Source organism: Nipponia nippon, unplaced genomic scaffold, assembly GCF_047370975.1.
Source record: "Nipponia nippon isolate SJK-2023a ecotype South Korea unplaced genomic scaffold, ASM4737097v1 scaffold_19, whole genome shotgun sequence".
In the NCBI taxonomy this organism is placed as follows: domain Eukaryota; kingdom Metazoa; phylum Chordata; class Aves; order Pelecaniformes; family Threskiornithidae; genus Nipponia; species Nipponia nippon.
This window is the reverse complement of record NW_028262335.1, coordinates 6,792,496-7,008,311: the sequence shown is the minus strand read 5'-3', so window position 1 is coordinate 7,008,311 and position 215,816 is coordinate 6,792,496. Positions and strand designations below refer to the sequence as shown.

Genomic DNA, 215,816 nt, shown 5'->3' with positions numbered 1-215,816 from the left:
GGAAAACGTGTTGTCCAAAATGTGTCTTCAGGTCAAATATAGAAGGACACTTTCCCCAACAACTGTGTCCTGCAGTGCATATCTTGCGTGCTTAATACAGGAATTTTTATGTGGAAAGACTGGTTCAGAGAATTCTCTCCTTAAAAGCAAAGCCTGGGAATGGCAGCTTTCCCTGGCTCACAGGTTGCAAATGTGCACTGATGTTATGATTACACCTTGTGGCACTGCCTTCAGAGGCAATGACCTGGACAGAACGGAAAGGATACATGTGGCTTCCACTTTTTAGAGAAAACTGAACAGTATTTCTAGCTCAGCTGTCTCAGAACAAGCCAGAAAGTGACCTACATCCAACACAGCTTTGGGAATTAACTGTGGGGAAGTGCAGTTCCACATCTAGGTCTCTCCTCTGAAACAAATGGAACCGCAGCCTAATAGAATCCAAACCCAAGGGGAATTCCTCTTTAATCCTTTCCAACAATTTTCAACACTGAAAAACAACTATCCTGATTTTTTAATCCACATTTCTTACTGGGAAAAAATATGACTCCAAATTAATGCAAACCTTAGGGTTTGAATCCCTCAGATCCTAACAACTGAACTGTTTCCTGATGTCTTGAGCCAGCGGCCTCTCAGGAGCTGGTCTAAACAACAGGATATTTAAAATAAGCCAGGAGTTGTGGCAAAGCTACTATGACAATTGTATTACAGATGTGTATGTTAAAAGGCCTGTGTCTATCTGGGGACATCATCTGTATCCAATAAACATAAAAGCAAATAAGGTAAGTGATAAATAATAGGCAAAGCATGGGTCCAGCTTTGTGTGACCTACAGTGGTGTAAATCTGACAACTTTTGAATTCGGTGGAGTTTTTCCTCTGAGCCATCGTATGTGTGTTTGCACAGTCTACTGCGTCACTTAGCTGACAATCCTTTGCCGTCTTGCTTTTTGCAGCCCAGTCAGTGTGATAAAAAGTACTAGAGACAGCTTGGATCTTCATACATCAATTTGAAATCTCAGGGGGAAATTTAAAACACTTGCTAGCAAATTTCTGCAAAGCATATGCTGAATGGAGCCTGCCATCAATAAGGCAAATGGCAAATAATTATAATGGTGTCATGTACTCAGCCCGGGGGCTGCAGCTGTGTACTCGTGCTGCCAGTGGTGTGCAGAGAAGCACTGTTCTCTGCTTCTGAATTTCGTCCAGTTCCCTGGAGTCCTATAAGAGGAAGCCTCTGTCTCAGTTTCATCTGTAAAACGAGAGGCGGGGGATCTACCCTCTTATCCCATGCACTTCACTGCACCAACTTTGCATCAGGATCTGATCCCACTACACCGCTAAGAACGACTGTGTAAGAAGCGGTGCACTGGGTCACTGCGCTCCCCCTGGAAATGCATCAGCAATGTCAGCAAACAAGGCAGAGTGCTGTGTAGCCCTCCAGAAACCCTGGGTAGACACGTGTAGCTTATTGTAGACATGGTCAGGTAAATTCCCAACCTTTTTGTCATGTATTCCTGAGACCTGTTACCATATGGATTCATAAAGGGCGTGCATGGCAGCAAAGAGAAAGCGCCCTGTCCTTGGAAGCTGCAGAAAATCGCAGCACTGAGCTGTGCCAAAGTGTAGTCTTCCCGCATCTTTGTCCCGAGTGCGGTGTTAATGACCAACAGACAAAGAGCAGGAACCAGTAGTCATGGGTGTGTATAAGGAAAACTGAGTTTGGTGTTGTCGCATAGCAGTCTAGCGACAAGTGCTGAGGCTGGCTTGTACAAATCCAGCCTTGCTGTGTGGAGGATTAGCTCTTTTAGGGAAAAGTAAAGTCATTTTTACCCAGGTCACCTCCATCCATTCCCATCTAATGAAATACAGTGAAAGATGGATCCAAACTAGAAACTCATTACTAGTTACTGCCCAGTTGAGGTCTTTTAATCCACCGTAGCTTCCTAAGAGAAACAGAGATCCCGCTACTACTTGCTGTCTTGGCAGTTCCTCAGCCTGCTTCACTGTTTTAGTTTAATCTGGTTTTGGTTCTAAGTTTGCAGTCTATTTCAGGTACTTGTTTGCCTACTGATGGATTCATAAAATCACTGCAGGTAGATGGCTAAATATCTCTTAGTTGTGAACTGAAACCTTCCCAACCCCTGCCAATCCAAGTACAGTATGCATTTCTAGGTCTGGGATCTCCTTGATTCATGAATCTCTTTCCTGACAGACTGATCTCTTGGTCCTGCAGGAATCCTGGTAGGAGAAGGGGAGTTGTGGAGGTACTGCACATCTCATCCTGGGCTGCACGCTTTGATTCTTCTGAACGTGGGTATCTGAGAAGCCAGCTGCGCTCGGTGCTAGAGCACAGGGCAGCAGACTTGATATTCCTTCAGCGTCACTCCTTCAGAGAAGGCAGCCAGCTGATCTGGGGTGTGTGCACCAGCTGAACGTCTCTTGTTTGATGGTGCTATCACGCATACAAATTATTTCCTTTTTTCCTTCTTTTCTCCTTCAGTGTAGCCTAGCCTTATTCCAATTTTCAACTATTACAGAGACACACATTTTAATACAAAGACTATTTGCACAGGCAACGTTTGAAGAAGTACTTTACAGCCCTGTGTGACTCAAATAGCTAATGGATCAGGAAAATATTAGCAACCATTTACTTTTCATTTTTTTCTGAGCAGCCAGGGCTGTGATCAGCAGAGAGAGAGATGGCACTGCACAGCGTGGTGTTGGTTGAGCTTTAGAAATTGCATCTGGAGAGCTGATGCCAAAGCACCCTGTAAAGGGTCTGCAAATGCCAGTGCTGACTAGGAGCTAAGGCCAAGCAATTCTACCCCATGTCTAGGGCACGAGTCAAGAGTCTTGCACAAGAGGCTGCTCTAGACAACATCTGACAAGCTGCCTCCAATGCTGAGCATCACTGAAAACCAAGGAAGACTGGATCAATCTGTGTCATCCCATCTTCTGGCCTTTGCTAAGTGTCCAAGTAGTTCCAGGTGGAAGACTGGTGGAGTTCTGGGATGGTGGCACCTAAAGCCCAGGGTTGAGTGGAGGAGGCTAATAGGGAAACGCTTAATGAATTGCCAATAGTGAGTTCCTCTTTCCCACCCTTCTGCAGAAGCACAGCTAGAGGCATGACGAAAAGCTGTATGAAAAAAAAATGGGCAAATTGCCATTCAATTATTTCATCTATTTCTAACTTTAGGGTGAGAGGATTTCAAAATCAGAAATGTCTTCTCAGCCTTCCCTCTTTAATATGGTTTATTTATTGTGCCGGATGAATACAGCATATGGAATTCTGCAAGGGAAGTCTGTCTATGCTCCTGTAATTGGCTAGCAATGGTGACAGCAGGCATCTTTGCTTCTTTATTATTTTAAAATTCTCAGTGCTATATTATGGGATGAATTTCTGCCACATCAGAATGCTAATGCTTGGGAAAGCCTGTGAGTGCAGCATCCTGCTGTATTAGTGTAGCCTTCAAAATCTCAAAGTGATCCCAAGTGTGACTACAGTGAAATCAGTGGGATTACACCAGTGATGAATCTGGTCCTAGCCACGGAGTAGACAAGGAAACTAATCCTCCTTTTTTCTGCTTCTGCAATTACTTAAGCAGCTCACTCATGTACCTGAGGTCAAGTTCTGTGTGGCTGTAAAGGAATGTTTGGCGTTGTCCTCCCTGCACCAAGGGGGAATTAGGTCCTTACGCCTCTCCGGCTGTACTTAGTACACCGCATACACAATCTTTTTATGAAATAGTTCTCTTGCTGTAAATGTTGCCAGATCCTTTCTTAAAACTGTTATTTTTTAAAAGCAAACATGCACAAAGCAACCCCACCCTTCCAGTCCTTAACAAAGGCTGGGAGCCCTTGCAAGTCCAGGTTTAGAGATCTTTGCAAACGTTGGCTCATGCAGCCGCTGAAAACCCAGACCATGAAATCCTAGTGCCAGTGCAGACCCTGGGAGATTCATCAGAGGAGATGTTACATCTTTGCTGTAGGACCATCTGAGTTTTCTAGGCTTTGAGGTAGGAGGCATTGTAATGCTGAACATTTGCCACTTCCCTCTTTCTCCTACCAGAAGAGTCCGTTCCCCGCTCCTGACTGTCCTGGCAGGGCAGCTGGTGCCCAGGGAAAGAGATTCGGTGGGTTGCCATTCACTGACAGGTATCACCCTTTCCTATCCATATGCCAGATACGAAGTCTGGTGGAGCAAACTGCAACAAGGGGTGGGAGATGTTGCAGCGTACCTTTGTGCTGAACCGGAGGCAGGGAGGACGTGCCAATGGTAACCGAAGAGCAGGCAAATAAACAAGGGGCAGGGAAAGAGGAGAGTAGCTGGCAGAGTTTCAGAGATACAAAGCTTGAATATCAGCATAATTGTCCTGTGCTGTGTTCCTCAGGGTACCTGACGGTGCACTGGAGAACGGAGTCTAACAGGCAGTGTACTAACCATCAACAGTCCCTCGTCATCTGGAGAAGAGGGGCTTGAATTAGCTTGCCCAAGAGGGGCTTGAATTAGCTTGCCCTAAAGGGGCTTTTTTCTTGTCTAAATCATATAAACAGGAACAGGAGAGCCACTTTCCACGAGGCTTGTTTTTTGGTGTTATGTAAGAAACCGAGTTTATGTGACTGTAATTGCTCCTTGAGGTTGAGTTTGCAGGCAGTGCTGGCTAGAACATGCATTTTTGTGCAAGAGCTGAGTGCCTGCATGCCAAATTGGCTGTTCGTGTGTACAGCCACGGGATCTGTGAGAGTAACAGGCACTTCTGCAGATTTTATCTCCAAATGTGGCCTCTGGTATGTGTGCAGGCAGGCAAATGAGCAACAGTGCTTTAAGACTTGTGGGCTGGTCAGCCATGTAGAGCTGGAAACACAGGCAGGTAACAATTTTTCATACTTACAGGTCTTTCTGTAATTAGCTTAGTGTCAACTTGATAGTTGGCCATGGAGAGAATTTTTGACAGGTTAATATAGAACGGGAGCTGATTTCCATTTTTATAGCTCCATGTTGTTCTCCCTGTTGAATTGCTACTATTAAGCATGTCCATTCCATGCCAGCTGGAGATGTAGACCTGGAAGGAGGCTGCTGAAGACAAGCGCCTTAGAAGGGCTCCCAGGTAGTCAGTGTGAGTGCTAGATGAGATCCTCCTGTCACTGTTCTGCAAACAGACGTGGACCTCAGAATCAACGAAGCATCTCTGTGGCAAAAACATTTAGACTATGTTCCCATTATCTCTGTGCAGGAAAAGTGGGACACTGAATGAAATCCGGAAAAAAACAAATACATGATTAAGGAAAGTCTATTCTATTTAAAATCAGCAATGATAAAGCAGTTTAGAAAACCTCACCCTAAATGCGTATCCTGTCTGCCGACGGCCACAGTTAAGAGACAACGGCAAAGCAGAGATGACTTAAAGTCTTGGCTTATCATGGTATTAAAAAACAGATTGAAATCTCTCTGGCTGACATCCAACATGCAGGGACACGCACTTAAGTTGCTCGTAAGTGATCTTTCCAGCTTGATGCTCAAAATGTATCATGGACATCTGGATAGCATAAAAACAAACCTAAAGTAAAACAAAAGCGCCCTGTGTCCAGCTGATGAGGCTGGGTGATTCCAAGAGAAGGCTTGTGCAGGCATGAAGCTTCCCCTGGAAAAACACTGGAGCGACATCATGAAGTAGAAGATTCACATCTCTGTGTCATCCCAAGATGCTGCATGATGCAGTGGAAAATCCTGGAGGAGGAATTGGAGGTCTGCGTGTAGATCTGCTGCTGAGTGTGCTGTGTTAGCTCCACGCTGCTGGCTTCTCCTCTCACCGTTAGCTGTTTATCTGAGAAGAGGACTGACTCATTAGGCTCCAGTCTTGGCTAAGCCCAACCAGTCTTATGGGAATACAATTAAAAAGTCCTCTCTATTTTTCCTAGCAATTCCCCCACAAAAGTACAGTGACAAATGGCACATCACACACAGCAAAGAAAATGTCTGTACCTACAGAACCGTGGCTCCCGACGCTGTGAGAAACTATTGCGCAATCCAGAATGGTGTGGCTGATGCAGACTTTCTGAAATATGTACTACAAGATAAGTCCAGGGAGCAATGTTTTGTTGTAGTTTGCAGAACAGTGCCTTGCTGGGTTACTGTATGAAAAGGAAGAAATAAACCCCAGCATCACAAAGGTGCTGTAAAGAATTGCCAGATGCGGTGCTATCTCGGTCATACTGATGTCTAGAGTCCTGCACCAGGCTGTGTTACAGCATGTGAACAGGAACACAGTGAGATTGAAACTCTGCTCTACAGATGCTATTCATCAGTGGTTAGCACTGGACTTCATAAAACTCAGTGGTCATCTACGAATAAAAATTGTTGTGCTAGTGCCGGTATTCTCTCTCTCTACGGCACTATTTCTGTCTAGCTAGAACAGAGCCCACGTGGAATAGAAGGAAACTGAAATCCTGGTGACAAATTCCTTCACTCTTAAGATGAGGAAGGCTCATATCTGTGGCTGAGCCCAGCAGGCTGTGATTAGTCCTGCCAAGCTCTTCTCCCGCTGCTCAACAAGAGTCCTCTCCTCTCCCCGCCGCCTCGCCTTCCCGCCACCGACTGCCCCATGGGTGGGCAGGGCTTCGCTCACGGCCTTTACTTCGTTCAACCATCTTTTTCCACTGATGCTTCTTTGGAATGGACAGTTACGGCTTTATCCATGTTAGCCATGTGCAAAGACCTCTCCTGGCATCTCGGCTTGTAACGTGATACAGAGACAAAAGAAAACAGCGAAAGGAGCGCGTGCCACCACGGACTTGTCCGCCTGATGCTCCGGGGCTGAGCAGAGCGTGGAGTCGGAACCCCAGGCCCTTCAGTTCACGAGTGGAGGCTCACAAGCCCGGGGGGACAGGCTAGTTACACCCTCAGCCGAGTCCCAAAGGCGTGAAGCTGTGGAGCCTTGGGCCAGACACAGCAGCCCCGGGAGAGTTTAGGAATACAAGGGGGGGGGGGGCTGATGCTGGAGCCCCACTGAGAGAGGCAGTAGCAGCAAGTTTAGCAGCACCTACACAAACCAAAAAACCCTTTGCTAGTTTGCTACTGTTTTCTGGCAAACTGCATTTTTATTACCTTGGGAGCTGGAATGTTCCCTGGCTCTAATAAAACGGCCGGTACCTTGGTAAGGCAGGGAAGACTTTGTGCGTATTTAAAGGGCACTAGCTTCCTTTTAAACAGCTTCAGCTTCGTGTGTGTTGCAGACACTGAAAACAAACAGGCAATGGAGTCGCAGGGCTCTAATTGTACTGTGATGCATTTTCTATGGAGGACATGCTCTTTGCCCCTTCTTGTTTTGTTTTGTCCCTTTGAAACCAATTCTCGTTGCTTTTGATTAAAAAGGAACCCAGATGACAGACTGGTTCAGAACAGCTGCTCCTCACTCAAGGCAAGGTATCCTCTTTGCAGGAAGATTACCGGTCCAAACTGTGAAAGATGAAGTGGAATTAAAAAGTAAATATGCTTTCTTTTTCCAGAGGAATTAAGATTCACATTGCGGAGCTTTTTTTGTCATGGTAAGTGCTTGGAATATAGATTGTTTTTTGAAAGAATAATGAGTTTCTCTCATAATGCTTTGACTCTGGGAGCTGATGTTTTAAGGAAAGTACCAAGTAACATGCCAAAATATCCAGACATCAACCCCTTTCTGCTGGAGCTTGGATGGGTTCTTCTCAGTAGGAATAGCTGAATCTGGGTTTTCTTGGAGTGGTCTTACAAGAAGTTGTGGAGGGGCGCCTGCCATTACCAAATATGATTAGTCTTGCATATGTGTCATCGATTCGAGATCTCAGCTGCATGGAGGACAGGTTCCTTCCAGCCTGGATCCTGTACTAAAATAAAAATCATCAGGGTGGATTTCAGTAAGGTGGGTTCAAAATTATATGAGCTCCCCGAATGCATTTTGGGGCATCTCTGACAGTGTTGGTGCAAGATGCTTCTCTGACCCTTCTCCTGGACAGCTGTGCTCTTATTGAAGGACTGGGAACACTGTCGTACACTGAACTGGGGGAAGGTATGATTCTTCAGGGCCTCAAGGAGGTAGCCTATCTGCTCTGTACCTTGATCGCCCTATACTTAAAATACGCTCTGTGAACTTGAAGTTACCAACAGTCTTTAGAGATGGATAGTGGCTTTCTACTGGTGTCAGCCTGCTGGCTGTGCTGACACATCTTCCAGTGGCTGTGGATGGAAGCATAGATCTCCTTGAGCTCCAGTTTCTATGGAATACTCTTCTAGATGATGACTTTGACCCTAGAACCTTGTACCTCAAAAAGTCAGGGCTTATGCTTATTATGTTCCCCCCATTCACATTCTCTAATATTATGGCCATGCCCACAGTTTGCTCAGCGCTTGTCCCGAAGGTCTGACGGGGCTGTGAGAGCATCAAGATTTCTTTAGATCTCACATGCTTACTTTTAGGCATGGCACAGCAGTGAGATGACTCAAAGTACATACAGAGGCTTGGGAAGATAACCGAGACAGCTGAGCCGACATGCCATTCTAAGGCAAAAAATAATTTCAACAATGCATTCTGAAAAATGGTCCCATTGGTTCCCTGGGGCACCCTCTAATGGGTCCTAATTAGAAGCTGTCACTTCTTGTTATGGGAAGGAAGGAATGGCTCAGCTTTCCCACTCCTTAACCTTGGAGAGACTGAGATGAGAGCTGCCCCTAGGAACTATTTAATTTAGGGCACTTTCACTCCTGCAAGAAATAAATTGGGAATTTCTGGGCGTGGTAGGGCAGGCACCTCCAGGAGGTGCATGGCACGCAGACACTTCTAACACTGTAAATTCATGCACATACATGCACAGATGCCCACGTGAGAAAACTTTATTTTTTAAACATTTGTGCCTGTCATTTCTCATCCACTGGACTCCTGCCTCAAGCCCCTCTCCTGCTCAGCCTACCCCCTCCAACATTTACGTGCCAGATTCCTGGAGTGGGTCTCCCTGGAAGGCACTTGCCAGACCCATAAAGGCTGGGGGGCTCCAGTGTCCTGCTTGGCCAGTTCCAATGGGTTGTGGATGTTGCCAATTTGATCAGCAGGTTTTTAAAAAATGGTTGTGAAACTGCAGCCCCTAAACAATAAAGCCTCCCCTCCGTCTCCTACTAGCACATTCCTTACATGCATCTTTTTCAGACACTTGGTTTCTTGACAGCGTTTACATAACCTGGCTGAAAACACACCCACAGCCGATTAAATGCCTGCTATGAAATCCAAAGCTCTGATTAAAAGGATGGAGCTTTCCAGGACTGCAATATTTGCACAGATGGTTAATACTCATGGCTTGCTCTACAGGGGAAAAAAGTGGCATTTTCTTTACAAGTACATACAGTCTGAGCTTTCCCATGGGAATTGCTTGTTTTGTTCAGATTATTATTTTAAAGCTATCATCAGATGTGATCACCCATTGGATTAGAGGAAGCAAAAGGAGATGATCAGATAATCCGTGAGGCACAAAGCATTTTGAGTTGGATTTGAAGAGAGCCGTCACCTATGGTCAATTTGTTTAGCTCAGGGTGCCTCTCCTCGTCTGCATCTTCCTGAAATCGCATTCCCAGTGGCTGTAGACCCTTAGAGATGTGGGATGTTGTAGTAATTTGCTCAGGGAGGGACCCTCTGAGCTGGCTGATGTGACAACCCCTTTTCAGAAAAAATGTGTGGTTAAAAGAGAAAAGTGCAAAAGCGAATAGCAGTAAATACCCAAACTAGCCCTTGCGAAATCACCAGGGTGTCCCCTTTTCCTCTGGTGCATAGAAATCTTTGGCAAAGAGAACTTCTGATCTATCCCGGTCAGATGAGCATAAAGATCTAGTCAGACTAAAATATTAAATACAAATTAAGCACAATAAAAATGAACTCTCTGAAGATGGGGGTTTGTGCCGGGGGTCGTCGAACAGAGACTTCAGTTATGAGGGAATGGTCCCTCGAAGAAGGAAGTCCAATCTCATCGCCGTTATTTTCCCATCTTTGTGACCAAGGTTGCTCTGATTTTGGCTGTTTATTATGAGTGTTCTACTGAGATACCCTCATCTCTTTGGGGTCCTGCAGTTGTTTAGCTTTTCCTGAAAACTGGAAAATACCTTAGGAGAGCAGCTAAAGCCGTGGGCCCTTATATTTTTTTGATGTGGAAGAACAGGACCGAAGTGGAGGGTTTTATCACTGACTGCAGGGGAAGTGGGATCAGCTCTCAGTTTACTGGGATTTCACTAACAGGTCACATAACATAAATACTGGCAAAGCACGAGCACGAAGCAAACCCTTTGGCTCTTTACTGGGGCTGTACTATTCATCTGGCCCTAGAGCTGGTGCAGAAATATGGAGCTAAATTTATAACTGAGTTTATTACAGTGTGGAAGAGTGAAGTGCTAGATCGCAGAAACTTTGTCAATCAAATCTTTCTCAGACAGACATTCCCTGATTCAGGATTTTAACCTTTTCCAGAGTCCGCTCTGTCAAAACCTCAGAAATTCCCGGTGTTTCTCAGGCAGGACCCAGCACATGAGGAAGTAATTAATGAGAGCAGGAGGGGGAAAAAAAAAAAAAAAAAGAATGTGCTGAGTAGGGGCAAAACTGAGACTCAAATCCCTCATCCCACAGGCTGCTGCCTCGATCCTCAAGATGCAGACAAAAGACACTCCAGCTCCTGACAAACAGCCTGAAGAGATGCTGAAGCATTCAGCAACCCCCAGAACATCAATGCAAAGAAACAGTTGGACAGTGCGGCTGCCCGACGCACACCATCTACGCGGTGGAGGTGGAGTTTCTCTTGAACCGAGGATATGTGAATCAGCAACAAGATTACCCCTGGTCCTACCTGCAGATGCTCCATGGCAGACATAGGCTGCATGAAGCATCACATCAGTGCCATTCTGGTTTTCAGAAAGAGCTAAGCAATAAGTCTGGAATAATCAGTTAATTCATTAAGGAAAGTATACAGTGTTTTCTGGAAGCTGTACTCCGAGCCAGGACTGTTAGCCAAATCACCCGATTTCCAGTAGGCTGAGTCTCACCCTTGTTCTGGCAGACACCTCAAACAACATACCACATCCACTTAAAATGCTTGGAGAAAAAAAATCAGTTACTTTGGATAAATCATAACCTTACAGGAATGCTGCACCTCAGTTTTCCCATCTGCAAATCAGGGAGCCAGGAACGCCATTCAGCTATTTCCCAGCAGTACTGTAAAGCTCATTTGATTAACATTTATAAAACCGTGCATGATTTTTGGAGGGGAATTGCTGCTGCAGAATTAATTGTTATGATTGTTGCTTATTCCCCAGATGCCCGAAATATGGAACTTGGCAGAATTCCGGAGGAAGTATCCTTGTGAGCTCAGATAAGAGATGAGCCAACCTGACAGTCAGGCAGTTGGTGCAGGCAAGATTAATTATAAACCCAGGGGTCTTAAACAGTAGATCTAAGCTCAGAATGTGGGCAAGGCTCCAGAAAGCTTTGTCTGTCCCATGAAGTACAGAATCATAGAGTGGGTTGGGTTGGAAGGAACCTTTACAGGTCACCTCGTCCAACCCCTGCAATGAGCAGGGACACCTTCAACTGGAGCAGGTTGCTCAGAGCCCCATCCAGCCTGACCGTGGATGTTTCCAGGGATGGGGCAGTAGGGCTCCTCTCCCGTTCCTGTCTGTTGTCTGCCAACAACACAACTGCGCATCGCATACCTGGATAAAACCCGCTGGGCTCTGCCAGAAGAGAACAGCCCACGTTAAGGGCAGCTGCTTAGGAGAGGCTAAGCTGCCGAGGACACCTTGAAAAAGCCTAACTCATCTTACACCCTTCTCTTTGTGCTGTCCCCATGCCTTTATCAGCTCCCATCTTCCCGAGAAGAAACCACTGCTCTTCATAGAATCATAAAATCATAGAAACCAGGTTGGAAGGGACCTCGGGGATCGTCTGGTCCAACCTTCCTAGGCAAGAGCACAGTCCAGACCAGATGGCCCAGCACCCTGTCCAGCTGAGTCTTAAAAGTGTCCAGTGTAGCGGAGAAAAAGCGTCCAGTATAGCAGAGAAAAAAACGGCCAGGTTTTAAGGAAATCATTTGCAGATGTCCTCCTTGTGCCTTAACGCAGGTGTCCCTCACCTGCCGCCTGTTAGCAGCGGGCGCCGGCAGAGGCTGTGGGTTTGCCAGGTGAGAAAAGGGAGGGGAGAAGACGCGTGGGAGAGGCTGGCGGCTGGGATCTGCTTTGGGGGGACGGGGGTGCCGGCTCTGCTCGGCCCCGCCGGGGTCGGGAGGCGCTGCGGCAGGGGAAGGCGAGACCCCCGCCGCGGGTCCCCTCGGGGCAGCCGCCCGCCCTCCGGGGCGCCCCGGGCGGCGGCGGGGCTCCGGGCGCTGCGCTCCCCCGGCCCGGCCCGGTCCTGCCCGCCCCCCGCCGCCGAGGGCGGGCTCTCGGCCGCCGCAGCCCGGATGCCGCCGCCGGTTTCCTGGTCCCTCTCCCGGCCCCGCCGCCGCCGCTTCCCCCCGGGCGCCGCGGGGAGGGGGCAGCCGGGCTTCTCCTCCCGCCGCGTTATTTTTTCCGGTCGGTGCTCCAGAGGGGGAGGTGGGCAGAGCCGAGGGCGGCCGTACCCCCGTCCCGCCCCCCCTCCGCTGCAGCACATGGGAAGCAAAAGTTTTCCTCCTCCTCCTCCTCTCCCCCCTCGGCCGGCTCCCCGCCGCCCCCCGGGCCGGTCCCCCGGAGCGCTTTGCATGCGGCTGCCGGCACCGGGGCCGCTCCTCTCGGGTAGCGGGGTTGTGCTGCGCTTCTTCCCCATGGGCAATGAGGAATAAAACGCTGCCGGAGCGTCTGCTGCTTCTCTGAGGGCTGGAAAGGAGCGAAGGCGAGACTTTGATCGCGTCTTGCAGAGGGATCCGCGAATTTGCGGAGGAAAGGCGCTGTTGGGCAAAAATAATCAGATGCTTTAGCAGCGCCGGAGAGGCAGCGCGACAGCGGTTTGCTTCGGCCCCATCATGGGTACCGGCATGTGTTCGAGGAGGCAGAAGGGGCTTCTGCAGACCGGGTTTTGCCTGGTGACCGTGGCGTGCCTGGGCTCGGGGGTGTTCATGTACAGCCACTTGCAGCAAAAGGTGCGCAACGCCGAAGCCCTGGCCCAGAAATACAAGCAGCAGCAGGAGGCCCTGTCTGCCCAGCTCCAAGGTGAGTGGCCCGCTCTCCCGCTCCGCACGCTGCCTGAACTTCCCTCTGGCCCAGCGTTAACCTGCTGGGCTTTGGCCGCGCAGCCCCGCCACGAGCGGGGTGCCTTTGTGGAGCAAGGCTCAGCTTTTGGCTTTAAGGAGCTCTAAGAAGATGCTCTCGCCTATTTGCTCCCCCCCTTTGCTGTCTAGAATTAGAATAGCCTTGAATCTGAGCTGCTGCTCACAGCAGCAAGGGGAAAGGAGTGTGCTGGATGGGTGAGTTTGGCTGCGTCACATCTATTCCATTTCTTCTCCCTGTAGATCCCTTTGGCCGTAAAGACCGGTCCTATGTCACTTGAAATGTGGAGCCTTTAGGCGCTGGTTGGGCAGGCTCGGAGATGCGGCTCCCCTCTCCAGCCTGCAGGAGCGGCTGTCTGCAAAGTGAACAGAGAGGCAAGGGGTCCTTTAGTAAAGTTTGTCGTCATACTGTCTGCTGCCCGTCGCCTTTGCAGGGAAACAAACCTGTCTTCTTCCCAGGAGATTGATCTGGGACTGGAAAAGTCTTGCCAGCTTGTTGGGGGCTGATGGGTGCTGCAGCACAGAGCTCCCTAAACAGGGAGGAGGAGGAGGAGGAAGTGGCTTTTCTGAGCCCGCTGACCAGCACTTGGTTCCTCTGGCAAGAGCTGCCAGAAGAGTGGAAGGCAAGCATAATATGTATATTCCCCCTCTTCCTTTTCCCCTTATTTGTCCTGCTTACACAAAGGTCTGACTGTGGGAGAATGACGTTTTAGCCCATGGAGAGATGCCCGTAGGGAGGGCTGAAGACACGTTACTCCACTGCTGAACTCTTATCTTCTTTGTCTAGTCTGTCCTTCTAGCCTCGCTGCGTCTGCCAGAGCTACGTCCCCAGCACCTCTCGCTAGATTTGGGGTCTCTCGAGGGATTTGCCGAGTTCCCTGTGGAGAGGTTTGTTGGGAATCCACTCTTTGGTAGCCAGCAGTTGTCTGTAATGCTGGAGGACGGGTTGGCTCTGGAGTGAATTTTGTGTGAGCAAAGTATCATTTGCCCGTGGTTCTAAGGACTCAAGGTCAAGAGATTCATTTAACACTTTTTTCTTCTAACAAGTGGGTTTAGATTACAGTATTTAAATCGAGAGCTCTTCTTCAGGCTAACATCAGATACGGGGTATCCATCGTGACCTCCACTGACAAATCCAGCGACATTCTTTCTATAGCCTGTATTGCTGGGCGATTCTGCCGATCTGTGACTCAACGTATGTGCCTTTTAGGGTTAAATCTTTTCTGGTGGGTTTGTGTGCAGTGTTGTGATGCAAATGTGACATTGTTTATATGCTGCTTCTCCTGCTCAGGGCTGTGTGTTTCTACCTGTAAACTGGGAAAGCAGAGTGTGGTGTATGTTTTGCTTGTCTCTCAAGAAAACATGCTTTAAAAAAACAATCAATCTTGTGAATTGATCTAGTGTGTATAGGTTCACTGCTATTATCTTATGTTTTGTTTCCATTTCTTCTTACTCCATCACAAGGCCGTCAAACAGCTACAGCTCCCAATAACTTGCACAGTCCCAGCCACAGCGATTTCCACCTGCCTCCTGTGTTTGAGATGCAAAGATCGGCAGGGCAGAAGTCGGCCCATGTTGCTTTCTGGTGTGCCAGCATCTCTTGGAGAGAGGGGCTGGTTCTTCAGGGAATGACAGCGGTAACCTCGGCGAACCTCAGTTTTGGGAACAGCAGGCTCAAGCAAGCAGCTCAGACAGGCTCATCATATTTTTTTCCACCCAAATATGTTTGAATGGCAGAGCTGTAGCCTGTTGCTGGGGTTTCTAACCCTCTGTCAGTCCTCCCATTCCTAAATACACTTGTTGCCATGGATATCCTTTTTATTTTGAGAAGACATTGACTTGTCCAACAGTTTTAACAAAGTCAAAGCTTCTTTTTGGATTTGGCTGGTGGGAGAAGCCTAGCGATTGGCAGATAGGAGCCACGTTCAGGGAGGCCTTAAAGCGCAGTGGTACCTTGCGCGTGCGGCCGCGCCTGTCCTGCTGCCCTCTTGCAGCGCTGCTCCCCGCCGTGCCTCAGTGCTGAACCGGGGAGAGCGGGGAGTCGGGGCTTTGGGCTCCATCCCTGCCCCTGTCCTGGCTTGTTGCATGACTTTAATTGCTGTCTCTTTTGCATCCGATTTCTGTCTTTCCAGCTGTACAACAGGAGGACGTGTTATTCCAAGGTGGAATTCAGTACTGTTTAACTAGTGCTTCAGGTATCTCCTTTCAGTTATCAAGTATTTCCTACCCTTCGTATATCCGAGTACAATATATGGTTAATGCCTCTGGTAGCCTCTGTAAACAAAGCTTGAAAGTGTAGGGCTGGGCCAAGAGTTGAGTGAAAGGGAAGAGGAAAGCAAGTGGAGGAAGGAGCGAAGCTGTCCTGAAACCAGCGCTGCCCGTCCCGTCTGCTGTCTTCTCCTGGCTGCACACAAGGAGAGGGATCTCATTGACTCTTTTAAAATAAGAGCAAAGCAGCTGCTGACTTTGCTGTGGGGTAAAACAGCTTGTGTGAGAAGAAAGGGAGGTGTTGTGGTGTGTGTGACCCTGCCCGCCCTCTTGCCTGGTGGTTGGTACCCTTGTCCCAGCCATGCAGAGGCAGGTGTTTGCTGTGACGCAGGAGTCCCTCTTTTCGTATCGTAGTCCAGATGCAATCCAGGAGGAAAATCTGCTCGGCTTTTCTGTCTCTTCATCTCTTTTCTTTCTGCTGGGCAGGGTTGGAGGTATGTCTGAAAGTGCATGGAGACACCTTGCCAAATACTGGGCTCTCCCTTAGGGGCTGTGATTTGGGGGCTCTGGTGCTGTGTTGTGAAGCTCAGAGGGGATTAGAGACGCGGTCTGGCAAGCTGTGCCCTGGTGCGCGCTGCGGGTGAATCTCTTCTGTCTCGGCCCCCGCCCCAAACTCACGCCACGCTGAGTTATGTAGCAGGTGGCTTTAGGCAAAGTGTTGCTTTGCCACCTCGCGCTGTCCGTAGGTGTGTGCCTGTGCACGTAGGAGCGTGCTGCTGCCTGGAGGTTCTGAGTGAAACTGGAGAGATTTTATTTCGGTCAGTTCCCTAACAAATGGCACTCTTGGAACAGATGGGAAGGAAGGGTGCATTTATAGTACTGTCTACTCCTATCTGACATTCCTAATGTGGCCTGGCAACGGCACACCAAACTGGTGTCTGGGATGGAGGCATTTTCTCTCTCTCCCCAGGCTGCCATTGCACAGTGGCTGAGCCTGCGAATGCAGCGCTCCTGGCCTCACCACTGGGTCTCTTGCCCAGTCTGTCTTTCCTTTGCCATCTCTCTGGATCAGAGAGGGAGGTGTGATGAGCCTGGCTCTCATTCTGCTCCCCTTGTCCCTTGCTCTGGATGATTCTTGAGCCTGAGTGACTGGTGCCGTGGGTGCTTAGTTGTGATGTGACTGGATGCAGACTGGCAGGAGTATTTGACGCCTCTAACAAGGAGAGCGATGGAGAAGAAAGCATTTTCTGGGTGATTAGCTATGAGAGGGGAAGGGGCACGGTGCAGTCTGGAAGTTAGTGGTGATCTCTGCGTGCCGAGAGCTGCTTGGAGCTGAGAGCCACGGGCAGGGTGATGGCTCTTTCCACAGTACGTGCTCTTGGCATAGACATGGCCTAACGAACTATGCAGCGTGCGTAGTTTTAGCAGAACCAGAGCAGCGAATCTGATGCCTCTGCCGCCTTGCTGCATGACAGCAGGGAGCCAGCGTGCGCTCCTGCCTTTCCCAGGCAGGGGTAACGTGGAACCACTTGAGCAGAAGGAGAGTAAAACCTGGGGCTGTTGGCAAGACTGGAATCACTCGAACTCTCCCTGGCAGATGTTTATCTTGGCACTCTGTGGCATATGAGGCAACCCCTTCACACAATCACCCTGTTCTTTCTGGTCTTTTAAAATGGGAATGAGTCTGTGGAAGGGCTGACCTGTTCTTCTTTCCCAAAGGCAAGGCACTGCAAGGGATTTCATTGTTTCAGCAGTTCAAGTTCTGCATTTTAGCTCATTTGGCAGCAGGTTACTTCAGTGCTGAGTTCTGGCTGAATTCCAGCCTGGATTTAGACACTGACCACCCTCCATCCTCTCTTGTAATTGCAAATTGTTAACGACTTCCTGGCTTCCTCTCCTCTGAAGCTGTACGGTGCCGTTCGGTCCGCGAAGCTGTTGCTGTGTTCCACCACAAAGACGAGCAGAGAGACTACTTCACGCAACACGCACTTGCTGCTTTGTGTAAAGCTGAACCCACCTTTTCTGGGCTCTGAAGACCTGGAGGAATGGCAGGAGAGAGTACAACTTTTTTTCTTCTAGTCATGAGAGGTTACTTCAGCTTATCTTACTTATTAAAAAAAAAAAAAAGTGTCAGGAGAGCCAGATTTTGTGTCCTAAATTTCTGAACAAGCAGCCTATGATACGGAGTTGTTCCTGAAGACTCCTGTGCTTTGTGGTGCTTGCATTAGGATTTGTGGCTACGGGTGTTAGCACAAGCCTGTTGCTATAGATGCTTTCCTGTGCCTCACATTTACTACGTGAGATCAATAGCACCTGCTAGCTTGGGCTCATCTAAGCAGACCTTTTCTACACAAAATAGTTATTTACTTGCCTGGTCCTGTGCTGAGAGTGCTTGGCTTTTTTTGAGCGAGGCGGCAGCTGTTCAGCTTGCCCCTGCGGTACACTGCGCTTCGCCGTTCGGGGTGATGGAGCACAACTGTGGCGAGGTGGGTAACCCGCCCGTGTGGGCTGCGTTGCTAACCCGGTCGTAGGCTCTGTTTTCTTTCAGTATACTCAAGTTACTAGGAAATGAAATTAAACACCTACAAGAGAAACTCCAACATGGGGAATTCCTCCAAGCCCAGAACTGCTGAGGCAAATGCAGACTGGAAGCTCGGAGTATGTAAAAGGGCATGGCAAAGCCTGTGAATTGCTGGGCATCCCTAATAGTCCCAGCAGCTGTGACTTTTCATTGCTGGTGTGAGGCTCCCATCACATCAAAGACTGGTCCTCAGGTGTTCTGCTACGTAAGACTGCAAGAAAGTGAGATGCTTGTGGCAGAAACATGAGTGCCCAGAGCTCACAAATCTTTTGGGAAGTGGCCGATGTTCTTAAGATGACAATTTCATTGGACAAGGCTTTTTAGCATGTAGTGAAGAAGCACCCAGAGTCTTGTGTGCTTAGCTGGGCTGGGGAAGCCCTCAGGTTGACATGGGAGCAGTCTGTTGGGAAAAGTGTTTCTAAAAATAAAGTTGTCATGAAGTAGACGCTTGGACAGCTGCAGTGATGGGCTTGCTGCTTACCAGCGCGCTCAGCAGGGGAAAAAATGCTTCCAGATTGCAAACAAATATTTCTGCTGTAATGGTTTGGAGAATATGGTAGTTTCCTCGCTTCAGAGGAAAATATTAGTGAAGTGGCCCAGCCCAGGGGAAGCATCTTCACCGTTGGGTTGTCTGTCTTTAATGAGGGAAGGTCACAAAGGCTGGTGACAACAGGAATTCCTGGCCTAGGACGCTGGCCCTTCCTGTTCCCCGAGGGAGGTCAGAGGTGGCAGAGGGAATTAGGTGGGTCAGGGAGACAGCTTGGGCGCGAACGTATGCCTGGGGAACGGCTCCCCAGTCTGGGGTGGGACTGAGCTTGGCACATGATGAGCCCAAAACATAGTCCTTGTACCTGCAGTGTCTAAAACCGGCGTAGTCCAGGAAAAGCCAACTTGCCTGTCGTGTCCTGCTGAAGCCTTAATTTCAGTACAGGGAAGGTCACTGCCTGGAGGCCCTGAAGCTGCTCTGCAGGGGACAGTGGGATACCGGGATGTTTGGATTCAGTTTGTGTCTTGAAGCTGGAGCCTCAGCTCCAGCTACCCTCAGCATCCAGGCTGCTCGCCTACCTGGCTCGCTGGGGTAGTGCCCCCGAAGGCTTAGGAAGCAGTGGTACTACAATCGGCAAAAAAACCCGTAGGATTCAACACTTCACCATGCCTGGCTAAATTTGTCACTTCTTTTTCCCCTGATTTGCCCAGGCACTCAGCTGTTGCTGGAGATCACTGTAAATATTAACAGATCCACTGCTGGTAAACCAAAGTAAATTGGTTTTAAAAAGCAAAAATTCCAAACTTGGACCTAGCCAATGTCATCAGCTTGGCTTAAAAATCATGGAGTTATATGTAAATATATGTTTATAGAGAGAGAGACAACTGTACTACTATAGGCTTGGTGCCACTGATGGGCAACACTGTGAAATGTTAGATATACATCCGGGTGTTTTGTCTCCTGTTTCCCCAGATGGGAGTGTCTGTTCCCAGGCAGCAAACCACCTGTTAATGCGGGACATCAGCTGCCTTCGCTGCTCCCTGTGACCTGAGCGGAGCTGGCAGTCTCTCTAGATTCACTTGCAGTGAGAGCACGAGTCACTTGGGGCTCTTGGCTTGGCAAGATTTCAGCAAGGGATGGGTTAGCACTTGTTTTATGCATGCAAATATCACCCCACTTTGTCAATTTTCCTGGAGGCTGTGCATCGTGGCGTGACTTGCCCCCAAAGTTGGCTCTGGAAGCAAGTTTCTTTTATCCCCCCCCGAATTGCCACCCAGTGCCATGCTGGCGTGGCGGCAGTCTGTGCAGAGGGGATGGAGAAGCCTGTTGCAGCTAAATGCTGTGACTCAGGGAAAGCTCTTGGTTAGCGTTCAGGCATCAGAGTGGATTAAAAATCATCATCCATCAGGAGGCTTCTCCGGCACTTTCATTTGTCATGTGGCTGCTGCACGAAGCAGCCGCATCCCTCTCCTTTCTTGGCTCCAGTGCAGAGTACAGATGCTCTTTTGTGCGTAATGGGAGAGGGGGCTGCTTGGCTCACTTTTCCTTAGGGACTTGAGGACCAGTTAATGGTTGGGTTGTGGAAGGGGGGAAAATGTCTCTCCTGCATGCTGCTGATGCCGTTACGGAACAGATGATCTGGGAGGCTCTGGCTGTCTTGAGCCTCGTAGTGGACTTGGCCCGCAAATACACAGTTTAGCCACTGGCCACTAAAGCCAACTCTTGGGCTTCACAGCTTAGACTCCAAAGCAAAACCTGAGTGCAAACACTTGCAGGATGGCAGACTGGTGTGGTATATCAGGAATATCCATTGTTCCTAGTCCAGCTGTCCCCACCCTGCTCCAGACCTTATCTGTTCACAGTTGACAAAGAATCATAGAATCGTTTAGGTTGGAAAAGACCTTTAAGGTCATCAAGTCCAACCATTAACCCAGCACTGCCAAGGCCACCACTAAACCATGTCCCTGAGCACCACATCTCCCTGTCTTTTAAATCCTCCAGGGATGGGGACTCAGCCCCTGCCCTGGGCAGCCTGGGCCAATGCTTGACAACCTTTTTGGTGAAGAAGTTTTTACTAATATGCAACCTAAACATCCCCGGGTGCAGCTTGAGGCTGTTTCCTCTTATCCTGTCGCTTGTTACTTGGGTACCCCCACCTGGCTACAGCCTCCTTTCAGGTTGTTGTAGACAGTGATAAGGTTTCCCCTCAGCCTCCTTCTCAAGTGCAAAAGAAAGTGAGCCTCCTTTTCAAGAAGGGTAGACAGCTTGTAGCTGGACCTGACCCTTTCGTTGTTTAGGACATCAGGTATCTGCATGTATTTTGGGACTGTTGATTTGCTTGGTCTGGATTTTACATGTGAGCTACCGTGTGCTTAAGCCTAGAAACAGAGTGAAACAGGCCATTCCAACCAGGAAAGGCTCTTTTGCCCAAGTCTCCTCTCTTGGGCACTTGCTGGCCCAGTCCACAGCAGGATTTGAGGTCTGCATGACCTGCGAGAGGCTTGTTTTGGGGAAAAGAATGTGTGGGAACAAATTTCAGGGTTTATCTCATGCTCTGCCTCTTTCTGCTTCCCTAGTTGTGTATGAGCACAGATCCCGGCTAGAACGATCCTTGCAGAAGGAGCGAGGGGAACACAAGAAGACGAAGGAAGGTGAGTCTCTGCATGGGTGGCATAGTGGTGGCCAGCCAACCCTCCAGCTGTCCTGTGGGGAGATGTGTGTGTTGTACCCAAAGCATTTTCTGCCTTCAGGGCTGTGTGTGGATGTTACTGAATGCCCCCCAGGTGAGACTCAGCCCTGGTTTGTACTTGGAGAATAGTTAACTGACTCGTCCATTGCCTGTGGGCCAAAGGGAGGTGGGTTTTGGTCCCTCATATTCCTCCATATGTCCTCAGTCTAATCTGTGAGTTACAGTACCCCTGACGTGGTGTTTGAGCGCTTTAAGTGATAGCTAAACCTGGCACGAGACCATGCTTTTTTCTTGGAAATATGTGAACTTTCTTATAAAAGTGATCTGAAGATGCTGAGCTCTACAAGTGCTTAATAATATTAGCATCACTGCGCTCCATAATACATGGACAATACAGACTGTCAGATCCTTTAAAGCTGATCTACAAAAGTAGATAGACATATGCAGGATATTTTAGGACCATGAAATACAGCAGAAAGTAGAAAGCCAATAGCTTAGCACGTGTACTTTTCAGTGGAGTAGCGTGCTTGGATATCAGACCTTTGCATCTGATTGTTGCTGGCAACTTAATAGCTTGGGGTTTATCTTCAAAACTGGCATGTGGAGTAACATCACTGCTCCTTACTCCTACGTGCACTGTGTTTCTGGAAATGCTGACATACGGCATCCAGGTTTGGCTGTAGCTATGTGGCTACATAGCTAAGGGAGAAGCTCATTTCTGCCTCTTCTTTTGTGCCTCTTTATTTGGTGGGGACAGACTGAGACAACGAAGCATCCTAATAAACGTTGTCTTGTCATGGGACCTTCCCATTTTAAGAAGTGGCGCAGGTGAGTTCCTTTTGGTTTCACAGAAGCTTTGACTTCCCTTTTCCAAAGTCGCCTCTCATTTCGGAGCGCCCCAAATCCTTACCGCTTCAGTGACATCAAAATGTAGCCGTTTGTGTGCTGAAGTAGGAAGTCACCAATGCACTTGCCTGTAGCATGGGGAAGGAAGGACGCTGGGGCCAGCCTAGATGGGTGGACAGCTCTCATGGAAAATAGTGCCGTCTTTCTAAGGGCATTGAGTGGTCTCCTAGCAGCATCTGCATTCCAGCTTGTTGAGTTGCAGCCTTTTGCTCAGCAAGGGGCCGATTTCCTCCTTCCCTCCCCCCGCCAAAATATAAAACAGATCCTTGTTAAATTCCAGCTCATTAAATTGTCTTCTTTTTTTCCACGTCTAGATTTTTTAGTGTATAAGTTAGAAGCTCAGGAAGCTCTCAACAAGGAGAAGGTAGGTATGGTTTATTCCTCGGACTGTGTGTGTGTGTGTAATAATGGTAAAGATTTTTCTCGTACCACCCCAGAGTGCTGAGGCTGGTGCTGCTGTCTGGAAGGCACGAAAGGCTGAGTGTGTATGGCACAAGATGAACCTTGGCCGACTCCACCTTGCAAGGCAGTTGGTGTGTGAGGATTTACTTCATCCTAGGGAAAGGCTGTGTTGTGCTAGAGCTGTTCTGCCTGTTCTCCCACGTGTGATAGCAGAGTAGATGACTTGATTGTCAGCTCCTGGTGTAGCAGGGAGTCCTGTGCTGCAGTCTGAAAAGAGAATTGCTGTTTCATGGTACAGAAGAGCGCTGGGGAAATTGAACGCAAGGCACACCACAGGGAACACGGAGCAGAAAAGCCATGGTGGTGGTGGGGAAAGCATATCCATTGTCTTCTGTCTCCAGGGATTGTCAAATGATTTCCACTAGCCTGTGGACTTCTCATCTGGCAGGGAAAAGGAGGACTCTTCAGTGAGGGTTAGGAAGAAATGCGTCCCTGGGTTACAGTCTGATTCGCTTGAAGTTATAAGGCTCGTTTTATTCCTTTCTCGGAGCATCTGTTGATGAGACGCTGGAGAAGAGGAATTGCTTTTAGCCTGCTCATCTGTGGGTGAATGTCATCCTGTTACAGAAAGAAACTCGTGGATGAATATCTGAATACTCTAGTGGCTGGGCAGCTCCCTTGCAATTTGTGCTTATTTGCTGGTAATATTTCATACCGTATCGAGTATTTATCGTATAAGTTAAATTGTGGGTTGTAGTGGAAATCTCTGCATGGCGGTTAGTTTGCACTTCCATGGTGCTGCTGAGTGTCTCAGCCATGTTGCTTTAAGCTACCCCAATGTAGATCCCAGCAGATGTTCGTAAAACTGCACGTAATGGGAAAAGCTGCAGCACGTTCCTTCTCCGGTGCCACTACCGCTGTGGGGACGCAGCCTTTGAGCACAGGTGGCTGGTGGCTTTCGTACCAGCTGTGTTGAGATACTGGTGCTGCAGTGGAGAATGGTGCCCTGGGGACCAAGGGGAAGAACGTGACCCTTAGCAAGGCATAAGCAGATGTGTTAAACTGGTACGGGCTCCTTTGTGGACACATGTAAATCCCTCTCCACTGCTGGTTTGACCTGGGTTTGATAGCTCTGCCTAGTTACAGGAGTTTGCTTTAGGCTTACTCAATTGCTTAGTGATCAATTTTTTTTTTGTTAGAAGGTGTGATTTTTGTGCGTAGGCGAAAGCCGTAGCTCTGGTGCTGTCTGCCTCCCCCTCAGCTGCTGCGACGAGCGCTCAGCCTGCTTTGGGGGGACTTTACCGTGCAAAGCTGTTTCAGCGCTGGGCCTGCCCTGTATAAATAACTGAAGACTGGGGAAAACTACTCTGAATGCGAATGGAGAGAGTGCCATTAATCAGCTGGTGGCTAGGATGTTTTAAAAGGGTTCTTTTCCAGCCGTGCTGAGGCCGCACATTCTGCTGGCCACCTCGGCAGGCTTGCTCCCGGCCACCACATGCGTGCCTGTGTGTGCGAAGGGGCAGTGGGAACTTGCTGTTGGTGCGGTGGCTGGGCAGGTGCTCACGCGTGTTTCTCCCTGCCTTAGGGTTTTCTGGGAACTAACGGCACTGTTGAATCTTTTTCTTTCCAGCAAGATTCTATGAACAGATACGGGGCCCTCAGTTCCCAGCACAAGATACTGAAGGTAAGGGAGGAGCCTGGTCTCGCGTACTCACCATCTGCTGCGCGTTAAAGAACGCTCCCTGGAAGGAGAGTCCGTGCGTTCGCTTACCGGGGATGCCTGGGAGAGACCGAGGGTTTCCCGCGGCTAGTGCCGGCGCAGAGGGAGGAGGCCGGGCGGTGGTGGTGATCCCCATTCCTTCCTGGCTGTTCAGGTTCATGGGAATTTCCTATTTATTCTCTGGGGCTTTGTATCAGATTGCAGCCTTCACCTATACCTCGTTTCAATGGTAGCCTTTGTGCAGTTTATCGCACAGGAGTTCTGTTGTTCAGCGTGTTCTTTTCTGGGTCTCTTAGTGTGAAAATGGGTCTATTCATTGTAGCTTGCCCTTTGGGCTAGTACAATGCATTCCGGTCCACGTAAGAGGCTCGGAGGGGGGTGGCTTACAGCATTTTATAGCTTATCGCATGCTCTACCTCAACCAGATCTTGATGTTAAAGCTTGATTTTGTTAGAACAATGCCACGGTAGCTGGTGATGGTGGTTTTTAAATGTTTTTTAGTTAGAGCATTGGCAGTGAAATGGTAATTTAATTCTGGGATGCAGAAGGAGGGCTGGGTTCCAGCAACCCTTAGCACCGCTGGGTTGTGTTTCCTGAGCAGAGCTGGACCTCCAGCTGCCTGGCTTTTGGATTCAAACTTCGGGAAAAGGGAAGTACAGTTCTGTCTCTTGGGTATTATCCAGCACTGCGGATTCTGGGAACGCTTCGCAATAGTAACGTTCCTCTTCATAGCAACTGCAGTCTGAGCAGAATGCTCTGGTTCGCTTGTCTCAAGGGGACAGTGAGAGCATTTCGTCCTGGCTCCCTTTCTCTTGCTTCCTTTTATTGGGGGGGAATCATCTATTTTTGTAACTACGTTTACAGCTGCTGAAAGGCAGGCCAGCCCTTGGGACTGCAGTGTAGATTTCAGCCCCCCCACTGGAAAAGCAGTATTCAGTGCAACTTCCAGCTAGTTATGAGACTGTAACACTTCCATTACTGGAGTGCCAGCGAAAAACGCTTCCCACTGGTACTAGCTTCCTCGGGAGGAAGGTTGCTGCCGGCAATGTCATTGCCTAGGAAGCAGACATGTAATGCTGAACAGGAGCAACTAACTCTGTTAAGCTGGAGGTCCCAAATATGACCAAAGACTTCCGTGAAGCCACATCAGCATATTTGGCTTTGGTGTTTCTGGCCACTGCTGTCATTCTGGTCTGTACTGAAGTCATCGATGTCTGATGAACATCTGCAGCTGGCACACCGGCCTCAAAGGGGCAAGGGGCTTGACTTTGTCCAAAAGTAGCAGCTGCAGTAGTTGCCTGTGTCTGGATTCCTCCTGGAGCCAGACTTCGTCTTACAACTCCTTTCATCCTCTTGAGTGGAGATTAAAATTTGTTGTTAACATCATTCTGCAGAATGCATCCTAGCATTCACTGGAATAGGCAGGCAAGGAGGCGGGTGGCTTTAAACCAAAGATTTTTTCACATGGACTTCCTGAAACTGCTGGAAACTTGGAATGAGGTGTGCCCTTCCTTTGCCTGTGGGCTAAGCATCCAGTTACTGATTCCATTTTGTACAACGCCGACTACAAAGCTGCTTTCTAAATCATGGCAGAAGTACACGTTTTTGAGGTACTCTTATTTTCTTCTTCCTCTTTGCCTGCCCCCCCACCTGCCCGTTTCCCCAGAGACCTCGGTGAGATGGAGCTACGGCGTAGCTGATGCGTCTTGGGCACTGCGTGTTGTCTGAGCAGCAAAGGCAAGGTGGGATGAGAGGGCTTGCTGGCCTAAATTCATACAGCTGAGTTGAAGGACTCCTGATTTTTGAAAGATTGGCTGACTTCCTGAATGATATCATTTCCCCTGTGCTGGTTTTGGCTGGGATAGGGTTAATTTTTTCCATAGTAGCTAGCATGGGGCTATGTTTTGGATTTGTGCTGAAAACAGCGTTGATAACACAGGGATGTTTTAGTTACTGCTGAGCAGTGCTTACGCAGAGTCAAGGCCTTTGCCCCTTCGAGTCTGGGATGCAGGAGGAGGGCTGGGTTCCAGCAGCCCGTAGCACAGCTGGGTTGTACTTCCTGAGCAGAGCCGGACCTCCGGCTCCCTGGCTGTTGGATCCTCTCCCCCATCCCGCTGCGGGGAGCGAGCGGCTGGGTGCTGCTCAGTTGCTGGCTGGGGTTAAACCCCGACACCCCATATTGCAGTGCTGGGCCTGAGGGGTAGGGACACAGAGTGGGATGTCATGACAGCATGGTCTCTGTGTTCCGTCCCCCCCAGCTGCATTTGTACATGATGTGCACAACACTCGTGCTGTGTCTTGCAGTTTCTGCTTGACTGGGTAAAACAGCCTATCTGTGAGGTAGAGAAGGGAGTGACATTACGGTCAGATGGGCAGCTCTGGACACGAGAGGTTCCTGGCTTCCTCGGGGCTGTCAGCGTACCTAGCTTTGGTAGAACTAACTGGGTCAAGAATGCTCTGCTTACAGTTAAGTTGCTTCTCTGAAAAGTAATCCCATGTAGCATGTTCCAGACCTCCTGTCCTGCAACTACAATAAAACAGCGTCTTTAGATTCCTCCTAAAGTTTGCATACCTTGGTCGCAGCCATCCTTAAAACCAGCTGGGAGCGAGGATGCTCTGTGTGCTTAATGAGCTGGCCTGGGCCTCAGGTGCTGTGTGTGACCTTGGTCAAGGCACTTACCTCTCTTCAGCTTCCTGCTGCTATCCAAGGATGAATATTCCCTCCCCTCTTCCTGACTGTGAGCAGGCTGGGGACAGACATTATGCACGTCACCTGCCAGACAGAATACGGGCTAGAAATTAATTGACCTGAGCTGATGAAGACTTAAAATTCCTTGAATTGCTTTCAGTTTCTTGTTAAAATCAATTCTCACTTCCTAATGTTGGTGGCTTCCGAGGTGTTTAGTATCCAAATGATTTTAGGGATGTGGCTCCTCTGCAGTGCTTTCTGCTGGTGGCTCTGATGAGAACTGTAAGTGCCTAATGTCTTTGAAAGCCAAGGCGGGAATCTTTTATTCTCTTTATTTTCCCTCTTGATCTTGTGATCTTATTAACCTGACATCCCTGTCTCTCCTCTTTGTTCTGTCCCTGGGACCCCTCCATACTGATAGCTTCTTCCTCTGTTGCATGTATTTTTGGAGCACGGTTATTTATCTCCTTTTTGTGGAGGAGAATGCCTGGGCTGCAGATGCTTTGTTTTACTGGGGGCAAATGCAATCATCAATAGCATTTAGAGGTTTGGCTTTTTTAAAAAAGAAGATTTTCTTTTTTTTACAGGAAGGCTGGTTGCAATTGCTGCCTGAGTCCTGAGGAGCTATTGTGTGGAAGGGCCAGGGTTCACCTGTGAGCCAATCCATCTGCATACTTAATTGGTGTTGACAAACTGAATGTGGAAGGACTCTCTAGGTTACCATGGGAACAAAAAAGGAGGTGAATTCTGGTTCAGTGGGTCTGAGCAAAAGGATGTCTCAGCATGTTTTGTTCTGGGCTCCGCAAGAGGGGAGGGGAGAAGAGAACAGCTCTTCAACCCACTTCTATCTGATGAATTCTTGGCCTGCTTGAAATGGTCTGTGGTCTTGTGAGAGTCTTGTTACCCTGGCATTTTATGCCTGCGAGCCCCATGTTAGTGTGGGGAATGTGGCGCGCTCTAGTCTCGCCGTGTGAGAGGATGTGGTATCCTTGCGAAAGGTCTCCCTCCTGTTCCAGCAGCCTGGAGCGGTGGGTGGCAGGACAGCCAGGCTATCAGGAAGCAAACCAAGCAGAGAGAACCACCTGAGTGTTAGGTGTCCGTGTGTCCGAAGTGACCAGCAATACCTGCACGCAGAAAGGCAATGGGAATTAGACCTTAGCCCTACTTAAAGGTGAATTACTCCTGTAATGCGATGTGCAGACTGATGCTATGTGCACCATGGAAACTACCCTTGCAGGTAATGTTGTCCTTCAGCATGTCTGGGATGCTGGAAGGGACCTTGGATTTGTGCAGTGTTCCACAGGCATTCGGTTTGATATCAGCAAATATTACAGCCTGCACGCTCTCGCAGAGCAGGGTGTGCAGGGAAGTTGGGAAGGAGTAGGAGTAGTTCTTGGCTGTGTCCCAGAGTCTCCAGCTCTCTCAGGCAGGAGTGGCCTTGCCACCACATTCTGCTTCCAGTTTAGTGGCTTCCAAGAAGACCTCCCAAACCGCTTCTCAAAGCAGGGTTTAATTGGCATTTCACATCCCTCCTGAACCACTGAACGCGACTATTTTATTGTATCTGGGATTTCTAGCTACCTTATTGGAGGAACGAACATCTCTTCTGCCTCCCTAAGCAATTTATTAAACAGAGGCACTCGAGTAGCACTTGGCAATAGCTAAATTACTCTTCTTCTCCTTGTACTGACTCTTTGCCACTTCTTTTCATATTCAGAACCAGCATGAAGATGTCAAGAAGCAGCTGCTTGACCTGCAGCTGCAGCACAACAGCTTGAAACTGGAACATCGTAAGACACTGGAGACCCATAGCCAGAAATATGCCCAGCTGCAGCAGGAGAAGGACAGTGAAGTCACAAACTTGCAGGGTGAGTGTGATGGAGAGCTGAGAAAACACCAGGCAGAGAAAAGACTGAAGAACTGAGTTTGGGAGAGGACAGTGTTTCTTCTGCGGGCCCCCAAAAGGTCAGCAAATACTGTAGGAACACTTCTGTATGACCGTGAGCGTGCAGTGCCTTAGCCCTTCTATGCCTCAACTGGAGCATCATCCCACCTCAGGGCGGTGGTGCAAGGAACAAGGGCAGGGTTAAACCTGGCCGGGTGTCCGGAGGCTGCATCGAGGGGAGGTGAGGGATGCAGAGCAGGCTATCAAGCTGCTTCCCCATGCGAGGGAAGCCGTTGGGGTTCACAGGTGGAGTTTTTGTGTAGGAATACACACCGTAAAAGCCTCTGGCTGCTTGGGCTGGCAAACGTGTTGATCAGGCTGCAATTGCATGGTCAGCGTAGGGTCACAGAGGAGAGGAGCTTCCTTTTTTATAGGCCGATGGGAGACTGCGTGACCTTGGGTTTAACCATACTTTGAGTTCTCTGGGGTTCAGAGACCCATGCGCTGTTATGCTGCATGGGGCATCCCTGGCTTCTGTCCACACCCGCTCTTTCATGGTGCTATTTTAAAAGCCTAAGTGACTTTTGCTGGCTGCTTACTCTTACTGCAGCTGCTACTTGTCTTATTTGTGTAGAGCCAGGTAAGATAAATTATTGTGCCAGATGCTGATTGTATTCGGACTGTGGAACAGTCCATATCCCAGGAGGTTGCACTCAAAATGAATAAGATAATCCCAAAGTAAAAGGCCTGAGGCTAAGGTAGAGGTACATGCCTGTGGTTGCACAGTAGGCTGGGGCAGAAACAACAGGTTCATCCGTCAGCTAACGCTGCCTCACCCTGTCCTTGCTCTGGTGGGTGGGTGTCACTAAGTTAGCAGAGATGCTTTTTGGGGCAGAGATAAAACATTGTGACATTTAGGTATCCCATCTATTTCAATATACATTTTCCACTTCTCTGTACACTTTTGACAATGAAACCAGTTTTTATACTACTAGAATCCTGTAAATTCTAACGTTTAAGCTAGGAGCAAATTAAACATACTTTTTGTAATTAATGGTGTAAGTCTATAAAATGCATTTAATAGTGCAAGTATTGCAGAGAATGCTGATCCCTTTAATTCCCACAGAGTAGTTTGTATTTAGTCTGCTGTTTAATTAGATTGTGGGGTTTTTAAGGTTCACATCTGTTCTTACTTAGATTACGTCTGGGAAAGTGAAATCTGCTGATGTTTTGTTTGTTTTTTTTTTTCTCTGATCAACAAAGCCCTAGTATCTGATGAGCACTCCTGGCTTAGAAGGGGGGAATTGAGCACAGGCAAGTGAAACCTAAATATTTGATTGTCTCTCTTCAAATATGTGGCCCCCAATGAAGTAAGAAAACAAATTCTGCCAGAGGAAGGAGAATAATGATCAGAAAAACAATTCAGAGAGGGAAGCTAGTCAGGAAGGTCGGCTTAAGGCTGAGAGATTAATATTCTCTGTCCATCTTCCCAGGCTGCTGTTCACCTGGTACCGTCTCTCTCCTGTGCTTTAAGCTCGAAGCTGGCTAGTAAATCTTCCCTTATGTATGGGTACCCATGCCATGCAAAAGAGCAAGACAGTCTCATGAGAGGGGGCAAAGACAGCTAGTAGCATTGCTAATGCCTCATTTTCTTTCCTTATGTTCCACTAGTACTTTCTATATATAACGTGCCCTCAGGAGACATGTGCTGGAAGACGTGCCTCTGTCAGTGAGTACAACAGAGAACAGAAGAGGTATCTGAGCAGTGGGCATTGCTTGGGGCTGTTAAAATGGAACTGAGGGATTTTTTGCTAGATTCAATTGAAAAAATGAAACCCTCACCCCAGGGCTGCTGGGGGAAAGCAGAAGCCCACTGAGAAGTATGAGGGATTGCTTTCACAGGTGGAGCTGGGTTTGGTAGCTCCTCTTGGTGGTCCTGGTTGCTTTACAGCTTTGGGGCAGCTCTCAGGTTGGTGACATAGCTATCTACATGCAGACGATGCTGGGATCTGGGGACGATGCAGCTGTGCCATGTGGCCCAATGGTTGCGGTGCTGTTGGGGTGTCTGTGCCCTGTTCCTGAAAATCCCTGCTTCTGGAAGAGGTTTCTGAATGCTGGTTAATGGGTTATGAGTATATGCTCAGATAGCTGGCGCTTCCTGGTTTTGTTACCCGGGGCCTGTTTAATCCTGTTTGCCTCCTCCCTCTACTCCAGGCCCTCTCCTGCTGCATTACAAACTACTTTCTCTTCTGCTTTATAGGAACTGCAATCTATTTATGCTGCATTTCACACCCCCAGCACAGCCTGTCCTCTGCTCTGCTCCCCATGCTAATTCTGTACTCTCCTTTTTTTTTTTTTTCCCCCTCATCACACATCGGCACAGTCTGCTCTGAACGCAGAGGGATAGTTTCGATCTTTGAGCTTCTGTTGGAGATAGGGACCCTGTAGTCACAGCTGAAATTTTCTTCCCATTGACACCAGTGGTAAAACTCCTGATGAGGTCACTGGGACCAGGATTTCACGTCTGCCGTGCTGGTGGTAGAGGAAGGACATACAATGGCACGAAGGTTTTGATTTCCAGTTTCTGAATATGCTTTGAAGTTCTAGATGTTACTGAGGTATTGGCTCAGTGAAACCGCAGGATTATTTGGACATGTCTCTCCCACACTTGAGATGCCTTTGGTTCCCCTGAAGGCCTGGGGGAATGTCTGTATTGTAGTCAGAGGGCTTAGCGGTAGCAGTCTTGTGCTAGCTGTCATCTAGCCTGGGCTAGCGGCCTGAAAACATCCCTTATTCGCTGCTCCAGGCCAACACCCGCAGCTGTGTGCGCTTTCAGCACTGTGTGTACACAAGGTAACTCGGTTAAAGCTGTTCTAGCGGTAGTCCCATAGGACTTAATTCCGTATTTCCTTCTGGCTGCAGGAAAGACAGAGCCGCCTTTTCTCAGTTTGATGTTAAACTTCACCACAAGGTGGAAGAGCACAGCACCCAACCTCAGTGGCAAAAATGTCCTGTCCCAGGGATGAATGTTATAAAAAAGATATACCACTGTAATCGGGAACATCTATGATCTCGAGCTGACATCTTGCATGCAAATTCAGCCTACGGCAAAGTGACTGTCCTGTTAGGGGAAAAATTCCCATCCGTGTCCTGGCAGGTGCGACTATGTTTGCAGAGAAATCCCAGTGCATGCGGTTCTAGTGGCATTTTAAGAGAGCTTCAGGATCCAAAATAAGGCTGATATTTTTTGACAGAGTCTTTCTTTTTATCAGAGGATACACAATTCCATTCAAGGCCGTGAAACGTTAAGTGCATTGTGTGTCTTGTCACTGAAGTACTTAGGAGTGTGCAAAGAGCTTGAAAGGAGCCCGACCTGGGGGCTGCAAGGCACAAGCTTGCTACTTAACAGCGTAGGAATAAATGTGCCTGAGGACCAAGTTGTCCTGTGATTGCTTTCTGTAAGTGGGTTGTGGGGTTTGTTGTTTTTTTTTGTGCCATCCTTTCAAGAGGCAGCTCCTCTGTGCAGGAGGAGGGCACCTCCTTATGGGATCTGCTGTGGGTTTGGGAGACCTGACAGACCTCTCTGGTAGTTGTTTCTCAACCTTCCAGTTACCACAGGTAGGGGCAGTGACCACTGCTTGCTGCTCTCCATGCTGTTCAGCTGCAATGGGTAAGAGAAATGAAGACACAAAGATCTTATTCTGCTAGCAAGCACGGTGAGAGCTTGACCTTGATAGCAATAGTTAGCGGAGACGCTCCGGAGAGGAGGAAGTTCCTTGGATGGGCAGAACTCCTGAGTGCTGAAAGGAATGATGACTCAGGTTTGTCAGTGTGTTTGGCTAGTCCCTAGCTAGCGCCTCACTGTAATTCCTGGGCTTGGAGAGATCTATGAGGTCAAGAGGAATTTACGGTAAGGAAGAGAGATACTACCCTTGCAAAACTAGCTTTCTTGAGCAAATTTCTTCTTCTTCTCTTGCAGATACAGTCTTTAAACTCAGAGAAGAGAGCAAGCTTCTTCGGAAGGCCCACCAGGAAGTTCACTCTCAGCTCCTCAGCGCCCAGGTAATCACCAGGGGGATGTCTGTGGCCACGTGGGACGATCTTTCACTGGGGTCTGCGTGCACCATCAAATAGTCTCTAAATAATAAATCTAGTTATCAACGGTATTCCAGTGTGGTGGTTTGCCTAAAACTGTGCTGGTAGGTGCTGGCAGTATAGATGCATTCTGTACAAGTAAAGTTCTCCAGCCTGGGATCTGTCCCAGTAGCTGAAAATACAGGTATGCTACACAAGTCACTGTGGTTCAGGTGAGCATGAACCAGTGTATTCCCAACCCTGGAATGCCTCCTGTCACTTACGCGCATCTCAAATACTTCCACCCTAAATGATGATGATTTGCCTCTGTTTATGCCTATAAAATTAATTGCAGAGAGAAATAGCAGTGCAGAGCTGCCTTGCCTAGCTTGCTGAGACTACAAATAGACACTCAACAACCCTGGGAAAAAGGTTCCCTTCTGTATCTCCCTGTGAAGCCTTAGTAGAGAGGGAGACCTATAAAAATTTGGAAAGAGCTATGTAAAGAAGAAGTTAGTGTTCAGTAATAAAAGTGTTAGAGCAATGCTTTTGGAGGCTGGGGCAGATATGCAAGTTGGCTTAAGACTAGAGAGGCAGAAAAGCACTTTTCTGCAGCGGGGAAAAAAAACAAAAATGTTGATATGGTGTTGTGCTCATGCTATGGAGATGGTGTGAGCCTCTTCAGCACATTGGGAGTCCTGACCTCACAGAATTCCGCTCACCCAGCTGAAGCTGGGAGCTCCCAGATGACTTGGGAGAAGGGAGAAAGCAGGATCTGCTGGGAGAAGTGGGAGGAATTAATATCTCTGCAGTGTCTGTCTGAGGCTCTTGTAATGAGCCAAGGCAAAAGCAGCCTTGTAAATACACTTTAAAAGTCACGTCGCAGTCTGAATTAGCCTCTTCTGTTGTTAATTAATAGCCTTCTGTCAAGCACTCTCTTGGATTGTAGGATAAGCCCAGAAGCAAGGAGCTGGTTGTGGTTAGATGCTGCTGACAACTGATTCTTCCCCTGAACTGGGTGCTGAACTTGAAGTAGAGGTGTGGGGGGTAGTGGGTTTTGACTTCTGTAAGATCGCTCCTGAGTCCTGGCCTGATCTGCCCTGCGAAATAGCAGGGACAAAGCGGCTCTAGGGCATTGCAAACTTCACAGGTAACTGGTTGCTCCAGGCAGGAAGCCCAGGTTACTGACGTTGCAGGCAGCTGGCATTTGATAGCTCTTTGGCTTATGTCAGATGTGGTTTGAGGGGCCTCAGGTGGACCGTCAGTGTATTTGCCTTGCTGCCCTTCATAATCGTGACTTACCACTGAACTGCTTTTTTACCCTCCTCCTCCATGTGGCCAAGGCAGTTAGGATTCTCTGCAGTGATGCTGCCTGCAGTGTACTTGTAAACTAAACAAGGACTTCTCGTCTCCGTAGGGGTCAGTCCAGCAAGCCTGTACCAGGAATTGAAAAAGCATGTGATTACAAACTTCTCCAGTACCCCTGGCAAGTCTACATTCACACCTTCTGCTATCAAAATGCATCTCAGCCTTCATTTTTAGTCCTCCTGACCAAACTTTCAAAGTAGCTGCCAACATCGCTGCTCTGTAGCTTGTTCTCAAGCAGCATTGAGGCCCAGTCGGCTGCCATCATGCGAGACCCTGCCATTGACAACTTGGGTCAATATCAGTTGATCAAAGGTCCTCCGTTTGCCATTACGTGTTTCTGCTTTTGTCTTGCTGGGTCAATGCTGAGTACATTTGCCTCTGGCACGCTGTGTAGCACCAATCCTGAATGACTCTTCAGCAGACTACCCTTAAAACGCTATTGAGCTAACTGTGCTGCGTTAGAGAAAGCAATCGTTAGTTCAAGCGTGCAAGCTAGCACGTACTCTGAACACCATTAAAGAAAACTTGGCTAGAGATGGCTGAGGCTACGAAGTCAAGCACTTGCAGACTGGAAAACATGGTGGCAGCTTTTGTGCTGCCAGTCTTAACTTCTGGCCCCTTCAGCGTTGTGACCGATGGGAAAAACAGCTTGCAAGAAATAGCTCGCTGTCATTTCTTGCCAAAATTAAGAGTAAGCAAGAGTAAAAGGATTTGCCCTGGGTGTGGGAGACAGGGCTCAGCTCCCTGCTCTAAATGTACTAGATAGTCGTGTAACACAGTTGTGCTCCAGCCATCTGTCTGGCTGCTACTTCTGGCTCTTATGGAAGTGGCAGTGGTTGATCCCAATGATTTCAGAAAATACTTTGCATGTTTTTGACAATGAGCCTAGCGTTAAAAGTTTTCTGTTCAGTTTTCTGATCTTTGGACACTTTATAGTGTCTAATCGGTGTTTCATAACACAAAGGTGAATGGAATTGCATGTGCCTTCAGCGGGGCGAGGTGCCGTGTGTCAGAGCAGGCACCCACAAAGGCTCCCAGCCGCTTTATCAGCGCTGCAGCTCTTCATTGCGGTGTCGATTTGTGCCGAGTATCCTGTGGGTACCAGACCTTGCTTCCTTCTGGCAGGTGAAAGTTTAGAGGAGTGATTTGCGTTCTAGATGATGTGTTCATTTTCCGAGGATTCAAACGCGTTTCACAAGCCCCAGCCAGATTACTGAGCCTGCAGTAGCCGTCACATCAGTTGTCTGCCAGGTAAAACGAGGCGCGGAGGCACCAAGCGATGTGTGCGCAGCTTGCTGTGACAGGGTACAAACAGCGTGTGCGAGCCTACACATTAAGGCTGGTCTAAAGCTGCTTTAACAGCCTTAACAGGCTTTTGACGGGGACAAGTTTTGCTTTCATCTAGCTTGTTCTGACTGGAAGCAGTCCCCTGCTAGCTAGGGCTATATCCCATGAACTGTTCTTGGCTTCCTTTTCCTTTCCTCATTCCTTTTATGTTAGCTTTGCTGAGTTGTTTTGTTGGGTTTTGTTTTTCTAATGTTAATTTTAAGGTCAAATTTCAGGGGGAAGAAGTGAAATCAACAGAGCCTGCTCGGGAATTAATTTCCTGCTAAACTTTCCTTGCTGCTTGGAAGCTTTCCTACTCTGTTCAGTCCCTAATTTGGTCCATTTCCAGGTACCCTGGCAAGCATATGAAAAGCTCTCCCCCCTCACTTTCCTATAAATAACTGGGGTAAGAGTGGGGAGTTTTTCCTGAGTAGCTTTTTCAAGCCATACTTTGCAAGGTTGGAGATGGAAGAAATAAGCTGCAGTAGAGAGAAAAGTGTTGCATTTGCTTAACAGTCCAGGAGAATCCATTTTTATTTGTCTTGCAAAGTAAATTGAATTGTCAAGTAGGATTATGCCAATTATTGTCAGCCCCGCTGAGACGAGTACATCCACGGAGAAATGCCTCCACAGGAAGAAAAAAAGCTGACCTTGAAAGTACAGGTGTGTAAGGCACAGGAGGAGAGGGAGCCACCCCGAACAAGGCCCAGGATACAGCTCTTGTGCAAAGGCAGGAGTTATGTCAATGGCTCGTGTGCTAAATAGCGCTGGTCACAGAGTCGGTGTCATGGGTCAGCACTTCCAGGGTAAAAGTATGCAAGAAAATAAGATGCCAAAGGGGGAATACAGAATATCCATGAAATCCAGAGGGAAAGCTGAAGACTGGCTTGGTTTGTCATTCATGGTTGTGGATTATCTCCAACCTTTCGTATATATAAAATATATATGTCTTCTTTAGTGGTGTATCTGTGCTGAACAACTGGCCATAAAAGAGTGGCTACTCTCAGCAAGTTGTTGTTTAACCCTGTTACTGTGTGATGTTTCTCTGTACCCTTCTCATCCCCTCAGGCCCAGATGGAAGAGTTCAGGCAGCTCAAGGAAGCTCTACAGAAGATGCCAAGCTTCAAAGGAGGAGGAGCTGGGAAGGGGCAGCAGCCATTTCAGGTGCTGAAGGAGCAGCCCATGGCACCAGCCAACAGCCCGCTGCAGCTCGTGCGGCAGAAGGTATGGTACTCCCAGGCAGCCGCGGGGAGGAGAGTTCTGCAGGGCTTCTGTGGGTTTTCAGCACGGGGCTTCGAACTGGAGGGAACTGAGCTCGTTCCTTGAGTTTGCTCTTGTCCTTTCTTCCTTGCAGGCTTTTCCAGTCAATCCAGAGAATCGCCCTGTTGGGAACCCGCTGGCATCACAAGTCTCTGGGGTTCAGAAGCAGGCAGATGGCCCTCTGCTGCAGGGCCAGAATTCATACAGTAACGATGGCCCGAGGCCGCAGGCCAACGTGCCCTTGACCCATCCAGCCCCACTGCCAGATGCTAATTCACTGCCAGATGCTATGCCGGCCTGGCCAGCGAGACGCGGGGATGGCCACGTGATCCGATTCACCCGGACCATGAACAGCCTGCCAAATGGGAACCCAGTAAGTTCTGCACGCTTGGTGCTTATTTGGTGTAGCCCTTGCTTTTGAAGCTCAAAGCTCTGGTATTTGTAATGACATGCATGTCCGCTTTCCGCTTCCCTGATGCGGAAACTCTCCTGGCCTCAGGTTTTGGGCTCCCGTGTGCTCCGTGTTTGTGGTTTAGTGGCTGGGCTCAGATGCATGGGCTAGGGTTCTTGTTCTGGATCCTGCTGGATCTGCAAAGAGTAAATCATAAAAGCAGCTCCCTTGCCTCCTGGGGTGATTGAGAGTGAGCTTATAGAAAGCAAACCTCTCAAAAAATGACAATAATTGCAGTGTGGTTAGACTATAATTACAGTAACTATTATAATGGTAACGTGTGGGGTTTTTTTAGAGGCAGCTGTGGTGTTCCTCTTTTTTTGGAGATTCACCTACCCAAGACAAGCTTGGGTCACACAGGATCCAAATTCCTTCCCCTTGGCTGTGTGGAAGGAGGAGCGCCTCTCTTACTGCAGGCTGGCTGGACAGGACTGTAGGTTTGTTCTGGAGCACTTCTGCATCTGTTCTTTGACAAGGATTTTTGTGGCCCATAAGCCTGCCCAAATGCAAGGGACATCTGCAGGTATCTGATAAGATTAGGAGCTTGTGTATATCCTTGTGTATATTGAGTATGCATGCATCTTCTCTGCAGGATCTAAAGATGGTGATGCGCATTCAGGTGAAAAGCAATGAGGAAAGCCAGCCTCCTGGATTGTCGCTATCTGATCTGAAACAACCCTCTGCAGCAGAAAAACCCCAGATGCCAGACGACCACCACTCTACAGGGAGCAAACAGGCGCAAGTGCAAAGGTTGGTGAAACAAAACTCCCTTCTGCTCTCAATGTTCAGGCTCAGAGGTACTGTACAGGCTGGTCCCTGGTCTCTCTCGTTTTGTGTTTATTGTGGTTTCTGCTTGAAAGATGGCTGAAGAAAGTGTTAGTTATTGGGCCCGCTGTCATCTAATTCTTGTAACTGTGTGTTGCTGCCAGGTCTCTATCTCTGCTGAAGCAGAAGACTGGTCATGGTGCAGGCAATGTTGTGTGATTGAATGCACAGCCTGCTGTGGGTGCTGGGCTGGCACACAAAAAAAAGGCTCTTACATTATTGGTGCGTGCTCTGTAGGCTGCTTTTGTGTTTGAACTGTTCGGTAAGTGTTTGCGTGGGGAGGAGAGAGAAGAGGAGTTACTGCTGAGTGAGATCAGGCCGGCATGGATTTCCTGCTAGGCAGAGAGGGCGAGACGGGAGTCTGAACTGACTTCAAGAAATCTCCTTGTGATGGTGACTTAAATATCCTGTTTTGTTTAGCAAACTGAAGAAATTCTGCGTGATGGAAGTGACCCATCTGCAGCAGCAAGGGTGGCTAAAATTTCCTTTGGTTTCTATAAATAAGAGGCATTAAGTTGTATATTACAGCTGCAACTTGCTCATTTTTTCCACTAATTAATCAGTAATCTGCCAAGCTCTGCAGGAACAACCAGACACTGATGATCTGAAAGCTTCTCATCTCCAAGGTTATATGGTAATCTAGAAGCAGCAGGCAACCAGCCTCCATCAGGTACTAGAGTTCCTTCTGGTTTTGCTTCTAGGGCACAGACGAATTCCCAAATTCTGTATTCTCTCTTCTGTGTTTTCTTTCCTCCCAGGGAATGGAGCTTGGGTTCGTGGTGCCAGTGCTAGGGATTTTCCTTCACAGAGCCTGATTAGAACATGACAAGTCAGACAGGTCTGAGACCTGTGATCCCGAAACTATGGGTTTTATGCAGAATGGGGCAAAACAGTTTACAGCAATAGCTTATGCCAGAAATGAGGGCAAAGTCAGAATCCATCAGACAGCCCAGGCTTTTGTCCTGTCTATATTCCTGCATGCCTGCAGTTGAGATGATGGAGTGTATATCAACTTCAGCTTCATCTGGTGAAGTCCAGCCAATTCAACCATATCAATACAAGGATCAGGGTTTACAGTAAAAGACTTGGAACTGGTACAATCTTCTGAGCTTAGCTGAAACCTTGGTATTAAAATTCCCTGCAACTTGGGACTGTTGCTCATACTGGACGTCGCAGCACAATGTGTTCTCCAGACTTGTTCTTGGGGTAAACGGGAGAGGAGAGCTCTGGGGAGGGGAGTCCCTTGGAGAGGGCGGAGGTTCAGAGAACAGCATGAGCCTACCCACTTCATGCAGGTAACAGAATGGGTAATTCCTACAGTACATTACTTGAGTTGCTGTAGTACCTGGGAGTCTAGCCAGGGACCAGGATCCTGTTGTACTGGATGCTGTACAGGCAGGAGAAACTGTTTACTGTCTCAGCAGCACTTGCAGAAGACCAGTCTGTTTTGCAAAAGGAAGAAAATGTCTTTCTGAGGCTGCACTTCATCAAAGTCTGGCCATAATCCAAAAACTGACTCTGAAAATAGTGCTTTCTCATTTAACTTACTTATCCCCTGCATGTGCCCAGGTCGTATCTGCTCAATTTACTGGAGCAAAAAAGGTTTAACTTCTGGTTTATCTGTAGAGGAGATTTCTGGATGTCATTCTAAATTCAGCCTGATCCTACCCATTCATCTCTGCCATTTTTGTTTGTTCACTTAACCTGTAATCTTCCCAGGTCAGAGAGTGTGCTTTGCATATTTCTTTAAAGGGCAATGCCTTCTCCACATGCTTTGATAGAGAACATCTGCAGGGACACACAGAGTAGCAGCACAGAGGATATTCTGCCTTGTCACAGGGAGGGACTTGGGTGGGTGCAGCTGATGGTGAGGGTTGACGTTGTGATGGCAGAATGGCCTTTCCTCAGCTCTGTGGAGTCTGGAGAGGATACCATCGCTACCCTGTGAAACAGAAAATGCAAACATTGGATTTGTTTGGCAAATTATTTCTGCAAGAACAGAGATCAGGGTGTGTTTGGTGTGCTTTTCTTTTCCTGGATCTATCATCAAGAAATGACTGGGCAGCTGGAGGCCGTTATTTACACTGCATGAGATTTGTGATAAGGAGTGCATAAACCAACTTTTTCTGGAAGGTGTCAATGCCAAGAACAATATCAAGCCGCAGCAGAGTACAAAAGAGGCCATGTGTCTAACGCCAAGACCTGTTGCATTGGGTGGCTGAGACCGGCAGATTCCAGATGAGCTCTTGATGGCCAATTTGCATTTTGATGGTTTTATAATGGGGAAATCTGAGCTGAAGGCTGGGTTATGATTTTTCTTACTGAAAGTTTTGTGTGGTGGTAGTATGCTGGCTTTAAAAAGCTGCTAAAGCTAAGGCCACTTGTCCTTTCTCAGCAGTTAAAAACTTAAATGTCTTAAGTAGGCTTTCAAATCTCAGCTGGCTCATGTAGCAGGACAGACGAGACCAAGCAGCAATCCTGCTTGAAACTGGTGGTAACTTACTCAGGTTAAAAGTTTTTTGTTTCAGTCACTTTTGAGAGTCCCTATTATTGGGATTCCATCCCTTCCTTTACCCTTCTTTGTTTCTGAAGGTGTCCCTAAGCAAGGATATGTGGGAAGAAAACATTCCTTGTGAGACAGCCCTGCCTTCTGGGCTCTTCAGGGATTCACTCAAACTATTAAGAAGATATTCCGTTTCTCCTCTGACCTCCAGTTCATTTCCATGCAGTGGAATGGTGTTAGGCTACTAAGCGCTCTGCTGCTGAGCCTCTGGTTGGGTGTCCACGTGAGCTGTGCTATTGCTGCAGGCAGAGGAGCATTAATGAAAAATGTGTTGCATTTGGCGTATACCTTGATATCAAGAACTTGTCCCTCTGAGGCACTTCTGTGAAGAAGGAAGCAGACCTAGATATTGATGTAGACATCAGGAGAAGGGTATTTGAGGTGGAACCGTTACAGAGGAAGGCATTCCTGGCTATGGCTGCCTGACAGGGGTTGCCTGAACTCTCCCAGATAGAGCTGTGTATGGATAATTGATTTTTGCAGGTCAGTAGATGGATAAAAATATTTGGGGGGGGGGGTGGTAGGAAAAGCAGTAAATTGTATTGGAACGTGGCTTCCCTCTCTGAATGAAGAAACAAAAATATTTTTTCCCACGTTCACCTAAAAAAACAAGCGAAACAACATGTGAATTTTTCCTTTCAGCTAGTTCTGTTTTCACTGTTTGGGTTTGTGCAGGGGACAGATGCACGCTGTGGAAGAGTTTTATAAACATGCTGTTAAAGTATCCATCCCAGTTGCAAAGTTTCATAAAGAGCTTGTAGCTTTAAAAAACAAATTACCAGACCACAGAAACTGTCAATTTTGTGTTGCAGCTTTCCTGTTTATTTCGAAAGGTTTTTTTCTACTTATAGGCCAAAATTCTACAGTTTTACTTTAGTAGCATCTTCATGTCAAACTAAGTTGGAACAATAAAGAGGACTTATGTTTTTGATGTTTTTTCAAGAACTTAGATTTGTGTATTTGGGTATGTGTGAGGCATGAGTAAGTATCTATTTAGAACTGGAGTTTTATTGCTATTGTACCACGAATAGTATTAAAGCAGTTCTACAATAAATTGTCTTTATAAAGCATAACTTATTTTGTACTTCTGTGGCATATTAAATGTCCTGTTTCAAGCAGATATCACAGTAACTAATGCAATCCGCTAGTTTTGCCAAAAAGTTAAATTAGGACAAACTTCTGCATGTGTTGGAGTTTGTTTTCTCTGCTTCCCCTTATGAAATAGCATTATGAAATATCTCTTGATATACTGAGGCGGGGGGGGGTTCTGTTTTGTTTCGTACCCTTGTTGCAGCTGGAAAGACCGAGTTAACAACGTGAATGCGAAGATGGATGACCAACACCGGCACGGTTACCCAGAGAGCCTTCATTCCGATCCCAGGCCTGGGCAAGAGGGGCAGAAAGGCAGCCCGCAGCCACCCGATCAGAAGCGAGGGGAAGAGCATCAAAGAGCTGATCAGGCAGGCGAGAAGGAAAGGACAGATGATGAGGAACTTGAAATGGGTATGGTTTCCCTAATCCTATGCTGTACAGTACTAATTTATTGCTAATCAAGGCGGGGAGCGAGAAAAGCTTTCTGCTTAAAGGAAAACCTTACGACTCTTGAAAAATTCTTGTGCTTTTATTGGCCTTGGTCAAATGAAAAACCTGGACTGTTTTCCATTTTTGTTCCCTGTTGTCCTGCATCCTCACACATTTCCAAAGTAATGGACTCAAAATCGGTGTGAGTTAAATCTATTCTTCTTTCTTTCCTATGGGAGTGATGGGGAAAATGTCAAGACTTGATCTTAGTCTCCCATAGGAATTGATTTAATTCTTTTAGAAGTGGGCAGAAAATTTCCCAACTGTCCTTAAGGGGCTAAAAGCAAATAAATTCCAGGGCAGCTAGTTGCGTTTGTCAGGCAGCCAGCAGAGCACCTCCTTGCTGCAAACAGACTCCATCATCAATTTCTCTTGCACATGTGGAAATAACCGGTAAGATCCGGCCGTCAGCTAGTTACCTTTGTCAGAAAGAGATGCTGAAATGTAGATATGACTAATGCTAATTCTGTATGTTGCTAGACTGAGGCAGAATGACTAAGTAGGTGGCTTTTCATGTAGCTAATTTTTTTTGCTGCGGTCTTGAATGCAGTAAGGCAGGGAAGCTGGGAGCTGAGACTCCTGTGAGGATCTCATTTGAAATGCTGACTTGCATCCTATTAAATGTGATAAAGATGGTCTCAGCCTGGTTTCTTGACAGTAGATTTTGGCTCTGGGTTTGGAACAGAGGAGGGATGTCACGAGGCAGAGATGAAGGTCAGTGGTTCTAACTGAATCTTGGATCAAAAGGCTGAAATCACCCAAGGTGGGTGCTTGCCTCCGAGGCTGTTGGCTCGGTTCACTCTGTGCAGGTGAAGTCCTCCCTTCCAGAACAGCAACGGTTGGGTAACAGCTAATGTGTACAGGGATGCCCGTTTGGAGAGGAGGTTTGGTATTCCTGGGCTTCCCCACAGCTATGGTTAGCTGCTATTTCATGTTTTGCTGACCTGATTTTCAGCGAGTCCCCTTAGAGGAACTGAACTAATTGGTTCACATCAAAGTGAATTCTACCCTGAAAAGAAAAGGCCTCATAGCAGGTGTAAGGGAGCATGAGGACCAATAGCCCTTGACCTCTGTGTCCTAACTGGAATTATGTCAGAGCCATAGTCAATTCAGGGTGAGGATTAGGCCTTTACTTAGTTGAAAACAAAGGCTATATTTTTAAAAGGCTATTTTTAAAGGCATTTTTCTCTTATTAGTACTCTCCTCCTGCCCTGGATGTCCCCCAACCTGACACAGGGAGCCTGCCTTTTGTTCTGACGATATCTCGTCAGCAGCCGAGGAGGGGGAAGACCATCCCAGCCATGGCCTGACTGGCTGCACGGCTGGATTGCTGCTATAGACTGCCCAGACTTAGCAGTGGCATGAGAGAAAGGTGTATCTTAATGTAGATCAGGGGCTGAATTCAGAGCTTTTTTTCTTTGTATCATATGTGCTAGTCAGTAAGTTAGGGGCATGCTTCAACACATGCTTATGCCCCAGCCTTGGGGATAAGGAAGCAGTTTTGGCAGCTGCGGGAGCATAGTGCTGCTTTGCCCTGAATTCTTGCAAATGGCATTGAAGAAGCGTTCCTCTGAAAACATACACAGAGCATTGTCTGCCTCAACCTGCAGGCAGGTCGCGACAAATCCCTACTTGGCATAGAGTTAATACAGCTGCTCCCTCACAGCGGGACTCTTAACTGGTGACACTGACTTTTGAGAGAGTACGCTGATAAGTGTCCTTTTTCCTTGCAGATGCAGGAGTGATTGAGAGAGAGGAGAACTTGCATTCTCAGAAAGAGACTGTTGTCCAGGAACCAATGGTAAGTAACGCCGTCAGGCTGTCATCCAGATGAAACCCTAGCTCTGAATAAGAATCCAGCTGTCCCACTTAAGTCGATGCTTTCCCAGAAGTAACGTTACATGCAAGATTATAACAGCAACATGCAACTCTGAACTCCTTGGTTCTGGAGGGACTCAGAGGGATAATGAAGACTGGGGGTTTTGTTTTTAGAACCACTAACATGCTTGGAGAGAGGTGCGACTGAAGTACTACAAGCCAGCGCCTCCTGCTCGCTGGGGAAGGCAGGCTCGCCTTGGCCTCTGTCTCCCAAGGGATTTTCCTGCCTGGTATTCACAAGAGGCTTTTCTTGTCCAGATGCCAGATGATGCTGCAGACCCTGCCCAGGATCCCAATAACCAAGGTGAGGATGAGTTTGAGGAAGCTGAGCTGGAGAGACCTGACTTTGAAGAGAAGGTGGGAGGTTTGGAAAAGTTCAAGGAGCCCAGCGTCAAAGAAGAGTCTAAGGAGAAGCCACTGAAGGTGACTGACACGAGGGCAACCAGCAGGGGCCAGGGAGAGACCCCCAGCTGTGAATAGGGGGAGGCAGAGAGCTTAAGGACTCAAAGGAAAACATCATGTTCCTGGATGGATCCATAATCCCACTGCAGGGATACGGCAGGCAGGAGAAACCTCTTTCAGTGGGTTGGTCAGTACCAGAACTTGTTCTGGCCCTGTCCTCTCTGCTTGTTAAAGTCAACCCTAGCATTTGCAGCACCTACGTGGCTGGAGAGACACTGAATAGGAGATGGCTCACTCCACAGCTGTTACTGCAGAGGTGCTGTACCTTTTCAAGCACTTGAGAGACCAAAAACAGAGACAAGAATATGGGCCTATGCTCAGGGTCTGGTCGGAGCAGCCGTTGCTGTTCCTGGGATGGGTATGCAGCAGTGACAACATGTGAGAACTCTGCCTCCTTGTTTGCCTGCCTGCAGATGGAATCCATTTATTTTGCAAAGTGCTTCTTGCTGTCTGAAGCCAGATTGCATCAGGGAAATGTTAGCTTGTTTTGACAAGCAGCTGAGTGTTGCTTGTTTTTTAAAAAGGAGTGTTTTATCTGTCAGGCTCTAAAATCACGATTAATAGTGAGGTTTTTAAAAAAAAAAAAAAAAAAAAAGAAATCCTGGCCAATGAAATCAAACAAGAAAGAGACGCTGGCACCAGCAGAGCAACACCTCCTTAAGATTAGTGAAAATGTGGAAAGAATTAGTGATATAAATACCTGACTTTCAGGCAGGGCTGTGCTGTGCTCTCTAAAGCTCTACCCTAAATAACTTGTAGATTCCCTGCAGCCCCGGGACTTGATGCAAGAGCAGCATGTGCAAGGGCCCTGGCCCTGGGACCCTTCTGCAGGAGAGGCCTCTCTTCCACAGTGGAAGGAGCTGGGCGGTTGCTGCCAGCAAGTGGGAAGAGAGATTGGGTGGAGAAAGCACAAATGGAGTTTGGGTGGCCTCACTGTCTCCCTGCTGCCCCCCAATTCCTGATCTGTAGCCCAGTCTTCCAGACTTGGGGCTCTAATGCGAGAGCTGTGTCCCTGGCCAGGAATGGAAGTAGGCTGGGGTACTGTCAGCAGTGTCTGACTTTCTGTGTTTTTCAGGATGCTGGCAGACCTGCCAAGCCCAGGGAAGACCCCATGGATGACTATCAAGAAGATCAGGAGCAAGAAATTGTACGACACCAAGGTTCTTCCTCTTTCCCTCTCTGGTGTGATTGCTACCTGGGTATGTTGGTAGCTGGGAGCTGAGTATGACTTAGCTTTTAGGAGATCAGATGTGAGCACTGACTTCAGTTTTGTCTCTGGCTGCTCAGTGAGGTGTGTCTCCAGAACAAACCTGGAGCCCACTTACCTCTGCTCCCTTTTCTTTTTCAGGTGTTCAGAGTACCCTTTATGCTCTGTCTCCCCTCCTCATTTCTTTCTGCATCAATCTGCAGCAGTTGAGCTGTGAGATGCTTACCAAACAGCAGCTGGGGTGAATTACGACCTGTGCTGGTGCAGCTAGGCAAGATCAGTATGTGTTTCTCCAGGCATCACCCTGGGTTTATTCCTGTGGTGAGAAATTCACGGGGAGCCCTGTAGTCTGCTGTTGCACAGGTCCTACTGGGTCTAGCCTGTGTCTGTGGAAGAGCTGGGGAGAACTACACCTGTGCCTTAAGAAGGGTCATTAGGTTACAGACAGCAAGTCGAATAAAAGTATGAGTGACAGAAGAATGTGATGTCCCACTCCTGAGGCAAGTGTGGGAGGTGGTGCATTGATTGGGCCACAGTTGCTCTATTTGGCCGAAAACAGGTATTATTCCTGTCTCTCAGAGCCCCAGGACTGCTGTAGTCAGTGACAAGTTGGCATTCCTCTAGGGGAAAGATTGGAGGCCACCAAAGACTGAGAGCATGAGTACTAGAGAGGATCACCCTGATGCCTTCTGGCTCATGTAGGTAGAAACGAAGGATCCTCTTCCAGTCTTGTTCATCTTCTCCTTGCCCTTTTTAAGTGGCTGCTCCTGGCTTTTTCTGCAGTTTCAACGGGATTGCTGAGGAATTGAGGGTTTGGGCTGCCTGCTGGGAATGAAGGGGGTGGGGAAATAAGGGGTGGGCAGAGCTAAGTTGTTGTCAGGAGCGATCCTTACCCTATGTGTAGAACTTGGCTTGTGCACTGGATAGTTGGACCTAAAAGGGCCAACGGAGGCTGTGCTGGCTGCTGCACATCATGGGTGGGATTTGTTACGCAGTTTTAAATGTGGTGGATGTAGGATATCTTCTACTTGTGTAGCAGTGGCAACAAGCTGAGATGTTAAAATTGCATTTTAATGCCAGGATGTTAAATGTGCTTAAAATGAACAGGCTGATCATGGCAACACAGGCTTCTTACCTCTGTGTCTTGGCTAAGTGGCTTCCCAATGACATCTAAAGGTCCCTAGCAGAGATGGATTCCTCCCTGTTTTCCTGAGTTTCCCAAGCTGGGCTGGTGTGGTAGAACAGCTATACTCAGAAGCAGCATGGTGTGCTGTTAGCTAGGGTCTCCTTTTCCAGGCCTTGCTGATATTTTTTTTCCTTCCTGGCTGTTCCTTCTGCACCCAGGAGGATCATGGAGGTGAGGTGGATGACAATGATGACCTGGAACTTGTCCAAGACCAGAAGGACGATGCAGGCATACAGGGAGCTGATGGCAAGAAGGATGACTACTACTGAAAGATGCTGAAGGGAAGTGGAATATGCTAGGAATGAGGGGATGGGAACTCCTCCTGGGAACTGCCTCCTGCATTAAACACTGCCCAGAACAGTCAAAGGCAGGAGGAGAGAACTGTCTTCGCAGGCATTGAGCAGGGTGCTTGCAGATGTGCATTACATCTATGCGGGGGGGCCATTGCTGCCTCTCCGGTCAATAGCATGGAAGTGCTCTCAGACTGTAGGAATGATTTTATCCTGCTGCTTCTCTTAGAAGCACTTCTTGATTCATTGTGTTCTCCACCCTCTTGTTTTCCCTATCCCCTCCCAAGCTGGAGAGCTTTTCTTTTTTTTTTTTTTTTAACCCCCTGGGCAGCAGAGGGGTGCCTGAACTGGTCCCTGGACTTACTCGACTGATTGCTAATACAAAGGAATCTGTCTTCATAAAATATTTTGCTCAGTAGTGTTTCTTTTAAAACATCCTTTGCTCCAATCAGAGTAAGGTGGAGAGGAAGTTAGCCTGCTCTTTTTCTGGAGTAATGCAAGGGTGATAGCTAACCACGAGCACCGGCAGAAATGACCATATGCCAGCCGGTGTAAGTGTGTGTGTGTGCATGTGTGTATATGAACGACTGGATCCTCTTTCTGGTGCAGAGACCCTTCCCAGTGGCTCAGAGTAGAACCCTTGGAGTTCTCCTTTCCTTGGCTTTGAGCTGTGACTGTCCTGCTGGGCTTGGAGCCTCCCCATCTAATACTGCGCATCTTGTCTTGACATCGCTGCTGCACCCTGCGTTCCTGGAGATGTGGGCTGGCCTGAGCTAAGACGGGCTCTTCTGGGATGGCGGCAGGGACTGCCACACAAAGAAACAACAGCAACCCTGCGGTAACCTCTGCAGGTCACCAGCCGCGGTGAATGAAGACCTTCACGGCACAGCTGCCAGTCCCTCTGATGGGATATTCCTTTTACTTTGCATAGCGTTTTGGTGGTGCAGAGGCCCCCAGTGGGACACGAACAGAGTCTGGGAAGGGCCAAACTATCAACTGCTTAAAGTTTCCAAATGCAAGCAGCAGGATGGGAGCAGACATCCATTTCTGTTGTGAATGCGTTTGCTCAAACCTTACTACGATTCGTGGTGCAGCTGCAGCATCCCAGCAGAGCTGTCCCTGCTTTGCCCTCCCCAGGCAATCGGCAGAATGGGTCAGAGCATATCCCAGCCTGCGGCTGCTTCTCAGACCCACCACCTCCTCCCTCCCCATCCTCCTGACATACACTCAGCTTCTGGCACCTCCCTAGGCTGTTCAGGATTCCCAAGCAAGCATGAAAGGCTTGCTGAGGATGAAATTTGATGCACGGGGCAGGGGGAAAGAAGTAAGGAAGAGCATTCATGATGGTAGATATGAAGGAATATGTGGAGCCTGACTAATGCAATTCCATCCAGTTCAGCTTCTTTCCAGTCTCCCAGCATTTGTCAGGGAGCTAAGATAAGTTTTGTTCCTTCTAGACTGGTCTGGTTTTTAATCAGCAAGCTGGGTATTTCTAGTGTTCTGTTGATTCAGTAGATTGAAATCTGTGGTGCTTTACTTAGTCTACAAAACATATCTTGCCTGACCTGAGATAGAAGGAATGGGTCAGCTGGAGTCTCTGGAATTTAAAATGGAGGCAGCTGGAAGGAGAATGGGCTTCATTGTGATCTCTCAAAGCCTGGGAACTGGTTTCCTCATGTGAACAGGGCAGAGCTGTCACATCTCCTACCCTGGGCAAGACCTATGCATCTGAGCTGTCTCCTGCTTCCTCATCACCATGTCAGAAGTCCTGGACGCTGGGACCTCGCTCATCAAACGCAGCTTGTGGTTGAATGTTGTGACCTGATGAAAGACCAGAGGAGAGATCTTTGTTCCCTATTTGCATTAGTTAAGCTTTTTTTTAATCCCTTGTTTTGGGGCTTATTTTATAAGCACTTTTAGAGACTTGGAAAAACAATATTTATCTCCCAATGAGCTTTGTATTTTTCATTCAGACAGTATTGATTTTTTTTTTCTTCCACTGATTCTAATGGAGCTTGAAATTAACATCTTATAGGACTTTCTCATTCTTTGGTTTTATTCTGCTTGTGTTTCTTACCAGCACAATCAGCTGCGCAAGTCAGACTCTGGGGCAGATAGGAGTAGTTAATGTGGTTGGCTCTCTGCTTGCTTTGTGTGGAAGCAACAAGAACTCTGCTTTTCCAGATGCTGCCCTTTCTAGAGCTACAGCATCAAGTCAGCTGGGCGGCACCACTGGTTATTATGGAGTCCAGTAGAATCATGTTGTTAGGGCCTCACAGACCTGGTCTGCTGCTTGCCGAAATCGGGGAGGATGGACTTGTGCGCTGAGACCATGAAAAGCCTCATTGCAAGTTTTGAACTGTGTGTTCCGTAACTACGTGAGAATACAGAACTCTGCACGGGTGAATACTGATACTAGCTTGTGGGAGGACGTGAGAGTGCTCTGGGCTGCAGAGCTCTACCTGCAGGCATGCCTGGGCACCTTATCGTAGCTAAGTTAAAGTCAAAGGCGGAGCACTACAGTCACTGTAGAGCTGTTGCCAGCAGCACTTCAGCTGCAACCCAGCACTTACGATGAGCTTTCTCAGGCCTGGAAAGGAGCATTCAATCTGCAGAGCATTCTCTGTATACTGCTTTTCTTCTTTTTTTTTCCCAGTTTTCTCCTGGATCCAGGAGTGGTCCAGCTTCTATTTAAATGAAGCTATTTCATTTGAGAGCTTTAGCAAAATCCCAATTTATAAATAGTTTTCTGATCTTTCTATTTTGTATCACGCCCTAGAATAGCCTGCTTTAAGTGTAGAGGTATCCAGGCCTCGGTGTGCACACAGATCTCCAGAGAAGACAAATGCTGTTCTAGGGGCTCTGTGCTCATCATACTACTTGGTATCTTTGTGGGCAGAATAAGCAAAGGTGCCGGAGGCAGAACAGCAGCCAGAGGCTGTTCCAGGCAGTCTAGGAAAATGTCTAAAAGCCAAGTGCCATAGCTGCTCATGTAGCCCACTAAGGAGCTCACTGCAAAACTGTAAAGAGGCGCAAGATATCCAGAATGACTTGAAATGGTTAATGCTGCGTTAGTCCTTTATATTACCAACCTTGCTGTGTGACGCAATACTTCTCAGCCTCCGCTGTCTGCTATAAATAGCACATTCAGAATAGATCAGCTGGAGTTGCAGTTACCGGTCCAGATGCATCCTGATCAAAAATGCCTCCGGTTCTCAGCTGGGCTGGTAAGATGGCCTTGTGTCACAGTTTGGTGCGGGATCAATGACCAACAGAGTCTGTGGCATGAGCTTCAAACCTGCATGCCCAAGCTGCCCCAGTGAGACGTGTAGTACAGTTACCTGCTGAATTTCATTCACTCCTCTTCCACGCTTCTCTTAGCCTGTGACTGTCAGAGTATGTAGGTACAGACCTTTACTGGAAGCAAATCGAGTGCTGGAAATAAACCCCAGCGGGGGTGAGGCTGCACGCCGATTCAGAGAGACTGCAGGAGCGATCTAAATTAGGAGGCAGATTCTCTGCTTTTACATGCCTAGGATGAGTAATCCTCAAAGTTATGACTTGGAGGGAACTGTAGCAACTCAGCCCTAAATGTAAAGCTCCCTGCTAGGAAAATGCTTTAGCAACCATATGTCGCATGCTGCCCTTAGCTGAGAGCTGTGCATCTCTGCTCTAGGGATTGTCTGCCCTGGCTGCATCCGAGACTAAAATTAGCATGGTGTTGCATAAATTGTTAGCTGTAGGTGGTTAGTGCTTCCTTGTCTGGCCTATAGCAAGCTGCCCCCATTTTAATACTAGTTCACTGTTCTGTCTAATAGGAGATGAAACAGGAGATGATAAACCCAGTGGCGGAGAACTAGAAAAGCAGAAAACCTGTGGTGCTGGGCCTGTCTGAAGGCCTATAAAGCAACGTGGGATGTTACCGATTTTGATATGCTGCCCGGGGGTTCACTGCTTAAAGCAATGAATAGTGTTTTGCCCGAGTGGCGAGCTGTTGAAGCGATACACATGAGAAGTCCAGGCTGAGTTTTGTTGCAGACTGGGGCACAGAAGAAGGTCTTGGGAAACAGCTGGATTACTAAGAGAGCAAACAATGAGACAGTATTCATATGAAGCCAGTGCTGGCAGAGTGACCAAGCCAAAGCATGTGTTTTTGCTTGTCTCTTGCATGAATGATTGTCTTTTGCTTAGAGACATAGTGCAAGGCCAAAGGATGCAGTGCAGGATAAGGTGTAGTTAACCTTTAGTGTCATTACAATCGTTTTAATGGGTTGCTCTTTATTTTCCTTTGGACTCCAGCAAGACAATGTAGATTAGATTTCTGTAAACAAGTATGTTTCCAGGGTTCACATGATGTCAAAGTATTAAGTGGTTTGGCCACATCTTTAGCCAGATGATGAGGATTAATAGTATGTTCTGTGCCCTTACAAATAAAGGCTTGGATGAGGAAAACGTGCCTATCGATTAGTTAAATGAAATGAAGCCTACTTCTCTGTAATCCACTCCTTACTTGGAAAGCTGTTTAGGATTATTAGGCTTGTTCATTTGCATGGCATTTTTTAGGGGTTAAAACGTGACAATCTAATAGGAGTTTAATGAGATCTTTTCTCAAAGACATCTGAAATAGTTGGAGAAAATGCCCTAAGCCCTTGCATACTGTAGGTGTGAACTGCCTGCATTTCCCCAAACCAAGAATGTCCTCTCATTTCTAATGATATATAGGACTTGCTTAACAGTAACAGTCATTTCTAAGGATGACTATTGTTCATATTCTATATAGTTCGAGTGAGACTGGCTGTTGTAAAACTTAGGGATTAAATATGAATCTAACCTAGACTGATGGCGTATAGGCCTGCCAGGGAATGAACATCCTTCAGTACTCATTCCTTCTTTGCGCCTTGCAATAACGTCTTTTCACCTCAAGCCACATCTCCCTCAGTGCTGTTTTACACTTGACCACCTCTGGAGCGAAGCCTGCCAAATTTGCTGAACTCTGTGCTGCTCTAGTGTTAGAGAATATCAATATACATGGAAAAGATGAGGTAGGCATAGTATCCCTGACAGGGGTTGGGGTGTTCTGTATCCTTACATTCATGTGCCTGAAAAACATCTGGAAATCAAAAGGAATATGCATTCATCCAGATGTCTTGTTATAAAGAAGACTGGGGGTCTCCAGTGCAAGGGTACAGCTATAAGCCAAAAGGCCTGAGGATGACAGTGATGGCACAAGGATACCCTCAACAGCTTTCATAATTGTTTAGGTCAGTTCACTGTTCTGTTTGACAACAAACCTGTTCCAGCCTATAATCACAGAACCAGTTATTCTGATCATAATATGTAAACGACTAAATGGAAGTCAGTGTGCAGGTATGCTACTGCCTTGCGTGAGTCAGAGGCCCAGGACTCGAACCCAAAGGGAATATGATTATCTATTCCAATTCCTGGTAATTCTGGCAGTCATTCTGGGAAAGACATTTGAGGAGGCTTCCACAGCTTTCCACGAAATGAAGGATCTCTGGTTAGCTTGTTTTTCCCTCTTCTACAACTTCAAATGCGAGTATGGAATTAAGTCCAGGGCTAAGTGATGCAGCACATGCAATCAGGTGTCTTCACTGCTGTGCCAACCGCCTTCCTTTCCTGTACCAAAGGCCAGGCCCTTCTCTTGGATCTCTCAACAGAAGAGCTCAACGTGCATTGCAAATCCTAAGCAACATCAGAGGCTGGTGCCAGATCTCTTCCCTGCTCGCCGAAACACTGACAGCTCTGGAGTGCAATCTGCTCTTGATAGGAGTTAGGAGAACTGCGCAAAGTTTTAAGGAGGCAAAACTTGCTTAGTTTGGCTCCAGCCATCTCCTGAACACCCACACCTTTCTCAGGAAGGGCTGTCAGACCTTCAGTTTTGCATCCTAGCTGGAACTTCCACAGGTAAGTTTGCCTCAGCCACCACCAAGTGCCTTCAGCAGCGCAGCACCTCCTACTATTCTGTAATAACCAAGTCTTTTCCAAGGAGAGCAGCCATTACTACAACTTTAGCGTCCTTTTCTATGCTGATCCTATTTTTTTTCATTGATTCCTACTGGTACCTCTTGGTATCAAAAGAGACTTCTAGCAACTTTCTACAGGCTAGCGGACACCCTTCCCCCCCCCCCCCATTAAATTTGGTTTAACAACTAGATGTGGAAATAACTTATAATACTTGGTATCGTAAATTATGTTTAAAGATTTCCATAAGAAACCACATACTCTAAAGAGGCAAGTCCTTCAGACAGGAAAAGGTGTCCTGCTATGAGACCATTTGGTCATGCTGATGTTCAAGGCATCTAGAAAACAAAACTATTTAAACAAGTTCCACATTGCTGCAAATTACATGTTGTATGTATTCAAGTAACACCTCCAGTGAAGTCCGAGGTGTATGGTTTGGGTTTGTTTTTTGTTTAGGCTATGAAATAAAAATAGGCTTCAGAATCTTATTTTTGTTATATTTTAAACTTATATAAGACAATAAACGCTTTTAAAGAAAACTTACATAGTAATCTGTAGCTCTTGTATTTCCAAATAGGTAACACAGTGAAGAAAAACCACCAGTGTGTTTAGGCACATTTCTGGGGGTTTTAACCATGTAACATGATAATTGTTCTATTTTGCAAGTTAAATATAGACAAATGCTATGTTCTGCCATAAAAACTGGAACAGGACATGATGTAAAACCTGCTCAAACCAAAAAAAAAACCCCACAATTTTTTGTGTAGTGAAATCTGCAACTCAGAAAAGACAGGACTTAAAGCAGCTTTTACCAATTTAACTGTTGAAAGAATCTTCAAACGTTGCTTAGGTTAAGTATGTATTTTTATGATTGTTTCATTAGAGGTCTTTTGTTTCCACATTGAGACAAGTCTATCCTTTAGTGGAACTCCTTCAAGGTCGTTCAGAAAGCATTACACTGTGATGCTGGGATGGAGCACTGCTCTGCCTCCTTCAGCCCTCTTCTGTGCTGCAAAATAAACAGCAGGCTCTGGATCAAATGGATGGCTCAGGGGCTGGTCCTGCAGCAGAGGGGGAAAATGGCTTTTGTTAGAAGACAGGAGTAAGAGGAGTATCTTTTTTCCTTTGGTCTCATGGACTAGCATGAAGACCTACGGCTTTATCGCTGCTGTCAGCTCATGTCCTTCTCCCAGGATTGCATCCTTATCAACTTTCTCAGCACTTCCAGTCCGAAGGGGTTAAAGCAGCCTAGGTCTGCAGACATAACCGTTTAAGAAATCCACGTAATCCCCCATTTCTTTGAATAAGGTCTGCCTCAGCCGAAGGGCAGCTCTGTAACTTTGCACAACCCTGCCCCGGACCCAGTCTCTGCTGGGTGCGAGACCCCGGCGGCGGAGGCGCCCTCCCGACCGGTGCCCGGAATCCGAGTGCCTGCGCCCGCGTTCGCCTCCCCCCCCGGGGACGCGGCTCCCCGGGGGCCTGCGCCCAGCACCCGGCATCGGCGGCGAGCAAAGCGGGGCCCCGGGGGGGGGCGGAGGGGGCCGCGCCACCCCTCTGCCGGCCCTCACCGGGGGGCGCGGCGCCCGGGGACCCCCCCGCCGGTGCGGAGCGGACTGGCGGCCGGGCTGCGCTGCCCAGCGCGGCGGGTGCTCCGCAGCCCAGCGAGAGTTAACGGCGGAGCCGCCTCTCCATTGGCGGCCGGCGGAGCGGCTGCGGAGCCCGCGTTTATAACCCGCGTACGAGGCGCCGCAGCCCTCCGCCGGCACCGCGGCGGGGCTCCATGCCGCGGCGGCCGGCATGCCCAGCCTGCTGCCGCCCCTCCTCGCCCTGCTCTGCTTCGGGGCGCCAGCGCCCGCCCTGAGGGTGCCGCCCGCCGCCGCGGGGCCAGCGCCGCCCGAGGCCGGGGCCGGGGCCGGGGCCGGGTCGGAGGAGCCGTGGTGCCCCTACAAGGTGGGGGCCGAGGGGGCGGCGGGCGGGCGGCTCTGCTTCCGCACGCCGGCCCGCGGCTTCCAGTGCGCGGCGCGGGCCTGCCGCGCCCACCGCTCGCCGGGCGGCGCCTTGGTGGCCAACGTGCTGCGCAACGGCAGCGTGCTGCTGCAGTGGGGGCCGCCGCGCCCCGCCGCCGGCCTCCGCGGCTTCGCGCTCAACTGCTCCTGGGACGGCACCTACACGCGTTTCCCCTGCGACAGCGTGGAGCTGGGCGCCGCCTGTCGCGACTACCTGCTGCCCGAGGCGCACGGCAGCGTGCGCTACCGCCTCTGCCTGCAGCCGCGCTACGCCCCGCCGCGCCCGGCGCCGCCCGCCCAGTGCGTGGAGTTCCGCGTGGAGCCGGCCGCCATGCGGGACATCGTCGTCGCCATGACGGCCGTGGGGGGCTCCATCTGCGTCATGCTCGTCTTCATCTGCCTCCTGGTGGCCTACATCACCGAGAACCTCATGAGCCCGGCTCTCGCCGGGGCCGCGGGAGCCGCCGCCCCGCGTCGCGCCTAGCCTGCCCGCCGCCCGCCGGGGCCGGGGCCCGGCTCCCCGCCGCCGGCGGCGGCTCTCCCGGCTCCCCCGGCTCCCCCGGCCGGACCGCTTCTTGCAGCGCGCCCGACGCCGTCTTCCTGGCCCTTTCAGGGGAGGAGGAGAGGTTTTGCAAACTGTTCTCGCAGCGGTTTTGCCCTGTTTGAAGCGTTGGGTGGCTCGGGTTTGCCTTTCCCAAACGTGCAGGATTTGGGGTTTGCTCAGGATTTGGAGCTCTTCTTCCTCCTAGGGTGGCTTTTCAGCCTGAGCCATACGTGGTTACTGAACTCATGGGGTCTCAGTGGATTCAAAGTAAATAATGGCAAAGGTCCACAAGTGCCAGAGAAATGTCTGTTTTAAAAGCAAGCGACAGAGCTTACAGAGGGCCTGTTTGAGGAGACTCTCCAGAACACCTTTATTTTAAGCCTACGCCTAAATCCCCTTGCTCTAGTTTTTTCCCGAGGGGGAATGTTGTTTGAAGTCCGTGGGAGAACGGACGGGTGGAACCACAAAACCCGTAGCTAAGCCTGGCTTTGATCCAAAGCCCACCTAAATCTTGTGACTTACGTGGGTTTTGTATCGTGCCTTACGCTGTTCACAGGTTCTGCGAGCTAGGCTGGCCGCCGTCCAAAACAACAGGGGTTTTCTGGTCAGCTCGAGTGACCATCAACATCCTACACCGACCAAACCTGCTTTTCTCCCTTTAAAACTCATATCGGTAGTTTCCACAAAAAGCAATGCTAAAGGGACAAATTTAGGATGAAAATTCCATTTTGTTGTGCAAGTATGAACCCATCCTTAATTATAAAATAAGTACAATGTAGATGAGCACCATCACTGCCCTCTGAAATCCCATCTTTTAGGAATGCCGTGTGCTGCTGCACGAAGGTAAAAGCGTCTTAAACACAGAACGCACTGATGTCGTAGCCGAGTGTTTTGAGCATAGGAACACTCCCTGTTAACTGCTCACTCAATGCTGTAGTAGGTAAGGTTTTAGCCATATTCTAGTATTAATTCTATTGTGCCTTAGTGCTGAGAATTTGTCCCATTTATATCGGTATATCTGTTCCTGTAGTCTTCATAGACAACTGTAGCTCCCCGAGTGTTTTTGTCTCTGAAACTAGTGGTTGTGGGTTGGTTTGTTCGGTTGTTTGTTTTTTTTTTTAAAAAAACAAACTTAGGCTGATCATTACTTGAACTTTAATAGATACACAAAATAGAGTCAGGTGTTTATTTAGTGAGCTAGTTTTTGGTTTGTGTTGTTCGTATGTAGTTGACTGCTGTAACAGAAAATGACTGTATATCACTTAAACTGAGCACCTAAAGCAAAAGCAGGCGAACAGCTCTTCTGTAAAGGGGTATCGCTCTTAAAATATTTAAGTTTCATGTGTGATCTGTTTGTGTAAATGTTTATCACTGGTGAATGACACCTGTGCTTTTCTCTGTGAAAGCAGTTTGTGAAGTATAAACTTGCTGGTAGAGGGTAAATGTAGAAAGTATATGGAATCCTTTAATAAAATGCCGTATTTATACTCATCATAATCCCTTCAATAATTTGAGGGTGACTGAGAAACTGAAGGTCTATCATTCATCAGGCAGAAATACCTTTTATTTGTTTGTTATTCTTGCTTTGTTTTCTTTCTCCCATGCAGCTGACTCTAAATTTAACAGTGTTCTCTTTTTATTACCTTGCCTATCTACTTGATTTAAGCAGCCTGACAATATCTAGTGTCGCAGCAACAGAAAGATGGTGTCATTCATTGATACTGAAGGACGATGTCATAAATTTTCTTCTTTTATCCCTCAGGAGATTGACTGCTCGAAGAAAAGGCAAGCAGTTTTTTAAGAACATTAAGACAAATTTCATCTGGTGGTTTAGTTCAGTGAATTGAAACGCAGAGTAAATTTGGGTCACAGGTTTCAAGTCGGTCTTTCCTGTAGCCAGTTCTGCACTGGACTGTGAGAGCGGCACTGATTTGGTGTATCTCTGTCAGCTTCTGTCAACCAGTGTTACTGTTCTGTTCTTCATCTTGTCCTGAATTGCCAGATGTGAAAATTAAATGTATAAATAATGACCCTTGTACCATCTTGGTGTTGACCTTAATAAATTAAGAAAATAATGAAAAGAAATGAAAACATCACTAATATTTAATGCTTCAAGATCTCGTTTGACTCAAAGTGAGCAAATCTGCCCAAAGACTGGTCATAATGATCTTCCATTGCCTAATGTAAAATTACGACAACATTAATGGGAAAATGAAAAGAGACTTATTCTCGGAACACTTGATTTTTGTTTACTAGAGGTTTAGACTATAGGATCACAGGGTAATTCAGGTTGGAAGGGATCTCTGGACGTCTTTTAGTTCAGCCTCCTGCTCAAAGCGGGGTCAGCTGTGAGATCACACCGGGTTACTCAGGGCTGTATCCAGTGTTGCCTTGAAAACCTCCAGGGATGGAGACCACACAACCTCTCTGGGCAAGCCGTTCTGCTGCCTGAACTTGATCATGGTACTGTCCATAACTGTAAAAAAAAGCTTGGGCTAGACAGATCATCTGGTCCAGCCTAAAATATTCTTATCAAGCAGGAGGTCACAGCACCTAGTGCAAGAAGCTCATGATCTACATGTCCAACAGCAGGGGGAAAAGGGGCACGATACTCAAGATGATCACTTCAGTCTGTCAGATACAGGAAACCAGATGTGAAATTTTGTATGAAAACTCACTGACCCAAACCCATTAATTGTGGTAGCCAGGTGTCTTTGGTTTTGAATATAAATGATCCCTATTTGACCTTTGAATGAGCTGCCCTTAGCTCCTAAATCCATCTTTGTTTACCGATTCAAGTTACTTCATTTTGCGTGCAGCCACCACCGTTCATTGCGGTAGCACTGATGTAAGTCTGAGGAAACCACCAAATTTAATCGACGGTTTTGTATGTGACTATCTTGAATAAGACACCTCTGCAGGTATTGATAGGATACAGTTACCTGCTAAACCAGCACCTAGTAGATACTATACAGACGTTATTTGTAGTCGTCTCACATCTTCGTGCATCTGTCTCTGTGGATTGCATTGCAACAGCATGCTGGGCAGAGGACAGACAAGCAAGAAAGAGCAAAACATGTAGAACAAGAATGTAAATCCTGACGGAGCAAATTCTGTAATTCTCTAAAGGATTATTTTAATCAGTTTTTTCCTTTCCATGCATTATAAATGGGATGTAGGAAACAATACCTCATAGTTTCTCATTCATTTTCAGTAGATTAAGTCTTAATTGGACGCATCTTGGCATCTGGAAAAGAAAACCGGAGTATTCCCTATTTCATTTTATGTGACGTTAAGCAAAACATCTGCCAACCCACTGATAACTGGTTTTTTTCCTCCATCATGAATATAGACATTTCCTCCATCATGAGTATAGACATTTCTTTTTGGCAATGATGGGGAAAATTACATGTACATAGACTTGATATTAATTTGACTCCCACAAGTCTTTGTGAGACTGCACAGTTAAAGAAAGCTTTATCCAGTATTTGCAGCAATCTCCAAAACTTGCAGAGTACCTTGTAGAATCAATCCTGGCCTGTCCAGACAGCAGTAGAGAAGTGGCATTATGCTGATTTATAACCGCCAAGAAGCTGGCTGTTATGTACCGAACGCTTTGGGGAAAAGTGCAAATACCTTCTAAGGCAACCACACGTTTTCTCTATTACAATACAAGTACCTGGGTATTAAAAATCCGTATGGTACACTCTTAGATGGTATATGGTCCTGTGTTTATCTGGTTTATTATTTCCAGTACGAATATCAAGCCATATCAATTTCTGCAGAAGTTAAAATGGAGAGCGATATGCTCGTTAACAAGCTTTTTTTCCCTTGCCCTGTGCTAAATGTGAGGAAAACAACTGCTTAAATGTAAGCAGCTAAAGCTCAGCCTGACCCCAACTTTGAATCTTCTGAAGGAAACAGTCTGTGCCTCAGGCAAAGAATCTCTCTTAATTCCATTACGATATTTTTTGTGGTACATAAAAGAAAAGGTTGCTTGCCTTTATTTGGAGGTGCAAGTGAAAGCTGGTATTTTGCTTCCATGGAGACCTGGAGTTGCAGTCTTACAAGGCTGCAAACTGCTGCTCTCTTTCACCAGTATGTTCCAAAAGAAAGGCTGGGAAGACTGGGCTGAAAGGAGAAAAAGTGGCAGATAACAGTTAACTGCGTCCCATTCCTGTTAAAGCCTTAGTAATTATAGCAGTGATGCTTGGACGGGGTCTTTTGCAGTTTTAGCCTGAGCAAATATACCCTGACCGGTATTGCTTTGTCATAGATCTGGTCACTGCATCGCCTGTCTTTGCACATTGTCTGATCTCATCTGGGTGAAAATTGCCCAAACCCCTTGTTCTGTTTTCACCTGAAAGACTGTTTTTTGATGCAGAAATTCTCATATCACAATGTTTGGCATGTCATTTAAAATTCCCTGGCAGTATTTTCAGCCTGCTTTGCCGAGATGTAAATGATGGCACAGTGCAGTACAGTATTTATACAACGTGCCAAGAAAACCCCTTCAAAAGTGATTTTGGGGGAAGACTTTTCCAGGGGAGATCTCTGGGCATTGACCCATAGACCCTTTGTAAAAGCAGACATACACATTCAGATAATTCATTCACTAGCCAGATATCCCAGAATTACCAGATGATTTGCAAGGTCCCTTGCAAAATAAGAAGTAACGAAAGAGCGGGCATTGCAGCCAGTGGGGCAGATTTAGCAAAAATGGCTGAGAGGAGACCTGGGGCACGAGGTTTTTGCAGCAAGGGCTGAGCAGAAAGACAGGTTTCAGTGGGGAGTGCAGAGGGGAGAAACACGGGCGGGCTATGCTGAAGGGCAGTGAAGAAAAAGAAGGGAAAAACCCGTTTTGCCGGGAGGGAGGCAGGCGCTAAGGAAAGGAAGGGGGAAAGGCTTTTCTCGGGAAGCGCTGAGGAGAGAGAGGGGACGCATTTAGGCGGGAAAGCCTGGGTGGCAGCAGGGCTTCATGTGCATGGGCTGGGGCGAGAGGTGAGGTGGGAAGGTCTGAGGAGAGGAGAGCGGTTTGCCCTAAGGGCTGAGGGGAAGGAGGGGGAAAGATTTTGTCGGGAAAGGCGAGGGAATAGTGAGGAAAGGTTGGGGTTTTTTATGGGAAATGCAAGAGAAGAGGGGGAGAGGTTTTACCAGGACGTGCTGGGGTGGGGAAGCGAGGCTTTTGTGCGAGGTGTGAGAGGAGAGCGACGGGTTGTGTGAGAAGGTGCTGAAAGATGGGGAAAGGCTCCGCTGGAAATGCTGAGGTGAGGGAGAGGGAAACGATTTCAGGAAGCGCTGGGTAGAAGAGGGAGGAGAAATTCTGTAGGGAAATGTCAAGGGGTTAGTGGGGAAAGGTTTTCTGTGGAAAGCGCTGGAGGGAAAAGGCTTTTGTGCAAAGCACAAGGAAGGGGAAGGAGGAAAGAATTAGCTGGGAAGCACTGAAGGGAAAGAGGTGAAAGACATTTCTGGGAGGTGCTCAGGGGCGAGAAAGAAAAAGCTTTTCTCAAGAAGCGCTGAGGTGATAGTGGGGAAAGAATTCCTCAGAAAGCACACAGGGAAAAAAGTATTAATGGGAGGGCAGAAGATATTTTTAGGACGCACTGAGGAGAGAGAAAGGACCCCTCCCTGGGCAGGGAGAGCCCTGCCTCACTAGGTGAAGTTCAGCTGGGCTGGGGAATAGAGTTGTTTCTTCAATGTCCTGATCTTGTCTCCTCTATTTCTCTTGCTCCCGGTTCCCCACTCCTGCCATGCAAAAGTGAGCAAGACGAGGAAGGCTTTGGAGCAACTGCAAGCAACGAGCGAGAAGAATCTGCAGGCTGGTTACCGGGCCAATGGTGCAAGCGCCAGGGGACGGAGGAGAAGGAGCCTGGACAGTGGCACTTGTCTGCAGGTAGGGCCCGGGATGCGGATCTGCATTCCCTGTTGCTCCCGAGCCCTTTGTGGCCCGGAACAGCAAGGCGTTAGGCTGGATGTAGTTTTTACCTCTCTGCCTTTGGGAGAACGGGAAGCATTAGTGTTTGAGATTGGCTGGCGCTGGTGCTGCAATGAGGTCTTTTTTCTCTTCTGGGAAGACAATTGTGTTTTGGTCTTGTGTTTAATGTCTCTTTTTATATATTTATTTCCTAACTCCTTTTATAGATTTTATTTATGCTTTTCAGACATCAAAAATGACTTTTTCACCAATAATAAAATTTGTTTCCTGGTCTCTGTGCCAGTTGTTTTTTTCTTAAGATACTATTCTCCTTTTTGTCTCCTTCGTATTCCATTTTTGGTGTGATTTTATCTGTCATTAGTCTTTGTCTTATTTTCCGTATTTCCTTTTATTCTATAATGTAGCTGAAGATCTGTGTGAAAACATGCCTGTAGATGGCCTATCTATCTTTCGTAGCTCTAGTTCTGTATGTGAAAAATACCTGAGATACATTCAGCTGGTTATTTTGTGTTATGGCCTGTTATCCTCGCCTTCCTTTAATCACTGTATTCCTGCTGTCCCTGAATTTTCAGGTTATGAATTTTGTCATTTTTTCATTTCCCCACCTAAGTGTGGAGGTACTTTGCTCACAGTCTTTGTTGGACCTTGTTTCCCTGGGGTACTTTTTAAGGGCAAGAAAAGGCATGTGAGTACTAGCACCAATGTGTAATTATCTTGGGTCTTTGTGTCCCAGATTTCTGCTCTATTGCAATAAAAATTTTCCTGGGATAAACGCAGCAGGAGGTGGTTATTTTGGTTCTTGCTTTTGGAATGTATATGTCCTAAATTCTTCTGCCCTCGGTAATCTCACATTTGCAAGCTTTGTGTTTTGAGTTGTTAATTCCAGCATACAATAATATTAGAGGTGTATCTGGAGCTTTTGTCTTTGGAGCAAGGTTTCTGGAAATGTTTTCATGAAATAATTGTGGGCATCTTAAGGAAAAACTCATTTGTAAATGTCCTATCAGATATTATTTTCTTATAAAGATTTTTCATTTTTGTAGGAAAAGCAGGAATTTTTCCAATTTAATTTTTGCTCTTTAATCTTAGTGACTTGGATAGTATTGTTTAGGGATTTGGTTTTTATTTGCAGGCAGTATTGATCTGTATGATCCTCTCCCTCTCATAAAAATTCTTTTTTGTCATTCTCTTTAGGGCCTAAGTCCTACATAGTTACTTCAGCGCTCGCTCTTCTGTTGCCTTCCTGAAATGGAGCTGGAGTCATAGTCAGTTAAGCTTCCCAAGTACTTTTGGAGTTTCATCTCTCCGACGACCACTTTCTAACGATGTATTTTACTTCGTAAAGCGTACAAGGGTAGGAGTCTCAGTTCTGTCTTAGATCACATAAATGGTGAACTAATAAATACTGAAAAGAATTAGAATGAAAATTAAATAACAGTTAACTGTACTATCTTCTTTAATAGTCCTTGTATGGAACTCTCCCATTATATTACGAATTTCCCGTCACAGGAATACATGGCAAATAGCTTGACCTGCTGTGTGCAGCCTTGATGGCAATTTGTGTGGCCTGCTAGAATCATGACACTAATTTGGTAGAGTGCAACTAAATTTGTTTCGCCTGTCAGCTGCTCCACTGTAATTGCTCCAGATAGGACTGAGGTGGCACTTTGAAACTCAAAGGGTATGGCTGACACGGGAGTGGAAGAGGGCTGGTGCCTGTGGTCCTCTGCCCATGGGCAGCTGTAGCAGTAGACGCACCATTTCTCTTAGGCCACTTTTGGAATCTAATTTGGGTGATGATCCTGAAGATCGCAGTTAGATGCAAAAGTTTCATAGAAAATGGTGGTCAGAGGAAAATTGTTTGTGAGAGAGGACAATTGGGAACACCTGAAGTTAAGCACTTAGAATGAGTATCCCCCCAAAGATGAAACTTACAGTTCCAGAATCATAAAAGCTTTGCCTTCCTCATACTGCGCAGCGCCATGAAAAGGGTAACCCCAGAGGCCACACCAGCTGCAACCTAATATCGACAAATCTAAATCTTTAATGCCTTCCCCACCCTGTGTACTGGGCATTCCTGATAGGAATCATCTCAGAGCTGGAGGGAAACCGACACAACTTCATGGCCAGAGCTCTTGGAGTTTCTGAGGTCTGTGTGGAGTGATGACATAAGCAACTACCTTAAGAACAGACTGGGGATCTAGGCAGCTGTTCCCACGTGATAATCAAAAAGTTTTTAATTACATCACTAGTTGTTTCATCTTGTGTTCAGGGCAAGGTAGAAAGAAGATGAGGCCCCAGTCGCCATTTTAATAGAGCTACAAATTTCCTAAGTACTTTTTAAGACCCCATCCTTTAAAATATTCATTGTCCGATGGCTATATTGAATTCAGCAAGAATGTCAGATGCTTGTTCCCTTGGCAGGAACCACTTAGCATCTTGATGGCTCCATTTAACTTGCACCCATTTTAATATCAAATTGATTTTGCCAGAGTTGCTCTCAGATCACAGTTCTTGGTGGGCAGTTGATAAGAAATTCATTCTGGCTGTCTGACACCAGATAAATAGAGCTCGAGGGCTACGAGAAGAAGTCATTTCCAAGCGTTTTTCCTGGCTGTGATGCAGCTCAGGACCTATGCAACCAAATCCGGCACAAAGTAGCATCAATGGGAGGTTTTTAGTGATGAGCATTCTTTCACTTTCAGCATTTTAGAATTGTCATGAGCTGGGGAGCAGGTGTCTGCTTAATACAAGCTCTCTTGTTACCACTATTCGCTTCCCTCCAGTTATGTTAATTGTAGCGGCACCAAACGGCTTCTCAGCTCCGCTCTCAGCCCTGGAGCTGCTGGGGTTGGACCTGTGATGAGATGGACCAGACCTGTGCTTAGAGCAGGCGGCCGTTGTCTCAGTGTTGAATTTTAACACAGACAACTTTGGTACTTGGAGCCTGTGCACATTCAAATTGGAGTTGGTTTCCTTTGTATTCTGCGCTGACAGCAAAAATTCCTTGTATACTCCGAGAGATAAGCTTCCACCTCACCCATCTGCTCCCACTGCTCTAAAAGGACCTTTTCTGGAACGAAGGAGGGAACCTCTGTGTCCTGCTGGAGCCTTGGTTTCTCATCTCTCCTGGCTGGCTCATTTCTCAAGCACTGAAGAGTACTGGAGTCAGCTGAAATAGCGCACGTCAGCCAAGGTGGAAAAGCACAATGATATGGAAAGGGGAAAAGATGACGAAAGCCTCAGGGAAAAATCGAATTGGTCTGGGCTGAGCAAGGAGTGCCATGATCGTTTTGACCTGTATGCGAGCAAAACAATTCTGAAATCAGTGCATTTTACCAGTCAGGCAGTACATAAATAACTCCTAGTTTGGGCCATTCTTATTTGAACAGTTTTCAGTAAAACCTTGAGAGTTTACTCCTAAAATGCAGAAGTCCGTGATTAAGCATAACAGAAAGCATATCTCTGCCTCATCTTCACTACAGAGTCCTCAGCACAGAGCATTGTGGGCGCAGACATGGGGACGGGAATGATCCGGGCTGTCAGACCCAATTTTCTTTTTTTGGGGTGATTCCGCTCCCCATGCAAACGCTGCTTCTCCGGAGCTTTGGTCCGTGGCCCAGCTCCGTGGACCCACTGCGACATTGGGCTGCCACCTAGTGCTGAGAGAAAAACCGAGCCAGAAGACTCCGCTTTCCAGGAAAAAAGTGATTGCTTGGATCACATTCTTCTGAAAACAAACTAACGGAGTGTGTGGCTTACATTGCCAGGCAAATGGGAATTATATGCGTGTGCAGCATGGAAACGGGGTGTATTTGGGAAGAAGATGGGAAGACCCAAGAATTTACGTTGTAAATTTGGAGTAATTTCTTTCTGCATGTTGGAAAATTGCCTGTATATTAAACAAGAGAGGGTTGACCAGCAGCTAAGTTAGGGGACTCGGAGCTGGGAGCGATTATCACGTTGTGGTCACAGCAGATCATTACATCTCTCCCTCTCTGGCACGTGGAGGTGACACCTAATGGGTCATGCGTACGTGTGCGTGTGCCTGAGACTCTCCAGGACCACAGAAGCAGTAAATAGGGACGCTGCTGGAATCTTTTAGCTGTTGTACTCGTCGCTGAACGAGCCTCTCGCTGGCACAGGAACAGTACAAGGCCATGGTCAGTTGTGAAAGCGCTGACCCAGACGGGTACGTCACCGGACATTTCCTACATCCCTACGTTTATGTTTCCTTTACATGAGGGGTGTGAATGTTTATCCAGTAAAATATTGTGTACCTGTCCTTGTTTCCAGTAGAGTACTACAAATCCACAGCATTTAGTGGCGATTAACAGCAAAGCTGGACCTTTTCTCACAGCTGCTCCCTAGCCCTCAGGTAGCTTCATTCAAGCCCCCTTCCCTGCCTCACAGTTGTCCCTGACGTTGAAACGGCACCGGTGAAAAACATCTGGCAGCTGAGCAGCCCATCAGGGCAAAGACACACATCTGGCAGCTGAGCAGCCCATCAGGGCCAGGCGTCACCATTTAGGAACGCGAGGCTGCGTGCTAATCGCGGGCTGTCCTGGGGGAAATCAGGAGCTGGGTCAGAAACGACCCCTGCGTGCAGCGCTGTTGCCAGCCGCTTGCTCCGCTTGGGAAACTGGGAAACGCAGCCGGATGGGAGGAGATGAACTGTGCCGCGCTGGGCGCCGGGTCGCCGGGGAACGCCTGCGACTCGCCCGGTGGCTCTTCTCTCTCGATAAGCGGCTGACGAGTTAGGCGGTGTTTTTAGGTGAACAGCCCAAGCAATGAGCAGGATTCACCGATTCGTGCTAAGTGACCCGTTTCCTCCCGTAAAGGCCTGCGCCCTTGCGCCCGCCGGAGCTGCCCGGGAAGCGCGGGGCTCCGGAGGAACGGGTGTTCACGGAGAACAACCCGGGCCTGGCGAGCGCTGCTGGGTCGCGCACCGGAGGCCCGACACGCAGAGCGGCGGCCAGGGACCCGGCCCCGCCGCTCCCCCGTGAGCCCCGCGCAGCCGGTCCCGCGGCGCGGCAGAGAGGGCCGGGCTCGCCCCGCTCCGGGCACCGGCCGCTCCCCGGGGCAGCGGCGGGGCCGGGCCCTCCCGCTCTATGGCTGGCGGCGCGCTAGCCTCCTCCGCCGCCGCTCTGCCTCCCTCTCGATGGTAGGCGGCGGCCTCCGCCCCCTGACGCCCGCTCCGCGGTTGGCCGCGGCGGGGCGGCGCGGCCCTGGTGACACGTCCCGGCACCGCCCGCCGCCGGGCTCCCGCCGCCATTTTGTGCGAGCCGCGGCCGGGACCGAGAGGGTTTCGGAGCCGCGGGGAGGGAGCCGGCCTCTTCCCTGCGCCGCCATGCCTTCCTCGCCGCTCCGCGTGGCCGTGGTGTGCTCCAGCAACCAGAACCGCAGCATGGAGGCGCACAACATCCTCAGGTAACCAGGGCCTGACCCACCCCCTTCCTTCCTCCGGCCGGCGCGGCCTGGCCCGCCGCCGCCAACGCTGGGCCCCGCCAGTGCGCCCTAGGCCCCGGCGGCCGCTTTCCGTCGCGGGCCGCCCCTCCGGACCGCATCAGGGCCCCGTCCTCGGCCGCCGTAGCGCGGACGCCGGCTGCCTTGCCTGGCCCGGAGCTGGGCTGGAGAGGCCTGTCAGGGCAGCGGGGCGCCGCGGCGGCTGCCGTGCGAGGCCGTGCTCGGGGCCCGCGCCTGGCCCTGCTAGGCCCGCGGGCTTGGGGACTTCGTCCTGGTTGCATCCTGCCTCCTCCGGACCCTGCTCCTGCAGCCTGGAGTAGCCGGTGCGGTGGGGTCCGCTCCACTGTCGCTGGCGGACCTCGGGATCCAGTGCTGCAAAACACGAGCTGGCGAATTCGACAGGTGCAGAACAGCTCCCGTGTCTCGGCATCTGAAAACTTAAACGTTTCTTTTTTTCTTTATTTTTTATTTTCTTATTTTTTTCTGTAATGCATCTGAAGACTGGAACTGCTTTACGCACTGAAAGGGAGCCTTTTCCTGTTGCAGGGAAACTGGACGAAGTGTTTGGTTCAGAATGTTCAATGTCATTGAGATTATGAGGGTTCATTTATTTAGCACTGCAAGTATTTTCAGCTTGACTGAATTCAAAAAGGGAGATGGGAGACTGGGGATGGACTGATGGACAGGAGAGGCCTGATCTGCCTGAAATCATGTCCCTAAATCTTCCCTGTGTGCTGCAGGAACACAATAAAGGCTTTTTTTATGTTGTTATGCAAAGTGACATTCGCATTAAAAGACACATATTGCTAGCACAGTAAGCCAAACGACTGTGTAAATTGTGTGCTACATTTAAATAAAAACAACAGCCTTGAAAGGAATAAATAACAGAAGCATCTGGTCTGGCAGCCATCTTACTGTGAGCAGCATATGATGCTGTTAATGCTTAAACTTGGCGTCAGCTGTTACCTATGGCAGTTCTATGAAAACATGATGTTACCAGTAGCTGCTTGGGTGGGGAGGATGCTATTCTTCTGTTGGTTTTCTGCTAATAATACTGGAACTGAGCTGTAATTGAAACCTGAGTAGTGAGGACAAAGTTAAACTTACTTCTACCGTCTAGTCTTTTTCTTCCTCTCTGTTTTTCAGAAGAAATAAATCACTTCTGGTGTGATTCATGTGCTTCTGGCAAATGTGGCAGGGAAATGTTTTTTGAAAGTCTCTTCTTCTTTAAGATTTTAATTAAAAATTAACAAAATGTGTGTATTTGGAAAATGTTCGTTTTCAGCAGCATCCTATGTAATTATAGCAAGAGTAGTAAAAATGGCAAAATAGAGATGAATTGCTGATGCTGTTCTAAAGAAATAACTAGCCCATGCAAGGAGAGTGGTCATTTGCCAGTAAACTTCACGAAAATGCTTGCATTGGCGCAAAGCCAGTCTCCTTTACCAGTTCAGGGTAGTGTCTTGCTGTATGTTGCACTACAGTTTGAAAGAACACACGATTAAAAGAGGAAGAAGAGTTAGGAAGAAATTGAGGTATTCTGAAACCTTAAGGTATTTTTTTAAGGGATTACAAGGCCTTAAAGGATCCAAACTCTATAGAACTGCAGGTGACTGTTTGAAAACAAAGTCTGGAATCCAGCCTTCAGTGTTGAACATCTTAATGAACATTCATCAACAGTGCTTTGTAATGTAAAGGTCTTGCATAAGTATTTTGGATAGGCTTTTTAAAAAATATTTATGCTAGGAAATGTATTAAAATTTTGTTGAAGTGTTTGTCTTATCTTTGATGAGCCTTTTAGATTTTTGTAATGCTGTAAGTCAGGTTTCGGAATTAACTTCTCTAGTCTAGTCAGTGTTTTAATGAATTACAGGTTTTAGTTAAGCCAGATTTTTCATGTAGGATTTTTATTAGTATCTCTGCTTATTCCATTCTTCGATTTATAGAGAAAAACATCTATCAGTAAGGCAAGCTTATTTCACTTTCCAAATGTTAGGCCTACCTAGTGCCTACTAAAACTTGAACTTAATAGTATGCTAATTCCTTTTAAAGCAAAAATCTTGTAGAAATGCCTGAATTTTAACTTCTGATGCATTTGTAAAACACAAAATTTAGCCTTCTACGTGTAACATCTAGGTGAAATGTTTGATTTACCTGGTAGGCTTTTGTTGGAAGTACCTGCAGTCCATCACTTCTTGCTTTTATGTTTCTTCTTAGTAGGTTATCCTTTTTAATGCATGAAATTGTGAAGTGATTTAAACAAGCTTGATTTAATGCCTTAGCATACTTACATTTTATAACATCCTGGTGTTCTCCCTTTTAGGCTCAGAAAAGCAAAATTGTAATACATGCCTTCTTCGCACACTTCAGCAATTTGGGTGGTGGTGTTTCTTTGGGTTTGCTTTTCTTTCTTTAAACTTAACATACCAGATAATAAGAGTTACTTTTTTTGGACGCTTACAAACTTTCTGTCCTTTTAAATTGCAGTGGTTCATTCCAAAAGGGTTTGCAATGAGTCTCACTTGCCAACCTGAATTTCTCATTCATTCTTACTGTACTTGATATCTCTGTGCTGCCACTTGTGCCTCTGGAAAACAAATTATGCATTAGATCTTTTCTGTATCTGAATAATCAGTCTATCAGTTTCTGGTGTTATCTTGGTTCAGTACAGTTTCCATTTGCTTTGTAGTGTGCTTGCATATTTTCTAACTAACCGAGTTTTAAATATTTTGTTCTAATCTTCCAACAGAAGTCAGACTGAAGGTCTCTTGAAGTTTGTTAATAGAATAGTTACCATCACCATAGGGGTATGTTGAGACATTAAAGCAAAGGGGAAAGAGGAAAAGCAATAAGGACTATGCGTAAAGACATAATCCTTCCTTAAAAGCTGTCAAACTGGATGTCCATCTGCAGCCAGTCCCTAGGTCAAATCTTACTCATCCTACATTTCTTGCTTTTACAAATATAATTTGTGTAGGTCTTTTTTTTTTTTTTTTGCCATGGAGTATGCAGGCTGAGGCCATGGTTCTCCTTCAAACATAGAAGAGGAAGGTAGAAGAGTAACACTTCTCTTATTACCAAACTTTATTATACAGCAACTTTGACATTTCCATTTGTGTATATTTATTTAGTAGTACACTGATGGCCTTTAAAAGGAAGTTATCGTTTCAGACTCTCCCATTGTATAGGAGGTGCTCTGGTAACTTTGTGTTTTCAGGCTCGTACGGTATAGATATCCTATCTCCGTCTCCCGAGTTCAGGGACTCTGTCTCACTACTGATAATGAAAACTTGTGGGCTACTGATACGTGCTTAAGCTACATATATATGTTCCTTTGTTTCAAGAAACTAAGTGTGTTAAGAAATTAGTGTGAATATCTTAGTGGCAGTAAACAGATTTAAATCTTGAAACCCTAGTAGCCGAAACTTACATTTCATGTTGATGTTACAATTTGTAGTTCAACATTGACCACATAAGAGAAATTAAGTTGCACCCTTGCAGTTTACACAAGTCGCTAGTCACGGTTTCTCTACTGGCATTATCTGTCAGCAGCTAAATGCAGTGAGGAATTGAAATTTGTATTGCTTAATTTAAGAAATCTTAAATTGTATTAATAAACCCTCAAGAAGAAGGAAATGTTTTAACATTTTTATATTAAAGCACTTTCATTTGACAGCTTATCAGTGATAATGTAGATTACAACAAGTTGTTAATGTTTTAAAGATTTTGTAATGAAAATTAGTGTAACAGTGCTTGTGTTCCTGCTGTTTAACAGTGTTGTGTTTGTTTTTTTTTTAATATTGATTGAATGGCATAAGATATTTTCGAAGTGGTCTACAAGGAGGGCACTGTTGCTAGTTATTTTCCTGCTACATGTTGTGGAAGGGGATCTATTAAAACTTAGTGATTTGTGCCCTGAAAATCTTTACCACTACCAGCTGCAGTGGTACTGCAGGATTTATTGCATTTCCTTTAATGATTAGTAATACTTATTACTGGCCATTATAAGAAGAGAAGCTGTACTGTTATGACCTTACAGTAAGCTGAAGAATACTTTAATGTAATAAGCATGTGTGAGATCCCAAAATAACAATGAAATAGAAGAAAGGTGTGGATAAAAGTTCATGTCTCAATCTGCACAGATCAATATTGTTTCTCCTCTCAGTGCCTGAAACTGAGTGGTAACAACTCTGCCGTGTGTGAGTGCTTTCTTAGTGTAGTCCCACGTTGATCTTGGCTTTCAGCAGCAGTTGTATCGCAGGTGAGAAGTAGTGTTTGCAGTGAGCTCTGAGATTCTTTGGAGGGAAACGCAATCACTGTTTTAACATTCTTCAGTTAAAAGTCTATCAACTCATGGGCACGTGATTAGTGTGTGTGACCTCATTGTAACGAGCATTGGATTTAAACTGAGGTGAGCGTACTTGCTGGAAATGAGATCTGTATTCTGGCTTATACTTGTACTTAGTATATTGATAGTTCACGTATGTTGGTCTTAATAGAAACAGCTTCCTGAAATTTCATGACATTTACAGGTCTGTTAATGTGTAAGCTTCACACTTTCACAGATCAGTGCTAAGATAGTATATTAGTAGATCTCACCCTTTACTGTTTATGGTGAAGTTGAAGCTCATTATTTTCCATCTTCTGGGTAGTTTTACTAGGCCAGGAACAAATACTAGATATACATTGTCTTGTAGAAAATGTCATTCTTAAAAGGCTGTGCCACATTACAACAGATACTTGATGACTCCCTAAACTAGATCTGTCCAGCTGCTTAATAAAAGCCGGCTCTGGTGAATAATGGTTCTGTCCAGGCATTCTTCCCTCTCCCCTGCCCCCCAGTTGTTGCAAGGAATGTGTTGAAACATTTTCAGAATATTTCATAATAGTACAGCTGGTGCACAATCGTGTAAAAGCTGTACCCTGGCAAATGCCAGTGTCAAAGCATGAAATTCCGTGTGAGAATGCGTATTCCGGCTCTTCCAGGAAGTAATTTTCAATGGGTCATGTGCATTAGAGGCACAAATTTTTGATGTGTGGAATCTTCAAATGGAGATTTCTGTTTTGTGTTATATGAGATCATCCAAACTTCAGGGACATGTCCAACAGTTGGAGATGGGCTTCTTAATATGTGTAACCCAAGCAGATGTGTTTCAAAGAATAATATTAAAGGAAGAATTAAAAGTTCGGAGGAAAGCAGAGAAGAAAATACTTTTCCATTGTAATGTTACTGCTTTGCAGTAATGTGGGAGAGAAGGAAAGAAGGCAGAAAGTGCAAGGTGCCGAAGTCCACTATTTCTCAGTTAGTTGGTATTAAAATTCTTAGCAAAAATATAGAAAGGAAGGAAGGGTGGTACACCTGGAAAAACGATCAATTTGAAACATTAATATTTTAGCACTGCAATTTCTTCTGCATGTGTTATGGCTCTCTTCGTGTCCAGTAGAATACAAACTTGGGTCTGGAAGTATTGCAGGGAAAATAAACTCAGTGTAACTGGTGCAGTTATGAGTCACTGTTAATGTGATGGAGGGCCGGGAGGGGGAAAGAATTGCACATTAGTCCTGCAGAAAGAAGAGAAAATCATCATGTATCCTGTCTGTTTATAGAAATAGGAACTTATAAATAGTTGCTATAAGAAAAAGTGTAGTGAAGCAAGACAAGAGAAAGGAGGAGCTATTTCCAATAGGACAAATTAAAGGAAATAACACTACTGATAGTTTCATAGCAGTCGTTGAGCTTGGGGTGAAGCTTGATAGCAGTTAGTCTTGGCGTAGAAGCTTTTTGGATCACTTTGAAGACACCATTTGAAGGCAAACATGCAATTTGAATTAGTGTCTTCTACTGAATTTCCTTCCTATCTTGTATGTGAAGACCCAGGAGTCAAGATGTGACTTGTTTGTTGCTCAAAATGCGTACTTTGGACTCTTGTACTGGTTCCCAGTCTCCTGTGGAGCCGCCTTCCGAGAAGAGCGAACAACTTTTTTTATTTGGCGGGGGGGGGGAAGACGGGGGGCATTGGGTTGTTTGCTTGCTTTCCGTTTTGTTTTAACACTGTTCTCTCTATTTACTCTCTGATAAATCATTGAAGCTGAAAGTGTGGGTCCTTAAAAAAAAAAAAAAAAAAAAGATTAAGCCATGGTCTTGACCTGTTTCAGAAGTTAGATTGTCATAAAGCCAAATGTTTTAGTGACAGTATTTTACCACATAACTTTGTCCATTAGCCGGCCAGAAAACAATCTGGTTTTGGTCCTGTTATTCAACAAATATATTGTAATGTTTATTAATGTTACTGAAGGATTTGTTGAGGTTCAAGTAGGTGTATTTAGGTTAGTCAGAAAGAATGTTTCGGCATTACCCCTAAAGGCAAGCAGGTTCCTGCCTCTTTTTTTAATTATAATTATTAAACAAGTAGTTGTTAATGAGAATGGAATGAAGCTATCCTTGACGTACCCAAGAGTTTTAGGTGCCAGCCAGCAGAATATGTGCCTCACTTCTGTAAAAGTAATTGCACAGTATGTTTTCCAGTCCACTTGAGAAAAGTGGCAGGCACACAAATGTTTGTGCTCGGCTAATTAAATTACACTAGAGGTGGTTTTGGCAACATAGTGAGGGGAATAACGTAGTTAGCCCAGCAACTTTAGCAGAATATGTAAGTATTGATCAGTTGGTGGTGTTACTTTCTTGTATCAAGACAAAAACATCTTTGCCTGTACTGTATTGTCCAAGAGTGAATATAGAACGCATGCTTGTTGCAAATCCGAGATGCCTGAAAGCACAAAAGAAATATCCAAAACGCTATGTATCATAATTCTAAGAAAATTTCATATAAAATATAGGCACTCTGTTAGAAATGATATCTGAGTTTCGATTGTAACTGTGAGGAAATATGCACATTAGGTACATTTGGCGATTTAGTTGATAAGAGTTGCCCAGCTGTTTGGTTGTGATTTGGCTGATTGCTGAGAGGTGTTTTTAAAATTCAGTATGTGTTCTTCAGCACTTCAGTGTTTAAAGTCCATCCAATCTAATTGCCTTTCCCCCCCCTCTTCCCCTCTGTTTTTCAGCAAACGAGGATTCAGTGTCCGATCCTTTGGAACAGGGACTCATGTGAAACTGCCAGGACCAGCACCGGACAAGCCGAATGTTTATGATTTCAAAACAACATATGATCAGATGTACAATGATCTGCTTAGGAAAGACAAAGAACTGTATCCCTGTGGCATGGCCTTTTTAAAAAATCCAATATGGTTCATCCTTGAAAGGTGTAATTCATTATTTGGCATTATGCATTAGGAATATATATAGTTGCTTGACTGGCGATCTTAAAATGTTTGAGGTTTATAGGAGGCTTTTTTACAATGGGCCTCTAATACTCCCTTGTAAATTGCTATTGAGTTACAATGCACGCATTCAGAATGCTCTTTTATAGTATGTTAACATGTTTAGCTCTTGAATGAAAGCACGTTAATATTATCACAGATTGTCCATTACCTCCACTGCACTGTGGATCATATTTGCTCAGTGCAAAGACTGTCCTGATAACGGATATGTGAAGAGCGACCACCTCAACATTAATGTTGTATTTAGCTCAGACAAACTGACAGGTAAGGTTTACAGTATACTTTCTCTGGGAGAGAGGATACGTTTCATTAAAGAGCTCACCCTTCTCACTGAGAATTTCTTGATACATCATTTGATCTGTGCACCGAAAAAAAAATTCTATAGCATATTATAAAACATAGAATCATTTAGGTTGGGAAAGACCCTTAAGATCATTGAGTCCAACTGTAAAAGAAGGGACATAGGAGAGCCCAATAACATATTCAATCCTGGAGAGCAGAGGTGATCAAGGTTATGCACACTACTTAAAACCATGCCTCGTGTCAAACTGCATGATTTTAGAACATCTGTGTTTAAAGTTGACTTTTCATTTCTTTTTAAGAAAACCCACAAAGCTACAAAATTGGGGCATTCATTCTAGATGTTCTTTTCTCAACAATGCATCTGATTTTTTTTTTTTAATGTTCAATATGAAAGAGAAAACTTACCCTAAAATAAGGGATTCAGTATATGCTGAATTTCTACTTAAAAGATAGAGGACCCTTTAGAGTGAGGTATCCCAGAAATGAGTCTTGGTAATTCAATAGAGCAGTCGTCTTACACTTTTTAGTGGTACAAGGTTTTTTCCTAAAATCCTGGGTATGGCCATCTGAAGATCCAACAGGAATGTTAACATGGTTTAAATGTCTTAATGGTACTCAAACAGCCCAGTTTTCTTGCATTTTTTTGAAAACATTGGGATAAGGCTAAACACGTTGTCGGAGACTAGAAAACTTGGAACGTGGTAGAAGCTAGTTCAAGCTGTTACCCAAGGAGTCAGCAAACTCAATAACTTTGAAAGATACCTCTACAGTTGTTTGGTAGCACAGATTATACTATGGCTTACTACTATTCAGCAAATTCTTTGTTGTATTTGCTGACCAGAAATAATAAATTTGAGCTCCCTGAGACCCCAAGAGTGGCGGCTTCTTTTGGGCTATTTGATTAAAGCTATACAGCGCAGTGAGAACTGATTAAACATTGGAATACCTTTCTGCATGGTGTTCCACACAAATGGTATCCCTTGCAGGGGTATTGGTTTACTAATACCTAGTTAGAGGTCCTGTTTCAAAAAAAAAAAAAAAATCAAAATGTAGGGTATAGTCTTAATGAATGACATGTGATGTGCTGGGGTGGGTTTTTTTATCCCTCTGCCTATAGAGAAAAGGAAAATCTTGCAAACCCATCTTAACGAGGTATGCCATATCTTGATTAAAAAAGAATTGCTTCAAAAGAAAATTATTTGAATTGAGAAATAATTTTAAAAAGCGGTAACAACTTGTGATTGCCTTGTTGCATTCTTCATTGCTGCAGTACTGAATATGGCACTGCCTTAAGATAAAACCAACAGAAAGCCTACCTACTCCCCCCCATTCAGCATACTTTGGAGTTACCGTTTTGGTTCTGCTCCATGCTGGAGATGGTTGCTGTGTTCCCCAAATGTATTTACAGTGTTACAGTTAAACCTTTTCTCAAGATAAAAGAAAGCAAATTTAAGCAATAGCTGTTGCAAGGGAAATAGCGCAAGAACAATTGCCTCTACTTCCTTGCATTTTTGATTCTCGGGTATTAGAAGTTAAGGTTTTCAGAGTGAAGACTGTCAGTGCAGAAAGCAACTCCATTTTCAGAAATGGGTTTTGAGGGTAAAGACTTTTACAGTAACCAAAACCAGACCTACTCTTGTCAGACTTGTAGAGTAGTTTTTTGCGAACCAGGGTCATGTGGGCTCTCAGGATTTTTGGGTGAGCAATACTTCGTAGAGGTGATGGGCCTGCAAACATTACCTGCTGATGGGTGGGAGGGCCTGCTCTTCTGACAGGCTTTGAGTGTAATTGGTATGGGAAAACAAAAGAAGGTGTGGTTCTTCATATGATTTAGCTGCTTGTTCTGTTCGCCAGCCTAGCTTTCATCAGCTGAGTGGAGATGACTGTCATCTGTAGCCTCTCCATGTGGTGAAATAGTGTATCTTGGTGACAGCTGTCTGCTTGTTCCCATATTCCAGTGATGGGACACATGAAGTTTGAGTGCTCAGCATTCAGTACTGCCTCACTTAGGAGTGATGTGCTTCCTCCAGTTCTGTGTGCCAGCAGGCCTCCAAAGCATTATAGACACTAGATCCTCAGTGAAGTTGTGGCTGTAAGGGACTTAGAACGTTCTCTGTTGGCCAGCCAAGTAAATGACCCCTGTTTCAGAAAGCAGTAGTCTCAAACAGAAATGTGCTTCTGCAGCGCTGGGTATCAGTCAGAGGAAGGTTAAAAATGTGTTAGAGCGAAAAGATCCATTGAAACTCTTATTCACTTGTGGAAAGCAGGGAGAACTATCAAAACCCCACTCTGCAGAGGCTAAAAGCACAGTCATTCTGGTTAATTAGTGAAATACAGAGCACAAGTTCACATACCTTGAAGGTGTATGTTGAATTTTGGAAGCACAGGAATAAGGGATTAATGGAGCCAGGCATACAGATCCTGTTGAGTAGGTGGTTACAGTATATCTAAAATGGAAGTACTTCAAAGCATTTTAAGATGTGGTAGTTAAACCTTATTGTTAAAATAAGCATCCACATCTACCATTACATTTTTATAATATTGCATTTAAATTCCCTGAGTCCTAATAGAGAACTGCGACAAAACCATTTAAGGCTGTTCTGAATGTGGCTCTTGGTTACTTTTTAGAATATTACTCTATTATTTCTAAGAGAACAGTAGAGGGTTCTACTACTCATCTGTAGGAGACATGACCAATGTCTGCAGTACCTCTGTGGGGCTACGCATGCGTAGTACAGATACGCTACCTTGTTGTATTTGCACGTGTAACCAGGCCTCTCAAAGACAGGCTGCTACGACCGCTTGCCCCTTATAGCGGTGTGAAAGGGTTTAAGGACTTAGTTCTAGTTATATGGTGGTGACTTTAAAGATGGAACAAAAATAGAGGAAAACCGGTGAGCCCTGCCTTCAAGTGAATGCAGAAACTAGTCAAGAATGAAACTTTCTAAATGCCAATTTAAATCTGCAACAGCAATTGCTTTTATGCCCAGGGATAGGAACTGGTCAAATGGAAATTTGACCAGAATTCTGCAGCGGTAGCTCCTGGCTTCTTTAGCAATATTAACTAACTCCATAATTGATTGTTTTTTTCCCTTTCTCAACACTGATGTATCTGTGACCCTCAGATGGAAGATACCTAGTGACTTCCGTAGATAGGGGTTTTTTACTAGGATTTCTAGGCAGCCTACCTCTGCTCAGCAAGCTTGGCCTACTGCTCTGTTTCCTACTTTTTTTACCTCCTCTTTTAATTTGACCCGCTCTCTAACTGTAGATAGGATTCCAGCTTTAGCTCCATAGTTACGTGATGATATAAAATGGGGGGGGCAGCAGAACGTGTCCTCAAGAAGTTACTAAAGGTATGCTTCAGGTAGAAAGGAAAATGTTTCAGAAATGAAGAAGAAAAACTGGCTTGGTGCGTCTCACTCAAAGACATAAGGATTCTTTTCTGTCAACAACAACAAAAAAAGAGTAGTGATAATCTAGGTGATTAGGATCTAGGTTTTTTTTTTTTCTCTGTGACCACCATAATTAAGCTGGATGGCCATGTGGTACTTTTTGTGCTATTGCTGATGTGTGGTGGTTAGTTCTTTTTAATAGTACCCTTCACATTCAGAACAAGTGGAAACAGTTTCTTCTGTCATATACAGACCACTTTGTCGGTAAATGTTCATAGCGTTATGGTCTCCCCATAGCTGAAGCTTATCCCTGGTTTATCCCCCAGTCTTCCATCTGCCTGAGAAGATCTGCTCTATTAACTGGTAAGACGCATTGCGGTAGAACATCAGTAGAGCAAAATGCGGTGCCTTGGAGCAAGCATAGGCTTGAGGGACTACATATAGCAGTTCCAGAATTGAAGGGGGCAAAAAAAGATGAAGCAGGTTCTGGCATGCACAGGGTCTTCATGGGGTCTAGATGAACATAACAAACCTTTATTTCCCTACGGAAGACGAGGAAGGCCAACAGAAGGATACCGTTGAACTGAACTGGCTTCACTGTACAACTGTGTAGGAGAAAGATTCTTTCCCTTTCCCAAAACTTTTCAGTCCCACCTGAGACACCATCTCCTGTGCCCATGAAGAGGAATAAACACACAGCAGATTGGGGCTAGCTGAGAAGAGGGGGCATCCAGGGGCAGTGAGGCTGTATTGAAGATTAATTTTTCTGTCTCTGTAGGGTGGTGATGAAGAAGGAGGATCCTTTAGTGCTGAAGTCTTAGTCAGACATCACTGCAGTTAGGCTTTTCTTGCAGAAAAACTGCATTTCCAGTATGATTTGAGTATTAGTAGTCATCTCTTCTGAAGGTTTCCTCTGCTCTCCCTTAACACTAATACTGGAAGAAAGGAATCGGTTTATTGTGCAGTTATCTCTCAGCTGTAGCAGAAAGTTACTTGGCATCAGCCACAGAATTGATAAGCTGACTGCTGAAATACTGCTTAGCCATTGTAGTGTGAGTGTGTTACTGGGTTCTGCTCAAGGTGAGAAATAAAATTGCTTTTTGGACCGAGGTCAGCCTATCTTATAGGTCAATAGGAAGTCATTTTCCCTCCACTCTGAAGGGTGGAGTCAATAAGAGATTAATATTTTTAAATCGGGGGCTAAAACTGAAAAGGAATTGTCACAACACACCTCCTAATAAGCAAAAATTCTGTAAGTACGCAGCTAGTCCAGGATTACATCTACCACCTTTTTCCAGTTAGGTGTAGCATGTATCGTGCGGATAGTAGCATCTGTTTGTAACAGCCTTGGTCTTAGTCGTTTAGAATTCCTGGGTTCGTGTAGTCAGGTTCTGGAGAGCTCTTGCTCTTGAGCTGATCAGTTGGCTCCAATATACCTTCTTAACATTGGAGTAAACGGATGTGGAGAAGCCAGTTAGTAAGTAGTGGGTTTATTCCATTTTCTTAGCCTGGTAAGTAAGGGAACAGATGTAAGGATTTCAATTTCTGATATAGTTCATCTAGAGCATAAACCAGACCTTTTTTTTTCTGCGCTTTGGATCTCTTAAATTGTTCGGTTATGTAAGACCTTTCTTCCATTGGGCTTAGACTTTCATTTTCTTGAGAGGGCTGTAGTATCAAATAATATCTTGGATCTTACCGCTCAGCTGCGTTTTCCAACTTTTAAAAAGTGGCATATGATACTGATACCTGGATGATTCACGGCCTGAGCTGATGGCTGTGCAGGCATCGATGGGGAAAAGGTGTTGGAAGAGAAGTTGGCAGTGACAGGGATATCTTGCTCTAAACCACTTCCACAGTTTCTTTTGAATACCGTTTGTTCGTTGCAGAAATTTCTTCCACCTGCAACAAAGCTCTAGGATCCATAATGCTTGAGTAGTAATTCCTGACATTTCTGGATCTGCCCTGGATTGTGGAGCGTTTATATTGGATGGCTTTGCCGGAGGCTGTGCAAAGCAACCTGGAGTTGCTTAACGGGGAAGGTTACCGCTGCATGGGTGCACAGGAGGACTAGTGAGGTCTGCAGAGCATCTGCGCCCTGCTTGTTGGGGCCATAGAGCTCAGTCTTGAGGAGTAACTTAATTAAATTCCCCTTCAGGTAAGCTCTTCACGCATGTATTTATCTTACATTTTTATTTGGTTTTCTTCATGGATTTTGAAGCGATAAACAGTTGTCAGCTTCTGTTCTGAGCTGTCATTCCAGTGGTCAGCGGGATAGTTTCTGTATCTCTCTAAGCCACTTGGGAGTGTTTTACTTTAGGTGTGTTTGGGGTTTTTTGTGGGTTTTTGTGGGGTTTTTATTTATTTTTTTGAAGCCTGGCCTTGCAAAAGCTAAACTTCTTTTGAATGCAGTGCAGCACAAGTCTCATTTTCTTTCTTAACATGTCTTTCAAAGTACTTTAATACTCCTAGAAATAGAGGGAAGGGATGAGGATGGAAAGCAGTGTTTAAACTGGATTTGAACAATCTTCTAAGAGGCACATTTCTGTGAATCTCTACGCTTCCAGCCATAAGCTGAATTCCGATCCCTTTTTCTCCATGAAGGATCATAAGGCCAAAACACTTCACAAAATCTCAGGCCTTCCAAAGGCAGCAGTTTTCAGTATTTTTTAGTTTGGCTTCTGATCAGACTGCCATTCATTTTGGTTTCATTCACATTAAAAAGGAAATATTTCAAATTATTTTAAAAATATATAAAGCATATAAATATGTATTATTTAAATATTATTTCCTCTGTGTTTGAACTTCTGGGACATGGTAGAAACTACAGACACCAGTCTAATATTAAATGTTTTTCAGCATATAAAACATCCTCTGCCATCCTGTCTGTCTTCTAGGTAGTCTCTGGAAGGTTTATTTCCTTAACCAAGGTGAGTCCTGAACAGATGCTCTAAAGAATTCTGACTAAAGGGTCCTGCCTGAGGCTGACAACTATTGTAAAATCCATTTAGAATTTGAGTGATTTCATTGACTGTGTTTCAGTTGTAATGTATGAACTCTGTGAATGGACACATACATTTGAATCTTGAAGTGTCTTTAGAAGGGCATTCTTGGAAGTAAAGGTGACACTTGGATCTGAGGCTTCACATATTTGAATGGATCTTAAAAATAAGGCTACTTCAATATCTAGCCAAAATATGCCCCTGCCATCTGCTGGCCTCCTGAATGCACCGTGCACAATTAGCATTGCTCAAATATGTTCTGCTGCATAAGCAGATCATAGTGCATTGGCTTTGTTGCTTGTGATACAGCACAGGAAGCTTTCATAAGTAGCGTTAGCAGTAAGTGCAGCAAGACATTCATATTTGCTCTTAGCATAGCAAACTTCTTAGCACGGGCTTTGTTTATAGACTGTCATCTTTGCAAGGGACTTTATACAAGGGTAAGTAAATTGTGGTGCTGCTGCTCTTGGGCGTTGGCTTAAATCCGGTTAAATCAGTCCGGTTGTAATCTATACTTGATAAAACTTAAGAGCAGGCGGCAGCATAAAAAGGAGCATAGCTGTGTTTGGTCCTAGCTTGGCAATTTCATCCTGGACTTGAATGAGGGGAGTGACAGTGGACTACTGTTTCTTGCCTCCAAGAGGTGAGCTCGGATTAACACAAAACTTCTGTGCCTGTGTAAGGGATGCTTATACATACTTTTTTCCTTATATTGATTCCAAAACAATTTCAATCTTTAGGGTAGTGACTGTAATTTTTTCAACTAGCATTAGCTGCAAGACAGTAAAATCTCTGTGCCTGACTTCTGGGACGTTTATGCCATTTTTCTTGGATATGCAGAAAGATAGTGAAAACACTTAACAGATGGACTGAAGGCCTATTTCCACACAAAGCTTGCAAATATACATTTCCACTTCTTCTTTGCTCTTATATTTGTAACTAAAGATAGGGGATTTTTTGCCAGAGCATTTTATCTTGCAGGGTTTTCTGCTTAAATTTTGTGAGTGGAGCATTAGTGTCGTGTCTGCCACCTTTTAAAAAGGTAAAATTTTTAGATATAAATCACATTTATTTCCATTTAGGCAAAGTTAGCATTCTGTTGTTTCCAGCATTGCTTCTTACTAAAGCTCCAAGTTAAGCAGCTCTGTCTAACTGAATATTGTGGAATCATAGCGTCTGCCTTTATTAAAGCATCTAGAAACTTGCAGCAAAACCGACAGCTTAAGGTATAGAAGATAGTTTTGAAAAATACTACTGGCAAGAAAGAAATCTGATTTAATTTACTGGGAAGAAATAAATCTTCTTCATAGTTTTAGCAATTAATTTTGATGCTTTTGACTCTAGAGTGATCAAGTTATGTTCATGTAAGACAAACCTTTTAACGCTTTTGGGTATGGAAGAGCAAGTGAAAGTTTAATGCTTCATCATTTTCGTTTAATGACTTGGATCTTAAAAATTTCTCAATACTGCCAAACATACACATTGTAGAAGTTAAGTGAACTCTGCCAAATTTTTCTAATCATCTATGTCTGAGATGGATTATATGTCACCCGCTTCTGTGAAGCGTTTTGAAAGCTCACTTCTGTGGAGCTTGCTCCATGTCCACATAGTATGGCACAAAACATCTGTCAGCTACTTCTAGAGGACTGTTTTGAAAACTTTGAACTGATAGAAATGAAAGATTGTTTGGAAACTTTGGATGCATTTGGAAACGTGATCAGTTACCCACATCTCGATAGAAGGAAGATCAGAAAAATGTGAAAGGTAAGAGAAATCGGAGTAACATGGCCATTGTTACCATTTTCCCCTGGTCGTGCTCCTTGTGCTCTTAGAGTACGCAGGAGTGTGTGCAGGCATGTGCTTCAGGCCTTGGCAGAATTATTTGGATCACTGTTTTGCGAAGGATAGCATATACCTTTCTGTGTATTTCAAATATAATTGTTCTGGCACTAGGGGATCCAGGTGCCAGATTTATTCAGCTAGAGTAAATGTAGCAAGGTTTCAGCAATGGACCAACATAAAGAAGTATTTAGCAGTGCAAATTAGAAATCTAGCATGGGAATGGCAGGAGGGGTGTGCGCCAGTTTCTTACTTTCCATCTCGGCAGAAACAAGTTGGCTGACCAACTGTATTTATAAAATCCCACTCAATATAGAGAATAGTTGCTGGCATGGAATTGTTGTTGGAAGACCTTGTTCATGTATGCTGCTAGTGTACATGCAAGAAGTGTCTGAAGGGCTTCATATCCCAGATAGAGCTCGGTCAGCCCTGAGAAATTCATATACGCGAGAGCTCTTTTCTGAAAAATTCTGCAATAAACTTCTGAGAGAAGTCATCAAAAGAGGGAATCTAATATAAATAGAAATACACATTTAGGTGCTTACCTTTCCCAAATGGGATGCTGCTACTTTATGGGATACTTATTTTTGACTGGTTTGATACAAGGTAGTGAAAGTAGTGTTAAAGTCGGATGTGGCATTAATTACTGAAGTCTCTGTTTTTATGATGTGTGAAAGAAATTCAGACTGCCTTGCTGCCATATACCTCTAATTGGCATAGCATAGATACCATTTCAGGAAAAGCACTAAAGTGATGAAAGGACTGTATTTTCAGGAGATGGTAAGTTGGGTGGGGGCGAGGGGGCGAAGGTGGTGTAGCTTTGTTGCTGCCCAGTGAGAGACTTGGAAGTCTTCAGTATCTTTAGAATTTAATGCAAGAATAGAGACACACTAACGACAAGTGTGAGAAGGGCTTATTGTGAGAAGTGTTTACCCAAGGCACACAAGTGGGGTGTGTGTAAGCCTTGCAAAAGCGTCTGTTAATCAGACTGTGGATTAACCACATTCCTCTCTTCTTCAGTATCCTCTTTGTACTGTTACGCTAAGTAATGTCTGCTGCACGCCTCATCCAGCGTGTTTCTTGCTCTGCATGCTGCTGTTTGAGTGGTCCTGCTGTCTTTATGAATTTGTCCTCAGGTTTCCCAAATGTATTAAATGAAACGGTTTAATTGATTTAAGTTTTACAATACTTGTGTTTTGCTTTATCTGAGTTACCCTATCCAGCTATAACTCCATTTAGCTGAAAATTACCTTTGATTTCTACGGTACAAAGCAGTGACAACAACAGAAACCAATTTGAAAATAGCTGTTGCAGACCTTGTTTCTCTGAGACATTAAATGGAATGACTAATGTTTTTCTCGCAGACCTCTCTCCTCACAGCTACCTCAAAGCACTTCCCCCCGCCCCATCCTACGACATTTGCTGCTCATCTCCTGAAATCTGGCACTTGTTTCCTCACCTGAGAAGAGCATCCAAAAGTAATGTGCGATACCTACGAATCCTCTTGCGATTCCCTCTTGCTTGCCTGCTGCTCCTGATAATGATTTCTGCATTCCTTTGTTACGCGTCCGTGTCACGTACTGGACTTAGCAGTAGTTTGAGCTATCTTGCCCAGTGACCAAGACGCTGTAGATTCCAGCAACCAAAATCAAACTCCTCTTGAAGTACACACTTGGATGAAGTGCATAGTCAGCTGTTTGATGGCATCATCAAACATGCCATATCTTTGAAGTCATCTTGTGTTCTGTCTCTGGTATCCTTGCCTTTCTGGTATGTCTGTGATATCCCTTCTCCCGCTCTTTGGCAGTGGACTTCGCCATTGCTCCCTTTCTTTTCCCCTTTGACAGCTTGTACCTGTCCAGTTTCATCCTCAAATATAGTTTCAGCTGTTCGGCACCGACAAGTCGTTGTCTGGCACTTGAGCTCTAGGCTTCTTTCAGAGACGTGTGGGTAGGTAGCCCTCAGCTTTAGGGCTCAACCAGACTTGAGGAGATGCGCATGGCTAGCATGTTGTTATATTTGGAGCCACTACTGTGAGCGTGCTCAGTTGGATTTTATCTGTGCAGCTCGTGGCTTAGAAATACTATGTAGTTGTCCTTAGCAATGAAAAAACAAGTGACACTTCAGTTCTTTGCGAGTTGTTAATGCAGGCACAAACGCTATCAGAAATGTTATTTAACCCAAATTAGTATTTTTGTGATATTTTGGGATGTCGTATCCTCAGTGTTAAGACTATAAGTTACACAGTGCCACAAAAGACTTGTGAACAAACTCTGGTTTGTACTAAAACCACACAATATCAATTCCAAATGAAAGGCAATTTGCACTCTGGATGTGGAATGTAGGCAGTTCTTGCAGTCATCATCACGGTTGCTTGGAAAGTAGCATCTGTGGTGCTGGCGCCCATTTTTAGTCTTTTATTCCCTGTAAAAGGAAGTGATTCTGAAGGTGGAAGAAGGTTGGGCAGTCTCACCCCCCACACTTTCTTTAAGGAAATGTCTTGTTCCTAGGCATTTTGCCCAGCAGGGTTTAACACAACATATCTTATGTTTATAATACAGATAGTAATAAACAAATTAAGATGATATGGAAAAGAGACCTGCAAATGCCATTCGCACTAGTGTGAGAAGCATTCTGCTCTGCCGCTGTTTTTTCACCAAGAAGAATTGCAGTATTTGAGTATGATGAGAGCTGCACCAAAATGAATAATCATGTCAGATTTGTTTGAAGATGTAGAAGCTTTGGGTGCCAGCCATTACTTTAAAGATGTTTTTTTCCTAAAAAGTGTGTATACATTTTTAGCAAACGTAGTTTGCCCAATTATGTTTAATAAATTGGTCTCTAGTATATTTTAGATGACTACGTAATTAATTTATATACCCCAAAACTTTCAGCTCAAATCACTTGTGGGTTTCATTTTCAGTTTTACCTGGGAGTTAAAATGAAACTTATGAATACTTCGATCCATCAGAGATCATTTTTCTGTTATCATACAGGATTTTAACTTAAATAGGTCAATACATTAGTATATAAATTGTATAAGGCAACATTTATCTCGTCTAAGTTTAGTCATCTGCAGACTAGTCATCTTAAGGGCATCCAACCAGGTCCCATCACGCCAAAAGGAGAGAAAGGGATATTTTAGATGACTTTTTTTTTCGTGGAGGGTGGAAGAACTAAAACAGAGTGGCTAGGCTACAGGTATGCCAGATTCTTTTTCACCTGCTATCAAGGAAGACTTTCTGCCTTGATGACCTTAGATGTGGATGTTTACGTGCAGCCTTCTAAACCTGCATGGTTGAATTCATCTGAATTTTTTCTTAAGGTATGAAAAATACTTCTGAAAGTAAATTGTCTATGTGCAATGATTGCCACCACTAAAATGCAGCTCTGTAGGCATTTTGGTAAGCATAGCGGTAAGAAGCCGTTGTCTTAAAATTGCAGCATCATATGCTGAAACCTGTTAGTGTAAATAAATAGGCACAAAATTTAGTTTTGTTGCTTGCGTTTCTTACATGGTGCTTGGTGTCCAGGTGATGTTTCACAAGTTCCGAAATGCACATTCCCTTATAAACATGCAATTTAGATGGCCTGAGATGGTGGTCATTTCTGTCTGTCCGTTCCTGAATATCAAGCTCTGAGGTTGAACTACTGCTGAAATCTCCCTGCTGAACTAATAGAGCATTCTGATTGCAGTTGGACACGGAGCTCTGCAGAACAGTAATTTAGTGGGAAACAGAACTCATCTGGCTACGTCCACCTCTGATTTTAGTCCATCCCATTTTCCTGAATTTCTCATTCATAATTTTGCGTCCTTGTTGTATCTCAAAACTGAGATGGTAGGTGGAGGCCCCATCATCCTAGTTACTGGGAAAAAAACTCACCATTAACTAGATTTATTCCCAATGAAGTCAATAGCTATTATTGATTCCTCCTGCTCTGGGAAAAGAAGCAGTGATCTTGTACTCTGACAGATTTGAATGTGTCTACTGTTGTGCAGTGTACCTCTTTCAGCCTCTAACTGTCTGATCTTGGGATTTATCAAAGCCTCCTGTTTTTTTGTTCTTTGCTAATCTGTTGCTTTTTGTCAACCTCAAGTACAGGTTCTCTAAACATAATCCATAATAATTTCTGTGCAGGCTAGTTGCTTTCTGTACCCTGTATCTTGCCATGTGCTTTGTGCTCTAACAAGAGCATCTGTTTTTATTTAATGCAAATAAAACTTGGTTTTCTTACGTAATTTTCTGTTAGCTTGTTTGGTGATAAAAATGCTCAAGTTGCAGCTAGTACTTCGTTGTAATCTTGTCTTCTGTTTCTGAGCTTGCTTTCTTCTTGCTATCTTCTTGCGCTTCTACTTGAGAAGTGTATTCAACATAAAACCTTGATGTCTGGAAGGGAAAGAAGGCCTAAGGCTGGGTTAGGTGTGACACGGAGGTAGCGCTTCATATTGGAGGGGAGGGGGGCAGAATGCTTGTTAATGGAAAGTCAAATCTGATGCATTTGGGTATTAGTTTAATGCAGATTATTTAGTACTTTTTCAGGTGCTGGCAGTCCACTCTAATATTGATGTATTGGAGGAATTAGTCTCAATGTGTAGTTCTTTAGGGAATATGCCATATTTTATCTAGGAGCTATTAAAAAAAAAAAAAAAAAGTACTGTCTCTCCCTACAGAGAAGCTCCGTGTCCCTTTCCTGCTAGGTTCTGCTGTTCAGTGGGAAGAAGAGAATGCCTAGACTCCCTTTAATTCTTCACAGACAGATTTACAAGTTGTTCGAAAGACCATCTTTAGTTTCCTAAAAAGCTGGCTTCTGAAATAGGACTTGGAATAACTGCTGTTCTTGAACACGGCTAAACAGAGGAATGAGTGTATTGTTCACAGGCATAGACGGGGAGATAGCGCTAACATTTGAGTCATTAAAGAAATTAATTGCACCATGTGTGGTTTTTATATAACTGTATGAGCATATTCCATACAACTGTAACGGTTACAAAAATACAGACCAGACCCTGGAAAACCTAATTAGGAGAGAGTGTAAATATGCAAGAGCATGTGCTGAAGTATTTTGTTTGTCTTCCCCCCCCAATTAATTTTCATAGTACCTGAATGGAATAACATGTAGCGTCCGTAGGAGAAATTTTTATCATCGTTGTTCTAAGTCTGCCTATCGCTTCTTTTTAACATGTCTTACCCAGCTGACCTCTGACAGAGGTAACCATCCTACACTGTTAAGGGGCTGACTGATATCGAAAAAGCTACATGCATTTTTTTCTTTCCCCTACATTTTTTTTTTTCTTAATGAATTTCCAACAATACTTCTTATGAAGTTATAGCCAGAAATATCTTTCAGGTTTGTAAGGATCCAATTTCCTAACAAAACCAGCAATCTACGTTTTATTGAATTTCATAGTCTGGTAACCCCCAAATCTTTGCCACTCTTTTCAGCCGCACAAGAAGCACTATCGGCAGAACAGCAAGTTAGAGATTGTGAGGGCCATGCAGTTGTTACAGTTACCTTTCAAGGTGGGAGTGGTGTGTATGGACATTGAAATATAGTATTCTGGGGTAGGGAAAATTTTTATTTTTTTAATTTTAGCCTCATCGTAGGTTTTACGACATACAGGGCAGGTTTGGGGAGGTGAGAGCAAGGAATTACTCTAATCGTAATCATTGAGCGAAGACAATTATGAGAGTATATTGAACAAGAAAACACTTCTGCTTCGCAGGATTATCTGCGTTATTCTATGGATGTTCTCCATGTGCCAGTTTCCCTTTTTAACAAAAGCTCCTGTTCACAGTTTTTACCAAGACTTACTCATACCTTGCGAAGTGGACCTATTAAACAGTTACCCATCTTCCACCGCTGCACTGAAGTAAAACCAGCAAATAGACTTTCAGTTCTGTAAAATTTCTTCTGAATATGACTAGTGTTCGGGGAGAATACTTTATGCAGTATCTGTAATTCAGATTGCTTTCAGTAGAGAGGACTAGACAAATTCGGGAACATTTTGGTATTTTAGAACTTTTAGGCTGCCTAGGAGGGGGGGAAAGGCATTTAGAGAGGGTATTGTGGATCATTGGTATTTTCTGTGTTATTGTTGCACTGAATGACAGTTCCTGCATCCATCCTTTTGTCACATAATATTGGCCAGGGGTTTTGAAGTTTGAAGTGCCCAGTTCAAAGCAAACACTCGCATGAAAGGACCTCTGCAAAAGCAAACACTGAATGTGAGAGAGAGAAGAGCGATGCATCAGTATTACTTGCTGATGTTCAGGCATTTGGTAGAATCTGCTTGTTCTTGCTTTGTCAATGATCTCGATTTCTGAACAAAACCAGACTCATCGCTGTGTTGTCTGTTAAGTACAGTCACTGCTGGCTGTGCTGGAGGAGGAGGGAAGAGACCGTACTGTCTTGGCTGTATGCATCTTTCAGTTCGTGCTCATAGCTAAAAGTATTTTCTGGGTCCTGTCAGTGAACAAATTACTGGTGAGCTGATTAGAGGGGGTAAAGGATGGTTAGCCACGTGCGTTGGGCAGAGACCTATCGAGTGGATGATAGAAGGCACTTCTGGTGTCTGTAACAGGAATTTTAAATTTGGGTACCAGAAGCTATAAAAGCTTTAGGCGTTTAAACGCACAACTCTTTTTTTTTTTTTTTAAATACATATGTATCTTCATCAATACGTTATTATGGGATATCCTTACGTAAATGGAGAGAATGTGCAGTCAGTAACAGTAGAAATAGCTGGGTATAGCTATCTCCATAAGAATGAGCAGCAATGCTGTCTCTATTGGAAAAACTCCCCTTGTATTGCAACATCTCCTTTTTATATCAAATCTTTCCATTACTGAGCTGTCATGCATAAATTTCATTATATTGTGGATCTCTTTAGCATAGTTATTCCAATAAAGGTGATATCTGAATTGTACTCACAGAAAAAATGTGATGGATTTACTATACCAATAGTTTGCAGTAGGTGAAGGCCTCTTAGGTAAATGTATGCATCTTTTGTTGACTTTCTGAGCATGGTGGTGTTAGGAAGGCTGCTACGGCCAGACAACAGCACTGGAAGCCAGGTGAAAATTTTGAGTACCTTCTGAAGAAGTGACTGCTGAAAAAAAAGAGCAGAGATGCATAGGGTAGGGAGCATGGAGCTGAAATGTGTTGGAAGGAAAGCAAAGCCGGACTTAAGTGATTCAACATCTGGCAGTATAGTGGAAACCACTAATAAGTTGTAAGATCTTTGCATTGGCCTGAGCTCATGAAGAGAAAGAAGCTGGGTTATGATGATGCATTGAAAACAATCATGCAGATCACATCCCCCTGCTTGCTGAAAGGGTGGCATGCTGGTTTTTTTCAGGTGAAAAAGATTTCAGACAGCCAAATATGAAAGTGTCATGAATCTTAACTGCTTATTTCAGTCTCCTTTTATGGGCAGATGGACCCTTGGAAAAAAAAATAGCTGTAAGTTGGCAGCAGAAAGCTTGACTGTGAAGCAGAAAGCTTGACTGTGTGGGTTTTTGGAATATGCGTAATTCTGTCTCCGAGCTCAGTCAGGAAAGCTAGGGGACAGATGCCAGCAACTTTTTATCCTAGAAAGAGAAAAAAAAAAAAGAACCCAAAAAAGTGTGTGGGATCTTGGTGGATTTTTTTCCTTGAACTGCATGATGTAGAAATGAGGACTGTGGAGCCCAGAAAGGGCTCACCTTCAGACTGAACAGAGCAATGCAGCCAGATGTTTACAGGTATTTTGAAAATGGCTGTTGCAGTCACTTTCGTGCTTTGCAAATAACCAGAGGTCTGAAATGGCTACATTAAAGTGGATTTTTTCCAAGCGTGACAAACCCAAGGAGAGTTTGCGGGGGTGCTGTGAGGAAGCAGTGGGTGCTGGTGTGCAGGAGCTGCTTGTGAGATAGCTTTGGGCTATAAAGGACAATTCTTTTTTTATATAGGGAGAAATCTTTTGGGAAAGAAGAGTGGTAAAAGGCTTGGGAGTGACCTGAAGAAAAGAAACGCAGTAGAAGTCAGATGGCTGAGAGAGAATTGGCAACATCTATTTGTGATAAAAAGCGTATCATCCAGTTGGTGATTAAAATTGAAATTTTCTTTAGTCAAGTAGTTAAGTGAGATGATGCAGACACACAAGAGAACTGAATATATTTTCCATGTAAAGTAGACTCTTATAGGTAGAAGGATGGGTTTAACTTTTAATATAGCTTAAACACGTGAAAGACTGAAAAAAGCCGTGGAGGTAGTTTCCTGGAAAACTGTTCCAGAACACTTTGAAGCATATAGATCAGCAGGTGTAGGTCTGGCTACCCAGGGCAGTAGAACTTGCGATGCCAGAGGGCAACTGCAGAAAGGTAGGCAGAAAGTTGCTGGTCTTTTGTTACAAAAGATTAGGACTGTTCTCTGAAGAGAATTAAGATACCTGCTAGGTATATATATGACCCTTTCAACAAGGAAATAAGCCAAGATGACCTCTTTCATACTTGCTGCTAATGATGGAAATTTTTTTGCTCAGAATCCTTCTGTTATCTTAAATTATAGAGTGTTACCCTTACTGTTATTTTAATTTAAAAATATATACTGGGATGGCTAAAAATACTGCCGCTTCAAAGCAAGGAGGAGATGCATCAGTTTCCAGGCTTTCTTAATTCAAATCTTTCTGGGCATTCCTAATTTACCCATAAAAACTTTGCCTTCAGAGAGGGGGTTTGGTTTTAGTCAAGTGAGCAGATTTATGCGACAGTCAACCCTGGTGTGCTCCTAATGAAACTGCATGTCCCAGAAGGCTGAGAAGACAGCGGGATGAGCGAATCCTGTCTGAAAGGGGGATACAGGATGGAAATTTGAGCTTCAAGGTTACAGTACCAGCATAAATATAGCTACCAAGCAGCATAACAGATTCCTTTCACACAGCGACAGGCATGAAGTCAGTGTTTTTCTTCATTCCCATTTATATATCTTGGATATATTTAAAGGATGATGCTTCTGTGATTTATTTTCATTTTCTTTGGAAGTTTGGTTGCGTAAACCTGAGGCCTGAGTAGGGCTTCATGCAGGTGTGCAGTCGACACTAGAAACCCCATATAATGACTTTCAAGACAGAGGCCCCTGGAGTGAGGGCCAGTGACTTAAGTGAATGTAGGACGTTCTGCTCACGCAAACAGCAAAGTCTGTGTGTTCTAAGCATTATGGATATAAAAATAGTTGCCCAAGAAAGGTTGTCCTTCTGAGGAACTCGGCTCTTCTGAGGGCCTTTTAAAGCTGTCTCTGCCATTGTACTAATGACAGCGACAGGCCTCTGAGAACCAGAAACTGCATGAACTACGCTGATGGGGGATCATGCTGCCACCTTAGGAATCTATTTAGTGGTCACTGATCTTTATATTTGCAAACAGAAAGAATCTTATTTTAAAGATACAGTAATTTCACTTGTGCCGGTCATTTGCTCAAAAACATGACTTTTCTTAAAGTAAAGGTACTTAACTCAAGCGACTTCAGATACACACAGAATGGGATTTTACACATGTTGGACAGAAATAAGAGAATCAAGCCACGACCAGAAAGATTCCAGAACTGCAAAGATGTTTTTGATTTGATCCTAACGTGTGAAGAAAGAGTCTATGATCAAGTAGTAGAAGGTAAGGACCTTAAACTGATAAACCAAGTTAACTTTGAGTGCTTTTTCTCCCTCCTCCTTGAAGTCCTTCACAAATCTGGAAACATCTGTCTCCTCTGACTACTGCTGCTGGAACACCAGCAGGGACAAGAGCTCGTAGTCCATTGACGTAGACTTTATGTACCAGAGAAGTGATGGCTGAATACTTATTTCTAAAAGATGCTGGCGTTGGCAGCTACACAGAATGTGTATGTATAGCAATTTTAAGGGCCAACATAAGGAAATAGCAAGCATTTGGAGAAACTCAAATACATGTTTCGTTTGAAAATGCTCATGGATCTAGAAAACCAGCAAGTGGTATGTGATGAGCATTTTTTTTTACCCTGGGTTGATGAAGAAACAAAGTCTAAGCTGTCTTCCTTATGCAGCTTCCCTTCTCTGCTTCCCATGACCTGCCAAGCAGTTTATCCACAGTAAATACCTCCTGTACAGGTGGAGAAACTGTTCTTGAGCGTGGTTAACACTCTGCAAACATGCTACGGCTCTGCCCTTAAAGGAGTCAAAGTGAGATATGCCAGAAGAATCTCAGTTGGGGACTGGGTTCTGCATGAGCACAATGCAGCAAGCTTGATGTGGGCTCACTGAAAGTCATGGGGTTTCAGCAATGACTCTCTCAGCTCCTGGGCTGAGAACCCTGCCCCTCTCTGGAAATGCTCGATACAGGCTTATGTGAGGTTTAAGGTGGTTCCTTTGCATTGCAAGGCCAGCCAACTGAATTAGTATCATACACATGATTTCAAAGGCTGTTGCCTTGCCTTTTCAGTCCTCGGTGGTCATGCCACAAGCAATACAGAGCACGATACATTTGGGCTTCTGCAAGCTGAGCAATTAGCGTTCTGAATCTTTAAGTGAAGTGTTTGAAATGTATAGGTAAGTTCTGAGAGCAACTGCCCTGGCACTTGAACAGATCTTCAGCAAGTTCAGCATGTCTCACATAGAGAGCAGCTTTCACTCTAGAGCTTTAGGTGAGTATCCCAAGGAAGGGAGGTGAAGAGCAGCCACTTGCTAATTTTCCAGTTGTGCATCTCTCTGACTTCATGGTAATGCCCTTCATAACTGACCCATGAAAGGAGGAAGGCTGGAGTGCCACCAAATGGCTCTAGATGTGAAAGCTGAAATTTTAAAATGGAGGCTTCAACAGGTTTGCCAAAATGAAGTTGCAGAATGGGGTTAGGAGAGAACAACCTGTGGCTTAAAAACTGTGTGTGTAGTAGGAAGGTTATGTTAGAGAGGCGTAACAAAAATACATGGCTGGATTAGTAGGAAAAGGATGTTTTATTTTTCCCCCTTCAGCCCTTGTTAATCAGCAGAACACATTACAGCTAGAACTTTCTCATGTGACCCTCAGTGCTTAACTTGCAGGAGTTCACCTTGCAGCTTAATTTTCAGAGTGTTGGCTGTACAGTGGTGTGTTTTGGTTTGGGTTTTTGGTTGTGGTTTTGTTTGTTTTTTTGTTTTTTTTTTTTTTTTTTAAATGGGCAGTTAAAGCTTTCCAGGTGAGGAAACCCAAAATCATTCTTGGCTTTTGAGAATCTTGATCTTAGTCTTTAAAGACTGTCAAAGTAAGGTGAGCAGTAACTTTTCTTGACCCGGGCTGTCATGACCCTTCCACAAAACTGAATTCTTTTGTTTCCAAAATCCATCTCTCATTTTTGAAATAAGAGGGGCTATTGTTTAAGACAATATTAAATAAACAGTTTTCTAAAAACAAGTTTGGAGAAGGCAGAGGTGGACAATGTATGTATTTTTTAAAACCTTATGAATACTCTGTGTAAAATAGGATACCATTCAATCCAAAGTTTTGCTGTTATGTGTGTTTTGTTTTCAACTAGATTTAAATTCCAGAGAGCAGGAGACATGTCAGCCAGTACATGTGATCAATGTGGACATTCAGGATAACCACGAGGAGGCAACCCTGGGTGCTTTCCTTATCTGTGAGCTCTGCCAGTGTGTAAGTAGAGAGGGCTCGTTGCCTGTGGCTACCTTGGACCCAGCTGACTGCACAGGGGTTGGGGTTTGCTTAGGACTCCTTAAAGGTGCTGCATATTGCAAAAGATGTTTTAAGTAAAATCCGTCTTAAGCGGCATAAGTTTCCAAATTCTTGTGGTTATTTTTGGAGCTGTTGTAGCAAACGCATGAACTGTAGCTGAGTTCATGGTTTCCGAAGTGGACTCTGTGCATTCAAAACCAGTGCGTTGATAGCTGATGTGAAAAGCAGTATTGCAAAGCGCTGCACGTAACCGTTACACGTGTTGAGCCCATACTCAAAGCACTGTTTATGGTAAAAACATCCATTTCAACAGCAGTTGTAATATGTGGGATTTAAACATCAAAGTTGCATTCTGGATCACGATGTACTTGAAAAACATCCTATGTAGGTGTATTCCATAGTACCACCCTGTTGTGTGTATGATGTGGAAGAAAAAACTGGGCCTTCTGTCACCCATATCCAGGGGCCCTAGCCCTTGAAGTAAGACTGAAATAAGCTGCACTTAAACCACTTAAATAAGAGAACAGAGAAAGGAGCTATGTCCTTTTACAGTGTGCAAGTTGATGAGTTTACCTATTCCAGTGTGGCAACAGGCTTTTTTTTTCCTCCAGCCTGTGTGATCTATTCTGGTCTTAAATCCTTTCCAGATTCAAAAAGCCTAAGAGAGTTCAAGGACTTGAGATTTTAGCCATCTGTTCCGTGTGCTTGTAGCTATTCTGAAGCTTCCATTTGTTACCTAGTGAGGATGGATGTTGCCGACTCAACAAAGTGCTAGTTAAGTGCCGGTTCAGGGGGTTGGAGAAGGAAGGATATGCAGATAAACATGATGCGGAATATACGTACATTTGGGAATGCTGGGAATCTCAGTGAAGTGCCCAGTGCTGCGCTCTTTGGTGCAGGCTGCTGGTTCAGATTTCACAGTAAGCCAAAAGCATTGAATGATTACAGTTTTCTAAACTACATCATATCCTTGGAGTCCGTTTGCTTAGTATTTTTTTCTCTTCTAGATACAGCACACAGAAGATATGGAAAATGAAATAGATGAGCTGTTACAGGAATTTGAAGAGAAAAGTGGAAGGACTTTTCTTCATACTGTCTGCTTTTATTAAAGCACATCTGTCTCTTAGGCCTTAATACAGATGAGGGAAGCATGTGTTTAAAGTTCTGATTATACTGTATTTTCCTGGAAAATGAATATTGATCTTTTTTTGTTAAAAACTCCTTTTCAGTGTCTTTTTGTTTCATTTCAGGTATTCTGTCACAGGTAGGCAGAGATACTGGTTGGGGTTGTACATATGAGATGATTAAAAGTATACACAAAGGCCACCTATTTAAAAATTAAAATCAAGATTTTCTTTAAATCCTACTTTAATTATTACAAGTAGGCCTTTAATTATAAAGAGAATGTTTCTTGAATATAAGTTTATAATGTATTTTTCCAGCTTACAAATTTATTTTATTTCAGTTGTGCTTTTTTTTTATTTTAATGTGACAGAATGGCTGATCTACGTGAGGATATGAATGGAACAATGAAAAACGAGTATCTGTATATTATTAGATATAAAGTTGGAAGCATCCAATAAAAATGGAAAACCTGTAAGTTTGTCTGTTTTCAAAATAGAAGCTAAGTAAGTGTGACTGCTCTGCACGGTGAAACACACTGGATCTGAAGTAGCACAAGAATGCTCGTTCATCCAAAGTGTATTTATTGGAGAGGGGAGCGACGGTAAGAAGATCTTGATGGGAATCAAAAGACCTGAACTGTGTCCTTTGTTCAGAAGGCTGTGTGTTTGGGCAGCTCCTAATGATTTTTCGTCCTGTGTTGAACTAAAGCGAGCTGCTTTCTCTGCATGAATTATGGCACTGCCAGGAAATCTTTTGGGGTCTCAGTTGCTTTTGGGTTATTGTGTGTGAGATTAATAAGACTGTGAAGCTGTAACTGTAGCAGTCAGGACCAATTGTATATACGTCTTCTATAAGGAGGGTGGGGAGAAATGGCAGACTCCACTGCCAATGGAAATAGTTTAAGGCTTTTTTTTTAAAAAAAAACCTGAAATATCTTTTGAATAGAAGCGTTCTCCTGCCATACAGCAATAATAAACATGCTTGTCACAGCTCAAAATCCAGAAACTGAGTATGTGTATACAAACAGAGCAAAAGCTCAGACTTCTCTTTGTTCAAACTGATAAAAGTGAAAACAAACCAAATTATTAGACATTCAAAATGTGAATGGTAAAGTGCTGCTGCTTACAGGCAAGAGAAGATCTTAAAAGTCATTTTGTTAAAGGAACCTGTAAATGATGTGGAGCAAATGAGGTCTGTGTGCTCTTTAATGCTTGGATATGTGAGGACAACTTTTTGAACATAATGTTAAAAGTGAAGTAGCATGAAATGGGGTTTGAACTCCTGGCTTCTCTCATTGTCACTGATCCCTGCCAGCTCACATGGAGATCACCTAATTTTCCTTAACTTTAATCATTTTGCACATGCAGAAAGTTAGTGCTAAGTACTTTCTCTCAATTTAGGGCAATGTTACCCATCTATGCAGACAACTTCGGCTGTGGATGTAGGAAGTCATACGGCAATGCTACTTGACCTCTTCCAGTGAACGCACTCGCATATATTAAAAGGCTCCACACCTCAAGACTGCAAGTCCATATCTGAAAATACTTCTTTGCAGTTGCAAATCTTGAAGTCTGTTGAGTCAGGCCCCTCTCTCTGCTCCTGGGATCTGGGGGTTGGCTGTGGTTTCAGCTGCCTTGTGGGAAAACTTAGACCTCTGCCAGCTCAATCTGTGTCCTGGACGGTGTCCAAATGGGTCATTGCATCATACCCTGGTCTCAGGAATGTTTAATATCCCTGAATTACCTGTGCTGTTTTTCTTGTTCGTTAAAAATACTTAAAGCAAAAAATTTTGTGGAGAATGAATGAACAGATTGGAACAATTAGGGGACGGGGAGTTCAAGCAGCAGTTGTGGTAAGGTTTGCAGAGTGTATGTTTTCTGATGGGCTTGTCCTGTCCCATTTTGTTTCTGGAGACTCTGTATTTGAAGGATTTCATTCAGCCTCCTCTGCTTCTGCTCATTTGTCTGTCTGATACCATCGCTTGTTACCATGGGGATATGTACAGCCAAAGGAAGAGGATGATTCTGTAAGGACTGAACTGCTTTAGTTGATCTCTTTAAAAAGACATTTCAAGCAATCACGGTACTGAGTATTTTGAGCAGAGTTTTCCTTCCCTGTACAGTATCAGTACTGAAGCCTGCTCTGTGGCAAGGTGAAACTTTGGAGAGCGTTTGAAAATGTTTTCTACTTTCAACCTAATTCATCCTAAATGGAGCTCTTCGTTGTTATTTTACAGAAAGGCAGTAAAAACCCAAACAGAATGTTTTAACCCGTGTTTTATGTGTATGTGGAGATTTACAGAAGTGTCCTTTTTATTACATAAAGATTATACTTTTCACGTGCACAACTGGCAGAGAATTCTGGTTGCTGTAGTGCTAAGTATGGATTCATCAGCAGAACTTCAGTTCACTGCATCTCTTCAACTGAAATGAGAAGCCTTGGTCTAAAAACATGCTAGAGTGTACAGGACGTTACAGAATTGTTCTTGCCATCCTAAAGGTTCTGTTCCTAAGCAAAAGCAACACTGGGAGCTGGTCATTTATTTGTTTATTTACCAGTGTGCGGAAGGAGGATGGATGGATGACTGACCGGGGTGGACAGGCAAGTATTCTGAATAATCCACAGTCCGCTTCAAAGTATTCAAATTTCTGTGAGCAAAACTTGTTCTTCAGCTAAAGTTGTTCTTCCTCTGACATATTACTTCTCATTTAACTGACAGGTTAGTGAAAAATGTATGCATTTATATAGTTTGTCTCCATATGCTTCATTTGCATTGAAATCCACAATGAAGCTCAGTTTATACAGGAATTCTATGGGGTCCTAGTCTTGTTTGAGAGATACGTATATTTATACACACACAAAAAAATATATATGTAGGTATAAAACAAACTCTGGCTAAACACAAGGTTCAAGTTTATTTTGTGTGTCAAAAAAATTTCAAGAGAAACTTCAGTTTAAAGGAAATGGGACGAATAATGTATTTTTCCTTTAAGAGTGGGGTGCCATATATATGATGATGCCGTGCTCTTCCCTGCCTTGTAGATACATTGATACTCCTGTTGATGAGTGTCGGTGCTGAGAGATGATCTGGTATTTTTTTGTTGTTGGGTTTGTTTTTTGTTTTGTTTTGTTTTGTTTTGTTTTTTTTAAGTTCCTGTTCAAAGAAGGAAAGCAATGAAGGGTTAACACCTTGTGAACACAGACTGCGAGTAGTCAGAATTTGGCTGTGCTGGGAGATTTCGGCTGGCAGTGAGTTCTCAGCGATCGAGGCTGTCCTCCCAGTTTCCCCAAGGCCAGCAGAGGTGGCTTTAAAATGCAGATTCCTCCCAGAGGTTCCCCCCTGCTTTCTAACCGCGGTGATTCTGTTTTCTCGGCATTCCTCTCACTTTATTGACTTTCTATGAAAGGCCATATGGATTAAAGAACAGTATCTATAAGATTTTGCTCTCTTGCTGCCATGAAACTGATGCTACTTCCAGTGTGGGCAGATCTTTGCCAAGAACGTCTTGAGGTTTCCACCTCTCACATCTCCACCCTCTGCAGATCCTCTCCATAAGGCACAGAGAAGTGGAGCCCTGCTCGCTTCTCGTTTGCAGTCTGTCTTTCACACAAGTCACTTTTGATTTTGTGTCTATTTTCTGTGTTTCTTGCCTTGCTTAAGACCTTCATAATGTTAATGAATGTTCTTTCTGTCAGAGACATCAGCACGTCTTTTGACTGGTGATTAAAGAGCAATGCCTTTTCTCCCTTCTGCACTGCTGGTCTCTTATCCCTGAAGTTCTCCGCTTGCTGGCTTCCTTCGCTTGCCCGTGAGGCTCGGTGCAGAAAGCAATGCAGATAATGCAATCAGACTGCATATGGTGGGAAACAGCTTTCTTCCCCAAGTTTCAATAGTGCTGGATCTGACTGCAAAGATCAATGATCCTAGCGAGATTTCCCCAATGCAGCAGCCTAATGAATTTGTTGCTGGGCAGATTATCCAGCTTCAACTTCTCTTTCTCATACATGTAGGAGCTTAGGAGAAAGTATCAATAAAGACAAACACAAATGCTTGTACTAGCACAGGAGCTGCAAAAGAACAGGGGAATAAAAAACAGTCAGTGGAGTACAGGGAGGGCACAGGCCAGCTGAGTGGGTTCTTATGGAAGAGAAAAAATTGAAAAGGAAAAACGAGAGAACTGCTAGCTCTGGTTGTTGTTAGACTCTTCTATAACTTCTGACAGCCGAGGCTGTGCTCCCTTCAAGAGCAGGTCGGTTCCTGTGAACGTGGCTTGTGTTAATATTCCTACCTGGGGCTGCGTGCTCACAGGGCAAAAAAAAATCTGAGGTGGTTCCCATACAGATCTCTGGTCTTTTTTTATTATCTTAGCCAGTATTGCTGGGGTTTAAAAGATAATCAGTAAGGAGGGAAGGCTACGTTCACTGCATGCCCTCAAGTGCTGAGAACTAGAGGAGGCTGGGTGACGGTACCGGGTCACGCAGCAGGGTTGGGTTAAAGCAAAGGAAAAGGCAGCGGTCGCTTGGTTAGGTACAGGCCAAATGCTGCTGAGATCTTGTAATGCCGACTACGGACTTGTCTGCGTGAGGGTGGTGGTGACGGTACAACACGAGGCTTGAAGCCCAACAGGAGCCAGAGGTGGTGTGGATGCTTGTTTTCAAAAAGGAGCAGCTTATTTCTAGCAATATTGAAGTGATTAGGAACAAGTGCCACAAACCCATTGTAAACTCTTGTGGTGGCAACCCGAAATCTGTTTTAATCATTAAAAAGACAGTCTTCACTCATGCAAGTAGAATGTCACTTTGCTCAAGTACGGTCAGTCCCTGCTGCCTCTTTCCATTCGATGGAAGTCACTAGAAAAACTTCCTGGCCTTATTTCCCCCAGACACGCAGATGAAAGGCCGGACCGGCTGAACGCCACGCGCGGCCCCAGGTTGTTCTTGGGTCTCCAGCTGATCAGGCCGAGAGCAGCCAAGAGTTCAATGTGTGCTAGCACTGAATGGGACAGAAATGTTGCTGCTGGTTTGTTTCTGCAAGAACGGGCGGTCTGTTTGTTGGCCTGGGTTCGTCTCCACTCTGATCCCTGCCGTGGCTGTGCAGGACTTGTCGTTTCCACCACGGGTTGCTGTGAAGAGCTGCTTCTTGAAAAACTCAGTAAGAGTCTGTACCGAGGCTAGGGAGCAAACCTAGCTGGAGTGGGGTCAAGGATGGGACAGGACAAGCTTTACAGGTTCCAGCCAAGCCTGGACGTGTTGAAAATGGGCCAGCAAGAGCAACAGGGAAACCTGTTTGACTGATGCTGCAGTAAAGCAAGCGTGAGGTGCTCCTGGCTGCAGAATCGCAGTCACTTGGTGCTCCTGCCGACTGGAGGATGAAGTGGTGAGAGGAGAAGGAATTTCTGATACAATCCAGTGCCACAGAAGATCATTGACTCAAATGTTCTGCATGGCGACTGGATTTAATAAAGACTCTGGTCATTTCATGGCTGCTCTCCACGTTTGCAGCCCTGTGAGCCTGTCGGATTTGGTGAATCCTGTCCTCTGGGCAGTGCCGGCGGGTGCAAGAAAGGATTCTTGCGCTACCCTGTACGTTAGCGCCGTCCTGCCCAGGCCTAGGCTGAAGCTGGTTGACGTCCAGGCGGCTGTACTGCCCTACAGCCCAAGGCAGGAGGTGCAACCAGGACCGCAGTGGACGCTGAACAAAATGCTCAGAACGATGACATTTGGAATCCCCATCAGCCAGGCCTTTTGCTCCAAAGGACAAGAAGGGAAGGCGGCTCCTCCAGAGCTGGGCTGAGACCCGGCTTCTGCCTGAGCCAACGACAAAGTCTTTCCTCAGTGCCTCAAGCCCAGCTGCGAGCTGACCCAGCCTAGTCCGGGGGGATGGCTGGGGGTCCGAAACGTGGGCTGATGGCCAGGCAAAACTTCACCTGCACAAGATTCCTTGAGACTTGTCTTCAAATTGTCTGTTCTCTCCTGCGATTTTATTCAGCTGTTCCTTTAAAAATGCGTATGTTTTCTACAACTAGCAAAGTAACTAGCTGCATTATCTCTGCATTCCTTTTACTGAGTCTGCATATAGACGGCAGAAACCGGCTCCTAGCTCAAGAGGTGAAAGCAGCTCAGGGCAGAGGGCTGTTGAGGAGGAGCCCTGATGGGCTGGGCAGGATTGTGCCTCCCCAGCCTTGCCGCTCTTTTGCATGAAGTGCCTGGCTTATCAAATGTTTCATGGGTGTGGTTTAATTAAAAAAAAAAAAAAAAACTGCAATGCAATCTGTGCTCTAATTTGAGGACACCATTTAGTGATTTTAATTGTGTGACAGTATTTTGGTATTTTCAATACCCAGTAGTAGGTTAATGACTGTTCCGTGAAGAATGGAGTTTATATAACACAAGTCATTACATAAGGAGGCTGATTGTGGCCTGAGGAACAGGGGGAAAACAAATGCAAGAATGCAAAACCCAGCACAAGCAGACTCCGCTTGGATGGCCCTGAGAAGCCTAAACAATCCTTGGGTCCCAGCAAGGTGAAACCGACCTTGAGGGAGGCCGAGGGCTGGGAGGTGAAGCACAGCGCGACACAACGCAGCCACCATCGAGCTATGTGCTGCCACGCGTTTCCCGCGTCGTGGCTGTAATCTCTTCTGTTCACCCAGATCGCACAGTTTACGTTAAAAAGAACGACAAACAAGCAAGCAAGTAAAAAGTTATTGGCTGGTCACTTATTTTCCTTTATTTTTCTTAGAACATGGCCCGAGTTGGACTGACCAAATAGCACGGTGAAAGAAAGCCGTGGGAGAACCTGGAGCACGACCTTTTGCTTGGACCTTAGATCTCAGGTTTGATAGATGGAACGAAGTTGTACGGGGTAATTTTATTTCTGTCCGAAAAGGGAGCGGGTCTCCTGCGCCTGCATCACCCAGCTTTTCTTAGGGGGCCAGGCCCAGGGGAGATGCTCGGCAGAGGTGGGAACTGCTCCCAGCGTGGCCGGCACGCTCGAAGGAGGGCTGGGCACCCACAGCCGCCCTCGGGTGCCCCTTCGGGCATCTTCCCCGCGACGGGGCCGAGCGGGCGCTGGGCGCAGGAGGACCCGGGCCCAGCCGGGGCAGGGGCTGGGGGACCCCCCCGGCGCGGCCGTCGCTCTCCCAGCGGGAAGCAGCGGGCGGAGGGAGGCGCCGTGGGAAGCGCGGGGGCGCGGCGGAGTTCGGGGCTCCCGTCCCACCCCGCCGCGGGCGCTGCCCCGGACCCCCCTGCTCCGGCCGGCAGCGGGGGCGGCCGCGGCCCCCGGCACCCCCGGGCCTCGCCCAGCGCCAGGGCGGGGGGGGGGGACGGACGGACGGACCCCGGCCGTGCCCGAGGGCGGGATGGGGCCGGGCCCGTGGCCCCTGCGGGATGCGAGGAGGACGGGGCCGAGGAAGGGCGGGGTGAGGATGGCGTGTGGGACTCCGAATGCGGCCAAGCGCCGCTGCCGGGGCCCCGCTCGGGAGAAGCGTGCGGCTGCGAGGCGGGGGGAAGCCCCGCAAGGGCAGGTCCGCAGAGCTGTCGCTGCTGCTGTCGCTCGCAATGAGCCGCTCCCGGAGCAGCGCCTCCCCACGTAGGTAAATGCCCGGGGTGGGGAGGGGGCGGCCGGCTCTGCCTGGGCGCATCTCCCCGCTGCATCCCGCATCCCTCCCCCGTCCAGAGCCGGCGGCGCACGGCGCGGAGCCACCCGGGCCCGGGAGGGGCTGGGCCGGGGGCTTCCAGCACGGAGCCGAGCAGCGGGGACAGGCAGCCCCGAGCCGGGAGGGTTGGTGGGGGCTTTTTGGGGGAGGGGGGAGGTGGTGGTTTGGGGTTTTTTTGTTTTTTTTTTTGCACCGATCGAGAGGGGGGTGATTTTGGGGAGGGTCAGGGAAGAGGATGCAATGAGGCTCCCCCGGACTGGGTGATTTTTGCAGCCTGCCGCCTCCTCCCCCAGCCTCCCCCCCGGTTTTGGCTGGCTCGCTTTCCAGTTGCTGCATGAAGGGCTGTGCTTGTGGCGGTGTGTGCCCGCTCCCGGAGACGTGGCGCACCTCCCTCGGCTGAGGCCGGGGAGAGGCCGGGGGAGAGAAGGGGGAGATTTTTGTTGTTGTTGTTTTTTGGGGTTTTTTTTTTGTTGGTTTTTTTTTTTTTACCTGTCACATTTGTCCTAGAAAAATAAAAAAATAAAACGGGCAGGGCGAGGGAGCCCGAGGCATCCCCGGCACGGGGGAGTGCGTGTGTGTGTGCGGGGGGCTCCCCGCCGCCCCCCGCCGCACCGCAGCGTGCGGGCACCGAGCGCGATGCGCCCCGGGCTGAGCTCTGCGGAATAGCGCGGCCGCCGCTCGCTGTCCGCGGGCCGGGGGCGGACGGACCCGACCGCTGGCAATTCCCTATTGATGTCCATGAATGCAAACACCATGATTTTCATGATCCTGGGCGCCTCTATCGTTATGGTAAGAGATTTTGCTTATTTCCCTCCCCTCCATCCCCCCCCGCGCTGTCCCTTAGCCTGTGCACCTCTGTGTGTGTGCGTGCGTGTGCATGCGTGTGCGCCCCGTTAAACACCAAAGATTATTTTCTTTATGACTGCTTCAGTCTTTGGCAACCAAACTAGAGTCAATGTTTTATTCCATCATCCAGAGTTGACCAGATGCCTTGGTTATGGGCTCTTACAGGCAATAGCTTGCTTGATGGACATGAATGCGTTGTTGGACAGATTTCACAATTACATCTTACCGCATCTGAGAGGGGAAGACCGAGTTTGCCACTGCAACTGTGGAAGGTAAGTTACCTGCATAAGGTCCCTCTCACCTGTCCCCAAGCCCCTTCCCACCTCTCCTCACTGGAAAGGCAGAGCGAGGTGGTGGCCAGCGGCAGGGTGCTGCTGGCTGGACTACCATTTCTGCATTCTGGCCGTGTCTCACCTTCCTCAGCAGCTCCTGCATGAACACAGGGGTTTTTTTTGTTTTCTGGAAGAAGAGTTTTCTGTGGGCCTGGAAGTCCATTTTTCTTTGTGTGCATGCCTGTGTATATGCATCTGCAAGCCCCGAGAAAGTGAGTAACTTTGATTTAAACGCTTGTCATTTTGCCTTTGGTGTCACCGGGCTGTATTGTTTCTCCGTGTGGTTGTGGTCTGGGTGTTGCAGTTGGTGGTTGCGTGGCTTAGATGGAGCGGGGTTTGGCGAACCCGGAGGGTCTGTGTCCAGGAAGGAGCGCTGCTGTCTAGGACAGTGTCACTTTGAGGCTTTGTAATCTTTGATCAGCTTTTAATTCTCTGTGGCTTTTCTCCTGAGAGTTGCGATGATGCTGGACAGAGCACATTGAGGAGCTGGTCTGTGCTTTTGTGGAGCATTTAGTAAGCTGAGAGCATCAGGGTGGATCCTGTGCCAAGAGTAATGCCTTTGCTGTGTGCAAGTTTATGACTGGGCAAATACCCACCTCTCCCCGTGGCTGTTTGGCAATGCTTAATGCTCCTGAACAACGTAGCACTTCTCGCGTCGCGTGTAATCGCCGAGGGGCTCAGCTTGTCCCTGGGCTGTGGCTGCTCTCTGTGTTAGGGCCCGGGGACTGAGTGTTGGGGAGGTGAAGTTCTCTCTCCGCGGTGGGACTGCTGTCAGCGATCCCTGTCCTGCTCTCCTGGAGGCCTCGTTCCCCTCCCGTGGCTGGTTACTTGCTGTCTGCTGGAGAGTTTCTTGTCTGGGGGGGAGTAAAGCCACAGGAGGCTGTGCCAGCCACAGGCTACGCTGGGGGAGCCCACCTCTGCCACAGCCAACACTGAGACTGAGCTTTCCTCCTCTTTGAGCTGCCTCTAGAACCAGCCGCATCCTCTCTTCCAGGGGTCGCATCCCTCTGGTGTCCCTGGTGTGGAAGCCAAGCTGAAACTGGGATGTGCCTGGCTTAATGAAGGGAAACCGCTTTGCCCTTCCGCTCTGCTTCATTCACCGAAGGGGATCGTTCCCCTTCTCCCCACGGTCCCTCCTCAGACCCCGGGCGCAGAACGGCAACGGTACAGGCAGCACCGCGGGGGCCGAACGCCGCCAGGCCCTGAGTCACCCAGCGAGCAGACCCTAAATACCTGGCTCCTTGGGCACCTCTGTGTTAAGGTCAATTTGGGAAGACTGTGGACAAGAAACATCCACAGTGTCTTTGACTTTTTTTTGGCAGGGATTGGCTTTTTCTTGGGTAATTTTTTGGAGTCGTCTTGATGTTTTTCACTAGTTTAAGACTTTTCCTCGGCCTCTTCAACCAATTTTTCTTTTTACTTGTCACAGCTGTGTTCAGTGGTGGTGAAAATTGGCTGCTGGTAATAGACTTTCACATCATCTGGAGTGACTGAGGAGCGTCCGGTCTCTCTGGTGTTGTGGGCAGAGTGTCCCTTCTGCCCAACTCTGAGAAGGTGGCAGGGACGTTCCTCTCTCCTCTAGCTGTATGTCTGCAGAGGTGCTGTTGAGGCAGATAAATTAGCCATGGCACTCTCCCCAGACATAGTTAGGTCATTTCTTAGAAAGTGCACGAAACAGCTTCCAAATTGTCAAGCATGGATCTGAGAGGAGGCAAAAAGCCGAAGTTTACCAGTTGCCTTAGGTATGTAGAAGCAATGGCTCTTGCCAACAGAAATAGCATACCAGTCTCCGCTCCTGGGCATGGGCTCTTGTTGTGCCTGAGCATTGGTTTCAACGTGTTCATGCTCTGATGTAGGAGACGCTTGCACAAAGCAGCCCTATACTATGGGACTTCTTTGTGTGGCCTGGTGCTAGGGTTTGGTCTGTGATCCTCAGCTGCTCTCTGTCAGCTCTGACCTCCTGCCCCGATGCCAGTGTTCTGAGTTCTCTGATTTAAAAGGCAGGTGATGCTGAATGTCAGCTGTCCCAGTGCTCTGAGCGCAGGCCTTTAGTGCAGATAGCGTGAGCCGTAGGCAATTCTGCCTCGCACCAGGCAAGGATGCATCCTGGAGCGTGTTGTGAACAGCGGTACCAGGGACTGATAAAGCACTCTTAATTTGCCAATAACCAAAGGGAGTCCTTGGAGGAGGGAACTGGCTGCAGTTCAGTGTGTTGCAGGGAGGAATGGGCAAAATGATTAAATGTTGCAGAAATGGAAGGGAAGGAGGAATTGGAATAAATGAAGATTGATGTGCAATAGGCTGAGCTGCTGCGATTACTGTTTTTCCCTCCTGCCCTAGCCTAGGTTGTAGTGTCAGTCACACCAACTGATTCATTCAGAAACGTTTTCCCTCCACTCTCCTATCCTGGTTGTATCCTTCCTCAGGGAGCCAGAGTGCATCCCTTCCCCGGGAATGGTCTACCATGTCTAAGCACCCAGGCTGGACTGTGAGTACCTGGCCTTGGGCATCCAGCGTACAGCAGGGTGTGCTCTCCAGAAGGAATCGGAATCTGCACTGAGCTTGTGGAACTGTTCCCTTGCTGGTGGTCGCTGTGGACAGCGAGGCGGGCTCTGTGTGTGTCTCGGGTGCCAGCTGAAGCCAGGCGTGCCAGGGGATGTGGGGCTCCGGGCTCTGCTCCTGGGCCTCTGAGTCCCACCTCATCCCTGCAAGGCTCCAGGGAAAAAGCCCAGACTTCAGCCCTTGGCTGTCCCTGCCGCTCTTTGATGCTAGAGTGCCCTTCCCAGCCAGAAGACTGGGAACGTTGCAGGCAGCCCGGGGCGTTTGGCTCCTTGGCAGTGGGATGGGGGCCTGGCTGGGTTTCCAGCTCCCTCTTCTCACTCGTTTCTGTGCACGCTTTCTGCTCCCCAGGGAGGGGCGGCTGGGGCACGGTGAGTCCCCCTCCACTGTCGGTCTCTGGTGGGAGGCTGGCAGGCAGCAGCACGAGCCATTCCCAGGGATGCCCCAGCCTCTGCCCACGTTTTGGTGGCTTTGGGCTCATTAGAGTCGCCTGGGTGCATGGCCAGCAGGGCAGACTGTTCTGGCTGTCTCCTCAAAGAGCTCTTTGGGTTGCATGGAGGATGTGGCTGGGGTCTCTCCTCATGGGCAGCGATGTGTCTTTCCCTGGACTCTGCCTGTTCTCCTCTCCGTGGGGCACTGGGTCTAGCCAGAAGGCCCCAGGACAAGTGAAAGGGAGTGCTGGCTTATGGCACGTTGCCCACTTCTTCCTGGAACGCCCTCTGCCAGCCCTCGCCTCGCAGAGAGGGCCTCGGTTCCTGCAACTGGGGACTGACTTGGGGTTTTGCCCGTGTTCCTGAGCACTCGGTGTGTTAGCAGTGACTGGGGAGAGTCACTGGGGTCAAGACATTTGAGGAAGAAAACCAGCCCTATCTTCGGGCACTGCTGAACGCTGGACACTTGGCACTGCTGGGGCTGATCTCCACCCTCGCTATGCACAGCCCTGTGGGGTCACTGGGGCTATGTGAAGCTGAAGCTGCTTGTCACTTTATGCCAGAAGCAAGGTAGCAATTTGTTGGGGCAGGAGCGACCTTGCTATGCTGGGTCCTGGCAGGTGCTTTTCAGGTCTGTGGTGTCAGAAGGGAGTCGTGGCCTCTTGCTGGATGCAGGAGAACTGAGGCTGCTTGTGAAGGTTGCACTGGGCGAGGTTTTCAGTGACTGCCTGTGGCTGCAGGCCTGGACGCCACGGCTGGCTGGCTGCGTGGTGCGGGGAGGTGATGCTGGCTGGGGCTGCACAGGCAAGCTGCCCTTCTCTCCCGCCCAGTGCAAAGAAACAAGTGGTCAAGGCTGATGTATATTTGCAGTCTGTTAATTGGCAACATCCACCGAGCCACTCTTTTCAGTCTGAGTGAGCCTGGGCTGGACGGTGCCTGTGCCATCGGAGCGGTCCTGAGAGCTGAGAGGGGTAGTCCTCTGGGCTGCGAGTGGGAGCAGATGTACTCCTCTGTGCAGGGGGGTTGTCGCTGTTAGGCTGGACTGGTGCTTTCCCACTCGGCTGCCCTACTGGCAGCACTGGAGCCAAGGAGGGCAAAGCTGCCGGAACCCCTGAGGCCAATCAAAGTGCATCTACAGTTGTTCAGTGGGAAAACGGTCCTGCCAGTTGCTTGGGAAGGGAAGCTGGTGTAGCGACGGTGCATGGAGGAAGAACATCAGCAGAGAGACAGGGCTGGCCCTGGCGCCTGGTGCTGATACTGAGCCTGTAGACATGCCCGGTATGACGGGGACTGTTCCTCTCTTAACATCTGCCTTTTTGCTGGAGGAAGAAGGGGCGACAGCCACATTTACACTCCTGCTGGCTCCTGTTGATGCCACGCAGGAATGTGCCTGCTGGAGCAGATCCCTGGGGGAGCTTGGCACTCTCTGTCCTCAGCATGTGGAGATATTCAGGCTGTCCAAATCACTATGTTGGGGCCTGCTCGCATGCAGGCAGCCCAGCCCCTCTGGTCCTACCTCCTTGGGATGCACCTAGTCCCCGGAGAGAGCGCAGCTATGGAGGACTGCAGAAGCGTAGCACCGCCCCAGTCCAAATGTCTCTGTCCCAGCCAGTAAAGGGTCCTCTCTGGAAGCAGGGAGCTGGCAGCAGATCAGGAGCTGGGTGATGTCATGCAAAGGAAAAACACCAAAGGCCGTCCGTGGAGGCAGGGTGAGTTGGAGAGAACAGATGACACCTGCATGGAGCAAAGACCCACCAAAACAGCCTGGGGGGCTTGGAGGTTCCCTGTCTGGGAAAGGACAGAGACTTCAGGAGCTCTGGCATGTATTCTCCTTGCCATTGACCTTCTGAGTGACCTTGGGTGTCTTTCCCTCCCAGGCAAAGTCTCTCGCCGTGAGCAGGATTAGAAAGGACTGAGAGGAGTGTCAGCCTTACCTGACTGCCAGTGCCCTGCAGCAGAGCCGGGGGCCTGGCCAGCCCTCAGGTCAGCTCTTCCCGTCTGAGGGATGCTTCAGCCCTGCTCTCACCAGGCTCTGATCCAGGAGGGAAAGTCTCAGGGCAAGGCTATGGCTGGACCTCTCCTGAGCGACTGGTGTGCATGGAGACCCTGCAGTGCAATGGGCTGCTTCCCAGGAGCGTGGCTGGGCGCAGGGTGGAAATGTGTGAGGTGGCTGCTGGCTGGGGCTCTGCCCTGGTGCTGGGGTCACTGGCAGCACCAGTGACCGGGGAGGACGGCCAGTGATGCTGGAGCTGTCTTGTGGCAGCATGGGTTCGAATAATCCTGCTCACTGGGCTCTGTCTGTGAGGGGCCAAGTGCTGCCCTCTGCACTCAGAGGAGGGACAGGCCACTGCTTGTCCCAGGCTAGCAGCACTGCTCTCGGGAGGTACACAGACGTACATTTTTGCTCTGTTTCCTCCCAGCCACTCTAGAAAAATCATTAAACCTCTCTGTCCCCTGATCCTCTGTGGATGTGCTGGGAGGCTGGGAGCACTCTTTGCCTAGTGCTGGAGACCACCAGCCCTTTCTTGGGCTTCTGGTAGCTGCTACAGCGTGAAGCGTCCCAGGGAGACGTTTTGACCTGTGCAATGGTGCCATCCACACTGGTCTGCAGGCTGGCTTTGCTGGCAATGGCTCTGAGAGGCGCTGGGCTGTTTGGCATGTTTGGGGAGAAGCTGCAAGGTCAGACAGGGATGCAGAACAGGGAGGCTCTTTGCCTCCCTCTAGCTCTGCTTGCAGCCCCTGTGTAGGGCATGCCTTGGTGGCTGTGCCTGGGGGCCGGCCAGCAAGGCGGGATAAGCTGTGTTCCCCCAAACCCTGCTGCAGCTGGGGCTGGGGAACGGGTTAGTGCAGCCAAGTTGTGAGAGCTGCGACGTGAGGCTGGGATATGTGACATGTCTGCTACCGGCTAGACTGACACCTGCCCAGGAGGGAGCCAAGCTGAGCCGGAGCATCAGCGTGCTGACATCCCCAGCGGAGGGGGGAGTGGAACGTGTGGAGGCAGTGACGGGCTCTTTGCATTTAAAACGGCGGATCAGTGGCGCTTTTTTAAAGGTTCCCGTGCTGTGCTTTGGCTGCAGCAGCCAGCACACACGCAAGGTCACTGGAAGGGACAATAGCGCTTCGGGCAGCTCTGTAGTGAAACTTCCCAGCCGCGCTGGCCAAGGCTCTGCTCCAGCCCGCTGCACTGCTTGCCCTGGGAGGGAGGAGAGGAGGTCTTCCCCCTTTGTCACCAAGACTGGGAAGGGGGACAGGGATGCTACAGCTCAAGCACATGTGCACAGACACAAACACTGTGCTGCCTTTGTCCGGCAGCTTCGGTTTCTCACCTGCGCAGGTGCTGTCTAGCTGGGGGCGGATCAGCAAATCCAGTCTCTCGCTTGCTTCAGGAGAGCAGCTGCTGGCAATCACCAGACCCTCCTGCTTCCCAGGGTGTTTCTGGCCTGAACTGTGGTTACATTTCTTTTCCTACAATTACATCTGCTTCCTGTGGAAGCTCCACCACATCAAGGGTGGGCATGGCTGTTAGGTACAGCTGAAAGCGCATGGCACATGAAGGGAGGTGGTGCTGGATCTATTGTGATGACTGACGCCAGCTTGAACTGCCCAGGAATTGGCCCTCAGGTTATTTGGTACATCTTTTTCTTGTAAAGAAACATGGTTAGGACATGGGTTTACCCTTTGAGGACCACATGTACTTTGTGAGAGCTCTCTCACAGCTGAGGGTGCTGTGAACTCCGGAGTCCTCACACCCCCGTCAGTCGTCTGATGCTGGCTAAGGTGATGCAAGGCTGAAGGAGATTTTCGTCTCTTCTCAAAGGTCTTTGGTTGGTGCAACAGGCACTGGCTGGAGGGTTGTGTCAGCCCCTGGATGGCCATGTTTCTGAAAACAAGGTTTGGCCAAAAGCATTTGCTCGGAGGAGCTGCCCTGCCAGAACCTGGTCCCCAGCACTGTCTGCCCTCCCTGGAAGTGCGCTGGCGTGGAGCTGGTGGTGGCTTGCGGCACCCACATTATGCTCACTTAGAGGTGATACGTTCCCTCACTGGATCCAGCCCCCAGAGCCATCCAGGCCACGTTCCAGTTTCCAATTCCCTTGATATGCGGTGGGGACCCTGGACCTTTGCACACTATTAATAACGTGCTGTGCTGATGTGGCAGTGTCTCTGAATCAGTCCTGTAACATCCCCAAGGACTTGAGCTGCAACAGAAAACTTCTGGGGGTCTGTCCCTGTTCTCCTCCCCATCTCAGTGGCACCACTCGATCCTGTTAAGCCAAAACAATAAGCATAAAAATCCCTGCAGCCCAGATCTCCCAACTGTTGCACTAGCAGGAAAAAATTCATCTTCCCTGAGCCTTGCTAAACCCTTTCCAGAAAACTCTGCAGAGTGGACACCGAGCACTGGCATCTCCACTGCACAGAACTACTCTGGCAACTCAGGGTTCCCAAAAGCTGCCTGGAAGGTAGCAGTGCAGGGCTGCGAGTGCTTTCCTGGGGTGCTTTAGTGACGGGAGGCTTTTCTTTTAAGGAAATTTGCACCTGGGATCCAACTTTGATTTCTGATACTTGGAAAATTAAGTTGCCAGATCCAGAGAGGTCAAAGTTTTTGCTCGCTGTTGAATTTTGCCTCCCATGAATCGCCTTTGGACTTCTTGGTGGCTCACTGTAGAACAGGACTGACTCCTTTCTCCCCTGGGCTCGACTGTCCCACAGCACTTCACAGGCAAAGGGCTGGCATAGGACTGAGGACTGAATCCCTGCTTGTGGAATGCTGGAAGCCGATGGCCACCTTGTGTGCCCAGCCCCAGCCTACACGTGAACAGTGAGAAAGGGTCAAGCAGCCATCCTTTCCTGGAGCTTCATCCCTCCACTGTCTGTCTATGCGCCTCATGGCCCATGGGTATGCAGAGATGTTGGTGCAGTCACATTAGAGAGGCTGTGCTGAAAATAGTTGTTGCCAACTTCGGTTGCACCCCAGAGCTGGTTATGTTGTCTGTCTGTCTGCCCCACTCCATCCGCAGCCTCTAGGTCTAAATGACCTGCAGACCTAGACTCGTCGTGCTGTGGAGCCTGGAGAAGAGCAGGCTCGGGGGGAGCTTACCAATGTATATAAATACATGAAGGGAGGGTGTAAAGGGGGCAGAGCCAGGCTCTCTGCACTGGTGCCCGGTGACAGGAGCAGAGGCAATGGGCACAAACTGAAACACAGGAGGTTCTGCTTGAACATCAGGGAACAGTTTTTCACTGGGAGGGTGACTGAGCGCTGGGACAGGTTGCCGAGAGAGGTCGTGGTCTCCCTCCTTGGCGATCCTTCAATGCCGTCTGACCACAGTCCTGGGCAACCAGCTCTGGGTGGCCCTGCTTGAGCGGGGGGGACCAGACGACCTCCAGAGGCCCCTTCCGACCTCAGCCATTCTGTGATTCTGTGATCTTATGGAAGCTACAAGGCAGAAACAGGGACTTCACTTCTGAGTCTGGACTCTGAAATCGCTGGGCTTTGGGGACAGTCCCCTGCACATGGAAAGAGAGCTGCAAACCCAAAGGAGTGTCAGGCCCTTACTGCTGCCCCCAAGGTGCCGTTCAGCCCAGTGATGACCAAAGGCAGCTAGGAGAGCTGGAAGAGATCCCACTGCAGTGTGCAGAGTCAGCCTGCACTGAGGAGAGGGACAAGGCAGGGAAGAGGTGACTGTGTCCCTTCCCTCCATGCCCTGCAAGCAAAGAACAAGAGCTGTGAAGAAAGCAGACTGTGTGGTAGGAAAAACCTCTTGTGAAGCATGTGAGGAGAGTGCCGCGTCCTGTGTTACTGCAGTGCTGGCCATGCTGCATGTCTGTGTGTGTGTGTGTGTGCACATATGCAAGTGCTCCAGGCGCATCCCTGCTCCTGAGTACTGGGGGAAGTTTGGCAGTGGGAGCAGGGCTCTCTTCTGGTACAGGGCTGAGACCCTTCATGAAAACCAGCTGATGTGCGGAGAGAGGTCTGCACTCCCTTCCTAGGCAAGGGTCTGTCCTTGATGTGTCTGGGAAGTATTGCCTCTCTAAACCCCCGAGATGGCTGTGTGTTGGTGATGCTCTGCATGGGGAGGCTTTAGATAGCCCTGTGGGTTGTGACACAGCGATGCAGAGGAGATACATCCCAGCTCCTGCTGAAGCATTCAAGGTCTTGATCATTTCAAGGAGTTTAGGTTTCTGGAGGTGTTTGTGGAATCCTTCTGTACTGTAAGAAGCAAAAGGGAGTAAGGTAAGGACCTGCCAGGTACCCCGGCAGTGCCTGGGGAAGCAGGGCGCATGGGAGGGATGTGTGAGGCTTGCCTTTCCCCCTTCTGCAAAGCTGCTTGGCTGCGTTCATGAAGTTAATGGCAGCCCTCCCATTCATGACTAAGAGCTCCCTTTTTGGGAGCCCTCCCTCACATACCCTCTGCCCCCTAGATTCTCCCTAGCCAAATGAGGGGAAAAACCTCTGGATACAAACCAACCAGCAAGAGGAGGCATGAGCAGAGCCTGCCCTTAGCCTCTGAGGTCACTTTGAGCTGCCATCGGCGCTGGTCTGGATGCATCTCCTTTCTGCTACTGCCCTGGTCTGGTCCCCAGTACTGGGGCCTTTGCTGAGCGCAAATGGGGAGCAGTACTAGACAGCAGGAGCACAGCTAGATGGGCTGCCCAGCCGCACAGCCTTTTCCACCCCCCCACATGCCGCGGCACCAGGTTGTACACCAGCCCCTACATGCCTTGATCTGCTGGGAGCTGGTGCCTCTGGTGCTGGTGGCCTCCATTAAGTCGTTGCTGAGATTAGGGCTGTTTTCAGTAGGTTCCTCTGAGTGGAGGTTTGTTTGTGTAAATATTTGGACGTTTCTCAGGCATGATTATTGAGCAACCTGCACCTCATGCATATTCAGAGGCCTCCAGCGATTGCCTCCTCTCCTGCATGTGGGAGCAAGGCTGGGTCCATGGATGTGGGAGGGATGTGAGTGTAGGTGATGCTGGTGGGGGTGGCGGTGGGCAGTGCTGGGGAGAGCCCATGCAACTGTGCCCTGAGCTGGGAGCACTGGTGATGCATCTGCGCTGCAGTGCCAGGACTGTCGTGGTGGTCTGATGCATGCAAGCTTAGCGGTGCTGGCAGGCACGTGGGGCTGCTGAGCGCACCTCGCCGTGGCTGGCTGGCCGTCCTGGGCTCCCTGGCAGTAGTGACAGCACCTGCCCAAGCAGTGCCTGCCTCTAAATCAGGCAGCAGGAGGAGGCAGGATGGCTAAGCACAGAGCCTGGGCAGCCTCATGGCCCCTGGCTACTCTCACGGAAGGTTAAGAGCCATTTAAAGCAGATGCAGAGGCTCCAGAGCAGCTTGCTTCCAGTTTTGCTTTGCATCCTGCATCCCCCGTCATCTGGGATCCTCCTGTCCCACATGCTCAGCTCATCTATCACAGCTGGTTCCCTCCCATTCAGCCCCCACAGATCTGCCTTATTTTTTCTACTCTACAACTCCCTCACTCCATCCCTGCCATTTTCCTGCTTTTCCCAAGTTAACCAGGGTCTTTCAAGCAGTTAAGCACCATCCCAAGGTTGGTCTCCGTCATCTCATTGCACAAATGAACCAGTCGCCCTTCTGGCATAAGGCATGGGGCCAGCCCCTCCAGAACCCCTGAGAGAGACCTAAGTCTCCGAAAGCTCCAGAGCCCCTGCTTTCCCGCTCTGGAGACTGGCAGCCTGTGGCACCACAGCCCTCCCTGCTGCGTGCCGCTGTGCGTGTTGGCAGGCAGGGCATCTGCTGCGCTTCTGTGCTGTGCTCATTGGGGACAGCACTAAGCTGGTGGCTTTTTTTTGGAGACTGGCTACAATGCAAGGTCAGGCCAGGCCTCTGGCTGTGTCCCGAGCAAGTGACGAGTGGTGGGATGGGATGGGAGGCAGGCTGCAGGGTGCTGGCAGATCCCGCACCCGGCAGGGTGAGGCTGGGAGACCTTCCCAAGCCAGAGAGCTGCAGGGGGGAGTTGTGAGATTCAGCAGCAGCTGCAGGTTACCCCAGGCGGCATTCGGGGCACCAGGGGGAGGCTTGCTGGCTGCTCCGGTGCCGAGAGAGATTTCTTGCTATCCGCCACAGGCAGTAATTGCTGCCTGTTCCTTGAGGAGGGTGTCAAAGACCCCGCATCCCAAACCACTCCAGTCATGCAGTAAGAGAACCTGAGATGGTCTGAGAGCTTGCATGAGTTTTCCAGGAGCGATACACTGCAGGGTCTCTGCCATCTGCTGTCTGAGGATGAATTCAAGGCATGCTTTCAAGTCCTTCCTCCATGGCTGTAAACATGCTCTGCTCTAATACGCGAAAGATACGATTCTCATTTTACTCGGAAAGACGGGACATTAAGCAAAAGAGCACACCTCTGGAGAAGTGCCATGAAGCTGCTAGCACTGGCAGTACTGCATAGCAGAGGACTTTCTGACTCCCGTGAGGCAGTGTGCTGTGATTGCGCTGGCAGGGCTGCACAGCTGCGCTCCCAGACTGCGCGCACTCACGGGAGCGCAGCGTTATTGGCCTCTGCCTCGAACACGACCGCAGCAGTGCCCTTTGCATCTCTGGGGGGGTGACCGCTCCAACCTCCTGCTGTCCTTAATATTATCTTCCATTTTACAGACGACGAACTTAGGCACAGAGAGCCTGTGTCAGGAATGCGACATGAGTTCCAGGCATGGGTTTTGTACCTCGCTCTCTGCCAATTCCTCTGCTGACATAAGCACAAAAAGCCAAGACGGCACTTCTGCTCCCAGGGATGTCGGTAGAAACTCGAAGGAATGGTGTTAAACCAGCCCCTGGCCACAAGAGCAGGCGCTGGATGGAAAAACGTACTCTGCTCTTCTCCACTGATGCTTTTCCCTGTTTCTGTTCCCTGCAACAGGCATCATGTCCATTATGTTATTCCATACGATGGGGATCAGTCAGTGGTGGACTCCTCGGAGAATTACTTTGTGACTGACAATGTAACCAAGCAAGAGATTGATCTGATGCTGGGACTTTTGCTGGGCTTTTGTATAAGCTGGTTTCTGGTGTGGATGGATGGGGTTCTCCATTATGCAGTGCGAGCCTGGAGAACTAGCCGACGGTATGGTAAGTGCAGCCGCATGGGCTCCCTTCTCCTTCCTCAGTCCCTCGCCCTGTCCTCTGAGGCTGGCGGAGAGGGAGGAGGCCGACAGTCTTGCAGCGCTTGTTCCCTGTGGATTTGGCACAGGCCTGACCGGCCACATACCAGCCCTCTTTATACAAGCGGGAATGTTGAGGTGGAAATAGCCAGCCCGGGATCCTAGCCTTGAGGGCTCTGCTTTGGAAGGTGTAAAGTATGTGTTGGTGCAAAGGGGTGTTTGATGGAAAGCAACATGTTTACCCGTAGGCAGGCTGGCAGATGGTGGTTTTATGTCTGCACATGTGGGCAGAATATATTCAGGCCAGACAAAACTTCCCTGAAATCTGGATTTTTCTGTGCATATAATTTGCAGCCAGGCACATGCTTATGGAGCGCAGCCTCTTGTTGTTTGTATAAACCTGTGACAGTGTGATGACAATGACAGACATTGCTGTCTTGTGTCAGGGACGCAGCAGCTGAGGTTTCCCCATCGTCATTGCTCGTCCAGATGTGTCAATTTTTTTTTCAGTAGCGACATCAGCTCCCCAGGGAAAAATGTTAGCCATACTAGTTAGTCTTTGGACCAGTTAGCTTAGCATCCTGAACGAACATCCTGGGAATGACCAACAGAGGCTCCTTCAGAGGCCCTCTCTGCCCCTTTTTGCTCTCTCAGCATGGACACCCCATGGACTTTAATTGTTGGAGAGGAAAAAAGACAGAAAAACTATTAAAATAAATAGTGAATAACTTGAAATTCCATAGCAGTGTACCTACAAATCTCAGTCTGTCTAACTGTGACGGATGGTGTCTGTTAAATTACAACTCAGAGGAGAAGGAGAGTGAGCAAGAGAAAGATTTATCTGTAAATCTGTAAGAAATTCTAATTAGGGAACTGGACTGTCTCTTTCTAAAAACTCAGATCAAAATGGTATTAATTTCTCATTAGTCTTCCCAAATCCCCAGCAGCCTGCTTGAGCAGTTTCTGAACCAGGACTCTCTTGAGGCTGTGTTGCTGTCATTTCCCAAGCAGAAGGCTAATTGTCAGAGTTTCCAGTGAGATCTAAGGTACCGAGCCAATCTCGAGGCCGTGGCACCTGTGTTTGATCAGACCACCTGTGGTGTGAGCTCGTCGGTGCTCGGGAAGTCAGCCGGGCTGGCAGGAGCTATCCTTGGGTGAGATGCTGTAGTGAGTACAGCAATATCGGTCTTTGGAGCTGTTGCCTTTCATTGTGGAGCGGTGAGCTATAGACATCGCCATCTAACCTACCTTCTTGTGAATGGATACTGCATAGATTTTTATTTTTAGTAATTAAGGGTAATGCTAGTAATTAATTTAGTATTTAAGCTGAACAATCTTTTTTTTCCTTTCATTTTTTTCCTTTCATTTTTTTCTCCCTGTGTATGCATATTCTAAGGCTTTAAGAAGGGGTTGGCCAATGGTGTAATATACTGTGCAGATACATCATTTCAGAAAATTAATGCAGTATTACTTTGCACCCAGCTTTTTCTTCCCTTAGCAACCCATCGGCAGTGCCCCTTTCCCAATGCAGAAGGCTGACACCCCTCCGGCCTGAGACACTGTCTCTTAGTGCTGTCTTAGTGGTGTTGCACCAGCCACACAGTCTGCTCTTAAACCAGGTTGGTTGTTGCACAGCTGGGTGCTTGCACTGTTCCCGGCTCTGTTAACAACCCGGTGTCCTCATAATCCAGCGTGTGGTAGGAGAGAGCCTGGAAGCCCCGTCGTCTGACCTGTAGGTGAGGTTTCCAGTGCATTCTGTGCAATGGGACGTGATGGCTCTTGCCAGTAAAGGTTTTTACATGCCTTGAACTTTGTTCTGTCCAAAGAGAAAACTGTGCTTATGTGCTACGCTGAGTACATTTCACTAAAGACAGGCTGAAAAACCACTGGGAAATGTGGAGCAAAATAATGAATGTTGAGCTTTTAGATATTTCCTATTCATTCAAATCAGCTATGCAAATCTAGCCATTGTAAAGGCACTAAGCAGAAAGGATACCTATTTCTTTGTTGCACGAGTACCTAAGCTAAAATTTCCTTCTACAGCAAAAATGGTGCCTGTGACTATGAGAGACAGGGGTAGGGGTAATCCAAAATACTGTACTGGTACAGAACGTAGAGCCCTCCCTGAAATACATGAGTACCACTTAGCAATGACTCAGTGTCACATTGTGGCCTGATCAGCTTAAATTTTGGTCTATCAGAATAACCTATAGCTCCTTCCTGATGGAAGAGATTTCTTAAAATAGAAAATATTCTATGGAAACTCAGACGTCAGATTGGGCTTCGTAGTAGCTGCAGTGCTGGTCAGAGCAGTCCCATACCGCCTCACGCTAGTCGCAATAGTTCGACTTTATACAATCGGTCGTTCTCTGGGACTTTCAAATTCTCCTTTGTGGGACGGGGGTATGTGTATTTCTGGGCAGAACGACCCAAAGCTCTCATGAGACTGAATGGCAGCTGAAACATTGCTACAGGGAAAGGTTCATGGGCTGAGAGCTGAAACACTGCATGAAAAAATGATGCTATCCAGCCTGCGGTGGCTGTGGGGCAGAAAGTGGCTCGTGCTGCTGTTGCGTGAAATTGGCCAATGGTTCAGAAGACAGACGAGCCTGGATTGAGCAGGGATGATACGTATGCAGCAGCAGTGTGCTGCTGTTTCCCTGGCAGCTTGGTCCCCAGAGCAGCTCCCTGCTAGCTACAGAGATTAGCAGAGCTCCGTATGGGGTTACTGCCTTTGCTGAACCTTGCCCATACTGTTAGCCCAACATTCGGAGTGTGAGTAGGGCGCAAGGAGGGCTGGAGGACAGGCGTCATCACAAGGAGTTGGTCCCTACCAAGAGCAGAAAGCTGGAGTTTGCCTCTTCCAACTCCCATCCTCACTGTCGTGATGGGCCAGTGCAGCCCATCTGTGCCCCTCTTGAAACGAGTTGTTCCTACCGTGGGCACCAGCAAGGTGTGTTCTGCTGTCTGCCCGGGTCACGTCTGGGGGGGGCAGCTGTGTTCAGGGCACAGGCTGTTGCGAGTCCGGGAGAGGAGCGGGCAGCGCTGTGGCTACAGCCAAGGCATGACCTCTGGCTGGGGAGCAAGCGTGGTCTGAAGGGAAGCCTCGGGGTGGCCTTGCCAAGGCCATAACTAGTGCCTGATTCCTGCGGGGCAGGCCAGGAACAGGGCTAGGCAAGGCAGGAGAACATGGGTCTCACCGTTCCTGTAATATCTCATCTTCCTTCTCCTTTCTGCCTTCCAGACAATTCCTGGTCTTGGATTCCAAAATTTTGTAACTTAAAGGAGTTCAGAAAACGTCATCACAGGCAGTACGAGGAGGCGACTGGGAACATGGTGCACATCAAACAGAAGCTGTACCATAATGGGCACCCTAGCCCACGGCACCTCTGAGGAATGCCTTCCCCTCCAGAGACTGCAGTGAGGTTTTAAAAAGGACTTTGCTCTTCTTCCAGGGGAACAGCTACTAGTTTGCTCCTCTATGGAAGCCAGCCGAGGACACAATTTTACTTATCCATCCCGTGTGTCCCTGTGGCACACCACGATGCACAACTAAGCCAGTCCTGGATGCTACGCAGCCAAGACATTGCACTGTGTTCCACATTTTATTGTCAGACTTGTGTATATATGTAAAAAGCAGACAAACAAAAACAAACAAAAAGAAGAGAGATTTGCATTATACTTTCAACCCCCTTTTCCTGGCATTGACGGCTGTCCTGCACATCCAGCTACCCTACGGGGAATGTCGGCCAAGGGTATGGAGGCGGGACAACATGAAGAAGATGCAGAGTTTCTCATCCAAGAGCTCAAGTCCCCCGTTTCTTTGGTCCTTTGGCTTGGTTTTGCTCTGCTCTGTTCCTTCCGTTGCTAAAATGGCTTGGCTGGTCACAGGTTTGGATGGGGACTGCTGCCAGCTGGTTGTGAAGGCACAGTGTCCCTTTTGCTTTGTTTCATGTTTTGGGGAGTTGCTGTGGGGGAAGGAAGTCCTGGGAATAATATCTAACTGATTCGTTGTTTGTATTGCTATACACTGAAACCTGCCTTAAGCAATCCGGGAAATCTTAGTACCAGGGGAACAGTGCTATAAGGTATCAGTCCATTTCACAGGGCTGGTGCTGCCTGGTTTACACCACTTTTATATTGGTGGTACCTTGCTGACATCAGTGCTGTTATTCTTCACTAATGCTAGAAAGGAGTTGCTCTTGATACACGGGGAGCAGTGTGTTGAGTTGACCGGTGTTAGATCTGACTTGCACCCTGATCAGACCCCTCTGCTGCATAACCACCACCCACCCCTTGCCTGGGAGGAAAGGAGCCGCTCTCCCCCTCTCCTTGGAGGGTGAGCCCGAGGCCCTGCTTAATACCGCCCTGGAAACGCTGACGATGCAGCAAGAGGGTCCTGTTAACAGCCTCGCTCTTCCTGCACCAGAACAGCCACCCATCTTCTCGTGTTGCTGCTCCGAGCTGAAATAGCGCTTCAGCAGCAGGCTGGGCTTGGCTTCAGGAACACAGAGAGATGTGGGCCTGAAGCCAAACTCATCTACAGAGTCCAATGTCCCAATAACGGGTTCAGTCAAAGCACGAGGATGCTCTAACGTGGTTTTGCCTTTGCTTCCCCTGGTCGCAGCTTAGGTGTGGGTTTCAAGGTAGCTATCAAGTGTCTGAAACCAACCTCCACATCCAGAGACCTCCTTCACTCCCAGTCAGAGTTGCCTGATGGATTTGATAATGCCTGTGTGCACCGAGACAGCGCAGTGGTATCCGATTCCTGTAGCAGTCATGTTCTGCTGGGGGAGAGAAGCAAATGCGCCCAGACTGCGTTGCCTTTGCAGATGCTGGGCAGCAGTCAGCAGTAGCCCTGCTGGCTGCAGTGGGGAGAGAGAGGTTTTTATTGAGAGGAATAAGGGAGGGAGACGCTAGCCCCAAGAATTCAAGGCAGTAGCCCTGAATCCCAATCATTTCTCCTTCATTCATCATTTTGTATTGAGTGGGCTTGTGCTTAAATGGGGAAAACATCCAGAACAAAAGGATGATGAATGTCATCAGAAACTGCTGTTTTCTTTTATGGATTCCTTGACTGTGTCAACGGCCTCCTGTTGTTTGATTGCAATGTCTGTGAAGGGAAAAGGACACCATGACTCCCTGCTTCAGCTTCTGTGTCTTGGTTTTTTTTTCATTGTTTCCTATGCCTGGGATCAGTTCAGTTATTTACAAGCCCCAAAGCTGGCCAAGAGCCAAACATACCTGTTTCTCAGCCATTCCTACCTTTGCTATTCCCTAGTGCCTCTTGTCTTGGAGCCCCAGTTTCTGTCTGGGCCTAAATAACTGCCCGGTCTATACCTATGTCTGTCTGCTTGGCTGTCTGTCATTCAGGACTTCCTATGGTTGCAATGCAGCCACCCGTTAGCATCTCAAGACTGACTTTTCCTTAAGCAGCTCCTTCCCAAGACACACGGCTTTGCAACCTCCCTCGCGGTAGGAGCTCTGTGCAGTTGGCCGTACGGGCTCATCCTCGAGTGGCGTACGACGCTCCCTTCAGTGGAGCGTTACTCACACGGTGCCGGATGAGAGCTGGCCACACCGCTGCTCTGCTTGCCCTTGTGTGGTGGCACACGCTTAACTGACAGTGAAGAACAGGTACTATGTTATAACACAGGTCCACGTCATGGCCATGTCTTCAGATGGAACAGCAGTTTGCAGGGGAGAAAATTCCATCGTGATAAGGACAAATACCGAGTCCCTGGAATTAGTTATGGGGAAAAAAGCACTTTAAATAATTTTTCTGCTTGGAGCCTCTCACAAGAGAGACTTCAGGCAGTGACCTAAGCTCAGACTGAATGGAAAGTCCGGTTCTGTCCTGCTCTAGCAACTGACCTTAGTTGAAATATCATTAAATTTGAAACTTGCAGCTGGCAGGAGTGAAGTGATGGCTCACACTGATTAAGTCTGATCCACACCAGAATTTCAGAATAGGAGGCTCTGGAAGAGGGGAAAAAAAAATCCTACATGGTACATATTCCCATTGTTTAAGAACAGACTTTTTTTTTTTAATCTGATGTGTCTGCAGCTACTACCTTGTGAGCCTCTCTTGTTTACACTTAGTCAAAAAACAAAACAAAAAATACTCTCAGTGCAATTAAATTTACTGGGAGTAATTCACTGGTCTTACATCCAAGGAAATCAGAAATACCCTCATAGAGCAAGGTTGGTCCCAGCACACACTAACCCAACGGGATTAATCCTGGGGAACTGACCAGGCCTCTGATTCTCATCCGTAATACATAAGGGGCGAAGTTCCTTCCCATGCAGTAAGGCCAGGTCCTGTTCCTGACCCAAGAGATTTGGTGCCTCTTCTGTGCAGGGACAGTTTCAAGCAGCCAGTTTAATAGGGACACAAGGTCAGACCCCTGGTGCGAGGTGCCTTCTTCCCCCGAGTCTAGGAAGCTGCTGTGGATTTGACCCTACGGAACAGAGATCCGAGTACGCCTGTTGCTGGGACGGGGTAACCTTGCACACCAAGGAAGGCTGCCGGGGTGAGAACCCCCTGCGCGAGAGCAGCCCGGGTCCCACATGCCATTTAACCCGTGGTGGTGTGCAAGAGATGACTCTCGTTCCCAGCAGCCAAGCGTCTGCCACGTCTCCTCTTTGGGGAAGGAGATGGCAAGCTCCCACAGAGCAGCAGAAGGTGAAAGAGGCAGCTGTGTTTTGAGTATCCAGAGCCCCAGCACCACATTGCCCCAGGCAGCCCCTGCTCTCCCTCTGCTTGCCATCAGCACTCTTCTCCCCATCCCGTCCCCTCAGCTGACTCTGCTCGAGGTGTGAGCCTTACCAACAATGTCTGACTTTGTGGTCTCTTGTTCCTCTGTCCAAGTGAGGTTGCTACTGTTGCTCGCAGCTCAGTTGTCTGTAAAGTCTGCCGTTGCACCGTCGTCTTCTCCTGTGCATGTGTTCGTTCTGCTTTTGTCTGGTCGTGGGGGTGTTTGCTCCTTGTTTAATTGTCTGAGATGTACTAGTGTTGACTTGTTTGTTGTTCTCTTGCCTCTGATCCAGTCTTCACACAAAAAATAACCAAACAAGAAAAACCACAGATCAAAACAACAACAACAAAACCCAAACTCAGCAACAACCCCAAACAAAACAAGGGTTCAGTTGGGAGAAAGTGACTTTGGCATCAGGGAGTTGACACAACAAGGTCAGGGCTAGGCAAGATGCTGGTCAGAGCCCGCCGAAGAAAAAGGATGGGGCTGCAAAGCTTCCAGCGGGCAGCTGTGTCGGTAATGGCAGCTCTGGAGGGACGAAGGAGTGGGAAGTGTGCACCATGGCTTAGCGCTCATCCGCCAGATGCTTTGAGGGAGGCTTCTGCAGAACTAGCTAGTGGGGGGGGAATTTTGTGCCGCCTCAGGAGGAGCTATTTTTAGAGCAGAGACAGAGCTTAAAACTCTATGTGCCAGTTCTCCAGAGCTGGGATCGGCACTGGAAACATTCTCCTGCATTTTTGGCATGAGGAGCCCAGGTTTGGCTGCCTGCGTGCCAAATGGGTGCGTGCTGGTGGTTGGGATCTGTTGCAAAGGAGAGGTGTGGAAAGACAAGGGGAGAAAAGCAGAGGCTTGTGAAATCCATTGCATCAACAAGTAGCTCCTTTTTAAAGTCAAGCAGCCACTTACCAGCACTGCTGAATAAACCCCTTGCCCCTCAGGGAGATCCCTGAAGGCAGCGTAAAGCTAAACCCATTCTATGCCAGCCTTCCTTCGGTTCTTACCACCTCCTTTCTTCTCAAGAGAGCCGCACGTTAAAGAGCAGGCCCGTCAAGCTGGTTGTCTCCTCCGCTTTGCTTCCTATCTGTCGTTCCGCCATATTCGGTGGCTCACAACGGGATGGGCATGGGGAAGGAAGGTGTGACAGGAGGCCAGATTCACCGTAGGTGTAAGAAGTGCTGCACCAGGGAGGGGTTAGCAGAGCTGCACGTCGCTTCAGGAGTGAGAGGAAAGGAAGAGCCACCAAAGCCACGGGGGATTTCAGGTGTAGCCCAGAGCGGACCCAGGTACTACGTATGCCTTCTTCAGCCTACTGCTCTGACACAACGAGAAGGACCCTTCCCCTCCGAGGAACAGTTTGGGAAAGTGTCTCCTGTGATACCAGCCATCCATCCACTGTGCCCTCTTACTGCTCAGCTATCCCTTGAGGCAGCCAGGGACACATCAGCTGGCCCATCCTGGCTGAAGTACCTGGCAGCACCTATCAATAAGCAGTAAAAGACGAGAAGAGAGCCCAGAATGCGTGGCCCGGGCATTCACAGCATGGCGGGGTGGTTTTAGTTACTCTCACTGCTACTCTCTACCTCATTTTCCAGTTACACTCAGCTGGGAGAAGAGAATCCCTGATAAAAAGGGATACTAAAAAGAGCCACTAAGATGAGTAAGGGACTGGAGCATCTCTCCTATGAGGGAAGGCTGAGAGAGCTGGGACTCCCCAGCCTCGAGAAGAGAAAGCTCAGGGGGATCAGTGTATGCAAATACCTGAAAGGAAGGCGCAAAGGAGGTGGAGCCAGGCGCTTTTCAGTGGTGCCCAGTGACAGGACCGGAGGCGATGGGCACAAACTGAAACACAGGAGGTTCTGCTCGAACATCAGGAAACACTTTTTTGCTGTGAGGGCAACCAAGCACTGGGACAGGCTGCCAGAGAAGTTGTGGAGTCTCCATCCTTGGAGACAGTCAAAAGCCAGCTGGACATGGTCCTGGGCAGCCTGCTCTAGGTGGCCATGCTTGAGCAAGGGGGGTTGGACCAGATGAACTCCAGAGGCCCCTTCCCACCTCAACCATTCTGTGAAAAAAAAAAATGCCATGCAAACGGTGTTAGGTGAGCTGAAACCCACTGGCTTTGCAAGAAACCAAGAGCTGATACTTCAAGACTGCAGCAGGCAGGGCAAACACAAACATCAATAGCCTTTGCTTACCTTGGATGAGGTCTAGGCGAGCGCAGACAGGAGAAAGCCCTGGGGGAGCCAGCGAGGGAAGTCCTGATCCAAGGTCATTCCCCAGCTTGGGAGAAAGCACATTGTAAAGGAAACATTTCATGTGTACCGGCTTCCCTGGAGAAGGGAGGGCAACGTTCACCCTTCGCCTTCCCTTGTACGAAGGCTCGAGGCTTGCAGGCGATAAATGACACAGGGAGCTTCGGTCTCATTTCAAATTTTACTTCAAGACAGCTTCACCGTGGCAGTTGTTTAACATGCAGCGTGGCATTGGTGAAGAGCGGGTGTAGGGGTGAACATGGAGGTAACGAAGCCCTCTTCTGCATTCAGGGGGCTTTGAAGGTAGAAATAGCCAACAGAAGCTCCCAGAGCACCTCTGGATGTAAAAGAATAGAAGTATTGCTATTACTAGAGCAGACAGTACAAATGGGAAGACATTCGGCTCAAACGCTTTGCGACCTGGATACGCTGGTGAAGCAGATGTAGGGTTCGGGGACAGGCGATGGGGTGCAGAGTAGGGGGCAGAGAGGGCATTATCTGTTAGGCAGGGACACAGGACTGCTGGTCCTGCCTTAGGATGGAGGGAAGATGAGATGGCCTCTTAGGCCAGCCTGGCTCACTGTGGTGCCCAGGAGAGCATGAAGAAGCAAGTGAACTTACTGAAGGAAAAAAATAAATAAGATGCCAGGCCTGCAGCCTCCATGCATGTGGGCTGTTGGGGCAGGAGAGAAGGAAGCAGGGGAGTAGGAAACTGTGGGCAGGCGTCAGGAGGAGCCCTACAGCGAGTCTGGGCTGCCGGTGTGCTGCACCCTGGCCGGGCTCTCGGGATACTGTTCCAGTTTTGTGTGTGGGTCAGTGCACAGCTGCGTGTTTATATCTGTGTGTCATCGTGTGTTCGCTGCATGAAGCCTATTCCTCTTCTTTAGTACCTCCCATTCGTTTGTGCTCATTTCTTTTCCAATGGCGTTGCTAGTTTTAGTCCCCTCTTCGAGCTGAGCCCTGGGATTTCCACGGCAGGGTGACACCAGGAGGACGGCTCAGTCCTGCGAGGCGCAAAGCACCCTCGCTCAGAACGGCCAAGGCGGTGGAAGCCCTTGTAGGACAGAGTGCACAGTTTAGAAAGATTTAGCAGTGAGAATACAAGAACAAAACTTGGAGTGCCGTTTTCCCTGATTGTTAATCCTTCTTTTCTTTTTTTTTCTGCACTCAAACCAATTTTGCATGCGTCCGACAGGAAGAGGTACAACACAGGTTGATACCAACAGAGAGAGAGAGATTACACTCTGCTCTGAGTCTAATCATAGAATAATCTCTACTGTGGTTGAAAAGCAATAATGGCTAATTTTTTTATTAAATACACTTGCACAGGCAAATGTCACCTACAGTTTGTGTTCTCCAGCGGCCGTGCTGGGAGCGGTGACGACGCTGTGCTGAAGCGAAGGGGAGCAGCTGAAGGCCGCAGAGAGCTTGGGGGTGGGGGAGGCAATAGAAAAAGCACACTGTGATTTTATTTGGGTCAATGAGTGAGTGTATTTCAGCCATTCCTTCCCTTTCAATAATATGTTTGTATAATAGATAACCAGTTCAGCTCCTGAAACTAAGCCCGTCCTTTGCTGTTTGTCAGTAAAATAGTTTTTTGCATGTTTTGCATCTGAGTGTTTTTTCCAACCCTTTGAACTGAATGACACTCCTGGGGTCGGAGGCTGGAGGCTCCCTAGGGTCACCAGTTTACGGGCAGGGGTTTAAGAGAGGAGGAGGGACAAACATGGCCTGAACGGTGTGAGAAAAAGCTCTGCCCAGCCTTCATCTAGGAAGAAGGGCTGTGCGGTTTCCCCCGGGTTATGTGAGATCATGGGACACTGTCCCAGATTTAACCCACTTGCCTCCCACTCACTGGGAACACAGGGAAGCTCTAAGGTCCAAAACTGATTTAAAAAGAAGATAAATATTTTACTGTTAAAACTAAATTCTGGGTGCAAGCTACCTCCAGAGAGGAGTGGGGGCCTCTCTTGCCTAGTGCCTGCAAGGGCAAGCAAGGAAGGCCGGGTGCAGGAACCCTGGGGCTTTGGCACAGGCAAGGAGATGTGTGCTCGTTTCCCATTCCGGCAGTGCCAAAATCTGTCACCGTGAACCAGTCCTTTAACATTCTTCATTCTGCTCTTTTCTCTCCTGGAGCAGGACCACACGCACACGCACACGCACACACACACACAGCAAGCCTGACACCGAGTGATACTTCAGTCCTTAAGCGCAAAGATGCTGATGTACAAGTTGTTCCACAAGTCTGGGCAAATCTGGGCACATCTCACTCAGGCTTGGTGGAGACACTACGTCAAAGCAGAACAGCAATAAAAAAAAAAAAAACAACACCCAAGCAAAGAAACGCCCGCAAGAAGAATAAAACCCACAGCGGCAGGAGAGAGAGAAAAAACCCACCAGCAGCAAGGCAGAGAGCTGTTGTCGTGGGACCGGTTGTAGCTGCGGGCACTGGCACCTCAGATTATGTCTGGGGGTAAAAGATGGCCAGCGACAGCGAGAGATGATCTGGCTGCTGCTGAGGTGAGAACAGTTACAGACAGGGCAAGAGCTGGAGGACCGCCTGGGGGCTTCTCTGAGCTACCCACGCGCTGCTCCCCTTATAAAACTAAATATATCTAAATATATAAACTCCCATCTTATAAAACTAAATGTCATGTGGCCTGGTAATGCTGCTAGAGCTTCATTCCAAGAGATGCCATGTATCAGAAGGTATCACCAAGATTTGGTGAGGCTGTGCTACCTCAAGGAATCGGGGAAAAGAGAAGGAAAACCAGCCAGCAAGGATACACTGTCCCAGGTCATTCCAAGCAAGATCTGACCCATACCTGTCCTTCGCCAGGCACCCAAACTCTGCTGTCGGTGCTTGGTAGGAGGAGATGATGAGTGCAGCAGCCTGGTAGCACCTGGTGAGTGTCCAGTTGACTGAAGTTCTTTGGTTCCTCTTCTACTGCAGCTCAGACAGGCAAACTTTGCCTTATCCCAGTGCCTGAGTGGTTGATGTCTGTGGGAGAGATGCTGGCTGAATCACAAGGTCCAGCAGAGCACCAGGAGTCTGCGAAAGCACTGACTCAGGGATGCACATCATGAACGGCCTGGAGGTTGCAAGAGAAGCAGGGTGGAGAGGTAACCACTGCAGAAAGGCTTTTCTATTGTCATTTTTGGCCCGTGAAATTCTCGTGGGATAGCTGACCTACAATTAGCCCTCAAACTGGATCCTAACTCCTTGCTCTCCAAGTGATGCAGTTACACAGTGGTGGTGCCTCTCGATACCCCAGGACCGCATCTGCGTTATCTGCCGAGAGCTGGCACACGGCCGCCGGCCTGCCCACACCCCCCCGTTTGCTGCTCCACCACCTCCTTTGCTTGCGCAGGGGCGACTAGTAATCCCTGCTCCTGTGGCAGCCACGCTGCCTTCCAGCTCTTCACCTGCAGATGGGTTTGCTATGTACAATCTCCTGTGTTTGCTTCAGTTTCTTTTGTGGTGCTTTTGTGTGTCTAGGCGCTGGCACCAAGGGGCTGTGCGTGCCTAAGGCCCAAGAGAGGAGAAGCCCCTGGCAGGAAAAATGCAGACCTGGCAGGTTGCACACCAGTGAACGCAGAGACAAGCCACCCACAGGAATTAGCAAACTCTGGCATGTTTTTGTCCGGATCACTCCAATAGGTCCCCATTACTTACATCCAAGTGCCAACAGCACCCTGTCCCTGGCTGCAGAAGACGGGCTGCCTTCCATAAGCAAAGAACCTCCTGGAGCAGCAAGGCTTCCCGGGGCAGGCCAGTGAGTTGCATTAGAGGCTGGACAAATTAATCAGATTTGCCACTTTTTTAAAAAAAAACCCAAAGAACAAAACATATAGGGAGAATAATGATGTTGCAATAAAATGGAAACAGCCACAGACAATGGATTATAAAAGAATCTGAGTGTTTCTTCTCCATTCCAAACCCAAACATGGGTTGGCAGAGGAATAATTCCCGGGGAGACTCCCGTCTCCTCTAAGTCCCACAACACGGGACATGCACTGGTGAGAAAGCGTGCGGCGCTCACATCCTCCTGCTTCCACAATGGAACTTTCCTCCCAGTGCATCACATTCAAAAGTAAATACTTTAATGGATGGCGACTGAGAATAGATAGATGACCATGCTATAAATCTGTCTCCCAGCTGCGATGTTGAAGCACAGAGAAGGCGTTTCAGCTGGCAGTGGCAAAGTTGGGGAGTGATGGATGGCTTGCTAATCCATCTGCTCTTGGATTTGCTCTCCAATACAAAATACTATTTTAATAAAGTGCTATTAGCTCATAACTCACTCAGTGTCACGAAGAGGAGATAACCTCAGCCTCGGGTTGCCATCCTCTATCCCTGCATGGAGTGCTAACAAATAGCCAGCTGGGTGCCACCTCCACAGGGACATCATTCATCCTGTGAGCTGACAGCAAACCAAACTTCCTGATGAGGCCGGCTGCGCCGACAGAGGCCCTGCGTTTAAATCTTTGATGAGGCAGGAGCCGCACGATGACAGGTGGCCTTTTTTCTCCTTTCCTGTTGCATTCCACATGGAGCAGCAGCAGCGACAGCAAATGGCACGGCTATTCAGCGGGCAGGAGGGCACGAAATCACATAGCTGGTGGCTAGGAGCAACATGCAGAGCAAGAGGGACAAGGAGTCTCTTTTCAAAGGCAGGATTTAGAAAGCAATAGTGCCTGGGACGCATTGAGAGGTGCTTCATCAGTCCAACAGCCCATGGCACACGATGTGAAGGAAGGAAGAGCAGCGTGCAAGTGTGAGAGAACGGATGGAGAACTTAATTTCCTGTGGAAATAAAAACTGAAGTGTCCACACTGAGAAAAGCAGCACTTGGAAGCCTGACAGCTACAGTTGTCCCAGGCTGCACTAGGAGTGAGCAGGCGCAGAACTGCAGAGCGCATCAGCTACCCGTGCTCCCAGTGCTCCCCATGCCAGTAACCAGAGCACAAGGATGTTGAACTCAAACAACGGGATTATTTGGCTGGAACCTACCCCACCAGCTCCCAAAACACTGTCGGGGAAGAACAAATGGGATCAGTTTGTACACGTGGAAGCCCATGTCACTCTTTCAATGCAGTGGGAAGAGATGAAAACAACTGGGTTGGAAGACCAGGCCCAAGCAAAACAAGTTGTCCACACCACCTCTGCCACTCCTTACCCGCCTTACCCGACAGATGCAGCACCCCAAGCCTCCTCAGCCCTCTTGAATCAGGCTCATCTCCGACTTTTCTGCTCTGCCTCCTCAGTTTTTCCCAGCCTAGGTGCCACCTCCCTTTCTTTTCACAGGTGGGAAGCAAGACACCCATCATTCAGCAAGAGTTTGATAAATGATGTACCCATACTACTGGGCTGGGCGCACACAGTCCTGCTGCTGCCAAGGGTAGAAGCGATTGTGGACTTTCAGGCGTTGCATTAATGGGGGACTGGGGGACGTGCCTGCTCTGCCCAGAGCCACAGGCTTTCCCGGAGAGGAGGATGAGGACTCACTGCGAACCTCAGACACACAGATGCTGTAACAACCGCCCAGGTAGGGGCTGCGGGGGGAGACTGTGAAGAGAGAGAGGAAAACAAGTGAGCCCTGAAGCGCTCCACTCCTGGGATTTCAACTAGCATCAGGGTTGCACAAGAGCCTGCAACACATCGCTCACAAAGCATGAAGAGCACAGATGTGCAAAGCCCTGACCGGCTGATTGTCTGGGGATTTTTGAGGGTGGAGGTTGAGACACAAAGGACAAGTTCTGTATATTAAAGAGCTCTGTCCCTAGGAGGAAGTTCCTAGTATAAAGTATAGAACTGTCTCTACTTACGCCTCACCCACCTTTTAAAGGAAAATACACTAAAGAAAACAGACTTCATTTAGCCGAGAGAGCATCATCTTCCAGGCTGCCCAAGAAGGGGAAAGAAGCACGCCCCTTGGGATACAAGCAGCACCAGCTCGTGAGTCACAGCACAGCAACGTCTCAAAGCACACCAGAAACGCTAAGGCATCCCCGTGTTCTCAAAAGCGCCCATGTGTCTGTCCTAAAGACAGACAGTCCTTTCCATCCACATGAAGCCCAGGCAGCAAAGCTCAGGTAAGGATCAGTGGCATCCGTCATTAAGAGCAGTCATTAAAAGCCCTTAAAAACGCACTGAATAGTACTTCTGTATTCAGGCAAAGCTGAGAACCCTTGGGTCAGCCTATGCTTCCCGCTGCCTTCCCCGCCGCAGCAAGAGGCTACTCCCAGCTAATTTTCTCCCGAACCTGCAATTAATCACCACCGCGCAGCCCAGCAGCATGGACCGCAGCTGCATTACAAGCACTGCGCTCCCTCTGCTTCCATGTAGGGACCTGGTGCAATCTGAAGGAGGAATCGCATGGAACAGCTGAGACAGCAACTGCTGTGCCTTTCACACAGCTTTACAGCAGGATTCTCTTCCCAGCTACCGGTATCAGCAAAAGCGCAGTCAGGCAGCATAAGGACAAGACAGAGTACCTTTCCCCTCCCCCAGCTCCTTTTGTGCTTCATGGAGATGATTATGGAAGAGGGGAAAAGTATGGAAGGTGTATGTCACAAGTAGGGATTTTAATCACACGATATCAGACTGCTCCCTCACATAATTCATTAGCAAGGGTTTTTCAGCAGAGAGCGGCTCTGCTCAGCTCCCTTCCATCTCTTGGGGCTTAACAGAAATATAATTCTAGTAAAATCTAAATACGAAGGGGAAAGCCTAGAATAGCTAATCCTCTAGTAAATCAGTGGACTAAAGGACAACTACACCCAGGCTGAAGGGGAGGAAAAAAAAAAAAGTGACATTCACATTTATTTCAGTCATTCGGAACATAAAGCATACAGTGCCAGTTTATACAGCGATTCCTCCTTTTCCTCTACAGCATGCTTCCCACAGCAATGGACCTCGCACCAAGTAAGGGTTAGCGGGGCACGCAAGTCTGGGCACACACTACTGCTGTGGGACACCTGTCCTTAACAAAGGAGCAGCTTCTAAAATGCCTCTTCAAATTCTCCCTTGGCATCCAGGGGAAAAGTATCAGGGAACTATTTTGAGAGAAGATGGCAGCCCAAGACAGTGAAGGTTTGCAGCCTCGAGAACTATCTCCTTCCTGGTGTCCCCCAAGGCTGCCTGTTCCGAGGGCCCTGGTGACCAGCCCTGTTCCGCTCCCATGCTCACAAGCTCTTGTCAGGGTGCATCTCTCAGAGCTCAGAACAACCGCCAGCGAAACGGACACAACAGCAGAGATCGCTGTCAGTTCCTGTCGGAGGAGAACATCTCAGCAAGGTACTCAAGGGCACAGATTTAGGTCAGGCAAATGTGCTTGCATAGCGTAGTTACAGAAGGGGACTCGGAGCAGAGCGCAGAGTTCAAATCCAGTTCAAACTCAGAAAAAAACCCAAGAGATTTTCTGACCTGGCTCTTATATGCAGACAGACAGAACAAATGTCATCTGATCGAGACAGGCTTGTGTTCGTGACTTGACAACAGCACATTTCTCAATTGTTCCAGAAATGCGGCAGAAGAGGGGCACTGGAGGGGCATAAAAGCTCTCAGGCTTGGAACACTTAGCACTTCAGCACCGAGGAGCCATGCTCCAGAGCTGCTCGTCCCATGCAGTGTACCGCTGCAGGCCGGCTCTGCAGCCACCCTCCAGGAGCCCCAAGCACAGAGAAGACAAAAGGCAGCAGCCAGGCACCAGCACGCGTAGCCACATCACAAGGGAAGTGCCAATGCTTATCAACCAACCCACTGCACAGCTGTAGTTTCTCCGAAGTGTTGACTCCAAGTCAACCAGGTGCAGCTGCGAACCACACCAAATACACCCCTGTAACGCACAGTCTACCCCGAGTCTGTGAAGGGGTGACAACAAGAGAGCAAGGAGTGATGCCATACAGAGATGTGAGCACGGAGGTGTGTCATGGGCCCGATCTGTGGAAAAAAGCTGAGAAATACCTCTGCTGGAGCATGAGCCCTACGAAGTTAAATATATGGGAGTAGCAGGCTTGGACAGGCCCTGGGTTCCCACAGGCCCATGTCACTGGGACACTCCAGAACAGTGTCAAATGGGAGTTCGGGCCTCTCGAGCAGGACAGGCCACACAAGACTAACACAGTCAATGGTATTTCAGCAAGGGGGTCCTTTAATACAGTTGCTTCTGCCTTATTTAAACCATTTTGTTTTCTGGTGCGCTTTAAAAACATGAAATCAAAGGCAGACTGCGGCAGTACCCCCTCCCTTGCACCAACGGACACATTTCTCTCAACATATGATTGCACCAAACATTTGCCCAAAAGACCCTCCCAGCTTTCTCCCATGCCCACTTCCCCACGCGTGCTGGTCTGAAGCCTGCAGACTTCTCACACTGGTGTTCCTTTGGGGAAAGGCAGGAGTGGGTTTCTGCCAGTCCCTTTGCTTGCTTCAGCACCCTCCGTTTTCAGCCACTCCATCTTCTGTTTGTGTTGCTGCACAGCATCAGCTACCCGGGCATCGATCATGGCCTCTGTAAGAACACCGTCCTCTGATGCATAAGCTGCAGCCTGGAGAGGCAAAGGCAGACGAGACATAAGTTAGTGATTGCAGTTCCTAGGATCAGTGAAGATCTGACACTGGTCCTTCTCTTGTTTTCTTCTCCATGCACATTTGCCCCCACACTACCTAGCACAACATCCAGTCTTGTTCCGTCAGTGGTGGCACCCAGAGCAATCTGGCATATCGCCACCGGAAAGGTTTTCCTTGATGCAGCCGTACCAGGGCCTGAAATACATCAACTGCCCAAGTACAGAGAAACATTCACAGCTACACTAACGTCTTCATCTCTGAGCTACCAACAAGCACCTTTGCCTGCCTGCCTCTGGATTTCCTGGGAGCCAAGATCTTTGCATTCGGAAGAGAGAAGGCCACAGGTTCGTAATGCTGAACATAGCCAGTATGGTTAGGCTGCAGTCACATTTGGTTTGTTCAAATTTCCTCTCCTGCTTTAAAAGCGCTGCACGTATGAAGGTAAAGAGTAATAGGTGCATATGGTGATTGAATGACTCCATCCAAGACAACAGAAAATGTTTTAAGCACTTACACGGGAGAACTGACATCAGTGCTAGGGTGAATACAGGCAATGTGGCACCTGTAAAATGATGCCTAATGTATGCTAATCTTGCTTTCCTCGTGTTCTGCTAGGAATCTCCCCTGCATCACTTCTGTGCTGTGTCAGCTCCCACCCCATGCTCAACTGCCCGTGGGACCTTCCCTTTTCTCCCGCCTCCATTCACACTCCAACTCCTGTCTCTCCAATTCTGCTTGGTAAATTAACACTTGATCCTGTTGCTACTTCGATAGGCAGTACAAATTTGATGATAGTTCCTTTCAGCCCTTTCTGCAAACTACTGACATCCTTGCCAAACAGCCCCCAATATTTCCTGTGGCAGCTAAGGGGAAACAGGACTGCATGCCATTCCTCTTCAGCTGCAGCAAAAGGATTGTCACTTTTGTCCCAACACGCAGGACAACTAGGGCTCCGCTGATGGCCATTTTGCGGATGACAACACAAGCAGCCGTACCCTCCAAGGAAGGGAAGGATGCTTACGCTGTTAGCTGCACCCATCTCCAAGGTAACAACACAACTCCAAGCTACAGAATTTCTAAATCTGGTTACTCCCTGGTTACTCCCTGTGCAAGCGACTCAGTACTGTGGCTCCTTGTACAGCTACACTAGCTAGGGAGCTCGACACGAAGCAGGGTGGGACCCCCTCCAGCTTCTCGCATCCACGCTGCGTGCCCCAAATAGCCCCAAACTTCTGTCCACATCTCTCTCCTTCCACAGAGCTATCAACATCATGGATCGTCACGTGCCAACCCTTCCGTCTGCAGGGCGTTCCCCAAGATCCCAGTTAGGAATATAAACTTTGGCTTTCATGACAGGCTGAAGCGTGCTTCTAAGGTATTACATACAGGCTCCATACATCACTAACAGTGCAAAACATCAATTATACCAAGCAACGAAGTTTACTGCAAAAGCACCACAGAAAGAAATGATAGTGTGACCATTTTATGCACCCGCTGTCCAATGATGTAGATGGGAGAGAAGACAAAGCCCAGAGTAAGCTGTTGCACTAGGCAGTGCCATCACCGTACTGAGCAGCCCAGTACAGTAGATTATACCTGCCTATTAGATTACTGCTACCTCACTGCAGGAGGAATAATTATTTCAAGAAATGAGCAAAAGGTTACCCAAGCTGGTTTTCAGCCTCCTCTAGCCTACTTTGCAGCCCTTGCTTGGTAGCCCTTTCTGAGGAACTGGTTAGATCGCAAGAGGTCTCACTGCACAAACCACATGTAACCGTAGAGCTGGCAGGCGCTGGTTTTTACTGCAAGAGGCATCAAAACAGATCTTTCCCTGTGCAAAACCTTTGTAATCCTTCCTTAAGGCAGGAGTGACAAGTTAGGCTAATGCTCATACTTCGAGTTAGGAGTAAACCCTGGCCGCAGGCAAGGAGTGCAGAGACATAGGTCTGCAAATAGAGAATTCACTTTGCATAAAGGCACTTGTCCTCTGTATTCAACAACAGAGTGGGAGGCGTCCTGAACACAACGAGGCAGTGACATCCCACAAACACCAGAAGAGCACTGCTGCCGTAACCTGCTGCTGCCACAAATATTTATACAACATGTATCCCAGCATGACCTGTCTCCTCTCACCACTGTAAAAGGGGCATGGTGGAAAGGTTCTGTTTGGCTGAAGCATCCTCTCTGATTTGTCCCCATAACCCGCCCCCCCTTTTTATTTTTATTTGTTTTTGCAGGACATGACTGGGGACTTAAAGCTAAAAGGAACCAGCACCCTTTTGTCAATGCAGCCCTCCAGCCAGGAGGACTTGGTGTTTTAAAATGGAGTAAGTGCTTCCCTGGGATGTGTGTTATGTGCCTCCACAGAGCAGAGAGGATGTCTTCCCTTCCTCCCTGCCACTGCACAGACCATAAATTCACTGTGGAAACTCCTGCAAAGCTGCGCAGTTCACGCTCTGTTGATTTTCTCAATGACTTTCTATTTATAGAAAGCCTCAGGCCCTAGCTGTCAAGAAAGCAAATGGGAGAAGCAGCTGTCCCTTCTGGGAGTAGCTTGCACACACACAAAAATGGTACTGAGCTTCATTTGTATTCATACCTCTGCCTCCTGCATGGACAAATTTTAACCCCTTTTCTCCAGTGCAACTATTCATGTTTTGTAACTCAAATCCAATTATTAAATAATCTGAAAACAAAGCATTGGGGAGGGGGGGGGGGGAGTAGAGGGATGGAGCACAGATGACAAGTCCAGCCTAGATGACCTAATGTTTCATTTCAGCCAAGAACCACGGTGTATTTTAACTTGGCCAAACTAATCTGTATCCTTTCAATCACATTTATAATGAAAACAGCCTGCTCAAAAAAACCCAACACCACAAGCACCCCCCAACCCTCCACTTACAATGCCCTTCAGGTCAGACCACTATAGAAACATTAAACTCTTCCCATAACTTGGTCAGGCAGATGTTGGTTTTTTTTTTTAATTTTTTAAAATATAAACATGGTTCAGGGAGAAAAAAGGCATTTATGTCAGCAGCACAAAAGGCAAGGAAATGACAAGCAGCTCACCTCTGTCATTAACACTGGGACATAGAACTCGTGGGAATTCTCTTGAAGTGTTGCCAAAACAATTTCCCAGAGATTACGGCTTGGAATAGCGAAAGGTTACTTTTTTGACATTTTATCTAAAGCATATCAATGGGTTTAAGTACAGGGCGCAGAACTAGAAAGTCTGTGCGTTACTATAAACAAACCTGAAGGGAATTTTTAAGTGTGTAAATGCATCTAATCCATGCTATATTCATAAAGGATTAGATATGGGGAATGGAAAAGCACAAGGACAAAAGGGAATGCTCTGTCTTCTGCAGAAGAGATTAAAATGGATTTCTAGCATGCAGACTACTAGCTGTGCCAGACAGCAATATTTTTCCCAGCACTAGAGGTTACACCCTCTGCTTTTCTGCATCTTATTTTTTCTGTTTGGTAAATTCAGGACAAACTGAGCCAGATTGAAACAAGAGTGAACTAGAACTTCATGTAAATGGCAGCCAATCAATTTCAAGCCCAGCTTACAGTGGAATTAAGTCTATGAAAGCTGCAGCTATTGCTCAGGCTTCTAGTGTAACTGAGGTGGCTTTGTTAAAAGCAATATTGGCAGAGCACTCCAAAAACATCTGCATGAGAAATGACTGTGAGGCCATGAGACAGCAGAGCGGCCATACGCTGCCGTTCTAGGTTACTCTCAAGTAAGAGCCGACAGCTATGATGGTTTCTCCTCCTACTGCTTTAGAACTTCACTTTTCCCCAAACCATCTCTGAGGTTCAGTTCTGGCCATGAGATATGACCCCAGGCAAGCTAAGTAGTGCTGATGAGGATCCTAGCACCCCAAAACTCCATCAAATCCCTAATAAATACCTTCCTGTGCTCCCTGCCCACTTCCTCCAGCACTTCTGCAGATTCAGGAATGGAAGCAGGAGTAGCAACGCAGATTCCTCACTGCCTTTCCTAGTACTACCAGTGCTTCACGGGCGATTTGATTAGGTTTCATCGCATAGAGGTTAGGACTAGAATTGCAAGCAACAAGGCTTCAGTCAGCTTGAGGCAGCAGGAGAGAGCCTGTGGAACAGAGCAACACTTCACCAGAGATTAAGCCTGCCACTCTGCTCCCTCTGCTTTTGTCTCTGTTGTCCAGACAGTGGTTGAAGATTTGTGCCAAGACATGTCCACAGAGGTATAATGCATACAGACAGCAACACCGCAAATGACTGTTGGAGGAATAAACTAATTAAGAAAATATATATACAAAGCTAAGGTGAATTAAGTGACAGGCATGTTGCAATTAAGCCTACACTTTGAGGATTAGCTCCAAGTCACATAAGGGCACTATGCAAGATAGCTGAAAACAAAAGACAAACAAAATGCTCCCATCCAGCTCTGTGCTCCAGCATTCACAGCCAGCAGTTTTCACTAGGGCTTTGTGCTGTAATCTTTGCCAGAATGGGTCAATTGAATTTATTTATTAAACAGAGACCTTAGGCATATTGCATTTGAGCAGCTGTTGTGATGAGCCTATCTAGAAAAGTGTTGGAAGCTTAAATGTCTCAAGACATAGTTGTTTCAAGTCTGCTTTGAGGACTTCAGAAAGAGTCCTAGGCTCATGACATCTGCTGTTTACCAGCTCTGTAAGGTGTTACTAAGATCAGAAACAGAACTGTTAAGAGCGATACCTTGGTTTTGCCTTTTCTTGGCTCTTCCTGCCTTTCATCTTCTCAACTTGTACATCATCTCAAACTCCTCCTGCCTGTGTTGTTAACTTGACATAATGCTTTGGGTGGAGAGAGGGGAAAAAAAAGCAACTGCAAGTAAGGAACTGAGTAGGAAGTCCAGATGTTCACCTTAGAGTCACAAAAGAGACTCCCTAAATCCTCAGGTTAAGCCCTTTTGTAGCTTCCTTATAGCTCTGCACATCCAAGGAGGACAAAATTGTAGCTTGCAAACCAATTAAAATTCAAGTGTGCATTCATAAAGGTGCTGCTCACATCAGGTTATTTCCCACATCAGCCATCTTCGGCATGCAGCATCTTGAATCAAAATTTCAGTCATACAGAAGCTTAAAAGACCAACAGTTCACGAGTTAACAGTCCTGTCTGTAGTATATAACCACCTTACAGCTGTTGCGTCCAGCTGAGGAAAGGCTGATAAGCATTTTCTTGAGGCAGTTAAGCAGCCCCTACCTACCCTGATCCACCTCCTCGGATGTGCTGGGACAACAGTGCAGCTTGCAGTTACCTTGTCTTGCCAATCTATTTTTAATTCTGATCAGCTCCCTGACCCAGTTCATAGTACAGCCGTACAAAGAGGTGTACCAGCACAACGGAAAGGATAGCAGAAAGGTAGGAACATGAGGCAGGACTAACGCTGCCAGAAATGCTTGTCAAACTGCAGCCTTAATTCTTCCCTGACAGGACAGAGCATTGTATCAGCTACAAAGCTACCTATAACAAGCTCTCTGTTAGCGCTGACCCAGGCCCCAAAATACCAATACCGTTCAAAAGATCTACTTGGGTTAAGAGTATGTAAAACCCCTGCTTACAGAGAGGCTTTTAACCGCAGCTGCTGAAGTGCCATACCCTTAATACTTTACATAGGCAAAACCAGAGGCAGGTGTTAACAAGTCTTGCCAGAGTCAAAAGTCAGTGGGCCAAACCTGGCGTAAATGCAGCCTTCTGGAAAGCTCTAGTCAAGGTCCAGTCAATTATGGCTCCAAATTCCTTGACCCAATGACTGAAAAAGAAGCCTACAGTAGCACTTAGGATCAACAGCTCTGGCAGGCAGCTCCCAGGGCAGTGTTCAGTACAGAAATTTCACCCCTTTTTGGATGCCCTCACAAACCCGCTAGTGAACTGTACCCACCCAGCCATCTCCTGAGGAACAAAGTCCACATGCCTAGCCACTAGCTGCAAAAAGCCTCTGCTATGCTAACACTGACCCATGACACATCACACTCCCTTTCTTGATCAACCAGGGATAAGATATGAAGTCCCCTGTTCCAGAACACCAACAACTTTGATTTTTGACATAGATGAAGCTTCTTGCAGCTTCTACATCAAAACAATTCATATCTTTTTGCCCGCCTCCCCTGCATCTTTTTTTTTTTAAAGCGCTTTGACTCTTATGACAGCAGAGAGGAATATAACCTCCTGCTGCAATTTTACATAGAACCTTGTTAATAGTCCTGGTGCTATGAGGAACATTTTAAGAAGTGATCAGGGCAACCACACTAAGGAATTAGTCACCGCCACCTTTCCCTTCCTTCAAGATCATTTAAAGCATAAATGATAAAAGCTGAGGTCATTCCCGGGGAGTAATGACAAGCTAGGAGAGAAGGGGTGATAAAAAGCAAAGGATCATTTATGACAACTTTTTATTATAGGAAATGCCTGGCAGCAAAGCCTTTCAGATACATGGGTAAGGGGCTCCTCTTCTAAATGAAGAGAAATAAAGAAATTCCATGACAATTAGTGGCCTGCTTTCTCTCCCGCATCACTGTCACTCAGTTCAAGACAAACACCCTGGGTCTTTATCCTGGGTTTCAAAATCAGAAGCCCACAAAAAGCACAACTGTACTTGGAAACAGCAAAGCCATAATCTGCTGGCTCTGTGAAAGGCAGAACGGCCCAAGATTCTGGTCTTTCCTTCAACCTGCCAGCTCTCCAGAACGGTGTCCGAACACATGCTAACTGGACACCATGGCAGTCTGCCTAACACCCATCAACACGCACTGCCTCTCTCTGCATCTCAAATACTGGTCAAGCATCTTGCCAAGCTTCTTGACTGGACTGGTAACAATACTAATCCGGTAGGTTTTCAGGCAGTTAGAGAACAAACAAATTAAAAATAAATAAAGCTTTATATAAATTTTCAGATGACAGCACACATTTTGAAATATGTTTCAATAATACAAAATTCGCATAGTAAAATTAAACAGCTGTGTGCTAACATACAAATAAAACAAGGACTAACAGCACTCAAATGGCTGCTTTGGTCCTCAGCTCATGACTACTGCAGTTAAATGGATTAGAAAGGAAAAATACTTTCTCTACCTTAAAAGGTGGAAAAACAGTAGGAGGAGGAATGAAATGCACAAACTTTGTAAAATGTTTGTGAACTCCTAAACTAAAAACATTTGTTAAAAAAACCAAACAAACAAGTTTGTTTTTACAACACCTGAAAGGAAGCTGACATTAGTAGGTTACATGACATACAATCTGGAGCATATTCTTTAAATTGGTATTACTAGGTTAGCTTATAAAAATAAACAATCCAGTAAGAAACTGGCAGCTGTGACAAAACAAGGTGAAAGCCTGATTTTAAAAAAAAAAAGTGCTTCAGGTTGTTGAGCATGTGAACAACTGCACTCAAAGTGATTGCATTTCTTATTTCTATACAGGTACCATGCATGCAGAAGCACCTAGTCTTTTCAGCTCCATTTTCCAGTCAGTTTTGTTCCTTCAATTACTCAAGTTGCACTACAAACATGTTTAGAACAAAGTAGGGCAGAAGGATGTTTCAGCATCCTAATGCTGCCGTACCTATGGGCAACAACGTTAGGCATCGCTTCTACTGAGCTTCTTGAGCTGGAACATGAGTAATGGCCATGATTTGCCCAAGCCCATTCCTAACCCACTTGCTTTACTTAAATTCAGTAAGGGATTTCCCATTAGCGATTATAAAAAACTGTTCCTATTTATGAGATGAGGAATTATGCTGATATTCTGACACCAACTAGCAGCATTCTAGTACTACCGTATGGACATAATGAAACTTCCAAAACGAGACAACAACATCAAACACTCAAACCTTCCAGAAAGGGAAAACAAACCAAGAAGCCCAGTGATAAAAGCCCTACTTACCTGCCACGCAACAGCAAGCTGAGATATCTCTCGGCCAGACATGCCCTCGGTCAACCTGGCAATCTCAGAGCACTTTTCCCCATAGTCAAATTGGGCCAGCTTCAAACGTCTAAAAAGCAGAACAACAAGGATTAGTTTACACATAGCCACATGACAGGACAGGAGGGCGAGGGAGTCAGAGGTAGGCTTTGTAAAGAGCAACACTTACAATGAAATCAAAGATCAGATCGGATCAATCTCTGTAGAAAGATCCAGCCTGAGTACAGAAGCTGTTCTCCTGGGCCCAGAAAGCCCGATTTTGTGGCACAAAGAAACATGCGTACCTGGATTAAGACCAAAAAAGTGCAAGACTGCACAGCACACAAAGAAACGAGTCACTTGGTCTGATTTGCCTCTGTTAAGCCAAGCAAAGACAAGTGCTTGGATATGAAGAGTTCCAACAGCATTCTTATTTGCATTATTGCCTCCAGTGCAGTAGCTGGTCTCCTAAATTTTAAGGGCACAACAAACCATGGCATGAAATTCTAGGATGGCGTCTCATCCCCTAACAGAGGCATCTCTCCAACTCTTATCTGTACTACTTGCTTAAAGTAGGTTTATAGACAGTGTGACAGAAAACACAGAAAAGGAGACAAAGAAAAACAATAAAAGAAAGAATCCTACAGGGTGGGAAAGTTCTGCAGGGATACTCACTGTTTACCCTCTGTGGCTGGCTTCAAGACATGCCTATCAAAATACATTCTCACAAGCCGCTCCCGTTCTTCTAGCTGGGGCAGATCAAAGTTCACCATTTCATCTATTCGATCATTGATAGCCCAGTCAAATTGCTCTGGCTGGTTGCTTGCTAAAACAAGCATAAACCTGGAAGTACGAAACAAGAGAGGAAAGACTGAAAACCCCATAAAAATCAAAATCGATGAACCAGTGTGAACATTAGGAACTGCTGTGGCCAGTATCAAAGACATTTCATCACCTGACACATCTGAAGATTCCTTAGAAACAGCTTTGTAACAGCATCTCAAGAGACATACTAAAATGCAGTGCAGTTTAAGCTATTTAGAACCAAAATACATTTTACTCTGAATTTAGCCTTCCAATATCAGCGTTCCCCAGTCTGTCCTTGCCATAGAAGCCTGATTTATCACATTACCCACAATCTCCCTCAATTTAGGAATATCACAAATATTTAGCAAGAGTACAACCTCCCAGAGATCTCCAAGTCTGAAACCTTGGAACAAGGCTGGAGAACATGGAGAGATGTTCTCTGGCACATACATATCTCCAGTTTAAATCCCAGTTTGGGGAACTGACTCCAAGCTGCTAACTGCACAGCACCCTGGAATCATGAGGGGCTGTCTTAGTCCTGCTCTGAAGGTATGAACGGCTGCCAAACTGAAAGCCAACACCGCTACTGAAACCTCAGCCAGCTCGATGAGCTGCAGAGCACTGAATGGACTCATCCTGGCCTAAGAACAAGGGGAGCGTACTGCTGCTGGGTCTGTGTATGGGAAGGTCATTCTTCAGCAGCTGGTAAAAGCTGACTTGTTTCCTTCAAGCAAGTCTGACAACACATTCCTATTACCAATTCTAATGGGTGCAGAAAAAGAGGCATTCACAATGGGTACCATAAAATAAAGTTGTTGGTTTTTTTTTTGTTTGTTTGTTTTTTAAAACGAAGCTTTGCTACATGGTACAGATGTGCCAGCTTCCAGGTCCTGCTCTCTCCTGCTGCATTTTGAAGCCAGAAGCCCTTTCTTTTGCTTTGTAATGATGCTTCTTCCCCATGCCAATTCTACTTTAATGTTTTAATTGATGTTACCAGCTTAATAGAGCATTATAATTTGAAATGGGCTTTTAACCACAGCTATTGGAATATTGACATTCCTGCGGTCTATTTAAATCCTAGTCTACAGGGGGCTGTGTTCTTTGCTGTCATTTCCGAAGAGAACTTCGCCAACCCAAGAGCCACGCAGGCATGAAACTGTTCCTTTTCTACCAACAAGGACTTCCCCCAAACCCCTGTAGCAACACAGCTTGGATAAAGGATTGACATGCAACCTGATACTCAGGCCTTGCTCATTTCTATCATGAAAATGATAGAAACCAGCAACAGATGCAGGCACAGCCAGCTATCCAGCAAGAAGACGCAGAATGTTCTTTGGAAAGTGTAAGCCAGCAATTCGCAATACTTAGGGCTTAGTTACATTGGTGACAATTCACTGGTAAAGTAATAGTACTCCTCAGGGTCTCAGCAAAACAGCTAGATTTACATGCACTATTAGACTTATTCAAGTGAACTCCCATTCATGGATACAGGACTCCCTATTGCCCAAAGCAGCAATAAGGCTGTTCAGGAGTAAAAAGCAGCGCATGAATCACAAGGACGTGTTCAGTCTCCTAGAATGGCTCACAGTTTAAATTAGGGTTGAATTCAACATCTGACAAAATGACAGCCCAACTGCTTTGAGTGGAGGCACAGCACCCACCAGCACCAAACAAGCACGCCCAGAGCTCTGCTAAGGCAATTTAACATCAGGGGAAAGAACCATCCCCTTACCACCCCCTGCCAGTCACTGGCTTGCAGTGCAATTATAAACCTGGTCAAAAAGAGAGCGTTGCTGGATCCACAGCAATTAGACGTGACAAGTCTGAAAAGGACTATTTCCTAGAAAAAAGGGGAACTATCTAAAGCTAAAACATACACGCTATTATTCTTCAACGTTCTGCAGTTCCATCTAAACATCTTTATCGCCCTTGCAGATGCAGGGCAAAAGACATTTACAGAGATCATCTAGGAGCTCAGGATATCTGCGGTTTTCACCTTGGAAAGCTGTATTTCTATCTTAAGCACCATTTGCTCTGGATCCTGCAGAACATATGTATTTTGTCAATATGTATTTATTATATTTATTCTTGCAAACAGTAAGTACAATATCATTTAATAATAATTACACTCAACTCAGCATTTATAGAGCAATTCTATATATAATTTCTCAAAGAGAAAACCAAGGATCTTGCAAGGTCCTTACAGGCTCAACACCTTGCTTTCTAGCAATCTACTCATTTTGGAAAGGCACACCTCCCAAGGCACCTCACTCTGACAGAGAAGGGTACAGAGAAGCTACATACGAGCAACCATCACTTAGAGCTGCATTGGTTTTAACAAGTTCAAGAGAGACCCCAAGGACAGAGAGTGCCCTGCTGTTGTCCTGAAACAATGACCTTCTAGAATATTTATTTCAATGTATTGAGGTTACTCTAACAAGTATTTCACTACAACCTTACTGAAGGAGCAGTTCATCACTGAGAAACTCACCTGCCAACACACAGAGACAACTTTTCTTGTTGTCAATTTCTTTGTAAAAGAAGTTTAGCAACTAAGTAAAGGTCACACACACACAAAAATCAAATCAAAGATTATTTGAACAAGGCCAAGGAAAGGTCATCTCTCCTTATGATGCTAGCCAGGAAATGGCTCTTGTTGAACGAAGCAGTGCTCTGCAGGAAGTTGACATCAATGTGACAAAGCGAGCATGGATGGACGGGCAATGAAATTCAGAGAATGTACTCGTTAAGACAACCAAGATGTTCAAATACCACCCCTGTTTCAGGAAAGGATTTCCCTGCAGTGCTGGAAGGGAGCCACACACAGTATGGATGACACATGACAGGGAACTGCTCACCACTACATACCATATACAGGGGAAGCGGTGTCCTGAAAGGCAGTTCAAGATCCCTTTTGCACATCTACTAACACGAGCCAAATGAACACCCTTTTTACAAGCACCGACCTCTACCCTGTGTACAGCCCTTCTGAGTTCTAATTTCCAGGTCTCAGGAAAAGATAACGGAGGAGCAAGCTACATTCAGTATATAAGCCAAAAAGGGGATATTCTATGCAGGTTTTTCCAAGTTCTTAGTAGCACAGATCACGTTTCCAACTTTCATTTGCACACCACTGACTCTTTACAGACTTTCCTCAATTCAGGGAAATATCAACTGTAAGGGCTGAAACTAGATACTTACTTGTTGCTGTGCTGCCCTGTTCTGTGCAGGAATGCATTTAAAGTTGCTCTGAGATCTTCACTGATTTTCTCCTGCAAAGATGAAATCCAAAGGAAGATCAACTGCTTGGGAACTTAAGACAGGTCACAGCTTTAAGCAGCATTATTGACAAAGTGAGTTCTGTTACTGTGAAGCATTTGCGTTACAGCAGAATCCAAAGCACTGTAATACCTTGGAAAAAAGTATCAAGTTATATATCCAGGAAAGGTTAGGAATTAAACCTGCCAGCAGAAAGAATATTTACCCACAGTCATTCAGTGATTCTCTTGATGTCAAACCCAAGGCTCTAACCGTTGGCCCAGGTAGCTTTCCCTGCTCAACACTATTTTAACTGGGAAGTCTAATAAGACACAGGAAAATAAGCCACAACAAAGAATTCACTTACACATTCAAAGTAATCTTCTAGAGACAGCTCTTTAAATAGACCATTGGGGTTCAGTAGCGGGTCCAGATTCAGTGAACAATGTGGTGACTTACTTTGAAAACACAAATCATTTGTACAGGGGAAGACACTAGCGTAGCTTTGTTAATGTAGTGAAAAGCAGTTCTGTTACGAAAACCTCCCAAGATAAGTATCTGTTGGGACAAAAAAAACCCCACCCTGCAGGGTACCAGCTCTGCAGCGTGAACAATCTTCTCTTGCTTTCAAGATATGCCACTTTCTTACTGTCCAGTCATCTGCAAAACCTCCAAAAAAGATGATGTCACCCATCTTTTGCAGGGAGGAATTCTCAAGTCACTCTTGAGATGCTCGTTCCATTCAGCTGCAAGACACTAATTTCTTGTCTCTGCATCACTTAATTAGGTAAGTAGTAAGGCACCTGCCAGTTTTAATCTTTCATCTGTTGAAGCTAGCTAATCAGGAAGGCTTCAACAAGAAGGCTGTTGGCTGACTAACTCTGCAGCATACAGAGATAACAGACAAAGAGAAAGTACTTACCGTTGCCCTCTTCCGCAGAAATGCGTCCGCTTCATCCACAAACAGCAAGAGGCTGCAAAAGGAAAGCACTACACAGTAATAGGAGACAGGTAAGTGAGGCTCAAGTGATTCTCCTCTCCCACTACCAGGCACCCTCAACTGTGACCAGCTGTAATCCCAGCAAATTCATTTCTCAAGGCAACAATTCTCAGCTAAGCTACAGCAACATTTCCATTGCATACACTTGGCCCATCCCAACAGTTAAGAAAGAGGCATAAGTTTAAGACACCTTAGGCCATAAATCTGACTCCAGGCCTCCGGAGTTTTGTTTCCTGCTGTTCAGAAGCAATTCTAGGGCACACAACCTTAACCTCCTCCAGATTTTTAAATATAGATGGGCATTTTCACAGGCATGGTTTGGCAACGGGCTTGTATCTAGCAGTGCTGGTATGTTACAGCCAAGTTGGAGTAGATCCTTGAAATTTAGACCTGGCTCCCCAAGTATTTGTGAGAGTGCTTATTTTAGCATTCCCTCCTATTTAGAAAAATGTGTGCAAGGGTAAAAGACAGGTACACAAGCATACAAGAAATCTTGGTGACAATGGCATTTTCCTGCTATTTTTCTTCTTTATACCATTCTGAAAACCTGAAACCAGAGTCATCCCCTGCAATTTGCTTTGTTATTTTGTTGGTTTTTTTTCCTTTCCAAACCACACTAGCACTAATATAATGGATTTACAACCTGTGGAGAAGTGAATTAATAAAGTCAATGAATAATTCACAAAAATAAATTCACTTATAACCCAAGGATAGTGCTCTTCCCAAGAGACAAAGCATATAAAGATGTTTATCAATAACAGAACCAAGTTGCTCATAAAGCTGTCACGGCTTGTATTACCTCCTTGCCTAGCTTCAAACCCAGCTTTCTTTCAAGGGATTTCAGGGCCTATTAACATCTTTTACTCAACTCCAGTTTTTCTGAAAATATTCCTCTTTACTCAACTCCAGTATTTCTGAAAATATCTCCTCCCCACCAGTGGCACAGGAGGATGGGGAATGGGGATTGCGGTCAGTTCATCACACGTTGTCTCTGCCGCTCCTTCCACTTCCAGGGGAGGACTCCCCACACTCTTCCCCTGCTCCAGTGTGGGGTCCCTCCCACGGGAGACAGTCCTCCATGAACTTTTCCATCATGGGTCCTTCCCACAGTTCTTCACAAACTGCTCCAGCGTGGGTTCCTTCCATGGGTTGCAGTTCTTCACAGACTGCTCCAGTGTGGGTCCCCCGCAGGGTCACCAGTCCTGCCAGCAAACCTGCTCCAGCCTGGGCTCCTCTCCCCACAGGTCCTGCCAGGAGCCTGCTCCAGCGCGGGCTTCCCGTGGGGTCACAGCCTCCTTCAGGCATCCCCCTGCTCCGGTGTGGGGTCCTCCGCAGGCTGCAGGTGAATCTCTGCTCCACCATGGACCTCCATGGGCTGCAGGGGGACAGCCTGCCTCACCATGGCCTTCACCAGGGGCTCCAGGGGAATCTCTGCTCCAGCACCTGGAGCACCTCCTCCCCCTCCTTCTTCACTGACCTTGGTATCTGCAGAGCTGTTCCTCTCACGTATTCTCACTCCTCTCTCTCTGGCTGCCATTGCGCAGTTTTTTTCCCCCCTTCTTAACTATGTTACTGCACAGGCGCTACCACCGTCACTGATGGGCTTGGCCTTGGCCAGCAGCGGGTCCGTCTTGGAGCTGGCTGGCGTTGGCTCTATCGGACATGGGGGAAGCTTCTGGCAGCTTCTCACAGAAGCCACCCCTGTAGCCCCCCCGGCTACCGAAACCTTGCCATGCAAACCCAATACATCTGCTTAAATACTTGAATGTTACTGGAGCTTAGAATATTGATGTATATGGACACACGTAACCTTTGATCACAGCTTTCATAAGATGGCTATCTGAAGTGTATGAAGTTCAAATGCACCGAAGTTTTTGTCAGGACAGAGAATAAACTCGGACCCAGGCAGTGCTGTGAAAGAATACTTTAGTGGAAGCATCTGGCAGTCTCCATCCAGTTGAGCCTCCTGATATCTCTTCCAACTTCTTTTTCTAAGCTCACTTAAATTCTTACACCCTTCCTTCTATAGCTCCTCAGGGTAGGAGAAGCTTAAAGACTTTTAAATCCTTAGGACACTTACTCTGCAAGATTATTTTTTTTTTTAAGGGGAAATAGAAACATTTAGGTGATGAATGCAGCAAGGATTAAAACAGACATTGTAAGATCATGTCCATCTAAAGCAATCAGAGAACACATAAATCACCAGTTAGCCACATTTACAGAAGACCTGCAATCAAAACAGCACCAAAAAACCAAACTGACACCCACGGCAAGTTCCCTATTGAATTTTAATATCCTGGCTGGACAAGCAACTTCTTAGCTACCTCTGGACTGCAAAAATCCATTTACACTAGCATGAAAAAATTAACTACATGCTCTTACAAAATCAGGGAGTCAAGATTTAGCCTCAACATGAGTCCTTTTCTGCAGATAAAAGTTTGCTTTTAAAGGTGACTGAAAAAGCACAGCAGCTTGTGACTTTTACACCTATCTAACATCAATGCCTTTAGCATGTCTCCCTCTTATCCTCTTTTATTTGTTATAATTCACTACTTCTGCTTGAGACTCAAAAGTAAACAAGAAGCCGGATCCAAACACTGTCAGAGTCTAAAATCTGAGCAATTGCAACAGGGAACATAACATACAGAGAGTGTAGACACGTGGTTACACCTCCATTTGTGCTAAGCCTTGTAACTACTGCCAGAAAACTAATCACTCTGAAAGATATTTGTCCCAGCCTTCAGTGGGCAATATCCCTCCACTTGCCTGGCGAGATCAGCAGAGAGTCAAGCTATGACTGATCTGGAAAATCTGAAGTAAACAAGACGGGTTTGAGGGAGCAGAAGAGCAGAAGCTTTCAGCCTTTTAAATATCACTAAGCAGCAAGAATCCACCCATTCTAGGGAAACTTCAGGAGATGTTATGCCTGGTCAGCGTTACCTCATCTGTGCATTCAATAACAAACAGATTAGGGGTCTGAACTACATTGTTGCAGTGAGTTTATTTGAGCAAGAAACCAAATTCAGGATCCAGAGGAACCTCTACTTACCCTCTCCTGCTGGTGTTCGCCCAGTCGAAGAGCTTGTGCATGGCAGTAACTCCTTCCCGCCCCATGGGGGCAACGTCGCCACCGGTCATGATGGCATAATCCATGCCCGAGTGCACCGCCAATTTCTGGAAGGAAACAAAAACAGCGAGTTAAACCCCATCTCTCACTGCAAGTCCACGGAAGATGAGGAGGGAAATAAAAGTAGTTTAGTCCTATCAGCATGCTTATTTGCATAGGGCAAGTATGCTCTCAGAGAAGAGAATACTGCTTTAGTCACTTAGGGGCTGCTTTTAGCATTGCTCTGAATAGGAATGAAAGATGGAAGATTAGTCTGATGGCAATGCACAAAATTTTAATGCTAGAAGGCACCGCTGAGAGTGCTTAGACCTTTACCTTTAACTTGTGTACCGTTTATTTCTTCCACTGTTTTCTTCATGGTCTAGTTTATGACCTCCTCTGTGCAGCAGAACGGGATCCTACTCTCTACTAGATGCTTAACTAATACAACTCAAAATTTTATTCATTCAAAAAAATCTAAAAGCCTGGGATTAAATGGTCATTGAACCCAATGAGTATTCAGACAAAATAAGAGAAATTTTCCCTTTGTGTTTTAAAGCCTGCCACAACTCATTGGTCTGGCGGCTACTAAGTGAAGGGTTTTGATGTAGCTCCTAGGGCATGCTGGAAATACCTCCCTTAAGCCCTTAAGGTAAAAAAAATCCCGACGATTTTTTGCTAGGACAGAAAATGCAGGTCTATCCACAAAGCAAGTTTGACAGGGTGTAGCCAACATTAACCAAGCACATCACAAGAGCCTACGGCTTGCACTGACCAAAGTCTCCTTAGGCTGTCACGTCACTGCAGGGCAGAATCACAGCCTTGGCAAAGCCTCCCTCTACTGCAGCCCAAGCAGGTCCACCAAGAGCTCTGCAACACTGCAGTTAAGCTCCCAGCTTAAACCTGCTCTCCGTCTCACTGCAACATCTCAGTGGTGAGCGAGCCCACAAATGCCCGTGTCCGAAAGAACAGACTTTGCTATGATTTGAAGGCAATAAATGGGAAAATCTCTCTCTCTCCTCCATTTCAGAAAGCAATCCACAAACCAGCCACCAACTGAGCCCTGCCATGGTGACAGACAGTAGGCTGAGTTCACGTACCATTAGCTGACCCAGACCTGGCTATCCAGTTCTGCTGAGTAAAGGAAAGTCATCTGAAGGTTAAAATGAACAAGTCAACCCAAGCAGATCAGCAACAGCCCCAGCAAAACATGCTTAGCTGAATCCAACCAGTTATCTGCTGTGCAGCAGGAGGCTGGAAAAAACTTTGCTCTGCCTATTAAAACCACCCAGTTCCTGCTACTAATGTTTAGTGTTTTGTATCAGTCCAACAAAGCTGGAAGCTTTGACAGTTGCATCCAAGTGTGTTTACATCTATCTCAAGAATCCTGGCATACAGCATTACCACCACAGGCCCATATACGCCTTCACCCTGCACACTATGACATGTTACCTTTTTGGAACAGCAATAGCGGACAAGCATGGAAGAGCAAGTCAAAAATCAAATCCTGACTCAAACCCATGCCAAAACCATCCCGGTAGCCCATATGCACAGTGAAGCCATACCTATCTCTTCTCTGGGATTAGTAAGCGACAGCAGGAAAGACCCTATTTAGACAAGTGCATATAACAGAGGTGGAAATGAGACACCAGGCTGGTGTTGCCATTTCACAAGTCACAGTTGCCAAGTGCCTTTTCCAGATGGAAGGGCTCTTCTGCCTACGCGTAGCACTAGAATCCAAGCGACCGTACTAATTTAGAGTTGAAGCAGGCTGGATGCCCTTCCCTCCCTTCCCAACAGAGACACAAGAACACAACGTTTATGCAATACTACAGCAAGACTTCAGACTAGGGAGGGGGCTTAGACCCTGAAGTTTTCAGAGCACCCTGCAACATGCAGAATCTTGGCAGGGTTTTACCTTGGCAAAGAGCGTCTTTCCAGTGCCAGGAGGACCGTACATAAGAATGTTCCTATATAGGCTTTTGTTCTTTTTTGTATTTCTTGTTGCTATGGCGATGTCTCTCACACGTGCTTCTAACTGTGGCTGCAAGAAAAGGGTCAAACTTAAGGAGCAGAAAGTACCAAGAGACCTGCATCTATCAGCTTCGCAGATCAGTACCAGCAAGAAGTAGGCAGCACTGCTACAGTCTCAAGCTTTTCAGCCTTAACTTCAGCTGCTTTTTACTTCAGACCAGGGTCATTTCCCCTTCTGTGTCAGGATTTGCTCAATTGAAAGTTCTGTCCACTTGGCTACAATTCTTTTAAAAGAAAAAGCAGCCGTGCAGGAAGCAGTGCAGGAAGCAGTGCAGTAACTACTACAAGAACTGAGAACACCTAAATATTCACTTCCTATTGGATGCCCTGGGAGGGATATGTCGGTACATAAGCAATGCTTCGCAGTACTAATCATTTCATGTAAGTCATAAACATTCATGTTTGTACTTATTACTGCATTTGTAGAGATACCAGGAGAAAGCTGTTCCTGCAAGAGCGTGTTCTCTCAGCAGCTTCAAGAAGCACTTAAATTTGCCTGATATCCAGGAATCAAATTCAGAAGCAGCCCTAATTAGCTAGTTAAGAACCATTCACAAGATAGGCATGCACACGCTTCTTCAACTTTTTGGCCTACAAGCAGTCTAGATTCAGTAATCCTTAACAAATTGCATGAGACAAGTGGAACTCTGTATACTAACATGCTGACTACAGAGAAAAACTGCAGCAGGGCAAGGACTGAACTAAGACTTCCAACTGCTTTGCACAGAGGAAAAAAGGTTAACAGAGTGCTTAATGCACGTCACACTGAACACAGGAGCTTATTTACGGTCTCAGTGCCCCAAGGGTGCTATGTCTCCAGAATTACTGGAATTACAGCTTTTGAAGTGAGTGTAAGTAAACAGCCGTTCTTATTTAGATTCCAAAGTCATCCTTCACAGATCAAGATAGCAAAATAGAGTACTCACACTGAGAACGACTCCTTCAAGGGCATCCTGAGCCTTGCTGGTAAGACGCTTACCAACCTAGAGAGGACAAATTCAATTACTGACATGCAGAAGTCAACCACAGTTTTGACAACCCACCTGGACAAAAAGGTCATATGAAATGACAAGGAGCTCAGCCCACTTATGCTATCTCTAATAGTATGTTTATTCACAGACCCACTGACAGCTCCCTGCCTGTCTCAAAGAGCTGCAAAAGGAGTTTTGCATCCTCATGGCCAAGCACAGCACAAAAACAAAGCTAAACTTTACCTTGATAGGATGCTTCAGTGCCTCCAGCACAGTAATGCGCGAGGTTTCTCTCACCAGGGAAGGTTTGCCCAAACGCGCTTCTATGTATCGCCCTGCTACTGCCGTCGCATTCTTGGCAGAGTAAACACCCACTGCCAGCAGGGTTAGGCCTGCCACCTGCAAAGAAAAGGGGGAAGGATTAGGAAAAACACTTGGCAAGGCAACACTATTGTGTGTAGCATGCCCTGTGGTGGGGAATGAAGATTCAGGACAAATGCTGACCAATAAGGGTTTATTTTTGGCAAGATGTTTTATCCCTGTTCAGACAGTCAAGGTCTCACACTCCCTATTCATAGGGCGTTTAGTGCTCTTGCATCTTGCAGTGAAAGGCAGAGGAAGAACAAGTAATACATATAGTCATGTATCCAGAAGTATGTACTCACTGCTCAAAAGACTGGCTTTTCACACTTTTAACTAAGTAGAATATGTATTAAGACAAAGAGCCATCAGGCTTTGCTACAAACCGGAGTTATAAGCCTCCTATGAGAAAACAGTATCTCCCATAATGCTGAAGCTTTAGCTTCCAGTGTTACGAACAAAAGCACGTTGGGAAAGTGGTGTGGTTTGGTTTGTTTGTTTGTTCCCCCCCCCAGGTATTCTGTGCAGGCAGTTAGAGAATAAGCCCACACCAACCAGCTGCTGTCTGCCAGACTACCCCCCACCACGTATGCCGAATTGAAGATGCCAAGACAAACATCTGAATTGTGGCTGCTACCAAGGGAGTACACAGTAAGGAACAAAAAGGACGAGCCAGGGTACACCTGCTAAAGGTGAAGTCATGCCAGAGCCAACACAACAGGAAAACTGGTACTCAAGAGGAGCTTCAAAGCCAAAAGCACTATGGGAATTACCATCACTGCGTTAGAGACTGTTCTTTCAGAAACCCCAGAACACGAGACGTTCCCATCAATTTGCCAGTGAAGCAGAAAGACTCCAGACATTTCTGTGGTTTAGGGTTGCTGCTCGGTTAAGCACTACGTTGGCTCATATTAAACCAAGAGCCCCACAGGCAGCTTTTTCCACCACAGCTAGCTGTCAGAATAGACAAGGAGCTGTAGTGACAACACTAAAGACACTTGAAGAGGTTGCCAAGAATAACATTTCAGGACAGGATTTGAAAGCAAGACTTTGCAGAAATCTTTAGCATGTATAGGATTGTTTCCTTAATTCTCAGAGACTGATAGCACTGATAAAGTTTTATAAAACTTTTATAAAAGTTTAAGCCTCCAGTTCCATCTGTTTGTGCATATGCAAGCGAGTCAGTTGATTTACCAAAAGCCCTATTCACCTGAAAATACAAGGCAACAAGGGGCATTACTTTCAAACTGAGAGGTGTTTGGGAAGAGGCCAACTGTTCCACACAGTTCTGAGTGCAAGTAATCAGTCGTGTTCAGCTCACAGCTAGATGCCAATAATTCATATCAGAGCAAGCCCAGATAGACAAAAGAGCAAGCTGCAGCAATTGCTTTTAAAGTAAGCAGACTTTTACTACAAGTACAGAACAAGGTCAAAAGCCTCAAGGACAACAAGGTTGGCATTGTTCAATAAACCATGAGACACCACCTGTTTAGTTTCACTCTGCTTAAATGTGGGACATCACCTTTGCTCTGGATGGAAACATGAACGGTTCAGAACTGTGAGTTCCAAGATACAAGGAATAAGACTACCTCCACATCTGATTAATCTCAGTTTACAGGGACTTCAGAACACAAAAGAGACTCCATTTTTAGCAGCCTCCCTCTAAAAACAAGGTACCGTGACAAACAAACAATCTCATGCACTCTTACACCATCTGCTTTAGCAACATCCAGTACTAAGCAAAGTTACAGGTTGATACATCAGATCCATCCAGGCAGAGATAAGTATTTCAGACTTTTGGACTCACTGACGTTCATGGTACAAGATACAGGGAAATACAGCTTTAAGTCTGACAGCTATGTATCAAAACAGGAAAATCACTCGACTCTCACATTCACAGAAGAACCCAATTACTAGGCCAGTGCCACAAATCAGTCTGATTACAGTGCCTATCTGTTTATCATGAAGTATCTAGCAAAGGAATGAATCTCTGATAGGCAAAGTGAATTCCACAAAAGAACCGAACAAACCCAAAAAACTTTGAGCAGAACCTTTGGGGTTCTGCTTGGATGGGAAGAGGTAGGGAAAGAGCAGCCCTTGCAGTTGGCAGGAAAAGCTGAAAATCCAGGGCTAATCTAGTGGAACCCTAAAATAACTGGCTAATTCTTACCTTATAGTCACTTTTCAAAGCAACAGAAAACATGAATTCCAGCTGTGTTATCTCCTTTCCAAAAATATACTTTTTTTTTTTTTTAAGCTAAATGTCCCAAATTCACAAGACAAGAGCTTGTCAGAAGCAAAAATGACCATAATGCAGGAAACTGGTATCTGGGTCAAGAGAATATGCAGCTAAAAGCACCAAGCACTAATCTACAAACAGCTCTGAACACTGCAGGCATTCCAGGTACAGCCTACAGATTACAAAAGGATCCACTAAAAGCAAGTCTCGTTCTCCCCAGTGTACTCCGGCAAAACGTCCTTTGTATCAGCCTGTGTGTATAAAACCGGAGGGTGGAGCAGATGGTGGTGACTGACTTAAAGAAAAATGTCCACTTTAACAAGCCATGCTACTAAAAATACATTTTCACTGTAAAGTTTTGTTGTAAGTAGTACACTGAGAAACAACTTCATGTCCATAAGAAGCCACTGCCATGCTCTTTTGCCCTGTGAAAAGATGTTGGTCCAGCTTTTAATCAACTTAGCACACTACAGTTCTCAAAGTGCTCTCTAGGCTACATCAAAATTAGACATAAAATTGTGAGATAAGGAGCAAATTAAGTTTTAGATCATGTCCTGCAAGGTCTTGAAGCCCCAGAGTCTAGGAGTGCTCCTTTATAGATGAAAATGGTACCCTCAGACGCCCTGATCACAGAGAGCTGACAGCCTGCTATCCACCTGGGATGAGAGCAGCAGGCAAGTTCTTGGCACCGAACTCGGTGGGAAGAAATTGCAGCTCAGAGACAGAATGCATGCAAAAGGGGAATACTGAAGAACTACGCTCTGTGGCCTTAAAATCATGTACCTTAATATTATAATTTAAAAACAAAACAAACTTTCATGATGCATCGCTTACTATTTTCTGAGGGAGTGTTCTCAGAAGTTTTTTACTTTAAGGGGTACGCGTTCAAAAAATTTGAGACCACTGGTTTAGAGGGAACACACCCCTTTTGTGTCCACCAGATCAGCTATTACACTCCTCCAATACAATTTCCCTAGTATTCCTAAAAAGACATGTCCAGTTTGTAGTTTAACTGCAAACATGCAAAAGACATTGGAGTGGGGGGAAACAGGGATTAAATCCCTGTTCCCAAAAACCACCGCTGGCAAAGTCGTCCTGTAACAGCAGCGTTAAACACTTCATAATGCTCTGTTCACCTATAAACATTTATAGGTGTTCATGCATCATTAAAGTACAGTGAACATCAATCATTAAAAACCTGAATGAAACTTGTCAGCTCAGAGCCTAGTCAATCACAAAAATTGCATTCAACATCTCAAGGAAAAAGTACAGTTATCTCTAATTGGCTATTAGATAAACCCCCTACTCCCCTACACATATAGAAGACCGGAAAATCTAGAACAATGTGTAAAAAAAACTAATCTGTGAAAAAGACTCATCTACTTTTTTTTTCGCAGAATCCACATCTATTACTTGTAATCGCTGGCAAACTTTCAGGAAACATGTTCATGAAGGTGATGGTGCCTCCAAAGACAATTATATGCTGTTGATCATCAAAGCCAGAACTTTTGTGACCAACGAGAAACGAATTATCTATACAGAGAAGATGAGAATTAACTTGAATAAAAATCTGAAGCACAGTACCTCTCCTTAATGAGGACTGCAGAAAGCAGTAGGTGAGCAGCAAATTCCCACCACAGTTCACAGTTTATAAACATATCAGAGCAAGGAGTTAGCTTAACACGCATTTACAGACAGACTTCTCTGGAAGTTATCGATACATGTCACAATCTTACCGTGGCCGTAACTTTATCCCAGTCTGTTACAAAAGCACGGAATCCTTCCCCGAAGAGCATCCCAGCTGTCCTGTGGTAAGCAAACAGCAAGGCAAGCAGGAGAAGAGAAAGGGATTTCAAAGACTGAATTGAAACAATTTACAAGGCCACTTTATAGTCTATAATGATCTTCAGAACCACCCAAAGCTACCTGAGGGCTCATCTGGGAACTGAAACATGAACAAGCACAGCAAATACATTTATAAGCATCTGATATCTAGACCGGATTGGGATTAAACCGAGAAAAACATTTGGTATTAAGATGATAGAAATTTCTTTCTTTAACACATTATTGGTGCCGAACTGTAATAAAAGGTATTTAACTCTAAAGCTTTTTTTAATTCAACATCTTAAAGGACCTAAAATTAACAAATTACAGACCTAAATGCCCATCCCTTTGGAGACAGACTGCTTTATACCTTTATGGCATATGTTCAGAAACTGAAAGAACTCTGAGAGTTTTCAGAGTAATTAAGTCTCAATCTTAGCAAATAAGGCTTGAAGTAATCTGTTAGAAACATTGTATAAAATTCACAACTTTATCAATAGTCTCTTTGGTTCACATTCAGATGACAATGTAGCAAGAGAAGTGAAAGAGAGGGTTCTCTTTAATATAATTCCTATTGTTCAGAGTACAAGAGCGTACAAACTAACTTTTGATATTCCTCAGAGCTTAGAGGAACAACCAGCAAGGTTTCCTACATAATGGGAGAAATCTGCAAAAGCAGCAAGGCAACCCACGCCCTTCTCCTGGCTCGCACGTACTTGAGGGACTCTAACACTGTTTGGCGATGTTCAGCAGCTTTTAAGCGGATCTGCTCCCGAATGATGTCTGCGTTCTCCCGCTCAGCCTTGGCACGGGCTCTTGCCTCTGCCTCGACACGCAGCATTTCATTCTTATGCCGCAGCTCCATCTCTCGCTCCACAGTAGCTAAAAAAAAAAAAAAAAAAAAAAAATCACACACCAAATGGGTGGCCTCCTACAGATGATGGCACACTGCAAGACAATAATCAATGCTTCAGTTCTGGAAGTTCATTACCAGAAAAATTGCTCAGGGCAAACTTTAGTCACAGACGAGCTAGACAATAAGGGATAAAGCAACAGAGAGGGAAAAACCACAGTGCTAGGCACTGCTGCTGTTCCTTTCAGAGATGAAGGGTGACACGCTACAGACAACGAAGGACAACCCTGGGCAAGTAACTACACACAGCGTAACATACACTGCTTGTAAGGAAGAGAGGCAAACCAGAGTTGCCTATAAAATGCTGTCCCAAAAAGGATTTTGGAAGCTCTGTTACTTCAGACACACAGAATTGCAACAGACACATTAAGATTGATGTGAATGGGGAATGAATGAGAAACCTAAGAACAACCCAGGAGATGAGGACTCCATAGCCAGCACCCTCTCTCTGCAAAAAATCCTGACTGGACCACCCAGCTACTTGACAGCTGATAGCCATCCTGATACCTGAATGCTGGACAGGCTACCTTGACAGTCGTACCTTGGCGCCCACGAGGAGGTGGATACTACAAGAGTAAAAATCACCCCTTCCTACAGGGTTTCACCGCTGAGCTTTGTTATGGGGTTGCTACAGTGCTTCCCTCAAAGACACAAACACTGAGAGCACACTAGATGGCAGCAAGGAGGGCACAGCATAGCAGTCCACGCCTGTGTACAGCGCAAACCAGTCTTCCGATCCCATTGCGTCATACAAATTGCCTTACATTTCTAAGACTTGCGCCCTAGTGGAGCCCCACTGGAGTTCTGCAAACCCAGTGATTCTGGCAATTCCACAACAACGCAAAGAAACAAAGCAAGTTTCAGACAAACTTCATTACTCAGCTTTTATCTTCTACAGGAAACAGAGAATGGAGACTAGGTGACACAGATTCAACCATTCCCCCTGCCAGGAGCTATTTTGTTTCTCTTTCCTCCTCAAAACTGGTTCTATTTTAGATTGTCCCAGTATAAATACCAGAATTTCAGCTGCATATCTGGAGATGCTGACAGTTCACTGGGAAATCCAAGTACCATAGGGCAGACGTTTAGGAGTGCAGCCACTTCTAAAACTAATCTCGGAAGCAATTGGTAGTTCTAGTACTACTCAGACTTAGCCGTTACGTGCCAATATGACATTAACACATGACCCTAACAGAGCATGAACCAATATGGAGAAGGCGTCAAAGATCAGTACAGAGAATTCATCTGCCTGCTCACTCTGTCACTAGCTAAAGAAAAATTACTAGCTTACCACGCCTCATGGCTTCCTGCTTCTGTACAGATTCTTCCTGCTTCCGCAGATTCTCTTCATTAGCAAGTTGCTACAGGCAGAGACGACAGCAGAAGATGCATTAAAGTTGTAAGAACTTGGTCAAGTAGGTATTTGTGTAAGTTTAAGCACTACAAATGTTTTTAAGAAGCTAGTGGTCAGGTTGAAGTGCACTCTTCCTCTCCCCATCGCCCAGATTCATACTCTTAATCCCATGCTCCTAGCTGCTTTGTCCTAATTCCTCACCTCTGATTTGCCTGGCCAGCACTGTTGATGCCAAGCAAATAGTACAGATGAAAACTGTATCAGCCATCTGGCCAGCAGGAGAGGGCACAGCTCCAGACCACCGCTTTGACTTAAGAAAGCTACTATACAGTTCCCAGCTGGGTTAGAGAAGGAAGCTATCATACCTGCTGTCGCATCTGTTCATCATAGCGCTGCCTTGCCAATTTGTCCTGGTATTGGGCTCGCTTCAGAAAAAAAAAAAAAAAAAGGAGTATTCAGAATATAAAGATTAGGCATTTAAAAGAGAAGCTAGTCCTGTGGGCAATGAGGTTTGGAATATGCAGGGGGAAAAAAAACAAAACAAAAAAAAAAACACCACACAAACCAAAAAATAATTCTGGGTTTGAATACGAACAGGGCAAAGTTTGGGGCAAAACATCCTCAGCCAGCACCAAAAACTCCTCTATGCTGAGCAATCTATATAGTCTGACTTCATTTTAAGGTATCACAGATATAAAACCAAAGAATAAGTGTTCTTTGGCCCAGAAAAGGAGACTTACTTTACTGGGAAAAACATGTTTTTCATGTTCTAAAACACATTACCTGGACTGGCAATTACAAGCAACAGAACTGTCAAGATATGCTGCCTGTCAGAGGAGCTCTGTTTCTGATTGATTTTCTTGCTCCTCATTAATTTCCCTCATCGATTTTCCACTGCAACTGACAAATAAACCCATGCCATCTACACTCAACTGAAAGTGGTCTGAAGGCCCATATCCATCAGCAAGGAGGACACTGTACAAGGGATGATATTATTCTCTACTCCTAATACACAGACAGCAGAACAGCTTGCAAACTATCTCCTCAACAGCTGTAAAGCACAGCACTTCAGAAGTAAATCATGATCAAGTTTGCTTTGACTTCAAATGATGCCCTGTGAACTGCAAGAGTTCAAGAGCTAACTCATGAACAGAGCAGATGACTGCGAAACCTGCTTCCTGAGCCGGCCCCGTTCAAAGTCCAAACTCTGAGGGATAAAAGCAACATGTGCCAAGTAAGCAGTTTTAGCTATCTTCCCAAGCTAGATAATCAATTAAAATTAATCAATCCCCTAATTTCCTGTACTTTCAAAGTATAAAGTCACCATATGTGAGCTACTAGCATAAAAGCTAGCTTACATTTCCCCGATTTCAGTATTATTGCCACTTCAGTAACTCACGGTAACACATCCCAGAAAGCACCAACATCGCTCACAACACAGCCTCTGGTAACTCTCAGATTTGCATCACTTCTCCTCTTAAGGCATTTTTTCCCATCTAGAAGATCAAACTTGGAAGAAATAGGACTGCAGGCTACTTAAGACTGAAATCCAGGCAACTTAAAAGACATTTCATTGTCCAGGCTAACACATATACTTGATAAGCCAGTAGTCTTCGATCTTTTAACACCATCAGCTGTTAGACACAAACGAGTATCTCAGCATGTTCAACAGCACTGCCCAGAAAGCTCCTTTAGGAAAATTTCAAAGAGCACACAATAAGAGTAACTGCTACTACCAGTTCCTTTGCATATTCAAAGGAATTTGGTAACAAAAGTTCAAGATGACAAAGCTGCGTATAATTACAAATCACGTTCAACATTACAAAGCCAGGGTAGAAGATGGGCTCAGTCTGTGAACTGCCTCACATCTATGGCTGCCCGAGATCCCCTTTCCCCCGCCCCCCAAAGGGGCAATTAATGCATTGTTGCCTTTTTCATAAAGGAGGACACAAACAAGGTCTCTCATCACTTGGCTTCCCCCTCGCTCCCTTACTGCTTGATGCTGTTTTGTTTCTTCACTGAGTGTTTTTCGTCTCTCTTCTGCTTGTACCCGTATCTGCTCATTCTTCAGTTGTTCTATAGCAGCTTCATACTCCTATTAAAACAAAGAGATAATCATCACAAACGAGCTCAATACGTCATGCTGTAGAGAAATGCTAGAGACAATTACATTCCAAGAAATCCATCTGTAATCAGAGTGGTACCCTGCAAAGCTGACCAATGACACAAGAAAGCTAAAATGATTGTAAGAAATCTCATAATTAGCCGTTCCAGGATTAAATACAATTTATTTAAAAAATAAAACAAAAAACCAAACCAACACTCAAACAATCCCCAAATTCCTTTATAAAAGAAATAGAAGTCTGTCCTCCACCCAACTACTCTGCAGTTCCCCATAGAAAACCCTTGTCATTCCCTAAAAATGGTGGTGATATTCGAGGAGTTACAAAACCACGCAGGACATGCAAGTTGTAATCAAAGCCATAAAATATACCCCGAGAATAGGCCAAATCAGCTTGCACTTCACCTTCCAGAAAGAGTTTGTTTGTTTTTGTTAAAAAAGTCAAATAACTATTATTTGCTGAAGCTGAACAGCAACAAGAAAAACTCAGCACCCTCTGCAGATTGCTAGAAAACGAGACTTCGACTCATGCCCCCCACAAACCCAGCAGCTGCCTGAGGCGGGCCAGCTGTACAACACATGAGGAGTTCCAACATACCTTAAGTTTTGCTTGTTGTTCCAGCTGCAAGGTCTGCTCTTGCATCTGGGCAAGACTAAGAGCATCTTTAGCATGGCCTGAAATCGACAGTGGGAAGCAGTTACCAACGGTACAAAGGTCATTTCGCAAGTAAAAAATGCTCAGTCACAGAATCATAGAATCGTTTAGGTTGGAAAAGACCTTTAAGACCATCAAGTCCAACCGTTAATCCAGCACTGCCAAGTCCACCACTAAACCATGTCCCTAAGCACCACGTCTCCCTGTCTTTTAAATCCCTCCAGGGATGGGGACTCAGCCCCTGCCCTGGGCAGCCTGGGCCAGGGCCCGACTGCCCTATCAGTGGAGAAGTTTTTCCTAATATCCAACCTAAACCTGCCCTGGCGCAGCTTGAGGCCATTTTCTCTGGTCCTATCACTTGTCACTTGGGAGAAGAGACCGACCCCCGCCTGGCTACAGCCTCCTTTCAGGTAGCTGTAGAGAACAAAAAGGTCTCCCCTCAGCCCCCTTTTCTCCAGGCTGAACAACGCCACCTCCCTCAGCCACTCCCCATAGGACTTGTGCTCCAGACCCTTCCCCAGCCTCATTGCCCTTCTCTGGACACACTCCAGCACCTGCATGTCCTTCTTGTAATCTGTTCTTCAATTCTCGCAGTCTATTCAACCCAGCCCGGCGCTAGCTGACACTGCCGAGCGCACAGCTCCGACGACGTGCGTTCAGCCCCCCCTGCCGCCCGATGCTCAGGAACCCCCCTCGGCACACCCGTGACCTCAGGTCAACAGCTCTCCCCCGCTGAGGAGGTGCTGCAGCACCTTCCCCTCCCCTCACAGGCCCCGGCGGAGGCGCTCGGAGGAAGGCAGCGACCCGGAGGGCCGACCTCGGGGCCCTACAGGCCGCCGGGCCCCCGGCAAGGGGCAGCGGCCCTGGGTGAGCGCTGCGGCAGCCCGAGGCCGCCCCAGCCCTGCCCGGGCGGGCGGGCGCACACGCTCCGAGGACGCGGGACCCGAGAGGACGCGAGGCACCGACTAACGGCCGAGAACCCCGGCCCCTCACGCACGGGACGCGTCCAGCTCCCGCGCCGCCTTGGCCGCCCGCTCCAGGCCCGTGGGGTCGAAGTTGCTCCATTTGTCCTTGGGCGGTTGACGGTCCCCGGCGCCTCCGCTGCTGCTGCTGCTGCCGGCGCCGCCCGGGGCCGGCGGGAGGGAGAGGCCGGCCGCGCCCGGAGCCCCGTCCCCGCCGCCCGCGGGGGCCGCGCCGCGGTTCAGCCCGAAGAGCCAGGACATGAGGACGCCGGCGGCACGCGCGCACGCGGGGGACGCGCCGCTCGCCGCGCGCCTGCGCCAGGGTTGCGGGGGCGGCCTCCCATTGGGCCGGGCGCGGTCGCACGAAGTGCGTCACCGGGCGGGACGCGCCGCGTTGCGTGCGTCTTCTGATTGACGTGAACGACGCGGCGGGCTCGGCTAGCTAGCGGGATTCGATTGGCTGTGGAGTGGGCGAGTGGGCGGGACCGCCGGGCCGGGGACGGCGAGCGGAGAGGGGCAAAGGAGGCCGGGCGGCGCTCCTCCATGGCAACGGGGTGCGGGGCGTCGGTAGCGGAGCGCGGGGCCAAGTGCGGCTCCGGGCTCAGGCGGCGGGCAGAGGGGTGCTGCCCTGCAGGGCCGCGCCTAACCGCATCGCTTGCGGTGCGAGGGGCGACGCGGGGGCGGTGAGGAAAGGGCAGTAGAGGAAAAAGGAGGGAAAAGAGCCGTGAAAGTCAGAAACGGCCCGAAAGCTCCCGCCTGAAATCCCGCAGCCCGAAGTGGTGCCAAATGTAGGGCTGCAGCGTTCAGAAGCAGGCCGGGGCACTCACGCGGGTGTCTGTTCTTCTTTAAATGCCCACCTTTCTTCCCAAATGCACACGCCAGTTAGTCTCTCCAAAAGTTCCCGCAGAATGCTTGGTTTTCCTGTCACTCGCCTCTAATTTTATTTTTTTTTAAACTGTTGGTGACCGAGCAGAGTCATTGCTTGTTCCAAACACCAGCGCTGGCGCTGCTGTGTGATTCCACAGTGCCACGCGCACGTTCTGCCAAACCAGTGCGGTGGCAAAACAGCTAATGTCTGTTACGGGGTAATATCCCAAGCACTCCAGCCCTATTCCGCAGAATAATTAATCCTATTTTATCTGCAGTTTTCTAATTTACATTGTTACTTTTCCATCTTGGGTCAAAAATATATATTGAGTGTTTAATAAAGATTTGATTGCAGTACTGCTTCGTACAAAAGGAAAAAGACGAGCACCAAACAAACTTCCACAATTGCACTATTATAATATCGCACTGCTACAATAACAGGCTATTTTCTGAGCACATTTCACTGCCTAGAACAGAGACTCCCCACTCAGCTCGTACAATCCGCACCCATTTTGTATTCGGTGGGATCTTTTCCTTCATCTTGGCGGTGCTAAAACATTCCCTGAACCTTCGTACCTTTGAGGTGTGTGTTCTTCTTAGTGAAGCTGTCAAAGTTAAGCCTAATTGTACCAGCCAGTCATCTATCACAGTAAATTAAATGCCCTTCTGGCTGACAGTAGCCAAGCGCAGATATAACCTCCATATTGCTTTGAGAAATTAGCGAGTGCATCCTAATTATAGCTGTACTTTGACATCTCAGTGAGCCTGGGGTTATACAGGGGAAGGCTGCAAGTAGCACACACTTCAGAGCAAATTTCTTCCAGGTGAACACAAACACTCTAGCAAAATTCTGGGATTGGGGAAGCATGCTGTTTTCTTTCAGAAAATCATGACGTATCTATCTCGGTAACAGCTCAGCTGAGTGGGATAACCACTGGCAGATCGGCGCCTTCCTGGAAGGCTGCGTTCAGAAAACCCATGGTGTCTTGACACAGGATAGCAGGCGTCTTGGTATGACTGAAGAACATGGGAACTCTCTCAGCAGATCACACTAGCAACTCCAACTTAAATCTTTAATAATAGCCAACACCACCTGCAGGGACCCTAAAGAAAACCTGGGAACAGCTCATCTACAACTGAAGCTCTTTATAGTCCCCGTCCCCCCCCAAAACTCTGCTCCTGCTGGGAGCCCTGATGGTTTGTGCTCTCATCCCACATCGGCATCTGGGTGTCATACCCATTGTATCGGTACAGATGAGACGCTTAAATAGTCCTAGAAATCATTAGGCTTTAGTTTTTTAAAAAAAAAAAAAAGTTTAGCTTAACTTACCTGTCCAACTTAGAATTTTCATGTTCATGAGTACTACCAGTTCTGCCAAGATGTAAGGGACTTTTACTTTTTGGCTCCTTGTAAAACAATTCTTACGGAAGCTGAGACATTACTGAGACTGATATATTTCTATTTATATATTTCTGACACATTTTTTGGGGGGGGGTAAAGTTCCATGTAAACCAGACTATGAAGTAATGAGTAGAATTCTTACTTTTCAGGCATTTAAAATGGAGATGAATACCAGCTTTTCAACTCATAGCTCTCATTAGAACAAAAGCTACATTTAACAGATTTGCCCTTATTGCCATCAAGAACATCAAGAAGTCATCATTCAATAGCTCTTGTATTGTACATTTAATTGTCTTCAAAAGGACGCATTACAATCGGGGGGGATGACTCATTAATAATGTATTAGTAAACTATGCAGAGAGTTGTGCAAAATAAATTTCTGTCCTACAGCAGGAATGAACAAGATTATCTTATTGCATGAGAGATTCCAGAGGCTTTACCTTCCCCTCAGCACAGAGTCTCCATTAAGATTAATCAGTCACAAATGCACGTTCCAAAGGAGAACACAAATCATACGAAGTCATCTTACCGAGTTAATGAATGACTCGCCTCCCTCCTATCCCTTTCTCCTGTACAAGAAGACAGACCAAGGCAAATGCTCCACAAACCTAGACATGATGAATTCAACGCTCAGGAGACAAGGCCAGTGACAAAAAGCTCCGAAAGGAGCTGTTTTGAGAAGTCCGTAAGCTGAGCTAATGGAGGGTTTGCAGGATGGAGCGACACTGCATGGGGGCTTTCCAACATACAGCACAGCTTTAAAAAAAGTTCCACATGTAGGACAAAGAAGCAATAAATTTAAAATAGAGCAAGCGTTACTGAGGGAAAGTGTTCCCACTGATGCTGGTTTTTGTTACCAGGAAAGTATATACATTTCTTTACAGCACTAAGCCCTGAATTTTGGAACCATGCTGCTGCAATGGCTTTGTCACTAGGTGTTAAAATTGTCTTTTTTTTTGCTAGCTCCCCTTTCCAAAGAGTAGCTTAGTGACAGCAAATTCAAGCCTGGGGCCAAAGGCAAAAAATCAGATTTACTCTTCTCCCCTAAAAACCTGATTTTTAAGTGTAGCTCAAGCTTAGCACTGGGTGGAAGCCCAGGACAAGACACTAAAGATGTGCTAGGTGTTTTCAGAGTGCAGAGGACAGAGCCTGGAATGATAGTGCTGGAGACTTACTGTCCGTAATTAGTCACAGAACAGGCTAATTAATCTTCACACAGCTGCTCTGACATCAGGACTCACATCCAGTTTGGTGAAACTGATTGCAGGTACGCCACAGTAATTCAGTGGTCATGATCCAGGCAGTACTGCGCTGTCATTTGGAGTGTGTGTTTAAATGAGAAACAAAAGTAACTGCTTTGGATGGTCTTGCTGTCTGATTTTTCTTGACTCGCTGCTGCTCCTTCAGCTCAGCTGAGGGCTGAGGGCTCTAGAGTAGAGTAACCTCTGGGGAAGCAAATTCCCAAGTTTTTGAGTTTCCTGCTCTCTCAGGCTGATACCAAATCCCAAGGCAAATTACTTGGGAGAATGGAGCCCTTCAAAGTCCATCTGAGATCTGGATGTCATTGCAGCAGAGGAATTTAATACCCGTGCCAGAGGGAGAGTGGAACAGTGTTGATGAGACTCAAGAATCCAGCAAGCAGACAGTGAGCAACCTTTCCTGCTAGAGCACTCTGACTGTGCTTATCAGCCCTGGCCTGGCATGGCCCTATTGTTCATTTCTCGGAGTTCACTGACCAAGCTCTGCCATAAACCAAAGACCATCTGGGAACACTAAACTGTCCTTGCACTTTATAAAAGGCAGGATGTCTTTTATAAAGTGTCTCCATGTCCTGGCCAAAGGCCAAGTAAGGTAACAACCTCTTTTCTTCCTCTTCTCAGAAATCCTGGTGCCTTTGACCCAACCTCCTCTGCATACTGTACATTTCTGTATTATGTTATTCTTCTTTGTCCTAATGCTCTTCCCTTCCATCCCTGAGATGCTATACTTTTGGGATGCCTAATTTGAGCTATCTGTTGAGTACACTGGATGAGTTGGAGGAAAGCGGCTCTTTGTCAAGCGTGTCTGTTTCAATGGCTGTTGGCAGCAGGAATGGATTTGGCCGCCTGTAATCTTTCTCTGAGTGCAGGTGCCCAGAATGAAAGGCCAGGGCAGTAAACAGCCGAGTCTTGACCATGCTCATAAGCTGCAAAAATAAAACTGTGTCAACATTTAATAAATAGAGGACAGGCAGTAAGCAAGCAATAGTGAGGATTCATCACTTTGTCTTTTGTTTGTTATTTGTCAGGCATATTTATATAAAATATTTGGGATCTGTTAGTCGGGTTGGTTGTTCCATCCAGCCAAGCCAAACCTTTAAACTTTGGGAGAACTTGGCTGAGGACAGCCTTTAGGCTTGACAACCAGGACACCTCAACGGGCAGCGCAGGCTGGGAGATATCTGTGAGCTTTCCGGTTTCCTCCCCTGACCCCTCCTTTTTGTCCAAGTCTTTGTCCAAGCAAGATTCCTTCCCTCTGCTGGGAATCAGTTCACTCCAGAGTCTGTCATGCTCTCTGTCTGTGCTTATATCCTTGGGCCTCTGTAGCTGGGAAGAACACAAAAAATATAGCGTCAGCTGTAGCCACCTATTCTCCAAATTGGACTGAGTCAGAGATCTCATCCCTGTGGTCATCTTCACTATCACTCCAGCCTCTTGCTGGGAAAAAGGCTGTGCTTCCGCACTGTCACACAGCTTATTTTAGTTCTCGCTTCACTTCAGCCTACCGAGAATCCCTTTGTGTTTCATGACAGTAGTGGAAGGAGGAAAGCAGATGTGTTGTGCCTTGGTAGCTGTGTTTAATAGTTAGCTTGTCCCTGCCACGTTGAAAAATGAAGAGTAGCCAAGAGTTCCATTTTTAAACAGTACTTCCAATGCCCATGCCAGCTTTTAGCAGCCTTCCCGCCCTTGTTATCCCCAAGTAGCTGCAGGACTGTCTCCACTGTACGCTTTTTCTCCTGCCTGCAAACATAACGCCACTAGGAGGAGTATTGCTCTTAAAAATGGTGGGAAGAGCCCGTCTTTGGACAGTACCTCTTGAGCTGGGAGCTGGGATGAAGCCCTATTGGCAAGCTAGCTGATGAGCACAGAGCATTGCAGCCATGAGGGCTCCTCTGTGTTGGATCTCCGCAGCACCTCAGTGCCCTTCAGGACACTTTCCCTTGGCTAACGTGCCCCAGGACTCTGCCTCGCGCCCCAGCTCACCTGGCTGCATGTGCACCATGCGGCACAGCCCTTTGCCCGGCTGGTTCTTGTACACGGGCTTCACGCACACTTTGTTAGTGGTGCCTGAAGCCAGGTCTGTGAGGAGCACGCTGTGGATCTGTGGCGAAACGCTGATGATAGATGAAGGGCCAGTTTGCCGCCGGCATCTGACTCTGTAACCAAGGACTTTCCCATCGGCAGAGTCCCAGGAGGCTTTCAGGGTGTTGGGGCCCATGTCTTCAAAGCGAAGGTGCCTCACTTTGGAGCCCTCTAGAGAAAGAAGATTCATGTTACCGTGGGCCATTTGCATGGAGTGGTCCTTACCGCCTAGCTCCTTGTTCCTCCTGAGGGGACTGCTGAAAAGGGGTTGCCAGCCCGCCTGCTCTTTCTCTGTTGTAGAGACGCAATAGCCCGTCACTCTACATCTCCACACTGGAGGAGCTCAGCCTAATTAGTCCCTAACTTTGTCCTGGTACCAGCACAAAATACTTTTGTTGGCACTGTTAGACACTGGCTGGCCACCTCCCGCACCCTCAGCTGCTGTCATTCTTTGAGCTCCTCGCTCTTGAGTCCTGAGATAAGAGCTAGATTTTGCCTCCTGCAATATCTTTACAGGTACCTCCTCAGAGCAGAAGCTTCTGCTGATGAAATTTCCACCCCTCTGATGCTAAATCACACCAAAGAACAGACACTGAGGAGACAGGAGGGAAAGGCAGTTTTCTTTCTTCTTCAGGGAGATTCAGAGATCTCCAAGCCTGTTCTGCTTGTGCCTGCACCAGCAGCTTGGCAGTGCACACCCTGTAATAGCAGTCATATTGTGCGTGTCTGATTTTCTTTCAGTCCCATGCCTTATACATCTGCTACATCCTAATGGCATATCATGTGCTGTTCATCAGAAGCTGCAGCTTTCCCCTTCTCTCATTCCTCCCCAGTAACCGGGCTGACTGAGTTCTCTGGCTTCACCTAGAGGCAGATGATCTGTGCAAAGAAACAGGCACGCTTCAGAGACTCCTTGTGCCCATATAGTTTCCTATCAGCAGAGTGCTGCTCACTCACCTTCCTGAGTGCATGCTTTAGCTGACAGCGATTTCTCCTTTCCCGACCTGTAGATTGCAGTCACTGTCACCAGATAGGTTGTATTGGGTGCCAGATTCTCCACGACAGTGCTATTGTGCTTGCCATCCACCTCCAGCAGCTTCGCTGAGTTCCCAGGGAGTGGGCCGTACAGGATCTGATAGCCAGTCACGCTGTCCAGTGTAGGAGCCCAACTAACATGGAAGCTGTGTGGCCCGGACTCTGAGATGAGAACCTGAGCTGGGCTTATTTCCTCTGAAAGCAATGTAAGAAGATGTGAATGAGTATGTAATTCAAGGCAAAAAAATGCTGTCAGAGGAGCATAATTGACCTGCACCATATTTGGCTTCCAGGAGGTGAAAGAAAATCCATCCAGCAAGTGGATGTTGATAGTCATCCAAGTCAGCACAACCCAGCTCAGCCCTAAGAAAATGGTTTCTCTACTCGTGCAGCATAGAGTGGGCAAAACTACTCAGCCAAAACTGTTCTTGTATGCAGAAAACGAATACTGGATGCAAGTTCATCTTGACTTTGTTAACCCTGCTCAGATTGTCAGTGTGCCATCTTTTTTGCATGGTGCTATCCAGCATAAATCTGAGTTATTCTTCTGGCCCAAACGACTAGTCTGCACAGAGGGGCTGGCTTTTGCCCTGAGTGCTCCTCCTCTCCTTCCCTCTTACACAGGGATTCCCCATCGGTGGATACGCCCGCCTGGAGAAGCAGCAGGCACCTGCTTCAAGAGCATTACTCTTCCCTAGCTGCACCTTAGCCTCAGGTAGGAGACGGGGATTTCGTTGTTCCCCTAGCAGCTGCTCAAGCTACGAAGGTCAAAATTCCCTGTTGGCAGTAACCCACACAAGGCAGCACTGCTGCTGCCGCCTGGCCATCACACTGGGGTAGTGAGTAACTATGTGCAGCAGCCTGTGCTTTATCCCCAGTGGGCTCTACACCTCAGCCCTGTTAAATACTTGCAAGCTGAAGCTCCTGCCTTCTTCTCCCAGGGCAGTGGGCTCTGCTTTCCTCCAGATTGCTAGATTTTTAAGGTGGGAAGGGCATCTTATGACCATCAGACCTGATCCCCTGTTCTGGGCAGTCCAGAACATCTCTCTAAGGAAAGAGCTGCCAGCTGAGTGCCAGCATAAAGACGGTCATTATGTTCTGTCCTGACCACAACCATCTGCCTCCTGCCATCAGACCGTGAGGCTGTGGGATGCAGACCAAGGGCTGTTCTGTTTGCTTTATATACACGAGGCTCAGCGCCGTGGAGACTTCCCCCTTGGTCACGATTGTGCGCATTTTACCTGCCAGTGTAGTAACCCTTGTTGTCTGGGGAGGGAAGTAGTGGACGTTGGATTCAGGAATGAGTGCCACCTCGTAAGTAGTTTCTGGTGCAAGGTTGCTTAGCATGAGGCTAGTGTGAGCCCCGGACACTTGCTTCGTCCTCTTCCTTGCTAGATCATCTATTGGGGCGTACTCTAGGGTGTAGTAGCCAGTTTCTTGGGAGAGGAGTTTGGGCCACATCAGACGGAAGCTGCTTGAGGTGATATCTACTGCATGGAGCCGATTTGCTTGGATAACATCTGGAAGAGAAACAGCAAGAAATCACTACTGACGTTAATACCAGAACATGGCACATCTAAAACACAGCTGAAGTCACCTAGGTGCAGCCAAGCCCCTTAGTAGCAATGCAGTGAACCAGAGCCTCTTTGAAAGGTTCAGGAGCACAAAACTAAATCCTTGAAGCCAAGCATAAAGCTAAAAAAATGTAAAACACATGTCAACTGAGGCAGAAATACTTGGGTTTTCACACCACTCCTACCTCTCAGACAAGACCCTTTCACTGAACAGAGCTTGCAAAGGAAATGCATGGGTCCCAGCCACCATGAGGTGGCATTTTGGCTAAAGCAATTGCTCAGGTGTGTCCGCACAACAGCTTCAGCTCAAGAATACTACTGCACCTTGCCTCCTAGGCATCTCCAGCCTCAAACCAGTTTGCCACAAGCCTCCAAGCTGCTCTGTAAAGCCCCAGCTTTCCCTCTCCATTCTCTCTGCCTTGTCCTCTGCGCTAAGGCCAAACACTGCTGTGATCTGCTGTGACAGAGAGCCCAGGCACGGCAGGAACCATGCCCCTGCCTATCCAAGCCTGTCTTGCACCACCGAGAACAAATCTGGAGCGGTCCAGCAAGTTCTGGGCAGCCGCTACTGCCTGACGGATGTGTGGGAGCTACTGTGCCTGGCCAAACAGGCAGCTTCCCACACGCAGCAAGACATTACCATGTACCCAACGCAGCAAGCAGCACGGGCACTGCCTGTGACAAAGCTGGAGACAGAATTTGAGCATCCAGGTTCCAAAACTCCTGTGGTCAGTTCATCCCAAGCTCCCTGTGGAAATCACCTGCCAGCGAAACCAAACCAGTAAATTTTGTCAGGTATGTGAAGCGGCCCAGAGCGTGAAGAAATACATTTCTCCCTGCTCTCTGCCTGTGCCCAGTGGCCAGGAAGAAGGGGCAGCAACTGGGGACCGTCCAGCATTTGCTGAGCCGGCCGCATTCATCCCAGCTGAAGTCACTCCCTGCAGTGTTTCACAGAGCTCCATTGTTTTGTGACATTCACCACGCAGAGCCACTCTTGTGCTATCCCCCCTCGCTCCCCCCCTGCACAGAGGCTTCTCTTCAAGGCTCGTGCCACCTTTGAGTTCTAGACCCCAAATACCAGACGCGAATACCTCTGACGCTCTGCAGTTCCCCCAGCTTCCTCTGCTACTCGACCCTTCCCGATGGCCTCCTGAGCCCATCTTGGGCACAATTCCACTGTTCTCTGGTCTTCCAGAGGGGTGGAAACACGCAGGACTTTGTTTCTAGCTCCAGGGAAGTGGCATACGAAGACATAAAGATGCTCTTTTTTTTAAAAAAGAGTTTTAAAAGCACCCTGAGCCTTAAAGAAGTGCATTTGCTCTGCACAGTGTCACTCCTGAAACCTTATCATAGTACCCTCCAGCTCAAGCTTAAATACTTCACAGAGTACTGTGAGTAGCTCTCACTGGCTGCCCATTACACAGAGGTAAAGGGAGGCACAAAAGTCTGCCCACACCTGCAAGAGAATCGAGGGTAGCCTTGCACTCTCAGACTTGTCCTTTAACTGGGAGAAGATCAGCTCTCCTCCTCCGAGCGGCTCCGAGTCCCTGCCAACTTCCCCGTACCAAATAAAGCAGCCTCAGTTTTTCCTCTGAGCTGTTCTTTGGCTCTCCCAGGCAGGCAGGAACATTTCCCTGCTCCGTGCCCTGCCTGCTCCCATCCACACGCGCTGCCAGCCAGCAGCACTCCACCCAGCCGGAGCCTGGAGGAGGCAGATGGCGGGAGGCAGCACCACGGGGCCTGGGGCACTGCACCCTTCTGTGAGCCCCGCGACTACCAGTGGCCAAGCCACAAAGGAACAGGGAACAGGGGAAAGGCCTCAGCGCCGAAAGTCCTGCCAAAAGCTCAGGGAGTGGAAATAAGTGAGCTTGGAGGCAGGGCCCAGGGACACTGTAAGTAAATGGGGCAGAGTAAAGTGACAGGGTGCAAGACCTGAGCGACACGCTGCAGGAAGCCCGCAGCAAATAGCTCTGCCCCTTGTTGCCAGATTACAGATGCCTTGACTGTATAAAGAGGGCAATAAGCCCCAGAAAATAGATGCCCATGGTATGCTTCACAGCACCTCCTGGCTCTCAGAGGGAAGCAGAAAGTTAATCTCTCGTATTAGACCCAGGCAGCGCCTTCCTAACACTCAGAGACAGCTCGTGACACACTTGCCTTCCACCTCCTGCCTCTTGGTGACTTGAAACACCGTTTTGCAGCCACAAGTTTGTTGGCATCCCGTGAACGCTGGTGAGGTCGAGCTGAGGCTCGCAGGAATGCTGCTGCTTTCATGATGTGTGTAAGAAATGCAGCCAGGCAGCAGATGAACCTGCGTACATGATCCCCTCCCTGCAGAAGCTTCAGCTGGGACTTAGGAGAAATCACTTCTGCTTTGTGGCTCTATTTCCCTACTTTGATATGGATGGGAAGAGGGTTCTGATTTGGGGGGGGAACACACTTCTCCATTACCAGGGTGGACATTCAGGGTCTGAGATCACTCCCTCCGGCCGCCTGCTTATATTCAGTGCTAAGGGAGAATGTCAGAGGACTCTAGGCTCAAAGCCTTCACTGCAGCAGAAGTGATCCAGGACCTTGTTTCAGATCAGAAATGCGTTGCCCTGAATATGCATGGGAAGTGGCTGATGTTTTGTCACTGCTGGGCAGGTGGGCTCCTGCAGAACTTGGCTCAGAAGATGGTGCCAAAGGATGAAACAAGTCAGCCCTTGTCAGTTCAACTGGCTGAGTGGAGAGCAAGTGGATGCTAGCAGAGAACCTGATGTCATCTCGAAGGAATGCCTTAGTTTCACAATATTTGAAGGTCCTTCCCCAGAAGGAGAGCACCAAATGCCATATATAGGGTACATAACATACCAGATGCAATGGAAGAAGCCTGAGCTAGATTCCCCTTTCCCTCACGCTAGGAAAGGCAGAGGCATTTGCCAGGAGGCAGCTGTGGCTGTGGCCATAGCCAGGCTGGCTGGGAACTGTAGTCTGCTGCATTCTGCAGACTCATTGTGTCGGGACCCTGTGCCAAGGCAAAAGAGGGGGAGTGAACATGCACATCCATCCACACTCCCTGTCTTGCACCCTTCTGCGTAGTAGCATTACTGGAGCTATTTCAGGTCCACCATGTCTAAGAAGCAGCCCATCTTCTCTACACTGTGACACAGCCATGTTTTTCAAAAAGGGAACGGAGGCAGAGACATCTCATCCCTTGGCCTCAGCAGAGCCTGTAGCGGGACAGAAATATAGTTCAGAAGAGTAAGGCACTTTCCTTTTGTCTCCCTGTCCAAGTAGTGGCTGTCTTGCTCTCTAGGACTGAAAACCCTTCATGATACTACTTGTCTGCTCAGATCTCTGATCAAATTTCTGAAGGCAAAGAAAATGCTTCTTAACTGAGCAACTCCTACATAAAGGTGTCTGCCTTTGTACAGTGAGGTACAGCTGCGGAGACTGAGCTGGTCCATGGAGGGTTCTCAGCCTACCTGAGACAACAGCAGCTTGGCAGCCAGGGACCATTGTGCTGGAGTATCTGTGGAGAGGGCATGAAACACCCCGTTCCTGGATAGGAGGTGGAGGGAGGAGAGCAACTCTTGACAAAGCTTGTTTGTGCATCTACAAAAGGCTTTTAAAAAACAGCAGCAAGAGATGAAGATAAGGTAGTGGTGATAATAAAACCAGTCTGGGCTGTTCCAGAGTTGAAAAGGCCTAATTTCTGCCTGCCAAGGATCCTGTCTGTCCCTGCTATCCCAGGGGCCAGAAGCAGTAAGGGTGGTGATGAGGGCTGCCTCCTCCAGGCAGGGAAGAGTGGACATATGTGGCTTTATTAAGGCTAACTCAGGTGATGTTACCAATATCTGGTATTTTACGTAAAGCACCAGTCCCTGGATTCTTGTGGGAATCTCACCTTCCATTAAAATCCCAGACTAGTAACTTTTAGACCTGGTGGATGCACAGAACACTGCCCTCAGGCACAGCAGGGTATTTATTACCTTTGCAGATCTTACGGTCTTCAAGACAATCTTGTGCTGCAAGGATATGTAGGTGAGGTCTCATATTGGGATGCTATTTTATACCCTCCGGATTCAGGGTGCACTAGAAGCTGAAACAGCCACTTGAAACGAAACATCTGGGGGTCTGTGTGGCATCTGGTACAGTAGAAAGACTGCTGGTACTGCCCCATACCCATACGGAAGAGGGGTGGATGATTGGAGAACATAGTCCCTGTGTGTGATTTGTTAAATGATCGTGGTTGGAAATAGAAAGAAATTGCTACATACAGAGGATTCTTTGGAAAGGGTTACTTGGACACTCCAACGCCAGCTCTAACCAACTCACATACCAGAAGCCAAATGAGGAATTAAAACAGGATTTCCAATGGAGAGAGAACCTCCAGAAAATGAATGGAAAGTCTGCAAAGTCATAGTAACTCACTCAGCTTTCCAAACAAATCCAGAGGTATCTGGGAGGCTGAGGCAAAACCCCTGCTTTGCAATCACGGGCACTCCCACCGTGATGGCATTCAAGAGCTGCAAAAAGAACATGCGTTGTGCAGTGGAGCATGCAGATTAGCATGAGATATTCCTCTTGGCTTCCAAATACCTGTCTTCTGGCCCAGATTATGGCTTTGGGTCTCCTCGGACCCTTTCCTGGATGCTTTACAAAACAGGACTGCTGAAAAATAAAATCTGCTGTCTGTTCCTGCTCTCTGCACAGCAACCGCCACAACCATGCTAGCAACAAAGAGGTAGCAATTGGCCTGCTAAGCCTAACAAGTTAGGGCTGGGATTTTCTTCCAAGGGCTGCGCTAGCCAAGTCGACCTATAGATCTGGCGGATGTGGAACACGTTACAACAGAGGATTTATGGAACAAAAACATTCCTCTCCTACAGTCTTAATGCTGATAGCAAGCACCATCCTTAACTGCTCTTTGTAATAGAACAACAACTGCCAGCCACTTGTAGGCAAGGAGTTAGGTGTCTCAGTGGGTGCCAGCCACTGTGCCCGCACATCATGGTGTATTTTAGAAGTCAGATCTACCCTAGACAAGAGTTTGAGGGAGCTGACAGGACCAAATCCTTTCCAGGTATACACATCCCATTTTGTGTATGCAATGTGTTCACCTCCACCTCCATCAGTTTAGAGAAAAAAAAAATTCACCCTGAATGTGAAAATCAAGTTCAAGGGGCTTAGGCACCTTGCTCCCACAGTCAGCAGCCTCTTACTGTAGTTAAATCATTGACTGTTCAGGAAGCCTTTGGTTAACAATTAACCAGGTGGGGGCATTTTCATGCTACGCTTGAATTATATGGATGTCTGTGACCTGCATGATTCATTTCAAAGTCTTATAAGTTTTTAAGGAATCCAGATAATATGTCGCCTGAGCCTCCTTCCTTCATTAACAACTTAACAACTCATTACAAATACAAGTTCATCTCACTAACAGGTCTGCAGAAGGGAATTTGTCCCAGTCAGTCATGGGACCTTCCAAGGGGAATAGAGGTATTTGTCCCAGACCTCCTAAAAGCCTTGGTTTATACTTGGACCTACAGCATTGTGGACAAAGCACCTCAGCGTGCAAGGGCAGAGGCTGTGGGTCACGAGGACTATTGGTTTTAGGGGATTCTCACACTGCCTGCCCTGCAGAGCCAGGCATTAACTCATATTCCGCCCTGTTGCAAACTCCCAGTGACCACAACTCAGCCCCACTGTACCTAGGATAGCATCTCGAAGCTCCTTTGTGATGATGGGTAGGTCGTCAACATCCACAAAGTGCAGGTGCTTCTCAGGAGGCTGGCTGGCAGCAGCAGAGAGTTCCAGGTAATTCCCCCGTCCAGTGCTGACAATGAAGACCGTTACTCCCATGTCCTTCAGGAGCTGCATGGGTTCAGAGATGTCATCAGTGGAGAAACCATCTGTCACCCAAACCAGTACCTTGGGCACATCTGGTCGGGCACCAGCTTCATTACTGAAGAACTTCTCCTTGGCATAGGAGAGCGCTTTGCCTGTGTTAGTGTCACCCATGAGCTGCCGGGTGTCCCGGATGGCTTGTTGCAGCGTCCCACTAGACAGGTACCGGTCAAACGGGAACTCCATGGTGGGCATAGTGCTGATGTGGATGATGCTGGTCTGGACATCTTTGGGGCCAAAGGTGAAAGGTTGCACAAGGTCCCACATGAATTCCTTGACCCTGGAAAACTCATAGTAGGAGACGCTGCCAGAGCTGTCCAGCAAGAAGAGGAGGTCCCCCTCTGAATTGGAAATAGATGGCTGGGGACCTAGCAGGGGAAGAGAGAGGGAGGTGTGTTAGTGGAATGATGTGAACCCATACCTGCACGCACATCTGCTAGGAAACCTTGGTTATCTTGTGCCAAATCTCAGAATTCAGTGAGAATTTTGCTGGGTAGAGACCTCAGGATTTGCCCCTTTTTATTATTATTTGCATCTAGTGTGAGGACTCCTGGGCTTTATTCTCAGTCCTGCTGTCAACTACCCAGGAACTTCTCACCCCATCTTCCTAGCACCCCGTCTTCCCTCACTGGACAGCTTTGCTTAGACTCATCTGTGTGATCACAGCTATCCTTTGTGAACACTCTGAGATGCTAACACCAAAGTGTTAGCCAGAGGTCTGCCTGTGATTGTTCACAAACTAAGTTCTCTTAGCACCTTTTGTTTTAAAGTACATTGCCAAAAGAGCTGTCTCTGCTGTGAACAGAAAACTGGTTCCTAAGTCCTCTGAGCTCCAAGAACCTGAATTAGTTACAGGATCACAAAGAGCAAGAGGAAAAAAGTTCATGAGACCGCCACCACCCCACTGAATAGCAGAATTGTGACCTGTGTTGGACTACTTGTCTCCCACTGCTTTCTTTGGGTTCGGTCTCACTTTGGGACATCACAGCCGCTCAGCCGATCTCGGTCCTGCCCAAGAGGGTCACTGCAAGGAGAGAAGCCAAAGCACTGCAGCGGAGCTGGAAAGAGCTCTTGGAGGCACTGCAGGGCAGCAGCCTAGTGCTGATCTGCCTGGCCATGGGACCCTCTCAGCAACACGCTTCAAACACACCACCTACCCCACAGGGTTTCAGGTTGGCCAAGAGGGTAAGAGACATGCAAACGAACAGTTGGAGCATCTCAGCGATAGAGCAGCAGCAGCCCTGAGTGCTGGTGGTGTGCTCGGTCCGTTGCTGTGAACCGTGGCGCAATATCCAAGCACACAAGTGTCGCAGCTGCCATACTCCACATACTTCGGTCGACTGAGACAGACAACAGAGACTCCCAGTAAACACAGGCAGCACATCTCAGCCCTGCTGCGTGCAGCTTGCCCTCTGGCTCTCGGCAAAGGCCAACGCTGCAGACAAGTTTGGCCTTTTGGAGCTCACTCCTTTTACATGTTTCTGCACCTCACCTAGTTCAGTCACCACTAACAGAGGTAAGGCTGAAGATGCATCTCACCTAGCTGCCGTGGTGAGCTCTCCAGGAGCAGGGAGAGGAGGTCCCCCTGCCTGCATTGGCTCCCTGCTCTCCAGGCTTGTTGCCAAGTTTGTTTTAAAGTCGTTTTACACATTTTCGAAGATAAAGAAAGCAAGGAGGAGCAATAGTTACTCTTTTTCCTCCTTTCCATTCACATGCACGATCCCTACTGTTCAAGGAGCTACTTGGATGGCCAGAACAGACCCTGTGTCTCTCAGAGGAAAAAGGTCGATCATGAGAGAGGCAGGCCAAAAGACTAAAAAACTGGGATGAACTATGCCTGAATTCAGCCTAGTGCCTTACTCCTGAGAAAATACAGCTCCTTGCAGAATGAGGGCAGGATGAATGCCTGATATCTCTCTGGTCCAAATTCAGTCAAGATGCACAGCAGGTGGGAGCAGAAAATGCCATTGCAGCCGTGAAGGGACGTAATTTCCCGGGACACCAATCTCACCTCCTCATTCTTAGGTCCTGCAGAAGGACAGGGGGCTGGAACAGAGCAGGGAGCCGACACAGGCAGGGCAGAAGAGATGCCCTGGACCTGACACTGCAGGAGCAACGGGAGCTCTGGCTCCTGAGCGCACCCAGTACTTCCACACTACGCTCACGCAGGGTCTGCAAGCGCTGCACAGACTGACGAAGCCTCATGACAGTCTTTCCAGGCACATGTTATTAACCCATGACAGATAAACTGAAAGGGCAGGGCAGTGGGAAAGGCAGGAGCTCAGGCACAGGAATCAGGGTAGAGCTAGAAGTACAACCCGCAAGTCCTGGATCCCGCTCTCACTGCTGCAGAAAAAACGCCTCTGAGCTACCTCAGCTTGCACTGACACCTCTGGTTACACAACACCAGGCTGATCCTGAGTACTTTCTGCTCCAAGCTGGAGATGGACACGTTCCAGGAGCTGGGAACATTCCTCACCAGCCTGAGCCAGCAGGTCAGTCGTGCCCCGTGCCAGGGAGTAGCCTCTGCCATCCAGAGCTGCTGCTCTGGGCTAACGCGCAGCAGTCCCAGGGAAAGAAGCAAACTGCTGATCGCAAGACTGAGAGCAACGGCCAAGGTCAGGAGCAACTTTTGAGCCTAAAACAACTTACAGGTTTATCCTGTCTTATGACAATGGCAGTGCCTGGAAGAAAAATGAGCTGTATTTGGAAAAGAATGAAATGATAAAGAAACTTGATGAGAAAAACTGCTGGCTCTTCTCTCCCAGGAGAGGTGGCTGATTCTCAGAACTGGCTGCCTCTCGGTTCAAAGGCTACAGTCCACACAAGACTGGCAGAAAGCTCCCTGATTTACACCACTGTTGGCAGGGAAGTCTGGAGTGGAGGAGCTCCTCCCTAGATCACTTTTTAAAAGCTGGGCTAATTTGATGTTTTCTTGCTCTTCTGAATACATCTTGACCTCCTTTCCCAGACAGTCTTAGGAGCAGCACCTCAACGGGGCTCGGGGACAAGATGTCTGCGAAGGGGCTGCACAGACCCATTTGTGCAGAAGAATGCGATGTGTCAGGCTTCTGAGGGTGGGGCTGGAGTCCCGCTCCATTTGACTCATTTTCTTACCATTTCAATTAAACCACTGTCTGGGAAGCACAAACACATAGGGGACTCCTCCCACCCTTAGAGCTTGGGAGGTTTACAATAGCTAGAATATCAATAATGAATTCGGAATTCGTTTAACCACCACGCTGCTTTCTGACAGCTTTTGAGATGCAAGAAGGGAGAAAAAGCCTTGGACCAGAGATTCCTGCCTGCCCACTTGGGCTCCTCTGTCAGTGAAGGGATCAGGAATGTGGGGTGGCCAAGCAATGTGGGCTCTGGAGCACGGATGGACTTGGTGCAGCACACCGTGGTCGAGTGCTGGAGCCATCTGTGGGAGCCAAAACCACAAGGCAGTAGACAGCTGAATGGAAAGGCTCCTGTAAAATTAATTGCTCCAAGGAGACAGCTCATGCAGACAGTTCTTCCCCTGCAGAAAGCCATGTCAAGGCAGGCCCAGAGCTAGCAATGAGCCTGGCAGAGACGAGCAGGGGGTTGCTAAGCCCCCACTGGGGCACTACTCCAAGAGGCAGATAGGAGATGGCAAAATCAAGAGGAGGGAAAGGACCAGGGCAGGGGAACAGTGAGTGTGTTCAAGGGGTCTGTTACATGTCCTGACAGTGAAACCTAATGACCTGAGCACAGAAAAGATCATGAACCAGCAAGAGCACAGCCAGTCAGCATACAACACAAGGGGCTCAAGTGGAAAAATAAAAGGCGGAGAAGTGGTTCAGGCTTGAGCCATGGGGGACTTGATCCTCTCTGCCCAGTCTTCATTTGGACAGTCTTTACCCTGCTATTCATTTCCCTCACTGCACACCATTCAGATGCTTGCCTGTACAACTAGGGCATGAGTGCCTGGCTCTGCCCCGTGGCAGGAGCGATCACGTCGGTGTGCTCAGGAATGTCAGGGGGAGGTACAGCGGAGCAAGCGCCAGGTGTGCTGGGAATGGCCTCAGCATGGGGGACAGAAGTGACACGTGTGCATCAGGACCACGCTTATTGCATGTGTTACAGTATAGGTGTGCACTGGGAGAAAGCCAGAGTGCTTGGACACATGGTCTGTAAACATGCAAATAAACGTGCTGCCTGCAAGCCACTGTGCTGCTACAGAGACCAAGGCATCACAGGGCCCCCTCTCCTGTGTAGGTGCTGGCTGAGATGGCAGAGGCATAGCAGATCTTCTGAAGCAACAGGAGAAATGAGATGGAGCCTTCAGAAATGGAGAACATTAACATTGCTCGGAGGTGACTAAGCAAGAGATGCTAGGAGGAGGCAGGAATGGGACCTGCAGTCTACATGGATTACAGCCAGTTCTGCGTGACCCAGCACAACTCAGCCCTGCGTTGCAGGCACACCCCCCCCCAGCAACTTGGCATTCAGAGCTCAGCAGAAAATAAAAGTGAAGTCCGGTAAGCTTTCCTGCTTGCCCGCAGCAACATGCAATTCCATCACCACATCCCACAGCAGAGCTGAACCTGTGACCTACAGGTCCCTGCCACTGGTTCCTGGAGCTCCCTGCCTCCCATGCCAGCAGGGCAGAGCAACAAGGGCTTTGTTTACAGCTTCTGGCTGCATGAAGCAAGTTGAACACACGTAGCCACAGCTCCGTGCTTTCCCCTCCACTGGAAGAAGTACAAGCCACTGACTTGGCTGGCAAGCCATAGCGAGAGGCCTTGGCAACGTGATTGCCGCCTCCCAGGGGAAATTATTGTTACTCCCCTCTGCTCCTCACCATTTTGTGGAGGTTGCTTGTTTCCCAAATGTTGCAACCAACAGCTGTGAAAGCTTCTGACCCTGACAGGGCAGGGATCAATGGCCAAAGGACATTGCTCACAAGCGGTAAACAAGGTCACATGCACCGGCAGGCTGGGAGGGGAATTCGGAATTCACCACCAGGGAGCAGATGGAAGCAAAATCCAACTCCTGCCAGAACTACCTGCATGGGGGAACAGGTGGGTGAAACCCAGCATGGAACACCTGCTCAAAAGAGAAGAACATCAAAGGAGAGTCAAGAGCCATGCCCACCTCAAACTGCACTCTTCACTGTACCCTGCAGCTCTGGGGCATCAAGAGACCTGGGCATCCTTGAAACACTGGTTTGACCCGTCATACACTGCTGGAAATCACTGTGTTAATTAGAAGTCTCTGCAGGAAGAGCTACAGCTTGACACCAAAATGTTCTGCCTGGAGGGTAGAAAGCATTGGTTGACAACGTTGGTTAACAATTGGTTAACAAAAGCAAGAGTTACACTGGTGGGCAGGCATATATTTTGGAGCTAAAGGGACTGTCTGTAGGTGGAGCAGAAGGCTAATCCTTCCTACAGGCAAATACCACCACAGTTACCTCTGCTTAACACAGCCCTGCATAAGATGGAAACAAATTCCTCCCATTTACATTTTGTCAGCAGAAAGGATCCATAAAAAATCTAGACAAAGGATCTCACTACATCAGGAGTGTGGCAACGCTTATAAAGTGACTGGACACTCCATCATCCTTCCCTCCAGGTTTAGGTTTTCAATTCCTTCATCTTTCTTCCTGCTCTTTGTCCTTCACCCAATACAAACATGCCATCCATGCCAGAGGTGAGGCTGCGGAGATTTGTTACCCGTAAATCCCTGCCTTACGCAAGCAGCTGCTGTTTTCAAGCAGTTTCCTTGCTTTACAGCAAAAGGAGATCGGCTGTTTGGCAAGATGCCAAATGACGATTTTTCGCTTTCAGTGGGTTCTGAGAGAAGGGGCATCCATTAGCACCTCCCTGCCTCCGGAACTGTCAGGCCTTTGCTTCTGAAGAGCTGAGGGATAACTCCGCAGACCTCGTATCGTTGCTGCTCCTGTGCTCTACTTAAATCTAGGGAACAACAGAGAAGACCTGGCAGTGTCCTGTTGTCACCCTATAGCTGATACGTGGTCAGTAGACACAGATCAGTCATGCCAAGAAGTGTTCTGAAGGGATCGATATGGGAGCAAAATGTCACCGTGGAGTCCCAGTGCTGCCTGTTGAAATGCTCGGCTTTTCCAGGAGAAAAACAGCTGGTCAGACTTCCCTGTCTTACACTGGGATGCTGACAGGAGACATCCGCGTCAAGAGTTCCCTGCACTCTCAGCTGGGACCTGAACACAGGCCACATGCCTGATTTACAGGGACTTGGAACTTGTAGAGCATAAAGGATTTAGCAGCCAAAAAAGATCACGTCCTGTCTTGGTTAACTATCTTTGAAATTCCATGTTTGTCTTCCCTTCTCACTGTTTGGCCATGCAAGGAAAAAAGTTCTACTACGAGTGGAGCCAGGTTTGGAGGCTGAAGAACGCAGTCTGTGGTTCCCTGTGGCCCCTTGGGATGACAGTGAGAGGCAGGAGGAGAAAGGCACCGCCTCTCCCAGAAACAGAGGTATCCCACCGCGCCAGCCAGGAGGTGTTTTATACTTAAAACCATGTCAGAGAGGGGCCTGTGCCATGGGAGACGGCTAGATCACCCGCCTATTTAAGGAGCTGAGCCCCACCAAGCAAAATATACTTGTGTGACGAAAAGCCCAAACTGCCTATGCAGGTTCCAGCTCGTCCATGCCACAGATTACAGGCTGTAGGTTGAGAAATGGCCCTTCAGACAAATTCCTCTGGCAGGAAGGAAGCTGGGTTGCCATCTCTTATGATCTTTTCAGGAGTTTCACTATCTCTGCTGTTTTATTTAGAGCCTCAAGAGTCCTGAAACCATGGAATTATGCCAGGTACTGAGCTGTATTTCAGAGATCGGTGCAGGGCCCTCTACAAAGTGTGTATGGATGGGCCGCATCTTTATTTTTCACTTGCTGCACCCACAGGGACCGTAACATCCCCATCATTTTCTGCTGATGCTGGTCCGGAGTAGCCAGGTAATGACAACCTAAGTTTCATTTATCAAAGCCCGAACTATCAAATGGTCGTACTTTACACTGATGCAGCAGAGATCTGAATCTGGACCCAAAGAGGAAAGCGGTGGAACTGGTCATGCGATGCTCTGCCTTGACTTTGTGCCTTGGTGCACTAAGTCAATAGCCATTGCCTGAAAAAGCTAATCATTCCTAAGCATCTAGAAGCACCGCTGGCCACCCAGTAGCTTCCTCACTTTGTCCACAGCAGGTAAGAATAAAGCCACTATCATTCACATTGTCAAGTCCCTAGGAAACAGAGTTATGGCATGCATCCCTACCTCTCATTGTGCGATCATGGCACACCACCATAGCATCTCCAGACAAGAGCTAGCCCAGCCCAGGAGCCCTGCCAGACTGGCTGTTTGCTTGAGGTTGCTTTAGGGAGGACCCGGGAGCAGCCCAGGAGGCCCCCACATCAAAGCTGCTGGGGAACGGGCGCCTCGCCGACCAGCAGGTTCATTTTCTCTAAGGGTGCTTGGCAGCGTGCACGCCAAAGTCAGCACATCAGTAACACAACAGGCACAACTTTGCCTCTGGAGCAAAGCACAGTCCTTCTGGAAAGCCACAGCTTGCTTTTTCACATCCTCTGAAGGTCTGAGCATTGTTTTTAGCCTGGACTGGGGAACTGCCACATGCACTCCCATGGCAGCAGAAATGTATGACAATAGGAATAACTGCTGCCTGTGTGGACGTCCAGCATTGTGACAATGCCAGAGGCAGCAGTACCATTCCTGAACTGGCCTGTGTCACTGGGGGACAGAGTCCAGTAACCTGTAAGGGGATCTCAGCAATAGGCACGGTCTGCTCTGCGTACCAGAGGCAGAATCAGACCCCAGCAGTCTGGGCTGCTGTCTGAGCCTGAGGACCTCCTGTCCGGACAGACCAGAGGTTCACTTCTCCTTTCACACTGGATTACGCTTCCCAGGTGCAGTGAAAACCAGATGCAGCCAGCAGAAGCCCTGCAGTCAAAGAACAGAACCTTTTCCTACTTGTGAACACAAGGCAGAACACAAGTCATTGCATCAGCTCAGCCCTCGCAGTGTGGGCTCCGTCTCCTGCCCAGCACTACAGCGCGGGAACCAGACACGAGACATTCATCTCCTCCGCGCCCCTTTCCCCGCTGTCCGTTCTGCGAGACCGACCCACAGTCATTTTCCCTGAACAGTATCCAAGAGAAAGCATTTTAAAGAGTAAATGTAATGATTGAATTACAGAGATTAGCAAGAGAACAAGACGACAGCTATAGTATCAATCACTCTTTACTTCTCTTAATCGGCGTGCCTCAGTACATAGGTAGCAGTGAGGAGTCAGGATTTTTTCCATATGATTGCACTAAATTCTGCAATTCTCTGAAACAGTTTCCTTTCCGCTACTGGAAATAAGCAAGATACAATTTCTTTCTAATATGGCAATTTTAGAAAGGTTTTTTGTTTGGTTTGCCCTTGTGCCAGCAAAGTAACATACAAGCATAACTATACACCTAAAGCAGCAATAAAAATCCAGCTTTTATTCTGAAAGGGTTTTATTAAAAGCTCTAAGGACCAGGAGGTATTAAATGGGGGAAAGCAGCAGGGGAACGCCTTGCCTTTTCAGGCACTCACCTCTCTCAGGTGTGTTCTGTCCCACAGCAAACTGCAGCCACAGACCAAGAGAAAGCACTGTCTTGGCCAACATAGCAAAGTCTGGTCCTGGGCAAACTACCTTAAATCCAGAAGCTCGGCTCTGTGAAGGCAGACGAAAGGCTTAAGATCAGTCATATTACGTGCAAGGATCCACCAGATCCCAGGGTGCCACTTCTATGCTGCTCATGCCTCGAGATCCGACTGCTTCTTTATGTGTTTTGCTGGGCTGTGGTGTAAGCTCTGGCTCCTGGAGGCAATTTTCCTTCCCCCCCCCCTCCTTTTAAAGTCATAAATCCATCTTGACAGGAATAGCTGGAGGAGAGGCACAAACAGCACCCCTGCTGCTGTTCCTTTCCCGAGTTAAACTTGCCCCAGGAGCGGGGATTCAATTGCAGGCAGTCTGCATGCAGCTGGGCTGGTTTGAAAAATATATCCCTATAGATAAAACTTTGGCCCTGCAAGACACTGGCAGCAGGCCAACTACCAGGGGGGGGAAAAAAAAAAGCTCAGAGAAATCCAAAGCTGCTCTGCTCTGGAATGAACTAGAAGGAGGAAAAACACGTATATAGAGGAAAGAAAAAGTAGAAAGGCTGGGGAGCCTGCCCTGCCCTGGGAATATTGGCTAATCTTCTGGGAGGAGGCAGGCTGTGCATTCCCCCAGGTCCTAGCGCTACCCAGCGCCTGTCCCTGCCCTGTGCCCAAAGCCCAGGGCTACGAGCCACCGCTGTGGCTCGCTGCTTTACCCTGCAGAAGAGCTGGTGCAGGAGCCCCCAAGAAACGCAGAGCCTGCGGGAAGCAACCGCTGCCGAGGCGGGGAGCGCCGGCCATGTAGACAGGGGCACGAAGCGATGCCCTCTGGCGCGGCTGGTACCTGCAGCAGCCTGCTACATGCCCGCTGGTTATCTCCCTTCGGTGCGGCGTTAAATGCGTTCTCAAGTCTGTGACTTCTGAGTCAAAGGGGACTCGCGTGCCTGAAGACAGACCTGTGGCAAATATCTTACTGGATGGAGGGGCAGAAGAGTTTGGCAGAGAGCACATACAACAGACCCCCGGTTCAACCGTCACTGGCATGCGTCCTCGCTATTCCCCCTGTACGCAGGAGACTTTTGCCAGAACAAAACGTGGGACAAGCCTAGTTCCCCTTCTCATGGCTGTCCTGCTGTCCACGTATCTGCTTTTGGCCCCTACCCATCAGGTAGAGGTGACAATAGTCCCTCCACCTTTTTTCACTTGAGGTTTTAACATGTGCTACTTCTGGACAGATCCAAGATGTTACTAGCAGAGAAAAGCTGGGAAGTTACACCCAATTACGAAGAGACCAATCAATCCTCATCTCTTAACATGGGGAGTGACCAACAAGACAGGCTAAAAAGAAGCAAAGGAGGAATGTTTAGGAGCCTGTGGGATTTCTGAAACTGGCGAGCAATATTTCCTCCAATTTGTTTTTTCTCTCCTGGGAACTGTAAAAAAAAAAAAAGTGAACAGGAGTTAGGAGCCAAGGAGCTGTGCAGGGTGGAAAAAAAGGTTGTATCCAAACTCATCAGCCAAACAGAAAGTCAGACCAGGCCCAAGAAATCAGATCCAACTGAGAAGCCATGGATGCAGTCAGCTAGTTGAACCTCCTGGGCACTTGTTCGTGTTTCCCCTCCCAGTGTGGGACCCAGCCGCATCGCGAAGGAGCTTTGTAGCATCGGGTTGTGTGATACCTCCGTCCCACGCAGCACAGCCCTATGTGAGCGGCAGCCTCACCCGCCGGTTCCTGCAGGCTGGAATAAGCATTATCCCAGGTACTGGAGAGAATTAGCTGCCCCTGCTTTCATACCAACAGCACGTAACTTGTGAGATGCCCTCAAAGGTGGCATCTGGATCCTGGTACAATAGCTACGGTGACCAAATACCGTTGCTATCTCGTTTCCCTGACACATAGAGCAGGGTTTCCTAATATTACAGCCCACTGAAATAAGCCTAGATATTAGCTGCTAAGTTACATCTGACCACAGCGGGCTTGACCATTGCCTCTTGAAATCAAGAAGCAGACTTTTGCCCCTGACTCAGTGTGGTTTGGGCCTACCCCTGTCAGAATTGCGCTTATGTAGCAGCGCTCATGATGAAGTCAGTAGGAAGTGCAGGTACTCGGGCAGTGAAGCTGTCAGTCTGTGGTCTCATTTGGCAAGCAAGCTTCCAGGGCAAAACTACACAGCAAAGCAAATCACACCATGGTCTGATTCACTGATCTGAGCAAATTCATCGGTTCTCGTTGCACAGATTCATATTCAATTCAGTTGCTGGTGTATTGACCATGATGGCAGCCAAGAAAGCAAAAGGCTTTCCAAACCACCGCTGAGTGAAGTACTTGTTCAGTCGCATCCTTGTTCTCTGCTGGTGAGCATGTCCTGCTTGCTATTCTGACACTGGTTGTATTCCAGACCTGGGACCTGGAAGGGATGGGCTGCAGGAAGCAAGCGTTGCCCCATTGCAAACCATCTGCTTCTCATCAACTAACCTAGACATCTGTCTGCTCCTGTCCTGTCGTCCTTCTGCCCCACTGCCCAGTGACCTGTTCAGAGAAAATGACGGCAAAGACTAGAAATGCTGTGCGTCTGGTTCCCAGGGCTCACGGATGCACGGTCAGAGCCCCTTGACAAGGGCTGGCGGGTATATGGAGATCATTTCCTTCCATTACTCACTTCCCAAGGAACTCTTCCGACGGAAGGGCTGCTCATCTTAGAATAATTCCCTTTTTTGTCAGTTTATCAATGTTCAGTCTCACACCCTGCAGCCCGGAGAGATTTCAGCCTTTATGTCCCTGCATGTCCTGCTGAGATAGGTGGAAGCAGGAAAAAACAGCCTGGAAAATAATTAGATCTTACACAATTTTGTTTTATTTTTAAACTTTACTGTAATCGACAGATCCTGTTTCCAGTAAGACCAGTGCATGCGTGTGCTGATTCTTTCCTAGTTGCATCCTGCACTCTGGAGCCAGCAGAATCGCTCCAGATTTGCTCCTGTTTAAACGTGATCAGAATCGGGCTGCAGATCTCGGCTTAGGCTCGGCTCCCTGTCACTGCTAAGCTCATGTTCCCCACTTGTAATTGACTGCAATTCACTCAGGATGATCATCTTCTTACCGTCATCTTACTATGCCAAGTCGCAGAACAGCTCAGGAACAATTAACAATTGTAAAAAGGAAAACAAACAAAAAAACCCAAATGGAAACCACCACCAAGCAATCTACCGTATTTCGGTTGTGCTATTAGTGAGTCTCAGACACGTGCACACACAGCTTGTCCAGCACAAACCTGCAGGACTACGCCCAGGGCTCTGCGCACGGGAGGCCTTGGTGCTGCGCTGCAGCTGCCGTGACATTCTGGGGATGTAAACAATAAGCAGTTTCTAAAGAGATGCAATATCCTTTCTGAGACAAATCACCACAGCTGGAACAAACAGGCTTTTGGGAACACAGCCTTATTACAGCTCACATAAAAGTTTTTGTTTGTAGGGGCTATCTATATATGGCAATTTGGAAATTCCCCATTTGGAAAGGAAGCAAAGCGGCTCTGCGGCACTGGAAGAACGATGCGGGTAAAAGCTCCCCCTTGAACTCCAGGGAAGGCTTGTGCAGCCCAGCACAGGTGGGCACTACCCAAGGTGCCAGTAATCCAACCTGACTGCGTGCACCGGGGGCTTGGGCTGGGAGGCAAGGCCCCTGCCAGCTCACGCTGAGACATCGGCTCCATCCCCACGCAGAGGATGCGGGTAGCAACTGAATCGCCAACAACGTTCGCAGCCAGCTCCAGGTTTTCCTCCAAAGACTGACCACGCATGGCTCACCTGACTGCCCCGCTATGTCACACTTAATTTTTAAACAGCTACAGGCTGCATGGCTGGAGGGCACGAACTTGAACTCCACTGACTCCAGAAATGCCATTCTGACTTACAGCAGGGAGGATCAGGCCCTGTGTTGCCAGTTCTCAGTTAACAGTGTGTCACGCAGTCTCCAGCCTCAAGTCAGCTCTTATTTTTGTTTGACTTGGAAGTCAAACTACAAAAATAGACATGTTTACTCCCTGCATTCACCAGCTTTATTTTTCTCAAAAGTTGCCCAGTGACTAGGAATGACTCCACAGTGAGGTCAGGTCTAGCTTATAAGATGATCTCTTTCATCCCAAAGCATCCTAAAAAGACACCCAGCACAAAAATACAGCCACTTCTGGGGTGAAGGGCAGTAGCTTTTCAACTACTTGCAGATACACTGAAGCTTAGGATACGTGAAAACGTTTGCAGGACAGATCTACTCTGGAAGAATGCAACCACCCAGATTAGAGTAGTGTCAGTATGCTGGGAAAGGCTGCTTCCCATCCTGATATTGAAGAACTGGCTGCAGAGTTATCAGGATCCTCTTAAAAATACTCTGGTAGCATCCAGCAATAAGAAAGTACTTCTTGAGAAACAGTGCCACGGGTGGGCTCTCTTGCTATTTCCCCTCCAGCATGGTGTCATGCCAGGACACAGCGTCCTAGATTTCTCTCTCATATACAGCAGCCTATTTCAAAATGAAGGAATTTATGGAAGTAACACACAGGTAGACACAAGCATGCGAGATGTCTAATGCACAGAGAGGGATGAGGTTCCCTAAGCAATTTCCTGCTCATGCTAGGGGCTTCTGTTCCCTCTGGCTCCCAGGCAGCATACCATTTGCTCCACAGGTTTTATGAAATCTGGACAACGTGTGCTTGGGTGAGCTCTGAAGGAGTCAACTTGTCGCAAAGCGTCAGCTCTTGGACACCAAAGTGAATTACAGCCCCCAGGATCCTTCTGAGCTGGGCTGGGCTGGACCAACAGCCTCAGTTCCTCTCCAGCTCCGCATCCTGGGCATCTCCTGGTCTCTCCGCAGAAGTCTGCCTCGAGGAATTGCAGACTGTATCAGCACTAGACAAGGGGCAGTGGAAGCGGGACACCTGCCCAGAAAGGAAGGGAGCCTCGTCCTTCTGACAGGCCACAAGGCAGCCTTCAGCTCCTTTGAACTCCAGCTTCCCAAAGCAGTTCCTAGAGCAAACCAGCCTCAGCACACAGAGCCTCCATACTTGCCATCTCCCGTGATTTCAAACCTGCATTGAATCTGCGGGTAATTTTATTGCTGAGAAATAATGTCAGAGCAAAAGGAAATAGTAATTAATGCCGTTGCCAATTTATCCTGAGAATTAGCATCAGTTATATAAACTAAGCGGGGAGGGAGCAGTTAGCTGAGCAGGATGCCAGAGCCAGAGTTAGAATCCTGGGGACAGAGCCGAGGTAAATAGCGTCTGCTCGCTGCAGCTTCTTAGTGCCAGGTTGCACCAGCTGTGCACTTGGCATCTCTCTTGGGGCTGAATCCAATTGCTCTGGTCCCTTTCTAGTTTTCTTGTGCACATTTTCATCTGTGGTTTGGTTCTGCTAATATTCTGGACAACTGTAGCAGCCCACCAGTTCTTTGCAATGGCATTTAGAAAGAGCATCACGGAGCGACTGAAAAGGCTCACATTTGTTTGAGTCATACCACAGCATTTTGGGAGTGGAGGAGCATTTATAAGTGAAATGCCTTTTCATTTATAAAGGGCCACTTTTTCCACTTTTCAGTGAGATGTTGTGGCTGTCAGTGCTGGAACATATGAGCAAGCTGCCGAAGAACATTTTGATGAAAAGAGTATCTTGACTGCAAGCAAGTTTTATAGCTAGGTGTGGGGTGTGTGTGACCCCAGCCAGCAGCTAAGCATCCACCAGCAGCAAGAAACACATGGGTCGAAGCAAGGACAGTTTAATAAGTGAAGCAAAGCCAGATGCGCAAGCAAAGCAAAATAAGGAGCTTATTTACTACTTCCCATCAGCAAACAGATGGTTAGCCACTGCCTGGAAAGTAGGGCCTCAACACATGTAAAAGCTACTTGGAAAGACAAATGCTATAACCCCAGAAGCCTCCACTTCCCCATTTTTCCTGAGCTTTTATTGCTCAGTACATCATACGTTCAGGCATATCCCTGTTGTCAATTCAGGCCAGCTGTCCCAGCTGCATCCCTCCCAACTTCTTCAACGCTCCCAGCTTATTCAGTGGAGGGGGTAGTGGGCATAGAAGGAGAAAGCCTCAACACTGTGCAAGCACGGCTCAGCAATAGCCAAAACATTGGTGCATTATCAGTGCTGTTTAAGTGACAAATCCAAAACACAGCACCCTACAGGCTGCTGAGATAAACTTTAACTCCATTCCAGCCAGACCCAGTAGACTTGGGCAAATCATGAGACTGCCAAGTGCAACACGGAGCCTACAGAGGATGCTGAAGCAATGGAAGGCAACACCTCTGCACCCTTTTCCTCACAGGATTCAGGAGCTGAGGTTGGATTCCAAGGTTTCAGGCAAGTAGGGAAGGACTTCAGATCCTATAACAGAGTAGTGCAGCAAGACGACTGTCTTCAGGGCAAGCCCAGTGTCCAGAGGGACTGGGAAAGTGCAGGACTTGACCCTCCTCTGTCCGTCCAGTCACCTGTCCAGGACCAGAATGCTCCAAGTGCTCTAGCTGCCTCAAAAATGGGCTTATGACAGCATTGGCAAGGCAGTTCCAGAAGGCAGGTCGTAAATGCTGCATGTATAGCGAGCACTGTTCCTTTAACACTGTTTTTGTCACGAATGAGTGGTTAGGTTGCTTAAAGAATCACCGTCAAAGATATTTGCAAAAGTGATTTTAATAGACATTTATAGAAGTGTGATTTAGCAAAGTTTGGGCAACACAAAATTGGGAAGAGCCGTTGACACTCTCAAGGGCACAGAGGCCCTGCAGAGAGATCTGGACAAATTAGAGAGCTGGGCAGTCACCAACTGTATGAAGTTTAACAAGGGCAAGTGCTGGATTTTATACCTGGGACATGGCAACACTGGATGCACATACAGATTGGGGAACGAAAGGCTGGAGAGCAGCCCTGCGGAGAAGGATCTGGGGATTCTGGTCGATGGCAAGTTGACCATGAGCCAACAGTGTGCCCTGGCAGCCAAGAGGGCCAACCGTGTCCTGGGGTGCATCAAGCACTGTATTGCTAGCCAGTCGAGGGAGATGATTGTCCCGCTCCACTCTGCACTGGCGTGGCCTCGAGTACGGTGTGCAGTAAAAAGGATGTGAAGCTACTAGAGAGCGTCCAGAGGAGAGCCACCAAGATGGTGAAGGGTTTAGAGGGGAAGCTGTATGAGGAGCGGCTGAAGCCACTTGGTCTGTTCAGCCTGGAGAAGAGGAGTCTGAGGGGAGGCCTCATCGTGGTCTACAGCTTCCTCACAAGGGGAAGAGGAGGGGCAGGCGCTGATCTCTTCTCCCCGACAACCAGTGGAAGGACCCGAGGGAAGGGCAGGAAGCTATGCCAGGGAGGGTTAGGTTGGATATTACGAAAAGGTTCTTCACCCAGAGGGCGGTGGAGCACTGGAACAGGCTCCCCCGGGAGGGAGTCACGGCGCCAAGCCTGACAACGTTCAAGAAGCATTTGGACAACACCCTCAGACACATGGTGCAAGTTTTGGGGTTGTCCTGTGCAGGGACAGGAGTTGGACTCTATGATCCTTGTGGGCACCTTCCAACTCAGGCCATGCTATGATTCTATGAAAATTTAGCTGCGTCCAATGTAATCCATACATCAGGGCAAGAGATCACATAATTATATTGTAGGGCATACGGAAGCCATATTTTAATGATATAATGCTCTGTTGTCTTCTGGACAACTGGCCCAGAACTAACAGCAGCTGCTGCTTCCTTCACATTTGTAAAGGCATTTACAGTCCTTTAAGCAAAAACTGCAGTAATGGACTGGTATGGGGCTTTGCACTGTTATTTTTGAGCCAGCCATAAAGCCAGGCTTGACTGTTGTTGAGAGCTAATACATACAGTTTCATTATGGGCTGAAAGGGATGATATTAGGAAAAAGAGCCCTCTGTATGCAGCAGCGCTTTGAGTCAGGCATGTTGATGACATAGCTGTGCAGCAGCCCGACTTTCTGAACTGCAGCTGGGCCAGTTTTGTTCACAAGCCCACAAAATTGCACAAAGTTCAACCAGCTTCTTGCTTTCACCTTGCCTCTGGGTTCTAATGTGTTTTAAATTTGTAGGGACAAATGAGATCATTTGCAGAGTTCCAGGAGCAGGTCAAAGAGCAACCTGATACAGAGGGGAGAAAAGCAGGAGGGCTGGATGCCAGCAGTGCAAAGCAGAGCTGAAGCACTCGGGTCCGACGGCTCTGCCACAGTCCAGACTCACTTACCCATCTGAATTCAGGGTACCTCGGGCCCAGAGGTTTCATTTGCTCCTTGCTCCTGCCTGGAACTGTTGTAATTCCCTTCACCTATCATAACTGCTCACAGCGAGGGTAGGCACAGATACGTAGTGGTGAAGGGGTAAACCAGGAGAAACAGCAAAAGACAAAGTAAGTGGCTCGTTGCTCATTCAGGGGCTTCTGGATTTCTCCTTTTGTCAGGTAGGTCAGAAATAGCTGACATCTCTGGCCCTGTCTCTCCCAGTTACTGCAGAGGCTCCTCGTTTGCACGCAGCCGGCTGAGTTAACAACCGTTGGGTTGTCATAACGCATCCTCCACCCCACTGCCAGAGATGCTAGTGGCTGTCCACATGCATCAACTTCCCTGCCAAGCAAGAGCTGAAAGAGAGCTCTTTGCTTCACTGCTGCAGCCCTGTGCTTTCAGCTCAGCCCAGGACCAGGAAGAAGAGCCGGATAGGAAACGCTAACCCTCCAAATAAATAGGCAAGGCCCAGGCTCAGCCATCCTTGCGTGTACAAAAGCCACAGATTCCCCCCAAATACGCACCGTCTGTGCGGTGATCACAACCCCAACATTAATGCTAGGGGAGGAGGACACAGATGTGCAAAACCAATTGACTTCTGGAGCCTGAGCCTTTACAAGAACTGTGTTCTCAATCCCTCCTTTGCAATGACAAGGTTGCCGTAATTAAGTGGGTAGAAGTTACACGTAAAGGGCTAACTCCACAGTGCCAAGAACTGCAAAGGAGTGAGGGTACGAACCTGGGTGGGCCCACGATAGTCCCTAGCAGAGACCCACCGGGTCCTTAGCACCAGAATCTCTTTCCAAGGACTGGAAAACTTGCGTTACAAGCTTCAGAGCTGCCCGGTCGCACAGAGGACTTATGGGAAGAGTGGCTGATTCAGACCGCAGAGATTCCTATATCCTTGCTGAACCAGCTCCTCCATGCAGCTCATACTGCTTCCTTGGACTTACCTGGGCACATGAGCTTAATGGCTCTGAAGAGGAGGGGAACCTTTTATGTTTATCCCCGAGAAACCATGGACATTTACAAACAAAAAGGGGAAAACTCCTGGGGGAGAAGTTATTGTATTCCCTCATGAGCTGCAGAATCTGGCAGGAAAGCGCAATGTCAGCCTAATATCAGGGTGCAGAGCAACAGCCATGAGAGGGCTTAACCAGAACATCCCACTGCAGGCCCTGCTCCAAAGCACTCTAACACCTGGCGTCAGCATGGAGGAAAACACTGAAGGGTTTCCCCTGAAAGTGCCTTTCATTCCAGATGCGACATTTAATTCCTGGAGAATATAGCACCCTTCATATTCACGTGAAGTCTGTTCTTTTCCCAAAGCCAGGCTGCACTGCAGCCCTTTGGTCCAATCCAAACCAGCATCCTCGCCAATGGGACACACTGGGCAGAGAACTGACTGAAGTGCAAACAACACTTGCAGCTGGTTGTACAGGACTTTCCAGCATACTGGGTCAGACGCTGCTGTGCATGTGGCATCAGAACCTGGGAGCCTCTAGCAGAGATTCTCTAAGATTTCAGATTCCTGCCTCATTTCCTTCACAAGTCAGGATTTTACTGCATTTTCCCCAGCCGGACCCAGACTGTAGTCTCACTTTGCTTTCCAGGAACGAGAGTAGCTCTGAAAATCAGACCCACTTCTAAGCAGCACAAATGAGGTCTGGATGCAGTGGTCAATTTTTAACCAAAGGCTATTCTTTGGAGTGCATCATTTTTCTTATTGCTGGACTTTGAGCCCCTATTTCTATCCTGTTAGGAAAGCCCAGACAACTGGGAAAAGCCAAATTTAGGAGAACCTCCTTAAAATCAGGTTTCCTGAGGAATTTCCAGCTATGCAATAAGCTGCTATTTCCCGTTGAACAGCAAGCCCTCAGCCTCACTCAATAACTGTACTCCCTTAACATGTCAGCCTGGGAGAGAGCAGACAATTTGGAGGAATCTGCAGGCACACGCACACAGGAGAGCAAGACGTGGCAGAGAAAGCGTTCTGTACACACGCAAAGGAGACTCATGCATTTGGACAGTCTTCCTGGGCTTGTTTGTCTGCAGGGTGCCTAAGGGAGGAGCCAGTAAAGAAACAACCAAGCCAAAGGATATCAGCTTCTCTCCCCCAGGGAGGCTGGGTTGTCATCTATTTTGCTTATTTCAGCTTCTGTACCCAATTTCTTTGAATCGCACCGGTAATTGTTAAGACAGTTTTACAGCCTAATACCCCATGCAGCTCTACAGGCTCCGACAGACCGCTGTGTGTTTTTTGAAGGTCTGAGTTAACTCTGTCATGACTTACAGCAGCTTACTTGGACAGCAGCACTGTTCCATCCATCGCTGGCTCACGTTTCCATGGCAAGTAGCAGCTGCATAAGGAGAGGCCGTCAGGGCAGCAGTCCCCTCTCACCAGCTCATGCCCTGGTGCTGTAACCCATTCATGGTAGGGAATAGAGGAAAACAGCAGCAGAGGATAGTTTCTGTTCCTATCAGCAAAGTGGCTGCATTTCAGGTGTGCTCTATTTTTAGAGGCTTGTCTAACTCTTGCCAGGCTCTGCTGAGCTCTTAGCTCAGCGGGTGGGGGGAAGCAGGCAAGGACACTGATGAATGGGCCTCTGAGCACCCATCAGAGCTGCATCCAGCCACAACAGGAAAGGGAAGCAGTTCGTGGCTTCTAAGTTCCTATCGAGAGAGACCGCCTGGCCCCCACTTCAAGCGCAGCTGCACGAGTGCTGGCCAAGCTCTGCTCTCTGCTCACAGCCTGGAATTCAGAAGAGAATGAAGCTGATTTTCCATCAGCCTCAATACCCAGGTGACAGAGCCTCTCCACTCCCAGCTCTGCAGGCCTCCTTCTCTGATGGGGGCAAGGGAGCAGAGGTACCGGTCTTATTTTCACCCTCACACCAGCAGCCTTTGAGACTAGAGAAGCTTAGTTTCAGAACAAGCTTAGTCTGAAAACTGGTATGCTGGGACAGAACAGGTTCAGCACTTGTGTGGCTGCAGCAGAGGAGCTCAACTGGAGCAGTCTGGGCCAGGGGTTTCCAGAGTTGCACTGTAGAGGTCATTTCTCTGGTCCAGGCTGCCAGAAAGGAACTGTCTTCAGTTTCAGGGTTTAGAACTAGACTGACTCTAAGATAGGCTTTGCTGAGGGCTCACGTTTCATCTGAAGCTTTTCACCCCCTCTCAGTAATAAGGCAAAAACATCTGAGCAGGAACAAGGCTTCAAGTACAAAAAACAATCACTCTTTTTGTCTGAATCCAGCAAGGCAGCTGGGGAGCGAGTGGGAGGAAAGGGAATGACTCCCTGTGCTGTCAGCAGGGCTCCTCCAGCCCAGCTGACCTTGGCTAGCTCACGCTGTGCTCCCGTAACGCTTGGGAACTTGTCCCCCCGTGCTGGGTAGTGTCAGAGTGGGGATTTTCTCTCCAGCCTCCGCACCAGCCCCTGAAAGCCCTTGGTTTATGACCGTTCACCTCCCATATGCCCTGCCTCTCCTTTTCACAGGGCATAGCATAGGATGAGCTCCGAGTCGGATCCGAGTTTCTCCTCCAAGGCACTGATTCTTCATTTTCCACATGTTCACAAGGCATCTACATCTCTAGAACTTGCTGGATCCAGGCTTTGGTGCATACAAGCCACAGATAGGATGAGACAATCAACATGCTGCCCCACATAGCAAATGCTGGAGACAAGTACTGCCTTCTGTCACGTTAAAGCCAACACCACACGCAGGCTGACATCAGCAGAGTCAAGCATAAAACCACACCACAGACTACCACCTTCCCCTACCCCATCAGCATCTCCCACAGTCTTTCCATGTGGGAATCTAGCTTTTCTGGCACGAAAGAGCAGAGCCAGGCAGGCTTCTGGAGCCAAGGAAGACACTTGCAAGCTCAGCAAGGAAAGCATGCAGAGCAGTACGCAGTCCGTCCCTGGCAAGAGTCTCACGTGTCCCTTTTTGCCATCACAGACTTGGCTTGAGGTCAGTCATTTTATAAATTAAAAGGGTGGCGGAGGGCTGCTGGGATTTCCAAGCAGAGTCAGGGACCAATTCCGCCACGGGCCACTTGATGTAGGCAGGAGCCTAACTGCACCTGATGCTATGTGGCAGTCAATGTGTGGGTGGCATAGAGGGGACACAGGCCTGTATTATTCAACTTGACTCATTACTGGAAAGAGCCATACTGAGATCTGAGAGGGCAGGACAAACTTGCCGAAATCTAAAAATGAGAGGGGAGGCGGGGAAAAAAGACCTCCTACCATCAGCAAGTTGCTGTTTACAGTTGAAAGAAGGCAGGTGGGACGCGGGGTCCTAGATTAGAAATCCTGCTGCATAAACAAGCCAGAAGGAAGCAGAGGGTTCTGCTGGGAACTGCTAAGCCTGACAGCTCTCCTTTCCCTATTGCAAGTCCTGCCAGCCTTATACTCCTCCCACGTCAGACTAGGGAAATAGTTGCAATTCCAGTAGTCCGTAAAGAAAGAGGTGACTTGACGCACGCAAAGCAATCAAAACAATTCCCATCTATTTTGGGGATAAGAGACTTTTGTTCTAGAGCTGGGTGCTGTAATGCCTGACCCAATGATGAGAGAACAATAAGAGCAAAAATATTCCCCTGCAAATAAGTGGTACTATTAGACAGAAATATCCTCTCTGCTCTCCACCCTTCCATGGAAGCACAGGCTCCCTCTGCAGAGATGGATTTGTTTCTTCAGTCAAGAAAGAAGAGACAGGCGATGTGAATGCAGAGTCCCATCCAGCCATCCACCAACAGAAACTTCATACGCTTTCTCTCTCTGCAAATATTTAACCAAAGCTTCTCTTGTTTAGCAGGCAAGCAGGCTCTATCTTCAGAGTTTCAGATCTCACAACCAGGCCTGGTCCCTGCTCTTTGGCTTCGCACAGCAAAGTTGGTCAGCACAGAGGGCTGTACCATGGGCTTTTCAGGAAAGCTCTCCATAAGCCACCAGTCCTGTACATCGGTCTATGCATGCGTATTTAAGGGCAGAGGATAATTGTTGTTGTTCACCAGTTTATGACTCCGGGAAGCTTGTAAACACTTGGGCATACATCACATAAGCACGTGGAGATCAAGTGGGTTGGAAGAACCAGAACTGGGATTGCAATCCATGGCAGTGGAGTATTTTGCCAAGCTCGCTGCTCATTGCAGTTAGCAACGCCAGTAATTTATTTATATTTCCAGGGCTTCCTAGTTTAGTTTTTCATATTGGTAGGATTATCCCACCCTAGTCACGCCCCTTATATCTATAATTAGATCTTGCATACAGTCAGTTTTAACAGCAAATGACCTAAAGCTCTGCCACTAGATAACACTATCTCCCATGCCTTGAAACTGGGACATGGAGAACTAGAAAAATGCTGCAGGTATTTCTCACTAGATTAGTCAGTAAATATATGATCAGAGCCACCCCAAATTACCCTGAAATAAGTGTACTTGTCTTTGCAATCTCCCTGGGTGAGCAGTGACTCACTCCTTTAGCCTTTTCAAATAAATACACCTTGCCTTCTACCCCATCATCTACTCAAGTTACCTGAGGACTGCCACTGTCAGCCTTCTTTACAAGGTAGTTCTTACCCACCTCTGTTTCAACAGATGCATGAAGTAGCATCAGGTAGCATTAAGTAACAGATTTATGACATCTGGATCTGTGACCACACTCCTCACTTCTCTACAGGAGAGGAAAGAGGAATCAATCAAATAAGAAGCATTACTCAGGTTGGAAAGGAATTGAAGTCCATTGTGGGGTTTCAAAACAGATTAGCTTTCTGGAAATCTGCCACTGCAGCAAATTCCTAGAGAATGATCCTAGAAACCCCCCAAAAAGGTGACGGGTCACTGGGAATGCAGCTAAACATTCAGAGAAATAGCATATGAGAAACAGCTAAACACACTCTAACACAGACCCACAGCTCTATACATGCTTATACTCAAACCCTGGTCTTTACTTAAAATGTGAAAATTTGCAGTTCCAGCTCTTCCTCCCCTTCCCAGCTGCAGTACTGAACCAAGTCAGAAATGAAGTAATACTTACCACTGCCACAGCCATTTTCACTCCTAGTTCTCAAAAGATGAGGCTAACCAAAGCTGCATATATATAGATGGGCTACAGGGCAGAAAAAAGGGAGGAAGTAATTACCCTTAGGCACGTTCAGCTGGGAGTCTCAAGTGGTGCTAGTGCTTCAAGGGAAGTGGCAGGGAAGCTTTGTTCAAATCGGGCTGCTCTAAGCGCAGGGCCTGCCCTAATCCCTCGCCCCGCTTGCATGTCTCCCATGCAGAGGAAGCCTGGCAGATCCTGTTTAGCAGAGCTCTCCCACACATGGGGCTTCGGCTGCCTCTGCATCGCTTCCTGGCACCTGCCAAGGACATTGCTGTCCTGATACTGTCCCCGTGAAAGGCACTCAGAAGTCAGTTCAGGCTTCGCTTTTCATGTGCTCTGTCTCCTTCCTCATCTCCGTGACCGACAAGTTCTTGAGAGGCCATTGCAAACTTGTCAGGAACGGAGACATGCATCAAGCATGATGGAGAGGTGTCACAGAGGGGTAAACAAGAAAAACAGATGCAGAATGGAACTGTGAAAGTGAAAAAAAGGGCCTTTTGTTTGCAGTCTTCCCCCGAGGCTGTTTATGTTATTGCTTGCATCCTTATGCCTGTAGGCTACCAGGACCTTCTCTCCTTGCACAGAATTCCCTGCAAATCTCCAAAGCAGCAGTGAAGTTCTGGGAGTTCTTCACTCTTCTCTCCTGGGCCTTCAGACTAGTCTATGGCTAGACGTGAGGAGACACCCTTTGCCCCAGTTTCCATCAGCCTTTTTTATCGGGAAAACCCAGCAAAAATGCAGTCTTTTCACCCCTATATTTTAGACCTCTGACCATAACTGGAATCAAATGTTTTCCAGGATTTGAGATCGAAAAGCAGACGCTCAGTTTTAGTGCAGTGATTCCTGGACTCTTTCTTGTTACAGTTGTTCGTTAATCAGTGATGACAAGACTTGCCTGTGTTGCAGTTTTGGAAGGAGCATGAAAGCTGGAGACTGAGCTTATGTTGTGGATGCTGCAGTAAGTATCCTAAATCCTTCTGTAGCAGACATAACCATGTTAAAGAGGATGCCAGCAGGAACACAAAGACAGTGGTAGACCACGGTAAGGTACATGAGGGGTCTCAAGCCCAAAGAGAACGTTTTTCATTTCTGGTTGTGAATGATCTAGACAGTGGGAGGAACTCCAACGGTGACCTCATGAAAATGTCTTGTGCCAGAGAAACACTTGGCCTGGCTTTGGAGAGAATTCTTCTTGTCTCCAAAATGTTGATGGGGTTTTGCTGAACAGCCATATCCAGCAGGATTGACAGTGAGATGGTGTGTCTGTTCTGAACAGCCGCTGCCCTGGGGTACAGAGAGTTACACAGGAGAGCAACCTCTGTTGTCTGTGTCAGCCTCAGGCCGGATTGTTTTCGTATATCCTTATAGTCTTTCTTGGGACAAGAATGGGAACTTGCTGGTCTCCAGGTTTTCCTTCTAACCATTATTAGTGGGAGTCTGCAAGTTACTGTGAAATGGTTCAGAATATATCTTTATTGCTGTAGAGAAGTGGAAATGGAGTTGTTCTGTGCATAAAGATAGCCACGGAAGTGCCAGCGTCCACCGCAGCCTCTTTCCCAATTCACATTCACAGTGGCAAGAGAACCTGCTGCTCTAGCACTCGGCATTTTTTGCTGATTGCGAAGCACTCGGCACGCTGCAAAATACTGCGTACTGATTCCAGACAAGACTGCAGTGTAGGTGCCTTCTGCTGCCAACACCAACAGCCTATAAAGAGAGGCCATTGGGGGCACCGATATTGTTGCCTTGGGATTTGACCTCTATTTAAGCCTGCAAATCCAATGTAAATAATCCTTTTTTGCATCAAACCCCTGTATTGAAAAGCTGGCAGTTGTGCTGGGATGAGGGTTAACTTTCCATCATTGACAGCCATGACCCAAAGTACCATTTCTGGTGGAAATGAGGGAATTCTGCTGCTACAACATTTGTACTTCAAGAAATCTCAAACTGTATTTTTCCAGCTCACAGGTAATAACAACCTGTTCTCCAACACTGCTGTCCTGATGAGACAACCCCAAAGGTGCATCACACCCTTTGGCTCCCTGTCCTGGTTTTGGCTGGGATGGAGTTAATTTTCTTCTAGTAGCTGGCGTAGTGCTGTGGTTTGGATTTAGGATGAGAATAATGTTGATAACACCCTGATGCCTGAGTTGCTGCTAAGTAGTGTTTATACTGGTCAGGGACTTTCCAGCTCCCCATGCCCTGCCCGGTGCAGAAGAAGCTGGGGGGGCACAGCCAGGACGGCTGGCCCAGACTGGCCCAAGGGCTATGCCATACCATATGACATCATTCCCAGTATATAAACTGGGAGGGGTTGGCCAGGGGGCAGTGATCGCTGCTCGGGGACGGGCTGGGCATCCGCCAGCAGGTGGTGAGCAATTTCATTGTGCATCCCTTGTTTTGTATATTCCTTTGTCATTATTATTATTATTACTGTTTTCTCTTCCTCTGCTGTCCTATTAAACCGTCTTTATCTCAACCCATGGGCTTTACTTTTTTTCCGATTCTCTCTCCCATCCCAGCGGGGCGGGGGGGTGGGAAGGGTGAGCGAGCGGCTGTGTTGTGCTTAGCAGCTGACAGGGGTTAAACCACGACCCTACCGCACTTGCGTGGCTGAAATTATTGTAAGGAGCAGCAAGAAGCTAAACGACCAAGGCAAGCACAAAAAAGCCCCATCAACCAAAGGCCATTGATCAGAGAAACCAAGCAGTTGAGGTGAGTTCCACCCACGGGACCTTTGCAAATCCCAAGGAAACCCGATTTGCCAAGTGCTGACAGGAATGGTCGAGCCCATGTAGACAGGCAGGCACAGAGCCATGCCCAGCTACTGCGAACACACTAGAAAAATACCAAAGTTATCCACGCCCTTATTCAACTACGTGACATCCTTAATTGCAACAAGGCAAAAGGGGTTTCTGTCTTACCCCTGCTCACTCTATCTATGTAGGATAGGGAGTATTGCATTATTAATAAGAAGTCAATCCGAAGGCTGAATGAACTCTTTCCCTGTAACCTGAACTAAAAACCTCTTGTGGTCTGAAGAAGTCTGACTGATTTATTTTCTTTCTATGCTTCTTTTTTTTTCTCTGGATTTCTAAGTATCTGGAGTCCAGTTGTGACTAGAAACCAAATGCCAGAACATCACAAGCAGAGTGTTTGCCTGGTGCATTTGGCTCTGACCAAGTCAGGAAGCAAATTGAACGGCAACCCCGTGCCCAGCAGCAGTGTGAAGTGCAGCTGGTGCCTGCAAGAAAAGCAGTCTTTGTAAAAGCATCTGCCCCAAAAGCCGATACAATTCCACCCTCCCTGTACGTGGGTCAAGATCTCATGAGGGGAAAGGCAGTGTGAGAAAGGAAAGCCATCTCCAAGAAGAAATAAGAGCTATCCAAAAGCAGTTTGCAGAAAACTGGTTGGATCTCTTCCCCCCTTCCCATGTACTCTTGTGGTAAAGCCTGCTTCTCTGGCAGAAATGCCAGTCCCTGAACGTGCTGCGTGGCTGAGCTCGTTTCAGGAGATAATGATGTTTATTCTGCAGCTGGACTCAGCTAGCACTTTTTCCTTCGAAACAGCGAGTGCTGCATGAGTGGAGGGACTCTGTTTACATCTCAGCAGCAGACATAGCTTCTGCAGAGGATTTAGGAAGGCTAAGGGGCCCAGGGTGGCTGAAAAGGTGGGACTTTGAAGGTAAGGGCTGGTAGCCAACATGGGACCACGGTCACCCCAGCGAAAACAGAAACCAAAAGGCCAAACTCTCCCTGCTCCCACTGGCCTCAAGAACAGGCTGGGTGACAGCGGTCTGAGGGCTTCCTAAAGCGATTGGTGTGGAGGGGCTGAACTGGGCCTCCACGTTCTTTGTCATGGCAAGCATTTCTCCGTTTTTACCAGCAATCCCTCGAGGCTCAGCCACTGACCAGCTGCAGTGGCCCCAAGGGAGTTGCCTCTGGGTCCCCCACGATGCGGCCCTCTCACAATCCCTTGTTCCTCACATGTGCAGTAAAATATTGTTGCAGACCAGGCACTGTATTTTTACTGATAAACAAACGGGTCATATCAAAACCATATCCAGAAGGGTTAGCCATGCTACCTGAAGAGCTCTCCATGTACATCCACACGCACAGATCCACACGCAGCGGGAATGGGATACGCAGCCTCAGAGGAGCCCTGTTTAATGCTCGTGCACGTGGCACCGAATTGCTAGAGAGGGACAGTGCCTTTCAAACTGGGCAATAAACACTTCTGTAACTCTGCTAATCTCTGTGGGAATAGGCTATGAACGGTCTGCTCTGGAACACTGGCTCAGCAGGGCTTCCCAAAAGGTGCTGAGCAGACCCCAGCCTCAGCATCGCAACTGGTGCTGAGCCAGCCTGGGTCAGGCAGCAGAAGCTGGTGAAGGAGTCAGGAGGGCTTTTCAGGAACAAAGCAGATATTCTCGGCTTCCAGCAACAAGAGGTTTATGTCTGGGAGGAAGTCTGCTCCCCTCGTTCCTATTTTTACTTCTGCTCATCTGTTGAGGGTCTAGGGCTTGGTTTCCTTAGCTCTGTACTATGTACTTGGGAAACAATGAAAGCCGGCACGAAGTGAAACTGGCGGCATCTGAAAGCAGAGGAGCAAACCAGACAGCACCACTGTTTTCCTGACTGGTTTGTTTGGGATTTTTTTTTTTTTTTTTTTTTTTTTTGCCTTGCTTCTTATCTCTCCCTGAGGTTCACACAAACCATTGAAAACCAGGTCCAGCCCTACACATCCTGTCTACTTTATACCTGCTGGAGCATTGCCCACCCAGTCTCAGGGGGCAGAAGCACGTCAGCATCTTCTGGCTTGACCCAGCAGGCCTCCCCAGTACGGTTTGCTTGACCTTTACGGAGCTGAGCCCACCAGTTGTGCCGGCAGTGGAACAAATTGCTTCACGCAGAGATGTCCTGTCTTACAAAGCAGCCAGACACAGGATGTCAAAACACTTTCCAGCACCTAAAGGACTGGGAATGGCTGTTCAGCTCCCCTCTAAATACCAGTAAGATAACTTGTAGATCTGGTCAAAGCCCCAGGTTTCCAGATTCTGACAAGCATATGCTGAAACACCACAGGAAAAGAAAAAGAACAATTCTGTTTCCCCTGCCTCCTCCCCAAATATCTGTCACAAAAAGTTACCTTCAATGGTATTTATTAAAGGGAGGCCACAGCTGGTCTGTGCCTACGGGAAATCCTCAACACCTTTAATTGTATTCTGCTCAGTCTCCCACCCTGGAGATGCCGGGGATTTGCTAAGCGGCTCACTAGCAGCAAGGCTTTTATGAACAGCAGATCCCAAGTGCAGATTGCTTCCATAGTGACACCCACTAGAGCCAACTCCATTCCCATGTTTTCTTCTGCAGACAAGGGACTCGGAGCCAGCTCCCTTCATGCTCTTGGCCACCTGCTCTTTCAGTTGCCAAGCTGGGCCAGTAGCTTTTTCTTTGCAGTTTTCACGGTGTCACCTAAAACCATCTTCCTTAGGCAGGTTCGCACTCCTTTACACTCACTGGAGAGAGACAAGATAGGTGCAGGGGCCGGGAAGCTGTGATTATCCCCTTGCACTGATAATCACATCAGCTGCCAGCCTGCGCAGGTGGGCAGAAGAGTCATAAACAATATTATTGGGATTGCAACACTTCACGAAGGCTTTAACATACTTCAGCAGCCTCCTGCTCGGTGCCATGCAGATAAAGAAGTGTTGACAAAAGAGTAATTTTAGCACATTGGTTTATTAACCCTGCTGCTGAAGAGCAGGAGCAGAACGGTGCTTTCAGATGAGCAGGAGGAATTAACCTTCCTCTTCAGCACCACGTCCCTGCTGCCACGGAGTTACAGACAGAGCCAGCGCCTCTGTAAAATGCATGCTGTCTGGCGGGGTAGCTGCGTACAATTCCTTAAATGCTCACCAGCTGGCATGGCTCAACAGACAACTCAGAGTTGGGATGCTCTTTAAGGGCCAGTGCCCCTTTCAGTAGCTCTCAGTCATCTTACTGAATGCAGGGAATGTCCTGAGTAAACATCCTTTTGATCCTGCTTGCCGTTGGCTCAGGAAAGGGAGTCGTTAGGCCTGGGTTCAGGGAAGGAATCCAAGGACAGGTCTCCTGGGCAGCACTGCCAGCAAACCAGCACTCCTGGAGCACAGCTTTCGATTGCACTTCATTGGGTGTAACTAGCGTCGACGCTGAGAGCGTCCCTCGTCCTCCCCGCCACGGTCCGGGTTACACGGTCACTCATGCCCCTTGCCTGGGTGGCTAGGGAGGAGCTGGCTTAGAAAGCTGGGATTGAATTGCTTCTGGCATTCAAGTGCACCCACCCACAGCATGGTCTGGTCCCGACACATTGCAGGCTGTCCCGCTTGCCCACATCAACTGCCAGCATTTCCATGAACTCATGTACTGGCAGAGAGGATAAATGCAAAGCAAAGCTGTGACAGCAGCAACAACCCTTGCAGCGCTGAGCATCCACCGAACAATTCATGGCTCTCCTCATGAAAAGTGGCTCTTTTGTTGGTCCGATAAATGTCCCTATTTTTCCCACTGAGAGCAGGCTCCAGTCAGGGCCTGGGGAATGGGGTGCAGAGCCTTTGCTTGGGTTGCCACTGCACAACCCGGGAGCGGTGCCCAGCCTGCCTCTGTGTTGCTCTTTCACATGGAACGATGGCAGCCCCTAACGATCTCGCTGCCACCGATAGGCAGAGTGGTTATTCCCGTCAGCAGCTCAGCAATGTGGGAGCTGAGTTCGTACTCAGCTGCGGGAAGCGGTTAGGCCAAGGTCAAAGGGAAAGCAAGGATGATGGGCTTGGGAGCTGTCACTGGCAGTTACGGAAAATGTGTGCATTGTGCCAGGACACACTGATCCCCTTGAGTTTTCTTTTGTGAAATGACACCAGTTTCCAGCAATAGATCATAGGATCATACCATCATATACTCCCTCCCTCTTTGCATTTTTCAGCCTTCACCAGCTAAATAGGACCAGATTTGGCCAAAACTTCAGTCACAGATGCTGTTAACCAGAAGCAGCCTTGCCTAGTGTCCGAGTTTCAGCTGGGACGGAGTTCATTTTCTTCTAGTAGCTGGCGTAGTGCTGTGGTTTGGATTTAGGATGAGAATAATGTTGATAACACCCTGATGCCTGAGTTGCTGCTAAGTAGTGTTTATACTGGTCAGGGACTTTTCAGCTCCCCATGCCCTGCCCGGTGCAGAAGAAGCTGGGGGGGCACAGCCAGGACGGCTGGCCCAGACTGGCCCAAGGGCTACTGCATACCCTATGGCGTCGTGCCCAGTATATAAAGCTGGGGGAAGAAGAAGGAAGGGGAGGACGTTCGGAGTGATGGCGTTTGTCTTCCCAAGTCACTGTTACGCATGATGGAGCCCTGCTTTCCTGGGGGTGGCTGAGCACCTGCCTGCCCATGGGAAGTGGTGAATGAATTCCTTGCTTTGCTTTGCTTGCGTGCGCAGGTTTTGCTTTCCCTATTAAACTGTCTTTATCTCAACCCACGAGTTTTCTCACTTTTACTCTTCCGATTCTCTCCCCCATCCCGCCGGGGGGGAGCGAGCCAGCGGCTGGGTGGTTCTTGGTTGCCGGCTGGGTTAAACCACGACACCTAATCCGAAGGGATCCAACCCAGAATCAATGCCCAGGGGCATGGTTGGAAGGAGAGCCTGCAAGATGGCAATGCTGAGCCAAGGCTCGAATTGAAACACTGATCCAGCCTGTGCGCTCAATGCCACTGCCACCCAATCCCATGGCTTTGGGGGATCTCAGTCTGGACATAAAACACTATAAAACCGATCGTGTATTGCCTTCCCGGCACGCGTGGTGCTGGCTGTAGTCACGGGTAGCAAAGGGCACAGCATCCAGGACCAGCTGTCCCAAATCAGAAGGTCTCACTCCAGTCTGGATGCTCCAGCGCGCACTCCCGTGTTCCAGCCTCAGCCCCACAGCACCATCTTGAGGCCTGGGCACACCAGAGAACAGCTGCTCCTCCAGGCACAGAGTAAGCTACACCATGCATTTGCAAACAATATCTGAAATTAGGGGGATTTCCATCCTGGAAGATGACAGACAGCTAAAGGGGGACCAAAAAACCAGAGGCCAATCCAGCTATGCACTTCCAGACACGAACCCAAGAAACACCATGGTCCTGACTGGCCCACTCCTGTCCCCCAGCCCCCACATCTGGTGTAGCAGCTCACAAAACCGCAGCTCACGCTCCTCTAGAGTATTGCTGCACATATTCAGCAGAAGGTTTTGCGGCACAGAACGGAGTAGCTAATCTGAAGCTGCTAGGCAAAGCATCCTTTAGGAAGTCCCAGACAACACCTAATGGTGCACAATTTCTCCATCCACAAGAGCTCCATCAGCTGATAGATAAACAGATATAAATCTGATTTCCTTGGAAATAATTCCCCTTCTTCCTCCTTGAGAAACAAAGTGATTTTTCCCCCTCCAAATTTCTTGTGAGGAACAAATGTACCACGCGGACACAAATGGGCAACAACTTCTAGCGCGTGGAGGTGCCAGGCGAGATCCTAGGACACGGCAGAGACCTCCGGAGTCCCTGGCATTGCCTGGGAGCCTGGCCATTAACACTGTTCCTCAAGTAGGGAAACAAAGGCACCGAGTTACTTGGGGCAATATTTGCTTGCACTTAATTCCCTGAAGAAAAGGTTTGCTTTTCAGAAACACTTAGGTGTTGGTGATGCCCAGGTACTTCTCTTTCTCTGGTCTGTCAGTTTTAAAGTGACATCTTGATTTCTGGTCATCACAGACTCCTACAGCCTCTTTTTTCTACTTCTTTTCCAGTTTGTGTTTTTAATGTGCAGACCTCTGAACAGAGATGAGTTATGGTAATTGGTAGGGTTTTTCTAAATTGCAGTCTCTAGGTCCCAAAGAGACCTGGGAGGTAGTCTAATGTCTAGCAGATGTACCCTTCCAGACTTTTTGTGTTACTATCGGTATTTTTTTTTTTGTATAAAGTTTATTTTCACATTCTTCTGCAACTCTTAAGCAACAACCCCTTTGGCAATGCGTGCTTGACAGATGGCTTCAGAGTGGTATTAGCATTTTAACAAAGCTACACAGCGCACTTGAAAACATATACAGTTTCTCTGTTTCCTTCTGCCATTCAGAAGTTCTTGGGGTGGGGAGAAACGGTGGGCATTTTTGCTGTGAGGGCCTGGTTCGGTGTCGGTGGAGGCACTGGTGTACCAGAAACCCAGGTTAAATGGCCGCTTTCATTCTCACCTTTGTCCCTTTCATCTGCGCAGCAGCGCTCGCGGTTCGGTCCCAGGGGCGCATTGCCAGGACAGGGCTGCAGCCTGACCCGCTCCGCAGGCAGCTATGTACTAGGAAGATCGGCTGAGGGAGCGAAGGAGCCCTTGGCAGGCACTCCCTGATTATTCTTTCTTTAATCACTTCCATTCATTCTAACCAAATTTTCCAGCAGAGCTGGAAGCAATCATCGGCGGCTAGTTAGCTCGGTGAAAGAGAAGGGAGGTGAAGGAGGACAATGGAAATTTCCCCAAAGACATTCAAGTTACAGTTAAGCAGCGAGCAACACAAATATAGAGAGCAAAAGAAATTGTCCAGCACATATGTCACTGGAATTATATTACCATGCAGATCCCTGCCAAATTAGCCTAGAGAGTTATTCACAGAAAACTAAGCACGTGGAGTATTAAACTGCCTGTGGTGCGACTGACAGCACTAGCCCATCTCCTACCAGCCCCTTGCAAGAGACTAGTAACTCTGACTCTTAGGAAGAACCAGAACCCCTCCGGCTGTCAGCACTTGCAATTTGCGTTGAATTTGGTTCCTTTTAACACATCTTGCTCTGCCCTGGGTGGTGGAGGAACCACCCCAAGAAGAAACCCAGAGCCCCAGTCCCTTCTCTTCGCTACAGGCTGCATGGCTGTAACTGGGATCATTCTCACCACCAGTCTCCCCGCCTGCCCCGCTCCCAGTGCTGACAGCAGCCCTTGGGAGCAGGTAGGATGCTCAGTTCTCGGTTTGACTCCGTCAATAGCACAGCTGGGGTGCAGCCAGGCAGCCGGAGCCTTACCCCTGGGTCCAGCAGTCTGCATTCAGCTTCCTCTGACGGTACATGCAGCAGGTTCCAGCTGCCTTTCCGCTAACCTCCCTCAAAGGAGGAATTTAGCATCCTTCCAATAAATGCTATGTTGGCCTTGGCTATAAAAGATCTTCCTGATTTCAGTTCAGCTTGACAGATGGTTCTTATTTGCACTGCCCCCACCTAAGTGCTCCAATAACTGAAGGCATCAGAGTACCAATACCCGGCTGAAAGCACGGGGAAATGGCCTAAACATTTCAGCTAGAATTTTTGCTGTACTCGGAGGCTTCAACTGGCAGATGCGGGGAGGCAGGGAACTGGTTATTCAGCTCCTGGTTTCCACTGGCTTAGAATTTCCCTGTGCTTCGTACAGGTTCTGCATTCCCTTGGGCTGAAGCGTGCTCTCATTTACCCTGCTGCAAATGTAGGGCGCCTCCGCTGATTTCAGTAATGCTAGGCCAGATCTATGCTTGTGTGAGAGAAGAATTTGTTCTTTATTTCGGGAGTGCCTGGGCTTATTCATCACGAGCTCTTACACACAGTACAAATCACAGAAATTCCTTAACAGGCCTGTATGTTGAGAGAGGCTCTTCCCCTTGTGGAAACCTGTTAGTGTTCACTTCTGTCATATTAAATCCATATATCATCTGTATATAAACTTGCCATAAACATTGATCCACGGTGATGCCGAGGCCCATGACAGAGTCTGCCCGTGGAAGCAGAGGGGTGAGGTAGTCGGCTCAGTGCTGGCAAGTTGGACGGAGTGTACCAGCACTGCCTGGCGAGGGGGAAACTTTTACAAATTCGGACTCATCCCCTCCCTTGCAGCTCTGTTCCATATTCTACCTTCCATAAATCTAGCTCAAAGAAGCTGTCTCATATCATTCATACTAAGAATATATCCTGCTATGGCTCAAGGTAAATCGCCTGCTTGGCACCAACTGTCAGCACTTTCAGTTCTTTCTGGGTGATTTTCTATCCTAGGAATTCACACTGCAGAAATTAAATGCTCCTGCAAATGTTGGTTCATTTCGCAAAGCACAGAGTAATGTTTTCAGCATGCCATTCTGGATATTTTTCATAGCCTTGAAGAGTTTTTCATGTCTTGCCAGGCCGGCTGGGTCATATTCACAGGTGATGAAGAACAACTCTCAGGCTGATGCTTATAACTAAGAGGGGAGCTTGTCCTAAGGACAGTGAATGGCTTAAGCACTGCAAGGCAGGGCAGGAGAGCTGTGTGCCCTTCAGCAACGGCTGATTCAAAACCTTGTAGTCTCTTATCAGACCAGATGCATGATCAAAAAGAAAAAAAGGCAAAAAGAGAGGGAACATGAAAATCACACGAGTATGACTGGAAGGGACCTCAAGAGTCTGCTTCTCAGCCCCAGAAGAAACCCAATGCCACCCACAGATGTGTATAATTAGTGCTTTAAACCAATCCTGCTCTTTCCAGACAACTCCACCATCGTCCCCATTCTCCCAGGGCACGGAGGCTATCCCGGGGCATGAGAGGTTGCTGTCCCTGCAGTCGCGTGCATGGGAGCGGTCCAGCCTCGTGGCCTCCCTCGTGCAAAGCCAGATACACTATTACAGTAGATGCATCTACTTTAAAAAGTGCTCTAGCTGACTATGCAGCAAACCCATTTAGGGGCAGTGTGAGCAGTTGATAACAAATTAAGGGTGAAAGGAATAATAAATGAAATACTGGTAACCAAGAATACCTTTCTGTGTTGGAGGAGCCACCTGGAAGGGTGAAAGGGAGGCACACAAGCGGCATCAACAGTCCTACTGAACCCTTTAGCCACATTATTAACAAGAGACAGGTGACAGCCTGTGAAAGGCCTCATATGTTTTGCTCAGCTTCGCGATTCCCCCTTGTGTACGTTTTTGTGCGTGTGCGGATTTAGGAGCCCAGCTCTGCGTTAGCACCTGGCCCCCTGCACGTTCCCAGGCATGACACAGGAGTGGCCGTGCGACTGCGTCTCTTCTGTTTTCCCCTTTGCCAGAACAGCTGCTTCCAGCCCTGGTGGGAGGGATGAAGCCAGGATTAAACACCCACTGAGACACGGCATCTTTCTAGTGATTTCATCAGCTTTGGATCTGGACCATTCAGTGATGACAGAGGGGCAGGGAAGCACAAACGAACACTGTACTTGACCAAAGCCTTGCTGGGTGGAAATATATTTTAGTGTTTTCTGAGGTACATCAGTACCAAGTCAGTGCCTTAGCTTTGAATCATGGAGAGGATGATGCAGGGAAATTAAATCCATACGTAGCTGGACTTTAAAAAAACCCAGTTAAAATCTATTTCTTTCTGTCCTCCTTCAGCACCTTGCCAAGCAGGGCAATGCTCCGAACTCTGCGCTGGGTGGGAGCTCACAGAACAAAGCCCTGCCTGTGAGAGTTTAGAAGAGGCAGGCGTCGCTTGGTAGCACCCTTTCCCCCAACATCTGTGGGCACAGCCCCTGCCTGGCACATCAGCCCTGCGGAAAGCAGGCTGGCACAGCTGTCCTCAGGATTTGATCCAGGGCTGAGGATATTAAGGCTGTCTCTGTACTCTCTACAGGAAATTTAGGATCAAACCAGTTCCCCATCAGAGCTACGGCACTGTTTGCAATGCATTGCTGTGCTCTGTCCGTGCCAGGACACCCTTGAGGGACAGCCTGAACTATCTGATACGAGGTCTGTTGTGCTGCAGAGAGGAAGAGTGCTTTCAGGTAGATTCAATTCCCTTTTGTTATTAAAACTCTGTAAAGTAAAATACCAAATTAAATCAATTTTTATTTTATTAGAAAGGCTGTTGCCAAAAACTCTTAATTTCTTCTGCAGAGGCAGCAATAGGAATGTTTCACTACAATACTTGCACCATAGCTAGGTTTAGGAATACTTGCCTTGTAAAAGCAGTTGGATTAAATGACAGGTGAGCAAAAGGAGCAGCAGCTCATATCAAATATCTGTACTCAGTCAACAAACATTGCCTCGCAGCAAAACCATATTGTCCTGTAGCACAATATCTCCTTTCCATGAAATGGAACTTTCTCCTGTTTCTCCGCAGTCCTGTCAAACTTAGGACTCTCTCTCTCTCCTTTTAATTCTTCAAGATGAGGCAGAGCCTGACAGCAGAGGTGTAGGGAGGGAACAGAAGGCCACATCAAAAGGGAATGGCAACGGACACAGTTGGCAGTATGATCCATTGCAATATTTTTTATTTGATGGATGCTTCACTTATGGGCTGAGGCACAACATGAGGCAATCATGTGCTCCTGCCTCTACATTGGCTCTCTATTAAAGGAACCACTTGAAGAAGGACTGCTTTATTAGCCCTGTGGATCCAGACCAGCTTGCTGCTGCCTCCTCTGAATTTTTCCTTCCTGTGTGTCTGTCTTTCCCACCATATTCAGAGCACATCTGCAAGCAGAACACAGGGGGAATACAGCTATCCCCCAGGATTTTTTCACTGTACAGATGCAAATGCCCTGCAACCTGCTGTCAAAGCACCTTATAGAAAAGCACAGCTTAGAGCCAGCCCGCTCCTGCCACCCCAGAGGGGCAATGGCAGCAGAAAGTGGCCCCTGGCAGATGAGAGCACATCTGGCAGATGAGCTGCAGGACACAAAAGTCAGCCACATTTATTTGAGCCTGAATCTTTGTTTTTAATGAAGGACAAGCCAGAGACAGAAGATTTAGTGTTTCAGGGACATTTTAGAGGGTGGCATTTGTAAACACCATGTACAATATTCTGCAAGATTCTCTAGGCAGCCATACAGAGGCATGGGTCACCCTCATCTTGATTTATGTTGGTTTTGCTAGGAGACAATCAGCTAATCCACTGCTATCTGTGTCCCACAGTGAAGTGGGAACATGGAAGTACTGCCTTTGCCATCCACTTAATCTGTCAGCTTCAGAGTATTTACAGAAAAGAAATTTCTTACTGCTTCAAAGCATCCAAAGATGTAACAGTAATCATTAAAGCCTGGAGCTTCAGAATAGACATCCTTTTATGGAAGGACAGAAGTCTGTTGCTTAAAGGAAAGAAGCTCAAAGCAATCACTTGCTGCACTTTTATTTCCCTTTTCAAGTCAGGTAGTCCATTATGCTCATACAACAGCCCTGAGCAAATGCTAATGCATTCTTGCTCTCCTGAATGGCATCAGAACAATTTAGTCAGCACTTTCACCCTGCAAAATCCTAAAGCAATGGAAAAGCATTAAAATGCAAACTCTGCATTCCTTCAGCCACTCAGGTTTGGGATGGAATAACCTTGTTCGTTCCTCTTTGGTACACAGAAACATTAAGCAACGGCTAGAACTGTAAATGAAAAATATCAGATCGGTTGTACCTGAAGCACTGTGGAGGAGGTTTGTTGAGGCTTTCGTTTAATGCAGCTGCCAGGATGGGATAAACAGCAGCGAAGCCTGGCAGAATGCCTCAGTTGCACACACACGGAGCCAGCAAAGTGGATATTACGCTGCTGCCCATCCGTTTGCAGCACAAATTGTTGCACACAGAGATGCCTGCTTGCCACAGTACAAAGCTAAGACTGTGGCCATCACAAGGTAATGTGGTGCCCAAAGACCAAACCAATGGCTCCAGTCTCTCAAAACAAGGGGTCCAGCAACAGTGCCACACTT

The 215,816-nt window shown here is 47.4% G+C and overlaps 6 protein-coding genes across 24 annotated transcripts; 4 read left to right on the top strand and 2 right to left on the bottom strand.

The window, feature by feature from the left end:
• Nucleotides 1–12,477: 12,477 nt before the first annotated feature.
• Nucleotides 12,478–63,052, top strand: LOC104008949 (uncharacterized). 7 transcript variants are annotated; one of them, XM_087755468.1, is made up of 15 exons: nt 12,478–13,181; nt 21,090–21,164; nt 22,423–22,472; nt 24,141–24,194; nt 28,637–28,787; nt 32,784–32,866; nt 36,641–36,796; nt 36,927–37,205; nt 37,876–38,033; nt 41,966–42,174; nt 43,986–44,053; nt 44,389–44,553; nt 45,668–45,752; nt 61,567–61,700; nt 62,937–63,052. In XM_087755468.1, the coding sequence occupies exons 1-15, from the start codon at nt 12,995–12,997 to the stop codon at nt 62,952–62,954; spliced, it is 1,872 nt and encodes a 623-aa protein (XP_087611594.1). In that variant the 5' UTR covers nt 12,478–12,994; the 3' UTR covers nt 62,955–63,052. The 7 variants fall into 7 exon arrangements, with proteins under 7 accessions (XP_087611594.1, XP_087611600.1, XP_087611601.1 ...); XM_087755474.1 differs by lacking the exons at nt 61,567–61,700; nt 62,937–63,052 and adding an exon at nt 47,144–53,743 and having other exon boundaries at nt 44,389–44,434; nt 45,668–45,739; XM_087755475.1 differs by lacking the exons at nt 61,567–61,700; nt 62,937–63,052 and adding an exon at nt 47,144–53,743 and having other exon boundaries at nt 44,389–44,434.
• FNDC10 (fibronectin type III domain containing 10) lies at nt 55,055–57,837 on the top strand. The gene has a single exon (XM_009474981.2). It carries the CDS (start codon nt 55,055–55,057, stop codon nt 55,745–55,747), a length of 693 nt encoding a protein of 230 aa, XP_009473256.2. The 3' UTR covers nt 55,748–57,837.
• Nucleotides 63,053–66,845: 3,793 nt separating the features above from the next.
• Nucleotides 66,846–96,363, top strand: SSU72 (SSU72 homolog, RNA polymerase II CTD phosphatase). The gene is made up of 5 exons (XM_087755497.1): nt 66,846–67,172; nt 74,274–74,417; nt 92,596–92,735; nt 94,606–94,724; nt 95,771–96,363. Exons 1-5 carry the CDS (start codon nt 66,904–66,906, stop codon nt 95,870–95,872), a joined length of 774 nt encoding a protein of 257 aa, XP_087611623.1. The 5' UTR covers nt 66,846–66,903; the 3' UTR covers nt 95,873–96,363.
• Nucleotides 96,364–102,443: 6,080 nt separating this feature from the next.
• On the top strand, nt 102,444–127,446 carry TMEM240 (transmembrane protein 240). 5 transcript variants are annotated; one of them, XM_087755493.1, is made up of 5 exons: nt 102,444–102,724; nt 104,054–104,335; nt 104,558–104,664; nt 116,594–116,802; nt 120,079–127,446. In XM_087755493.1, the coding sequence occupies exons 2-5, from the start codon at nt 104,279–104,281 to the stop codon at nt 120,225–120,227; spliced, it is 522 nt and encodes a 173-aa protein (XP_087611619.1). In that variant the 5' UTR covers nt 102,444–102,724; nt 104,054–104,278; the 3' UTR covers nt 120,228–127,446. The 5 variants fall into 5 exon arrangements, with proteins under 5 accessions (XP_087611619.1, XP_087611618.1, XP_087611622.1 ...); XM_087755492.1 differs by having other exon boundaries at nt 102,444–103,483; XM_087755494.1 differs by having other exon boundaries at nt 102,445–103,483; nt 104,523–104,664.
• Nucleotides 126,044–164,279, bottom strand: LOC104008952 (ATPase family AAA domain containing 3A). Of its 4 annotated transcripts, XM_087755490.1 has the most exons (19): nt 163,992–164,279; nt 162,938–163,014; nt 162,211–162,312; nt 160,583–160,642; nt 160,155–160,224; nt 158,667–158,832; nt 157,863–157,932; nt 153,771–153,926; nt 153,483–153,539; nt 152,441–152,566; nt 150,466–150,590; nt 147,339–147,390; nt 146,360–146,430; nt 143,027–143,194; nt 142,334–142,442; nt 131,034–134,397; nt 129,521–130,651; nt 128,670–128,936; nt 126,777–126,898 (listed from the first exon to the last, which is right to left on the bottom strand). In XM_087755490.1, exons 1-16 carry the CDS (start codon nt 164,215–164,217, stop codon nt 134,218–134,220), a joined length of 1,815 nt encoding a protein of 604 aa, XP_087611616.1. In that variant the 5' UTR covers nt 164,218–164,279; the 3' UTR covers nt 126,777–126,898; nt 128,670–128,936; nt 129,521–130,651; nt 131,034–134,217. The 4 variants fall into 4 exon arrangements, with proteins under 4 accessions (XP_087611615.1, XP_087611616.1, XP_087611613.1 ...); XM_087755489.1 differs by lacking the exon at nt 126,777–126,898 and adding an exon at nt 126,044–126,181 and having other exon boundaries at nt 129,521–134,397; XM_087755487.1 differs by having other exon boundaries at nt 129,521–134,397.
• A 2,216-nt stretch (nt 164,280–166,495) lies between these two features.
• VWA1 (von Willebrand factor A domain containing 1) lies at nt 166,496–201,263 on the bottom strand. 6 transcript variants are annotated; one of them, XM_087755523.1, is made up of 7 exons: nt 201,141–201,263; nt 186,674–186,794; nt 177,872–178,435; nt 171,843–172,121; nt 170,524–170,796; nt 169,468–169,737; nt 166,496–168,810 (listed from the first exon to the last, which is right to left on the bottom strand). In XM_087755523.1, exons 2-7 carry the CDS (start codon nt 186,744–186,746, stop codon nt 168,770–168,772), a joined length of 1,500 nt encoding a protein of 499 aa, XP_087611649.1. In that variant the 5' UTR covers nt 186,747–186,794; nt 201,141–201,263; the 3' UTR covers nt 166,496–168,769. The 6 variants fall into 6 exon arrangements, with proteins under 6 accessions (XP_087611649.1, XP_087611651.1, XP_009459174.2 ...); XM_087755525.1 differs by lacking the exon at nt 186,674–186,794 and having other exon boundaries at nt 201,141–201,248; XM_009460899.2 differs by lacking the exon at nt 201,141–201,263 and having other exon boundaries at nt 186,674–187,284.
• Nucleotides 201,264–215,816: the final 14,553 nt, after the last annotated feature.

Bases quoted from the DNA above. Each gene is read 5' to 3' on its own strand.
- VWA1 (XM_087755523.1), bottom strand. From the start codon at position 186,746: ATGTTGGCCAAGACAGTGCTTTCTCTTGGTCTGTGGCTGCAGTTTGCT. The intron at 178,436-186,673 runs GTGAGTGCCTGA...TTCCCCTGCTAG, and splicing joins ACAGAACACACCTGAGAGAG to GTCCCCAGCCATCTATTTCC. The intron at 169,738-170,523 runs GTGAGTGAGCAG...TTCTTTCTCTAG, and splicing joins TAAAGCATGCACTCAGGAAG to AGGGCTCCAAAGTGAGGCAC.
- FNDC10 (XM_009474981.2), top strand. From the start codon at position 55,055: ATGCCCAGCCTGCTGCCGCCCCTCCTCGCCCTGCTCTGCTTCGGGGCG.
- TMEM240 (XM_087755491.1), top strand. From the start codon at position 104,465: ATGACTGCTTCAGTCTTTGGCAACCAAACTAGAGTCAATGTTTTATTC. The intron at 104,665-116,593 runs GTAAGTTACCTG...TCCCTGCAACAG, and splicing joins TGCCACTGCAACTGTGGAAG to GCATCATGTCCATTATGTTA. The intron at 116,803-120,078 runs GTAAGTGCAGCC...TCTGCCTTCCAG, and splicing joins GAGAACTAGCCGACGGTATG to ACAATTCCTGGTCTTGGATT.
- SSU72 (XM_087755497.1), top strand. From the start codon at position 66,904: ATGGTAGGCGGCGGCCTCCGCCCCCTGACGCCCGCTCCGCGGTTGGCC. The intron at 74,418-92,595 runs GTATCCCTGTGG...AAGCGACTTCAG, and splicing joins CTTAGGAAAGACAAAGAACT to ATACACACAGAATGGGATTT. The intron at 94,725-95,770 runs GTAAGTAGAGAG...TTTCTCTTCTAG, and splicing joins TCTGTGAGCTCTGCCAGTGT to ATACAGCACACAGAAGATAT.
- LOC104008952 (XM_087755489.1), bottom strand. From the start codon at position 164,217: ATGTCCTGGCTCTTCGGGCTGAACCGCGGCGCGGCCCCCGCGGGCGGC. The intron at 152,567-153,482 runs GTGAGTACTCTA...CTTTTCTTGCAG, and splicing joins TTGAAGGAGTCGTTCTCAGT to CCACAGTTAGAAGCACGTGT. The intron at 146,431-147,338 runs GTAAGTACTTTC...TCATCTTTGCAG, and splicing joins TTCTGCGGAAGAGGGCAACG to GAGAAAATCAGTGAAGATCT.
- LOC104008949 (XM_087755468.1), top strand. From the start codon at position 12,995: ATGGGTACCGGCATGTGTTCGAGGAGGCAGAAGGGGCTTCTGCAGACC. The intron at 24,195-28,636 runs GTAAGGGAGGAG...TTTCATATTCAG, and splicing joins CCCAGCACAAGATACTGAAG to AACCAGCATGAAGATGTCAA. The intron at 38,034-41,965 runs GTTGGTGAAACA...CCCTTGTTGCAG, and splicing joins AAACAGGCGCAAGTGCAAAG to CTGGAAAGACCGAGTTAACA.